Genomic DNA, 275,987 nt, shown 5'->3' with positions numbered 1-275,987 from the left:
AGTCCATACTCATTTCATATTTAAGAAAATTGAGGGGGAATAAAAAAAAAAGATCAGTATTAACTGAGGAAATTATTTCTCTGTCATATACACACACACACACACACACACACACACTCCCTACTGGGGCCTCTCATGGGGCTAATTATGCTTTTTCTCACACATCATCTCCGTGAAATGTTAGTATTTTACCCATTTTACAGATGAGGAAATATTTGAATCATATGATGAAATATTGGACTGAGCGCTATTTTCTAATGAGCTCAGCTAATTGACCTCCAAGTCATCCTGAGGGGTGGGTGTAGTCTTTACTACAGCCCTATAGGCTACCAAAGAGGGGATTGTTTCACTCAGGGAATGTTTTCTCTAACTCAATCCCCGCTTCTGCAGCTTTGTTCTATTTCCTTATGGTTTTTATTTCCTCATAAAGAATGAAGAATAGCTGCCGGTGGTCTTCGAGTAATAATTCTTCGGAGCTCTGAAGCCCATCATGCTGTTGAAGACAGTCATCTCCCAGTCCCCATCATTGCACATTAGAGTGGACTTCCCTCCAAGCGTTACCCAGTAGAGGCTAAGAGCCATAATGTGAGTCCACTCTTTCTCATTCTCTGAATCCAGAAGACATATTGAGCTTGCAAAAAGCTCCTGGCCTGCCCGCCAGTGGTGAGTGTGGACTTGAATAGACAGGGAGGACAAAAGGCTGTGGCCTGGTTTTCCCCATCCTTTATAACTTGCCCTCCTGTCTCTCACCTCCTAGCCTGCTTCCTTGGACTTATGACCCTTTCCTTGCTTCTATCCACAGATGTACATTCACTCCTGTTTCATTGCCTTTTCCTTTGACTCCTTGTAAAACACACATAGAGACACCACATGGGATCTTGTGGATAACCCTTCATTTTAATCCTTCACTCCCTGACTTGGCTTCTCTCAATTTAGTTTCTCCATAGCTTTCCAGCACTTACTTCTGGAGCTGTGCAAAATGTCTCCTGATCTGGCCCTGTCTCCCTTTATTGTGATCCCTGTGTCTTGCATGTCATCTCATCTCCACTATGGGACTGAACTCTACCTGTGGGAAAGGACTATATCTTCTGCTGCTGGATTTCTCTCTACTTCCTGAACACAAGATGGTCATCTCGGAAGTGACTAGCTTACACATCATCTGATGATTCTCCAAGTCAGCAAATTATTTCTTAAATTCCTATTTGATTTCTTGCTCTAATTTTGGATATAAATCCAGCATTTCTGGATTTATAGAACAATTTTTTTTTTTTTTGCTTATGACATTAGCTCAGGTTGATGAGGAAGTGTGAGAGAAGAAAAAAATATGATTCTAGGGATGAACACAATTTCTTGGGCCAATTAACTGAGGCAGTTCCCATGTTTATTATGTTTAACTATTGGGTGATTAATTTAGGGAGTTTTATAGACAGTTTAATACACTACTGGCATAAGGAATAAGCCAGTTTATATAAAAGAAGAGAGAAAGAACACTGAGATATATCTGCATCTGATGATGAATATGACAAATGAAAGATGGGGACATTAGAAAAATTTCCATAAATTATATAGCTCAGAATGTGGGTACAAATAGTTAACTCATAAATATTGGCATGTAAATTATCTTCAGAAAATTTAAAATTCTAACCCGACCGCTCCCTGCCTGTCAGCATGCATCTCAGCTACCCTACCCCAGTCATTCCCAAATTGGCATTGCAAACTCCTTCCAATGATGCTTATATAAATCACAATTGCCCAGGTAAACTCCTTGGCAAAGTCAAATTTAAAAATTAGTCTGATAATTTCTTTTTTTTTTTTTTTTTTTTTTTTAGTCTGATAATTTCTTTTTTTTTTTTTTCCTGCGGACGGACAGCACAGGGGAGTCTGATAATTTCTAATATTTCATTGTACACTTCATTTTATTAGCACAGGTGATCACAAGTTGCCTGAGATTAAACCAAGACTATTTATTGAGTGCCTGGGATAAGCATGGCAGGAGTAGCAGGGTAAGGTCAGTTCAAGGCCATAAGAGAACTAACATCTATCACTTGAAGTAGATGTAGCTCTATGGACCAGCCCCACACCTTCTCTGTCTACTGCCTCAAGTGCCCGTTCTGTCCCACACCTATTTCCCTGACATGTAGCTAGTTCAGTCTTTTTGACCTTGCCTTGCCTAGTCTCTGCTTTTCTCACCTCTGCCTTTCTGGAACTACCACACATACATACTCACACAGAAAAACTCCGTTCTTTGTTCCTCTCTTTTGGTCACTAGATACGTATTTATAATGTTAAAAGTGCCTTCTGCTGTCCACTCTGTCATGGAACTGATGATTTTAGTGGGCGGGGGGTGGAGGGCAATGCTTTCCCTAAGGGGGCCACTTGGTTCAAGCAGCCCAACATAGATCTACCATCAATTTGCTCTCTGTATGCCTTTGCCCCTATTATTTTGTCTCTCTGTAATCTTTCATTTATTCAACAAATATCTATTAGGTGCTTACTATGTACCAAGAATTATACTGTACTTGTGGTTTAATGGTGACACAATATTGCTGTTTCTCCTAATTACCAGATATTTTAAAAGCCTGATAAAGAAAGCTATATCAGGAAAACAGGTCTAAGAAGAAGTTGATTTATTTTTCTTATCCCTGGAGATATTACTATTTGGGGGAAGGTGGTGGTGAAGGGGCCAATATCGCTGGTCAAAGACTTCTTCCTCACTTTAGCTCCTGCGCTGGATAATGGGGTAGGGGGGCATGCCTGTCTCATAGCTCCCTCCCCCCATACCTTCTCAGCCCTATTGTCTTGCCCCAGCCCCCTGCAACCATGAGGGAGGCTGTCACTGTAATTAAGCAGTCTGTAATCAACGAAGTCCCATTAAGAAATAATGAGGCCAGTAATGCAGTGGGTACTATTGATGGGGGATTAGTGAAACTCATGTGGTTTCCTCTAACTCCTCCACTTTCTGAGGAAGTGGGGGTGGAGAAACTGTTGACTCAGCACTCTTAGCATTAATGTCTGTGTTCCCCCTACACTCTCAAATTACCTTCCTTGCTGAAGGTGGAGGTGTTGGATGGGACACAGCTCCCCACTATGTATGGGAGTGTCTTGCGGGTAGGGCTACAGCACAGTCATATCTGTATTCCCCATGCTTGCACATCATAAGTGCCTAATAAATGTACCATGAATGCTGGGAGAAGGTGGGCTAAAAGCACAGGACCCATGTGTCCTGCCATCTTGCTTAAACTTTCTCAAATAGTTTGTGGCTCCATTAGCATCTGGGTAAATATCATTGACTGAAGGAGTTCTTGGTACCAAAAAATCATAGGCTCTTTTCATACTCTTCATATATTAAATCCTGCCTTTATTGCAATTACCTATATATGAGAGCACACGTTCTTAGAGGACAGTGGCTAATTTACAGAGTTTTATATTCCACAGAGCGTATATTGAGTGCTTCCTAGCCCCAGTAAAGCCCTCAAGCTTATCTTGCCCCTCAAGCTTATCTTGCAGCAGCAAGGATTGGGGCTAGACTATAAGAAAAAACTGCCGTGCCAGAAAGTCAAAGGACAGATCCCCAGAATATCCCTTTCTTTTAATTTTCCTGAGTCTGGTGGAACAATGAAAGCTACATTGAAGAATAATCACTCTAGAAGTTCATGAACTGCTTTATGTGATCTTCTCTGTCAAGGGACCTTGCTTTGTATTAAGATGTTGTTCATTCCCCTTTCCTTTTTTTTTTTTAAAGATTTTTTTTAAATTTATTTATGATAGTCACAGAGAGAGAGAGGCAGAGACACAGGCAGAGGGAGAAGCAGGCTCCATGCACTGGGAGCCCGATGTGGGATTCGATCCCGGGTCTCCAGGATCGCGCCCTGGGCCAAAGGCAAGCGCCAAACCGCTGCGCCACCCAGGGATCCCTCATTCCCCTTTCCTAAAGTGAATGCCGTGGAGTCTAAAGAGGCTTCTTTGTGAGAGCAGGAGAAGAACTTCTCAAGTGCCTTTCAGCCCAAAGCTCCTGAAAGCTCATGCAACCTTAGAATCTCTTGAGCTTGCAGTTTTTTGCGTTTGTTTTTGTTTTCCCCTAAGCCCGGGGACTAGCGCTAGATGGGCCAAACAGGCAACTAGAAGATAGAAGTTCATGCAAGTAATTTCTCTACTTTTACAATACTGCCTCTAAGTTGTACAACCTGATCTCAAGCAAAGAAGAAATTTATAATTTCTTTTAAGGTAGAAAGCTCTTCTGAAGAATGAAGAAATGTGGTGTGGTGGGTAAGGGCACAACTTTCAAGTCATATAGGTCTGGATTTCAATTTAGCAGAGTTCCAACTCATTCTCCTGTGTACTAGGGCAAGTCTTACCTCTGAAATGGTGGTAAGAATATCTGCCACAAACGTTTGTAAGTGTTTAGTAGAAAAGAAGATGTAGGGATGCCTGGGTGGCTCAGCGGTTGAGCGTCTGCCTCAGCTCAGGGCGTGATCAGGCTCCCTGTGTGGAGCCTGCTTCTCCCTCTGCCTGTGTCTCTGCCTCTCTCTGTATGTCTCTCATGAATGAATAAATAAAATCTTTAAAAAAAGAAAAGAGAATGTAAAGTACTTCCTAGCACTGTGCCTGGCTTATGCTGAATACTCAAAAATGGTACTTAGGAAGAAAAGCACTAAACTCACTTCAGTCTCTACTTTTTTCTATATGCTGTGTAATTTTGCCTAGATTTATACGAACTTTGTGATTGTTCTCATGTGTCTTTGTGTTTTGTTTCCCCACTTAGACAATAAGCTCCTCTGGGAGCTGGTATGCTTTGATATTACTCTTTGATATTATTGAATTCCACAGAAGATTTTTGGGCAGGGCCTCTGCCCAGGTACTAAATAATTATTGTTGGCCCACCTGCTGATTTAAGTTCATGAAATCTATTATTTGATCTAATTTGACTATTTGGGGCACCTGGGTGGCTCAGCAGTTGAGCTCCTGCCTTTGGCCCAGGGTGTGATCCTGGAGTCCTGGGATCAAGTCCCACCCACATCAGGCTCCCAGGAGCCTGCTTCTTTCTCTGCCTGTATCTCTGCTTCTCTCTCTGTGTCTCTCATGAATGAATAAATAAAATCTTTTAAAAAATAATAATTTGATTATTTGATTTAATACAGAGGAGCTTGCTCTGTATTAAGATATAGTTCTTCCACTTTCCTTAAGTGATTTGAAGAAAACAGAAGAAAGGAACATAGATGTACACTGCAGGTGGTAGGGAAGAGAAGAAAGCCTGTGCAGTAAATAGGGTGGATGAGAAAATCGGGCCTCTTAGACTTGGCTGAGCCCACATACTGAATAGAACCTTGTCTTATAGGGCTGTAGTCATGGGCTTTGCTCATCTGGAAGCATGAACTCCTGGCCTGAAACCACAGTTGCAGGGTAATCCTGGTGCTGGAGGTCATCTCTGTAATCCCCTTCCCTTCCCCAAACTAGACTTCCATTTTACCTTGTTTCTTTTCCTGATGAGTTCTCTCTTCTCCTTGTCTGTTCATTTTTGCCATATCTATGTATGCTCTCCATTTCTTTAATGATTTTGCAGCAAATGTTTGTCTTGGTCCAGCTTGTTCCTGTTACCCTGCATCATTGAGCTTAGCCATCTCCTTACTCTATGATATTGTGCGGCTAAAATGAAACAAACACCTCCAGATATCTATTCCTCCTACAGAAACCCTTCTTGCTAGATCAGACCCCTTCCTGCACCACATTGGAAATCTCCTGTCTTGGCTATCAGTGTCATAACTTGCTACTGGAAGTGTGGACAATTGAGACAACAGAGAGCCCTTACTAAAACAGTGAAAGGCCTTGGAGGCCTTTGGCTTAAAGGATATGGAACTTAATCCCTGAGAATTCAGGAGATATAGCACCTCTGCCAGCCTTCATCCTCCCTACCCCATGATGTCAGCATTTGTACATTTGAGACATGTAATGAAGAATTTTTAGTGACACTACTTACTGTCATCTGGCAGCATACTGACTGGTTCCATGACATGTCCTACAAGGGGTAGGTTGACTTGGACAGTAGAAGGCCTTTGCTATTTGAGATATGGAAATGGGAGCCAGAAAATATTTCACAGGACAGTGAGAAGAAATGGCAGAAACACCCAAGTCTCCTGGCCATAACAACATTTTTCTAGATGTGTCTCCTAAGGCAAGGGAAACAAAAGCAAAAATAAACTATTGAGGGGCACTTGGCTGGTTCAGTTGGTAAAGCATGCATCTCCTTATCTCAGGGTTGTGAGTTTGAGCCCCACATTGGGCATTACTTAAAAATAAAAAAATCTTTAAAGATAAACTATTGGGACTACATCAAGATAAAAAGCCTCTGCACAGCAAAGGAAACAATCAACAAAACTAAAAGACAACCTACTGAATGGGAAAAGATATCTGCAAATGATATATCCAATAAAAGGTTAGTATCCAAGATATATAAAGAACTCCCATAACTCAACACCAAAAAACAAATAATCTATAAAAAAATGGGCAGAAGACACAAATAGACGTTTCTCCAAAGAAGACATAATGATGGCCAACATATATGTGAAAAGATGCTCAACATCGCTCATCATGAGGGAAACGCAAATCAAAACCGCAATGAGCTATCGCCTCACACCTGTCAGAATGGTTAAAATAAAAAAACTCAAAAAACAACAAGTGTTGGCAAGGTTGTGGAGAAAAAGGAACTTTCATGCACTTTTGGTGGGAATGCCAACTGGTGCAGCCATTGTGGAAAAAAGTATGGAGGTTCCTCAAAAAGTTAAAAATAGAACTATTCTATGATCCAGTTTTCACACTATTTACCCAAAGAATACAAAAACAGTAATTCAAAAAGATGTATACACCCCTGTGTTTATTGCAGCATTATTTACGATAGCCAAATTTTGGAAGCAGCCCAAATGTTCATCAATAGATGAATGGATAGGGGATCCCTGGGTGGCACAGCGGTTTGGTGCCTGCCTTTGGCCCAGGCACGATCCTGGAGACCCAGGATCAAATCCCACGTCGGGCTCCCGGTGCATGGAGCCTGCTTCTCCCTCTGCCTGTGTCTCTGCCTCTCTCTCTCTCTCTGTGTGTGTGTGACTATCATAAATAAATAAAAATTTTTAAAAATAGATGAATGGATAAAGAAGGTGTAGTATATTTTCAGTGGAGTATTATGCAGCCATGAAAAATAATGAAATCTTGCCATTTGCAATCACACGGATGGAGCTAGAAAGTATGATGCTAAGTGAAATAAGTTAGTTACAGGAAGGCAAATACCATGTGATTTCACTCATATGTGGAATTTAAGAAACAAAACAAATGAACAAAGGGGGAAAAAAGAGACTAGCCAAGAAACAGACTCTTAACTATAGAGAACAAACAGATGGTCACCACAGGGGAGATGAGTGGGGAGATGGGTGAAATAGGTAGTGGAGATTAAGAGTACACTTATCTTGATGAGCTCTGAGTAATATATAGAATTGTTGAATCACTATATTGTATCCTTGAAAACAATACAACCCCATATGTTAACTATACTGGTATTAAAATAAAATTTAAGTTTAAAAAAAGCCAAAAGGCTCCTGCTTTCAAATAAGGGTTTTCCTAAACCTACCAAAGAATCCACGACACCTGCTGTGCTAGTAAATTCTTCTGAAGTCGAACCTTAATCTTCTCGGTACTTTTTCATTCGCCTATAGTAATGTGTTGCTTTGTTATTGTTTTTAGGTTGCTTTTATTGTGCATATTTTGCCTTCCCAGGTAAATTCCTGGGCAGGGCCTGACTCTTCAGAGGAATTTTTAAATCTCCCCCCAGAGGTGCCCATGTCAAGGCCATGCTAGAGCAGAAGCTCAAGAGCAGTGATTAATCAACCATAGTTGAAAGCCCAGAAAATAAAACAATCAACATCCTGCATCTGAGGACTTTGCTCCAGACTAAGACATAATCCAACCATTTCCTTTTCATAAGACAAGTGTTGACTGAAGGGGTGTGTGATTTTTTTGGCGAAAGGATAGATGGAATTACAGAACTCAGGTACCCTGCTTTGCCTTGTTTTGTGAAAGGGGAAAGGAAGTGAACTCTTCTTTGAGATGGCTGACAAGCTGGAGAGAAAGAGCTTTAAGATTTAGTGGAGAGAGGCTTATTGGAGCCTTCTGCAGAGCAAGTCAACTACCCTAGTTTTATTCTGTTCCCATTCCTTGCCATTCCCACCTGTAATTCTGTCTTGGCAAAAACCCCACACTGCATGTTCTCAAAGTACTTTGTAGACCTTAATTAGTTCCGTGGGAAGTAAGGCAAAACTCAACCTTCATTCTACCCACAGAGGTGATGGCGGTGGGGGTGGAGGAAAGTAAGAAGAGGGACAAGCAGAGCACCCAGGCAATTACTGAAGGCCACGTGGTACAGGAGAAGCTGGGGCTAAAACCCTTGGGTCCTGAGTCCCGGGAAATATTCCTTAGCCTTCCAGATTCCTAAACAGGTAGTGGGTTCATCCTACTAACCTACTTTGTTAGGGTGTTGTTGATGAATCTATCCTAGATGATAGGTTTGGAAGATTGTTAAGGAAAGCATGTCATTAAGTCCCTACTCACCCCCTCCTTGACAAATAGCCCTGGAGGGAAGTGGGTGTTAGCCAGAACTGGAGGGCCTCCACTTCAATGGGATGGACTGAGATTCAGCAACAGGAGGAATTTTCCAAGAGTGAGCGAAATCAGGGCATATGTTGAGGGTGATGGGTGCAGGTGGGGAAGGCCTAGAATGGGTGACACATGGTCAGGTAGTCTGGAAAAGATCATCAAGAAGCAACTGGATTCCACTAAAGCCATTATGGATGGTTGCTTTCCTAAAATCCAGGACAGTTTTGGTAGTGGTTTCCTTTCCTCCCTTTCTAAAAGCAGAGAACCTCTCTGAGACTGTCACAAGAGAACTGAGTGTTTTGCAAATTATGGACTAAGTTTGGGCCTGGGATTGCTCTGTCTTTCTCCAGAAGTCATTAAGTGTTTGAGCTCTGAAGTCAGAGACCTAGGTTTGTCACTTCCATCTATTTGAACCTGAGTAAGTTACTTCTTTAAACCTTGATTTCCTCATCCATAAGATGGGCCCAGTAATAGTAATTAACTCAAAGGTTTGTTGTGAGGGTTAAATGCTGCAGTTCAGGTGCAGCCTCAACACAGAGCTGGCATGTACCACACACTTGACTCATTTTAGCTCCACCATCACCTCACTCTTTTCTGTGTGGATTATCCACTTTGGATTGTAGCCATGCTCATTTCTTTGGTCAAGTCCCAATCTTCTCTCTGGTCTCTTGGCCATCTTCTCCCACCCTTAATCAGTGAGAAGTCAGGCAACACTAATACCAAATTCTTTTTCATGTTGTTAGGACAGAGCAGAATTAGGAAGGTCAAACTGCCACTGTAAAAAATATTATGTAGATTAATACAGCTTCGCACCCTCGATATGTTCTCATAAAGGCTGTTAAGTGGCTATTTTTATGTTGGGTAATTTTTAGGTGACTTTCTTTACAATTCTGAAGTAATATTCTCATAGAAACAAGAATCACAGTTAAGGAAAGAGTATTTGAATGCGAGACACTTTCTCTGGACAGGGCTGAGGGCTAGAAGGGAAGATGGCCAAAGGGCAAGAAGAAGAAACTTCTGGGGGTGATGGATATGTTTTGGTTTCAGGTCAATGTGAGATCCAGCCCCTCGTTGGGCTCTGTGCTCACTGCAGAGTCTGCTTGAGATTCTCTCCCTCCCCCTCTGCCCCTCCTGCTCATGCTCTCTCTCTCAAATAAGTAAATAAATCTTAAAAAAAAGAAACCAGGATGTTTTATGTACAATAAGATCTAGTGAAATTTATATCGTTTTTACTTTTAATGAAGCATTATTTCTATGTGTAGATTATTAATATAAGCTTTTTAAAAATTTATAAATTTTGGCATAAATTTACATTTGCAAAATCGGCATCACAGCCACAAGGCTTTGAGCTGCCCAAGGGCAAAGGCTGCACCATACCAGTCCTTAGTCTCTAGTGTCTAATGTCTATCTAATGCCTGGGATAGACCTTCTCAACAAATGGTGAATGGGAGTAGGTGTTTCTTTGAAATTACCACTAATTCCATAGAATTCAAATGTTTAAGCAGCTTGCTAAATACTCATCTGATTACCTAAATTGAAAGAGCCACGTCAAGATGCTTTTGCAAATGTCTCAGTTCTTGTTGGTTCCAATTTTGCGCTTAACCATAAACCCTGGGAAGAAATGACACTGATCTACTAACTGCTAACACACTGAAGTTGTGTCAACCAGCTTTATTATTATCTGTATCTACTTTGAAGAATGAGGTTCTAATAGAACTGAGGACTGATAAGCAGAACATCTTAGAGAACAGTAGGTATTTAGGCTGCAGGTTGTAGGGGCAGGCTTCCAATCACAGTCTCATTAATATATATAGACGGGGAAGGACATATGATAGTGTTTTCTCACACCCCGGACCTCCTATGCCCTCTCAACACTTGAGCTCCCATCTTCCTCCCCCTCTATCATTAAAGCCCTCTAATGCTAACTCCTACAACTTCCCTCCCCTTGACCTCTAGACTTTATTATAACTACATTGCCTTGCCTCCAAGTCTCATATCAATTAGAGGAGTACTTGGCCTTTCTACTTTTAGAACAACCTCTCCACTTCTGTTTCCACTCCATCTTCTTCCTTCTTACCCATTCTTGACCCATGTTCTCATTTTTCTCACTCAAAATAAACTTTCTTTGAATCTCTTTCTCCTGAAACTTTTTCCGTTCCCTCTCACCTTTCACTCCATCATCTTTCCAAAGTCTCCATCGGCATTCCCCATCTTGGTTTATGGAGTCACCATCCAGTCTCTCAAGCTAAAACCTTTGCAGTCATCCTCATTTATGTCAAGTTACTCATCCAGACTTGTGACCAACTGAACTGCATTACAGAACCCTCTCTTAAAAAAAAAAAAAAAAAAAAAAAAAAAAAAAGATTTTACGTATTTATTTGAGAGAGAGAGAACATGAGTGGAAGGTAGCCGGGGATGGGGCAGAGGGAGAGAGAGAAGGAGGCTTCTTGCTCAGTCAGGACCCCGAGATCATGACCCAAGCTGACAGCAGACACCCAACTGACTGAGCCACCCAGGTGCCCCTCAGAACCATCTCTTGAAGACATTTCTCCTCTCTGCTCTGTTTTGGTGCAAACTCTAATTACCAATATTCTGAACTATTGCAATAGCCACCATTCACTTCTTTCTACCAGGTGTCTTCTATCAGCCCAACTTCCATACCACTACCACCACCAAAATTGTCTTCCTAGAATATGAATCTGATTGGGTCACTCCTCTGCTCAAACTTGGGCTCTGTATCTCTGTGTTATGGAGGTAAGCACTCAGATGTGGCTCTAATAGCCTATCAATCCAGCTCCCTAAGGGCTTGCCTGAGGCCACTGCCACATTGCGCTTAGGGTTTCAGGCTCTGTGAGGCCACATGCTTATTTCATATGGAAAATTCTTACCTGTCTTTCAATACTGCCTAACTAACACCACTTCCAAGAACACTATACTGATACATTCCCCTCCAAAGAGTTAGATGTCTCTACCCTGTGTACCCATAGCAATCTGTTTATATTTCCATTTGACATTTATTGTGTTGTTTTAAAGTTTTTGAAAAATCTCTCTTTCTCTACTAACCCTCTATGAACTAAGCTCATTTAGGACAAGACTCAAATTTTCTTCGTCTTTGTATCTGCCCAGAGCAATAATTAACATATTACCAGAGACCAATATGCATTTTGTTGAGTGACAGTAGCAGTTTTCTACTGGGCAGTTCCAGGCAGTCAATGTGAAGTTAACGGCACTATTTTCTCCAATGTGCAAGAGAAAATTCATTAAGAGAATAGGTGACAGTTGCAGGGCAATATACCCCAAACACAAATACAAATGACATTTGCTCTTTTCCTGTTATTTGGATTTACTGATGTTTTAGATTAACTACTGTTTTGGATGAACTCTGCCTCCACCTCCTTTTTGTAATATTGATCTAGTTGAATATATAAATCCTTCTCTTAGCTTATCCACACAATTGTACTTCTTGTGCGAGATAAATAGTTAGAAGTTAGTTATAAATACTGCCTCATTCTGGGATAGCAGATTTGTGCTCTCTCCTCGCCTATTATCAGTCATACTTAACTGATTTTGCTATGGATTTACTAAAGTTTTTCCTGGCTGAGACATTTATTTTAAATAGGTGCTGTTTTCACCCTCTAACTCCAAAATATTTTTCTTTCTGTTTTGTTTACTCTTGTATCTCAAACACTTGGAACAGTGATGGCACATAATAGGTATTTGATAAATATGTTCTGAATGAGTGAATACATTTTTATTATTCTCAGATATTTCATATAGTTTAATATGTGAATAGATATTTCATATATAAAATACTATATATGACAAATATAAATATGAAATAAGTAAAACAGAGAACTATATGCCTCCCATCTAGCTAAGAAATAAACTATTATTAATATTAGTGAAGCCTCTTTTGTGTATCTGATTGTATCCCTTTTCTCTCCTTCAGGAAAAAAAACCTCTATTCCAAATTTTGTGTTTATCATTCCTTGAATTCCATTATGTTTCACTACATATAGATCATTTGACAACAAATTATTTAAATTTTAATGTGCTTAAACTTTTGTAAAAATTTTGTCATGATACGTGAATTCTTTGGTGATTTGCTTTTTCTTCTTCTTTTTGTTAAAAGATTTATTTATTTATTTATTTATTTATTTATTTATTTATTTATTTATTTATTTATGAGAGATACAGAGAGAGAGAGGAAGAGGCAGACACATAGGCAGAGGGAGAAGCAGGTTCCATGCAGGGAGCCCGATGTGGGATTCGATCCCGGGACTCCAGGATCACGCCCTGAGCCAAAGGCAGAGGTTCAACCACTGAGCCACCCAGGTGTCCCAAGGGTTACTATCTAGAATATACAAAGAAATTGCAACTACATTTAAAAAAATCCAATTAGAGGGGCACCTGGGTGGCTCAGTCAGTTTAGTGCCTGCCTCTGGGGGCACCTGGGTAGCTCAGTAGATTGAGCATCTGCCTTCGGCTCAGGTCGTGATCCCCCGGGCCTGGGATTGAGCCCCACATTGGGCTCCCTGCTCAGCAGAGTCTGTTTCTCCCTTTCTGTCTCTCTCTGCTGGTCACTCTGCTCATGCTTATGTGTGTGCTTTCTCTCTCTCTCAAATAAATAAATAAAATCTTTGGAAAAAAAAAAAAAGGCGTCTGACTCTGGATTTCTGTTCAGGTCATGATCCCAGGGTTGTGAGATGGAGCCCCAAGTCAGGCTCTGCGCTGGGTGCGGAACCTACTTAGATTCTCTCTCTCTCTCTCTGCCCCTCCTCTTCCTCTTAATAAATAAAGAGATTCAATTAGAAAATGGGCAAAAGACTTTAATAGACATTTACTCAAAGAAGATATACATATGGCCAACAAGCATATGGAAAGATGCTAAATATTATAATCATTGGGAAAATGTGATTCAAAACCACAATAAGCTATCACCTTACATCTGTTAGGATGGCCAATTAAAAAAAAAAAAAAAAAAAAAACAGAAAATAACAGATGCTAAAAAAAGAAAGAAAGAGAAAGATAGAAAGAAAATGACAAAAAAAAAAGAAAAGAAAATGACAAATGTTGGTGAAGATATAAATAAGTTGGCATCTTTGTGGTACTTACTGGAGGAATGTAAAATGGGACAGCCACTATGGAAAACAGTACAGAGGTTCCTCAAAAAAGTGAAAAATAGAACTACCATATGAATAAGCAATCTCATTCTGGGGATTTATCCCAAAGAGTTGAAAAAAAGATCTCAGAAAGGTATTTACGCAATCTCAAAAGACACCCATGTTCGCTGCAGCATTATTCATAATTACCAAGAATTAGAAGCAATCTATCCATCAACAAATGAATGGATAAATAAAATGTACATACAATATACATACAATGGAATAATACTGCAAATCTTGTCATATGCTATAAAGTGGGTAAATCTTGGAAGACATCACATTAAATGAAATAAGTCAGTCACAAAAAGATAAATACTGCTTGGTTTCACTTCCAGGAGATGTCTAAAATAGTCAAACTCTTACAAACAGAAAATAGAATGATGGTTGCCACGGGCTTGGAGAAGGGGAAGGGGGGAGTTATTCAATAGGTATAGAGTTTTCAGTTTTGCAAGATGAGAAAGTTCTAGAAATCTATTGCACAACAGAGTTTTGCAACTGTATTGCATGTACAGCTAAGGTTAAAGTGCTCTTTAACTGCTCTACTGTACACTTAAGGTTAAAGTGATACATTTTGTTATATTTTTATTATTTTATTTTATTTTTTTAAAGATTTTATTTATTTATTTATTTATTTATTTATTTATTTATTTATTCATGAAAGACACGGAGAGAGAGGCAGAGACACAGGCAGAGGAAGAAGCAGGCTCCACGCAAGGAGCCGGATGCGGAACTCGATCCCGGGACCCTGGGGTCACGCCCTGGGCCGAAGGCAGACACTCAACTGCTGAGCCACTCAGGTGTGCCTATGTTATATTTTTAAAACCCCTCCCCCCCATACAAAGAATAAACAGAATTGCTGGGTAATAGAGTATGTGTATCTTCAACTTTAGAATATAAAATTAAATTGTTTTCAAATTGGTTGTGCCATTTACTTATCACTAGCAGCGTATAAGAATTTTGCTCCACATCCTCACCAGCATTTGGTATTGTCATGCTTTTAAAATTTCACCTCTGATGGATTGTTTTAATTCGCATTTTATTGATTGCTGGAGACTTTGGGCATCTTTTCAGATGTTTATTGCTTATTTGGATTTCCACTTAAGTGAATGACCTATATATGTCTTTTGCTCATTTTTCTATTATTCTGTTTGTCTTTTCAATTGATTTTTATCAATTCTTTATATATTCCATGTGCAAATCTTTTATAAGTCAATCAAATAGCAAATATCCCCCAGTGTGTGGCTTGTCTTGTCACTTTTTAAATGAAGACCTTTAAAGAAAATAATCTTTTTGTGTAGTCAAATTTATCCATCTCTTCCATTGTGATTTACTCTATTTATATCTTGGTTTAAGATTTTTTTTTTACCCTGAGGTCAGAAAGATATTCTGTTTTCTCCTAAAAAATTAAAGTTGTTGTGGAATTGAATTTTGAAGAGGTGTGAGAACATGGAATGGTAAATCAAGAGAGACTTTCCTTCTTTCATAGGAGGCGGATGCCCAATGTTGTCTATCTATGTGGAGTTAGAGCCAAAGTGGCTGCAGAGAGAGTTGGTCTAACCTCAAGAAGGGTTTCCTGTCGATGAGGGTTTGCAGAGTTTCATTGTCTTATTGAAGCAATGGAGTCTTTCACATTTTGTTTGGTAGTAGGAGATGGTTGCTTGAACACTAGAGAGATTATAATTCAACTGGAAGGGAAGAGGTGAAGAAGCAAGGGACAAATAAAATGATTATCAGTTGTCTCTGAACCTAAATATATCACTAACAGGCTGCAAGGCACAAACTGAATGTAAGTGCGTACAGCTCCATCTCTGCTTCCATACTTCTTCCTTATATTTCACTTAGAACTTTCTATCTGGCAGAAATAAAACAATCTCAAGAGAATATGGCCAAAGCCACAGTGGAAAAGATTAAAAAGTACAGCATTGAGTTAGAAATACTCTACTTGAGGACCAATGGAAGTGTGGACCTTCTCTGGAGCCTTTGAAAGTCAGACTGAAATGGCTTTAAGTGGAGGGAGGAGACCTCTGGAGCCATTTGGATCTCTGCAGAGGGTTTTTTTCAGTCTCCTGATTGGGTCGTCTGAAAAGTCCTTCTTGTTCTACTTAACCCAGGTCAGGCACCCCAACAAGGATGTTTCAGAAGGAGCCAGTAGAGAAGGTTTGGGAAAGACAAGGAGACAAAAAGCCTGGCCCCTATAGGAAAGCATAAGGAGTGGAGTGAGAAGAAAAGCTCTAGAGGAATAGACTGACAGAGTGGGGATGAATGACACTCCTGGCTCCTCCAAAGGGACATCACCATCAATCTTTAGTTTTTCATCCTAAGCTAGTGAAGGGGAGCAAGAGAGGAAGGACAATGCAGTGTAAATTATTACACAGCCCTTGGCTTTCAGAGTACCGCCAGTAAAAGAGATTTATGGAGTGAAAACTTCAAGCATAAGGTTCTAGAAAATGCTCACACCACCTTCAGGCACACTTATCAACTACATCTGTGCATTCATGCATGCGCCCCTCCCCGTGTGCATACACATACATTCGCCCCCACAGAAACAGCCTGTATGCAATAGTGTGCAACGTAATTTCACTACACTTCAGAGGCAACTCTGTCCGTTCTTCTGTTTCCACCAGGCTTCAGGGTAGATCCAACCACTGGTGTGAGTTTTGTTCAGGTTGACAAGGTATGAAAGGGGCACCTATAAAAGAGATGAGGAGTTGCAGAAGTTGCATTAAAGATATTGAATTCAGTATAGGGAATGATTTTTTTTTTTTTTTTTTTTTTTTGAGGAAGGACACGAGGAAAGCAGTGTTTCATGCAAGTTATTCTGTTAACTATACATAAGAGGGAGTTAAGTTTTCACCACTAGAGACAGGAAGACTGAGAAGGAGACTATGCCATTGAACAGGTACAGAAAGCAACTTCTGGAAATGTCAGATAAAAACAAGACTGTAACTGCCAGGGCCAGACATATTGATCCCAGGGTAACGTGTATCTGTCTCCTGTCTTCTTCTTTCTATTTCCACTTTCCTGGGAGTTGGTACAGCCAGCAGCTGGAGGAGAGGGATCTTTGCTCTCATGCCCTTGGGTGTTCCAATGAGGAAGCCTACAGCCCTGTCTGGGTATCTCAGGAGTTCACTCAAAGGCTAGCAGACAAGGACTTCTGAGCCAAATCCATGACAAAGGCCTAGCTGATGTGAAGCAGCCTCTTGGATGCAGAGGCAAAGGGAGGGGAGGGAGGGGAGGCTGTTGAGAGGGCAACTCAGCTTTCCTCCCACCCATGGTGGCTCTTACACACCCTACACTGATGGTGACCACTCTTCCTTTCTTCCCTTGATTCAGTGTTAATGGTTGGGAATGACTTTGGCTATTTAACTTTACTCCCTCATGCTTTAGTGGTAACAACATCTAGGACATGCATACCTAAGACTTTACTATATTTAAAAGCAATTGCAGAACCATCATAGAGCCTTGTGATATTGTAATTTCATCTGTATGTGTTTTTATTTGCCATTTATTAGGTTGAACCATATGTGACTGATGGCATATTTGAGCATTTTGACATACAAAAATAAAAAATAAAACCTTGTAAATTTCACCCAAATATTAAAAACCCACTGTATGTTTAATAAGAGTAGAGGGCAACGTGATAGACTAGTTAAAAACCAGAGCCAAGCTGCCTTTTTTTTCTCCCCCCAGATGGCTTCACCATCTAGTCTTACGTAACTTTTCTGTGTCTTCCTTCCCTCATCCTTAAATGGAGATAGACTGCTTACCTCCTAGGCTCATTGTGAGAATTTAAATGAGCTGTCATATATAAAGCACTTAGAATAGTGCCCAACCTGAAGCAAGTTCTATATAAATATTGACTATTATTACAAGTTAGTCACTGTTATCTCGTTTAATTTTATTATTAAGTATTTCAGGCACACAAATAGGTATAGATAATAGGTAAATTACCATTTATCTGCCCACCTAAAGCATCACTGTTATAATGGAAACCCCATAGAATCCCTTCCCCTATCACATTACCGTCCCTTTGTTCTCTGATGTAACTTCTGTCTTGAATCTGGTGCTTATCATTACCATCAAAGTTTTTATAGTTTTCCTGTATATGTGTATAACGTAAGCTATATACAGTGCCGTTTTACATGTGTCTTAATTTTTATAAGTGGTGTCATGCCATACTTATCCTTCAACTTGCATTTGTTGTTCAGTATTATATTTTTGATATTTATCTATGTGGATTCATGAAGCTCTAATTTATTCATTTTAACTACTGTAAAGTATTCTAATGAAAAGAAGGCGGCACAGTTTATTTAAGCCATTTTCCTTTGGGGTAACATTGAAGTTTCTTCCAAACCTCTGCTATTACAAACTCATTATTTAATTTTGTCAGCCACTTTATATCGGCTGCCATTTCCTGGAGGAAATGGCAAATGTGTTTACATGGCATGATCGAGGGGAAGAGTGATACGCAGTTACTTCAGGTAAGTAGCTAAGGATTTTCTTCAGTGATGGGAAGCCACTGGAGGGTGTTGAGCAGGGCAGTGATTTATTTTTTAATAGATTATTATGGCTACTACCATAATATCCAGGAAGCAAAAATGGATAGCAGGAGGACTGGCTGGGAGTTTATTCCTATAGTTTAAACTAGAGGTGATGGTGACTGAGATCAGGGTAGTGGCAGAGGAAATCCTGGAAGTGAACAGATTCAGCATATATTTAGAAGTTAGACCTACTAAGACTTTCCAACGGATTTGGTAGAGATTACATAAAAGAGAAATCAAGGTTAACTCTCAAATTTTTTTGCCTGAGCAAATGGATGAATGATGATGCTATTTTCTTAAATGGGGAACTTCTCAAGAAGAGATTTGGGGGAAAAACAAATACTGTCCTTCGTTTTGAACATGTTAATTTTGAGATGTCTATTACTTTTTTTTAAAGGATTTTATTTATTTATTCATGAGAGACACACAGAGAGAGGTGGAGACACAGGCAGAGGGAGAAGCCGGCTCCCCGTGGGGAGCCCTATGCGGGACTCAATCCCTGGCTCCCTGGGTCATGACCTGAGCCAAAGGCAACCGCTCAACCTCAACTGCTGAGCCACCCAGGCCTCCCTGAGATCCCTATTAGACCTCCAAGTGGAAACTTTGAATTGGAATTTGGGTATAGGAGTGTGTTTAGGGGGTAAGGATAAACTAAATATGTTAATTTAAAAGTCATTAGCATAATAATGTTTCTTGCCTTGAAATCTCCTGTGTTTTCCTCGAAAGGTGTTGCACTTTTGCATTCTATGTTTAGACCTTCAATCCTGCTGGAATTAATTTTTTTTTTGTATAGTGAAAAAAGAAAAGGATTTCATTTCCCCTCCTGAGGGTGGTCCATTTTGCCCAGCAGCATTTAGTAGACAGTCCTGCCTTTTTTTCCCACTGATCTGAAATGTCAGATACCAAATTTAAATAGCACAGGTCTGTTTCTGGATTCTCTATTCTTTTAAATCTTTTAAATAAAGTTTATTTTGACTCTCCCTATGCAAACACCACGCCGTCTTAATCACCATGTGATGTAGTCAGGGCTTAGTGCAAGAACAGAAACAACTCTAGATATTCCAAGCAGAAAGGAATTTACTACATCAAATTAAAGGAATTTGATGCTTACAAAATTGTTGGAAGGGCTGAAAGAAGTCAAAAGGTGCCACTAAACTCATTAGTGGGAGAACATACCGCCGCGGTTGACCTGGATCAACAGGCCGGGAAGCGGTGCCCCCACCTCGGAGCTGCCAACACGGCTTCTGTATGCCCCAGAGCTTCTGTGGAAAGGCTGTAGTTGCTGTTTGTAACTTCTTTAGTCAACTATCCATTTCTTTAATTTGCTTTGTCCTCAGTCAGCATCTGGCTGGTTCTGGTTCCTGGTGGAGAGACCCCATCTTTATTCCTGAAGGAGCTAGCCTGTAATGGTCCTGCCTGCCTTGAGGTGCTCTAATCTTCCATTAGCCTCACCTCAGTCCTGGAGGTGTGAGGCACCCCAGAGACTCTCCTGGGTTTTAAGCACACTCCTCCTTGCCCTTCTTGTAAGGCCACAACTCTCTTTCACCCCAGCTGGTACAGGAAACTCCTTTGCTTCAGTTCGGTGGCATGAAGAATACAAAATGGTCTGGAAGCTGTGAACCTCTCGTGGGAATGTATTTATACCTCTAAACCAGCAGAACCCAAAGTTAAAGGAATGGGGGGTAAGAAAAATGCTCAAGGAGGTCATCATGTCTTAACAGAGGAGTCAGCGTCGTATACACTTCTTGGTGCCCAGATCCATATATGTTGGCTACGGGGAAAATATCTCCACATATGGCTCACCCAATCGCTCTGGTAAGATAGCACTCTAACCCCGGAAAGTATTGTCTCCCAGTGGCTCTGCAGTCGAGTCTTCATCAGGCCATCCTATGAGTCCCTAAAGTCAGCCGCCCCTGGATGATGGAGCATCCGGGAAGACTACTGACTCCCCTGAGCATAAACCCACTGCCTCACTTCTTCAGCTGCGAACTTTGGATGGGAAAAATATAATGTGGGCCAGCATCCTAGTGAATAAGGCGTTCGGTAAGTTCGTGGATAATGGTGCTGACAGAAGCACTGTGGGCAGAGAGGGCAGACCTATATCCGGAAAAAGTATCCATCCCAGTGAGGACAAAACACCGCGTCTTCCACGATGGGACAGATCCACTCTTACCACGGTGCCTTCTCTGGCTCCCTCGGTGCAGCCCCATAGGGCTCGCTATCGTCTGGTCTGGGCTGTTGGCAGGTATCTTTAGGTGTAATGTAGCCAGATCTGCCTTGGCGAGGGAAAAGTCTGTTTTGTTGAGTAATATCCAACCTTGCTCTCAGTATTAATGAGCCCTTTTAGCAAGCCCTGGGTGGCGTGATAAAGAAGCTGACTGACATTTACCGGGTCATCTTGTCCACCTGGTTATTGAGCCCTGTCAGTGCCCTTTAGTGAGTGAGCATTTACCAGCTTGTACTTTTGTTGATAATCCCTATTCTATCTTTGTTTCTAATTTTTACTTTTACAATTATTATTTCTTTCCATCTTCTTTGGTGGGGGGACTTGGCTGTGACATTCTTTTCGTAACTCAGCTCTTTGTTTTTCTTTTTTCTTTTATAATGTATTAAGGCGATAAGCCCCTCTCTGATGCTGTTTTAGCTGTATCCCACATATTTTGTGTATTTTCTTTATTGTTCACTCTAAATATTATCTAATTTCCATTATTAGTTATGCTTTGAAATTTGTTCTTAAATTACTAACTATATGGGACTTTATCTTCTAGTTATTGCTATCTAATTTAATTGCTTATGTTTAGAGAAATGTTGGTCTGTTTATTTGTTGAGATTTGTGGCCCAGTGTATGATCAAATTTGAAATGTTCTGTACACTTTTTTTTTTAAGAGAGGGAAGTGGGGGGCGGGGAGAGAGGATACTAAGTAGGCTGTAAGCCCAGTGTGGAGCCTAACACGAGGCTCAGTCTCACAACCCTGAGATCATGACCTGACCCAAAATCAAGAGTCAGACGCTTAACTGACTGAGTTACCCAAGTGCCCAAAATATTTTGTGCCTTCTTAAGGCAAATGAGTATTCCCTAATTACTGCATATGTATATCCATAGCTCATGCCTGTTAATTGTGCTATTAAAATCTCCTGTCTTTACTAATTTTTGTTTGCCAACTTATCACTTATTTGAGGGTTATGACTTTTTAATCTCCAACTTATAATAATTCATAATTTCTTTTTATAGCTTTGTGTTATGTATGTGAAGTGATTACATAAAAATAAGGAGTTGCCGTGTCTTCCTGGTGAACTCTTACTTTTATGATTATGTAGTGACTACTTTTTTATCTAAAGTTTATTTTTAAAAAATAAATGAACTTTTTTTTTAAAGATTTTATTTATTTATTCATGAGAGACATCGAGGGAGAGGCAGAGACACAGGCAGAGGGAGAAGCAGGCTCCATGCAGGGAGCCCGATGTGGGACTCGATCCCGGGACCCCAAGGTCACAACTTGAGCCGAAGGCAGATGCTCAACCACTGAGCCACCCAGGTGCCCTAAAGTTTATTTTTTATTGTGGTACAATATATATAAGCATAAAATTTACCATAACAATTCAGTGTCATTAAACATGTTCACACAGTTGTGCAACCATTACCTCTATCCATCTCTAAAACTTTCGATCACCCCAATTAAAACCGTACCGATTAACCAATAACTCCATTATCCTCTCTCACCAACCCATGGTAACCACTATTCTGTATGTATGTACGTAGGGTCACACCCAGTATGGAACCCAATGTAGGGCTTGAACTCACTACCCTGAGATCAAGGATCAAGTGCTTACCTGACCCAGGCAATCAGGCACCCCTATGTACCTTAAAGTCTGTTTTGTCTCGTAGTAACAGAGCAATGCCAGCTTATTTGGTATCTTTTTCTATTCTTTTACTTTCAAGCATTCTATGTCATTATGACATAATAGCACATAACTAAATTTTTATTTTTTAACTTTTTAAAGATTTTTTATTTACCGTATTCATGAGACAGAGAGAGAGAGAGAGAAGCAGGCTCCATGCAGGAAGCCCGATGTGGGGCTCGATCCCAAGACCCCAGGATCTCAGCCTGGGCCGAAGGCAGGCACTCAACCGCTGAGCCACCCAGGTGTCCCTAAATTTTTAAATCCAGTCTGACAATACAGTCTTGTAACTGGTGACTTTAGAATTTTTAGAATTTTATAATTTTACAATTACTCAGTTTGCTGATAATTTTTCTTTCTTATGTACTATCTTATTTTGTACTTCTATTTCTTCCATGTATCTGTCTTCCTACCTTCTATTTCCCTGATTCTTTCTTGTTTAAAATCCCTAGAGAGATATCTTTTGAATCCTGAACACTGACCAATACAATGACTAATGCACATCATGTAATCTAAGATGATATCACAGGTAAGAAACACCATTATTTTATTGACACTAAGAAAGCCACTGCTGCAATTAAACTAAGACAAATGCTTTCCTGACACCTAGCAATTTTCCCTACCCATTTAAAGAAATTTATAAGAAAAAAAAAAGCATAAGGGAAATAAATGAGTTAGGGTACTTCTAATACTTCTGCACTTCAGAATCCATCTCTTTTAAATTCCCTGCTTTTCCACACAATGGCATCTTCTATGACACCAAGAGCATTAGTAATGTAGCATTTCACAACAACAGTGCTCCCTATTGTCTCCAGGATTTGTTCAAAGTCACTGTCATCCATTCTGCAAATTTTGATGCATACAAACAGGCAATGACAACTACATCAAGAAGGTTGCCTACCCAGCAGTTATTGCAGGGAATATCCTGATTTCAGAGATGCTAAAATGTGAACAAAGTACGTCTTAGAATTGATGAAATGTGGTGTGTTTTTCATATCTAAAAATTCTCCTATGCTCTTTTTCAAATTTGTTTGTTCTTTTTTTTGTTGTTGTTCTTTTTTAAACTAGTATTTTTTCCCTTATTTAAAAAAAAATCTTCCTTTGTATCTTTGATCACATAAGTGTACTTTATTATCTGGATCTGATCACATATTATCTTAAGTTCTGAATAGTCCAATTCTACTATTTGGTGTGTCTGCTGACATTTGTTCTCTTGGATAGTTTCTTTACACCTCTGTAATTTTTTTTTTCACCTCTGTAATTTTGATTTATGAGCTTATCTTGAGCAAGACATTATCTGTGGGAATTCTGTGTTGCCTAGTTGAGGTTGTTTCCTTTCAGAGAGGTTTTATATGTTTGCTTCTGCCAGGCAATAAACTCTGGCATCATTTTTATTTTTTATTTTTATTTATTTTTTTATTTTTTTATTTTTATTTTTTTTTCTGGCATCATTTTTAATATTAATTTCTCAGCTAAAGAATCCCCACACTAAAAAAAAAAAAAAAAAAAAAAAAAAGAATCCCTACACTATGCATATCATATAAATTTGAACCCCAAACTGGCATAAAGGGAGGCAAAAAAATCTTATAGGAGAATGTGTTTTGATATGTTTGAATTATTTTCCAGAACCCTGACCAAGACAGACTTCTTTGTCCTCTCCCTTTACCAATGGACAGATTTTTCCCCCCTTATTCTTCCTTTTTATTTGGGCCCAATTTTGATTCCTATTTCTATATGACCATTAAAACCCAACCCTTTGGGACACCTGGGTGCCTCAGCAGTTGAACATCTACCTTCGGAGATCCCAGAGTCCTGGGATCGAGTCCCACATTGGGCTCCCTGTGAGGAACCTGCTTCTCCCTCTGCCTGTGTCTCTGCCTCTCTCTGTGTCTCTCATGAATAAATTTTTTTTTTAAGTGAGGAGATGTATTGACTGAAGAAACAGAATGGAATACAAATTACCTACTCCAGTTAAAAATATCACATTGGAAGGAATAAAGAAACCAATCTAAAGTTTGTAATCATGTACCTGGGTGGCTCAGATCATGATCTCAGGGTCCTAGAATCAAGCCCCATGTCAGGAAACCTACTTCTCCTTCTGCCTCTGCCTGTCACTCCCCCCATACTTGTGTGCTCTCTCTCTCTCTCTCTCTCTGTCAAATAAATGAATAAAATCTTTTAAAAAATAAAATAAGGGGGGGTGCCTGGGTGGCTCAGTCCATTGAGCAACTGCCTTCCACTCGGATCATGATCCCAGGGTCCTGGGATCCAGCCCAGTATCAGGTTCCCTGCTTGGTGGGGAGCCTGCTTCTTCCTCTGCCTGCCACTCCCCCTGCTTGTGCTCTCTCTCTGTCAAATAAATAAATCTTAAAAAAAAAATAAAATAAAGATAAAATAAAGTTTGTATTAATGGGGTGCCTGGCTGCCTCAGTCCATGGAGCATGCGGCTTTTGTTCTTGAGGTTGTGGGTTAGAGCCCCACATTGGGTGTAGTGGTTATTTAAAAATAAAATATTGAAAAAAATAAAATAAAAATTGTATTCATGTAGTTATAACATTTAAAAATTATTCTGATTAATGTTGAGTCTTCAAACAAAACAAAACAAAACCTTTGGTTAACAAAATCAATAACCACTCTCAAAAACACTGTAAGGCATATCCAGGATCAGCTCTCACATTTACTATTCAGGTTTTTCAGCTCTTATTTTTGTCCCCTTAAGAGATTGTTCTCTTTCTATCAAACTTAGTTATATATGTAAAAGAATATTTTAGGGGCACCTGAGTGGCTCAGCGTTTGAGCGTCTGCCTTTGGATCAGGTCATGATCCCAGGATCCTGGGATCAAGTTCCACATCAGGCTCTCCAGAGAGGGCCCGCTTCTCCCTCTGCCTATGTCTCTGCCTCTCTCTGTGTGTCTCTCATGAATAAACAAATAAAATCTTAAAAAAAAAAAAAACGAAAGAAAGAAAAGAAAAGAATATTTTAGGGGTGACTGACTGGCTCAGTCTATAGAGCATGGGACTCTTGATCTCCCCCATGTTGGGAGAGAGCCTGGGCTCCATGTTGGATATGGAGATTACTTAAAAATAAAAATATTAAAAATAAATAAATAAAAGAATATTTTATATTTTATCCAATATTTTTAGGTGGGTTTGAAAAAATCATTTCTCTTTTTTTCTAAAAAAAAAGATTTTATTTATTTAGTTGAGAGAAAGAGTGCACATGAGTGGGGCAGGGGTGTGGTGCAGAGGGCAAGGGAGATGCAGATTCCCTGCTAAATGCAGAGCTGGGGATCCCTGGGTGGCGCAGTGGTTTAGCGCCTGCCTTTGGCCTGGGGCGCGATCCTGGAGACCCAGGATCGAATCCCACGTCAGGCTCCCGGTGCATGGAGCCTGCTTCTCCCTCTGCCTGTGTCTCTGCCTCTCTCTCTCTCTCTCTCTCTCTCTCTCTCTGTGACTAAATAATAAATAAATAAAAATTAAAAAATAAATAAATAAATAAATAAATAAATAAAATAAATGCAGAGCTGACCTGGGGCTCCACGTGGGGCTCCACACCAGCCTCTATCCCAGGGCCCTGAGATCATGACCTGAGCAGAAGTCAAACACAAACTGAGCCATCCAAGTGCTCCTCTAGGTGCTTTATAATAAATCATTCTTAATGCTAAAATCAAAAGTCCATCTCATCAATATGTACTAAAAAATTTCCATTTAACAAGAGAGAAAATTAAGGCTCAAAGAGGTTAATCATTTTCCTAAGTTCACAGAGATAACAAGTGGTAGAACCAAATTTCAGTCAAGTTTTTTTGTTTCCAAACCCATGCCGTTCCCACTGAACCACAGTTAGGCAGCCTTGTTTTCAATCTCCTGATACTACAGTGACATTCTCATATTTACAGCTAATTGAATCATTACATTCTTATCTATTATAGCTGAAGATTTGAGTTATTTGTACTTTATAAAAATGCCACAATGGAACTTTGATGAATTTCTGAATATTCTATTTTTTTTTAAAAAGATTTTATTTATTTACTCATGAGAGACACAGAGAGAGAGAGGCAGAGACACAGGCAGAGGGAGAAGCAGGCTCCATGCAGGAGCCCAATGCAGAACTCGATCCCGGGACTCCAGGATCACGCCCTGGGCCGAAGGCAGGCGCTCAACCGCTGAGCCATCCAGGCATCCCTGAATATTCTATTAAAAAAAAAAAATAGACTTCTGGGCTTGGAATATACTTAAAAAGAGCGTCTTGTCCATCCTTTGCTTCCAGACAGAAACACCCTCCAACCATTACTCACAATATTTGCTAGATGATAATTTCCCGGGATTCAAGGTGCTATAGAAGACAAACTATAAATTCTTTTAGTAAAACTCGGGCTTAGCAAGTCTCCTGGCAGGGTTTTTCTTCCTTAAGTCTTCCTTAAGTCTTCTCTCTTGTATCTTCGTCATTCCTGTTCACTAGGGAGAAACTAAAGAGCTTTCCTTGTCCTCTATAAATAGCATCATTGCCCCTCCCCACTTCTGAGTAATCACAAGCCCCTCTGGAACCACTGCTACTTTAAGCTTTCCCTTCTTTCTTCCTTTTTGGTCATGAATTTTTTTTCTTGGCTGTAACTCCTGGTGAGTTATCTACCCTTAATGATGCTGACATGCAGGGTCCAGATAAAGTGCTATATAAATGCTAAGTAATCACAGCCAGGCTTGGCTTTGTGATACAGGTTATCTCAGGCTGTTGTGTTATGGGATCAGCTCCTTGTTGACATTCAGGATGAAGTTTACCAGCTGTAGATTTTTTTTTCCCCAATGAAACAGTTTTGTAAGTACTGGTGCTCTACTAGGAGCCTTCAAAACAGAGCCTGCTATTATTTGCCTGTCTGTCTGTTCTTCAACATGTACACATACGTGGCACATTAAGGTATACTGGTATACTAATAAACTTTCAGAACATGGCTGCTCCAGGACATGGGAGCAAATCCTATATGCTGGGTATTGAGGGTGAAGGCAGAGAGAGATCGGAGAGAAGAAGGATTATAGTGGAGATGGGCACTCATCCATAACACAAAGACTGGATCTGCTTAAAATGTTAAAAAGAATTCTTTTGACTACCCAATGCCAAATGACCAGGGTGACTGATTTTTTTTTTTCATTGACTTGGCTAAATCATCTCATTTTTTTGACATTGTGTAACTCTGTAATCAAATCAAAGAACCCATTTCCAACATTTGTGTAGAACAAGTGACTATAGACCTGTTCATGCTCAGGTTTATTGTCTGTATGACACCAACCAGCTTTGGAAAGTTGAAAATTTAAGTCAAAGTCAATTTCAGTCTTTACAATGTCAGAAAAAAAGAAAATATATTTGGAATTTTGTCATTAGAGAACAGAACTGAAAAGTTGTTTGGGCATTTTGTAGTCAACTGTGGTTATCTTCTAATTCATTCTCCACCCAACATTCTAGGCACTTAAAAAAGATTGTGTGTGTGTGTGTGTGTGTGTGTGTGTGAATATAATATGCAATATTCTAAGACTACAGTAGAAGGAATCTTAGATTTTTTAAAAGATTTTATTTATTCGTTCATTCGAGACACAGAAAGAGAGAGAGAGGCAGAGACACAGGCAGAGGGAGAAGCAGGCTCCATGCAGGGAGCCCGACGTGGGACTTGATCCTGAGACTCCAGGATCAGGCCCTGGGCTGAAGGTGGTGCTAAACCGCTGGGCCACCTGGGCTGCCCGGAATCTTAGATTTTGTAAACATTTTTCACATTTAATAGGTGAAAAAACAGAGTCAGAGAGAAAATGACTTACCAAAGGTTATTCTGCTATTAAGAGACAGATGTGGACTAATAGTCATATCCTTTGACTCCTGCAGGATTTAGTGCAGTTGTCTCTCCAGTACCATGCTAGTGCGGGGTAGATATTGGACTAATTTCCTGTAATTCTTTCAGAAAAAGGTTATTATATGGCTTGAAGTCATTGGTTAGCTGTTCCTGTTTCTTATAGACAAAAATAGGATGATTTAAACACTATCTTAGGGATCCCTGTGTGGCGCAGCGGTTTAGCGCCTGCCTTTGGCCCAGGGCGCAACCCTGGAGACCCGGGATCGAATCCTACGTTGGGCTCCCAGTGCATGGAGCCTACTTCTCCCTATGCCTATGTCTCTGCCTCTCTCTCTCTGTGTGACTATCATAAATAAATAAAAATTAAAAATTAAAAATAAATAAAAAATAAACACTATCTTAGGTCTACTGTTCTCTTAGTCTTTTTTATAGTATGCCTGCGAAATGAATAGCAGTCACTCAACAGCACTTGTGTCTTTATCCATATCTGAAATGGCATATCTTTTTGTATATGTGCATTTCTAATATGTAAATCAATGTCATTCAACATTTCTCTGTGTGTATGCGTAGGTGTGTATGGGGCAGAGGGGCTAGTGCTACACTTTCCTCCATGGGATGTGTACTGCTCAGAGCTTATCCATCTGTCCACCTACTAATCTGATGTCTAATGTCTATTGTTGGTGGCTGTCCTGCATACTATTCTAAAATGTTCAATGGGATCCCGGGGGGGCTCAGCGGTTGAGCATCTGCCTTCAGCCCAGGGCGTGATCCTGGAGTCCCGGGACCGAGTCCCACATCGGGCTCCCTGCATGGAGCCTGCTTCTCCCTCTGCCTGTGTCTCTGCCTCTCTCTCTCTATGTGTGTTTCTCTCAAGAATAAATAAATAAAATCTTTCAAAAAATAAAGAGTTCAAGAAGAAACACAATCAGAACACATAAAGACATGTCTATGCAGCCTTAAACACACACACATAGGCACACGCCACGGACACATGGAGAGGCACGTGCCACAACACCATCCCTGGCTCTTTCCTGGATTCTCTTGTGATAGCTGGCAGATATTATTGCCACTTCAGACTGGTACCAATGAGGCAACCTGCTTTTTCTGTGTTTGCGTCATACAACTGACCAGAGATGACTGCATCACCCTCATTTGCTTAGATTTTGCCTCTTTTCTAAAAGATAGGTAGAGAAAAAGCCTCCTCCCTTGTCAAGAATTTTGTCACAGACACCTTTCCCCAGAAATTCATGTTTGCTTCATCTTCTCCTGCTAGCTTTGTAATTCATCTGCTTCCCAGCCTTTTCTCCCATGACTCCCTGATGCACAATTTCTCCACCAACACATGCCTTATCTTCTCCAGGCTCTAAACTGCACAAGCCATTGCTCAACATGGGACATAAGTTTCTTCCTACTTCTGCCCTCAACTGCACTTCATTCTCCTTCCCAACTCTGAGCCATCTCCTCTCCTTGGGGATCACTCTCTTTTCTGATTCCTCCTGCACCCACCCCCCCACCCCCAGCAGCCCCTACTCCTCCTCCCCTGAAGGGATGTCCCTCTCCTCTCTTGTCTCTCAGTCTTCTCACCTTTCTTTCTGGGTCTGGAGTCTCTGTCCCATCTCCCTCCACAGATGGGACAGACTCCCCACAGGCAGGGATTGGCCTGATGTCTTGTTCTGTGGTGGCCCCCTCCCCCCTGCAGGAAGTACCTTCTTCCTGAGAAGGTGTTTATTGACAGACGGGCTGGAGTAAAAGCTCAGCCTTGATACTGCTCCTATCTCTTTTCTTAATTAATTTGATGTGTTTGGCATCAGCTCTGCTGCTAGAGGGGTATTTTCTAGAAGGCAGAGGAGTGTCGGAGGCCTTGCTCCTGTTCTTTCCCTTCCCAAATAGACTAGTATTTCAACCTGACAGCTCCCAGCCGGTCCTCTGGCTATGGAGCATTGAGTGTTTATTTTCCTGATGTTTTTATTCCAAAGTCTTTGCCAGGGTCATGTTGTTGAAGTCTGCCAAATGACAGCAGTCCCTGACCCTGCTACTGAATTTGACACATTTTACAGGTACAGCTGTTGTCAGAAAATTATAGAAGCCAAAGGCAAAAAAAAAAAAAAAAGAAAAGAAAAGAAAAGAAAAGAAAAAAAAAGAAAAAAAAGAAAAAGAAAAAAGAAAAAAGAGAGGAAGGTAGCTTTGAGAGGTCATCTTGGACATGCCCCTGTCTCTGGCCTAGCTCCATACATTTTTGCTCAGATCTGGTATTCAGAGGGCAATAGATGTCAGACCCTTCAATTCTCATTCCATTATATAACAGGCCTCACTGTCACCTTCATTATATGGAACCACAAGCTCTCCTTTCTAATGTCAGACCTTTCCTACTTCAACTGCTCCTAGAAAGTGGATGATGGTGAGCATAACCTGCTGTACACTTGAAAAACTGAGGTAGAAGATGGGACATAATCCAAAGAAAGTGGGCCAAGCAATCACTCATGATGAATAATTCAATATTTAACACAATCTATGTTATCTGCAAAGACCAGGGTAATTTCCAGACTGATTTAGCTGTTAACTAAATGTAGACATCCCCAACCCTTCCTAGATCACAATGGTAAGCAGATTTCCGAGTTTAGATTAGTCTCACCCACAGACTTCAATGCTTTTTGTCTACCCACATCCCAATCTACAGCCCTTCTCCCAACTCAGGCTTACATAGTGCTGGTGCCAGCCAATAGCACACACACTTACCACAGGCCTATGTAATGCCAGGCGACTGGTTGTAAGCAGGAGGAAATTGTCATCCAGTTAATCCAACCACTTGCCTCCATATATCTAGATGTTTGGAACTGACCAAATGAAGGAATAACCCCTTGAGGTTATCTATCAGCTGGTAGATAGCCCTAAAATTTTGTAGTCTAGCAGTGTCCATGGACAAAGTTAGCTGCATCATTAATACTTCTTTTCTCCATTTGGCATGCTGTGGCTGGATGGGTTTTCTCCTCACCTGGTGACCCCAAAGCTGGCCTGTGTGGCTTGGCAGTGGTAATAAAGAGAGATGCCAGTATCTCAAAAGTGCCAAAGAGTCTGGCAGGCATCCTAGTATCAGACAGCTGCTGTCCTTTCCATAAAAGAAGAAGCAGAAGGCAAAACAGAACTGCAGGAAGGAGATTGCCCAGTTCCTAGTGTTGAAAGGGGCCAAAAAATGCAAATATATTTCTTGAGGGTGAGTCTAGTTACATGTATCATGGGAAGATGATGGAAGCTGGGGGGAGGGGGATTTTGAGCCAATTCAAAGCGATATATCCTCATTACCTTTGGAGAAAATGCTTCATACCTTTGCAAGGGACCAAATGGAGCCATTTCTACAGTCTAGTGAAGCAAACAGTGATTCTGTATTTAGATATGGAAATGTATGAAACCAAATAATTCTGAAAATCCACTTAAAATCCTAGATCATCTAGATCTACACTCTCTTGTTTATATGTCAGATTAAGTAATTGCTGAAGTTCTTCTTCATTTGGTGATATAGTTTCCACTACAGTTGCCCTGTTATAATTGGTTTATCTCCACAATTCCAACTCACAAAAACATTGCTTGAGCCCATCCCCTACTCCCTCCATCTCTCCAACTGCTATTAGGTCTGAAACAGCAGCTGAGGATAAAGGAAGAGAAACAGGTTAAGAAATAGAGAAGTTTGGGCAGCCCCGGTGGCCCAGCGGTTTAGCATCGCCTTCAGCCCAGGGTGTGATCCTGGAGACCCAGGATCGAGTCCCATGTCGGCCTCCCTGCATGGAGCCTGCTTCTCTCTCTGCCTCTTTGTCTCTCTGTCTCTCTGTCTCTGTCTCTGTCTTTCTCTCTGTGTGTGTGTGTGTCTGTCGTGAATAAATAAAATCTTAAAAAAAAATAGAGAAGGTTGGGGCGCCTGGGTGGCTCAGTTAGTTGAGAGTGTAACTTCAGTTCAGCTCTTGATCTCGGGTCCTGGAATCCAGATCCATCTGGGCTCCATGCTCAGTAAATAATACTTTTTTTAAATGAAAGAAATAGGAAAGCAAGAGGCACCTGGTTGGCTCAGTCGGTACACCATGTGACTCTTGGCCTCTGGGCTATGAGTTTGAGCCCTGAGCTAGGTGTAGAGATTATTTAAAAATAAAAATTTTTGGAAAAAAAAAAAGAGAAACAGAGGAGCCCAAATCACCCCTTTCCCCCCACTCTACAGGCATCTGGGCTGAAGCAAACTGGAGTTAGGGAGGGGAGATTTCACATTAAATCAAACTCAGAATCTTGAAGACACATTGGACTGGACATTCTAACTACGGATTTGAAATTGTGTATGTGACTTGAAGTGGTTACAGGACTATCTGTTACCTAAGAGCGAGCAGAAAAGTCTTGGGGCCGCCTAGGGTTTTAATCCAAGGGTCAAAAAGATTACCTAGCATCCACTGACATATATAAAGGGTGATGGAAGATAAAAATCAAGTTGCATTTTGTCTGTTAAAGGGTCTGTTATTTAAGAATGGGCTGGGTGGCAATAATACACTCCAAAATGCACAGTGGCTCAGACACAATAGAACGTTATTTATCCCTTAGGTACAGTCCTAGGCAAATGCTTCTTGTCAGTGGAAAGCTCTTCTCTACATCTGATTCAGGGGTCCAGGCTCTTCCTCTGTGAGTGTCCACTATTCCCTAGAGCCTAGAGGCTGGCATTCAAACTAAAGAAGGAGACAGAGAGCTGGGAGAGGGGGATGGGGACACATCCACTTGTTAAAAGCTTTGGCCAGGAAATGGCATATACATTCCATTGACTAGAACTCAGTCACATGACCACATCAAACTGCAAAGAAAGCTGGGGAATGTAGTCCAGCGGTGAACCTAGGCGAAGAACTCAGATTTGGAGCAGTTGCTAGAGAGACCCACTTAGAAAAGCCTCATGGAGAACCAATGGTTCAACCGCAACTGTGAGAATACTTTTTTCTTCAAAAGGAAGATAGATCATAAAAAAAAAAAAAAGGAAGATCATCACTCCCCAAAGAGGCTTTTCTTAGTGTGTCTTGATGAATGGGGGAGAGTAAAGAAGGAATGGGGGGGGAATTGAGAGGACTCTCTTGAAAGAACAGAAGTAACCACAAGCAGGGTCATGAAGATGGACGAGGCTGGTGTACCTTGCCTACTGAGACCTTCCACTTGCAACAGACTAGTTCCATCCCCCGCCCACTCGGGGAACTTCCGGCCTCTTGAGTAATGAAAAGATGCCCCTGAAACCCCTAGATCTCGAGGAGCCTGGAAATAGTCTTTTTAAAAGAAAAAAAAAAAAAAAAAAACAATACCACCCTTTTCGCTACCGAAAAGAATCTCCAGTAAAAATCGCCACTGGACAGAGAAGCCAGTAAAATCCAGTGAATGCAGAGGAATCGCGTGGCCCTTCAACTCTAAACAAAATCATATTTTACGTTAATTACAAAACTGAATTTAATTTTTCTAAGTGCCCCATTTTGGTAGGGTCAGAAGACACATCTGGCAGGGATGAGGTCATCGCAAGAGGAGTTTGAAGATTTGCAAAAAAAAAAAAAAAAAAAAAAAAAACAACAATCTCCTCCCTCGGAGTCTCAGTCGAGGTGGGAGCAAGTAGCTTGCAGGCCCCATCACTGAAGGCAAGGTCCCCCCAGCTCAGTGTGCTCGGGCACCTCTGCCCCGGGCCTGCAGCTCGCTGTTCCAGCGCGGGCGCCCGGCTCTGCGGCGGGTGCACCTTCTCGGGTACGTGTCGGGTCTCCCGGGACTTTGACCCTGCGCCCCTCCCCGCCGGGTTGGGAGAGGAGCTGGGCCCCACGCTGGAAAACCTCCCCGGGGGAGGGGAGGGGCCCGGCTCACCCCAGGGCCCGGGCGCTCAAGGCCTCCCGGGTGAAGGAGCGGGGCTTGGGGAGGGATCGCTGCGTTCGCGCGGGCGCCGCGGGGCGGGACGGCTCCCCCCCCGCCCCCGCCAGCCCTCCGTGCCCTCGGCGGGAGCGGCTCTGGGGTGCGCGGCGGCCTTCGGGGGTCCCGGGCGTCAGCGGTCGCTCACTTCGCCGCCACCCTCCGCGCCCCGGGCCCTCGCGGCCCGGCTCCGACTCCGCCTGCAGACTGGGCCGCCCCTCCCCAAAGGCGGCTTCGGGGAGCGATGTGGGGTCCCCCCACGCGGAGACGTGGCCGCGGGCCCAGCTCCGGGGAAGGGCGGGAGGCGGTGCGCGGAGGCGGCCCCAGTGCGGCGCCAGCACCAACCAAGTGCCGCTGGGGATGTTCGAGAAATCCAGTTTCTCCCCACCCCGGGATGCGCCCCCCGCCTTAAGTCCATCCCCTCCCAAGCCCCCAAGAGGTGGACGGGCGGGCGCCCCGCGGTCTGGGCGCTGGGGCTCTGGCTGGGGCAGATTTCGTTTGGCGCAGGTTGAGCAAACTCGGTGGCCGCGCCCCAGCTGGGAGCCCCGCGCTGCTCTGCGAGCCCTGCACGCGCCCGCGGCCTCGCCCGGTGCCCAGAGCCGCGCGCGCCCCCAGACCCCGCGGCGCCCCGCTCGCCCTTAGCTCCCCGCGCCTGCTCCCCGCCGGAGGAGGCCGTCGGCTGCCGGGAGCTCGACGGGAAGGCAACGCTCCGAGCTCCCCGAGCGGCCCTGGGAGGAAGGAAAGGAAATTAGCAACTGACACCCCAACTACAGACCTGGAGCCAGATTATGAGCCCACTGGCGGTTTCGCTGAGCCTCCCCCACCCCACCCCACCCCACCCCACCCCATGCACACATTATGCACCTCCGAGCTGGCTCCGTCCCCGAGAGCACGAGCCCCCAAAGAAGCCCTTCTGGCCTTGAGAAGGGGGACTCTCCTCCCCTCCCCCAGCTTTGATGCTTAAAACTGAAGCTGCTGAATCCTGGTTGGTGACCAGGGAGGAGGTGAGGGGGCTGCTTCTCTGAACTAGGGGTTTGTAACAAAGCAGATTTTGAACTTCTGACAAATACGTTCCTTGCTCCTACAGCGCGGATCTCCTTCTGGAGGGCCACGGGGCGGGGCGGGCCGCAAGGTTCTCCGTGGAAGTGGGCGGCCGGTATCCCAGCACTCCAAAACACCATCGCGGCGAAATCCTGGGAAAACGCAGGCACCTCTTCCTCTCCCCTACCTTTTGATTAGTTGAGTAATTCAGGAAAAGGAGAATTTTGGTTGCTTCTGGAGACTCATTCTTGCTGGAGAGGAAAAAAAGGGGGGGGGGAACCTAATAGAACAACGGTGGAGTGTGAGCTGTGAGCGAGAGGGTGAAATAGGTCCTCTGTGCACTTTTTTTTTTTTTTTTTTTCTGGCGTAAAAGGACAGAGTCTGCCTTTCTGGGGCATCGGTTCCTGGAAGGATGTTGGTAAAACAGTGCTAGATGGTTACCAAAATGTGTGTGTGTGTGTGTTTGTGTGTGTGTGTGTGTGTGTGTGTTGGAGGACAAGGGGTTTCTACTTATATGGATGGAAAACATATTTCTTTATGTGGGAATAATACGTGGGCTCTAGCTTTTTTCCAGGGTGATTGAAGCTGGCAGGACCAGCCCCCTCCACCTAATCCTTAGGTGAATATGCACTTGCAGAGCAAATCAGGGGCATTACTCCAACTGGCAAGTTCCGAGTCATCTTCCAGGCTGGGGAGAGCATCTGAGGAACCCCTGCTGAGTAGGAGCCTGAGGAGTGAGCGCTGACCCGCTAGCACCCAGACCAAGGGGGTATCTCTGGACCTAGCCAGAAACTGGGCTCCAGTGGCTGCACCCAGAGAGACGGTACCCTGAGAGCAAGGGAGCAGTTACTTTGGAGGCAGGGGCTGGGGTGGGACTGGGCTTTCTTCCTCCCTGGAATAAACTACATTTGATAAACTTTTTTTCAAGGGTGATGCTGAGTTTTGATGCCACTTTCTTACTGGCAATGTCCGAAGAGAGAAATTCGCCGCTGTGTATGATCCTGTGCCTACTCTTTAAAGCACCAAGTATTCTAAACAAAAAGATTTAATATAGGAAATTTGTAGACTCACCGTGCACCAGAATTAGACGTACATTTGAAATATGCCCAACTGGGTTGTCATCCTGAGTTTCTACACAAAACATGACCATGCCACATGCAGCAAATGACAACAGATACGTAGCCACACCGAAATTCATACTGAGATTTCTATCATGTGAATAATTTGCTTTTTCTCCTTTATCTTTACGCCAGTGAGGATCTACCCAGCTTTGCAGAAGTCTTTTCCCATAGGGTTCGCTGCCTCTGTCCTTCGGCCCTTCCTACCTACTTCCCCCCATTTAAAAAATTTTGAGCCAAGAATTCTCTCACACATTTTCTTAGTGGGTGCATGAATTTTTTAAAACCACCTCCCTATCCCAAGACTGGAGAGAGGGAACAGAAAATAATTTTTTTCCCCCTTTCTCATTTGGGAGGTGCCCTTTTCTACAGGAAGAAGGGACCGGCAGTGAGAAGGGAGGGAAAGGGGCTGACCTGCGGTCTCGGCAGGGGTGGTTGTCAGAGGAAATCTGCAATCGGGAGGTGACCCCGCAGAGATGCACCGGCGCCCCCCCCCCCCCACCAAGCACGGGGACCTGGTTCCCAGACCCCCTTCTGGGGCGCCCTCGGGCACACCCTAGTCGGGGACCGCGCCTCCCCCGCGCCCAGAGCCCTGGGCCCTCCGGTCTGCTCTCCCCCACACGTGAGTGTGCCCACCTGTGCGCCCAGCCTCGGGGCCCCGAGCGCACGCGCGCCTCCGCGGGGCTGCGGGACCCGGCGGGGCCGCGGGGCGTGGAGCGGGTGCGGGTGCGGGTGCGGCTCGTCCCGCGGTCCTCCCCTGTCGGCCAGTCGCTGTCCCGTGTGCAGGCGGCCTTCGCCCAGCTGCGGCGGCGTCGGAGCTAGGGAGGCCGGATGCGCCATCGCCGCTGCACGTAGCACCGCAGCATCCCCGGAGCCTGCGGGCGGACACCGAGGCCCCGTCCCAGGGCTGGGAGCCTCCCCGAGAGCACGGAGGGGGCAGAGGCTGGCGCCCGGCTCCCGGCCCGGGCCGGCGGGGGCTGCCCAGGCTGCGGGGCCTCGCCACCCAGGCTCCGGGAGTGACCCGAAGCTCCTAAAAATCCGTGCAGGGAAACAAAACTGCGCTGAAGAACCGGCGTCAAAGCCGAGATGCCCGCGAGCTTGGCGAGAGGACAACCTGGTTTCCCGAAGGCGCCTAATTCCGCTAAGCGACCGCTTGGGGAGGGGGGGAGGTGGATCGGAGATGCTCCTGGATATCCTCAGACCTGGTGTCTTTATTCTCTCGAAAAAATAAACTTGTAACAAGCATCTCTGCCTTACGTATGCCTGAACACCTTTTCTACTCAATAGCTAACTGCATCGGAGAAAACCACCGGTGGAGGTGAATGAATAAACACGTCTGTGCTAATGTGTATCTTCATCCCCAGAACTGTAGGTGCACCCATCCCCACTGTAGGTGCACCCATCCCCACCGTAGGTGCACCCATCCCCACACACGCCTATCGGCATGGGCGTAAAGACGATGCAAGGCTTGGCAATTTAAAAGTGAAACATGACAGTGTTTCGTATTCAAGGGAAATATTTTTTTAAATGTTTGCAAAGATTACTTAATTATCTGGATATGGGTATCTGAGGGCACATATCCTGTGTAAATATTTATCTAAAGTTCCCTTAACAACCAGCAAAGCATAGATTATATACTTATTTGTCTAGAGATGATAGGTCTATAATAGATGAGAGAGAAATAAATCTATATTACTTCTTTGGAGGGAAATTCTTGAATAAGCCAAGCACTGAAAAGAGAGTTACCAGTATTTTAACATTTTTTTTTTTTTTATTTTTTTAATTTATTTATGATAGGCACACAGTGAGAGAGAGAGAGGCAGAGACACAGGCAGAGGGAGAAGCAGGCTCCATGCACCGGGAGCCCGATGTGGGATTCGATCCCAGGTCTCCAGGATCGCGCCCTGGGTCAAAGGCAGGCGCCAAACCGCTGCGCCACCCAGGGATCCCAATGCGGATCCTAGCAGAATAGGATTTTCCTGAGGCTGCGGAGTAGGCGAGGAATTGCATAAGTTCCCCCCTCCCCATGCCTTAGGAATAGAACATCTGCAAAACTTGAGGACGGTCTCTCACATCCATTGACTTATAGTGCTTAGTAGAAGGAGAGAAGGCCACCTCTGGAGACAGCTGGAGTTGGTGGGTTCACAGAGTCTCCCTAAGCTCAGATCCTAAAAATATTTCCTTTCCTTTCACCCCTACCCACTCTACCAGTCTGCTCCAACCAGCACCCCTGTCATGACCAACCGTAAATGTCTCCAGGCTAGACAAGCACAATACACACCCCTCGCAACACATGTTCCTCAGCATGGGCACTGACTCCAGTGGTGTCCGAAAGCTGGGACTCAACAATTGTGCTCCCTAGAAATGCGGAAGCCCATCAAGTGTGAGGAGCCTGCGGTGGTCTTTGTGCCTCAAAAGATATTTCTTCTTATCTAAGTTAAATTCTTTTCTGACTATGCAAGTGAGTGTGGTAATCTTTAGGAAGAGAAAAAATAGATGTCCCCCCTCCTCCTTTCTGGTTCTTCATCTTTCATCCACTTTGCTGCATGCACAAGGCAACACCACAGCTGAGGGAAAATAGTGTTCCTAAGTACTCCCTGGGGAAGGGAAATTTGGGTGAGAGGGAGGAGGCAGGGAGGGAGGGAAAGTCCCTCCCCAAGGATATCAGAGGGATAGTTTCCCACCAGTCACTAAAACTGCACCAAATCGTATCTTTTAAGGAAGATTGAATCAATTACCACCAGTTGGAATCCTGTTCCAAGTATCAAGACAAACAAACCCCCTCCTGCCTTTCTGCCCCACAGCTCCCAAGCCAGGTTGGCTATTTTAACAAAGAGAGGTTTATTCCCCCTCCAACTTTAGTTGAATCTTGGGTCTTCACTTCCCTCCTTTTTTTTTTTTTTTTTTGAGATGGGGAAACTAAATTTTCTTTCTTTCGATAAAGCATCTTCTGAAGATCCCTTAGTTGCTTGTGCCTGATTATTCTCAAATTAGAATGATTAGACTGTGTCTTCTTCTGTGACTTCTGAGGGTGTCTGGTCATGTGGAGAACTAGGCTGTGTCATTTCCCTCCTTCTTCATGATGAAACGTACATATATCCTTCACCATCTGCCCCTTAGGGCTCCACCAAATTCCAGTTCCCCGCATCATGGTGGCATTAAGGGGGGGGGTGTCTCTCATCTAGTTAGAAGTGAAATGTCTAGCACTTCAGCTCTTTCACATTTAGTCATTCTTTGGGACAGGTTAAACAGTCCTCTTTGATACAGAAGAGTGATGGCTTGGGGTCCTGAGAACGTTATTTTCCGTATCTTCCTTTAAAGTAACTAACTAGAAGTCTGAAAGGGAGGGAGAGAAAGATCAGCCTCCTTTCTAGGAGCCCCAAATCTAAACTTTAAAAGATGGAGGAAATGATCGAAAGTGATAAATGCCTTTTCCAAGCATTCAGTTTGTTGGCTTTCTGACCAAAAGGGGCCTTTGTTAGATCTCTGCTACAAGAAAGCCAAACCCAGCTCCCAGCATACACTCCTCCACCTCTTCCCCACCCCCCTCACTGCCTTGTCTAACTTGAAAATGAACTTGGACTTCCCTCTCAGACAGGCCCTAAACCCAGGAGAGATTTTATTTGTCTGTTTTTGAAGGGCTTCCTAAAAGGGGGAGGTGTTTTGAGGGGAGGGGAGGGGAACAGAGGGCTCTCACCCACAGCAGAAGAGAGGGTAGGGGTAGGGGCTCCAGGGAGGCAAAAAGGGGCAGAAGGTACTTGGTAATTTCTGAGCTCCATGTTAATTCTCTGAATTTCTTTTGTCAGTGGAGGGTGAGGAGAGGGCAAGCGACCGGCTGAGATGTTGCCAAGAGAGACAAGGGGGCAGGAGGGATGAGATTAGAAAGGGATGTTGCTGGGGGAGAAGGAGAAGATGAGGAGGCTGGGAAGGGGCCTCGGTTAGGAGCTTGGCCAGGCTGGGAGGGCGAGGCGGGGAAGCAGTAGAAGAAAGAGGGCTGGGGTAGGGACCCTGGAATCCACTGGAGGAGGCTTCCTGAGAGTTCTCTATGGCAGGGGCTGATCTCCCCGCCGCCCAACGCAGTGCACCACCAGGCAGGGGAGGAGAATACCCAGGAAAAGATTGGTGATGACAGCCCGAACCTGAACCCCTGTGTGGATCCCTGCAGAACCAGAGAGGAAAGTGTGATGTAGCTCCCCAGACCCTCAGCCTGCACTGCAAGTCCTAAGTGACAGCAGAAGGGAGTGGATTTCCCTGATGTCTTAAAAGAGGGAAGTGAATGGGGTCTGGAGGAAGGCAAGTTTGGGTTTGAGAGTGAAAACTCTGACACTAGGAGCAAAGTGATGCCTCAGCCATCCTGGTCCCATCTTCCCTCAAGCTGGGGCCCCAGGGAGGGAGAACAATAAAGGTGGAAGACGCCGGGATGGCAGCCACTGTCCAGGAGGTGAGTTCCCAGGCTGGGAGGAGACGTCTGGGTGGCCCTTTTCTGAGGCCAGGCAGTGGGGGAGGACAAAATAAAGTAGAGCTGGTTCCCGAAAGATCCAGGTGGCTGGGAGGTGGCATCTGAGTCTCCACACTCCTTGGGTCATCCCCAACCTTCCAGAGCTGGGTGGGGGGTGGAGGAGAGGAGGAGACCGGGCTAGGCCAGGGAGCCCCAGGATCAGCCACTTTTCTTTCCTTTTCACCTATATCACTTTCACAACCTACCAAGAATTTGCATTGAGTGTGTGGGAGGCTCTTTCACTCAGACACACTCTCAGGGCTGTCCTCTCCTAGGCCTTCCCTGAACCCCCAAACCTTTCCTGTATATGGCCTCTCTAACCCAAACAGCCCTTTCTTTCCTGGATAGCTCAAGCCCTATGTCCTCTGTCATCCACAAATCTCCTTTTCCATTCTGCAGCCCGTGCCCTGGACAGGAAAGGGCCCCCCAAACTATGCCCGCCCACCAAGGCCCCAAGTCTGGGCCAGAATCCAGACCCCATGGTGGTGAGGCTCTTTGTTCTCCGGCCGCCTCAACCCACCTCCTCCCTTTTTTTAAACTGGAATTTCTCCCATAAAAAAGGGGGGGCAGGAGCTTAAGGGCTTCGAGCTCTTCCCCCCTCCCCAAATCCTGGAGAATCTGAAGGAAACAGAGGAAATTGTAGGGAAAACAGAGGAATTGATGCTTAATTTCCAGAGAGAGGAACCTGGGAGTGGCGAACACACCAACTTCATTCCTCTCATCCTTCTCCCTAGCCTTGGGTTTAAGGCACACCCAGCCCTCAAACACGTTCATCAGGCTTGCACCCCTCTGCGGCAGACGCTGCTAACCTATACCTCTGACTTTGTCTTTAACGCAGAGGGCCAGGAGTTCCACCCCTCACCCTCAGCAAGGCAGACACCCGCCTCTTCATTTCCCTAGTACTTTCCTGGGGGATGTGTAGGTAGATAAGATGAGCGTGCAAATTAAGTGTGTGTACAGAGGGATAAACAGACCAGCAGAGATCTTTATTTGCATATAAAGGACTTCGGCGCGGGGCTGCGTATCTTCAAGAACGCACTGGGTTGTGTTCACAAGGGCATGTGCCCGAACAGTGCTGCAGCCCGCACAGGGTCCCAAATCCACAGGCCAGGAGCGAACACACACACACACACACACACACACACACACACACACGCCAAGTGTGTGCATACACTTTCTGTGCAAAAGCACGCTGAACATCCCCTTTGTAGGTTGGACACAGAAAAGAAATATTTCGTAGCTGAACTTAGCCTGCAACTGGGTCCCGAGCAAAGCCAAGGACAGAGTGGCCCCGCCGGCAGGGCTGCCCGTGTCCCTTTTGAGCAGGGACCGGAGCTGAGCCCGGTTTTCCCCATGGGGCCCAGGAGCGATTTTCCATTTTCCTTTGATATAATGAAATGCTGCGTCTTTCCTCCCACACCAGCAGCTCAGCGAGAGCCGAGGAGCACCCTCCTCTTCGTTGCCCTGCTCTCCTCTGAACTTGCTCGGCGGTGGAGCTCCAGCGGCCGCACCGCAGCCCGGCGGGCTTGGGGCTTGGGGCTTGGGGCGGCAGGGCGCGGGGGGCGAGCGCCGGCCGGGTCTCAGCGCCCGGCTTTCCGGGGCAGGAGCGCCTCGGAGATGTAATTACTATGTTTGCAGTGGTGCATATTCTCCTGGAGTGTTTAATTTGGTTTTATTTGTGTCTCAGCGAGATCCACATTTTGGGGGGGGGGGGAGGAGAGAGAAGCGACCCCAGGCTTAAAGTTAATTAACCACCCAGGCTTTGCTGCCCACACCGCCGCGCCCCCGTCCAGGAGCCAGTTTCAGGCGCGGAATGTCCTGGGAAGCCCAGAGAAAGAGCCGGGAATCGTTCAGAGTATGCGGACAGTCTCCAGACGCTTTTAATGCCCTTGGCCCTGAACCTTCCCCTCCTCCAGGCTTCCCACACCCCCAAGTCTCTTGGTGGGTGCGTGGGGGGTGGGGGGCTACATCTTCGCTGGCTGGTCTTCTTGATGAAGGAGGCTTTGGTTCCCTCTCCTCTTGTAGCTAAATTTTGGCCGCATCGTGCCCCTAATAAATGGAATTGTAAAATTGCCGGGTTAATTAAATCTATATCTCATTGCAATAGGAATAGTTAATGTCCTTACATAAACCTGGAAAAGAACATACTATTAATTTTATTTATTGCTGGGCCGCCCTGCACCCAGATCCTTCCCACCGTTCTGACCCCTACTCCCAAAGGCTGGGTCCGGGGTCCACGGAAGACACGTCAGGCGTCAGGCAAGAGCATTCCTGGGCTGGGGAGGGAGCCCTAGGAATGGGGTGGGCCGTTCAGGCCCTTTGTTTCTCCCGGCGGCCCCACAGAGCCCGGTCCACGCATCTCCCGGGGTCTCCACGCAGACCCAGGACTTCGCCCGCCGTAGGAGAAGCCAGGGCCTCTGCACCACCTCTACACCTGCGGCTGGAAAACCTCAGACCTCCGCGCCACCCACCCCCACCAGCCAGGCCAAGGTCACAGGACCCAGCCTGGACTGGCCAGCCCCGTGTTTGCTCTCCTTGTCTTACCTTGACCTTGGACTCTGAGGCAGGGTAGCCAGTTTCCAAGCCAAAAGCCGTCTCCCAGCAAGACCCCACCTTCCCCTGGTTCATCTCTTCTCCCTCCACCATCATTGCCCCCAACACACTTTCAAGCTAAGAGGGCTTTATGTTTCAAACCTTCCTGTTGTATTTTCCTCCCACTTTCCACCCAGCCCAAAGCCTGCCTGCTTTTCAGACTCTGCGCTGAGGTCCATCCTTCCAGATGAACATCGCACTGATAAAAGATTACTCATTTCTTATCCTAACTCCCCGACGCTGGGCGCTCTCCATTGTCAGATACCACCTTCCCCATACGGGGAGAAGGGAGGCGGCCAGTGGGTCACGTCTCCGTACAGACCCGGGTTTGCTCCCAGGGTTGAGGGATCCAGTGGGTCCGGACTAGCCTGCGCGTGGTCTGGACAGGAGCACCCAGCATTTAAAATCTGTGGCGGTGGCAGGACAGAGGGAGACGCAGCAGCCCCTCTCCCCTCTTTTTTTCCTCTCTCTCTCTTTATTACCTCTTCTCCTCAGGGAGGCCCTGTGCTGAAAGGGAATTTGGCTCAATTCCATGGAGATGTGCTCTGGAAAGGGGTGACTCTATTAATGAGCTAAACTGGACATAGGAAACCCAAGTCTGGAGATTGGTAAGGAGAAGGGGGGGGCTTTTTCAAAAATCGGTAAGTTGGTGTTAATTTTTTTTTCTTTGAAATATGGGGCAATTTTAAAGCATGAAGACACTCCGCAGTAAAAGGGAGTGACCCCAAGAAAGCTGTGGGAGCTAAAGTTAGAGAACTGTGTTGATCCTGGTTCTGCCCCGGGGCCCTCTCAGGCCGGCTCTCGGGACTGCGGAGGGCGGAGGCGGGCCGCGAGGCTAGGTCGGTCCTTCTGGGGTCTTACAGAGTTGCGCCTGGAAAGGTCCCTCCAAAGGGGCAGCTCCGCCGACTCTCTCTCGTTCCACGTTTCCTTTTGTACACCGATGTGAGGGCGCTTGCTCTTGCTCGCATCAAGGGCTTGTGAGCTTGCCTAGACCGAATCCCACCCCCCCATCTCCCGCCCTTTCCTTTGAAAATCTCACTCCGAGGCGGTTGATTTCTATTGCATATTGAAACATCAGCCTATTCCCTTTGCCCTCTTTTTCCTCCTTTTATTCTTTCTCCACTTTTCACTGAAGAGCATCCCTCTACCCTCTCCGTGTAGTGGTGTGTGTGTGTGTGTGTGTGATTTGGGGCTATCACATCCTCTTAGCCCTGTCTGCCCTGCGGTGGAGGTGCAGGAGCCAGCCGAAAGGCTCCCTCTCGGACAACTGGGGCTTTGGGGAAAGTGGCTAAAAAGTCGGAAATGCAGATGCAATCCTGGGCATCCAGGTCTCTCGCTGCGCGGCGGGTTCCTTCCATCCGTGAGCTCCAGGGGATTTGCCAGGGCGAGAACCCCGCGCCTTGACCGCGCGCTTCCGCCTGCTTTATTAAGAGGGGAAAAATAAAAATCCAGTCTCCCCGCTACCCTTAGCCCCAACCCCAATCCAGCCACAGCGAGATCTTTTTTTTTTTTTTTTTTTGGGGGGGGGTGGGGGGAGAGATCAGTCTCTCCCATAGACAATCTAAACCTAAACCTAGAGGGAGGCGCCCAGGAACAGTCCTAGTCGCTCCAGACCCCTTTGCGTCGGCCAAATTCAGCCTCCCCCCTCCTCCCTCCTCCCTCCGCCTCCCTCCCGGGGCCTGCCAGGGGGGCGGCGCCCTGTCCCTTTAAATCTCCCAGCTCCCTCCTCTCGGCCCCTCCTGAGAGCCAATCAGCAGAGGCCTGATCCCTTCGGCCCCGCCCCGCCGCGAGGGGTGGGAACCCCAGGAGGCCCGGCCCCGGAGTCACGTGCGGGGGCCGCGTCACGTGGGCGCGGGAGGGGCGGGGCGGGGGGGCCGCGCGGGAGGCGGCGGATTTCTTAATGAGGAGTGTCCGCATGCGTACGGGGAGCGGCGGGAGGGAGGTGCAGGCCCCGGGCGGAGGGGGAGGGGGAGGGGAGGGGGAGGAGGAGGAGGAGGAGGGAGGGGAGAGGGAGCGAGGTGTCTCCCTAGCTCGCTGCCTCTGGCAAGTGGAGTTTTTAAAAAGCTCGCGCAGACCATGTCATGACGACTTCGCTGCTCCTGCATCCGCGCTGGCCGGAGAGCCTTATGTACGTCTATGAGGACAGCGCGGCGGAGGGCGGCGGCGGCGGCGGCGGCGGCGCGGGCGGCGCGGGGGGCGGCTGCAGCGGAGCGAGCCCCGGCAAGGCCCCCAGCATGGACGGGCTGGGCAGCGGCTGCCCGGCCAGCCACTGCCGCGACCTGCTCCCGCACCCCGTGCTGGGCCGCCCGCCCGCCCCCCTGGGCGCCCCGCAGGGCGCCGTCTACACGGACATCCCGGCCCCGGAGGCGGCGCGCCAGTGCGCCCCGCCGCCGGCGCCCCCCACCTCGTCCAGCGCCACCCTGGGCTACGGCTACCCGTTCGGGGGCAGCTACTACGGCTGCCGCCTGTCGCACAACGTGAACCTGCAGCAGAAGCCCTGCGCCTACCACCCGGGCGACAAGTACGCGGAGCCGTCGGGCGCCCTGCCCGGGGACGACCTGTCCTCCAGGGCCAAGGAGTTCGCCTTCTACCCCAGCTTCGCCAGCTCCTACCAGGCGGTGCCCGGCTACCTGGACGTGTCGGTGGTGCCCGGGATCAGCGGGCACCCGGAGCCGCGCCACGACGCGCTCATCCCCGTCGAAGGCTACCAGCACTGGGCGCTCTCCAACGGCTGGGACAGTCAGGTGTACTGCTCCAAGGAGCAGTCGCAGTCCGCGCACCTCTGGAAGTCCCCCTTCCCAGGTAAGCCGGGGGCCCGGGCGCCGCCGCGCGCCGCGCCTCCCCGCCCCGCCTGCCCCGGGGCTCCGCGCCGCAGCCACCCCCGCCGTCTGGGGCTCGGCTGGGCCGAGGGAGCCGGCCGGGCGAGCTGCGCCGAGGAATGCGCGGGGAAGAAATCTGCTCCGACACGTTCCCCGGAGCTGCCGGCCGAGGGTGAAGCAATCACAGGCGCCCGCGCGCCCGCCTCCGCCTCCCGCGCGGCCCTGGGCGCCCCGCGCCCGCCTGCAGCCAGGACGGGGGATGGGGCGGGCTGAAGGGCCGGGAGCAGACGCCCGCCGGGCCCACCGCGGGCGGACGCGCGGGTCTAGAGCAGTGGCCAGCGAGCGGACGCACAGTGTGGCCTGCAGAGATCAAGAGAGGGAGCTGCCCTGGCACCTCCTTTCTGGCCACCAGGACAAAACAACCCACCGAAGAATCGAAGAATGGGGGGGGGGGGGGGGGGATAAGAACTCTCCTGCCCGAATTTTCAAGATCGTGCATGCACCAGACAGGTTTTTTTGTTGTTGTTGTTTTTGTCTTGTTTTTGTGATTTGAATAGGGGGGGCTCTAAAGACATGTAGACTGTTTTTCTGTTCTTGGTTTATTTTTAAGGATTTGGCCCCCCTGAGTTTCCTGGTCCTTAAAGGAGCAGAACTAAAATCTCCGGAGAGGACGTGGAGAGAAGGGAGTTTGCATCCCTCTCCTGCCCTACAAAATTTTCTTTGCTTCGCTGGTATCCTGAGCTCAAATCCTGTGGGTGTTCCCACTGCCAGCTCCTCCACCCCCACCCCCAGATGTTGGGTGGGGGGAAAGAGAGTTTTCTATGCCTCGACCACAGAAAAGGGGGAATGAGGATGAGAAGTGGGGGACCGAAGACCTGTTCTGGATACAGCCGGGATCCAGGCCCAGGCTAGGGACGCCTAAGTCTCTGCCTGTGGAATAGGGGGTGGGAATTCACCCATGTCCTGTTCCTTTTCCAAATGAGGCTGATTCTAAACCAGAGGGGACCCTGTAATCCTCACCGCTCCCCAGGGGAGAAAGATCAGTCTCAGGTTTGTCAAAATCACATCAGGAGCTTTGGATACAGCACAGTGCTGAGTGGTTACAAAGCTAGAGCCTCCGTCTGCTCTGGCTTTAAGCAGAGCTCGGTGGGAGAGGGCTGACTAGCTCCATCCTAATGCCTACAGGCGTCCTGGTGGGGGGCATGGAAGCCACAGATGTCTCCTCAGACCGTCCACAGGGCCCCCCAGCTCTAAGTGTGAGCCCAGGGACATTTTCACTGGGGATTAGAGGTCTGAAGACCTGCTAAGGGTGGGCCTGAAATTCCTCTGCATCCGGGATTGGGGCAAGGGCAGATGGTGAGAAATCCCTGAATGATGTTAGAAAGTGTAGAAAATAGCATTCTTGCAAATATGAGATTACTTAGTATAACACAACCGAATATCAGGGTGGGACCCACACTAGGCACCCCATTTCTGGCCACCAGAGGATTCCAGGATGATACCATTTTAGTATAAGGTATCTGGTATTGGTTGCTCTGAATTGGCAATAATATTTTTATATAATTTCTGTTAATTAACTACCTAATAGGAAACACATGATAATACATTTCTAGAAGACAGACAATTCACATGGAAGTATACAGCAACGTATTAGAGACAGATGGCCCTTTCGTTCTCCATCTCACCCAGACCGAAAACTCCTTAGAAGACACAAGTCCAGCAGGAATTCCTGGAGGAGGGAGAGCTAGCTGGTAGGCAATGCTAAGGGACTGAAGGGCAGGGGAGCAGATGCCCACCGGGCCCACTGTGGGCAGAGACACAGGACTAGAGCAATGGGCAATGGGTTTAGTGTGGAGAGATAAAGAGAAGGAGCTGCCCTGGCATCTCTGTGTATGTATGTGGAGCGAGTTGGTGGGTGAAAGATTGGAAAGCAGCTCAGAAATATCTTTGAGCAAAATGAACATCTTAGAGATACCCAGGGGGGAAAAAAAGCCTGCTAAAAATAAACACTTTTTGATCATAATCTCCTAGAGAAAAGTAACTTTGAAATAAAAAAATATAGCCCAATTGAGATTTAATACACTTGCAAATTACGGCATGGAAGTGGATATATAAAACCCACTATGTTTCAGCAGCTATATGCTCACAGGCTCCCTGTGTGGAAACCGAATCAGGCTGGTATATCTCAGTGAGTACAGATGTCCAGGCAAAAAGCAGATGAAAAAGAAATTATCTTCAGACACCCTACATCTTTCTACCCACACAGGGATCTTTTAGAAGTAGTGAGATTTCCAGATAACTCTGTCTATGCAATTGTGGTTTGTTCGGCAGCATCTGGGCATAAACACTACTGTCTCTCTTTAGCGCCTCTGGCTCTGAGAAACCTCACTATGGCAGTCTGGGCTGGTGTGGGATATGGAGGCAATTGTTCAGAAAGATCCAGATAATTAGGGCCGAGATGTGTTGTGGCTTCTTCTTTCCCCCAATTATACAGACCCTTGTTTCATTGCTCTTTTTTTTTTCCTTTCTCTGGTGAGTGTAGGCACTTTTTTTTTTTCCACAGAGAGAGACAAAAATTCCAAGAGAGAATCAGAAATTCCAAGAGAGAATCAGAGCATGGGGTGGGGGTGGGGGGCACAGGGAGATCAATAGAATGAAATAGTGGGTTCTTTGGGCCATGTTGGAATCCCTACTGACTAGCCTTTGGATTTTGGTTGAGAAGAGCAGCTAGGATTTCTAGCTAGACCAAGTCCTCTTCAGCACGCAGAGCCCTGTTGTAGGAGTGAGTGGTAAAGAGCAAGTGGGCTGTGGGAACTTGTACCGAGGACCCCAAGAGAAGCCTACAGCTGAGCATTGATCTGATTTTTATTCAACTCTCAAAGATGTCTATTAGGTCCCCAGCTATGAAGTGGTTTGTGTGTGTGCTCTGGAGGGACATTAGGGAAGGCTTGATTGTAAAATTAATAACCAAATCCCCTATTTACTTTAGGCAGTAGAGACACAGCTCGAGGTCTGAGCTTCCAGATGTTCCTACATCTGTAGATCCCAATTCCTTTCCAGAAAAGACAGCAGACAATGAAAGGGGGCTTCTTTGAGAAGGCAAGACTAGAGGTGGATTCCCAGGAGGCCAAAACAACCAACATTTTGGTCAGATCCATTAAAAACTTGGGCAAGTCAATCCTTGGCATCCTATAGAGAAAAATAACTAGTTTAGACCACGTATCTGCTTTTTAAAGCACAATTTTAAGGATTATGTTGATTAAATCTCATTGGAAATTTAGAGTTGGAGTTTAGAGGATCCAAAATCGGGTAGGAAACTGTGACCATTTCCAGAAAGTGAGATAGAAAGTCAGGGACAATTAGTTCGTTAATCCAGGAACCAAAACCCACTTTAATTCATTTCGCTCTCCAGGGAAAAAGAGGTATTTCAGAGCTGGATTGTACCAGATAGCCTATTTCCATTTCAGAACTTACTGTGTCATTACATTGAGTCAGAAAATCTTGGTTTAAAATCTAGCCCTGTCACTCAAGTAATTTTACCCACTTTGAGCTTCAGATTCCTCATCTTGTAAATTGGGTTTAATAAAATAAGCCTGAAAAAATGTTCTGAGGATTTAAATAATAATAATAATAAAACACCCAAGTAGCTCATGGTATCACTACTTACCCTCTTTGTTTTACTCTTGTCCCAGAGTCACCAATCTCCTGAATCATAGCTACATCTGTAAGAGTAAAACAAATTTGAGAACTGAGAGTCATTAAAAAAATATCTTGTACAGAAAAATTCTTTTTAATGTAAAGGATCTTCTCTGTTAAAGTAAAGCTGTTTTGTTTTTCAGATTAAAAAAAACAAAACAACAAAAAAACCTTGGCCTATTCCTACACAGGCAGAGAAAAGTGACAAGTCCAACAATTTTCCTGAGAAACTGTCATCATGAAGACAGCCAGACCAGGCCATTGGAACCCCCTCTCTTACACATAATCTTCCTGAGCACTTTATTTCCTACTGCATTTGATTGTGACCTCTTCTCTTTCCAGCCTGTATAGACAAGTATTCCTGGGTGAGAGCAGATCCAATGGGAACGGGTGTAGGGAAGGTGTTTTATGAGGGTGGGGTGAGAACAAGCATTTCAGGAAGAGCCTTGTGTCTGCATTCCGGACTGCCTCTCTACTTCCAAAGGGCAGTAAGAATGAAGGGGGACCCCAAATATCTGGTCCTCAGCATTAGCTTCTGCCTGAAGAAGTCTAACAATCACATTTTTAAAAATTGAGGGGTGAATTATTCAGATAATCTCCCTAATTCCCCGCTTCCCTTTGGAAGTGTTGCTATGACCTCTTTATTAACAGAGGTGAGGGTGGAATGGAAGAGGGATATAAGGGACATATATTGGTTCTTAGTTCCTGTGAAAATCACAGAGTCTGAAGAGATTGACCGAGTAGTGGTTGGGATAGCAAGGTGTTTAGGGTGGCTAGGGTTCCTGTATGCCATAGAGAAAGTTTCTCGCAGCGTTGGAGGAATGGAGAGGAGAGGGGGTTGGAGCAGAATTTGCTCTGTTTTGGTGAGTGGACACTTGTGGGGGCAAGGAGAGGCACTTTATTCTTATTGTGGAAGACTTATGTAAATAGCCGGATTTAACCCAAGAAGAGCTCTCCTAGTACCTCCTTTGGTAGGCAGACCCGGGGTGTGGACTCGACTTCCAGGGACCTGAATCTCTACATCTTGCATCCAAGACTTCCCAACTTGGATGCCGTTAAGTGGCTCACGTTGCATGCGTAGAATGCTCAGCTCCCAAGCAGGCTGGCTTCACCTGGACACTTCTCTTCTCTGGCTGTTGGTACAGGTCTCAGCTTCCTAGGGCAGAGGCAGTGACCAAAGGCATCAGGCCTCACTCAGTGGTGTGCACCCCCTGGAGCTCTCTCCCTTCTTGCCATGCCCTCCCTTAAACATGAGGACAGGACACCTTCTCCTGATAATGGGGCACAGTTTATACTAATAAATGCCCAAGGGATCTAACTGCAGGAAGGAGGAATTTTCCTGAATACTTGCAATCCTCTAGGCCCTTAGACCAGGATGAAGTTTGTAGGACCCTTTTAAGGCTCCAGGATTCTAATAACAAATGCTGTGCAGAACTATCTTGGAGCCTGAGGCAAAAGGACAAATCAGTACTACGGAATTTTAAAATTTGTTATTTTGTTTATCATGGATTTTTTTGCATTCATTTTGATTTCTTTAACATTTCATTAAAATATCACTTATCTGGATTCCCAAATTCTTGGTGCCCCCATCTTTTAAATTTTGCACAAGAAAAATAAATAAATAAAATAAATTAAGTTTGCACAAGAGGCAACACTCTAGTGTGGCCTTGCTAATAACAGATGTGCAAAGTCCGTGCCAGAACCTTGACCCTACACAATGGTGCAGCCTGGGGCACACAGCCCGGCTGTCTAGGGTCCAGGCACGGGACTCACTTCCTGCCACCCACCTCCTTTCTCCCCCCAGATGTGGTTCCCCTACAGCCCGAGGTGAGCAGCTACCGGCGCGGGCGCAAGAAACGCGTGCCCTACACCAAGGTGCAGCTGAAGGAGCTAGAAAAGGAGTACGCTGCCAGCAAGTTCATCACCAAAGAGAAGCGCCGGCGCATCTCTGCCACCACGAACCTCTCCGAGCGCCAGGTCACCATCTGGTTCCAGAACCGACGGGTCAAAGAGAAGAAGGTGGTCAGCAAATCGAAAGCGCCTCATCTCCACTCCACCTGACCAACCGGCTGGCCACCTGCCCCGTCTATTTATGTCGCCGCTTTGTACCATAACCGAACCCAACGAAGGACACTTCGCCGGTGCAGACGAATATTTAATGTTAACAAGAAAGAGTAACTGCGCCATGGGAGGCAGAGAGGCTCGGAGGGCGAGCTCTGCAGCCCCCCACTCCCCACCCCATCCTCAGCCCCCCACCGCCATGCAGATGGGACCTATGAGGCCTAGAGAGCTTCTAGAGAGCTTCGGGGGTGGGGCTGGGTGGGCTGTGGGAGGAAGGCTGGGAGCCTGCACTCCCCTTTGCCCTCATCCCCCGCCTCGCCAGAAAGCTGAGAGGCAGGGAGCGAAACGCCCGATCATTCCAACCAAAGCAGGGCTGGGGGACCCCAAATGACCCCATTCTTGCCTCATCCTTTGCCAGGCAGTTGGTGACCCTCCTGAGGGTGGGGCCCAGCGCAGACCTGGCCGAGCTCAGTGGCTTCGGCCTTCCCCTTCCTCGTCCCGCTCCCTGTCCCGCCCGCACTCCTTAGTTAGGCAAGATTTCCCGGTTAAGATTCTCTGTGCATATTTTAAAAGTCACGTTAATATTAATGATAATTGTTAGGGATCCGGCATTGTGACTGGAGTACACACAGCGCATAGGTTTTCTTTCTTTCCTGTTTCAACAAAAGCTGGAATTGGTGGAGGAGCTGCCTATCCCCACCTCAACCAGGAAACTGAATTTCTCTGGAGGAGCTGACTCTGCCCCACGGTCTCCTCCTGGGCTCTGCTCTCTCAGTCCCCTGCAGAAATCCAAGGAGGATGGAAACTCCAACCACGCTGCTAAATATCTTCCCCCTTCTCCTTCCTTCCCTCCATCCCTCTCCCTCCCGGGGATCAGGCCAGGCACAGAAGCAGAACGTTTTTCTAAGGAAAGGACGAACTTCTCTTCCAAGGGGATGGAGAGTGGGTCCCCGGCAGAGCCCCTCCCCAGTTGCTCCTCCGCGGAGGCAATCGCTGAGAGAGCCTCACACTTTCACTTCTACCGATTGTCCAGAGGAAAGCAGTTTTCTTCCAGGAGGCCAAAATAACCAGCCCCCAATTAACCAGCTAATGTAGACGCTGCCTAACATTTCCCTCCTCGAAGGCCAACTTGCTGCCGAGGGGGGAGGTCCCTCTCCCTTCTCCCTTCCCACTGGTGCATTACAAAACAGTGTTCTTTTGAAATGTTCATCAGAAATAGGCTTTTTTAAAATGTTGTGTATCTGTATATAGTATTGTGATGTCTGAATGACAATGTACTGAATGCAAAAAGAAAAAAACAACCCCACAGACCTGTTTTTAAAATAAAATCTTTTTTTTTTTTGCCTTGATTTTATGACTCAGATTCCTTCTGCAGACCCTTCTGTTCACTGGCTCACCGGGGCCACCTTTGATGCCCCAACACAGCCAGAATGGGCAAGGGGAAGCGTGTAGACATCACCTCCAGCTGGGTAAATTCCAAACTCATATTTCGTTCCACTCAAGTTTTCAAAGTGAGTTATTTGGGTTGTGGATGTGATCTCGAAAGGAGAAAACTCCCTCGAAATAGACGAGTGTGTGTTGGGGATAGAAGGATGCAATCAGCGACTGGGAAGGCCTGGAACAGGTGAGTGAGAACAGTACACTGCCTGTTGACTTCACTTAACAGTTGGGGCTCAGATCTGGATTTAGGAGCTGAGAAGGCAGCACCAGCTAGAGCTGGAGGCTATGGTGATCGCAGCACCAGCGGCAGCGCCAGGGAGCTAATCTTAGGCTTCTGGGGCCCTGCTGCCCCCTGAGGGTCCGCAGTCTCTCCAGCCAGTGCAGGCCTGGAGCTAGGCAAGGGTCCGCACAGCCTGTTCTGCTGGCGGTGGTGGGGGGGGGATGGGGGGTGGGGAGGTGGGGGGGTAGCCGCAAGCTCAGCACTCCTAGGCTGCTCTCTTTTCTTTCTCACCAATTTATGCAGAGATGTCAGGCCGCTAGGACCCCTTGGCCCCCCAGTTCATAAGCCAATCCCACCTTTATTTTCCAGCATTCCTGGGGACCACAGTCTTCTAGGCCGTCAGGAGCCATGTAGACTCTGCCATTAATTTGTTTTCCCTGTCGCGTCCATCCGTGCCTATCTCCCTATCTGGCGGAGTTAATGAGATCGTTAAGTTGTCAGGTTAAGAGACTTTTAAAAAGCAATATAGCCTAAAACAATGTTATCTCAGATTAAATCTTTACTGCAGCAATTTTTATTTATATATAATATTTTTCCTCTCCTGAGACACAGAAAGACTGGAGGCATTGGGTTGGAAATCAGAGCTCTCCGACCTCCCTTTGCCCGATGGCTGAGGTTCTTACAATTTTACTTAAATAAACATTTCTGGGGGTGAAGCACACACACACACACACACACACACACACACACACACACACCATGTTGTCTGAAGAGACAAAGAGCCTGAAGAATTCACCCTCTGTAGAGGCTCTGCTACTGATGTGGCTGCCAGTCCTGTTCTACTCCATTTCAACTCTGGGTTAACTCTCAAAGAATCACATGCTGGGAAGTGGGAGTTTGGGGGGATGTAGGTGAGCCTCCCAAGAATAAGGTTCATTCTTAATTCCATGTTCTCTTCTCTCACCACCTGCCACCTTAACCTCTTCCCAAAACCAAAACCCTGAATCTCTTCTGAGATGGAAAGAATTGAAAATTATATGCGTGTGTCAGACAGAGGAATTGAGCAGACAAGAAGCCTGGGGCTCCCTGGATATGGGCCCCATCCCTGTTGACTTGAGGGTGCGCTGGCTTAGTCCCATGACAGCTGTCGATACAGTGGAAGTTGGAGACCGTAGGGAAAGAGAGTCTAGAGCTCTCCCAGGGCTCTCTCCACCTCTGCACACAAACTCACCAGGCTCTACTGAGTGAGCTTCCCCACACAGAGAGACCCTCCCTAAGGCCCCAGAAGGGGGCGATGGAAAAAAGGAGAAAGCTCAAGCAGGCTCATTGGGGTTGCATTGGGACACTGAAAACCCAAGCAAAGACGGCAATCCCTCGAGCGCGCCTGGGAGCCCCAGTGTGCCAGAGGTGTTCAGGACCGTCTCTCACGCTGGATTAAATATGCCTGGATGGGTTTGGAGGATTATCGTGTCTGGATCAATTTTGGAGCTGCCTCTCCCATAAGAGGAAGCAAGCGTGAGAAGGAAAACTCCTGTGTGAGCAGGTATTGTGCGAGCGTGTATTCCGCGGAGGCAAAGATGGGGAAATGGAGGATTCTTCCCCCGTGTGTTGACCTTTCCTTCCTCCAGGAGTCGGTGTTCTCTTTGGGGGACTCTGAAGACATTCCTGTGGAGGTGTACGTGGGCATGTGCACAATCGAATGCGTGCGCGCGAGTTTGTGTGTGTGTGCGTGCATGTGTGCAGAGCTTTCGACCAGTGGAGAATTTCCTCAGCCTTTCCTGCATGTGTGTGTGTGTGTGTGTGTGTGTGCAAGCAGGTAGCAATATTGTCATCTCGGGGTGTAGACTATGTTTTCTTTTCTTCATTCCAATCTGTAAGAAGCCTTTCCTTCCAAGGCCAGTCTAGCGTTGGTGTGAGAGTGAGGCTCCACTGTAGGTGAGGGTGCGAGGATATACAAGAGGTGCGGAGGGTTGAGGGCTCAGAGGCTTCCCCTGGAAACAGCCTCCCTCCTCCGGGTCCAGGGCTCCTGTGATCTTTCTCATAATCCAGTGTCACTCCCCGACTCCCTCTGCCTCCCCCCACCACTCCGCAGGCCAGGACTGAGCGACCTGGCTGGCTGGAGCCTCACAGGACTCTCCACCTGGAGGTCACTCTACCAAGCTGCCAGGGAAGGCTCAGTTTTCCTGGGCTTGGGGAGAAACCCCTCCCCACCCGCATATTAGTTCCCAGACCTGGGGCCAGCACCGTGGGCCTTTCAGCCTGTAGTCCCACAGCCGAGAACCCACCTGAGGGAGCAAGGCCCGCAGTTCTCGGGGAGATCCCTCCACGACCGTCTCCAGACCATCTGCTCCTGAGGCCGATCCACAGGCGGCTGGGGCAGCAGGCCGGTGCGGGTGGGAGGCAGGGGCAGTCCCTGGGACATTCTCCCTCTCTCCGAGGATTGGAGCTGGGACCCTGCGGCAGGTCCCCCCACCCCATTCGAAAGCGAGCTCCCCACCCTGGGATCCACCTGCGCCGACCTGGACGGTGTCGGGAGCCCACCCCTCAAAAAACTGCAAGGGCTGGTTCAGGCAGATGTGCATCCAGACCTGCGCTGGTGGAGGATTGAGGGGCCCTGGGGAGCCAGGGGCTTCTGGGAGGAGGAGGGGGCCAGAGCCTTCTGCAACCAACCAGGCTCTTCCTCTTTTAGCCTTGACCGTGACTAGGTCTTTCTGACCTTGACATCACAGGGCGCACAGGGAAGGGGGGCCGGTGGAAAAGGCCTTGATCTTCCGGTGGCCAGAGAAGGGGAGGGCCGCTCGCCCCTTGCCGCGCCGGCCCCCTTCCCGCCAGGGCCCGCCGCCTCTGTTTACACACAGAGGAGGTGTCGGCTCCAGTCTAGACAGGGGCGCTAATAACGCCCATAAAAGGCGGCCTCTCCAGAGATGTTCTGCAACTCGGCTCCCGCGCGCCTACCGCTGGCCGCTGCCTCTGCCTCCGCCGCCCCGCCCTCCTCGGAGCCAGCCGCCGGCCTCCGGCCGCCCTGGGGAGGGGGCACCCCGACGGTTTCCAGAGCTGAGAAACCCCGCCCCGCACCCTTCGGAACCTCTTCTGTCTCCAAAGGTAAGTGGAGCCCCGCTCTCCCAGCCCAGCCCGGCCCCAGGTTAGCAGCGCATCCTCCCATCCCCACGCGCCCCCCCAGGCACCCGTGTCCCCCGCCCCGGGACTGGGGCCTTGGATTCGGGAAGCGCTGGATGGATGGGCAGACCCATTTGGGTCTTTGGCCCAGACCCCAAATAGATCTCAGCCTCTCCCCAGTGCCAGGCCTGGCCGGAGGCCGTGGTCACCGTGAGCCCCGGCTGTGGGGCAGAGGGCACCGGGTAGTCCTCACCCCATCCCGCCTCGAGGTCGCCGAGACCAGGCCGCGGGCTCCCGGATACGGTGCAGGCGGCTGTGGGTGTGGCGTCTGATGAGAGTGGTTGCTGGCTTTTTTTTTTTTTTTTTTTTTTAACTGGGTCCCCACACCTTTCCTGACACTCAGTAATTCACTAGGCCGAGGAGATCCTCTGCTGGCGGAGGGGGGGAAATGTCAGGGCCGCGAAACTTTAACTATTAGTGCGCCGAAAGGACAGGGAAAATGGGGGAAGGGGGCCCATTAAGGTACATTAAGGCATGCTCAGGTGAGAGGTGGAGAGATGGACTCCCAGACGTGCCTGCCGGTGACCCCCCTCGCCCCCCCACACCCCTTCCCATTTCCCGAGTGGCGATCAGGCTGGGGTCTTTGGAGGGAGGGGCCCCGAGATGCTGCAGAGGGGTTGGAGGAGGTAAGGCTGCTGCTGACCCCAGGCCACTGGGGTGAGCCTGAGAGCCTGACTGGACCCCTCTCCCCCGGGAGCCTTTAATGCCCCCCGCCCCAGTCTGCAGATGCCTGAAAAGCAGCACCTGGAGAAGGGGTCTCCCAATCTTCCTCCCTAAGTCCTGCTCCTCCGGAGAGGTGGCTGGGAGCCAGGTGGGCTCCAACCCTGGAAGAGATAGTGAGGGGAAGAAAAAGGAGACGTGGCACCCCTACCTCCACCCCTCAGACTTGTCTGAACCCACCAAAGATGCTGTACCAAGTCTGAGCTCCCTCCAAAGAAGGGAATAGAGAGTTCGGGAGGGTCGGGAGGGGGCCAGACCTTCCTTGCCGAACGCGAGGTCATCCACCCTCCCCGCGCCCCTCAGTCCCTACTCCCGGCCCACCGGGGACCCGGGCCCTGTCACATTTGCATACGCGGCAGAACCACTTTCTGCAAACTAGGCAGTGACCTTGAACCGGGCCGCCGAGGCCTCTTGACTGAGTGTGGAGAAGGCGGCACCGCACCCAACAGTCCTGACCTGGGGGCGGCAGGGGCGCAGCTCCAGGCAGCTCGCAGCCGCGGTGGTGGCCTGAGCCTCCCGCAGCTGCCTGGCCCCGGCCACCCGGGCGGGCATGGGGTTCTAGTTAACTCCTGCGGCCCGGCGTGGCGCGGACTCGAGGCCCCCCGCAGAGGCTGCAGCGGGGATGCAGGCACGGACGGAGGTGCGGGCGAGCCGGCCGGTGGGTGCACGGGAGCACCAGGGCTGCCTGGGGTGCTCAAGGGAAGCCTCGGCCGCATCCCAGCCTTCGGTTTTAATTAACCCCTGAGTTAATGAGTGGGGCTCGGTGGGCCAGGCCAGCTGCAGCCGGCGGGGCCACGGGGCAGGCCGCCTCTTCTAACCCCGGGGCCTGATGAATGTGCGGGAGAGGGGCCGCCCGCAGCGCTCAGCTGGTCCGGAGCCTGGGCCTGGCCGAGCACCGGGTGCGCGCGGACTGCGAAGTGCGGGTGGATAAAAGTCGGCCAGGCGCGGCTGCCCAGAGCTCTGCGTGGCAGGTCCCCCGCGGTCCCCTCCCGAAGCCCCCGTTGGTTCGGGGCATGCAGCTCCCCCCGTGGCTGGGGGTAAATTTGAAGCATCGCACCCGAGCCTCCCGCCGGCCCCGGGGACCCAGGCCAGGCGCAGCGCTCTGGGGCCGGTTTGTGGGAGCCCGGGTTAAGGAAGGTGGGGTGCCCTAGAAGGGGATAGATCCGCGGTGGCGCACTCTGATTGCCTGGGTTCCTCACCAGGATCCTGAAAACCGCGAGGCTCACAATGGGCTTGGAGGAGCTGGACAACGGGATGCTGCTGGTTGCTGCTGGTTCTCGGCAGCTCTCCCAAGGGGCGTCAGGGTCAGCTGCGCAGCGCAGAGGGGTTTGTGCGTGTGCCCTTGCCCGCAGAGCGGAAACCGGGGGGAAATGGCCTTCAAGGCGGGCCAGGTGGGACGGGGAGAAACTGCGTGCCTGGACGAAGGAAGCCCTCCCTGTGTTTCTGTCCCCAGCGCCTCATCTGCCGCCGGTGGCTGCCGCTCCGTGTGCTCGGCGGCCTGGCCGAAGGGCAGCGTGCGACGCTGGGGCCTGAGGTCTTCTGGCCAAAGGGAGAAGGGGAGAGGCTAGGACCTTCCTCCCGGGGTCCCCTTTCCGGGAGCCTGGAGTCATCTGGGAGGGCGAAGAGGATGGGAAGAAGCCTCTACCCCGCAAGGACTGGTGGTGACTGCACAGCTCAGCTCGGCATCCCTCACACCAACAATAGCGGCCGAGCTCCGAGGCCTGGAGGCCTGAGACCTGGCTGCCCGCGCAGCGTTCTGTTTGAAAACAACAATATTCAAGTCACACCCTGTTTATCTTTATGACCCAAATAACCCCCAAATAAATTTTTTTAAAATTAAAATTTTAGTGGTGCTCATTAATGCATCTCGAAAAGGGCATAAATAGGATGTTGGAGATGCTGTGACGTGGAATTTGCAGCTCAGGGACGCTCCCTTCTGCAGCCGCGGAGCCCCATCATCAATTAGGCACAAAAAAGGACAATCCAGGCGGTCTCCCGCCCGGGGCTCGCGCCGTTCTGACTGCAGGTGACTGCGCGGTGCTGGCATCTCACCGCTCAGCCTCGGTTCGGCAAGTGGGCCGGGCTGGCGGGGCGGGCTCCGGGGGCGGGAGGGCCGTGGCCAGGCAGTCCGCGCAGGGCAGCCGCGTGGGGAAGGGGACGCGGGCAGGGCCGGGAGCCGCGCTGCGAGCCTGGGGCTCCGCGGGCAGGGCGACGCTCGCTGGCGCGGACTCCTCTCCGTCCGAGGGAGCGGTTCTGGGTGGGATATGAAATCGCCTGGCGAGCTGTGGAATTCGAAGAATCTGCGGTTCTCTCTGCCGAGTCCTGCAGAGGAGACAGAGAGAGAAAGGGAGATGAGAATCTCCGGCTTCGGTCTGCTTTTGTAGCTTCGGCTCATTCTCAGATACTTAACTTTCACCTACAAGGGTTTCTTTCTGCCATATTCTCACGGAGGCTCTCGGTTTCTCCAAATCTCTCTAGATCTTCCAGTGTTTCCCTGCATTTAGCTGTTTGCTAAATGTCTTAGCTGTTGCTAACTGTCTATTTTACCTTGTGTTACTCAAAGCCGTGAATTGTATAGGAGCCGGAAACAATCAAATAGAAATCCGAGTACTTTGTCTACCAGACATCATTAGAATACACACACTTTTGAAGGCGTTGTTGTGGTTTTCACTTTAATCCGATTATCTGTGTTCTGTGGACTTGGTTGAGATCCGATTGTGGTCTTCAGATGTCCAGTAACCTCATCAATGGCCAGCGCTGGGTTCTCAGCCTTCTCTGGAAGGAGTTGCTGAGGTTAGCACCATAAATATAATTTTAAACCCCAATAAGATAATTCTCCGGAGTCGTCCCCCTCATTCCCAGCACACCTACTGGCATTGGCATGGCTCTCTGGTGGTCCCAGCGGCAGGCTGGGCTGGTTCTGGGGCGTGGGGGGGGTCTCTTTTGCAGTGGGAGTCAGGAGTTGCTCGGGCCAGCCAAGCTCTGCTGGGGTCCCAGAGCCTCTTGCTGCAAAGACTCTGGAAGTCTCCCCGGAAGCCCATCCGACCCACGGAAGTCACGGGGAGGAGTAGCTCAGGCCCTCAGATTTTCAAGAGCAGGTAGTCAGGTCCACATAGAGCCGGGTGCCTCCTTTTCTAGGCTTCTTCTGCCTCCTTTCTGCAACCCTCCTCTAACCGTGAGTGGAAGCGTGAGGCTGGGATGGCTCCCAGATCCGGAGGTAGGGGGAGGAATAGCCAGCATTAGCAATTCTCCCGTGGTCCTCTCCTCCAGGAAGGACCCCCAGAGTGTCTACCAAAATTCCTGAGGAGGAATAGCTGAGGAAGAGGAGCACAGCAGTGGGCAGGGCTGGGAAAGACAGTGTCAGGGAAACCTGTCCTTACCCCTACTTCGCCTCTACTGTAAATAAACCCTGAGCCAAAGGGCTCATCCGTCTCCTTAAACAGCCAGTAAACTTTATATGACACAATATCTAATAGTAATTTATTGGGGAGATATTGTAAATTCCAACGGTTTTAGTTAATAAAGGAGCTAATTAAAGAGGGACTGGCTGTGCTTGGCCAGCTGTTGGCGAGAAGATAATACATCTGGGGAGGGGGGTGCATGGTGCAGGAGTGCCTATGTGCGGGTGTTTTTGGTGTGGCTTTTCTCCCTCTTGCCCGGGTCGGGCGTCGGGCGGTTGGCTTAGTCTCTGCATTCTGCATTGGGTTTTATATGATATTAAAAAAAAAAAAAAAAAAAAAAACAGAATCCAGGGTCTGTTTGGTGTTTGGTCCCCCCACCCCCACCCCAGTGGGGAAGGGGGGAGCTGGAGCCGGTGCGGGGTGGGGGGGCCTCGCTGTCCCCACCCATCCCCCCCGGCGGCGGCGCCCACGTGAGCTGGATGGCCAATGGGTGGCCGGTGCAGGTTTAACTATGTTTAATGTCAGATAGCAATAAAGTAGAAGCTGCCGGTCGGGCCCCGCGGAAATGGGCGAGCATAATCTCCTGAATCCCGGGTTTGTGGGGCCGCTGGTGAACATCCACACGGGGGACACGTTCTACTTCCCCAACTTCCGCGCGTCCGGGGCGCAGCTGCCGGGGCTGCCGTCGCTGTCCTACCCGCGCCGCGACAACGTGTGCTCGCTGCCCTGGCCGTCGGCGGAGCCCTGCAATGGCTACGCGCAGCCCTACCTCGGCAGCCCCGTGTCGCTCAACCCGCCCTTCGGCCGCACGTGCGAGCTGGCGCGAGTGGAGGACAGCAAGGGCTACTACCGCGAGCCGTGCGCCGAGGGCGGCGGGGGCCTGAAGCGCGAGGAGCGCGGCCGCGAGCCGGGCCCGGGGGTCGGCCCGGGGGCCGCGCTGCTGCCGCTGGAGCCGTCGGGGCCGCCCGCGCTCGGGTTCAAGTACGACTACGCGGCCGGCGGCGGCGACGCGGGAGCCGCGCACGACCCGCCCTCGTGCCAGTCCCTGGAATCCGACTCCAGCTCGTCCCTGCTCAACGAGGGCCCCAAGGGCGCCGGCGCGGGCGACCCGGGCGGCTTGGCGTCGCCCTTACACCCCGGCGGCGGGCTCTCGGCCAGCGGTAAGGACCCGGGCCCGCTCTCCAGGCGCCGCAGACCCGACGGCTCGCGGGGCGCGCAGTGCAGGACCGAGCTGGGTGACAGCGCGGCGAGGGGCGCGTCCTTTAGGAAGGCGCAGGGGGGGGGGCGCCTGTAAACGTGTAAATGCCCCCATAAAAGAGCTGCGGAGAGCTCCCTATCCAACCCCCCTCCCGCAGGAGCTGCTGCAGGCTGCAAGGGGCAGGGAGCTCCGGAGAAGGGGATTCTGACCCAGGCTTCTCCAGGCCTGGGGGTGTGTTGGGGGGAGGACCCTGCTCTCTCCGGCCTTTGCACAGGCTCCGTTGCCTACTTTTTTTTGTTTGTTTGTTTGTTTGCTTTTAAGAAATGCCAGCAAGGCGGGTTTACTCTGCCCGCCTCCCTCCTGTCTGTCCCAGCTCATCAGGGAGCCTATCCCGGAGGATGTGAAAGGAAGGGGCCAGGATATCCGGGAGGAGAGGTTTGGGGAGAAGGGAGGGGATCGGGACTCTGAAGGCTCAGGAATACAGGGTTGAGGAGGCAAGGAGGGAGGGGTGAAAGGGGAGGAATGGAGTGATGAAGGGGGGCAGGAGTGGACGGGGATGAGGGTGTGTAGGAGGAGGAGGATGAGCTAGGAGAGCGAGGGCCTGGGATTGGGCTGTAGGCCAAGAGAAGGGCCGGGGAAGGACCGAGGGCACTGGGCTTGTCACCTCTTGGTCCTCTGGCCAACCCTGCCGGTTCGTCTCCACCCAGGCGCGCCCTGGTACCCGATCCACAGCCGCTCCCGGAAGAAGCGCAAGCCCTATTCGAAGTTGCAGCTGGCGGAGCTGGAGGGGGAGTTTCTGGTGAACGAGTTCATCACACGGCAGCGCCGGAGGGAACTCTCAGACCGCTTGAATCTTAGTGACCAGCAGGTCAAGATCTGGTTTCAGAACCGGAGAATGAAAAAGAAAAGACTTCTGTTGAGGGAGCAAGCTCTCTCCTTCTTTTAGAGGGCAAGACACGGGCACCCGCCCCGGACTGAGCCTGTCTCTGGCAGAGAGCAAGGGGGGCGCTGCCTGGGACACAGTCCCCGCTTAGAACGCCAGGCATCTCTGGCAGGCGCTCCCTGGACATCCTCTTGTCTGTTTTGTTTGTGGTTCCCTCCCACACACCCCCCAGCAGGCCCTGCCAGGTCCCAGCCCAGCCAGGGAAAGAGGAAGCCCGCAGCTGCAGACAGGGGATAGGGTCAGCGAAGGCTGAGGTGCTGGGGAGAGGCTGCTCTGCAGTGGGACTGGGGCATCGGGCCTCTGGCTGAGGACCTGGAGGAAAGGCAATCCACGCACCCTCCTCCCTCCCACAACTCTCCTTCCAGGGTCTTGAGTCAGCCAGCAGTGGGCAGAGGTGGGGACAGTGGAACCAAGGCTCCCCAAACTCCCAACAGTTGGGGTTAGGAGAGGAGGGAGCGAGAGTGGAGGATCGGTGGGGAGACCGGAAGGGGTTAGGGCAGCTCCGGGAGGGCAGGAGGAAGTGTGGGAACCTAGAGGAAGTCCGGTTCGGGAGAACAGAGTGATCGGCGATGCTCGAGTCCACAGGGGTCTGGTCCCCTAGGCCTGGACACCCCACAGGCGCAGACAGGCGGCTGGTGACCTGGCTGCGGACGGGGCGAGCGTCAGCCTCCCGGCCCCTCTGGGGCAGGCTGCAGGAAGAGTCTGGGCCCCTCTCCCCTGGGCCCTGCGCCGCGCTCACAGGTGTGCCTCCCTCCACTCTTCCTGCCGCCCTGGCGGCTGCGGCCCGAAGCCGGGAGCGTGAGACTGGGAGCTGGGCCGATCCGGTGTCCGGTGTAGCGGCCCCCCAGGGACCCCCACCCGGCCCTCCAGGAGGCCCGGGAGGCCGGGAAAGGGGCTGCGAGGCGCACCGTTGATTGGCCGGGAGAGTTGTTGGCAGCCGCGCGGCTCGGCCGATCCCCCCTTCCCGCTGGCGTTCACGGTCACGGCCGAGGCTGGCCCGGCATAATTTACGAGGCAGGAGGAGAATCTGCCCCTAAAGGGGCTACCGGCTACGGAGGCCCCTGCTCAGCCCGGCTTTCCCAGGCTGGTGACAATGAAGGAGGGGGGCGCTGATGCCCCCCCCCCCCGCCCAACTCCTTTCTCTCTTTCACCCCCCCACTCTAGCCGCCCCCCAACGTCGCCCTTTGTCTCAGGATCCACTGCCTCCAGGCCGGCGAGCCACAGAGTACCAGGACCAGAGCCAAAGGAGGGGCACATCCCCAGAACCGGCTGGAAGCCAGAGTGGCTTCTTCAGCCCAGGGCCTTTACCCATAGCGCCCTTCAGACCCCAGCCCCAGCCCCAGCCCAGTAGATCTAGGCTGGCTTAGGAGAGAGGGCAGTGAAGACGTGCGGCGCCCTCCTGCACCCCCTGTTTATCCCTCTGGGTGAGAGTCCCTCTACCTCCCATCTGCTGACCCACCCTTGCCAGGAGGAAGAAGATGAGAAGCAGGAGACTGATTCGAGCTAAGCCCAGCATGGACGGTGTGAACTGGCCTGCTAGCTTGGAGTTCTCCCTGCCGGGGAAGAGTCTCCCTAACACACCCTGGAATGGCAGCCCCCAGAGCCTCCCACCCTCCCACCAGCACGCAGCTTCAGGTCCCTGTACAGGGTTGTGCAGAGGCATGGGCAGACACAGCACAGCTGAGCCCAGCTCCACTCCCCCGGGGCCTATGCCACTCCCCTGACTGTACTTGGAAGCAGGCACCCTCTTGTACAGCCCCAAATACAGCCCTGCAGAATGGCCGTACAATCACTTGCCCTCATCCCCCACTGGGCACCTGACACCTTCCCCACTGACATAAATGTTTCACCTGTGTACAAGTTCTCAGACATCAGCACCATTCCAGCTGTCTGCACAATCCCCTGTGGGCTGGCCCTGGGTATGAGGCATCTCCCCTTTGCCTGGTCGCCCATGTACCCCTTTATGCAGCCCCTCCTGTGACCTTGTGGGCTCTGGGGTGCTGGATTCGAGCTTCACCACTCCAGCCTGACTCCCACAGCTTAGTGGAGGAAGAGACCAGAACACTATAAAAAGGGGTGGGGGTACAAAGATATGCAATATTCTTCTTCCTGTCGCTTTAAACTGACTTCCGTGAGCTTCTCTGTCAATCCGTGTCCAGTTCTCTGTGTCCGTTGCTCGTACCTAGTGTAGACTCTGTGGGTAGATGCCCTTCCCAGCTCTCTGTAGTGTGCCCTCCTATTCAAATGTCTGTCTTTAGCACGTTTTCCCTTTATATAGTCCTTGTACAGAGTTGCTTCATCATATTAATATTAATAATAATAATTAAAACATGACTGGATGACGATGTGATTTTTTTTGAGAAAGAATTTTAAACTGGGTCCCCACGCGTGGTCTCCTCTGCTCAGAAAGAATGGGATCCCCATTCCTAGCTGTTCCCCCACTTTACTGTCTCCAGCTCAGGTGAATAATAAAAATAATAAATGTATAATGATAAAGGAAGAACGGTGCAGGGGCAACAAAAATATACGAGCAACCAAGATCTGTTGATGAGCTGCCATCTCTAGTCCCAAGCAATTACTAGCAGAGAGAAAATTGGGGGATAGTAGATTGGGGGGGAGGAGAGGGATTGCTGAGGAGTCATGGGGCCATAAAAATACTGTAGACAGCCCAGAGGGTGTCTACCTTCAGGGCCAGAAAGAGGAAGCCTGAGCTGCAGGATCTCTGAGAAGTGAAACCAGGGTAGAGGCTGCAGCAGGTTGGAGCAGCAATGGCAAGAGTGCCCTGGGACATGGGGCAGGGGCTCGTGGAAGCACACTTCAGCGCCATGGTCTAACCCCATGGCTTCACTCTGAGAGCACATTTTGTGCATGCAAAATAACCGGGTAGGGGACTGAAGACCCCTTGGAGCTGGTGAAATAGGCTTCACCTCTCAGCCAGCAGCTCCCTTTGGGCCTTGCCAGAGAGAGGCCTGGGTGGAAGCCAGAGTCTGGGTTCCAGCAGAGCCTATGAGACCTCTGCACCTTCCCTTCACCCCTTCCTTCTGGATGGGACATCCTCCCTCTGCCTCCACCCTTGTGCCTCTGGTCCCTGAGTTTTCCTTTCTCACAGCCTGGCTCCAATCAGGGAGTCTCCTCCAGATTCCCCCTCCACCCTCCTGGGCCTGCTTTGGAATAGCAGGGGCCCCCACTGAGCCCAGCGTCCAAGCCACACCTCCTGCCTTGAAATCCTTCTCCCTCTCCCTTCCTTTCCTTACTCCTGCAAGTAGAAAAACTAACAAATTTAGATTGAATCCCGTCCTCCATTTGCTTCTAACACACAGCTTGTCTTGTGTAGCTGAGGGGTTTGGGCAGGACAGAGATCCCAAGCTCTGGGGGTCACTCATACAAAGCCCCTCTCCCCCCCCCCCCAGAAAACAGGCAAAGTTGGGGACAGGATAGCTTCTGGCACTCAGGAGGACTGGGTGGCCATGCCCAGGTCTGAATTAAGGTGGGGGGGGGGGGGGAGGAGTTGAATCCCAGTGAATCCAGGCCAGAGACTACCCTCTTCTTAAGACAGATCTGTACAGGAAGAATTAACAGTGAAGGCATTTCTGGCTTAAAAAAAAAAAAAAAGGAGGAAATTTAAGGAGGTCAGGAGTAACTGGTCTTTAGTTTATTCCCTTGATTTATTCCCAGAGACACTGCAGAATCTGAGAGAGAGGCAGTACCTTGTTGGGTGGTGTCCACATAGGTCCCAAAACTCAATAACTGGGCAGACTGTCAGAGAAGGAAAGACACTATAACCTCCTGCTAATGGTTGAAAACATATCTTTGGGTCTCTGGGCCAAAGAGAATGTCGTGATTGGAGCCTCAACTCAAGTACTCAGGCCAAGGCTGAACTCTGCATCTGGGCAGGCATCCTATCTATTTTGCAACTATTTGGTTCAAGCCCTCAAACTGCAATTTACTCCACGGACTTTAAAACAAAGAATCCCGTGTCTCTAATGGAGTCTAGAGGAGCATGGAATGGAGAGGATTATCTGGATAATTCGGGCAGACAAGGATTCCGCTGTTTTGTATCTGCCAGCTTATACCCCCCAGATGAGCTGCGTATCCGGCCCGGTTCTCCACCCAGTGCCACTCCACTCCGGGCCGCACAGACACAGCAGGGTATTTAGGGCCGCTGTGGAGCGGGCGGGCGGCGGGGAGGGGTGCGGGCCGCTGGGTCCCGGGGATGCTAATGCAGCCGGAAGCCCGGCGCGCGATCGATGGCTCAGACCCGGGGCGGAGCAGGGACCGCGGCCCCGTCTCCGAACAAAGCAACCCCCCGGGATCCTGGTTCCCGACAGGCCGGAGCCCCTGCCCATCCTCCCCGCCATTACCAGGAAGGCAGCAGCGGCTTTCCGGCCCCGGGCCGGCTCGGGAACCGCACCCCGAGCCCCGAGCCCCGAGCCCCGAGCCCCGAGCCCCGAGCCCCCGAGCCGGTCCGCGCCGCGGGCGCATGGAGGCGCCGCAGGCTCCGGCTGGCTGAGCGCGCGGAGGGCCGCAGGCGCCGGGTCCCGCAGCCGCGCATCCGCCCTCCCGCGCCGGCCTCGGTGCAGACGGGGCTGCCCGCGGGGAAGCGTCGCCCCAGCCCCGCACCCGCAGCCGCACCCGCAGCCGCAGCCCGCGCCGCGCCCGCCGCTCCGGGAGGCCCCAGACAAAGGCGCGGCGGCCGCTGGCGGAGGCGGCGCCGGAGCACCTCCGCGGCCAGGCCCCGCGCACAGGGCGCCGCGAGGTCGGCCCACCTCGCCCGGCCCGGCCCGGCCCCCGCCCCGGCTCCGGCTCCCGTGCGCCGCTGGGCCCCGCGGAGGGGAGACCCCGCGCGCCTCGCAGCCTCTGCCCCTGCCGCCGGCAGCTCCGGCCCAGCCCAGGGCCGCGGGCCCCGCCGGGGACGGGATGACCCCTGCTGGCCACAGCCGCGGAGGCCGCCGAGCCCCGCCCCGCCGGCCCGGCCCGGCCCCGGGCGCCCCGCGAGGGTGCGGGAGGCCTGGGAGGACCGCGGGGCCCCTCCGCTGGGCGCGCGCGGAGCCTCGGGGCCTGTGCCGCGCGGGGAGCCCGGCACCGCCGCCGAGCAGCTGCGCTCTGAGCCCGAGCCACTCCCGGGGCCGCGGAGCCGAGCCCCGGCTTGGGCAGCTTCCACCGCCCGGAGTGGACCACGTCCGGGAGGAAAGCTCCCTGCGAACGATGAAAGACCCGTAGTCCGTGTGCGGGGCGCCGGGAAGATGCTTCGGGAAATGCACACTTGGTACTGCCGGCACAACCAGCCTCTTCTAGCAGTCTAAAGTGCACACAGATCTCTATAGCACATGTCCATACGGGCACCGAAAATCTCTTTCTCTACAAAACATACATACAGAAGCACTTTTATTTGTACGGGAAAAAGCAACCTTCTGGGAAAAGGTTACACACAGCATGGATAAACACCACATGGAAAGGTTCATTTGCATGAACAGCACACTTGCATATATATGTGCTGCGCGGCGACTATACAGTCCTGCATCTATTTAGCTGCGTGGATGTATGCACTCCATAGGGCGTATGAAATTGTGCATGGAAAATGCATCCAAATCGTGTCCACCGAACAAGGAAAATACATCATCTTATTACATATGATGCACAAAGTGAATAAATATCATATTATTACATAGATGCACAAAGTGAATATCTACCCAGTGTATGAAAAAATATGTTGTGTAAGTTAGTTTGTTTACGTAGTGTGCGTGTACCAAATACATTGAATACATTCTTTGAGCTCACGTGTTTTTGTATTTATAATACACATTTATTTGGCTATCTTACAAACAGTAGCAGGAGGAAGTTCAGGCATTGGCAATGACAATCTCCATCGGCTGAGCCTCTTTTCTTTCTGTTTTTCTATTATTTCCATCTTTTAAAAACCCCTTCTCCGTCCACACTGATTATTTATATAAGTGGTCTCCCATCTCCATGTCTCTGACACATCTCTTGTTGAAGTCAGGGTCTATATTTAGAATCCCAAGTCCTGTTTGCAGCAGGATAATCAGGGCCTGTATGGAAGGAGCATTATATAATTAGGTTACCCCTGTGTCTCAGGACTTGTTCTTCTAGACCTAAGGTAAATATATTAGAGAGTCACTCTAGGCTGCCAGTTAAGAAAGAGGGAGAGGGAAGAGGGAAGTGCCGGCCTGGGAAGTTGTGTAACAGGCAGGCTGGGGTAAAGGCAAACTCCAGGTGTATGCCCGGCACTCTGGGTTCCTGAAAGCTGAAGTTTGTTTAAATTTTTAAAAATTGATCGCCTCTCGGCCTTTTGGCTAAGATCAAGTGAATTTTTTAAAAAAATGATTCTTTAAAAAAATCTCCAGTGGAGAAAGATGGCATGAAATAAAGGCTGGACCTCGCCTTCTAGGACCCTCTCAAACCCCAGAGCAGCCCCACTCCCTTGGGCCAACCAGGGAGAGGATTCCGGCCCACCCAGCTCCTCAGCCCCACCTTAGCATCCTTAATGTTGGCCAGGTCTACACAGGCAGCAGGAGCGGGTTGGCCCATAACCCAAGTTCTTCTCAACAAGATCCACTCCTAGCACTTTCAGAGAAGCAATAATAGCTTAAAACATTTTCTGACACTGAGCTAACTCTGTTTCCGCCCCGGGAAATTAGTCCCACTTGGGTCTTTCCTTAGGAGCTAAAACTCCGAGAGTACCTGACACACGCCTATGGAAAAATTCTTTGAAAGACAATGCACTCACACCCCGCCGAGATATTGTTTATGGGTTCCGTGTAGACACTGCCATATTTTACTGTCCAAAGGAATCAATTAATTAGAGCCTGGCCAGTGCCCGCGCCGGCCGCTGCTTGGCTGAGCGCGAGGCTGAGATAGATGAGCGCGGCTGGCCCGGCCTTGTTAACAAGCGTCCTCATAAAGATGCAGCTGATAAGGCGGCGGGGCGCCGGCCCGGCCTTGGGGCGCCCGCCACGGGGGGCAGCGGAGTCCCCGCTCCGCTCGCCTTCACCCAGTCTTCTCCCCTCTGGCGCCTTGGTGCTGGCACCCAGCTCATTCCCTCTCCGCTCCACTCCTCAGAATTTTCCCTCTTCCTCGTGGAGCCCCAAATTTTAAAAGAGATGTTTTTTAATAAAAATATGTCCACCTCTTTCTGTGAGTGCCTGTCTGGCTGTTCCGGGACCTGCTGCCGCCTCCTTTCCTTGCATTACTGCGCCTGCTTCCTTTTCATGTCTGGCGCTCTCTTCCCTCTCTGGCTTCGTCGTTGCTTTTTCCACCAGGTTGGTGCTGGCTCAGGCCCCAATGAGCTTGTAAAAAAAATAATAATACAAATAACCCCTGGTTATCTTGTGGCAGAGTTAACACCCCCAGATAAGCCAGACCCCATGAAAAAAAAAAAAAGCCAACCCTGGATATAATTGCTGGTTTGGGTTGCAACACTTAATTCTGTTTATTCTCACCAATGTGCATACTTAACGAAGAGATATTGGTATTAAAGGGCAGGGGGGAATTAATTTTACTTTTATAGTCATCTATTAAGAGCACAAGATGATCTGGGTTTCCTTTAAAGGGACCAAAAAAGGGGGGGAGGGAGCGAGAAAGAAAGGGAGGGGGAAGGGAGAAATATGACTGAAGGCGAACAAAGATCTTTGCCTGAAGAAACAATGTAACACTAGACAGAACTATAAAGTCTGGGAATGTAGCAACGCTGGACCCTCTCAACTTCCCCCATTTGGAATCCTGTCCCCTGCACTTCCTGCTGAAATCCTAATCCTGACCACACAGCAGTATTCAAGGAAGAATTCATGCAATTATCCGGATAATTGTGGGGAAAAGAGAGAAAGCATTTCCCTTTTATTGTCTCATCCTCTCCGCTGTGCAGAGGAGGAGGAGGGAGCTACATGGGATATGGAGGAAAAGGGGGGTCTCCCAGGGTCACCCTATGACTTAGAAGATGGCTACTCCTGAGCCAAGAGGGTCCTAGGCAGGAGCTTATAGGTGCTTAGAGATTAATAAGGCCTCAGGGATCCAGTTTCATTTTTCAAAATATTTGTTTGATTTTACTTTGTCTGTATAGACCTGCCTCATCTAGTATTGTAATTATCACAAGTAAGTGAATAATAGATAATTATAGGGGTGTCGATAATATCATTTATTTTATAGCCACACAAGATATGATTAGAGTCAATGTCGGAGGCTCTGTTGGAGCCTGGAAGGCAACGAGAGGCAAAGTAGAGAGGCCTGGTAGTCTTTCCTTTCCTATGGTTATGAATCTCCAGAAATCCCCAATTGTCTAAATTCTCTCTCCAGATATCTTAAGGGAAAGCTCTACATTTTCAGGGGTTGGCAGCTCGGAGAAGGGCAAACAGCAATTTGGTACTTAAACCTCCCCCACAGTCTCAGGGGCAGTAGTCTCCGTTCCCCCATGATGAAGGGCTTCACCCTCAGTTCAAGACTGCCAGGGTCACAGAGACTCGGCAGTTTAGGCCGGTGAGAGGAAGACAGGGTCTTACCAAAACCAAGTTCATTGTCATCCCCAAGTGGGCATTGGGTCCAGAATGAAGCCCCCTTTGATCCCAATCCGGTTTTCTTTCCTGGACCTCTCCCCCAGGGACACCTGGATGGGGGCAGAAGCCAGGCTAGGACTTGTGGAGGCTGGTTGGGATGGGGATGGGGGGGGGGGAAACCCTGAAAATATGTTTCCTTGTTTCTGGGATTCAGAAGACCAGAAGCCAGAAGCCTAGGGGGTGGGGGAAGGGAGGGAGGGAGAGAGGGAGGGAGAGAGAGAGAGATTGTGATAGAGAGCCAGGCAAGAGAGGGTCAGGGGAAACCATGAAGCAGGAAGGCAAGAATAAAAGGAATCAGTGAAAGAAAAGGGGCAGGAGGAGAACCCACAGGGAATACAGGAAGGAAATATAATGGAAAAGGTAGAAAAGGAAGAAGAGGAAATAAAAAGAAGAAAAAAGGGGGGTCATTTTAAAAGGATGTTACAAAGAGCAGGAGAGGAAGGAGGGAGACCGAGGCCGCGGCTCGCTCGGCCAGGCCGCCTGCAGCAGTCTGGGTGGGCGGGGGGCGCCACGACAAAGTGAAGGTCAAGTTAGCATCGTACCTTATAAGGAAGGCGTCGGTCCTCCATTTCAGCCTTTCTTTCTGCCAGGACGTGGCCGTAGCATTTCTAGTCTCGTAAACACTGGACTCTTTGGGGCCTTTTAGAAAAAATAAAGACCCTCTTCCTTTATTGGAGGTGCGCTCGGCCGGCTGGGGGAAGCAGCGGACAGAGAAGTCAACTAATGAAGACTCCGGGAAACTTTTCTCTCCTTTTCTCTCTCTCTCTGGCTCCGCTCCCGCCAGCTGGGGCTCCCTCCCTCCCTCCTTCTCTCCCTCCCTCCCTCTCTCCCTCCTCTCCCAACCCGACACCTCTTCTGCTCTCCGTATCTCCCTCCCGGTCTTCCCTGTCTCTCGCCACCGTCTGTAACTCTGGGATCTGTCTCTCCACACCCCCCTCCCCTACTGCTGACTTCTAAATTTGTTCCATTCCACCACGAAAGGAGCAGGAACGTAAGAATTGGAAAGAAAATTAGCCATCTCAAAGAAAAGTTCATTTACAGCCTAAATGTCTATTAAGATTTCCTTCTGAAAACCAGGCGGTAAACTCGGTAAGGAGGAGAAGTGAGGCAGCGCCAGTGGGGAGGGCTGGCGAGGTGGGAGCCTTGGATTTATTTATTTCTCAGGTCCAGAGGCGGAGAGAAGGGGGAGAAGCAGGCAAGTGAGAGAGAAGCGCTGGAAGCCGGCAGCCAGCAAAGGAGGCAGCGCGGGCGGTTCGGGAGAAGGGAGGCCCAAGGACGGGCGGCGGCCGCGACCTGGAGCCCGGGCCTGGGGTGCCCAGACACAAGCGAATCTCAAATCCGTGGGCCTGAGAAGTGGGGGGAGAGGCGAGGACCGCAGGAGGCAGGGAGGCCCCGAGGACGGCAGTGCCGCAGCCGGCCAGCCGCAGGGAGAGGGAGTTCCGGACCCGCAGGGCAGCGGCGACCCGGGGACAGCGGCGACCTGGGGGCGGCGGGGCGGGCGCCAGAGGAAGGATCCCGGAGCGCCATCCTGGATCCTGTCCCTGCAGGGTGGCACTGGGGGCGAGGGGGACAGCGGGGGACGGAGGGAGACAATCCAGCCAAGGGGGTCTGTGACGGACTCACCTCTTTTTCCTGGACCTGACAGCTTGTTTTCTCCTGCTCTGTGCCCACGGAGCCCTTCTTAGGCCTAATCGTGGTTTTTTAAGTGGGAACTCTAATGGCAGGGTCAGGGTGGGATGCTCAGAAAGCCATTCTGGGGACTTCTGGTTCAATCTGAAACTCCGCAAAACCCGAATTTTGTCACCTCCTCCCTTCTCAAGTGGAAACCGGCCTCGAGGACCAGTCCTCTCCCACTTTACCTACCTGGCTAAGGTGCCTAAGGGCTATAGGGACCTGCAGTAGGACCTGACACCCAGGTAGGAGCAGCGAGGAGCCCTGGGGCTGTCAGTGCCGCTCCCAGACCTCAGTGCCCAGAGCCTCCCGCCCTGCATTCTGATAATGAAAAACAAAGGGGGAGGACTTGATTATTTCTGATGGCATTAAAGGACCCAGGCTTAGAAAAACAGCATCTGACCCTGAGATCTAAGGTGATGGGTGTCTCCCCCACAGACATTTAATCTGGGCAGATGTCCTACTGCCTGAGCTCAAGGGGCCTTAAGGGGGTGGCCAGGGTGAGGACATTTGCTGCCAGAAAGCCCCAGGGAGGGAGCGGGAGGCCCGCTTTGGTATTATCTAGAGTTGTGTGGAGAATATTTTAAAAGGTCAGAATGAACTGGGGAGGCGCTTTCTGATGTCCCCCTCAGCTCTGGGAAGGGGAGCCCCGGAAAGGAAGGAGTTTCTGAGCTGGGGCATTTCCCCCTACTGTGGGAAAGACAGAGATACCCAGACCTCATCCTGCAAAAATGTGTTCTGTGCCTGTGACAGAGAATTGGTAGCTGCTTGGGAGATTTCTGGACTTTCAGGGAGTAGGGCAGGGTCAGACACTCTGGGGAAGGCAGAGGCTGAGGTGTGAGGTGGGGTAAGTGGAGGAATCTGGGGAGCAAGACTAGAAGGTATCACCCAAATCCAGTTCCTTAGAGAAGCCACACACACACACACACACACACACACACACAATGGGCTCCAATATTGAAAAACACCAGATGATCTGCTTGGAAGGGACATAAACAGGCCAAGCGGATGCAGGTTCATAAAACCTGCAAAATCCCAGACAGGAACACTTAAAATGCCCCAGAAACAAAGCACACCGTGACAAATTCTCACCCAACACACAAGTACATGCAGCAGAAGGTTCCCAGGCACGCAGAGAGCCTCCCCACCCGGGGCCTCCCCACTTGGCCACTCAGGTGTACCTGCCCAGCTCCAGGAGCACACACACACTTGTGCACTTCCCCAAACCTACCCGCAGCGACCCTTGGGGGCAAGGGACAAACACTCGGCTGCACGAACACCCCACAGAGCCAGACCCGGGTCCCCTGAGCCTCCATAATGCACGATCCATACCCGGAGATAAAAGTCTAGACAATAGACGGCTGTTTATGACAACGGGGCTCTCCAAGTTTGGAGCCAGGCGATAAATCTCTGGTGAATCTTCCTGTAACTCAACTTCTGGCTGTAGTGACGAGAGAGCCGCGGAGACCGCAGAGAGAAAAGCAGCAAAATACTCTTTTAAATCATGAGCAGAAGGCGACTTCCCCGCTGGGGCAAGAGAGTGGAGGCGGCCACACTCGCCCCACATGGCGCGTCCACACTGTGGAAGCTTTCGGATCGGGCTTCAGCACGCAGGCGAGTCAGGTTTCCCGGCCCCCCGGAAACTGGGGCGAAGTGTACAGGCAGATGGCGGGGCCTGGAGGCTGGGACAGACCCACAGACCGCTCTTGCTGCAGGCACAGGGTCTCTTTTTTGGTGGTGGTGACCAGAATCTTCCTGCTATGTGTCACCTGAATTTGTTCACCCCAGTCCCCCTGTCCCCCTCTTCTCCCTAGTGCTCTGTGTGTGTGTGTGTCTCTCTCTCTCTCTCTCTCCTCTCTCTCCCCCTCCTTTTCCTTTTTGGATTGATGGGCTGTTCCCTTTTGCATTTTCGACCCAGGCGTCTGATTACAAGTAAAGAGCCACTGAAGTTCATCTCATAAAAATGCCGCGAGCTCACTTTGATCTGCGCGGACTGGGTCCGAGCCTGAGCAGGCGCTAAAGCCGGGGAATGGCGGCTCGGGCAGGCGGCCTGGGCCTGGGGCGGCGGGGACGCCGGCTCGGGTGGCCCAGGGCCATCCCGCCCAGAGAGGCAGCTCCGCGCCGCCGCAACTGGGTTTGGGCACCAAGGTCCAATGGGAGCGGCTCCAATTCAGACTGCTTTTAAGACATTTCCTTCGTTTTAGAGCATTTGGTGAGGGGCCCAGTGAAACTGGCTCGTAAAATGGGACTTTTATGGGGAGAAACGGGGTCGCGTTGCTAGCCTCCTGGGACAATCCCTCGGGGGAGGAAGGTGGGTGGGGCTGCGGGGGGGGCGGAGAAGCTGCCCTTCTCCCTCCCCTTTCAGCTGGGGGGGGCTCGGGTGACCTCACTTGGGCCCTTGGGCTTGGGGTGACGGCGGCCGGCCGAGGAGAGGTGGGGGCCGAGCCCCGGCAGTGCAATCCCCCAGCTCTTCGGCTGGGGTGGGATGCGTCCCGGGTGCGCGGGAACTGCTGGCCTGAAAATCCCCGAGCGCCAGAGGGGTTGGTAAAGCTGGGGTGTTGCTCTGGGGGAGAGACCGGCAGGAGAAGGTGCGAGCCGATTTCTGGAGTGCTCGTCTGGCGGCCAAGGCTCCAGCGCCGGCTGCTTACCTTGCATTGACCCCACAGCGGACTGAACTTAGAGTCCGAGCCCATCGGAGCTCTCAAGGGCCCTCTTTCTCCTCCCTCGCTTCCCCTCCCGGTGATGGTCTCTGGGGTGGGCCCCGTGCCCCACGCCCTAATCTGCTCTCTAGATCGGAGTGGACAAGCTGCAGGGCCAGCCAGTGCAGCGTGTGGGGTCTCCCGTGCGGGGATTCAGAACTCAGCAGATACTGCCCCCTTCTGAAGCCGCCTCTGGTGTGGGCGTGTGGAAGGGAGCCCCCGAGTCTGTAGAGGTCCTGGCCAGAGTGGCACAGCAGCTGCTGGCGGGCGGGCGGGCGGGCTGGAGGTGCTGACCGAGGCACCAAGGGCTAGGAAGGACAGGCCGGGAGGATTTCAGGTGAAAATCGGGGCGCCAGGATTGTGGAAGGGCCACAGGCACCCGAGAGATGGGGGAGGGGAAGCCACCTCCGGCCAGGGACAAGGACTTGCCAGGGTTCTTGGGAGCTGACTTGGGACCATAGTTGAGCCTCAGTTGTGGGTGGGATGCACTGATGCCCTGGGGTGCGGCCTGGGACTAGCCACTCAGCCTATGCTTTGGAGTGGTCCCGGACCTAGGGCTGCGCGGGGAAGTGGCCAGCCCGCAGCGTGGGCATTTCTGCCCATCACTGCCTTGCTGACCTCAGTGGCCAGAGCCTTCTTTCCTTGACCCCAGCAGCAATCTCCAAGTGCTGGGATTTTAAAAAGTTGTTGAAAAATTAAAAGTCAGACCAAAACTAGAAAAAAAAAAAAAACAACAACAACAAACAAACCCTGAACTTCATGCCTTGTTTTTTTGGGGAAGAATATTAATTCTCAGAAGCCTCTGTTGAGAGACCCTAGAGTCTCCTGGACATCAACTTCTCTGACATTCTTTCTTGCCTTCTTTTTTGTTTCAAGGAAATAAAGCCGCCAGTGGCTCCTTGCAGCCGCCTGGCTCACTTTTATGGTGGCCCTGGAATAAACTTTGGTGGTCAAATTCAAGTGCTCAGGCCCACAGCTGGCTCCTCACAGGAAGCGTACCCCCTCCCCACTGTCGGCCCGGGCAGCAGAGAATTTGCCTGGGGGCTTAGGCCCCACAACGCCCTGGAGGCCAGGATGGAAAAAGAAGCAGGGCCCTGGGGGGAACTGGGGAAAGCCGAAGCCCGAGACTCTGTGCCCTCATCCCCACCTCTGCAAGGGATAGGGGTACCTCTCACTTCCCTCTTGCTGGTTCCTATCACTGTTTGGGGAACATTCTGCCTCCAATAAACTTGCGTTTAATGAGGTCAGGACGAACCCTATAAAAGCCATAGTCCATAGTTCCCCATCATTATAATTAAAAACGCTAGCCCCAGGTCACCCTATAAAAGGAGGTAGAGGAAGGAGGAAAAGCAACAGATTTTTCTTCCTGCAGCTTCTCACTGACAGAGAAGCCCCACACTTGAGCAAAGTCCCAATCTAGTTCTTCTTTGCCCCCATTTAAGATCAGGCCGGGACTAAAGGGCTCAGGAAGCTGATGGGGCTGAGGATGCTGGAGGCCTATCCCTGGGTATTTCAGAGCTACCCCAAGAAGGGGACCCATGACCAGCGTGACTCCACTCCAGGCGATGCTCTAAAGGCTGCGCACCTTTGGGGAGGCAGGAGGGTTGAGAAGGAATGGATTTGGGGAGTCTTATTTGGGGACACGATCTGATTTTTTGTGTCTTCTCCATCTGGTTTGGGGGCCTCTGTATCTCGGCAAGCTCGGCAAGGAAAATCAAATCCAAATAATATTTTTAAAGTAGAAATCAATTTTAACCAAGAGTTAGGGGGTCAAAGAGGGTCTGGGCCATTTCTGGCTTTCCCTGAGTCCTTGTGGGTTTCAGTCCTCCCCTCCTACCTGAACAAATCACGCCCTGGCAGCTCCTCCTTGGATCCAAGGTTGCTTTCTGCTTGTGGGGAGTGCTTCGGCCCCTTGGATCCAGTCCAGAACCTTTCAATAAAGTGATTCTCAGCTGCCTAGATGTGTCCCACAGTGCCCAGAGGGATGGGAGGCGAAGGAGGGCAGCTCCTCTGAGTCCACCTCTTGGGCCACAGCTATGTAGGAGGCTGGTGGACCGGGAGGAGGGCAGGCCAGGGCTAAGAAACGGGAAAGAGGCACCAAGGCCTTGCCTCCAGCCACCTGGGAACAGGGCTGAGGGCCTCCATGAGGGAGTGGTCCCTGGCCCTGCCCTGCCCAGCCCACCCAGGTTCCTCAGCTCCCTTCCCCTGCCCTGCTAGTCTGTCCAGCAGACCCACACCTGGCCCCACTGCCCACCTCCCAGCCCCCAAATCATTCAGGGATAGGAGCCCCAAACCCAGCACCCACCCACCTACCCCCTCCCTTCATATACTTCCTGAACCCTGACTCTGGGCATCTTTTCAGCCCCCAAGCTGAGGCTTGAGCCCCCAACCCAAAGGACCCCCCGGACAGAGAGAATACATGGCTCTCATTCTGATCTTTATCTGTGGGGTTTGAGATTTAAAAATCCACAGTGGATGTAGCTTTCTGCACATTGATTGACAATAAAGGCAGGCATGAAATATTCACCCAGGGCCACTCTCTCATACTAAATATTTAACACAACATTAAAGAAGGTTTTTCCCAGACTTCGCCAGGCACCGGCTGGGCGGCTGGCGCACTGCTTACCACTCGTTTATGACTAATCTGAGTCCCTAGCCGCAGGCAGCACAGCAAGCCAGACAAAGTTGGGACACTTGGCTTGCTGCTGGGCTGCCTCACCTTTGGAAAACTTCACACACTCTTCTGAGGAGTCTCTCCAAAAGAGAAAAAGGAGTCTTGACATACAGCCCTGGCCAAGAAAAGGATGGACTTCTTCAAACTCTTGTAAACAGGCACTGGCCCTCTGCGGGTTGGCGGGGTAAGAGTCCCTGAGAGTTGAGGGGGAAGGATTCACATCTCCGGCTGAACCAGGCGGTGGGGAAGGAGGACTTCATCCCCACCTCGGTCTTGGGTTCATCTCCCGGAGGAGGCAAGACCCCCCCACCTGCAGACGTGGGCAAGACCCACCTCCTACTCCTAATCCTGGGGTGAGGGTGGGGGGAGAAGAGGAAGAGCAGCAGCTAGGGGAAAAAAAAATACAATTACCCCCTCCCAGCCACCGCCCCCGCCCATCCCACCGCCCACCCCACCCCAACCCTCTCTCTCTCTCTCCTCCTTTGCTCGCTCTGTGGAATGGAGAGGAGGGGAGTGACGAGAGAAAAACGAATACAAATCTGCAATTGATTTTCATAATGTTTCTGCGGTGTTTGCAAACCAATCGCCTGAACGTCCCCATCTTACCTAAGAGAGAACCCCTCCTACGTCTGCGAAGTGCTCCGAACTGATATATGACAATATCTACTTTGGATCACGTGCTCGGGGAGAGAGACTAAGACGGATAACGCGTCATCTCGCCTTCCCAAATTTTTCCCCCCTCGCCAGATCGGGTCCAAAACCTCCATCTGGAGCCGGCAGGAGAGGAGAACGATGTTTAACTCGGTCAACCTGGGCAACTTCTGCTCGCCGTCGCGCAAGGAGAGGGGCGCTGATTTCGGCGAGCGAGGGAGCTGCGCCTCCAACCTCTATCTGCCCAGTTGCACTTACTACGTGCCCGAGTTCTCCACGGTCTCCTCCTTCCTGCCCCAGGCCCCCTCTCGCCAGCTCTCCTACCCCTACTCCGCCCAGGTGCCCCCGGTCCGCGAGGTCTCCTACGGCCTGGAGCCCTCCGGCAAGTGGCACCCCCGGAACAGCTACTCCTCCTGCTATGCGGCGGCCGACGAGCTCATGCACCGCGAGTGCCTGCCTCCTTCCACGGTCACCGAGATCCTCATGAAAAACGAAGGCTCCTACGGCGGCCACCACCACCCCAGCGCCCCGCACGCGGCCCCCGCCGGCTTCTACTCCTCGGTCAGCAAGAACAGCGTCCTGCCCCAAGCCTTCGACCGCTTCTTCGACAACGCCTACTGCGGCGGCGGCGACGCGCCCGCCGAGCCCCCCTGCCCCGGCAAGGGCGAGGCCAAGGGGGAGCCCGAGGCGACCCCGGCCTCGGGACTGGCGCCCCGGGCGGACGCGGGGGCCGAGGCCGAGGCCGAGGAGGAGAGCACGAACCCCAGCTCGTCCGGTTCAGCCCACTCGGCGGCGGCCAAGGAGCCGGCCAAGGGAGCCGCCCCCAGTAGGTAGCGGCGGCCGGGCGGGCGCGGGGAGGGGGGAGGCGCGGGGAGCGGGGAGCGCGGAGCGCGGAGCGGGGCGGCCTCGTGTTTTGGGTCAGTCCGGTTTTATGTGGAGTTTTATAAGCATTCAAAGGATTTTATTATAACCTACAAAGCCCTCTCTCCCAACGACTCGACTTTTTACGATGGAGAAGGGGTGGGGAGGGAGGGAAAAGGGCGCTTTGGAAAAGCCGGGTGAATGAGCCCCCCCCCTTCCCCGCTATCTCTCCCTCGGTCTGTGAAATTTTTTAAAAGCGCCACCATCGCGAGCGATATTAACTTTGATCGTGAACTTAGAGGAGCGTTGAAGGAAGGATGGGGAGCCGGGCTGCCGGGGGTGGGGTGGGACGGAGGGGAGGGGTGGAGGGGGAGGAAGGGGAGGGCGAGGGAGAGACGGGGAGAAACTCGGAGAGGGGGAGTGGTGGTGGGGGGAGAAGCAATGGAGCAGAACCTGAGACCGGGGCGGCTGGGCTGCTCTGAAAAGCTGCTTTTTTTTGCAACGGGCCGAGGGTGCGTTCCGGGGCCCGCGCGGAGCCCCCCGGGGCGACGGGGAGGGGGGCGCTGGGGAGAGGCGGCTGCGGCCCGGCCCGGGGCTCAGCCTCCCCGCGCCCCGCGGCCTCGCGGCGCCGGCCCAGCCCGGGAGCGTGGAAGGCGCGGCCCGCCGGGCTCCGGGGCCCCGCGCGCGGCTCTCGGGAGGCCTCGGTGCCTGCGCGCTCGGCCCGCGCGCCCTTCTCCACGGCGCCCCGCAAAGCCGGGGCGGGGGCTCCCAGCGCCCCCGGGAGGCCGCGCAGCGCCGGGCCGAGCCCCAAGGCGCACCTGGCCGGCGCCCCCCCCGCGCCCCGGGGCCCGGGGAGGGGCGGCGACCCCGCGGGCCCGGCCGGCGGGGGGTCCGGGGCCTGCGCCAGCCCCGGGCCCGGGCGCCGTCTGCAGGCAGGCCCGGCGGGAGGGCGGCCGCGGCGGGCTGGGAGCGGGGCGGCCCGGGTCTCACGTGTCTCTCTCCCCTCTCCTCGCATCGCCCCCTCCCCTCCCTCCCCTCCAGACGCCCCCCGCACCCGCAAGAAGCGCTGCCCCTATTCGAAATTCCAGATCCGGGAACTGGAGCGAGAGTTTTTCTTCAACGTGTATATCAACAAAGAGAAGCGGCTGCAGCTGTCCCGGATGCTGAACCTGACGGACCGACAAGTGAAAATTTGGTTTCAGAACAGAAGGATGAAAGAAAAAAAACTGAGCAGAGACCGGCTGCAGTATTTCTCGGGAAATCCTCTGCTGTAACCGCAGACCGGGCCCTTCTGGGGGCGGGGGCCGGGTGGGGTGGGGGGGAAGAAAGGGGAGAAATTATTTTATTTTATTTTTATTTTTTATTTTCTAACTCGCCTTCTTTCCGCGGGTGGAAAACTGGACTGTGGCCAGGGCTGGCCCCCACTGCCGGCGCCCGCGCTTCTCTCTGGAACCTCCTTCACCTTCCATCCGACTCGCTGTGGGACAGGGACGGGCCTGGAAAGAGGGTGAAGGGAAGTGTCTAACCCACGGCGAGTGGACGTGGTTGGCGCCGAGGCCAAGACTCTTTATTTAAAAAGAAAACACACCTCGCGACACTGTCTTGCTGCTCGGGTTGGGCGGGGGCGAGGGTAGTGGGCGCCTGAGCGAGCAATCCTGGGACCGAAAGCCTTCCCTTGCCCAGTGAGAAGATCTCTGCTAAGACACGGTGTCTGCCAGGGGGGACTTCCTGGGCTCCCCACCCCTGCCCCACCTACCCCCCGCTGCTGGGGGGCAGCTAAATGTGATCCTGCCTTGCTGTGAAATTTCTGTACCTTCGACCTGGTGTTAGGTGTGCAAAGTCCGTGTCCTACCTCCGTCTGCGCCCAGGCCCCGCCTGAGCCTAGTTGTTCTCCTTGTGAACGTGTAGAGCCCTCCTTTGAAATTTCTTAACTGGTGCATTAAGGTTTCCTAACCTATTTCCAAGCCGTGCCCCACTCCATGGATTTATAGCTATAGTCTATGCAGTTGTTACCTCCCTTCTTCTTTTTTTTTTTTTTAAAAAAAAAAAAAACGATTAGGGTGGAGGAGGCAGGAGGGAGGTGGGATTGGACGCCTCCCCCATGCTGGGGCCTGAATTTTTGTAAATAAATTTCACAAGCATTTCTTTCTACCCAGAGGGGATGGGTTGGGGGTTGGGGGGGGGAGACTCGCCTGGAATGAGAGTCAAATCACCCATCTCTCTCCATGAGCGTGAGTGCGCGTGTACGTGTGCAATCCCCACCTTGCTCCCGTCCCAGAGGGATTGCTGTGAATTTTTTTTTTTTGGTGGCAAATAAAGATATTTCATTCTGTTCAATATTATGATTTTATTTGACCCTTTTATTAGCCCTTCTCCTCTTAAAATCCTCAGTGCTCCCAAGGCGGAGGAGAAGGATGGTGGGTAGGGCCCAGCTGGTGAGGGCAGGCTGTGAAGGTGAGGTAGGCCCAAGCTGGTGGGCCTGTACCCTCTCTGCTGGCAGGGGCAGGAGCCGTAGCTTCCTGCTGCTCTCCGGCCCAGGACATTCCACGGCTACTCTTAAAGCTCCCCTTTCTCACGTGCAGCTTGCGCAGCGTCCAAACGCCCAGCAACGCTTTCCGTTTAAGTACACGTTTGTTGTGGAGTTAATTGTAACCATCATCGAATTTAAATTTATAGGAAGTTTCTTGGCTCCACCGCCCTCTCGCCAGATGTCTCCGTCTGTTGCAGTAAATGTGCAGGGTTGAGGGTAGGGCTTTCAGTTTTTTTTTCTCTCTATGAGAAGACTGTATTGGAATTTTTATATACACTTTTGAAGGAGGGAGGGGAGAGGAGAGGAGACCAGCCCCTTGCCTTTCCTCACCAAGGCTGGCCCCTGAGGGTGGGAAGGTGGGGCTGGGCCCCTTCCCCTCAAGCACAAATGGCCAGGCTCCTCCAGACACAACAAGATGCTAGATTGGGGCCACCCTGATGTTTATACGCTGGGTCTCCCAGAGTAGAACCCCCCAGAGATTTGTTTTGTGAGGGGTTGGCATGAGGTGGGGCACCGGATAAGGGGGTGACCCATGGGGACATTCACCGTACCTACCTATATTTGCAGCATGGTGCTTTTTGCTTTTGTTTTTTGTTTTTGTTTTTGTTTTCTGTATAAAGATAACCATAGTCCTTTCAAGCGATTTCAGCGAGGGCACTCTGGCAGTCTCTGTTCCAAATTCATTCGTTATTTAGGGGCAAAGATTTGGAACCAATTCTCTCATCCTTTCCCTCTCTTTGGAACTGTTCTTATGCAATTCAAAGAAAATGTTTTTGTCAATATGGTTCTGGGGACGGATGGACAAACACCCCATCATGGACAATCGCATCCGGGCTCCGTCGTTGTTTTTGATGACAGGGATCCGGGCAGCTTAGGCATCTGGAGCTGTAATTTATTTGTAGGTGGGAGTCTTGAGGCAATATCTGAAAGCTAGGGTGTATATGCAGCCCCACGGCTCCCTGAGGGGCCCCCCACAGGTATGGAGGCTGCTGTACCTACGTGCCGTGCCCGGGAGGTGGATCTTCCATGCATGCTCTCCGTAGAGCAAACCTGACCACATGCACATTGAGGGCTCACGTCCTCTGTGGTGTGTAGCCGCTGGCAGTGTTGCTGAGTGTCAGCAATGATGAGGCTGAGGGTGCTCTGCGTGTGCGTGTGCGTGTGCCTGTGCACGCGCAAGACCTGTCCCGGTCCGAGGCTATTTATCCCCGAGTCCTAGCAGGGAATGTTGGCACGCTGGCCGTGTTTCCTAGAAGACGGAGATAACTCTATAGAGCAAACCTGTCTATAGAGCAAAATATTAATGTCCAAATGGATTCTGATTTAGGAGAAAAATATTTAAAACCTACAGCTACCACTCGCCCTGCCATACGCGGCTCAGAAAAGATCCGGGGCCCAGAAGGAATTTCGGGAGGGAGGCCAGGGCGTAGGGAGAGAACAACAAAGGCTTCTGTGACCCGGCCCGGGAACCTGCCAGGCCTTGGCGACCCTCTAAAAAGAGAAAAAGGGGTGTCTGTCCCCCAAACAAACCCGTCTTCTGGCCCCTGGGATGTCCAGCCCCCCTCGGGCTCGGGGCTCTGGGGCTCAGCCTCCCGGGTAATCCCCTCCAGCCGAGGCGCTGCCCGGGAACAAAAGATCTCCGTCTAGACGCCGCCATAAAGCACCCCCCGCGCCTCTAAACCCAGTTTCATTTCGCCCTTAACGACCCAGTCTGGCCTGTGTTAGAAAATGCTTCCGCTCTAAATAGTAAACAAACCCACCGTGGATGGTCTTGGCTCCCCCAGCACACCCCAGACCCCCACGCCATTACCCTCTTGCCCCGCATTTTCCCCTCTTCTCTTCCAGCTTTTCTCAGCTCCCGGCTCCCCAGCCCCCTCCCCCCCCCCCCAGTAAATAAACCCGAGGCCGAGTTCAAAGTTTCTCGGAGCTAAGGAGGAATGTTGGTTGTAAAAATCCAAGTTTATAGCGCACGTGGGAGTTTACAAGGGTATTAAGTGGTGTGGGCTGAGAGAGAGCACTCCGGGCCCTCCCCCTCTCACCATGGGCTTTAGGGGTACAGGGAACCTTGGGGACTTGAAAGGAGAAATGGGTTGGGGCCAGCCTTGTGTCTGGGGTTTCTTTGTCCCTCCGACCCCGGCCGCCGAGGAATGGGGCTGCAGGGGCCCCTCGGAAGCCGGCTAGGCCGGCGCCGAGAGCAGGCCGGGGCCCGCGGTCCCAGAGGGAGGACGGGCGCTGAGCGGCGGCGAGCTGCAAAGTTACAGACCAGGTGTCTGACCGGGGAGCAGACCTGGGGAAGCCTAGAGCCCGGTCAGTCGGAGGGAGAAGGGCTCCGGGGGCGATTTCTCGAGTGGGCTGAAGGCAGAGGGGCATTTTCTCACCAGAGCCAAGAAGAACTTTGAACTTCAAGGAAGTCAAGGGCGCCACCCCTTCCCTCTCCCCGCCCCTCTCGGGAATCTGTTGGGCCATTCGTTTCTGGGCCACTATTCCCTCAAGGGGGCAGTCCCTGGGGTTTCCTGGTGCCCCGGGGCTGGATGACACTGTTTGCTGAACCCTCCCTGCTCAGAGCCCGCCAGAGCCCCGTGCACGCGACTACACTCTTTATTATTCATATAAACCTTTGGAAAAGGCAACGCCCGGGAAGTTTTTATAACTTTGTTTGGCATAAAACTTTTACAAGATTCCTCCTCCCTTTTCAAAAAACCTCAAGTTTTGGTCTTGCCGTGGAATGAAGTCTCGGGATCTTTAGGAGGTTGCGAGGAGAGAGGTTCTGGGGCCCCAGTGGGGGGAGGAGGAGGTGTGTGAAGCTGCCTCTCTCCGCCCAAGGCGAAACCAGGCTGGAGGCTGGAGTCAGTCTTTTCCTGAGGCCCACCTTGGACCGAGCTTTGGGGGGTTACCAGCTCACGGGGGCTACAGGCCTGCCAGACAGTCCCGACTTCTCTGCTCTTGAGGCACACCCTTACAGACCCCCCAAAGTTGGGCAATGTCAGCAGGACCAGACCTTCCCCATCACTCCCTCTTGTTCTCCTGCAGGCATCTGTCTCTCCCTCTCTCTCTCCCTCTCTCTCTCTCTCTCTCTCTGTCCACACACTGCCCCAAACACTCCCTTAACCCACTACACAAAGTAGAGACCCATACCCTTGACTCAGACCGCCAGTTTGGGAGAGTCCACATACACAGCCTTGCGTCCCTATTTCTGGCCAAGTCCACAATGGGGTTGAAGAAAGACAGAATTCAAAACGCCAAGAAATTCCTGCCCAGAGGTTCCAGAGGTTGCAAGACCGAAGGAGGAGGGCCGGCGGGCTGCAGTCCGGGGGCTCAGAGAACAAAGGTGCCAGTGTGGGGCCGTGGCTTTGGGTTGCTTAGCCCACGGGTGACCCCTCGGATCCCGACGCCCACCTGGGCCTGACAGCCCGCTCCTTCATCCCGCCTGACTCCAGCCTTGGGGATGCCAGCTGGGCTCAGACTGAGGCCATTTCAACGTGCAGCTCTGGAGGTCAGGACAACCGTAGAGCGACTTCTCCAAAGCCAGGCCTGGTGGACGCGGCTCCTCGGAGGCAATGGAACCGAAGGTACCTGAGCCCTGGGGCCGGCGCTCCAGGGAGCCGTCAGAAGAAACGGGAAGGTCCCGGCCCGCTCCTCCTTCCCTCTAATGGCGACTGCTGAGGCCTGGCCGCCGCCGCCGCCCGCGGCCCTACACTTCGCCTTGTGGGGAGCCTAGTTGTTAAGGCTGAAGGCAGGGGAAGGTCAACTCCAAGCCCGAGCAGTGAGGCTGGGGAGAGATGCCCCCCAGCCTGGTGCTTTCCCCTCCCCGAACCCTGCAAGACAGGGAGGAACAAGAAAGCCTGGGGCTGGGGGAGACTGAAAGTCAAGGCGGATGGAAAGCTTTGAGGAGGAGAGAAAAGAGCAAAGAATAACTTGTGTAATAAGGAAAAAGAGAAGAAGGAAACGAAGGAAACCAATGAATGAAGAAAAAGATCAGGGGATAGAAAATGAAGGAAAAAACGAATTGCAGGAGAAAAGAAGAGAAGAAAAAAGAGAAAGAGAAACAAAGCGAAAGAAGGATGAAGAAAAAGAAAGGAAGGAAGGAAGAGAGAGAGAGAGAGAAAGAAGGAGAGAAAAAAGGGGGAAAAGATGCAAAACGGATCTTCGAGAAGGAATTTAGCCGGTAAGGAAGGAGCGGGTTTCTCGGAGCAAGCCGGCCCAGCCACAGCCCTGACTCCCCACTGGAAACCCAATCCACTGGGGCCACTTGGGAGCAAATCCCTAAAGTGAGGGGCAAGGCTACCCACCCCCCCAAGACATCTTCCCATCTGTCTCCTTGTCTCAAAGCTTCTTTCCGAAGAAGTGTTTGCTGCTGTCTGGTTTCGATTCAGGAGGCAAAGTTAAATAACTGGCCGGTCTCCGGCAGGCAGGGCAAGAATGCAGTTGTGCTGGCTCAGGTTCTCAGGCTTCAGGATGCGGGGATTGCGGGGGAACGCTGTTTTGTTAGGTAAAGGTGAATATTTGTGGCGGGGTGCACGCAATTAAGCACAAGTTAGACAAGTGTACATAAACGGTAAATTCCACAGCATCCGTGTGCAAAAGTGTGCAGCGTCCAGATGCGAGAGGGACTCTGACGGCCCGGCTGCCAGGGTGGCTGCGCGACCCGGAGTAGACCAGAGGGCCCTCCCAGCGTCCTGGGTCTCCCAGGTCTCCCTGGTACCTGTTTGAAAATCTCTCTCTGGGGCTTCTGGGCATTAGCAGTTTGCCTGGTGCTGCCCTGCTCCCAACTCAGCCCTGGCGGAGCCCGCTGTTAGCAAAGGAGAAAAGCGAATTTCTCCCCCAAGTTTTGGGATGAGAATGATTTCCCTGGGCCCCCAAAACAAGAGGAAAAAAGCCTGCAATTTTCCCCACTGGTGTGATTTTGGTTTCCATTTCACTTGAAGAGATTTGAGTACACCAACTTGATTATTATTTTATTTTATTGTTTTACCCCAAGGAGAGAGTCGCTCTTCCTTTGCTCACTTCACCCTTGGAAGGTCCCGGATGATGTCCTTCACCTTTTGGGGGAAAAGCTCCTAATTTTCCTTGGAAAAATCGGGGTGTTTCCGCAGGCACTTTGAGGGCCAGAGCCAGGAAGACAGGCGGCGGTTCCTTTCTGTGCGACGAGCACTACATGTTTTCTTCTTCTGTTTTCACATGGGGACCCCTAGTGCCCCAGCCCTCGGCCTGCCCTCTGGAACCACGGATCTTCCTGGAACATGCAAGGAGCCAGCGAGGAGCATCCTCCTCCGCTCCCTGGCTCACGGAGCCACTGGCAGCAGGAGGCCCAGGCCCGGTCCCTGCTGCCCTTCCAGGTTCTGGATACTGAGAAAAAGTGCAGAGTGCCAGGGCTCTCGGGAGGGTGGGTGCGATTGGTCGAGGTGTAGGCACAGCCTGAGCTCCGCCGCTCTGGTCTGCCGCCCCTGGATTCTCACAGCCCCAAGTTGAGGCAAGAAGGGGGAGCCCCGGGGTCAGGCATGGGCACAGGTCTCTCGGCGCTCCAAGAAAGTTGGGGAAACGGGTTAGCTGGGTGAGCAGAGCCACACAGACCTCTCTTGACCCCATCCAGCGCCCCCAGGGGACAGGCCTGAGGGTCTGGGCTCTGTGGGGCAGGACCGGTGGGTGCCTGGCCGTGGCAGCCCGAGTGCCTTTGAACGCCAGGCCCGGACAATAGGACGGAAGCGGCCTTTGCTCGTGGCCTCGGGAAAGACCGAGCCCAAGGGGGCAGGGCTGGGACCCACGTCCGACTGTACCTTCCTGGACCCGCTCTAACGCTTCCCTCGCCCCGTCCTCATCCTCTCGTCTTCCTTTCCCTCCCACCCTCTGGCCCAGAATCCCAAAGTCTGCAAAACCCCAACAAGTGAGGCAAGTCTGCGTCGGCCCGCCCCGCTCGGGGTCTCGTTTAACAGCTCGGGGGTTGCGTTTATCCTGCGTAATTAGAGGCAAACATTTGTCCCACCGGGGGTCCCACTTAGGCTGATGAATTTGATTCCTTTTTTCATTAATGGGCCGTGTTTATCATACTTCTAATTATTTCAACTTTAAACACTATTCGTTCTTGTGAGGAGGTGAGAGCCAAGGCGGGAGGCTCCCTCTCCCCGGGGGGGATGATTCCCGTGGAGAATGGCAGGAATTCTGAAGCGGCCCCAACCCCTCCCAGGGCTGAGGCGAGGGGTGAGTTTGGGATGGGGGTCGGGCTGGTAGGGAGAGGCAGGTCCCGAGGCGAGCGACTCTGCTCCTCTCCAGTTGGCTCCCCAGGTCCGGTCTTGGGGCTTGCTGGTTTGAGAGGTAATCTGGAGTTTGTCTTCTTCGCCCTCCGCCACCTCCCTCGCCCCCTCCCGGGCTGGGCTCGGATCCTTCCCCTGCGAGGCTCCTGGCAGCCTTCCACCACCCCAACCAGACCCCATCCTGGCCCGGCAGGGGCTCCGGGAGCTCTGTCCCAGCCCCCAGCTCTTGACACGGAGAGAAAAGCCAGGAGAAGCTAGGGTTGGCCAAGCGGTACCTGGGTGTGGAGGAGAGGGCCCAGCAGACCCCCAAACAGGGGGCAAGGGCAGGGGACTGTGACGCCAAACTCCACGGACAGGCACGCCAGGCGGCAAAATAAAGGAGATGTGAAAGAGGGGGGGAGGGAACCCCCCAAAGCCATATAATTCTCAATTGCTTTGGTCTTTAATTTCATCGCCCCATAAATGAGGAAATATCAGTTCCCATACTAAATTTTTATCCCCGGCTGATAAATATGATGGGGAATTTTCGTTGGGTCCTCGTAAAAGCGAACAGTTTCGATCAAACTGGTGGGGAAAGACTTATGCAGATAATACAAACAGAGTGGCCATAAAGTCTCCGCCGTTTCCCGCGGGGTGGGACAAATGGCTCCCTGGATTGACTGCCGCCCGGGCTGTCCCAGGGCTTGTCTGGGGCCTAAACAGCCTAACCTTGCCCCGGCCCACCCCTGTGCCGAGCCCGCGGCAACCCCTGCAAATGAAAACACAAAACCATTTCTGAGCTCCCCTGGCCGGCCCTGCAAGCGAGTCCCACGGTACTCGTCTTCTTCCAGGATTCCCGGGTCCGGGGACCCCCGGTGCCTCCTCTCCTGCCCCCGGGATGAGCGAGGCCGGCGGGTTTCCTGCCGAGGTCCTTTTCTAGCCGCCGCGGGCTTGGGCCTCCTCTAGGAGCGATCGGGCCTCCGCACTCCTCCACCCGCGCCAGGGCGCCCTGAGCCCAGGGCCTCTCCCCGCCAGGCTCCGGCCCTTTGGAAAATGGAAACCCCAGGCTTCGTCCCGGGGAAAATGCGGGGCGACCGGAAAGGCAAGTTATTTTCCAGATTCCGTTTCCTGAGGAAGGGGTGGAGAGCTTTAGTTCGCTTTGGGAGAAAGGCGATGGAGAAGCGGAAAGAACTGTCTAAAACATACCTGCCCCCTTATTTCTCGTTTTCCTTTATTTAAAAAGAAGAAGAAGAAGAAGAAGAAGAAGAAGAAGAAGAAGAAGAAGAAGAAGAAGAAGAAGAAGAAGAAGAAGAAGAAATGAAACCCACAAAAACAGGCTGGTTCCTCTTCTCCGCTCAAAAATGCAAACGCAACCAGCAGCAGCCGCAGCTCACTCGCCCTGGAAGGGACACTTCTCTGGGTCGGATGTTGTTGCCTGTGCTGTCCTGGTTTCCCCGTGTGATACGGGACTCCCACAAAACCAGCGCAGGGCCTGCAGGTTCCCTCTTCCTCTCTGGGAATATTCCCTGTGTTAGTGGGGGCAAGGTCAACTGGAAAGCGGGAGCCGCCAAGGCCTGGAGCGAAACGGCCCGGCCCCGGCCCGGCCTGGAACCGACTCCAAGGCCAAAGGCTCTGCAGCCCCAGAGGCGGTGACCCAGGAGCCGCCCAGCCCGCCGGCCCGGGCCGCACTCCCGGACGGTCCTGGAGCCCGTGGCTCCCTCCACCCTGCGGACCCCTAGATGCCCCCGGGAACCCCCTTTACCCTCCTCCAGCAGCCTTGAAGTGATGGTGACCCCCTCCCAGGCCCACCCAGGCCCTGGAGATGCCCACAGGCAGCCTGCAGCTCGCGCAGCTCCCACCAAGGGAGGTTCCCCCAAACTGAGCTCCCGGGCCCAGCCCGGCGAACCGGGGCGCGCCAGAGCAGAAAGTTTAGTTCTGTTGGGGGAATTCCTGAACTTTTCCTGCCTTCCTCTGCCCACTGGAGCCCTCCCCGCCGCACCCCAGGCCTCGCCGCACACCCATCCCCAGGGAAGGAGCGGGGAGGCTCGGGCCGAGGAGAGGGAAAGAAGAGGCAGGGAGAAGGGGAAGAAGTACCTGAATCGTGTCTTGACCTTTTAATTTGAATTTGACTGTTTTGAGCACCGACTGGCCTTGCCCGCTCCCTCTGTCCTGCCTCTCCCCCCTCTCCGCCCCACCGTCCCCAGGCGGTGCAGGCTGGTTCCCGGGTAAACAAACCCGGTTCTCCCCAGCGCCCCCCCGCGCCCCGGCCCCCGCCGCCCCCGCCGCCCCGGGGGCGCTTCCTTTGTTCGCGGGAAGGGCTCGGGCGCCCCTACCCCGCGGCGGCTGCTAGGTGGCGCTGTTGCTCCACGCTGCGCGCTCCGCCCGCCGACAACTTGACCCCGCTGACGTCACGGCCGTCTGAATCATCAAGGCCATTTTCAAATCCCATTGGTCTAGCCGTCACATGGCGAGGCCCGAATGCGCGGATAATTATGGGGCTGGTGCCCCCCCGCTCCCCTCCCGCCCCTCCAGCCGCCCCTCCAGCCGCCCCCCCCCGGATGGGGGAAAAAAAAAGATGTCAGCTCCTCCGCCGTAGTATTGCTCCTTAAAAACCCCTCTCTCTGAAAATGACATGCCCTCGCAATGTGACTCCCAACTCGTTCGCGGAGCCCGGGGCCGCGCCGGGCGGAGCAGAGCGCTACGGCCGGGGCGCAGGCATGTACATGCAGCCTGGGAGTGACTTCAACTGCGGGGTGATGCGGGGCTGCGGGCTCGCGCCCTCGCTCTCCAAGAGGGACGAGGGCGGCAGCCCCAACCTCGCCCTCAACACCTACCCGTCCTACCTCTCGCAGCTGGACTCCTGGGGCGACCCCAAGGCCGCCTACCGCCTGGAGCAACCTGTTGGCAGGCCGCTGTCCTCCTGCTCCTACCCACCTAGTGTCAAGGAGGAGAATGTCTGCTGCATGTACAGCGCGGAGAAGCGGGCGAAAAGTGGCCCCGAGGCAGCCCTCTACGCCCACCCCCTGCAGGAGTCCTGCCTCGGGGAGCACGAGGTGCCCGTGCCCAGCTACTACCGCGCCAGCCCCAGCTACTCCGCGCTGGACAAGCCGCCCCACTGCGCCGGGGCCAACGACTTCGAGGCCCCCTTCGAGCCGCGGGCCAGCCTGCACCCGCGCGCCGAGCACCTGGAGTCGCCCCAGCTCGGGGGCAAAGTGAGTTTCCCCGAGACCCCCAAGTCCGACAGCCAGACCCCTAGCCCCGGGGAGATCAAGACGGAGCAGAGCCTGGCGGGCCCCAAGGGCAGCCCCCTGGAGGGCGACAAGGAGCGCGCCCGGGCGGCGGACTCCAGCCCGGACACCTCGGACAACGAGGCGAAAGGTAAGGCTGCGCGGCCCGCGGCCCCGGCCGGCTCTCCCGGGCCCGGGCGGGGCGGGGCGGGGCGGGCCGGGGGCGCGCGGAGGCCGGACGGGCCCGGGATGGATGCGCCCCAGCGCCGGGCCCCGCGCCCGGGAAGGGGAGCGGCGGCCTGGCGGGGCCGGGGCCGGGGGCCGGGGGCCGGGGGCCGGGGGCGCCGAGCCCGGGACGCTGCGCCCGCTGCGGCCGCCCGGGCTGCGCTCGCTGGGCGCGGGGCCGCGGGGGCTGCCGAGCCCGGGCGGGTCGGAGGCTTTTGCAAAAAGCTTAAAATGGCGATGCCGGGCCGGGGACGGGGGAGGCGAGGCGGGGCAGAGCGAGGATGCCGCGGGGCTGCCGGCTGCGCTCTCCCAGGTGAACGTCGCTCCCCTCGCAGCGCGGCTCGCTGCCCGGGGCTCTGGTGCGTGCGCCGCGGGCTCGGCCCGGGGCAGGGCCCGAGGAGTGGAGGTGAAGGGCTGCGGCCCGTCCTCCCTCCCCGGGCGCGGCTTGGGGCTGCCCCTGGCACAGGGCGTCTGGCGTGGTGCAAGTTTCTGGTCTCCCCCTGCTAAAGGTTGTCTTTTTTCCTTTTTCCTTTTCTGTTCCTAGTTCAATCAACAAAATGTATTTTTCCCCCATTGTTTCTCCAAAGGCAGCCCACAAATGAGTGGTTGGGCGATTTCTGTGTGCGTGGCAAGCGGTTTTCTCCCGAAAGGGAGTGTTGCGTTAGTCGGATTTATCTCACGGTGATTTTGGTTGGAGGGGGAAAGCCTGGCCAAGAGTTCAAGCTCAGGGTTCGAGATGCATCTCTGCTGCAGGAACCGGGGGCCTCCAGGACGGGTCTCTGACACCTGGAGAAAGAATGTGCCAGACACGGGAGCAGTGGAAGGGGCCTGAGGGGACCGGCTTTCCTCCGAAAAGTTGGAGCGGAAAGCATCAGCAAAAGGCCCAACTGGGAGGAGAGGAGTAAACGTGTGTCCCCACGCCCCCACCCCCGTGGCTCTGGCTGCGGGAGGCTGCTTGGAAGTGGGGCTCACTGGTTGTAGAGGCAGATGAGATCCTGAGAGCTGAGCAGACTGGGGGCGGCCTGGATCCTCAGAGTCTTGTGGCGCTTTGTATATGGATGCGGCGCACACGCATGCCTGGCGGCGACCTGTGTCACACTCACACACACGCCTCTCGCATGCTTCGCGCACACTCACGCATGCCCGCTCACACACACGCGCGCGCACTGTTTTGGCGGGCAAGGGGCAAGGACAGCGCCTTGCCCTCTTGGGTCTCCTCTGCAAAGGTGGCCTTGGCAAACCAGCCCACAGAGACCCCAGCCAGAGGAGCCCGGGGGTGTGTTCATGAGGCTCAAGGAGAGAGTGAGGTACTCACACCCACCAAGGCTTCCCTCTGGCACATGTGCGGCAGGCAGGAGGGCTTAATTTTGTGCCCTCTCCCCAGACCCTGAGCTCTGTTGGGATACAATCTTAGGGTAGGAAAAGCTGGATCCCCGCCCCACCAAAAGCAAAGTCAAGGTTAACAAGCCCACCTCCTAGCTCCAACTGCCCCCATTCCTGTAGGCTCCCCTTTCTCCCCTCCCTCCCCACTACCACCTAAGCCCTTCCACCCCAACTAATCCCTCTCAGTCAGCCTGTGCCCTTCAAGCCTCCACATCCCCCCTTACCGCCCCCCCCATACAGTGTCTCAACCAGGCCAGAGGCAAGAGGGCTTTTGGCCAGACTTCCCCATTTGTAATTTCTTCCTTCCCCCCAAACCCAATAACCCCAATAAGAAAATAAATAAGACAGGGTTAGATGTGGAGAGCCCTGAAACAATCTGGCAAGAGGCTGCAGGTGCAGAGGCAGGAGCAGAAGTAAGGACCTTCAGATCCCTTGAACTACAGCCCCAAGTTTGCATTTTTTTTCTGGTGCCTCTCGGTTCCCCAAGGGCCCCTGCCTCATTCCCCATCAAGATAAGATCCAGGAATTGGGCAGTTCCATTTGGCAAAGGGGGGAAGATAGAGCACAGAGCTATCAGCAGCCCCCTTCGCTGGGTGCCCTTCTTGGGTCTCTGGACTCTGGGGGGTTTTTTGCTAGAAAAGATGGCCAAGGTCTCTTCTGCTGCTTGAGGAGCAAAGCTGGTCCATTGCACCAAGACTGTGCACCAGGGAGAGAAGCTGTCACTAAGATAATGGGGGATACACACTGTATCTGTGGCATCTCCTTGTATGAATAGACACATGTGCACATCTGTGTGTGTGTGTGTGTACATTTGTGTAGGAGTGCGTACCTCTACAGGAATGGACGTGTACATACAGGCACACATAGCTATCTAGGCTAGATGGAGATTTCCAGGAGGCTGCATTTCCTCAGGGTATCTCTCTCCCTTGACCTTAGGTCCTATGGCTAGGGCAGTTGTCTGAGGACCCTTCAGCATGCCCCAGAGCTGTTGCCCCTGACCTCTGCTGCCTGCACGAGCAACCCTGCTTCAGCTACTCACACCTGGGGGAAATGGCCAGGAGAGGAAGAGCTGGCAACGGGAGATTGAAAGGGGCAGAGTTGCTCTGTGGCACTTCAGGTGGGAACAAGGGCTGGGGGTCTGGAACAGGGACAGCTGCAATGGCCTCTGGCCACGGGGACTAAGGCGAAGTCCCTCTGTCCCTCCGCTGCTGAGTTGAGAGGGGTCAAAGCTCTCTGGGAATTGCTCTAGGCAGCGGGGTGGACTCCGCAACCCCCTGTCTGGGGCCTGGGAAGTGCTCTTCCTTCTAGTTGGATTTTTCCAGAACTGGATTGGAACAGAGAGGAGGGAGGGCCTGGTGAGGTGGAGAGCGCCCGCCAGGGTCAGTAAGCTGAGGGAGAGTGGGAGTACTCAGAATCTGCTAGGTCAAGGTGGATTTGGGTCATTTAATTCATAAATGCTTCGGAGGCAGGAACTTTCTGTCTTCCCCCGTGGAAGCCTAGGCCATCCAAAGAAATCCTAAGAGCCCTGAGCCCCAGAGGACCCAGCAGCCAGGCCTGTGGGGCGAGAGCAGCTCCCCGTGCTCCCCCAGCCGCCCCCCCAGCAGGCTGCCAGAGGCTGCAGCGGCTGCGAGGCTTTGCCTCTTCCAGGGATACTTATGTAAATAATGTTATTTTTAACAGAGGAGATAAAGGCAGAAAACACCACAGGAAATTGGCTGACAGCAAAGAGCGGAAGGAAGAAGAGGTGCCCCTATACTAAACACCAGACGCTGGAATTGGAGAAAGAATTTCTGTTCAATATGTATTTGACGCGAGAGCGCCGCCTGGAGATTAGCAAGACCATTAACCTTACAGACAGACAAGTCAAAATCTGGTTTCAAAATCGCAGAATGAAACTCAAGAAAATGAACCGAGAGAATCGGATCCGGGAACTGACCTCCAATTTTAATTTCACCTGAGCGCGCGGCCTCCCCTCCCCCGCCCCCGCCCCCCGCTCCTTCCTTTCCCCGCCCCTCCTCCCTTTGTGCCTGGTGGTATATTTTTTTTTTTCCTCCCCGAGTATAAATGCAACGCGCCTGCAAAAAAAGGCAAAGACCTCAGACTCTCCTTCCAAGGGACCTATGGTTCGTGCCGCGAAGATGCATCCACCTAAAGCATGAGAAATGGGGTGCCGGGGCGTGGGGTGTGGTGTGCCCGCATAGATGAGGGTGGGAGTGTGGCTGGTGTGTGTGTCAACCCCTCACTCACCCACGCACTCACGCACACCATCCTGTCCTCCATGCAAAGTTAAGGTCGAATCCACCCGGTCAAGGGGGAAAAAGAGGGAAAAAAAAAAAAAGAAATCAACCAGAGAAGGTCTGTAATCTCGCAGAGCACAGTCAGGATCGCTCCTTCCTTGCTGCATTTCCTCCTTAGCATAATAGACGTTTTGGAAAGTTCGGCTAGTGTTTATGTGTTTGTCGTAGCGCCCAGCGCCTCCACCAAACCCTCTCCGTGTCTTTACCTCCCAGTCGCTCTGAGAATCTGCTTGAAGTCTCGTATTTGTACTGCTTTCTGCTTTTCTCCCATCCTCCCAGCAGCCCCCACATCCCCCCCGCCACTGACACCTCAGAAATTCCATCCAGAGGAATACAAAAAAAAATTTAAAAATTAAAGCTAGAACATAGTGAAGCAAAGACAGACTGCCCCCCCCCCCCGCCAAATATCACCCTGTCCCTGTCTGGGAGTTGTGTTATTTAAAGATATTCTGTATGTTGTATCTTTTGCATGTAGCTTCCTTAATGGAGAAGAAAATCCTAATAAATTTCCAGAATCGTAATCCTCAAATGGGTGGTTTTTTGTTTTCAAGTGTTTTTTAGCAACACCCCCACCCCAAAAGAGGCTGAGTGTGTGGATGTGTGTGTTTTGTGTTTGACTCATCTCCTAGAGCCTTTCTAGAATGTCTCTTGGCGGGTTTAATGTAAGTGAGAGACCATAACGTTGATTTAAATATTATCCAGGTGACCACAATAAGTCAAGGTCATAAAACAGTAATGTCAGGACGGTCTTGGTGCGCGCGAGAGGTGGATTTTATGATCTGCAAATATAATGTGGTGCTGCAGTAAAAGATGCATTTAAAGGTGACTGGAGGAGGGAAGAGGCAGAGAGCAAACTGCAATCTTGAGGAGCAGACGGATCTGATTGCCTGGGGTGCTGGGCCAGGCGCACCCCACCGCTGCCGGGGGAACCCCAAGAGCCCCCCACCTATCCAAAGAGAGGAATAAACTTAACCGCCGGAGGGGGACGAGGAGCCCAGCCACCCCCCCTCGACAGCAGCAGCAGAAGCACAGGCAGAGGCAGGAGGAGGAGGCGGCGACAAGGTAAGAGAAGCGGTTTCTTGTTCTTCTCTTGGCGCTGGAGTGGGGACTGGCGGCGTCCCCAGGTGCCCGGCGTGCAGCGGGCACGACGGGGACGAAGGTGTTGCGGGCATCCGGGCTTGCCGAGAGCCCAGGCTCGCCTCGTGGCCGCTCGAAGCGGAGGGCAGTGGCCGGGAGCTCCCGCTCCTCCCCTCCCCGACCCGCGGCCGTGGGCTTCGGCGGTTAAAGGGGTAAATTGGTGGTTTTTGGCTTCTTTCTCTCCGCGGGCACTTAGGGTCGCCTCGAGGTCGACACATGGATGTAGATGTGGCTCAGTCTGGTCGTCTGCTGGGGGAAGCAGAGGGAGGGTAGGCTCGGGGAGGGCTGGAGCTGGGGGCTTAGGTTTCCTGCTCTGTGCTGGTTTGGATGCGAGCCTTGTTCAGGCTCTCGGTCCCCACGCTCCCTGGCCGTGGGGCTTTGCCAGGCAAGTGGCCTGATTGGAAGAGGCTCTGGAGCTCGGGCGCCGTGGGTCGGCCACCCATAGAGGCAGGGAAGCCGAGCAGAGCTGCGAGAGGGAGAGGCTCAGAGGGGACCCAGGAGGAGGGCACGGGAGAGCCAGCTGGGCGAGCCGGGGGACCCAGCTCAAGAGTGGAAGGGCGCTCCGGCTTCCCCCAGGGCCAGGGCCGGAGGCAGGGGAATAGCTCCGCTGCGGGGCGGGGGGCGGGGCGGGGGTTTGGCGGCTGGAGGTCCCATTTCACCAGAGTTTCCCTGAGCAATGTGCTCAGACCAGAGGCTGAGGAGGCAGTCAGAGCCCCCTACCCACCCAGCCACCCAAAGTCTACTCTGGTCCTTAGGGAGGTTGTGGGGGCGGAAAGGGGGACGGGGCTGAATTTCTTCCTTCCGCAACCCCCTTCCCTTCTCCTCCCGATAGATGCAAAGCCGAATCTCCCGCCCTGCTCGCTCAGCTGATCTGTGGCTTAGGTAGTTTCATGTTGTTGGGATTGAGTTTTGAACTCGGCAACAAGAAACTGCCTGAGTTACATCAGTCGGTTTTCGTCGAGGGCCCCAACCCACCTACCCCGCTCCTTCCCTCCCCAGGGGCACTGCCCCTTGGCCGGCCTCCTCCCAGATAGGGCAAAATGGGTACAGACTGAGGAGGGCAAGCTGTGCGTGGGGCCGCAGGACAAGTCTGGGGAGCCCCGCTTTATACTGTCCACTCCTCAGCCTGTCCCAGTCCCCGTGACTGAGGGAGAGGAGTTGTTCCCGCAGCTATTGTTTCCTGGACCCAGCTGATGGAGACAGACAAAGAAAGTCTAGCCAATTCCAAGGAAATTGAGGAATTGGAGTAAGAGGTGGCCTGGTGGGCCCGCTCAGTTGGGCAGCAGGGTGGGGCAGGATCAGTAAGAGAGAGAAGAGCTCGGGGCGAGAAGCGAGTCTCTGAAGGGGCCAGCTTTTCTCACCTGCCACCTCCAGAGACAAAAATCTGCCCCCAGTCGGCTGGGGCTGGAGTGGTCCCTTAGAAAAGTGGGGTGCCTGGGGGGCTCCCGAGAGTCAGGGAACTCTGAGTGCCAGCTCAGCCACCTCCCCTTCCCTTTCTACAGCTCCATCCCCGCAAGAAGGGCAGATTTAGCGTGTTAGTAGGTTAGAGGAGAGCCATCAAGTCCAAGTAGACCCCCCCCCCACCCTACTGGGAAGCGTCAGGGCAGGAACCTGGCTCCAGCCTCTGTCTAGCTGTCTGTGGCCCGTAGGCCTGGGTCTGTGGTGTCTGTGGCTGTCAGGCAGCTGCTGGTGCTCGCGCTGTGTGGAAGTGTCTGGGTGAACGGAGGCTGCCAGCGCCCACCATTACCATATTGTTGGGAAGGCTGGTGGCTGTGCCAGGGGGAGGAGGGGAGCGTAATGGAGTAAAGGAGGATCTGAGCAATGTGAAACTTTGCAAAGCGTCTTCGCCTCCTTTCCCCACCTGGTTCCTCAGTTCTGGCCCTGGTTGCTCGAGAGAAGGCTCTCAAAAGAGGCTTCTCTCCCTGCGGAGAAAAATGGGAGGGGGGCCGGGGAGAATGGGGAGATACACCCCTGTTCTCGGGGAGACTGGGAAAGAGAAAGCCAAAAGGAGAAGGACTGGCTCTTGGTTCTCTTACTTTGGAATTATTATGAATATTAAAGCGTTATAAACTTTGAGAGGGGAACAAAATTATGTCCCTGTACCAAAATAGATACACGGAGTTCTATGACTGGGGGGGTGGGAGATATAGCTAACCTTGGAGACGAGTGGGGGTCTCTGTTTCTATATCTCTGTCTCCTCCAGACTCTCTCAAATCCCCAGTATATTTTTACGTGCGTTCTTCGTGTATTTCTCTCTCTCTCTCTCTCTCTCTCTCACAAAGAGATTTCTTTTGACCCCAAGGAGGCTAGCAGAGAAAATGGGAATAGAGACTTTGTTCTCCCTAGCTGAATTTGTTAGTCTGTCTTTCTGTCTAACCGCCCCCTCCCCAGCCTTTCGTGGGGGAAAATAATCCCTTCCCTTGAAGGGAAGTGCTCCAACCTCTCCATGGCTCCCGGGGAAATAGGGAGGTTTTCAGAGAGGGAGGCCAGCTGGTGCGAAGCAGGCAGGGGCTCCCCTGGTTTGGGAGCCCCTCGCCGCCGTCTCTGAGTTCTCAAGCTGTCAGAAGCACAGGGCCAGTTGAAGTGAAGGGAGTCCCAGGCAGGGGCGGGGTGCTCAGGAGTGCCTGGCTGGAGAGAGTGTCCCTGATGGGCCGAAATTCACCAATGAACGACTTTTGCGCTCTGGGTCTCTCTCTGCCCCCATTTCCGTTTTAAAGTCGGTGGGCTTAGGGGAGGGTGGCCACAGAGCCACGAGTCTGGGGTGTCCCCCTCCCCAGATCCCGGGGAATGGGGTGAGTTCTCATCGGGCCAAGGTGAGGGCCAGTCTGGTGGCCAGAGTCCACCCTGGGGCCCTGGGACCGTAGATGATGGCTAAGGCGACGGTGATTATTTATTCGCTTCGCTGGAAGGGAGTCTTCAGAAGAAACAGCGTGAAGAGGAGGGAAAAAATTATCTCTCTCGTCTGCGGATATTAAGATGGATTTTTATTTCTTAAAGGACCCTCCCCGCCGAGAGCGCATAAGCGTAAACTTAATATATGCTCCGCAGCCCAACTCCAGAAATCGCAATAAAAGTTAAAACCTCCCCTACTGGTTTTTTTTAATTATGATATGGGAAAGAGGAGCAGGATTTATAGAGCTGAACTCCCGGCGTGTGAGTGTTTAAGACTTGCGGGAGCCGGAGGACGAGGCAGGCGAGAGCTCGCCAAGGAGAGCCTCGGGCTCCGAGACGGCTCGCGGGCGGCGGGGGCTCCGGCCGGCCCGGCGAGCCTCCGCGGCCTCCCCGGCGGGACCCCGGCTCCCTCCTGCCCGGCCCACGGCCTTGCCTCGGCTCGGAGACGCAGCCTTTCCCGGGAACAGGTGAAGGGCAGCGGCGGCTGGGGCCTGGGGGCTGCGGGGGGGCCCCGGCTTTGTGTGTGCGGGGCCCGGGCAGGGGCGCGCGGGGCGCGCGGGGGTGTCGGCCGGCGGGAGCGCGGACCGGGAGGATCGCGTGTGGACTTGGGCCGCGGCGGAGCAGGGCGCGCTCCGGGGCCAGGCGGGCGGCGAGGCGGGCAACCGGATGTGCAGCCGCGAGCGAGGGCCTCGGGGTCCGCTTGGCGTGTGCGCGGCCGGGCGCGGCGGCCCCAGCGTGGAGCGCGCGGGGCGCGGGGAGGCAGCAGGCCCCGCACCCCTCGCCCCTGCGGCGTCCGCGCGGAGCCGGCCCGCGGTCGGAGCCCGCAAAGTGGGCGCGGGTGGGGGTCTTCCTTCCTTGCTTTTCCGCCCCGGAGCTCCTCGTCTCTGTGTGTCTCTCTCTTTCGGAGATACCTGGATTTGGTCCAGAACAGGTTGCCCGCGGGAGGGCCCCGCGAGCGGCAGCGCGAGGGAGGGAGAGAGGGAGGGAGGGCGAGAAGGAGGGAGGGAGGGAGGGAAGGAGGGCGGGCAGCGGCGGCTGCGGTGGCCGCGGCTTCCCTCCCCCGGCGGCCGCCCTGCATCTGTGGCCGTGGGGAGCCGAGGAGCAGGTAACGGCGGCGCTTCCGAGGCGGGACTGGACCGCGCCGGAGGCACCGAGGCTGCCGGGCTGCGCCCAGCCCCGGGGGCGCGAAGGTAGGGAGGCCGGCGCCGGCCGCGGGGAGGCCCGGGGTGTTGAACCTGTATTTGATTTTCCGCTCGCACTCGCGCTGCCAGCCTGTCTGCGTCCGGGCTGCGACGCCCCACACCCTTGGCTCTGGGCGGGGGCCCTGGCGCTCGGGGCTCTCGGCGGCCTGTGCGCTCCGGGCCGCGGGGTCCCGGCCGCGCGCCCCCGGGGCGCTCCCGGGGCCGCTGGAGGCCGGCGCCCCGCTCGCCTCCGCCCGCGCGGGGTCCCGGGGCGCCCCGGGGCCGCGGCCAGACAGCCCCGGGCCGGCGGGGAGGGCGGGGAGGACGGGGGGGCGGCCCGCCGCCCGCGCCCCGGGCTGCACTTCGGGCGCGCATTGTGTCTCGGTTCGCCACCTCGGCTCCGTCGGCCCGGCCGCCAAAGTCACCGCAGATTTCCCGGCGACGCGCTCGGCACACAAAGGCCAGGTGGCCGGGCGCGCGGCGCGGGGCGGCCCGGGGCCCGCGAGCACCCCGCGCGGGGCCGCCGCCTCCCGGCCACTCCCCGGGCTGGGCCAGCGGGGCGGGCCGGGGCGCCGGAAGTAGCCCCGCTGGCGGCGGGCGAGCAGGCCGTGGCGTTGGGAGGGCCACGTTCACAGGCCGCGGGGCCCGCCGCCGCCCGGGGCCCGGTACCCACCTGGGGGGCGTCCGCGGTCCCCTCGCGGCGGCCCGGGCGGCGCAGCCTCTGCGCGCAGCGCAGGCCCAGGCCGGGACGAGTCGCGGGTGGGTGCGTTTCCCCAACAAAGAGGCATCGGGAGCGAGAAGGGGGGAAAGTAGCGGGGACCCGGGGAGGGGGCGGGACGGGGAGAGGGCAGCGGAGGGGTGAAGCGAGCCCGTTGCAGGGGAGAAGGAAAATGAAAGCAAACGGAGCGCGGCCTGCTCGGCCGGCGCGGGCGGTGCTGGTGCAGCCGAGCCGGAGCGGGCTCCCCTCCCGCCTGCGCCGCGGGGGCGCCGGGAAAGCCTGTTTTAAATTTAATCCGAACTTGACGGTGTGGATTGAACCGGAGGGAATTTAAATCACTGAGAGGGAGGCCGCAGGGCGAGGGGAGGGGACGCCTCTAACCTGTCTGTCTGTCTGTCTGTCCTTCCCGGGGTGCTGCTAGCTGGGTTGTGGTGGTAGCTGGGCGGGTCTGAGGTGCTGCAGTGAGGGTGCCCCTCCCCCGTGGGGGGCTCTCCTGTGCCCAGTGAATTCTTTTGGGGGGTCGGAGGCAGGCTCTGAGAACCGGAGCGAAGGCAGGGCTGCTGGCTGAAGCTGGGGTTTCCCCCCCTCGCCAACAGGGACTCCCAGTGTCCTCCAGGGCCTGGGGTTGGCCCCACCGGTGCCGAGGAAGATGGAAGGGAGTGCTGGGGTGGGGTGGGGGGGGCGGGGAGGGAGTCTGGGAATCCGGCAGGAGGATCAGCAGGAGTGGATGAACCTGGAAAGACCAGCCCCTGCATCCTTTATGCTCCTAGGTCTGGAGGCCTGGATTTGGGGTGGGGGGGGAGCCTGAAGTTCAGCTTCAGAGCCCTGACCTGCCACCCCTCCTCCCCCACATGCAGAGCCAAGGGGTACAGCCCACATGCAGCTGTGAGGCCCCGGGGACCTGGGCCTGGTGAACTCAGGGACTCCCAGCCTCTTCCAGCCCCCCTCCTCGCGGCTGCTGCTCTGTGCAGGGCCTAGGCAAACCCGGGCCCTGGTGGGGAGGGGGCTGTGGGCGAGGCCTGCTTCCTGATCCACAGCTGTGTCTGTGCCTGAGTGGGGAGGGTCTGAGTTCGCGCTCTGGAACCAAGGCGACAATCTCCCCTCAGTTTCACGGGGACTTTGACGGCAGCAGGGAGCCGGGGCCGGATCGGCCGCCCGCTGCCGCCGCCTGTGCTGCGTGGGCAGGGAGGGTGGGCAGGCAGCTGGGGAGTCCCAGAGGAGGAAGTGGCCACCGGGGCCAGGAGAGGAAGGGGCTTCTGCTTGCGGCCCGGTGTCAGAGGGGCTCTCCCGGAATGCAGAGGCCCACGGGGAAGGGTCCTCAGGGGCGCCTTTCTTCTAGGAAAACTGAGGTCGGGGCAGATGGGCCCTGTGCACTGGCGAAGACGCCAGAGGAGGAGCGGGCGTGAGACCTCCTGCTTCCTCCTCGGGTCTCCCTGGCTCCCTGACTAGAGCGTGGCTCAGCCCCCGGACGCAGCCGGGGTGGCTGCCTGGGCCGAGACGGGGCTCTGCATCCTCCGGAGGCCCAGTGTGCCCACCCCGGCGGGTCGCCCGGGAGGGGCCGGAGAGGAGGCCTCTTCCTCCTTTGTGTCCGGACAGAAGTGGCCGCCGCGCCCGAGCCGGTCCCGCGGCAAAGGCCGGCAGCCAGCGGGCTGCACAATGCCACGGCTGCTCCCGGCGCGCCCCTGCCCCGTCCGCGTCCCCGGCCTGTCGGCCTGTCGCCGCCCTTCCTCCCTCTCCTCCCCGCACGCCTTCCTCTCCCTGCTCGCCCATCTCTTTTCCTCTTGCCCCCTCTTTCCTTTAATTCTCCCCTCTCCTTTTCTTTTTATCTCGATCCTCCGTTTTCTTCTCTCTTTCCCTCCTTCCTTCCTCTCCATGGGCCTGGCGCCGTGTCTCAGTTGTTGTGTCTCAGGCTCAGTCTCTCTCAGGCTCTGTCCCCTGGTGTCCTCTAGGTCTCTGTCTGGCCCCGGGCCCGCTGAAGGCTACACGTCTCTGCTCACTGCTGCCAGCAGCCGCCCAGGAGCCAGGCGGGGTCCCCCAGCCGCCAGGGCTGGGGGAGGTGCTGGTGGTGCTGGGGGTGCTGGAGAAAGCCTCGGCAGGGGGACGGGAGGGAAGCTCCTGCCTTTTCCTTGAACTAGTGAGGGCGAATATCTGATTGACAGCTAACCCGACTCCATCAAGGCCAAAGAGATATTCTGTTTCTTGCTGTAATTTGGATTTTCCACACCAGTCCTGTCCGGGGGAGGGGAAGACAATCAGAGCTGAGGGCGAGGAGGCTGAGGCCCCGGGTCGTCTCTCCCCAGCCGGGCACTTCTCACACACCCCCGTGCGCGTCGAAATCCCAGCCCCGCTAGACCGAAAGGGAAAGAACCGGAGAGGGGGAGGAGCAGGGACTGGGGAGGGGACCTGGAAAGATGGGGCCAGTGCTGCGGACTGCACATCTACCCTCCCCCGCCCTGCCAACTTTCCTCCCCCCCTGCACCACAACACACATGATGCACTCTCTGGGACACCTCTCTCTAGCCCTTCTGCACACCTCGGAGGAGGCAGGTCGACAGAGGTGCGGGGGAGCACCATCCTCCACCCCCACCCCCAGCGTTTGGTCCCCTCCTGGGGACAGGAGTGGGAAAGCAGGGCAGGCGGCTCCTGTCTGGGAACCCTTGTCCTTCCCTGCTGCCTCAGAACCTGTGTCTCAGCCTCAGCTCCAGCCTATTTCCCAGAGCACAAGCTGGGACTCTTCTGTCCTGACCCTGAAATTGCATCCCCTGCTTCAGACTCACTCTGCCGTGCCTGGGGTGCATCGTGTCTCTGGGGGACACCACCTGCCCTTCTCTCTACCCCCCAGCCATCCTCCCTGCCCCCTCTCCTGCACCCACACTGGCAATTTCCTGCTTGCCCAAAGCCCACCTTTCCTAACCCTCCATGGGGCAGTCTGACCGGAAGCAGGGGGCCGGGGGACAGACCCCCAAATTCAAGGAGGAGGGTAGCAACCAACTTATTGGGGGGGGGAGGAATCCAAGTTGTCTGATCTTCCCTACAATCACACTGCCCCCTCCGGAATTCCTGCGTCCGACCCCAAAGAAATGGCTTTCTCCCATCCCTCGGTTGCTCTTTTCCCGTTCCAAAAACAGCCTACAATTTTATTTAATGAAAGACACATTTATGAACAATCAAATGATCCTCATAAAAATTTTATTGAAGGACGTAAAAACAAGCTACTTGCCCACGACCGAGGTCGCTCTCTCTGTCTCTCTCTCTTGCCTTGCCCGCGCTCACCCTGGCTCTCTGCAGACAGAGCCCTGGAGTGACTTCTTTTTTTTGGGGGGGGGGCGCGGGGTGTCGCAGAGATGGAGTTGGGGGGCAAAGGAGGGCGAGCAGGAAGACGGGATGGGGACGCCCCAGTGAACTTGTGCTGGTCTCTCCTCCACTGCTCCAAGCTGGCAAAGAAAGATAAATAGATACAGACAATAAATTTAAAATAAAGGAGCGTGCGTATCTGTGCCAAAGCAAAGAGAGGGCTTCTGATGATGAAGGTGTGTGAGGTCCCGGGGTCCCACCCCTCCCACGCGCAGACCCCCTTCCCCAGGCTGCCCTGCCCCGGATTCGGGGGGCCGAGTTGGCCAGTGGCAGGAGGACGCTCCCCTTTCCCTCCTTCCCTCCCTCCACCCCAGCTTCCCCAGTCCCCTCCCACCCTCCCTCCCTCGCTGCTGCTGCTCCTGGAAGAAATACATACATACACAGTATTTAAAAACGCATTTTTAAAAGCCACGTTCCGAACTGACAATCGCTGATCTCGGCTCGCGCGGAGACTGCGGGCGCGTCGGGCCGACAGAGACGGATTACGTCAAGAAATAGTTCCTCCACCTACCTCGGCCTCTCCGCCCCTGCGGGCTGCGGCGCGCGGCTCGGCCCCGGGGGTCCGGGCGCCCTGGCCTCGGGGGCCCGCAGCGCCGCCCCGCCCCGCCGGCGAGCGCTCGGGGGCGCGGGGCGCAGGGGTGCGGGAGGCCCTGCGCGTGCGGGCGGGCAGGGGCAGGGGCAGGGGCAGGGGTGCGGGCGGGGAGGGCCGGGCTGTCCTGAGCTGGGGGGGGGGGGGTGCCCGGCGCGCTGGGTCCGCGGCTCCGGACCCCCAGGAAAACGCAGGGGTCGCGGGGATCAGCAGAGAGAAGGGGGTGGGAGAAGGCAGGAGAAGGGAAGAGGGGAAAAAAAAAAAAAAAAAGGCAAGAAAAAAAAAAAAAAAAAAAAGCCCCTGCGCATTGATCCGCGCCGTATTTTTGGGTAAATACGATCACGTGGGGGCCGGGGAGCCAATGAGCTGCGGGGAAAAGGCTGGAAAAATAATTACCTGCCTTGATTGTTCTGTGAGCAGATAAAAAGTACATATACAGTTCATACAATAATCTTATGTATGTAAAACCCCGTTACGATGTCGGCGACGGGGCCCATCAGTAACTATTACGTGGACTCGCTCATCTCCCACGACAATGAGGAGCTGCTAGCGTCCAGGTTCCCGGCCACCGGGGCTCACCCCGCCGCCGCCAGACCCAGCGGCTTGGTGCCCGACTGTAGCGACTTTCCGTCCTGTAGCTTCGCGCCCAAGCCCGCGGTGTTCAGCACGTCGTGGGCGCCCGTGCCCTCGCAGTCGTCCGTGGTGTACCACCCGTACGGCCCCCAGCCCCACCTCGGCGCCGACGCGCGCTACATGCGGACTTGGCTCGAGCCGCTGTCGGGCGCCGTCTCCTTCCCCAGCTTCCCGGCCGGCGGCCGCCCCTACGCGCTCAAGCCGGACGCCTACCCCGGGCGCCGCGCCGACTGCGGCCCGGGCGACGGCCGCAGCTACCCGGACTACATGTACGGCTCGCCCGGGGAGCTGCGCGACCGCGCCCCGCAGGCGCTGCCCTCGCCCGAGGCGGACGCCCTCGCCGGCAGCAAGCACAAAGAGGAGAAGGCCGACCTGGACCCCAGTAAGTTGGGAGCAATCGCCCTTTACAACCGGCGCGGGCGGGCGGGGCTGGGGGCGGGGGGGAGCCGGATTACAGCCCCTCGCGGCCGCGGCGGCGCAGGGAGCGCGGGAGAGCGGGGGCGAGCGCTCCATAAAAGCGAATTACCTCGGGGGAGCCCGGGGAGCCAGGCTGGGAGAGGGCCGAGGGGGGCCCGTCCCCGGAGCTGCTTTGATGAGGCCCCCCCTGCGCGCGCACACTCCACCCCCAGCCCAGGCTGCCCCCTTTTCTTTTTTTTTCTTTTTCTTTTCTTTTTTTTTTTTTTCCTTTATCATTATTATTATTTATTTATTTATCTTGGCTCAGTCCCTACTTTCCTAGAAATGCAGACAAGGAGATGAGGAAGGGGATGGAGCGGATGGGGATGGGGATGGAGATGGAGATGGCATGGAGATGGGGAAGGGGCAGGGGTGAGGGTCATTTCACGCTTTGAGATGGGATTAGGGGAGAAACGAGGAGGAGGACACTGGGGACACAGAGGAAATACCCCAGGGAGAGAGATCACCCCTGCCTCCCCGCCTGCCAGCGTGGGAGGGGGGTGGTAGGTTCTGGCCCCACTAGGGATCCATGACACAGAAGGTGCCTTGCCTGGACTTCTTCTCCTCCCCACCCCTCAGGAGCACTAGGTGAGGGGGTCTGCGGGGATTTCACAGCCTGGGAACTTGGGAGAGATCAGGACTTGCAGAGTTGGGGAAGAGAAGTGGGGTCCCAGTCTCCTTAAACTTGAGAGCCCTCTTCTGAGGGTCTGCAGGAAAGAGGGTTGAGAACCGGGCTCAGGGATGAGGACTGGAGGAGGAGAGTCACATCCTCAGATTAGGGAATTATATATATGTATGTATATACACACACACAGACACACACACACACACACACTCCCATCAAGGAGACTGGAGCCTTCTGAGTATTGCAAAGAAGGGCAGGGGTAGGTTGGGGGGGGGCAGGTGGGAGCTGCTGGGCCAGAGAAAGGGGAGAGAAGGGGAACCAGCAGGGGAGGGGGTGCAGCCCCTGAGTGTGAGGAAGTGTCTGGGGGAGTCCCAGGAGGGGGCTGCAGGAAATCCTTTCCTGCAGCCCCATAAGGGGCCAGGGCCTAATTATACCCCTCTGAAGGCTTCCCTCCTTGCCCTCAGCTACTCCCATAAACCTGAAATTGGAGGCTTGGCTCCTGCAAAGCCTGTCCTGGGGCTGGCAGGAGGGGGGCACTGGGAGCCAAACAGGGAGGCTCAGATATGGGGGAGCCTGTCCCAAGGCCAGCAGCTCTCTAGGGAGAGGAGAAAGGCTTTCCCCATCCTAGCATCACTCTGAGAATTCGCCTCAGCAGGGTTGAACTCCGAGAGGGAGCGGAGACGGGCGCTGCAGAGGGTAGTGAGGGGCTCAGGGACTCTCAGGGTCAGGAAACAGATCTGCTGAAATTTCAGGACTTGGTCGTGGGCAGGGAGGATGGGAGGGGGCAGAGGAGGAGGGAAGTGGGGAGGAGAGAGACCTCGCTATAAAAATAAAAAACAAGAGAGAGAAGCGTTTATGGGCCTATGAAACGGTTGGGAATTTGGACTTTTTATGAGCATATTCTCGAATTACTACTCTTGAAGCTGACGACCAGACTGTAGGGGCTTTGATAGCTTTGATTTCCTAGAGTTTGAGGTGCTAGGAATGGAAGAGGGGGAAGATGGGGAGGGGGCAGCAGGCAAGAGGAGTCAGGGAGAAAATTGCAAAAGCAAAACGTGTCCAAATTCAGGTTCACTCATTGCATCTGGGGCGCCTGGCTCAGCCTGGGGGTAGGGGTGGCGGTGGGGGGGGTCCTGGGCTGGAAAGGGGGCTCCACTGACCCCTGCCTGTGTTTGGCCCTCCAGGCAACCCCGTGGCCAACTGGATCCACGCCCGATCCACGAGGAAGAAGCGCTGCCCTTACACCAAGTACCAGACGCTGGAACTGGAGAAGGAGTTTCTCTTCAATATGTATTTAACCAGGGACCGTCGGTACGAGGTGGCCCGGGTTCTCAACCTCACCGAGCGGCAGGTCAAAATCTGGTTTCAGAACCGGAGGATGAAGATGAAAAAGATGAATAAAGAGAAGACCGACAAGGAGCAATCCTAAACCCTGCCCCAGCCTGCTGCCTCGGCACAGCCAAGGGAAAAACAAAAAACCCCACAAAAATACCCCAACCCAGGCGGGAGAGAGCACGAAAAGGAAAGGAAAAGAGCAAGAGAGAGAAAAGCCAATCAGCTTAAAAAGAAAAAAAAAAAAAAGGAAGGGGAAAAGGAAAACTCTTGCAATTGGGGAGGGTTCAGTGTTGAGAAATTGGTGTTTTAGAGTTAGTTCTACCCAGCAAGGAGGAGGAGGAGGAGGAGGAGGAAGAAGAGGAGGAGGAGGAGGAGAGAGAAACCGCGTTCTCTTCTCCCAGCGCGACTGAAATAAATAACACACACAAATGTGATTTTTCCCCTCCTTTCTTCAGAGAAGCCAGTACTTGAATCGCTATATTTCTATTTTTTTTTTCTGTATCGTATTTGATCCGGGCCGTCCCTCCCCGGGCCTGGGGTGCTCCGCGTGCAGATTTTGTACACACACACACAAAAGCAAAGACACCCACACATACACAATAACAATTGCCAGCCCAGGAGCTGAGGGCCGAGGGCCCGGACGGTGCCGAGGCCGGGTCGGCGCAGGCCGGCGCCTCGGGCGGGCGTGTACATAGCAGTGTCTCTCCTCATCCCCAGCCGCCGTCCTGTAACGTGCTTCTGTTTGTTATGGTAGAGCAGCTCTGTGTTAATATATCGAAGTCACTTAAAAAACCAGAAACCCAACCGCATCCAGTTCTCGTTATTTCTCCTCCCTGTGGCTCCCAGGCTGCTGTCGTGGAGGAGGCAAGTGCTCAGATCCTTTGGGGAAAGCCGGGGCCAGGGAAGGGGCTCCCTCGGCCTCCTCGGAAGGGCAAGTGCCTGCCGCCGCTCTCCAGGCAGCGTGGGGTGGGCGTGAGGGCTCCAGGGGTGGGGTGGAGGCTGCTGAGGCCCGGTCGCAGCCTGTGTCTGCCGGGGCGGCTGCCTGAGAGCTTCCTGGTAGCTCGTTGGAGTCCAGGGGGGTGGGGGCATGGCATGAATGGTTTTCCCTGGCTGTAATTAATTGTAATAATTTATGAGTACACGAGATCGGAGGGAAGAGATAGGTGAAGATGAAAGTTGGGTGCTGGGTGAGGGCCCGGGCTGGATTCTTGCCTGCCTGCATTGGTGCTTCGAGGGATGGCTGGGAGGGAGGGAGGGAGTGCGGTGAGCGGTGAGTGGTGAGGAAGAAGGCTGAGCAGGCCTCAGGGAGCAGAAGAGTCTCTGGGGACTGTGTTCCGAGTAAAGGAAGGGGGAGAGGGACAGAGAGAGGAAGGTAGAGGGAAGGGGAGAAGGAAGCAGGGAGAGGAGGAAGAAGAAGGAAGGAAGGGAGAGGGAGGAAGGAGAAAGATGGCAAAAGCAGTACAATCCTCATTAGGTTTAGTTTCAACTTCTCTGTGCATTCTCAGCTTTTCTCTTCGCTCTCCTCCTAGTTCTCTTTTCTCCTCCGCCCCCCTCTCTCTCTGTCTCTCTCTGTCTCTCTCTCTGTCTCTCTCCCTGTCTGGTATTTAGTTTGCATGTTGGTTTGGGGGTAACAGGGTGATGCTTGCTGAGTGGCTGCAGCCTTTCTGGGGGATGACATGGCCAAGGCCTAAGGCAGCTGGTCAGGGATTAGCCCAGAGTGGGGTGTTCCCTGGCGGTGGTGGGACCCCAGGCTCAAGGGTAGGGGCCGCGTGTGTGCCACAGCCCGTTGGTCAGTTGCACTGCACCCCGAGCGCCTGCCCCAGCCCCGGCAGTTTTCATCCGCTAATCAGAAGCAGACACAAGCTGCTGGGTATGCCTCGGCCCGGCGCCCCCTTTCTCGGAAATCCCCCAATCTGGAAACTATTAAACTCAGACGGCTTGAAATATAGCGCTTTAATATCTCAGGCTGCCCATTCTGGCGAGGGATGCAGGGTGTTGTTCTGAGTACTTGGGGAATACCACCGTAAAAGAAAATAACTGGGGATCCCAGTCTTTCTGGAGCTTCCTCCATCGCATGGCCTTCCAGGATTGGTGAGGCACTTGGAGGGACCAGCCCCTTCCCCATCATTTGAATCTCCTACCCCCTCCTTCCATTCAGCAGGCCAATTTCGGGGGCTAGAGGAAGGCTGGAAGGCAGGGACGTTTTGCTGGGATGATCTTTGAGGGGGACGGTCAAAAGTCGCAAACACTGGTTTTCCCAGTGGCTGAAGCACCTTCTCCTCTTGCCCACTGCAGAGACCTCCTCCCTGATTCCAGAAGCAGTTGTTTTCTTGGCCCTTTCGCAAGGTGCTTTGCCAGTACTTTATTCTCTTTTCTCGGTCCTCACACACCCCACCCCCTTGGCCATTTTGCTCTCCTGGGGCCCTGGCCTCAGTTCCGCTCCAGGACCCATTCCCCCCCGGGTCCTGACTGCCTCCTGACTGCGGGGACTCAGGCTTTTCTCCCAGCCCAGGCTCCGAGGCGGCGTTTCCGGGCTTCTACCCCGCCCCTGCTCCAAGGCCCTGTCGCCTCCCCTTGTCCATCAGCGCGGCCTGCTTCCTGCAGCCGCCCGCCCGCCCGCCCAAGCCGGCCCTGCTTGGGGCAGGAAGGAGGGCCGCAGAGCTCGGGGCTCCAAGGGCCCTGGCGAGAGCGTGGGATCCAGAACAGGCCCACCCGGCCCCAGCCCACTGTTCGGTTCCAGCTCAGCCTCCGGCCTGCAGGTCAGGATTGGATTCCATTTTTTATTTATTACAATTTGTGAACTAAAACCACAACACAGCACACATCCCGAGAAAGAAACGAAAGCTGGGGTGGGGTGGGGAGAGGGGCTAGCAAACGCCCTCCTGCCCTAATCTTCCCTCCCACCTCTCCTCTGCTCCTTTGTCAGAATCACAAAACCCTAAAGGTTGTTCCACTTGGGAAGGCAGCGGATAGGTACATTTCCGCAGCCCCGAAATGCCACTTTTATGGCGCTGTTTGTCTCCCTACGCTGGATTCTGAATGGGGCTGAACAAAACAGCAGCGCGGAGCTGGCTAGACGTCTGGGCTTAATTGTTTTATGGTTTAAATAAGGTGGACACTCTTTCCTTTGAAATCGGATTATAGGAATGTTTTGTCTATGGCCCACGGAGAACAGGACCTCACTGGCTGGGAGAGAGAGGTGGAGAGAGAGAGAGAGAGTGCGTGAGTGAGAGAGAGAGAGGGAGAGAGAGAGGGATGGGCTACAAACCAGGGGGCCAACAGTCGGGAGAAGTCAGAGTCCCACCCCAAAGTCCTGCAGACGGCGGAATAGGCGGTGCGGAGCCAGCGGCAGGGTAAGAGGAGCGAGGAGTTTAGGGTGCGCGCCGCGGGTGGAGGCCTCGGGAGCCTCGGGGCGTGCATCTGCTTGAGCTGAGGTGTTCCGAGCCCAGAAATGCGCCTGAGTAGGGGGCAGATCGCGGCAGCTCCTTGGCACAGCGTCTCTCGATGCGGGAAGGGAGGGTGACAAAAAGAGAAAAGAGCGTGAAACCGTTGACAAGGCTTATCTGGAGACCTTGGGAAGCTAAAAGGACGGCGGTCCCCGGGGGAGCTCCCTACTGGGGACCCCCCCCCCGTGGCGCGCCCGCTTGGAGACTCCTGCCTCTGACCTCCCACCTTGGGGGCCAAGGCGGGGACCTGCTCGCCCCGGCCGCGGGCCCTGGCGGGGCCGCGCTGCGTGGGGGCGAGCGGACGCGAGGTGGCGCTGTTGCTCAATGTTAGAGGCGGCGGCGGGGCCCGGGCGGCCCGGCCGCGCTGACATCGGAGGCCGGCGCCCGCGAGCCGCCGAGGAGGCCCCGCGCCCGGCCCGGCCCGGCCCGGCCCGCCGCTGCGAGCAAAGCCATCCTCTCACCTGCGAGGTGCAAACAAATCGCGCGTGGCGGCGGGACACGGGCCCCGGCTCGGGCCGCAGGCTCCAGGGGCTCGGGAGCGCGGGCGTCGAAACCCGCCGCTGGCGAAGGCGATAAGGAAGGCGATAAGCGCCGAGCAGGCCGCGCGTGATTGACACAAGAAGGCAGGATGACCCGGACAGACGAACCGAAATCCGTGGTACCGAGGAGGGCGGAGCAGGCCCGGGGAGGCCGGGGACGCCCCGGCGAGGGTGGCTGCTCGGGGTTCCTCCATCTCCAAGCTCCCGGAGCCGCATCAACCAGACACGTGGAAAAGAAAAAAAAATAATCATAATCATAATCATGAAAAGGAGAATCAAATGAAAAAAAAAAAAAAAAACAAGAAAAGGCAAGGGACACCCTTCCCAAAACAAAACAAACAAAAAAAGGAGGGGGGGGAAATCGAGTCCAGCCGGGGGATTCAGGACTGGTGGGCTCTCAGAGCAGACGGTGGTGGCGGCACACTCGGGACAGTCGCATTCCAAGACACAAAGGCCTGTAAGAATAGCTCTGTGGCAGGGTTTTCGCTGGACCATAAAATGTCGAGATATCCCCCCCACACACACCCTCTAAAAGATAAGGCGCAGGCCCCACAGCGGGTCTGGCCTGCCGAGCCTCCTCTTTCCAGGCAGGGAAGGGAAAATATTTATGACAGTCCCCAGTGACCCAGATGCTGGGAGCCCAGAGCCTATCGGGTTCAGCTTGGTACTCTGAGCAGAGGAGGATCAGAGAAGGCAGGGGCTGGAAGCAAGGCTGGAGCCTGCTGTGCTGGTGGAGGAGGCCCCCTCCCCCCCCCACATGCCCCCCCCAGCTGTCCTGGACCCCAGGGAGGCCTGCAGCCCTGGCTCAGCCCTCCTCTGGCCCTCCCCTCCTGCTGCTCCAGGGCCAGAGTTCTGGACGTTGCAGAGTTTGGGCAGACCCTAAGTCAGGTGGAGGTGGCTTCCTCCAAATTCAAGGGATCCTGGAAGTGTCTTTTGCTGAGGCACCCTTGAATCTCCTTTGTGAATTTGACTGACAGGGGCCATTTTCCCAGAGATTATTTAGATGATATAGGGACTGGGCATGGGCGGGGGCAGGGGGGTGGTGTTGTTCTACACCATACTTTCCTGCCCTGCCATTCCTTCATCCATCCCCAGGGCTGGGCTCCTGATGGGGAAGGAAAGATCTGGTTTTCTAACAGCCTCCTTCCTCATCCAAACCTGAAAGCCCAGGATGTGGAAAGAAAATAGGCAGCAAAATTTTTCGTGATGCAAAAAGCTAAAGACGCAGGCGTGTCCGTCAGGTATTATTTCCCTGCGTGCCTGGGTGCACGGTGCCCGTGAGGGGAGAGGGGTGCTTCCAGGCGTGCATGACAGTTGGGGGAGTCTGCATGCGACGCCATCTCAGGGTGGAAGGTAGCCCATCCAGGACGTGTGTATCCTGAATGTGCCCCACTACTGCCCTGTGTGTAACGGCCTCAGCCACCGTGGAAGGGGAGGACCGGAAAAAATCATTCTCTAATTCCTCTTTCTCATTCGTATGCACACAGCACACGTAGTATTCACAGCTCCCTCACTTTCTCCTTTTTCCCTCTGTCTGTGTTAAGCCCCACATAACCGTGCACACTTATGGCCAGAGAAGGGTGTTGATGGACTGAGGTTCTTTTATCCGTTAGAATTACCTTGAATTCACCTAGTCTCTCGGGGATGGGCGAGGAACCCCCTAGAGAAACTGTGGGTAAATATTTAAAGAGTGTCTGTTGACAGTTCCCATCCACATCCCGGCCTGGGCAGCCTGCCTGGGGAAGCAGGGGGTGCGGCGGAGCCAAGGGGCCCCTCCAGGCCCAGCTGGCATTTCCTATGGGGTTAGAGTACGCGGGGACGAGTAAGAGGCCTGCTGCAGATAGGAATAGTCTCCGAGAGGGAGCAGCCCGGATCAGCCCAGCCAAAGGCCGGGGACCCGCCGGCTGCCCTGTCCTCTGTCCCCATCCACTGCTTTGCTGTCAGCACCCCTGGCCAAGCTTGGAGGCAGGAGCCGGTGTGTGAAGGGGCGTGTGAGCGCCCCCACCTCCGCCCGCCTCCTCTGCCCATAGCAGGCAGGCACCGAGTCTTAGGGGTGGGGGCAGGAGGGGCAGGAGACCCCCGGAGGGCTGCAGGGAGGGGGGCTGCTGTGCTGCTGCGCTCGCCCCTTGGGAGTCCCAGACCTGAGGACCCCCTGGGGAGCCCATCTCTGGGGATAGGGGCCCTGCTCCGGCACGCCCGGCGGCGGGGGAGGGGGAGGGGGAGGGGGAGGGTCTCGTACCTGTTGAGGTAACCTGAGTTGACCCGCGGGCTCAGGTGTCTGGGTCCGAGGGCAGGCGAGGCGGGAGGGGGCTGGGGAGAGGCACCTTGGGCTGTGAGCGCGCACCTTGGAGAGGCCGCCCCCGCCCGAGCCGGGGCTGGCTCCCCCCACACCACACCCCCGCCCTCGCGCCCTCCCCTCCCCTCCCCTTCCTCGCGGTCCCCCAGCCCTGAACCCCTCAAGCCCCGCCGGCTCTGCCTCTCCCTCTCCCTCTCCCTCTCCCTCTCGCTCTCGCTCTCGCTCTCGCTCGCTCTCCCTCCTCTCCCTCTCCCTCTCTCTCTCCCTCTCGCCTGTCTTCATGTCGTGGATTGATGAACGCGAATCGCGTGTAAGCGCCGCCGCCGCCGGAGCCGGAGGAATTCGCCCGGGCTGTTAGAGCGAGGCGCCAAGTGCGGGAGCGCGAGCTGCACGCCGAGCCCGGAGCGCAGCGCGGCCCGCGGAGCCCAGCCCGGTGCGGGGCGCGGAGGGCGCGGAGGGCGCGGGGGGCGCGGGGGCGCGGGCGCGGGCCGGGCGGGAGCGGCGGCCGCAGGGGAGGGGCGGCGGGTTCATGTGCCCAGCATGAGCTCCTACTTCGTCAACCCCCTGTTCTCCAAGTACAAAGGCGGCGAGTCCCTGGAGCCGGCCTACTACGACTGCCGCTTCCCGCAGGGCGTGGGCCGCAGCCCCGCGCTCGTGTACGGGCCCGGCGGCTCGGCGCCCGGCTTCCAGCACGCCTCGCACCACGTCCAGGACTTCTTCCACCACGGCGCCTCGGGCATCTCCAGCCCGGGCTACCAGCAGAACCCGTGCTCGCTGAGCTGCCACGGAGACGCCTCCAAATTCTATGGCTACGAGGCGCTCCCCAGACAGTCCCTTTATGGGGCCCAGCAAGAGGCGAGCGTGGTGCAATATCCCGACTGTAAATCCTCCGCCAACACTAACAGTAGCGAAGGACAAGGCCACTTAAATCAAAACTCGTCTCCCAGCCTCATGTTTCCATGGATGAGACCCCACGGTGAGAAGCCTTTTCTCTTTCCCCCTCGGTCGCCCGCGCTCCGGGGTCTTCCCCCCCTCCCTCGCCTCCTTTCTTGTCTGCCCTCGTCCTCTCCCCTCCTGGCTTTGGGGTCTCTCCGGCCCCACCCCCGGCCCGAGTGGGTTTCTGGAGGTGGGGAGGGTCAGCTGGGGGTGGGGCTCGGGGCTCGCCTGGGGTCCGCGGGCGCCGGGGGTGAAGGTGGTGGCTGGGCGCAGAGGCTTTCCGATCCTGCCCTCCACCTCCCACCTCCCACCTCCCACCTCCGGGCCGGCTGTCTGTCTGCCTGTCTCCCTCTCCGTCCCCGCCTCTGGCCACCTCTGAGGTCGGAGTTGGGGAGGCGGCTGGCCAGGGGCCCGAGCACCCTGAGGCTATCAGCCTCTGGAGCAAAGCAGCCTCTCCACAAGGCAGAAAGCCTCAGTCCCCACAACAGTGGCCAGGCTGTCTTGGGGACAAGGGGGACCTCTGTTTCCCTCCCCTACCTGGACCTCAGGGTGACAGGACCCCCAAGGACAGGTGCCCCGGCTCTCTGGGGGTACCCACCGCCCCCTCGCAGACAACTAGCCTCAAGGCCACCACCCCAACTTTGCTTTACTTCCCGCAGTTGGAGAGAAGAGAGGGAGCCAGGGAGGAGAGAAGAGAGGGCAGGGGAGGAGAGGGGCCATGCAGATTAGAGGGCTCAGGGGTCCAGAGGACCCAAGCCGAGCTGTCCCCAGTCAAAGGTTTGTGGGCTTTGCCTGACACCTTCAGAGTGGCTCAGGCCATGAGCCCCTCCAGGGGTGGCCCCTCCTGGCCCAATTTCGAAGTAAAAGGGGAAGCGAGAAAGCGACAAGTTCCAGCGGGGATGGCCCGTGATTTATTTGCTGGTCTCCAGTTAGCAATCAGGCCAAGCAGTGATACATTCCAGGAGATCAATTATTTTTCTTCCTGGCAAGGCACTAGGCAGGCAGATCGAGGAGGGGGCAGTGAGCAGAGCCCCTCTTCTTCACCCCCAGACCTTTTTCCTTTCTTTTGGAAACAGACTCTGTCCCCAGCCCTGCTCACCAAATGCCACTCTGCACTTGTAAACAAAGCTGCAAGGGCCAGTTTCCTGAGACTGCAGGCCTGGGGTGGGTGGGGGACTCTGCAGTGCTCCTCCGGGCCCCTGCCATCCCCGGGTTTCCTGATAGACCCCAGTCCCTGCCCCCACCCCCACCCCACCTCCCAAGGTGAAGCTAAACCAAAACAAGCCCCCAAACTTTCCTGCCCTTGCCTGCTTCCCTGCTCCTGCCTTGTCTTCAGGAGGGAGGGAGGGGAACTGGGGAGACCATGGAAGGGGGGGGAAACTTTAGGGGAGAAAGAGTGTCAGGGGAAAGCCAAGCCCCCTCCCAGACATAACCAGATTGGGGTTCTATTCTGTCCAGCTCCGGGGCGGCGCAGCGGAAGGCAAACTTACAGCCGGTATCAGACCTTGGAACTAGAAAAGGAGTTTCTCTTTAATCCTTATTTGACACGAAAGCGCCGGATTGAAGTCTCTCATGCCCTGGGACTGACTGAGAGACAAGTGAAGATCTGGTTCCAGAACCGAAGGATGAAGTGGAAAAAGGAGAACAACAAGGATAAACTGCCCGGAGCCCGAGATGAAGAGAAGGTGGAGGAAGAAGGAAACGAGGAAGAGGAGAAAGAAGAGGAGGAAAAGGAAGAAAACAAGGACTAAGCAAAAAAGAGAGAGATCCCCCCCCCCCTCCCTTAGCAACTCCCTTGAAGTTTCGTTTTATGGTAGCGGATAAATTGAGAAGTTTACGACTGTCATTTGCTTTTATAGAGAATAGAATGACACTCACAACTCTAACTACCTGTCAGATACTTGCAGCTCTGGTTTTATTACCTTTGGACTTCCCTCGATCTTTATTTGTTTGGGGGCTTGAGGGGGGGGGGAGACCGAGACACAGCGAAAAGTTCGGACTCTGTCTCAGTCCTTGCCCCAACACACACACTTGTCCCTACCCCCACCCTTCGGAGTCCTGCCTGGATTTTAAGGTCTGAGACCTGGCCTCTTTGCCCCTCTCTCACCCCTTTCTTGCCACACTCCCACCTCCCTGCTTCTCTGGTATTTATTTTAGAGGGGAGCCCTCTCAAAATGCAGAAGAAGACTTGTGGCTTTGTTTTTATGCTAGGATTAGTGTATTAGATTTCCTTCTTTGCAAAAGAAAGAAAAGTGAGGGAAGGCAGGCAAGGAAAGGGAGATGTTTAAAGAAATTTTTTCAAAATGATAGCAAGGAATATCCCTTCTCCCTCTCTGGGGCTCCCCCACTTAGAAAGACTCCCCCCCCTTGACTTTCTCTAGAAACCTGATGGAAACCTGAAGGAGATGCAGGTCTCTCCCCTCCCCCTCTCCCCACAGGGTAGATAGGAGCCTGCAGTCGCCGCTAAAATCCTACCTAGCCATCCCATGGTCACTCGGGCCCATGCCTTCCTCCCTTTCGCTGTCTGATTTCTGTTGTTGGGCCCAGCTTCCTCTGAGCTGTACTAGTATTAGTGCTCAGAAATCACCATAATCATGAATACGAATGATAATAATAATAATACTGATAATAAATCTTTAACATACTACCTAAAGGGAACCTGCAATAATCTTGAAAAAAATAAAAAAGAAATTTTAAAAAATCCTAATATGCAAGAAAAAAAAGAGAAAAAATTAAAATTCAAAAAAAAAAAGAGAGAAACCTCCAACGTATTTTATCACTACCTATAGAAAGAAATCCTGCTTTGAGAGTATTCGTAATGCGGTTTTGTTGTTGTTTGTTGCTGCTTATTTCACTAAGAAAAACCCAACAACTGAGACTGCCTAGCCCGCCGGTCCTGTGCGCTTTTATTGTGCTTCTAACCCCAGTAGAGTAGAACTAAATTGCACTGAATGTATAGTTAACTCTGTCTTGAATTCTCTGTTTATGCAATGTGCTCGAAAGAAAAAAAAACGTTAAAATATATCTATAATAATAATTTTTGGTCATTCGTCTTTATGTCCAGCTATGAATGTAGATTTTGTGTCCCGGCAGCCCTGTTCCTGGTCCAAGTACTTTGTATTGTATACGTGAGTCATAATAAAAAAAAAAAAGGAGAAAAAAATATTTGAGGCTGGAATGACTTGCTTTTTCTCCAAAGCCCCCCTCCCACCCCCAATCCTCTACTCCTCCTTCCCTCCTTATCCCCTTTCCCCAGCACTGTGGAGAAGGGCTCCGCCACTGATCTGACTTTGAGGTGGGGAACTCACGTGGAGGCGCCTAGGAGTTGAGAGGGCAGGCCTGGGGAGGGAGGGAGGGAAGAAGGGCAGGTGAAAGGTGGGGGAGGTGCAGAGGGGGAGGAGGAAGGGCAGCAGGCTCCCGGGTGCTCTTGGGAGAACCTTGGCTCCAAACAAAATGGGCAAAACATCTAGATGCCAGGATCCCAGTGGGAAGAAAGCGTCTCCCCACTTGCTCACCTTCCTCTTCCTTGGCCTTGGGCTGGGCCCAGACAAAGAATCTGCCCCCACGTCCCTCCCACAGTCAGGCCTCTTTCTTCCAGGGGCTGAGGATGAGGCAGTGGGGTTCTTTCTGAGCTCCACAGTCCCTCACGGTCAACCCTGGGCACCCAGCACCCAGCACGCAGCACCCAGCACTAGAACAGTGACCAGGGTGGGAGGAAGGTGAGGCTCAAGGCAGCCTGGAGGACTTGGCTGGGGAAGATGGCCAAGGGTGGGGGGCGAGGGAGCTTGAGCCTGGGGGAAAGGAAAGGGGAAGGTGAGTGAGTTGGTACACCTAGCAGCCTGGGTCCATGTTCTGAAATTCAGATTCCGTCAGCACAGAGCCATCACTGTCACCCAGGCCGCCAGCATCTACTCCAGCCTCTGTCCTGGCTGTTTCAAGCCGGCTCCCGGCTTCACCTTGGCAATTGGGCAGCCTGCCCTGCCCTGGTAGTGTGGGCCATTGGCCTGGGGGCGAGGAGGATGGGCCTGCTCAGTGGCGGGCCCTCCGTCCCAGCCACAGCAGGGTGAAGGGAGTCTTCATTGGACTCCTCAAATAAGGGGTTGAAGCCTCAGGGACTCAGGGGGCAAAGGGGTCTCTCACTCCTCCCTGGAGGGTCCTAGCCAGGGAAATCTGTTTATGCCAGTGAGATTCTGGTCAAATAATCCCAAATTCCAGAGATACAAGTCATCTGACTCAGTCAGGAGAAGGGGGAAAGGGAAGGAGATGGGATCTTCTGGTCCATAAAACCAGATTCCCCAAAGACTGAAATATTTTTGAGGCCAGATCTCTTTTTCTCTCTCTCTATCTCTCCCTCTCCCTCTGATCAGTGATTTTCCCAGACTTAGACCCAGGCTGACTCTTATTTTGTGTAATTTCACCTGCATCTGGGTCCCTGACTCCCTCAAAAAGTGGTCATGAATACAGGATTGGGTCAGGCATCCTTGATGGGGGCCGAGAGAGGCTGCGGATTTCCGAGCTTAGGCTGCAGGCAGCCGGGAACAGCTTTGAACGGCTCTGGGGGTAGGGGTGGGGGGTCTTTGGAAACCTGGGGTCCCTGCTGCGAGCCTCTGTGCCAGCCAGGTAACCCCGTTTGCTGCAGGAGGCACGGGCTACCCGCCGGGGAGGCCAGAAGAGAGCATTTGGCTCCGACCTCAGGCCTTCCCACGGGCATCCCTGCCAGACTCCGAGGGTCGGCCGCGGGCCGTTTCATTTTTTATTGTGGAATTATGATTGCTATTAATAAACATCGCTGGCCCCGCCGTAGCCAAGTTGCTTGAACCCTACGCTAAGTGGCTCCGAAGGATCTCGCCGAATTTCCCCCACACCCAGCGCCCCATTCATCCCTGGCCCTGCTCAGCAATGCCCGTGGCCCCGAGCCCGGCGTCGGAGGGCGGGGTGCGTCTGGCGCCCGGCATCGCTAGAGATGCGAAGCCTCGGGTGGGCCAGACCGAGAGAGCTCCCGCCGCCCCTTCCAGCAGCACCCGCTCCCCCACCCCTTCTGCCCACCGCCTCTTTTTTCTCGTTTGGAGAGAAAAGGAGGTAAAACCCGTTTTATGGGGGAACTTAATTGCGAGCGGGATGCGCTCTCTTTAGAAACGCGTCCTCCCAAATGCTCCCGCCGTCCCATTACCGGAATGGGGACCATTCGGCTGCAGCAGATAGGACTTTCTCCCATTCTTTACTTTTTTATTAGCCAATCAAAGTGGCTTCCGAAAGCTATTTGTGATTTGTGAAAAATAGTATCTTTCAAAATGCTGAGTTGAAGCATCTCGCTCATTTCGCCTTGAATTTATTATTCTAATCTCAACCGTAGAGACGGGATAATGCAGCTATTAAGTTGGGGGGCAAATTCGTTTCTCTGGATTTTTTTTTTTTTTTTTTTTAGTTCTCGGCATTTTATCTCCCTCCCCACTTCATTGCAGAGGCCAAGGGAGGTGCGGGCCTGCAGGGGACCTGGGGATGAGGGAGGTAGTGAGTGCTCTGAAGGGCTTTGTGGGGGACCCTAGGATGGGAGAGCGGACTGGCCTCCCCCAGCCTCATCTTCCTCAGATGGGATGCCCCACAGGCTGCCTGCCGCCCGCAGAAAGTTACCTCGCCCCAATTAGACCGAACTCGGGACAGGTTGTGCCACAGACGATCAGTAAAATTTCCGGTGAGCAGCCCGCAGCGCTGTCCCATTCTCCCAGCGGCCCATTGTGAGAAGCTGGGCCAGAGCTCCCTTGTCGTAATTTTTAACTACCTGTTATAAAATTTATGGGTGGGTTTGTAAAAGAAACTAGGTCTCTGCATCCGGCGGAGGGAACTGCTTCCCTTACTGAGGGAGGAAGTTTGGGGAGGGGATGAGGGACCCCCCATTGGTTGGGGTGGGGCACCCAGCCATGGAAGTCCCCTTGCCAGCTCCGTGCGGGATTCAGGGGAGAGCTTTGGGCCTTCAGATCTCGGGCTGGTGGGGAGTGTTGGGCTGCGACTCGGCTGGGCTGCGACTCGTTGTTGGCAAATAGTCTCTATGGGGGGGGGGGATTTATTCTGGGTTTCCCTACATTGAACTCATCGCCAAAATCAGGGGTCTGGAGAAAGGTGGGGGACATCTCTGGTGCTGGGAATTTAGCACAGAAGGCGGAATTAGGGGAAGGATAAGTTTCTTTGTGAGGGGGGGCTCCCCAAGGTGCGTCCCGGTGAGCCAGGCAGCAGAATTTTTCTGAAAACGGCAGGCGGGTGTGGGTCACCTGCCAAGACAGAAAAGGCTTCAAACCACCTTGCACCCGAAAGGGGGAAAGAAGTAGGAACCAAGATCCTGGGCCTTGGTTTTATTTGTAATTCTAGACAGATTGGGAGTAACTGCCATCTGAACCTAGGAGCCGAGGAGACCTGACGCTGGGGATGGTCCTGGAGAGGGGGCAATGGTCCTTTTCTCGGAGAAGGGAGCGTGGGGGTGATGGGCACTTTGGGGGGGTGGAGGCTGCCCGCAGCCCTCACCCCTGCCGGCCTGCGCAGCGGCCCAGGGCGCGTCCCAGCCCCGCAGCTGCAGACCTCGGCCCGCGGCCGGCTACGGGGCCTCCAGCGGCGCGGCCCTCCGGTTCCCGCGGGGCAGAGCGGGGGGCAGAGTGGGGGGCCGCCGGGGCTCCCCGCGGGGACGGACTAGCTCCCCTGCAAGGAAAAAGGCGGGAGGAGGGAGCGCACCCCGCCTGCGCCCCTGCGCCCGGTGCAGAGCTCGGGTTCCCCCGCATCCCACCCTGATACCCCACTTATTAGGGGAAATATTTAGGATTCGGCGCGGCGGAGGGAGGCGGGCGGCCCGCGCGGGAGAGCCAGAGCCGGCCCGCGTCCCCGGCGCCCCCGCGCCCTTCCCGCGCGAGCGGCGGCCGGGCCGTGGCAGTGGGCGCGGGGCGCGCGGGGCGCGCGGGGGGCGCGGGGGGCGCGGGCGGGGCGGGGGGCTCCCTCTCCCGGAGAATTGGGTAAACATGGCGACCGCGGCGCCCATTTGCACACGCTACACAAATGCATCGCATTCCCGGTTGTTTGCAGAAAATTTACAGCTGAGTAATAAAAGTTTACGATCGACTCACAAGTTGGATTGGCCACAAGAAGTCATGTGGATTCCATCCATGAACGTGAACTTTTTATTGTGGTTTGTCCGTTCGGAGCGCTCCGCAGAACAGTCCTCCCCGTAAGAGCCTAACCATTGCCAGGGAAACCTGCGCGGCCGCTCCCTTCATTACCAGTATTATTTTATTTTTTTATTAATCTGATTAATAATTATTTTCTCCCCGCATTTAATTTTTTTTCCCTCCCAGGTGGAGTTGCCGGAAGCTGGGGGCACCTGGGGAGGGGGATGGGGGAAGGGGCAGGAGTTGGGGGCGCCTCTCTCTCCCTCCCGACGCCCGGGCCCCCCAAGGGGCAGGAGGCTGCGGGAGCAGGAGTGGAGCCGCGAGCTGCAGAGCCTCCGCCCCTCCCCTCTCCCAGCCTCTCCCTCCTGCCCCCTTCTTGCAACTCCCCTTAATTTTATTTGGCTTTTCGATCATTGGGACTATTCTCTCCTTTTTTTTTTTTAATTTTTAAATTTATATAAAGTGCCTATGTATGTGTGGAGCTGAGACAGGCTCGGCAGCGGCACAGAATGAGGGAAGACGAGACAGAGAGAGTGGGAGAGAGAGAGAGAGGCAGAGAGAGAGAGGGAGAGGGAGAGTGACAGCAGCGCCCGGTAAGTGTTTCCTTATTGGTTCAAATATGTAACTAATGGTCCGTAGCTGGGTGGCGGTTTCGAGATAAGGACAGCAGCGGCTCGTCTCGGTTAGAGAGGAGAGGGGGGCTGGCGAGAGGGGGGCGTGCGGGCCAGCAAGGGGAGGAAAAGTGGGGGTGGGGTGGGGTGGGGTGGGGGGTGGGGGCCGGGCTGCCAGCCGGTGTCCTGATGTCACCGTGCGCCCCAGCTGGGGTCGGGGGGCTCAAGGCCCGCGCCCGAGGGGCTCAAGGCCGGGGTCTAGGGCGCCGACCCGCTGCGTGGTGCCCACCCCGTCCTTACCTAGGAGGGACCCGCGGCCTCCCGGCTAATGGGACCGGGACGGAGGGGTCCGGAAGCTCAGGCTGCAGGGCCCGAGCGAGCACTGTAGGCCCTAACCATGGCCCCCCGAGCAAAGCCGGCCCCCCCAGCCCCAAACAAACTTCGCACGGCCCCCGCCGGGCCCGCGGCCCCCTCCCTCCCGGAGAGCGCGGCGGCCGAGCTCACACATGCGCAGTGCGGGCCCGGAGCGGGCGGCGGAGCAGGAAGAGCGCGCAGCGAGGCGGGCGGCGGGGCCTGTTAATTGGCAATTAGGGGGGAGGCCGTTGGCTGGTGCGCGTCAGCGGAGGAGGGTGCGCCTGCCCGCCCCGGCTCCCGCCCCCCGCCCCCCCGGAGCGGGCGGAAGGCAGGGAGGTGGCCTGCACTGCGGCGGGGGCGGGGGCCGCGGGGCTCCAAAGCCATCTTGTGCTGGGAGAGCGGGGCCGACGCGCCTTCTCCGCCCGGCGCAGCGCCCCCCACCCCAGCCGCCGCCGCCCTGCCCGCGGTGCCCACCGGGGCACGGGACGGGGACGGGGACGGGGACGGGGACCGGCCTGGGCAGGCCCCGCTGGCTGCGGGCAGGCCCGGGCCTCGCTGGCGAGCCGAGGCAGGGAGCACCCCAGGCGCGCCTGGCCCGAGGGGCGGGGACGTCAGAACGGGGCGGCCCGGAGGGTCCCGGGCGCTCGGGATCTTCCTAATAATTGGTGCTAATGGCGTGTTGTATGGTCTTAACCCGACACATATGGTTTCATAACACAGTGGCTTAATTTCTTCCAAATGTACGTGGCCCTGACTGTGTAGCCGCGTGATAGATGACCCCGCCCTGCTCCCTGGCCTGGGTCCGAGGCCGCCCCCCGTGCGGGTGAGCTTCCGTTCGCAAAGGGCGCCGCACGCGCAACCGCTTCCACGCCCGGGCGGACACGCCCCGAGCCGGGGGCGGGGGGGCGCGCGTGCCCCGGGCGCCCAGGGTCGCGGGCCGGGCGCTGCCCCCGCCGCGGTCCTCCGGGGCGGCCGCGCTCCTCCGCCGAGCCGCGTGGGGGAGGGGAGCGCTCCTCGATTTCCTGTTTCAACCCTGACCCGTCGCCCCGGGGGTCGGCGCTGGGAGAGGGAACCTGTTTTTATCAAATTCTTAAAAACACGATCCGACTGCATTCAAATCAAAGCCCTCGGGGTCCGAGGGGACGGGGACTCTCCCCTCCCCTCCCCTCCCCCGCAGCCCCTTCCCTCCTCCCCTGCCCCCCCAAAAGTCCCGTCTCGCATCCGACATAAAGGCCTCCGAGGTATTCTCTCGGGGGAAGAAATGGCATTTTCTCTCCCCCTTCCACTCCCCCCCCACGAGGACTTGTGTGTCGGCAGAGGCGTCTGCCGAGGGGCTAATTTCGTTCCTTGTTTACGATCGAGAAAAGCGCTTGGCTTTCCCCAAATGGGCCCAGCCGCCTGCCTGCTCGGCTGCCGCGCGCTCCGCCGCTCCGCGCCCAGGCCGGCCGCCCGGCAGCCACGCGGCCCCGGGGCCCCGCGCAGGGCAGGGGGCGGGCGGGGGCCCGAGGAGGCCCCCACCCCACGCGGAGGCCTGGACGTGGGAGCCTCTCTCCTGGCGTAGTGTGGGAACCGCCGACCGGTGAGGCCTCTATTTCTCTCTTTCGCCTGTATTTTGTCTGCCCCCCACCCCCCACCCCTGCAGATGGCCGGCCCGACTGGGTGGGGGGGCCACGAGCCTCCTTTGTTCACACCCCCCCCTCTCGGGAAAACAGTTCGGAAGGCCACTCAGGACAGTGGGGATTCACCTGGGATAGTAGAGGGGCCCCCTCCCTTTGGAGGGGTGGGCCTGGCTAAGGCTGGGGTATTGATCTGGGCCCACAGGCAGCTAAAGAGACGGCTGCCGGCCAGATTTCAGGGTGCTAGGGTTCATGGGTGACGGGTTAACGGCATCATCCTGAGGTGTCCTTGCATAATATTTTTCTCGATTGATCTTCTGTCCCTTCCTGGCTAGGGTCCTGCGGTCCCCCATGTCCTTCACCCCCCAAGATCCTCCTCACGAGGCAGAGGGACGCAGAGAAAGCCTGGCAGCAGTTTTCTAGTCCGGCCAGGGGATAAATCCAGCCCTGAACGCCAGCCCCTTCCTTCCCTCCTTACTTTCGATTTTCTTTTCCTTCCTTCTCCCCCACTCTGGTGCTCACACAGGAGCACAAGAGAGGCCATCAGTGGCACCCGCCAGCCTCCTCGTAGGCCAGATTCCCTGTAAACGTGGTCGTTAGTGCAGGAAAGCCCTGGTGTGAGTATCTAATAATAGCCAGGGCCGCTGAGAATAGAATCTGGCCGGAGGACTCTGCACGCCCAGGACTAAAGCTGGCCAGAAGCACTGAATCTGTGGGTCACGTTCTGGCGACGCTCCCTGGAGCCCAGGGCCCCCGGCGTTCCCCCTCGGAGTCCACTCTTTGGGCACCTCAGGCCTGCCCCTTGAAGGCTTTGTCAGCCCTGCCACGGGCTGCAGTCCACGCGCCAGTTCCTAAGCGAAGGGCAAACGGGCAGAGCAGACCCTTTCTCTCCCTGGTCTGACAGTTGTGATCCCTACAAAGAATGCACCCTTGTTTGGAGAAGGCGGCCTGGTTGGGGTGGCTGTTGTGTTCCAAAACCAGGCTTCGTAGCTTTATACACTTATTATGTCCGGGCTCAAATGTACAGACTCCGACTTATGCGTGAATATATACAGACTCATATTTCCTCGGTGGTTAATTGTATAGCACCATGCTTGTCCTCGCTCAAACACCGTTTTATGTGCATGCAAAATTTTGTTAGTTGGGATTGGGCTCAGGGAGGCAGTGGGTGCACCCAGCAGACCCTCTCTGGGCACGCTCTCCTGGAAACGTGTGTGTGCGCGCGCGTGTGTGCTGGAATCGGAGTATGCGGGTTGCAGGAACCAACGGATGCCACGAAGGCTTTCTCGGACCTTCTTGCCTTCACTGTCCAAGCAGCTGGGCTGGGGCAATAGTGAATCCCTTCTGCTTTCTCTCCACCCACCCCCCAACCCAAACCCCAAACTTCCCCAGCTCAGAGGCCGTTTACCAGGGGAGCCCTGTCGTGTTGCCAGTGAGTTTTGTGGGGAACTCTGTGGGTGAGGTGGGTCTCTGCGCAGTTCTGCGCGGCTGGCTAGGCCCTGGCGCTCCAACGTGGCTGGGACAGTGAAGGGGATCTGAGTGGTCAGGAAGGTGGCCTCTGGGCCGAGGCCGAGGCAGCCGCTTGGAGAGGCTGGTGCAGAAGGCGAGACAGAAGGGGCAGGGGTGCGGAGAAGGTCTGGCTCCCACTCCGCACCCCAGGTTCGCCTGCGTGACTGTGGGGGCCGCTGAGGGGCCCTCTAGGCGTCCCCAGAGCCCCGGATCTGGGGACTGGTGGCGCCTGTTTCAGTTGTCCCGCGTCGCAAGCGGCCGGGGAGGAGGCTGCGGCCGGGGTGGCTGGCGGGGCGGCCGGGCTCCAGCCTCCCCCGGGCCTCTCCCGCCGCCGGTGGGGCGCAGGGCCCGGTACCGTCGGAGCAGAGCGGTGAGGGGACGCGGGCCGGGCCGGCCGGTGCGGCTGCAGCACTGCCTGGGCCGCCAGGTCGCTCCAGGCCCCTTCGACCTCGGCCCGCCGGGCCTGGGGGCGGCCTCCGGGGTGCTGGGGTGAGCTGGCCCCGGGCGGTGCCCCTCGGCGGCCCGCGGCCTCCGGCTCGGTGGCGGCCGCCCCCTGTTTATTGTGTCTGTGGGTTGTTTACTTGTTTTGTCTGCTGCCACCCTGCGTCGGAAACCCGCCAAACCAGCAAACTCACCCAGGAGAACAAAGTGCGGCGCTGCCCGAGCTCCCTCCCCTTCCCGGCACCCTGCTCCGCCGCCTCCGCCCTCGCTCTCCCTTCCCCGGGGGAGGAAGCGCCAGCGTCCTGGAACAGGGCAGCTGTTTATAGGGGTGGGGAATTATGGGGACACCATAAACCTCCGGGTGTCCTGGTGCTGGAGAGACTCCGAGCCGCCTTCCCCTCGCCCCGGGCTTTTCTTCCTTCCCCCTGGCAACTGCCTGGCCGAGGGGGCCACAGTCGAAGCCGAGGCCCCCTCGCCCCAACTCCTCCACGCCTTTCTGCAGGAGTTTTCTGAGACACAGGTTGTTGGGTTTTAAATCAGGGTAATGGTGGCGGATTCATAAAACTAGATAAAGCATGTCGTTCCCCCCCCGCACCCTCCCTTCTCCTCGGCCCCCCAAAATAGCAGTGAATTTAAGCAAATCCTACAAAATTAAATTGCCCCTTCGCTAAAGATCCTATAAATCTCCAGGCCCGCCAGGTGTAGAGTCGGAGAGGCCGCTGTTCGCCTCTAATTTTGCTCCCGGCTATCAAATCTAAAAGAGTATCATCGAAGTAAGTAATATTCTCGTTTCTGAAATTAATTCCCCCCTCCCCATCTCTCTCTCTCTCTTTTCGCCAGCGCAGATTAAATGGTTCTCTCAGATCCCCAAACAATAAAGGATAAAATTATTTATAGGGAAATGAGGACGATGTTTCACTGTTGGCTTATTGTTCCAGAGCATAATAACATTTTATTTGCAAGTGGGAGAACTTAGGCCAGGGGGGATAATGGGGGAAAGGAAAAGAAGTGCGGAGTGGCAGGGCACCCTCCCCCCCACAGAACTCCTCCTGTATATAACTTCTATGACATTTACAATTTCCTCATGACAACTCACTGTGACGTCATAAATGCTGTGCTCCTGAATTTTACAATTCTCATAAACCTCCAAAGTGGGTCCACAGTGCTTATGTGGAGGGCTGTAAGAAAAGCCAGGAAGTTGGGGGTCCTTTGGCCCCATTCTGGGGGCCAGAAATATTCTAAATATTATTCTCCTCGTTCTTCATTTTTCCTCCTTGGCCAACCAGGGCCACTTGCTTCTCCTCCCTGAAATGTCACTCAGCATCTGAGTTCCCTCCCCATTCCCAGTGGGGATAAGGTACCGCGTGTCCGAAGGCTCTCTGGCGTGCCCTCTCTTCCTTGGGACAGAGATGGGGTGCGTGGGGACCAGGCCCCCCAAAGCCAGAAAAGACTTCTTCCAAAGGGAGCCCAGAGGCGCTCAGGGCTGAGTGGGATGGTACAGAGACGCTTGGGGTCTGCTTTACTTTTCAAGCTCCGGTTAGTGAAGTGAATTGAGAAGCTAAACAACTGCCATGGTGGGAGTCTGTGTCTGCTGAGGGTAGCAGCCCCAAGTGGAGTGGTGGTAAAGAAAGGTCAGGCGGAAGTCTGGAAAGAGAGAAGGAGGAGAGAAAATATGACGTGAGTTAGCAGAGCCTCTCCACGTACCTTCCTTCTCTGTTTAATTGCACATAAAGCAGAAGCAGCTTGGGCAGCCTCGCAACCTCTTGGCTCAAAAGAGAATTTGCCAGCCCAGGCCTGAAAGGTGTTTGGGGCAGTTAGTTCTCAGGCGCCTGATGTGCCCCATCTGGCCTCATCCCCCTTCGCCCCTCCCTGCTGACCCCCAACTCCATTCAGCTGGCCAGCCTGGGCCTTGTCCCCGGAATATCAGCACCCCCAAATGGGATGCATTTCCGGGTTGGATGTGTCAGATTTCACCTTTCTGCAAGCGCCTCCAAGCCTGAACTTTGAGACTTAGGAGAAACATTCTGTTTTGGAATGCAGTGTGTGTGTGTGGGGAGGCGTCCCCCACCCTTCCTGTGAGAAGCTGGAGGTGAGCTATGCTTTGGTGTCCCCAAGCAGACCCAGTTCCCCGCATTCAGGTTCTCTGGCGGACTTGGAGACTCTCCTTGCACTCCTTTAACTCCGGGTTCTATGGAGATCAAAGGAACTCCTACACAAATCACTGGGCATTTGGAGTAGGATTTAGTTTTTTAATTTTTTAAGTTAAAAAGGTGTCTACTCATAAGCCAGTCGGGCCACCCGAGCAATAGCTCTAGAACAGCAAAGCCTTAACCAAACAGTGCGACTGTAAGGTGAGCTGAACAATTATTGAAACTGGGCTTTCTCCGCAAGAGGGATTTCAGCCCCTGCCCAGTGGCGCAAAGGGTGCTGGTTGGGCAACCGCCCTTCCCCTGCTCTCAAAATCAAGAATTGGCAGGGGTGAGTCAGGCGGCTGCTGTGGCTTCCAGGCAGCCAAGCGCCCAGGCCGAGAGCGCCGAGTCCTGCGGCTCCGGTGTCCAGGTCCTTGAGCAGCCTCCGGAGGCGCCGAGCTGTGGTTGGTGGCGCCGGCAGGCAGGAGTGGAGTGTGTGTATCTGTGTGCAAGGCTGGGTGAGTCACAGACATCTGCGCAGAGTTGGGGGATCTAGGGAAAGAGAGAAGACTAGCAAAACACCCACTAGCCAGGACCTCTGGAAAAGACTGTCCCCCAGCAAAAATTCCAGATCTCCTCCTCCTCGCTGCAGATCCCCTTCCTCAAGAAAGTACTATGTTTCCCAGGGCAGGGTGGAGAGGAAAGGCAGGCAAGGTGAGGCCTGCCCACGAACCCCTTCCCAGCCAGAGTCCAGGCACACCCACCCGCTCCCCCGTTCAGAGCTACACAGGCCCCCAGCCCCTGCCCTGGAGCAGGTTAAGGCTGGGGTAGGAGCGCTTGACTCATTCTGCGAGACCTTCGAGTGCGCAGCCTCCAAAGCACCCCTTAGCCTTGGGGACTCCAGGCCAGTGACTGCCCCCCAAGCAGGCCCGTGGCGCCTGCAGCAAGTTCCACTCCTGTAATTAGCGCTCATGAGAAGCATGTGTTTGGGGCTGAGGAGATGGGGGGACTGGAGCAGCGAGCGGCAACTTTCCCCCTTTATTCCTCTTCTGTGTTTTTTGAATTCTGTTTTCGAATCCACTAATTACAGCTCCGAAAGCGAAAATCTGCTCTGCCGCCAAACCCCCTCGGAATGCCTGATTCCGGAGGCCCAAGGGGCAGAGCAACTCGGAGACCTGCGGGCCTGATGGGGGTGTTCTCTGATTGCTCTAGGCTTGTTTTATAGAAACAAAGAACAAGTCCCCCCCTTCCCAGAACTTGTGCATATTTACAGAGCTCAACTGCAGTTTTAATAAAACATCTGTTCTTGCTTCTGCTGATGAGTTTCCATAATTGTTTTCAGACAAATTTAACAGGAAAATATAAATATATTTAGAAAAACCCAAGTCCCAGCTATCCCCCCATAGACAGCCGTTCTTTCGCCAAAAAGATAAAATTAACATAAAATGAGAAAAGGAAAATATAATCCAATGGAGGGAAGATCGGGTTCATCTGACCTGCTCTCCCCCCTTGGAGCGAATCCTTCCAGCAAATTTCAGCTGCATAATTAAAGACCAGACTGAAAGAAGGAGGCTCCTTTTCTCAGGATGGAAGGTGATGGGGGAAGAGTATGTTGGGAATTAATTTTGCCGAAAATCTTTAAGTAGTGGGGGAATTTATTTGTATTTCTGCTTCCTCTTCTCTCCCCCTTCCAGCATTTCTGCCTCTTTCCCCCAGCAGCTGGTTTCTGTTCATTATAAATCGGCGAGACCTTTCAGTCTCTGCCCTCTGTTTAGGGACGTAATAAAACACTTAACTTTCCGGGGCTGAGACTTACATTCTGCTCCTCAGGTCGCCCACCCCCGCGCCCACTACTTTTAGGCCCCAAAGGAGACTATCCCCAACTTTGGGGGCCCCTTGCCCCTCCAGACTTTGTTTAGGAGGGGCTCAAGGAAACCCAGGCATCCTTGCTGGGGAGCTGCAGCACATGCTTCCCCAGAAGCCCCTTCTTTCTCCCAGGGTCCTTCCTTCCCCCACCCCCCACGAAAGAGATTTTAAAAATACATAGAAAATCAACACTCACTGAAAGTGAAACCTCATTAAGACATCCTATCTTCCATCATTCAATTTGTTGTACATTGCAACAATTTAATATCTTGAAGGAAATATCACTGACATGATTTATCCCTGTAGCAATCTCTCTGAAATGGGGGGGGGGATGGAGGGAATTTACTCTCTCTTCCGGCCTGCTCTACGTGTTACTCTGCTACCCTTAGGGCAGAGAAGAGGCTGGGGACTCAGAGCGGCTACTTGTGTCCAGGGTCCAGGGGTGCGCCGACCTGTTTCTTAGCTCAGCCCCCTGGGTCTCGCCCCCCCTCCCCCCCAGTTATTTCTCGCTCTACCTCTTGCCCTCCAGGGGGCCTGGAGCCCCAGCCAGCTGTTGAAAGCCTCTGTCCAGGCATGCCATGAATTCGAAGACAGCTGGATTCTAGAGCAAAAAGCAAGTCACGCTGGTGTCTGTGTTTATGTACCTGCCATGTCACCCCCAAACGAGACAACTCATCTCAAAATTTCTTTCTTAACTTGGAACCCTCCTCTACCCTTTCACTTTTATCTCCTTGAGCAGAAGAAAGTATGGTCCAAAGAGGGGGAACCTTGATAATTACAGGGGTCTTTCCCCCCACCCTCTTAAATACCAACAATTTCCCCTCCTTTCTGAAGGATTGGGGCTGCACTTTTAAAAGCCAACACAAATTGTCCGGCAGGAAGACTCTTCAATCCCCTAACGAGGTTCATGTATTAGCTAACATGTTGTCTCCACCAGCTCCTACACACTGTCTGCTTTTGGGTTCGAAACTTTATTTTTCCCCCCTAGCGACACTCCAGGGAAACCTTAACGTTACAGAAGATGAATAAACGAGTTTTTTCCCAGCGTAGTCCCGTTTATGGCTTTATTGCTACCCATTGATTACTCCGCTTTGTTACACAGAAGGAAAAGATCATAAAATCCGGCGACATCCGGGTTCTTGTTATAGCCAGCCCCCCCCCCCAAAATGGTGAAGAGAAAATATGAGCTTGCCCTGCTCCCGTCGCTAGCCCCACCGCCCCCTCTTTGTCAACTCAGAGCATTCTCAGCCTATGTCACGATATCAAATCAAGTTTGGGTTAATCAGGAGAAAAACCCCATCTGCACACCTTCCGCAGCTTCAGTCCGCCCACTGCCTCAGAGCCTCGAACTCAGCTGCCTTTTCCTACCCTTCTCTTCCCTTTTCTCGGCCCCAAGGTGGAGAGAAAATGGGGGGTAGGGGCTGCTGGGAGGCCCGGCTGCACCAGGTGAGGCTGGCCCTGGAACGAGAGCTCCCCAGGAGCCCCTTGCTGGACTCTCCCCAGCCCCAGGGCTCAGGTCCAGGGGTGCCTCCCTTGGCTGGGGGCTCCTGCCTTGTGCAGGGGCTTGAGCCTGCAGGACGCTAACTGCCCTTCAGAGCCCCACCAGCCTTCCCTCTCTGCCTGGATCCTATGTGAATCACCCCACCAGCCCTCGCTGGCTCCAAATCATAAATTCTCACCAACATAAACAGGAGTTGATGTGTCTAGAAAGACTCTCAGAGTTCTTTCTTCTTCCTTCCTTTCTTCCTTTCTCTCTCTCTCTCCCACCTTTTACTTCTTTCTCTCTCTTTCCTATTGTATTTTTATACATGTTCCCTTTTTGGCAGAAATGCTGCAAGGGTTTCCCCCAAAAAGGGTGTTCTGAGGGGCAGAAGGGGGCTAAGAGGAAGAGGGAGCAAATACATGGCCCCTCTGCCCCCTTCAGTTCTGCCACTGTACCCTGAGGTCTCATCCTTCCCCCTCAGACCTGCTTGCTCCCCATATCCCCCCTGACACCTCAGACTGTCAGCCACGCTCTCCTTCCTCTGAGCACCACGTTTTGTGCAGTTTCTGTGTACTTTTGATTTTTTTTTTTAATTATTGGGGGGGAAAATACTGATCTAGTGATGAGAACTCACTCCATGGAGGGTCAAGCTAGGATTTCCTGTAGGATTTCTGGGGATTTCCCCTGAGCTGGGAAGGGGCTCTTCCCATGGAGAAATCAGGACATAATTTTAGAAGGGGTGGGGGAGATAGAAAAGATGAAATCAGATTGGAAATAGAGGGATTTCTCCAGACCTGGCTCTGGCCACAGCACAGCAAAGTTAGCTGGGACTGAGAGATCTCCCAGCAGTGCAGCTCTTCTTCCTCGGCCCCAAGGCCCTGCTGATGCCTGCTTACCGTCCTTCACCTCCAGATCAGTTCCCTAACATATATGTTTTTTAAAAAGAAATCCAAGTCTTACTTTCAAAGCACACACTTAGTCTCAACTAGGGAATCAACAGAAGCAGAAGCGATTTTTTTCCCCCTTCTTGACATCTGGCTTGCGATTGGCTGGAAGGGGGTCAGCTGACTTTGTCATTTTGTCTGTCCTGGATTGGAGCCGTCCCTATAACCATCTAGTTCCGAGTACAAACTGGAGACAGAAATAAATATTAAAGAAATCATAGCCCGACCAGGTAAAGGCAAAGGGATGAATTCCTACTTCACTAACCCTTCCTTATCCTGCCACCTCGCCGGGGGCCAGGACGTCCTCCCCAACGTCGCCCTCAATTCCACCGCCTATGATCCAGTGAGGCATTTCTCGACCTATGGAGCAGCCGTTGCCCAGAACCGGATCTACTCGACTCCCTTTTATTCGCCACAGGAGAATGTCGTGTTCAGTTCCAGCCGGGGGCCGTATGACTATGGATCTAATTCCTTTTACCAGGAGAAAGACATGCTCTCAAACTGCAGACAAAACACCTTAGGACATAACACACAGACCTCAATCGCTCAGGATTTTAGTTCTGAGCAGGGCAGGACTGCGCCCCAGGACCAGAAAGCCAGTATCCAGATTTACCCCTGGATGCAGCGAATGAATTCGCACAGTGGTGAGTTTTACAGCTCCGAGATATAAATTAAATAAACTGAACTGGCTTTATGACCGGCTTCCCTAGAAGAACGGGCGGAGAGAGTTTTTTATGGCCCCATAAAAACAATCACGCTCGTCTCCTCGCCGACGCCGAGACAGGGCCCCCTCTTCTGCCCCTCTGCTCGCCTCCCGCTCGCTGAGGCTCGCTCGCTCGCAGGGGCCTGGCCCCCTCGGGCCCTGGCGGATTGGAGGGCTCCCAGGCAGGCCGAGGGGGCAGGGACGGGGCAGGGGGCCAGGGGCGGGGGCGGGGTGGGGGAGCCCCCCCAAGTCAGGCTGAGGAGCAGGGAGGGGGCAGAGAAGTGGGGAGAAGTTTGCAGGGAGCTGGGGCGCTGGGGGAGGTGGGGGCGCCCAGTTGTTGAGCAATGGGGCCCTCACTCCCCACTGTTGGGGGTTTTTCCAAACCCAGTTTTTAGACTTCCAGCTTTCTGCCTGGTTCTTGCCCCCCCTCCCTCCCCGCCTCCCCCCCTCCCTGCCTCCCCTTTCTTTGGGACACTCACCCACCAGCGTAGGGGGGACTGGATGGAGTTGGGACCCTGGCTGTGCCCCCAGTGGGGGTGGGGCAGGGCAAGAGGGAGAAGGCTGGAGCCCGGGGCCCGGGAGCCGCTGGCCACGCTGGGCGGGTCAGGACCTTGCCAGGCGCGGCCGCCCACGGAGGACGCCTTGCTGACGGTTCTCAGTGTGTTCTGTGCCCGGATCTCTAGGGGTCGGCTACGGAGCGGACCGGAGGCGCGGCCGCCAGATCTACTCGCGGTACCAGACCCTGGAACTGGAGAAGGAGTTCCACTTCAACCGCTACCTAACGCGGCGCCGGCGCATCGAGATCGCCAACGCGCTCTGCCTCACCGAGCGCCAGATCAAAATCTGGTTCCAGAACCGGCGGATGAAGTGGAAAAAGGAGTCCAACCTCACGTCCACGCTCTCGGGGGGCGGCGGAGGGGCCGCGGCCGACAGCCTGGGCGGAAAAGAGGAAAAGCGGGAAGAGACAGAAGAGGAGAAGCAGAAAGAGTGACCAGGACTGTCCCCGCCGCCCCCTCTCCCTCCTTCTCCCCTGCAACCCCCCCCTCCAATTCCCTGCTAATCACACACTCTGTATTTATCACTGGCACAATTGATGTGTTTGGGGTCCCTAAAACAAAATTAGGGACTCAGATATGGACCTGAAAGTCAACTCTGGACCCCCTCCCTCGCCGCACAAACTCTTTGACCACGCGCCTCCTCCTCCTCCTTCTCCTCCTCCTCCTCCTCCTTGCTCCCTCGCTAGCTCGTTCTCGGCTCGTCTGCAGGCCCCTTCCCCCCGCCCAGGCCTTGGGGGCTCGTCCCTGAACCTCGCTTCACACTCCACAGATGGCCCTCCAAACGAGGACTCGGCCCCCCACCCCCTCGGCGCCCCCACCCCCGCCCCTGCGCGGAGAGCAGCTCCCGGGCCAAGGCCTCCGCTCCCGGGCCTCAGGGCCCGGCCTGGCAGCCGCGAAGGCCGGGAGGCCCAAGGAGGGCGCGTCGTGGCCCCGCAGCAACCCCCAGGGCCTCCCCGCAGCCCCTGCCCGGCCCCTCTGCCCCAGCAAGTGCCCGGCCCAGGCAAATTGTATTTAAAGAATCCTGGGGGGGTCATTATGGCATATTACAAACTGTGACCGTTTCTGTGTGAATATTTTTAGCTGTATTTGTGGTCTCTGTATTTATATTTATGTTTAGCACCGTTCCGTGTTCCAAGCCCATCCTAAAAGGGGGAAAACAAAACAAAAAAAAAAACAAAACAAAACAAAAAAAAAAGAGGGAAAATCACAAAAAGGGAGGAAAAAAAAGTGAATGACGTTTGTTTAGCCGGTAGGAGAAAAAAGAAATAAATTAAAAAAAAAATCCCCTCGTGTTACCCTCCTGTATAAATCCGACCTCTGGATCCGTTCTCGAATATTTAATAAAACTGATATTATTTTTAAAAGTGGATATCGGGGATTTCTGTTAATTCGCTCGTGCGCCGGCCCGGGGCGAAAGTTGGAGCAGGCTCCGCGTCCGCCGCCGCCTGCAAGCCCCCAGCCCCCTGCGCTCGCCTCTCCCGGGAGGCGGCGGGGGCGCAGGCCTGCAGGGGCGCAGGGGCGCAGGGGCGCAGGCCGGGCCTCCCCGGGCTCGGGGACGCGCTGGGGGGCTTCCCCGCGGAGCAGCGCACTCACCCCGCAAAAAAGGCCGCAAAGGATCTCGCTGGGGGTGGGGGAGGCCTGGGCTGCTCGCCTGGGTCTGCAGCCCGGCACAGGCCTTCCTTCCTGCCCGGGGAGGCCTGGGGTCCTGGGCGGGTGAGCCCCGCGCCCCCAGGGCCAGGAGGGAACCCGCTCGGGCCCGCGCCCCGCGGCGAGCAGCCCCCGGCCCGCGCCAGGCCGACTGTTGCGAGCCGTGGCGGAGGCGGCGGGAGCCGAGGGCCGGGAAGAGCGCGGCTCCGAGCCCTTCGGCGCAGCCCGAGCGACGCGGGGACATGTCGGGAGAGAAAGCCTGGAAACTGAGCCTGCGCTGGGGCGCCTGGCAGGCCTGGGACAAAATCCCTCCTTCCCAGGGCCCGGCCCGGGTCGGGCCCCTCGCTCCTCCGCCTCCCCAGCCTCCCCGGCCCGGCGGCGGGGGCGCAGCCGGACCCCGACCTCGCCAGCTCGGGCCTGGTCTCCTTCGGCCCAGCCGGAGAAACCCGAGTGGGCCGGGGGGAGCGAGGAGGGGCTCTCCCGCAGGGAAACAATCCGCCAGAGTTTTCCAGACCTTCCAGATCCCCGCCAGCGCCCCCTCCAGCGCCTCCGCCGGCGGGGGGGCAGGAGGGGGCTTCTCCGGGCAGGGGCGGGGATTTCCTGGGGAGAGGCAGGCAGGAAAGACTGAGACGTGGGGCTAGGGGAGGGGGTCGGGACGGGGGCGGGAGGCTGCGGAGCCCCTGGCCTCGGGCTGCCAAGGTGGCCCAGGCTGCGGCCCTGCCCACCTCCTGCACCCCCCCCCCCCCAAGCCAGGTCCTTCCCACGCCTTCAGACAGCTCGGAAATTGCTCTCCTGTGGACCTTCTGTATCTGGGTCCCTGAAAACCTGTTCCAGAGGCCTTTTCCAAAAAGGGCACAAAACAGGCCTCTGCCTCTGCCCTGCTCATATGATACCCGTGGAGGCTTCAGGCTTGCTTCTGCATGCCCTCAACGAACATCTATTTTCTATCCCAAATATGTGGCAGAGGTACCACGTGAGGGTCACACACAGGCATGCAGAGCAGTCCTCCAAGCCCATTGTGTCTGATGCTACACACACACACACACACACTCTCTCACTAGGTGCCACTCTGGGGTCCCAGGATGCTGAGGTCTACTCAGCTCCCCCTACACATCCTCACCTCCAGGCTCATCCCAGACTTCCCAGCACTCTCAGCTTCCTGACCCTCCTCCCCGCCCATCCAGTTCTGCTCACTCAGGACCCCCCTCCCCTGGCAGGCATCTTGTCATCTTGTCCACCTCCCCAGGGACTGGGTTCCCTTCCCCACGCTGACAGTCACCTCCTCAGCAGTAGCAGGGCCTTGGGGCCTCCAAGGAGAGGGGCCCTCCACCCTTGGTTGGGAGAACCTGGGATAAATCCCGTGGGATCTCCAACCTGGGCACACTCCCCCCCAACACACACACACACACACACACACACACACACACAGACACACACCCCTAAAATCTCCTTTTCCTCAGCCATTCTTGAAGATCGAAAGACTCTGGGTGTGGGGAGGACGGGGCTATCCGCTAGTGCTTGCACCCTAAGCAAGACCTCATCTTTCCTTAAAATTAAAGACAATTTAAAAGGCCATTTCAAGGGTTTGTTGCAGCAGCAGCAGCAGCAGCAGCAGCAGCAACCAGCCTTCTCTACAGGGTAGAAAATCCAGCGGTCTGAAGGCGGGCACACAAGCCAGGCTGCAATCCCCCCAAGTAGGCACCGGGTGTCGCTGTGGGCTCGTTGTCCCGGCTACCCCCCAATTCCAAGAACCATTTTTTTCTCCCCCTTCTCTCTCTCTCTCTCTCTCCCTCTCTCTCTCTTTCTCTCTCACTCCCTCTCCCCCCTTGGTTGGGCTTTGCCAACATATCAAGATGCGTTTCGCCGGCTTCCATCACTAACCTCCCGGAGGTCATCAAGCCAAATTTATGAGTGGCCGCTCGAGTCACGTGACTCTATTTAAGGCTCCCTTATTTGGGAAGAGCGCATAGGATAAAGAAAGAGATATCTCCACCTATAAATTGTGCACTTTGGAGAACAAAAAACCCCTCAACTTCAAAGAGTCACAAATCACCCTTAATCAAAAAGGGTGCAGAAAATTTTTTTTTTGGGCCCTCCCCGCCATGAGCTCCTACGTAGCCAATTCATTCTATAAGCAGAGCCCCAATATCCCTGCCTATAACATGCAAACTTGTGGGAACTATGGATCGGCCGCAGAGGTGCAGGCATCCAGGTACTGCTACGGTGGATTGGACTTAAGCATCACTTTCCCACCGCCTGCGCCTTCCAACTCTCTCCACGGGGTAGACATGGCAGCCAGCCCCCGGGCTCACCCCGACCGCCCCGCCTGCAGCGCCGCGGCCGCTCCGGGACACGCTCTGGGCAGAGACGAAGCGGCTCCTCTGAACCCCGGGATGTACAGTCAGAAGGCGGCTCGCCCAGCGCCGGAGGAGCGAGCTAGGAGCACTGGGGAGATCAAAGAGGAGCAGGCGCAGACAGGGCAGCCCGCCGCCCGGAGCCAGCCACCGGCCCCGCCACAGATTTACCCGTGGATGACCAAACTGCACATGAGCCACGGTAAACTTTAGGACTTCATTTTGCGCGCTCGGGTCCGCCTGGGTTTTATAGGCCATGCGGGGCAAATAAAGAAAAAAAAACCTGCGGCCATAAATTTTACGATCCAGGCATCAATGGCTCGTAAAACTGTCCACTAAAAGGCTTAGAGGCTGTGTGCGCCCAAATTTACGACGACATAATTGGATCATAGGAACAAAACGTGTATAAAAGGCAATATTCAATTTTTGGGGGAGAGGGAGGGAGTTAAAAAAATAGAGGGATCTGAAGGGTGAGGAGCGCGGGGCTGCAGAGCGGGGATCCCCCCCGAGGCTCCCTCCCTCCCTCCCCCGTGCAGCCGGCGCCCGGCCTGGGCCGCTCCGGAGGCTTCCAGCGACTCGGGAGGGGCGGGAGGGGGGTCCCCGGAGCTCGGTCTCGAGGGTGCTTATTGTTCGGTCCGAGCCCGGGTCTCCCTCTCCCCCCAGCCCTCAGCCCCTACGGCTGCAGAGTGAAGGCTGCGGTGCAAAGTTCCTGCCGGGCCGAGGCGCCTCTCCCGGGCGGGCCGGGCCGGGCTGCACCGGGCTGCGCCGGGCTGCGATGGGCCGGGCCCGCCTGCGGCCCGCGGGGCCTGTGCCGGCCGCTCCGGGCTCCCTGCGGCCGGGGTGGGGGCCTGGGCCGGGGCGGGCCGCTGGGGCGCTGCTCCCTATTCACCCCTCCCTGGCTTGGGGGGGCTTCTATTCCAGAGACGGACGGCAAGCGGTCCCGAACCAGTTACACGCGCTACCAGACTCTGGAACTGGAAAAAGAATTCCACTTTAACCGCTACCTCACTCGCCGCAGGCGCATCGAGATCGCCAACAACTTGTGTCTCAACGAGAGACAGATCAAGATCTGGTTCCAGAACCGCAGGATGAAGTGGAAGAAAGATTCCAAAATGAAAAGCAAAGAGGCTCTCTAGAGGCGGGGGGGCCCCGCACACAGCGCCCCGAGCCCGCTTTCCTCCCCGCGCCTTTCCTCCTCGGGTTTCCTCTGTCTGTGTCTGGGGCACGGCCGGGCGGCCGGGCACCGGCTCGGCCCCGCAGACAAAAGCGCTTCCCCCGGCTTCCCGCACCCTCGCCCCTCGCCCAGCCCAGGGCCCGGCGGGGCGGCCCGGGCTCCCTGCGTCCTGGCGGCCCGGCCCGGGCTCAGGGCGAGCTCCGCAGGCCTGCGGTGCCGGGGCTGCCGCGAAGGCCCAGGGCCGGGCGGCCTCTCCGGCTTCCCCCCGGCGCCGCCCGGCCGCGTGAAGGGGGGCCCCGGGCGCCCCAGGCCCCGCGGCCCGACCCCTCGGCCTCCCCTGCCCTTTGTTCCCGGCTTAGGCCGGCGAGAGTGGTTGTGCTTGGCCGGGTCGGCGCCGGACTCGGGGTGCTTCCGTGTAGCGACTAAACTCCACGTTCGGTCTTTAAATGATTTGCATATGAAAGGGGGGAGATGACTGAAGGCCCGCCTAGGGCCCCCCGGTTGCCCTAGGCTCTCCAAACCTTCTCAGCCACCCCTCAGCCCCGTAACGTCTCCAGCCTGCGCCCTCTGCATGCCCTCTCAGGCCCCCCGCCTCAGCTCACCAGCTAGCTCAGCTCTGGGGGTTCCCTGCCACTGGACCCCAGCAAGCAGTCCCAGAGGCTCCTGGCTGCCCACTAGTCCCTGCCACGACTCTGTGCCCTCCTGCCCCATCGCTGTTGTCCAACTATTTATTGACTCCAGGTCTTTCCTGAAACTATATTTTGTCATATCAAATAAAGACAAAGAGAGAACAGGACCAAAGACGCAGCGGTCCTCTCTGTTGGGGGCATGTATTGGGTAAAAGCGTCTAAATGGGCTATGGGACATAGGAGAGGCCCACAGCCTCTCGGCCTCTTTGTAAAAAAAAGAATTTTTAGGGACTTCTAGAGGGATTGAGGGCAGGGAGGTGAATTTGACCTCCTTTCCAGATCCCTGGTTCCCAGAATGGCCTTTGCGGGAAAAGGGGTGGGGGTGGGGGCATCTAGCTTGTGTGGACTGGCTCTTCCCGTGCTGTGGCTCTCCGGGGCTTTCAGGCCTCTGCGCCCCATTCCCACCTTGGCTGGGTAGATCTGAGGCCTCTAGACTGGCACCAGCCCCATTGCATGCCAGGGCTAATCTGCAGGGACGGGGGGCTCCTTGGTTCTCAGACTCGGGCCCTTCTGGGCCTCTGAAGATCTCTCCCAGGGCTAGGTGGTCTTTGAGGGACCTTGCTGGACATAGAGGGAAGGCTGCCATTTGGTCCCAGAAAGAGTTGGTGCTGCTTGGTGAAGGGGTCTGGGGAGCTGGAGAAGGTGTGTCTCTGCCTTTTATGATACTGGGGGAGATGGGAGGAAGGAGGGCAACCCACAGTGTACCTGCCTGGCAAGAAACGTTCAGACTGTTCCCCTCACTTCTAGGGCCTAAGGCTATGCAGGACAATTAGCTGGGCAAGGAGCTGCATAGACTGGTGCCTGAGTCCTGTCTGTTTGCCATCATTTGTCTCACTCTCTGGGATTTTGTGTGGAGGGGGAGGGTGGGCTAAAGGGAAGGGGGGGGAGGCAGATAATTCAGGTGGTGCCGAGGCTGGCTGAGGCCCACGCTCTGCTCTGCTCCAGGCTCCTGGGATGGGATGGGGGAGGAAGTACTTTATAGGAGAAACAAATGTGGGAAGGGTCCATAAAACTTTACTGCATTTCCTCTCCCGCCTCCCACAACGGGGTGATTTCCTGGAGCCAAGCCTAGGCCCCCCACACTGGGGGAGGGTGCGGTTCAGGAGCTGGGCTAGGAGGCTGCTCTTGAAGCCAAGAGGGAGAGGGAGCAGAGAGACTCTGGGGAGGGGCAAGGGGAATATTTATGATTATTAATGCTGATGCTCCTAGGATTTATTATAAGGACTGACTTCTCTGCATCCCACTGCCTAAGCTATCCATCTGTCATTTTTTTTAAACCCGAGAGTCTGTCCTCACCCCGTGCCTCGCATGTAGGAGGTCTCAACACATGTTTATTGATCTGTGCCCATCGCGACACCCTTCCCTCGCACGGCACTCAGGCCAGGTTGGGGCGCCTGTGGGGTCTGTGCCTGACTGGCACCCGGCAGTCCGCCGGCCTAGCACCGACCCGGCTCCCCTCTCAATCCCTCGCTCTCGCTCTCCTGCAAATAAAATGTGTAATTTTCTTCAGGGAGTTATTTTAATTTTTTCTCCATGCTGAGCAAAACTATTGGGCGAGCGGTGAAGCGTGGAGAAGCACTGGCGTCTCCAGTGGGTAACAGTTAACTAAGAAAGAGGCCGTGGCGCCCGCATCCCGCGCTCCAGCATCCCTGGCTGCCGAGGCCCCAGCTTCCTCCCCAGGGGACGCACCGGGGCTTTGCCAGGGCCGGGGCAGGGTTGCTCGGAGCCGTCGCGGGCCCAGCAGCCCGCCGTGCACTAAAGGCCTCCTTGCTGCAGCGCTAAGGCCTCTGTCCCTGCAGGAGCTGGACGGTTGACTCAACTTGGCCAGACTTGGGCGGACGCCGCCACGCCAGCCTGCCCCCGCCCCTCCTGTCAGCCTGCAGGCCTGCCCCAGGCCCCAGGCTCTGCTGCAGCGTCAGCTGCCACCGCCCAGCCAGAGGCCTCGGACACCCTCCCCTACGTGGGGACTAGGTGCGGCCCAGACCCTGGCTTGCTCCCTGCGCGGAGGCTTCTGCTTCGAAGCCTGGGGTGGATCTCCCACCAGCCAGCCTCCTGGAACAATCCCCAAGCGCCAGGATTTGGCATTGCTCTGGGAAAGTTAGTGGAGGGGCTTCTGGGTCCCCAGCAGAGACCAGGGAGCCTGCCTCCCCACTTTGCCCTGAAGCCCACCCCCTCTGGCAGCCAGAAAAAAAAAGGGGAAGAAGCGTGACTTACCTTCCCGGGGGAGTGGGAAGAGGGGGACACGACCCACTCTGAGCAATTAGAGGAGAGAGGAGGAAAAAAAAATAGGAGGAAAAAATATCAACACGACCTCGAAGGCGACAGGTCCTTATGGAAATAAGTAAGTAAATAAATAAATAAGGATCCACCCTCTCCCCCCTCCCCACCCTGCAAGGGGGGTCTGGGGGTGGGGCAAGGAGCAGCACAAGGGCTTTTTAGTGTAACTGAGCATTAGAGAAATACGCACGGCTTCTATGTGAATTTAGGAGTTTGAAACTTTTGGAGGTTATTTATGTGAATGGCCCGAAGGCAAGCCCGTGAGTGGCTCTTGGGGGACCACGTGATGTCATTAAACCAAGTTTTATGGTGTAGGGAGAGCTGACAAACCCACAATATATTTACATCATATATAATCTTAACTGTCCAGCCACGCAGCTGCTGGTGAGGTTTAATGCTAGGACAGAGGGCCCGGCAGTTAGAGGGGATTACGGCGCTGGGGATGATGGTGAGAGGTTACATCTTCGCAAATGAATCCCAGGCGAACGCTGTAAGTTAATTTTCTCTCTCTCTGACCCTTTCTCCCGTTTACCTAATCCCCCCTCCCCGTGATAGAAGGCAGTTCCCACTCATTAAGGGGAGGGGAAGGAGGCCGCCCCGGCATTCCCAGGCTACGGTGGGAGAGGAGTAGGAGCCGCTGGGAGGTCGGCCGGGAGCTGTCTCCTGTGGCCGGCCCTCCCCTCCCTGCCCTTTATTCCCTCCAGCTGCAAGGCAACTGCGGTGGAGAGAGGCCTGGGTCCTTTAGAGCTTGGCCAGGTCTCCCTGGCCCCCTCTCCCTCCTCAGTTGGGAAGAAAGACTGCGGCAGACACCTGGCTGTGCGGAGTCTGTAGGAGTGTGTAAACTCTGGGCGCAAGCGCAAAGTGCGCCTGGGGCCCTCCCTGGGCTGGAGGGCCCGGGTCAGCCCTTGGGCCAGCGGCTCCGCGTCCAGGCAGGTGAGGCAGCTGGAGAGGGAGGCCAGGAAGGCAGGCTTTGGGACTTCTGAGCCCACAGGCTGCGACCTGCGACGGCAGAAGCGTCTTAGAGGTGGCTGGCGGAGCCCAGAGAGTCTCCAAGCCTTTCCCTTTCCTCCCCAGCAGGCCTGGGGGGACAGGACATCTGTCCCAGCGTCTGTAGTCTGGGGTCGGAGTGGGCCAGTGCGCTTTCAAGCCACCTCCCCCTAGTTGTTGGGTCTTTGCTAGGGTCTTTCCCTAGCCCTTGCCTGAGATAAAAGTAGGCCCCGGAGGCCTGGCCATCCCCGAGGTGAGTAGAGTGTAACGGTGGGAGAGTGGAGGCAGGCCAGGCTAGCCCCAGCCCTGGGGGGAGAGGGGCTGTGGGGCCCGTCTGGGCGCCGAGTTCTGCGGCCACCCCAGCTGGGCTTCCCTAAAGGTTTCTGGGAAGAAGCGGTGGAGGCGTCGGGAGCCGGAGGCACGTGTCCTCCACACCTGCCAGTGCCTACCCCTCCCCACGGTCACCCGGAGCTGCGCCGGGACAGCGCCACAGTAGAAACCCGGCTCCCTGAAGGGCTGACCCGGGGGACCTCGGGGACCCCGTGGGAGGGATGCCGGTGGGGACCGCTCCAGGCCCGGGGAAGGGGGCGGACAGCGGGGGCAGGGCAGGGAGCTGGCCTGCACCTCCCAGAGGGAGTCTGGGGGACGACGGGGACCGGACGGGGAGGGAGAGGACGCAGTGCCGCGCCCCAGGCACCGAGGAAGGGGCGGGGAGCCCAGGCCGACTGGGGAGGGGAAGGGGAGCCGCGACCCAGGACTGGCAGAGCGGCGGCCTTCCCCAGCTCTGCACCCCTGCGTGAGGACTCCCGAGGCAGGCGCTCTGGGCCTCCGGGGTCCCCTCCACACCTTTATGTCCCTGGGAAGCGGGAGGATCCCAGACGATCTCCCCAGTAGCCCAGTCAAAAAGTGACCTCGCAGGTTCTGCTCTCTCACCCTCACTCCGAGCTCCCCACCCGTCTGTGCGGAGGGGCTTGCATTCAAGCCTGGGGAGGGGGGTTAGAGGGGTTTTCCTTGCCCCCCCCCCCAGCCTCCCCAGGGCTTCAGGGAGCGAGTGTACTGGTCTTCAAGGACTTCCGGCCGGCGCCCCACACCCAGGCAAAGGCGGCCTTCCTGGCCTCTTGGCCAAATCGCAGCCCCAGCCCCTTCCTCTGGGGGAGCCGGGTGAGTGTCTCTTAGGGGTTCTAGGACTTCCTCATCTCCTATTCTATTTCTTAGGCTCAAAAGTTCCCTTTAAATATCACCCCTTCTTCCTACCCCAGTGATAATAGATCATCCTTCCTCACAAATAATTTGTGTGGGCCAGTTTTTCTTCTTGTTCCTTTTTTTTTTTAACGTTTTGTAGGACAAATCTACAAATGGAAGAGAGACAAATATAAATTGGATCTGAGACTCTTGGTTCTCCACCCCACTCCCTGCACTCGATTTTGGGGTCTTCCTGGAGCGGGAGATGGGCGATCAATCAAGTGCCAAGGTGCCCCAGTCAACCCGGGAAGCTTTTAATTTTGTTCCTAGGTCTTTAACCCTAGAAGAGGTCAAATAACCAATCAGAAATGCTCTAAGCAGGGTCACATGGCCCACACCATCCAATCAGCCAAAAAGTACTCGGGTCTCTGTGTCGCCCTTCCCCTCAACTGCTCTTCCTCCTTCCCTCCCTCACCACCCCCTTGAGCTCCTGGGTCCGCCCTATCTCAGATACCTAGGGGAAGAGCGATGCTGAGAATATCCTGGCCCCTCCCTTTGTCCCTGAACTGCTTCTGGGGCGTCTTTGGCTTGCATCCACCAGTTCTAACAACGTGCTTCGAGGTCGGTCTCATTTGCACAGGGACTTGACGTTGTGGGGGTGTCCTCTGGATCATTCCCATATTCGCGGGTCAGATCCTACCCAATTCACCGGGCTTTATAGGTGTGGACTCTAGATTAGGGTGTACAGTAGGAGTGGATATGAACTCCAGCCCTGAATTCAAATTCTGACCGTGATTATTGCCTAAACACTTACCTTGTACCAGTTTGCATTCTTTTCTGAGCCTCCTGGGGGTCAGCTGGGAGCGATTAAAAAAGACCTCTTTTTGATTTATCCTTCTGGAAGTGCCCAGGAGCCGTTTATCAAAGGACCTCTGATGTGGTTGGAGAAGGGAGCAGAAGCGGAGACTTTTTTAAAGTTGTGTTTGGTACCTTTAGTTCGTTGAATAACTTTGAGCCAGTTGAAAAAGGGATTTGGAAAAAAGAAGTGAGCACAGAAAATCAGGATCCTCCCTAGATATGTTATAAGCAGTTGATGAATTTAAATCTTTTTCCTTTGCATTCTTTTTAATAATAATAATAATAATAATAATAATAATAAACAACTACGTGATGATCCTGTGTTCTGGCCAATAGCTAGCTATCCAAGGGCACAGCCACCAAAGGTATGGATTTCTGGGTTTGTGTTTACGTGGGTCAAGTCAGAATAAGCAGTGTGTGAGAAACTATTTCTGAACCAGGGCCTCTGATGACACAGAAACTGTGCATGTAGGACAGAGTGCTTGTGTTTCCTGAACACTTGGGCTGGTCCCTGAGCCAATCCACTCGTGGGTCCAGACCCAAACATTTCTCCTTCTGGTATCCTCCAGTCTCCAGGACTTTGTTCCATGGTTAATTTTATGGTTAAGTTCCCCTTCCCTCCCCTTCTCTTGATCTGCCCTCTTTGAGCTGATTTGAGGGTTAGGAGCTCTGATGGCCTGTGCCACCCAGACCTCCAAACTCTCTTTGGGGGCATCAAGGTTACAGGGGTGGAAGGAATAACCCAGTTGAAGCTGGGCTTTGTCAGCACTCCTCTGCTTGTTGGTCTTCCGGGTGGGCCTGATTTGGGGACAATGCCATAGAACAGATGGGAAGACGGAGGATGAGAAGTCAGAGGAAGGGCAGCTCTCCTCAGAGACATGGAGTCCCCCACTTCCCAAGTCAACTTCCACCACACCGCATCACTGACCTCTTTCATGAGTTAGAATTAAAGCACGCAGCTTATTATTATCAAAGGACCTGGTAGGTGGTGTGCTGGTCTTTGAGACCAACTTTCTCCTCCAGCGTGGGTCTCTCACACTGGAGCTTCCAGGTCTCATGAAAGGTGGAAAAAGAAAATGGGAGCTTGCTCCTATCCAAACAGGCACTGGGAAGAGATTGTATTGCCTCACTTCCTCCTAATACCCCTGTGAACTTTATCTGTCTCTTTGACTCTCCCTTTCTGTGTACAATTGCTTTGGGCTCAGTTTTTGAGCTGAAACGTCCTTGTCCTAGGTTTCAATTCTGTTTTCTTTGGCTGGGGGTTTATGAATTACTCTGAGCCTCCTGTTGGTGGGACTGGAGACCCTGGAGCTCTTTGAGGTGGAGAAGAGAGACAATCTGGATTTAAGACCCCCAAGCTAAGGCTTTCTGGGTTAGAGATTCAATTTAAGGAAGGAACTAGACTGCTGGAGGGCCAAGAAAATCACATTCCCTTTTATTGGGTCCTTGGTAACCCAGAATAGTGTATCTGTATATATCCCCTAGTTGCTTTGATAGGGCCCCAGAAGCTCAAGGTGTCTGAACTGAGGAACTGGAGTGATAGAGATCTCTTTGCCCTTGAGCCCTACAGAACTCTGGGATTCCTCTTCCTCTGCCATTCCTAAGGGGCAAAAGGAAAATAGAAATACCTAGGAGGATTCACTCTGTGTGTGTATGTGTGTGTGTATGTGTGTGTGTGAGAGAGAGAGAGAGAGAGAGAGAGATGGGAGTGGGATGGGATGCAGTTTGGGACTTGGGAAAGTTGGGCAAGGTAATCCAGGACCTTGTTCAGCCCCTGAGGACCTTAAGATCTACAGTGATCTCCAGGCCTTAAGATCTACAATGAAAAGTTGAATAGAAGACGTATGCAGGAAGGCAGCTTCTTCTCTACACTTGGCACCTATACAGAGAAAGTTCTACCATGACCTGCAGCTGCACACGGGCTGGGTGGAATGTGTGGGCGCCGTTACCTGGTGTTCCTTCCGTACTGCGGGTGTCCCAGCCCTCAGAGGGGTAGGGCAGGCTGGGTTCTGTCCTTGAAAGATCCTTACATCTCCCAGTCCCTGGCCCTGAGCACCCCACTGGAACGCAGGGAAGTACATACACGTGCCCCGGTACAGTAGGGTGCCTCTACCCCAGGCAGAGTACAGTAAACCAGCTGACTTCAACCAACTTCCCATTGGTTGTCCTGCCTCATTCTTCTCATGGTTCAGCCTGGAGACCATTTGTCCTCCCAGCCCACCCTGCCCCCTGAAGCCCTGGATAACTGTTAAGTTTCCCCTCTTCTGCCTCCCTGGAAAACCTAGACCCTGGAGTAGCCCCCACAGATGGTGGCAGCCGGGCTCCTGATGACCTTTAGTGTCCTGTTGGCCTGTTGGGTTGTGTGTAGAGGGGAAGCAATGTGGGACCGTGAGACCAGACCCTTGTCTGATCAAATCCTTTTTTTACTTGCTATTCTAGGCTCAAACTCAAACTCAGGGCTGGTTCTTTGCTCAGTGCTGGGAAATTTTCATCTAGTAAATACTTTTTTAAAAAGTCAACTTTCTGGAAAATCCAGTGTGTGTGTGTGTGTGTGTGTGTGTGTGTGTGTGTGGTGTGAATGAAGGGAATAAGGGTCAGGTCCCTCATTTTAGATTGTGTCTCTCCCCTCCTCTGGGTGGAGGATAGGGGCGTGGGCTGAGGTTTTATTGAGGGTGCTTTTCCTGTTGGGAGTAGAGACAGGGTCATAAAAGCCTAGAGGAGGCTGTTTTGATCTGGTGACTTCTCAGGAAGTAGCATCTGAGGTTTTGCTTTGTAAATCACTCTCCCCCAAGCTGGCCAGCTAGATTGGATTGCACTTCCCCAAGCCCACCTGGGGGCCCTCCTTACCTCCCTTTCCCCAGTAAACCAAAGGAGAAATATAAAAGGAAGTCCAAGGCTTTCTAAATCCTATGCCTCCAATAAGAAAAAGGCTCATTGGTGATTTTTTTTTTCCCTCTCAAAGTTCCAGATTTAAAAACCATGCAACCTTTCATTTTTCTTTTTGCCTACAGAGAGCTTGGTCCCTACCCCATCCCCCCACCCCTCAATTAAAAAGGAACTAACATAGAAGGCAATCAGCTTCTGAGCCTGGTGGTTAATACTATGATTCCTGGACACCCCACCATGACTTCTGGGTCTGCTATTCCCCTGTGACCCCTTTCCTGAGCCCCAAGCCCTGTCTTGGAAAGATGGGACTTCAGGTGTATAGAGAGCTCTTGAGAAGAGGCATTGGGAGTGAGGCATATAGAAGAACCCATCTAGCACCGAATGAATGGAAGAAACTTTCCATAGTCTGTGACTGGGTTTTGTGTAGTTAAGTTCCAGGTGTGTGTGTGTGTGTGTGTGTGTGTGTGTGTGTGTGAAAGCCCACAGCCTTCTCACAGCTCCCAGTAATGCAGTAACTGAGCTGTCTCCAAACAAAATCGCATTTTACCTGAATGGCTCCATTTTGTAATGTTAATGAGCCTTCCCTAAAAACACCTCAACCTCCGACGGGTCCCTCCACCCCCAGCCTTGGGCCAGGGAGCCAAAGGGAACAGGAAGTAAAGAGCTCTCTACCTCCGAGTCAGGGATGCTTTCAGGCCCAGGGATCAGGGCTCCTGTCCATCGCAGGAGAAATGCCCCCATATGCTGGAAATGAGGCCATAGATTACATGAGTTCTTGGGCCTCTTAGCACTTGCGCAGGCTCTAGTCTACCCTCATTTGTTTCTCAGAGAAGTCTGGGCTGGGACATCCCAAACGGCACTAGAGAATCTCCCTCGTTCCTAGGTCTCAATGCAAATACACATATCGTTATAGAGAGCTGAGCAGCCCAATAGCTACACATGTGAAAATGTATTTATGGACCCATCTATGTCTATATAACAGGATGCATGTTTTATATCACTCTCTACTCCACATTTAAATGCAGGTGTATAGATCTTTAGATTTATAGATCCACAGTGAACATACCAGTCCTCTGTCGAATTCCTGTGTGCGCATTACCTATCGTTCTGTAGTGGTTGGATGTATACGCTGGGAGGTATCGGTACAGCTCTCTCTAAACACCTAGATGAATATTTGGGGTTGTTTTCTCGAATGGAAAGAACTATGTGTGTGCTGCTCAATCTCTATTTTGAAAATTTTATCTAGATTTATGCAAGGACCTCAACCCATAAAATAACTACATATCGAAGCTACGTATTTGGAGATCTTTATGGTCTTTGCAGTTTTGCAGCGAACTTAAACTTTTCAGCATATGTTTGGGGATGGTTCCATAACACGTATATCTGTGTGTAGGGGCATAGATCTCCCTCTGGAAGGATTTAACCTTAATGCATCTCTGTCTATCTCTGTGATCAATAGAGACATCAGGCAAGTGGGGATGGAGAACAAGTATCTTTTGGATGTTTTGCTTATTGAAGGGAGCGATTCTGTCCAAATCTAGTCCAACTGAGTCATCTGCCCCATCCAGGAACCACAGCAGCTCTCTCCAGGCTGTCTCTGTGACCCGAAGTCCCAGCCAGGCTCCCCATCCTGCAGCACCCCTCAAGACAGCCACAAAGGGGAAGGGGAGAGAAGAAGGGGAGGAACCCTTCCGTTGGGCTCCTCTTGGCTCTCAGGTGGAGAGAGGCATGAGGAGTCCTTCCCAACCCCAACTGGGCCTTTGGATTTGGGGGGAAAGGGTGTTGAAGTCCCCGGCTATTTTTGTAGGGTGCCCAGGCGGTGCCAGGGTCACTGCCCGACCCGACGTGCCCCCTCCCCGATTGTTCCCGGGCTCGGGGCCCAATTAAGCGGCCGCCGCGCTCCCTGCAGCCGCGCTCTTATCGGCCTGGATTGATGCCTCCGCGGCTCCTGTATATCATTTCCAAGATTTTTTCTGTCCAACTCCTCGGCTCCTTTGGCTTCCGCGGCTTTGACTAATGATTGCTACAGATGCCAACGTCTCCAGAATCCTAATAGCCGGGCGGGCGGACTCTTATTTACCCGGCAACATTGCTGCGTGGGGGGGGGGGCGGGGTGCCGGGGGTCGGAGGGCGTAGGGGGGACAGGTGGCGACCAACTCAAGTTTCAGGGAACTTCTTCCCCAGGGAGAAAGCCGGTCCCAAGTCCCTCCTCTCCCCAGGGGGGAGAAATATCTTAAAATACTAATAGTATTTTATCCTTGCTCGCCTCGTTGGAAGGGGGCAAAGGATGAGCAGGGCGTGGGGAGTAATCGGAGGAGTGTTTAGTGGTTGGGCACCGACGGGCGAGGCCGCGGGAAGGCCGGCGGCCTGGGGGAGGGAGCCGGGGCGCAGGGCGCGGGGCGCAGGGCGCAGGGCTCCGCGTCCTAGGCCGCGCGGTCCCCTCGCTCTCCCCACGCCGGCTCCTCCCTGGCCCAGGTCGCAGCCCCTTCCCCCTGCGCGGCCCTGGCCTCACCTCCGGGCCCTGGCCCAGGGGCCGCCCCGCGCATCCCGGGGGCGCAGGTGCCCAGCGCGCAGGCCTCCGGGCCGGGCGGGGAGGCAGGCGGCCCCCAAGGCTGCGGCCGGCCCCGCGGGGTCGCGGCCCGAGCGCCCCGCAGCCGCAGCCGGTCCCCGGCGTGACCTGGGGCGCGCCCCGGGCGGGCGGGAGAAGAGGAGGCCCAGGCCCGCGGCGGGAGCTCCCGGGCCGGGCGTGCAGCGGAGGAGCGCGGAGCGAGCGGGGAGCACCGCCCGGGGTGCAGACCCGGCCAGGGCCGCCGCGCAGGACGCCCGCGGGGGACCCGCCCGCACACACCGACGGAGCCGAAAGGTTGAGCAGGCGGAGGCAGAGGCGTCCCGACGCGGCCGAAGCGAAAATCAATCACGTAACTAAGCCGGGGAGAGGGCGAGGCCCGAGGCTGGGCCGGGTGCGCAGGCGGCGGCCAGACCCCGCGCGGCTGCGGGCAGGCTCAGGGCGGACCGCGGTGGGGTCGCCCCAAGCCCCCCTCGCGGCCCTCCAGCCTCACCGAGTCGGGGAGCGCGCAGTTCGGCTGCTTCCCTAACCCCGCGCTGCCCGGGATGCGTCCAGGGAAGTTTCTGCGACAGCCCAGGGGGCACCGAGAGGCTGCCTCTGGGCGTGGGGGGGGGGAGGGAGGGGGCACCCCGGGGTTCAGGCTCTTACCTGGTGGCCTGGGCCTCGATGCCCCTCGATGCCCCTCAATGCCCCAACCTGGGAGTCAGGCAAGCCTTTAGAATGACTCCCATCTGCGGGCCAAGGCTGGGAAGGGGCTCAGGAGGCAGGTGGGTTTTATTAAAGGAGAAACTTGGGGCTGAGCAAACCGGGCCCCTTTGGGTGGGGAAGTGGGGAAGGAGAAGGAACTGTTCCTGGAAGAAGGAAAGGAGGCTCGCTGGGAGCTGTTTGGGGGTGGGGGGGGGATGATGCCCCGGTTGTTACAGAGGTTGATAATGGTGATGATGTCCTACGGCTGGGTCAGCCCGGGGAGACCGAGCTCTCCGCAGTCCTTTCTCCAAAAACGGTTTTCTGGAGAAGTCAAGCGGGCCCCAACTTGGTCGTTGTTGGGAAGAATAAAATAAAGACCTTCCCTCCCTTCCCCTGCCCACTCCTCTCTTACTACTTGAGGGCTCTGGAAAATCAGGGAATCTTATAAAATCTCCATCACCCACCCCCCCACCCCCCGCCGCCCCCATTATTTCCCTCTGTTCTCTGCAGTTCACTGAAATGCACCGTCTTGGGGGGCGGTGGGCTTTCCTGGTGCGCCCTTCTCATGAAGCAAGCAGCTACCGATCCAAGGCTCCAGGAATGATGTCTCTGACCCTCGATGAGACACCCAGGATTCTCTTGCCTGCTCGGTGGAATTATCCCTCCATCCTTAGCCTTTCCCAGTCTCTGCTTTCCTTGGTCCTGGGTGCCTGGTCCCACGGGTCTCTGGTAGCTCAGAGGCCAAGAACAGACTGGACCATTTTGAGGTGCCCTCATCAAGCCCCCAAAGGGTTCCCTGCCTCCTATCATTTCCTTAATCCTGGGAGCACCAGGCCAGGGAGCCTTCCGTAGCTACCCTAAAGCCAGCCTAATTCCTAGAACTTTCAAAACTGCATTTCACCTCCTTTAAAAAAGTAAAAATCCTTCCCCCACCCCAAACAGGAAAGTTTAGGTTACAAATCTCCAGCAGGGCAAGCTTCCTACAGCTTCAAGTCAGAATTTTCAGCAGCAGCAACAACAATATTAATAATCAGAAGAATTAAAGCTTGCATCAAAGGCAGAAAGGGACACCCCAGCTCAAGTTTTAAAGGGGACATAATCCAGCAGCCTTGAATGAGAGTGGGGGTCAGTGAGGCCAGGATGAACCAGGAAGGGGGTGGGGAACCCAACCTCTAACTAACAATTTCTCCAGCATAAAAATGAAACATCAAATTCGTTAGCCCAGGGCCTTCATTTTTCCCCTTCCACATTATAACTAGTTATTGAACTCGCTGGAAGATCTAAAGGCCATTTGCGAAGAGACAAATTTCAATGGAGTTTCCCCATCAATAACCCCATGGCAGTGACCTATTGGAACAAGTCAAACACCCGAGGTGAAATGCAGGTCACTCTGTCTAACCAATATTAAAATGCGGCCACTTTTTAAAAAGCCACTTTAAACGAGATTTGAGGAAAATTGAATTCCAAGGAAGGCGAGGCAAGGAGGGGGAAATCCAGGAGAGGACCTTGCCTATGGTCTCCGAACAAACAAGAGAAATTCATCTTTAATATTTTAAAGGGGGGCAAATTAACATTCCATGATTGCTTTTTTTTTTTTTTGAGACTATAAGCGATTCCAGGAGAAAAAAAAAAGGTTTAGTATTTTCTGGTGACACGTCCGGGTTATTAAAATCATTTTAGACCAATTCATTACTTTTACTGACAAGAGATTTAAGAAAAAATCAATTAAGCATTTGCATATTCTTTTGCATACATTACTTCTGCCTGCTGGCGTTAGAAAGGGACAAAAAAACACATATATACATACACACACGGCAAAAAATGGGATGAGAGTCTTGCTTTAGTTTGGGATTTTCAAGTTGCTCAGAGAAAAAAATAAAAATGAAATGAATTACTTGGCGGCATACCATCTAAAAGTCAATTTATTTGAGGAAGAGGAAAGAGATGTGTTGCGATTTTTAATCTCTAAGACAACAATAACAAAAACCACATACACACACACACACACACAAAATCCTGCACTTCTGAGAGTGGGAAAAAGGAGTGACCCTCATTTTCCTTCTCTTTGCCCTCCAAATCCTGAGTTGGTTCTCCCATTTATTTTTCTCCCTAGGAAAATCCAGGGAGTCTAAGAGGTGAGGTTTTAATGCAGCACAGAATGTGTGGAGCCGCCGAGGTCCCTCAGCCGGCAGCTTGTTACTGGGGAGGGGAGGAATATGGGTTATCCAACGGTCAGTATGGTAATCCGGGCACAATAAGGCCTCGCACACAATGGACACATATTTTTCTTCAGCGGTGTCAGAAGGGAAGCGCTTTGTACTGAAACATGTTTCCGAAAGAGAAACCAGATCGAGATTTAGAAAGGAGGTGGGGAGGGTGGCATTCAGAGAGCGTTTGGAGGCTGGCAAAGGGTGGTCAGAAAAAATAAAAAATAAAATTGGGGCAGAGAGAGGTGGAGGGCAGAGCGGGGCTGGAGATCCTTGGGCTGGCAAGGCAGGAGCAGGAGGGCAAAGCACAAAAGGAGACAGGACCAGATACAGGGACTCCTCACGGAAGAGCTGCTTTAGTGCCCCCCCCCCCCAACATTAAGCCAATGCTAAGTGCAGGAGCTCTCCAGAGGGATTTTATTTCTGTGCTTGTAATAATATCCAGGTGAAATGTTTGCATGTGTGTGTGTGGTAGAGACTGGCTGGCTTGCTATTTGCCCCTTGTGATAGGCGACTTCCTTGCTATGAAGGTATAGGCACCCAAAGAGAGTTTTTTTTCTTTTTTTGCAAATGATGTAGATGAATGTGGGTACATGGGGGGAATCTCCCAGATTTCACTTTCTGGAGGCGCACGTTGAATGAGCTGTGCAAACCTGGAATGAGAACCCCACCTATTTATGGCCTCATAAGGAGGCATTTAATGTGTTAATAAGTATGAATAGCATGTATGCGTGCATGTTTGTTAGCTGTGATAACCAAAGGCAGGCTTGACATTCAGCTGGAGGCAGCTGAACTCTGTAGCTACTTACACATACTGGCCCAAAGTGGGTTTCCTTCTCCCGCTCCTTGACCCACCTGCAGGAGCTCAGAATCCCGGGGAGCAGGGGCGTGGGATGGGCGACGCCTTGGGAAAAACTCCTTGACAAGCCCAAGAAGGCGAGGAGATGGAAGAAAAGAGGGTTGTGGCAGGGGGCAGGGCAGGTACAAGGTGAGAGTGAGGGCTGGGAGCGGAGGAGCCAGGCCAAGACCTCACCTTGCCAGGGCGGGGAAGAGAATATTCTGGGCCCGGAATGGGTGGGGCAGCCCGATCCAGGTGTTGGCCTGAAAGGGAGGCTGGGGGTGGGGCTGGAAGGCTCCTCCTGCCTCAGCCACCCTGCCCCCACTCTACCTGAGCTCCCCGGAGCCTTGGCTCTCCCTGGGGGACGGCCTGGGGCTGCGCTCCTGACTCTTTAGGTAGGCGGCGTTCAGCTTAGGTTTCCCCTTGCCCTCTTCCAGCAACTTGTAATTAACCCACCCCTGCCCCCAATAATCACAACAGATAAAACCCTCCCAGGCTCCAAACCACTAGCAATGGAGCAGCAGCCTTCTCCTCCTCCCAGTTTCACGGTCCTCTTGCAACCAAACTGGCCAGTGCTCACAGGCAGGCGGTCCCAGGCAGGAATGGGCTGGGGCTCTCCTCTGGGAGATGGTGGTCCTCCAGGGAGTTCCAGTTCCCTCACCCGCCCGGTGGTAGGGGGCAGGGCACCGTCCTCCTGGGGCTCGGGTCTGGGGGGCGGTGCCCCACGCCGGGAGCCTGGGGTGAGGAGGGACCCCGCACTGGAGACTAGCGAGCGGCCCGCGGGCCCAGGCGGCTCTCCTCCCTGCCCTCGGGGTGAGCCCCAATTTGGACGTGGGGACCCCCTCTCCTGCATCCCTAAGGTGGTGAAAGACAGGTGGGGAATCTCCCGCCTTCAGTCTCCCTCTCAAGAGGGCTTTATTATTTTTTTCCCTTTCCCCTCCTCATTCCCTTAATTGCAGATGTTCTAATTAAACCCTCAAATAGTTGTTATGCCGTTTTAAAAGGTACTTATTCAAGTGTCAACCAGGCTGGGCTGGGAGGAGGCAGCGTAGGGCGGCGAATTAAAGGTAGATTGACTAATCACGGCGGCGATCATAATAATAAAATCAGAGGGAAAAAAATCACATTACGACTTTTCGTGGAAAGGAGGGTGCAGGCAGCCAGCGGCCGCCAGCCCTGCGCCGCCGCGACACAAAGAGTGCGGGCGATTCCGCGAGACTGATTTATGACGTTTTACAGCCCTATAAAAGCTGGAGCGACGAGGCAAGCGCTCCTACCACCGCTGGCAGATTTAGTCTAATAAATAAAACATAAACAGTTAACTTTATGTGTCACTTTTATTGTTATCAAGTAAAATATAGCCAAGCCCCGGCAAGCTATGATTTTAAACTATAATTGTTATCAAGTACAACAAGGGGACCCAGCTTCCTCCCTGGGCTCTCCCCTCCGCCGCCCCCCAACTCTGAGTTATGGGATCAGCTAATTGGGATCCGTGGCACGGCGTGGCCACCCCCGGCCGCCGTGGGGCGGGGGGGGGGTGCTCAGAAAAAGCAGCCCTTTTTGGCCTCCTCCCTGGCCCCGCCACCCCACCATCAGGGTATTGGTGTGGGTGGGCGGCCGAGGGAGGGGAGCGGGGAGGGATGGCCTGGAGACCCCCGGGCCTGCCCAGCCTCCCCAGCTTGGTGAGCTCACCCCTCAGCTTTTGGAAAGCAGCCTGGAGCTGGCCCTCGGGAATGTGTGTTTACATGTAAACACATGTGTTACGTGGCTACGGTCCCTGGCCGGAAGCAGGCTCTGCCCACACAGGCCTCCCTCCGAGTAGGTCGGGCCCTCCGTGGGGATGAAGGAAGAAGAGCTCCCAGGGCCTTGGCCGGGCACGGTCACCGGGCACCGACTCCTGGCACGGGCCGCCTTGCCCCGGGGCCTCGGGAGCCAGGCCCGGAGGTAGTTGTCAGGAGGCAGCAGGCCAGACGGGCCGCCGCGGACGAGCAGCGAGCCTGGGAGAGTGTCCTCGGGGCTGGCGCAGGGGGTCCGCGGGTACCAGGGGGGAGGGCCCGCTGCCGAACTCCGCTCTTGCCAACCACTTCCTGTCTCTCTTCAGCGGGGGCTCAAGCCCCAGACCTCCAGAAATGACGTCAGAATCATTTGCATCCCGCTGCCTCTACCTGCCCGGTCCAGCTGGGACCCTGCCTCGCCGGCCCCAAGGCCAGAGGGTTGGGTGAGTGTGTTTGGGGAAGGGGGCTGGACTCTGGTATCCTTGGATGGGGGGCACCCCAGGCTCTCCAGCCTCCTGGGCTCAGCCTGGGCCCCTCCCCATCCAACCTCCACTCCAGTCCTCCTCATTCAACTTCCTCTTCCTGCAAAAGAGGGGCGCTGCCCGGTGACCTACACAGACTGAGACGGGATCGCCATGAATGGAGACCTCTGGAAAAGCTCAGGAGCCAGGCCCAGGGGGCCCGCCGGAGGCCCACGGGGAGCCCCAGCGAGGGCGCTGAGCCGCAGCCTCCCGACAGCCTCCCGGTGCCCAGGCTTTGCAAGGGCGCCGGGCGCTTCCCATCTCCTTTTGCAGGGGAGGGTTGTCAGTTGGTGGGGTGCGCGCTGGGGGCACCGCCGCCCCCGCCGGCTCACCCCACACCACCACCCCCACCACCCCCAGCACCACCACCACCACCACCACACACAAAAAAAATTGGATACATTTTGAATAAAGCGATTCGGTTCCTTATCCGGGGACTGGGTTGCTCCGTGTGATTGGCCGGCGGAGTCACATGGTGAAAGTAACTTTACAGGGTCGCTAGCTAGTAGGAGGGCTTTATGGAGCAGAAAAACGACAAAGCGAGAAAAATTATTTTCCACTCCAGAAATTAATGATCATGAGCTCGTATTTGATGGACTCTAACTACATCGATCCGAAATTTCCTCCATGCGAAGAATATTCGCAAAATAGCTACATCCCTGAACACAGTCCGGAATATTACGGCCGGACCAGGGAATCGGGATTCCAGCATCACCACCAGGAGCTGTACCCACCACCGCCTCCGCGCCCTAGCTACCCCGAGCGCCAGTATAGCTGCACCAGTCTCCAGGGGCCGGGCAGTTCGCGAGGCCACGGGCCGGCCCAGGCGGGCCACCACCACCCCGAGAAATCCCAGCCGCTCTGCGAGCCGGCGCCTCTCTCGGGCGCCTCCGCCTCCCCGTCCCCAGCCCCACCAGCCTGCAGCCAGCCAGCCCCTGACCATCCCTCCAGCGCCGCCAGCAAGCAACCCATAGTCTACCCATGGATGAAAAAAATCCACGTTAGCACGGGTAGGCAACTTTGCTTTTTGCTCTCCCCCTCCCTCCCCTCTTCCCCAGCGCTCCCCACCCTCCCCGGCCCCCTCCGGCCCCGTCCTCCTTTCTCTCCTTCCCCCTCTCTCTCCAGGAGCGACTCTGGGTTAGCACAATTGAACTGGATTTACGAGCGAGAATGGGTAATTACATCCCCCATAAATTTTATGGCTTAGCTACTCTGGGCAGTCCGAGCCATGTGCTACGATCTGTTATGTATGTGTGAAAACTATGCTCGCTTTCTAAGGGCGCATAAATAATTCAGTGTCGTTACAATGAGGATTCCCCTCTTATTACACTACAAAGTCTCCAGCTCCCTTCAACTTCTTTATAACCCATTTAGCTTGATGACTTTATTTCCACCACCCCCTCCTCCCGTTCCACAGAGCTGAGGATGGGGTGAGGGTGGGGGGGCGGGAGCCTGCTGCCTCTGAACCCCACTATTTGCTTTTCCCCTCCTCCTCCTCCTCCCCCCCGCCAGTGAACCCCAATTATAACGGAGGGGAACCCAAGCGCTCGAGGACAGCCTACACCCGGCAGCAAGTCCTGGAATTAGAGAAAGAGTTTCATTACAATCGCTACCTGACCCGAAGGAGAAGGATCGAGATCGCCCACTCGCTGTGCCTCTCTGAGAGGCAGATCAAAATCTGGTTTCAAAACCGGCGCATGAAATGGAAGAAGGACCACCGACTCCCCAACACCAAAGTCAGGTCAGCGCCCCCGGCCGGCGCTGCGCCCAGCACCCTCTCGGCAGCCACCCCGGGCACTTCTGAAGACCACTCCCAGAGCGCCACGCCGCCGGAGCAGCAGCGGGCAGAGGACATTACCAGGTTATAAAACATAACTCACACCCTGCCCCCTCCCCGCGCCCCCGTCCTCCCCTCACACACAAATTGACTCTTATTTATAGAATTTAATATATATATATTTTTTGGTTCTTTTCCTCTCTTCCTCCCACCTCATCCCTTGTCAATTCCAAACTGACGAAACAGATAAACAAGCCCTCTGCCCTTCTCTCCCTTTCCACTGTTAAGGACCCTTTTAAGCATGTGATGTTGTCTTAGCATGGTACCTGCTGGGGTTTGGTTTTTCTGTTTTTCTGTTTTGTTTTGTTTTTTTAAGGCCGTTTTGGGGGGTTATTTATTTTTTAAGGAAAAAGCTGCAAAAATTATATATTGCAAGGTGCGATGGTCTGGTTTGGGTGAATTTCAGGGGAAATGAGGAAAAGAAAAAAGGAAAGAGCGATTTTTAAGCCAATTCTCATCCTTCTCCTCCTCCTCCTCCCCCCCCCCCCTTTCCTTAGGCCTTTTGCATTGAAAATGCACCAGGGGAGGTTAGTGAGGGGGAAGTCATTTTAAGGAGAACAAAGCTATGAAGTTCTTTTGTATTATTGTTGGGGGGGGCTGGGAGGAGAGGGGGGACGACAGCAGACAAAGCTAAATGCATCTGAAGAGCCTCTCAGAGCTGTTCAGTTTAAGGAGCCAAAAGAAAATAAAAATGAACTTTCAGTTCAGAGAGGCGGTCTATAGGTAGAACCCCCACCCCACCATCGTGGTTATTGTGTTTTTGGACTGAATTTACTTGATTATTGTAAAACTTGCAATAAAGAATTTTAGTGTCGATGTGAAATGCCCCGTGATCAATAATAAACCAGTGGATGTGAATTAGTTTTACGTCAATGTCTGATGGTTTCTTTTTATCCCCCTCCTCCTTCTGGCCTGCTAACATCCCACCTTCTCCATAGTTGCCTAAGTTTACTCTAAGCAAACACACAAATCTTGACTCTCAGCTCCTTTTCCAGTGTCCTTAGGCGAACCAGCAAGGGATTTGGGGCAGGGGATCCTCAAAAGAGGGGTTGTGGAAGATTAGTGCTGGTTTCTCGGGTCCCTTCCCAGAGTCTGCAGAGAGGCCAGACTCCCGTGGGGGGACTTACGGTGGGGCTGGGAGGGTCCCACTCTTCTGTACTTAGGCACAGTGTCTTCTTTTTGTTGATTTCTCTCTCCCCTCTTCTCTTTTCTCTCAGCTGAGTAGGCCTGCCTGATTTGCAGACAAGAAGGCAAGTTTAGGGAGTGGGAGAGAGGAGTTTTCACCTTTTAGGACTCTTTTGGGAGGAGGGATTAAGGAAGATGCCCCTTCCACATGCATGTGCTTCTTAAAAGGAGGAAGATTTTGAGCTGGTGATTCTGGAGCAGCAAAGTGACCTGTCAGGGTGGCTTCTCTGTTTGTTTAGACTTGGAAAGAAGGGTGAAGTGGAGGCCAGAGGCCTGGGAGGCCCCCTTGCATGGGTAGGCCTCAAAGCCTGCTGCCTGGAGATAATGAACAACTTTGATTTTTTTTTTTCCCCTAACTTTTATCGGGGACCTGCCAGGTGTTGAGAAAAGACACAGGGAGAGGCAGGGACCACCCCTCTTCCTATAACCTCCCAGGTTCTGACAAGGCTTGGGTAAAGCTGGAACAAGGCTCTCCGGCTGTTAAAAAAAAACAAACAGAAAGCCCCCAAAACACCAAAAAAAATTTTTCCAATCCTTTCCTTGGGGATTAAAAACAAGGGGAGAGAAACAAACAAACAAATAAACAACAGCAACTGGCATGGATTACCTGAATCATTAATTTAAGCCAAAGGCTCCCAGATAATCCTGATCCTGAAGACCAGGCCCTAAGCCAGGCCTGCTCAAATTTTTGCTTGTTTGTTGGGAGGAGGTCAGGGTGGGAACTTGGTTGAGCTTCTTGGACAATTCATTCAAATTGCAGAATAGAGGGCAACCAGAAGTAGAAGAGGGAGGGAGAAGAGATGTGCGAGTTGTGGAGGAGCTGGGGATACTCCTCGCCTCTCTCCCCAAATTCTGGGGTGGAAGGTAACAATGGGACCAGTCGTGAAAATCTGTTGTTCGGTGTGTTTGGATTTATTTCCTCTCGAACCACTTGCTGGCTGGTCCTTGGAGTGGAGTGCGTGTGGGTGCGCGTGTGTGTGCATATGTGTGTGTGTGTGTTTTGGGGGGAATCACTTGGCCCTGGAGGTCTACTTTCTCCTCCCTCAATGGTGCCCTGGAGACAGCAAAACACGCTGCCTACAGAGTGAGGAAGTGGGATCCACAATTATCTGGAGTTATTTTATGTAATCAAGTGAATTAGAGGCCAAATCTGACTGTAGCTCCTATCATCTTGAGGCAATTGACTTTGGGGCAGGACAAGGGGGTCTAATTGTGCTTGGGAAAAGGGAAGGGAAGCCTGAGGGGTGGACTTGGGGGGTCTTTTCAACCCTGTAAGGAAGTTTAAATGGGAAAAGAGGGGAAGAGAAAGAAAAGGAACTTGAGATCCATAGTCTTTTCTAACTTCGCTCCTTTGGTTTCAGAGGAATTTATCTCCATCTCTTCCCAAGGGCGGAAGAGACGAAAGCAAGCGAGGAGGAGAAAAATTCTCTTTTCTTTCCTAAGCTTCTCCCTGAACTTGCCGAAGGGACGCTCTAGCTCAGGGAAGCAGCAGGATCATCGGGACAGTTCTTTCCTCTGCCTTCTTCGGGGCTTCAGTTTCTCCCTCCTCCTCTCACACCTACGCACAGAGTTGCTCTCTGTCCCTCCTGGTCTGACAAGGGGAAACATCAGAAATCCACAATTCTTGACAAATGAAACAAAACTAAACCCCCTTACATTGAAGATTCTGGCCTCTGGCCTTCCCTCCAGTGGGTTCCAATCTCTCTTTGGCCTGAGCTCTCCTTTCCTTGGGCCTGACCACCCAGGATGGGATCAGGGTGCCTGAGAGGGCGGGGTGGTGAGTGGGGGGCCCCAGCTCCAGCAGCCTGGGTCCCTGCCGCTCCCGCTCCACGCCATGCTGCCACAGCCTCCCTGGGAAGCCGAGGGCCGAGCTTTTATGGAAGTTGGGTTGAGCAGAGGGGAAAGGCTGGTGGGGGGGCGGGGAGGACGCAGCCAGGTTCACGGGGAGGACACAGCATTTTCTCTCCCATCGCCTTTATATTCGGCAGCGCCTCTGACCTCTCCCCCACCCCCACCTCCGACCCTCCCAAGCCAGCCCTTGCTCAGCCCCTGGCCTCCACAGAGGATGCCACTGCTTTTGCAGGGCTGGGGATTTCTTGCCCAGAGTCATGGGAGAGGCCGGGCGCTGAGTGCCTGCTGGCGGTTGGACCTCTCTGCAATGGCTAAGTTAAAAGAAGACGGGGTGCACGCGGCAACGCCAGCCGCCAGCCGTCCAAGGTCCTCCTCTCCCAGCACCAGGAGATGCCCACAGGTCACAAGTCCCCCTGCCATGTAAGTAGTTAGCACTGGATCTGCCCAGGGCGAGGAGCACAGCAGTTTCAACTCCTGCCTCTGCTTGCCATTCAATGCGTAGCTGAACTCCGGGCTTGGGGACGGATTGGGGACGGAAGGCGGGAAGTCCACTCAGGAGCAGAGGGCTTCTGCTGGGGGGGATGGAGTTTCAGTGCCGAGTCCTGCACCTGGGGAGTGAAGGTGCTGGGCTCAGGAAGGAGAAGGTGTGGAGGGAAAGGGAGCCTCGGTGGGGGAAGGACTGGGGAACTCGAGTTCTCTGAGGCGCCTTTCTGCTGCTTGTGTGAAGTTTCCTACAAAGTTTTCTCTGTAATCTGTGCATCAGCTTTTTTGTTTTTTTGTTTTTTTTTTTTGTCTTCGTGCATGGACTTAGGGGATTGCAGCTCAAAGCTGCCTTGCTGCTGTGAGATGTATGTGTATGTGTGTGTTTGGGGGAGTGGAAGATAAAGCAAGGGGTTCTCCAGAGCTTGGGACCAGGGTACCGTCTCCTAGGCACCATTTGCTTGTCCAAGGTTAGGGAAGCGGACTCTGGAGGGGGCCCTTCAGACTGACGCTGTGACGGGAGGAGCAGGGTACTGGCCAGCCCACCTCTGCCTTCTGCCTGGTCCTGGGGGAGCATGGGATTGCCCTCACAAAGCTGCTTCTCCTAGTTATCCACAGCTGTTATCTGGTGCCCCACCTTCAGAGAGCTAATGCTAAGAGGCCCTTCCCAGGCTTGGGAAAAGAGACGGAGGATCCCCCAAGTCCAGCGGCCACCAGAGCAGAGGGAGTATTTATTACCTCTCTGGATATCATTATCTAAGAATACAATTTTATGAACTTCCTAATCTGTTAGCTTGATTTATCTAGATGGGCAGGAGCCCAAAATAAATATTTGGGGGATTTGGTAGGAAAAAAGTCTCTGCCTGTGACCAATCTTTCCGATAGAACTGATCACCCCTCTCCCCCTAACTTGGCCCGCTTTCCCTGCGCCCCACATGCGCAGCCCCATTTGCGTGTTTCTCTGCAGCGCGGGGCTGTTCTGGGCTATGGGAGTTTTCGTTGCCTCTTGAGAATCAGGAATGGCCTTGTCCACTGTCTGAACCAGAGGCCTGAGGAGGTCCCTCAGCCACCTTAAAATCTGTGTAGCTCCAGAAGCTGGGATGCCTTTTGCATTTGGTAGCAGAGGGAAACCAAGGTTTGCTCCTCTGCCCCCCAGGCCCAGGAGCCCCTTCTCAGGCCTGGCTCTGCCTCTACTCCCCGGAATTTGTCTTCTCTCCTCTCTGGGGTCAGCTCCGTAGCTTCTTTACACCGAGGGCGCATCGGGAAGCAGAGCCCACATCCGCGCAAACAGGGCAAGGGCCTGGGCCGCCCCATCTCCCTGCTTCCCAGCCCTGCAGATGCGCTGGCTGATAAATTAGGAGGCAGGGAAGAGGAGGCTGGGCAGGGAGGATCTCCCACGGCTGAGGGCGAATAGGTTACAGAGGCCAACAAACCGACAGGGCTGTTTGGAATGTCCAGGCCCCATCAGCCATCGCCGCTTTCCCAAGATGTAGGGTCCCCTAGGGTCTCCTCTTCCAGCCTCGATGGGGTACGGGTCCAGCCTGAAGAAGTGCCACCTCGGCTCTCTCCTCCTTTCTGACCCAGTCCTCCCAGGTGGGAGAGGGCGTCAGCGTGAACTTCCGGGGAGAAGCCTGGGAGCGGCGCGGGAGGCCGGGGTCTTCGGGACGGGCACAGGGCGGCGGCTCGGCCCGGCTCCCTCCCGGCTCCCTCCGGGCTCCCTCCCGGCTCCCTTCTGGAGCGATCGGGCCCTGAGGCTGGCGACGGCGGGCCCAGCCCGGGCAAAGGTGAGGGGCGCCCGGGCTCCGGGGCTCCGGGGTGCTCCAGCCGGGCCGACCGGGCGCCGCATCGCCTGTAGCTGGGTCACGACCCCGGCCCGGCCGCGGACAATAGGGCCCTGGGGGGGGCGCAGGCTGCTGACCGGCCGGGCGGGTTCACAGCGCGGTGAACTCCGCTCCACCCTGGGCTCCCTCGCTCCTGGGAGCCCGGCTCCCTTTTCTCTGCCCTAGTCCACTTTTTTTTTTTTTTTTTGCATGGAAAACCAAGCACAGCCTCAGCTCCTCCTCGGCCCCCCAACATCCCACCGTTACCGCCACCAAATCAGACTTCATTTTCTTTAGGAATGAAAACCCCGTTCTCTGCCCAGTCACCGAGCCGGGGAGTGGGACCCTCCCAGGATTTTTGTGGGGCGCAGAGAGGAGAAGCACCCCAGGCGGCCCACCCACCAGCAAGTGGTCTCCTCCATCACGAGAATTCCGAGAATTCCGGGCCAGGACGGTCCTCCCCGCACCTCCACCCCAAATCTTAGGAAGAATTGCTTCCCTCTTGCCCGGGCCTTTGTCTCTGGGCACCAGATTAGGATCAGGGCTGTTGTAAAAGGGGGAATGTGCTCTCTAACCTGCGGGGCAGGGACGGGACTGGGCTGTCCGGGGGGGTGGGGGGGGTGGGGGGGGGTGGGCGGGGGCGTGAGTGGGGGGTGCGGAACCTGGGAGTTGTCCCCCAAGCAGTGTGTTCGGGCTCCTTGCTCTCTCCCCATCCCAGGGAGTGCCTGGCTCTTATTTGTGACTGTCCCTTTGGGCAGTAGCACAGTGTTCGCAACTTTGTACACGTGGAGTCTCTGCACTTGCCAGAACAGACCTTGGAAAATAAGGTTGCAGAAGAGCGGTTGGTTCTAGCTGGAGGCAATTAAAAAAAAAAAAAAGGCAGGCAGTTTGGTAAGAGGAGAAAATGGGGGAGGTATGGAGTGTTCCCCACGTCCGTTTGCTCCTGCCTTTCCCCAGCTCCCCACCTCAGCCCTCTCTTGCCTGGCCAAGCGCAGAGGTGAGGTGGAGGGATGACCCCCACCCCCTACAACCCGGAAACCTTTCTTCCATTTCGACCCATTTTGCAATGCGACTGCCTGTAGCCCTGTCTTCGCTTGGGCTTGGCCGTTTTGGGGTCTCCGACTGGCACTTCTACTGCTTTCTGTGCTCCATTTCCTCACATCCTTGCTCCTCTGCCCTTCTCCTCCGCAGCAATCCTCTGGGACCAGCCCCAGCCCCAGCGCTCCTCCCAGAACCTCCCTCCAACCGAGAAAGCAGAGAAGGGGAACCAAAATGGGGGGGTCAGCAATCTGGGCGGCACAGCTGAGGTTCAAAGGTTCCTGGCTGAGCCTCCAGTCCAGGCCACCTCAGGAGGATGGGACCGGCCACTCCAGAGCCAGCAGCAAATAGAACAAGGTTTTACAGCCGGGCAGATGTCAGTTTAGCCAACTCACTCGGATTCCCCTTTATCTCCTCCACCAAAGAGGCTCCAATCCCCACTATACCTTTGTTCTCTTTCCTTTCCCCCCATCTCCCCCTCCTCTTCCTCCGTTTGATCCTGCCTTTCCCCCTCAAATTATTTCTTTAGATCTGAAAGCATCTGTTCCTGCCCGCCCCTCCCCCCACACCCTCCTTTCCTCCTTTGCCTCCTCCCTCCACTTCTGGGAGTCAAAGAAGCCCCCAAATGGAGGGCCTCTGGCTTCTAGCCTGCTCTGCTGCCCCAGGGCCCAGAGACCTGTGAGGCCAACCCTTGAGAACCCCCACCCCCGCCCCCATCACTTACATTTCATTCTCCCAGCTGGAGAGGGCCCCCGGAATTGCAGAGTTTGAGTCTTGGCCCCCAGGGACCAGTCTCTTCTCCCACTGGGACAGTTACCCATTAGATTCAGGTGAAGGCGAGGAACCTGAGGTCGAAGGGTTTGGTGAAGTACTTAGGTAATTGCCTCAGTTCTCTGGGGGCTCTATTGGGCTCCAGAGTTTGAACATATCTTCATATCCTGACTATAGAGGGGAGATGGCCTTGGCAGGAGAGCCTGCCCCTTCCCTTGATGGCAAAGTCATTTTCTGAGCAATTAGAATGCCCCTCGACCCCTCGGAGAATTCCATCACCCAAACAGGGGAGACCCAGACAGTGTCCACACTGTGCACATTAGAGGGCCTCCTTTCTCTCTCTTCTCCAAAATAAAGAAGAAACATATCCAGAAATACGTGGTCTCCAAAGCTTCAGGAGAGGGTGGTAAAGCCAGTCAGGGTAAACAATAGACTGTCTTTTCCTCGCTTATTCCAGTTCGGTCTGAGTCCAGATAATTCAGGCCAAGACTCTTGAACTCTGGCTGGTAGGCCTGTCTTTAGCAAGAACCCACTTTCCATCCCAGAGCACCAGGACCATCCTAAGGTCTTTGCCCTAGTTAGTGCCCCCCCCTGCCCCGCCCCCCGGGCCCCGTTGAAAATTGGTAGAAGAGTAAGTCCTCTGCTCCCTCCCTTTCCTCCAGCTCCATCCTGAGAGTTAGCCCTGCCTGGCATCCTGCTCCCTCTCCTGTCCTTGAAGACCAGTGGTTGGCCAAGAGCCCCAGATTCATGCTCCCCGTGGCTCGCCACTCAGTTTCCATGGCAATGAGAGGCAGCCCAACTAGTCCCTGCCCTTCCACTGCCTGGCTAGACCTATCCCAGCCAGGATGTTCTCTGGGGGAACCTGACCTAAGAGAGATACAGGAGACAGGAGTCTGTGTTTTGTTAGGGCATCTTTGCTAATTAGTCAGGATGGAAGAGGGCAGGCGGGGAGAATCCCTCCCTCAGGCCTGTGACTTCACGCGGCCCTTTCTCTCCGCATTCTGTTCACATCTGCGTGGGTCGGTGACTTTGCTGAGGGCGTGTGCGCGTGTGTGTGCACGTGTGTGCACTCGTGCACGCGTGTGCGTGTGAGTAGAGGTAACGCATGACAGCAAATACCGTCCCGGCTAGGGCGCCTGTGAAATAGGCTCTTCGACTTATCACTCATGTCCCTGATAACAGGCTCCCGCTGTTCCCTCTCCACACGCTGCTCTCCAAGGCTTGCCGCTTTCCTGAAGACCGTGTGGCCTGAGGACTCACCCTCCATCCTGCGACTTGGCTCCTTGGGCCCCTTGGGCCCAGGGTGACTGCAGAAGGAGGCGGAGCCAGAGGCCTCTGGAAGATTAGATTCCTCATTTAATACTTTCACTTTTTCCAAGTTAAACCCAAACCACAAACATTTATCTAACCCTCCAGCCCGCAGTGCTCTGCCCATAGGCAGGACCTGGGAAACCACGGGCACCATCACACCAGCAGCAGCGATAGCAGAGGACTCTCCGAGGGCCGGCAGCTGCCTTACGTGGCTGTGGCGGTGGCGGTGGCGGTGGCCGTGGCCGTGGCGGTGGCCGTGGCCGTGGCGGTGGAGGAGGACGTGGATTGATGTATGAAAAGCACTTAGAGTAGTGCCCGGCATACAGTAGGCTTTCAATAGGCTGTTTTGCCGTTGCTGTTGTTGTTGTTCTCCTTCTTCTTCTTCCTCCCCCCCCCTCCTCCTTTTTCTTTCCAGTAACAATAACAGGCATTTTCTTAAGCGCTTACTATAGACCAGGCACTGTGCTAAATTTCTACTTCATGGAGCCTTACAATAACACTGTGAGGACGTCGTTGTGTATCTGCGTTTTACACTAGAGGAAGCTGAGAGAGGCCCAGGAGGCTAGTGACAGGCCCCCCCCTCCCCAGGCAGAGCCAGAATTCCAGTCAGGCTTGCCTGACTCCAGAGTGGGTGCCCTGAACCCCTGTAGTTCTTTGCTCACGGAGGCACCGGCCATCAGGATGGGCTGAGGTTAGCAGGGAGCACGCCAAGGCCACGGGGCCGTGCCAGCCTGAGCGCAAGCAGGACCTCCAGTAACCTGGGCTTTGCTCCTCACTTGGCCTTGGCAGGTTCTTGTCCTCCTCAGCAGGCTGCGACCCAGTGGTTCTCAAATCTTTTGGTCTCAGGGTCCCCTTACACTCTTAACAGTTATTAAAATCTCAAAGAACTTTGCAAATATGGGTTATACCTATCAATATTTACCTTATTACAAATTAAAACTGAAACCTTCTAAAAAAATCTTTGAAAACAATAATTACGAATCCATTACATTTTAACATAACCAACTTTTCAGGAAAAATAACTCTATTTTCCAAAACAGTTTAGTGAGAAAAATGTCACTGTTTCACATTTAATGTCTAGCTTAATAGAAGACGAATGGATTCTGCATTCAATTTGTGGCAATACGCTGTTTTGGTTGAACTACGTGAAGTACATAGCCTCCTGCAGATAAGTAGTTGGGAGAGGAAGGACCTCTCGTGGAGCCCCTTAAAGGGTCTTCAAGAACCCCCAGGGAATCCTTGGACTATATCTTAAGAACCAATTGAACTAACCAGCAGAAGCCACTCCATACATTGGATCATTGGCGGTGCCTCTAACTCCAGAACCTACCATCATTTCACTATTCCGTGTTGTACCCGGAATGTGTTATCTTAGGCAATTTATCCAATTTTTCTGTTCCATAGATAGATTAACAGATAGAAAGATAGATACATAGACATACATATATGTTATGTATGTCGTAGATACGTACTCATCATTTTTTAGTATGAAAACGTAGAATAAAATACAAATTTATAGATGAAATGACCTTGCTAAGTTTAGCCCTGTTTGAGATGGGCAGTTTAGCTATTAATATCAGTCTTGTTTTTTTTTTTAATTTTATTTATTTATGATAGTCACAGAGAGAGAGAGAGAGAGAGACAGAGACACAGGCAGAGGGAGAAGCAGGCTCCATGCACCGGGAGCCTGATGTGGGATTCGATCCCAGGTCCCCAGGATCGCGCCCTGGGCCAAAGGCAGGCGCCAAACCGCTGCGCCACCCAGGAATCCTATCAGTCTTGTTTTTGAGGAGGGGAAACAGAGCCAAAGTGGGTGATGTGACATGCTGAAGACGACATGCTTAGCAAATGGTGGACAGTAGACTAGAACCCCTGTCCTCTGACTCCTAGACCTGTATTTACCCACTCAGAATCCCTCTCAAAAAAAAAAAAAAAAGAATTCCTCTCTAGAGACATGGCTGTATCATGCGTATGGGAGGTGGGTGTGTGCCATGCATAAATTCTTTATGGAAGAATGTATGATGGTTGTATTTATCTGAACATAACTATGTGTGGAGGAGAAAACTACCTTGCACCTGCGTCTAAAGTTATAGTTTTGTCAAGAGGCACAAGGCACCAGCCTGACAGTGTTTTTTCCCTCCTCACCAAGCTCTCCATGTGTCTGTAGTCCTGGGCTTGATCTGTCCATTGTCAGGAACAAGCCTTCCCTCCAGATCTCCTGTTGGTACCTTCTCACCGAGGGTGTGTATATTGCCCAGATCTTCACATGCGCACACGCAACAGGAGTAACAATCTGACATCCCCTTCTTTTCTTCACCCGAGCATCATGTCTAACATGTTTTCAGAATAAGTGATCTACAAGTGTACAACCAAGGAAAGCATAGCTGTGTGAACCAAGGTGTGTATCTGTCTCCATAGATGCAAATGTAGAGCTCTTGGGTGTCCATATACTTGTCTGGGCAAGCCCCATGCAAATGTATGAGCAACTGGAGTCTCAGTTATTTCATTAATCTGATAGGTATTTATTCACAAATTCTATATTTTATGGCTGTGTGAGACTCATGTTTATGCAGGATCCACTGAGAAGAACCTTCGGTCGGAAGTCAGGCTGCCTGAATTCCACTCCGAGCTTTCTGCTCCCAGTTGCTGTAAGCAAGTCCCTTACCCAGTGAGAGCCTCCACTTCCTCATCCTTATAATGGGGGAAACAGTCTCAGCTTCATCTCTGGGGACATAGTGCCTGAGTGAACATGATTCTTTTTTTTCACTATCGAAAAGTCCAAACACAATAGTAGAGAAAACAATATAATCAAACATTCATATATCCGTCACCTCACTTTAACAATGATCTTACCCATGGCCAATAGAATTTGATCTACAAGGAACCCAACACTACCTCATATATTTTGAAACAAAATCTCAGGCGTCCTATCATTTCTCCTATGAACATTTCAACGAACACCTCTAAAAGATACTCTTTTTTATGACATAACCACAATATTATTATCATACCCACCTAAAAATTTTTTAGTAAAACTTGTTAGATTTTAAAGAGTGGAGAAAGGTCTTTGCCAATGCAGAGAGGCTGACTCCCTTGTGCCTCATGCTGAGTTGATGAATATCAATAAGGGAAAATGAGTAGAATGGGGAGGAAAGGATGAACTTTTCTTTTTTATTTCCATCTTAAAATCCTAGTTCAACTCCAGACACTCCCCTCAACTCAGTAGGTCCATTAAAAATGGGCTGACAGGGGACCCTGGAGGTCTAGAGCTGGTGGAGGCGGTCAGAAGGGGCCCTTGGAAGACTGTGCAGATCTCATTTTGGAAGAAAATAGTTGTTGAGCCAGAAGGAAGCTGAGCAGAGGGCCTGCCCAACCATTCTCCAGCATCAGATTTCATCCTTGGGTTGCCAGGCACAGACTTCACAGCATCTGAAGTCTCACTAGAGTTACTGATCTCCAAAGGCCTGCAGACACGTAATAGCATCCTCCTACAGAAACCCGAGAGCAGATGCCCGCAGAGGCTCAGGCAAATCCACCTGCCCATACTCAGGCCGTGTACAAACACATGCAAACCCTCAGAGACAGATGCAAACGTACAAGTACATATCAGCAAACTTAGCCATGTGGGAAAACACAGAGACGCAGATCCAAACACACTCAGACCGATGTGGACATGCAGGGATCCAAACAAAGTTCTAGAACAAAACCACAAAGAGCCAAATACAAAAGCCTGGACACGTGCAAACACACATTATGCCACTTTCACTCACGACCAGTTAACACGGCCAAGGTCCATTGTAGCTGGCTCCTTCCCTCTCGTCCCATCCAATGCGTCACACATCAGCCAAAGCTACAATCTGTGTCACATTCTTGCAGATATGCACCAGAGAAAGTCATCCCAAGGTCGTCCCACTGCCCCTGACAGCATAAGTTCTCTGTCCCCCAGTTCTCTCTCAAAAGACAAGGCTAGGAGTACTGTGGTGTTGTATGTATGACGTGAGGGTCCATATGGACACACGTTCCTCTGCCCTAAGAAGTCTGCTCAGCGAGAAGGGGGAGGACACTGGCCGTGTCCAGACTGTAAGTCAGCCGAGACCGACAGGAGAACATTGCTTTGCCGACACTGTCCTACAGGTATGAGTGGGCTGATTTCTCGCCGAATTGGTTAACCCACGTGTGTGTCTTGGCATCTTATAGACGTGGCCCGAGAGTGCTTTCTCTGGGCCTGAGTGAGGCTGCGTCAATTGTCGGGTATGGGTTTGACTCTTTTTAATGAACTTCCCAATCCATTCAAAGAATAAGGTGATGCTGCTGAGCGGATCAGATGGTGCTTGGCTAGGCCCTGCGTGGCCACAGGGTGGTGGCTGAATCAAAAACGGTGGCCAGAATCCGACAGTTTAAAAATAAAATCCATCGATTAAGCAGAGATAAACCAGTGGGGCTCTTTGGCACTATGTTCACCCAAACCAGTCAACTGACTCAAATGTCCTCGTTTCAACCAATTTTGGTGAGATGCAGCAGCAGCCACAGCATCGGACCCGGGGGACCCAAATACGCTTGCACTGAAAGCTGAATCTGCACTGGCATTTAGGGTAGGGGACGGGCTGGGTAAGCGGCTGTACGTCTTTCGGAAGGCTAGAGCCATGGTGCAGGGCTGTGTGTGTGACTGGATGAGGACGTGTGTCTGGCCCTGTGCCCGTTTACAGCCGACATCACTGGCGAGGAGGTACAACCTGTGGAGTATAACCGGGGTTTCCCTCTGCACCGAGTCACAGGCTCATGTGGAAGGGACCTTCGAGCTCATGTGGAAACCGAGGCTTGGACAGTTTTAAATGCCCAAGATCACGCAGAGGAAAAAGGGCCGCGGCACACTCAGACACCATGGGATCCGCTAGGGTCGCCGTAATCACGCACCACAGACCAGGCGGCTTAAACAATAGAAATTTATTTTTTCGCGGTTTTGGAGGTTTAGGAGTCCAAGATCAAGGTGTGGGCAGGGTTGGTTTCTTTGGGGGTCCCTCTGTCCTCGGCTCGTAGATGGTCTGCCCACGAGGTCCTGGCTTCGGGTGGCCTCTCCTCGGTGTCCGTGTCCTCGTGTCCTCCTCCTACCAGCAGACCCGTCCGGCTGGACTAGGGCCCAGCCGTGTGACCGCGCCTTACCTCCGCTGCTCATCAAAGGGCCCATCTCCACATGCCGGCGCGCCGAGGTCCTGGGGACTAGGCCGTCAACACACGAATTTGGGGAGGAGGGTGATCCAGCCTGTAGCCGACCCCAGGACTCCCAGTCCGGCGCTGTTGTGCACACAGCAGTGGACAGTTCAGTTCTGTCCCTGAACTGGTTCAATTTCGTTTTGTTTCTTAGGGATGTGGACGTTGTTTAGGGCCAACATGAGACTTAAAGATGTTTCCGGGCCAAGGCCCGGGGGCCCTGAGTGAGCACTGCCCGAGGAATCTAGGATTAGACGGACCAGCAAATGCTGGGACAAGTAACCAGAATCTTCGGCCTGGAAGGAACCTGTGAGGTTGACTTGCCTGGACCAGGGGATGAGAATTCACGTGGTGCATTCAGAGTTGACAGTCGTCTGAAGACTGGGGACAGGGCGGGGCGGGGGGGTATACTGGCAAGTTCCTTCTTATGTATGATCAGCATTCCTTGTGCTAATTAAGCTCACCCCCCCATCCCTGACCTTCAGTCCTCAGAATTGGACAAGAAGACAGGGTTCTTGTTTTTTCCTTTGAAGCTTGGAGAAGGCTTTACAGCATATTAAGGATACTTCTCTCTCAGGGACAGCCTCTTTCCTCATGTGAGGCTGGAGGGTGGGGAAATCAGAGGCAACAAAGTTGTGCTTACCCCTTTGCTTCCTGCCTGAGATCTTCAGCCCCTCTCCAGGCCCTGGCCAGCTCTAGGGGCTGGTGTAGAAAAGGGGGAGCACAGAGTCCCCCAACTTCACAGAAAGCACAGGTGGGCTCTGGTGGGATTATGGAGCATAGTGTGGACACGATGGAGCCTGTGCCCAGAAGTGGCCTCCACCAAGCAGGAGGGCCTACATCACTCTGGTGGTCGCTGCTGCCTGTGCTCTCTGCGTGAAAAGCCAGCTTGGATCCTGGCATCCAGAGGGGGCAATTTAAAAAGTATCCAGCTGAAGTGCAAAGAGAGCCAGATGCAGCACAGCTTAGGGATCAAAATCCCTGGGTTCTGGTCTCTGTCTGAGCCTCAGTTTCCCTTCCTTCACAGTGAAGTGGTTCGATTAGGTCATCACTAAGATCCTTCCAGCTCTGAGCAAAAACTAGAGGATGCTGGGGGGCAGGGAAGGAATACTCTTTGTAGAAAATCAAATGATGGACTATGTGTCTCCGTGAACCAAACCAGGCACAGAAAACTCTCCATCTTCATTCCAGAGTTGGTGGGGGGTGGGGAAGAGGGGGTGTTAGCTGTGGTGTCTCCTCATTTGACAACTCAACCTTTTCCGCAGAGCCCCTGCCGGCACACCACGGGGAGCTGTTTCCCTTAGGGACCCTGGCCCAGAGAGGAGGCAGGCAGAGACAAGATGGGGCAAGACAATGGGAGGGTATTTGCCTGATGCCAGCGGTCAGGTAAAAGCGGAGAAATTAGCCCCCTATCTGCTTAGTTTCAAATATCAGAATAAAGGGATCCCATTTTATAGCTTTCGTCTGAAGTTAATGGATAATGAGATGCAGGATCAGCCTTATGCAGTGATGCAGTTTAAAGCCCCTGGGAAGACTCTGTTTCCCCCTCCCCAATTACCTCGCCAGGGAAATGCCGTGAGTCCCACCATTAGAGCACATGGTGTTAAGTGCAGTCCTCTGCAGATCACATCCTTTCAAATACAAAAGCACCGCTGGGATACTTCATCAAACACGGATAGAACCAGAAAGGCAGCGCTTGGTGGGGGAAGCTCAGGGAGTGAGGGGTTCTGAAGATTAATCTCTAGATACTTCTCAGAGTCACGTTGGCTGACCCTTGCGAGAAAGGTAGACTGTGCTTGGGGAAGTGGGAACTCAAGGACTCCTCTAGAACCCCGAGGCCCAAACTATGGGAATATTTCTAGTTTCAGGAAAGGGGTGGACTCCAGGTGGTGAGGGTAGTCATTATGTGAGAGATCACAGGGGCTGCCAGGAAAACTGAATTCAGAGAGATGAAGATGCCAAGTGTACGTGCCCTTGGATTGGCCACTGTAGAAGCCACTGAAGAAGTAGGCCCCCGTCTGTATGTCCACAGGATGTAAAACTATTTCAGGGAAAAAAAAAAAAAGTCAGTTTCATTTCCATGATTATCTGCTGTTTATCTAACCCAGGAGGCATGACTTGGAAGTGTTAGAACGTAGCAGATGGGGAAACCTGGTTCAAACCTGGCTTTGTGACCTTGGGCAGGTGACTTAACCTTTCTGAAATTACATTTCCTCATCAAATTTTGTGTAAAGCACCTGGCATATAGTCATCGTCTATAAACGGAAGCGATTATATTTATGAGTATTGAGGGGGCTTTGAGGCACTATCCATAAATCAGAACCAAGTCGTGGAATGAACGGCCACCGTGTTCAGAACAAACCAGAAGCCCACATCCTGACAGTTCGTGCATAATGTTCTTTTTACCCGGATGAATCCAGTTTATTTCCTAAACTTAATTTTATCTCCCAAGATCTGGTCATAAAAGGTGCAGAAAGTGTTCTGGATTCCTCTAAGCAGCCTGGAAGCCTTAGGTTTGGGGCCCGGATAGCTTTATCCACAGACACGATGGATGGCTGCCTCCGTGATAGGGATTAAGAAAAATCATAAACTTCGCTCACACAGATCTATATCATGCCGCCTGCCATGGGTCGGAAATTCCATCATTATGGCTATTTCCTTCCATTTGGGCAATGGCTCCTGAAGGCCTACACCAAGAAGTCCGGTGTCCCTGGAGAATGTGCATGCCAACACATTGGTGTCTTCCTAATCTGGCAATCTGGTTGTTACCCAGTAGACAGATTAGAGTGGGGCTCAAGACAAGTACGTTTCGATAGGACTGGGGACATGAAAGGGCCAGAGGCAGACAGCGACAGAAAAGCTTGAGGACTAGGGAAAGAGGAAAAGACACCAAATAGGTTATGGGATCCACCAAAAATGTCGACTATGCACCTATGGTTTAGAGAGCTAAGAAGCAGATTCAATTCTAACTCTTTATATTGACTCTTAGAATAAAAGATTTTATTTATTTATTCATGAGAGACACACAGACACAGGCAGAGGGAGAAGCAGGCTCCATGAGGGGAGCCCAATGTGGGACTCGATCCCCGGACCCCAGGATCACGCCCTGAGCTGAGGGCAGATGCTTAACCTCTGAGCCCCCACAAGCGTCCCCCTATATTGACTCTTTATATTCAGTTCATCTTTATAGTGACTCTACCTGGCTCTTGTGTTCTCCAGCCTGGACTGGCTTCTTCCCAGGAGCGACTGTGTGTGCTTGGACAGGGAGGTGGAGAGCTCGGAGTCTGCGTAGTCTGAGCTGCAACGTCCAGGATCTCCACGACCGGCCAAGTGGCCCTGTCTGTGGTCAGGACTGTCGTGATGCCGGCTGTAGTTCTCTGTCCTGGGTTGGGGCTGAGGAGGTGAGCAACTGGGACTCCAGGGGGCTCCTCGGGTGGTCCGAGAGACCACTCAGAATCTGTCACCCGAAAACACGTGTCTGGTTTGTGTTTTCATTATGATCTCTGAGAAGGTATGAATTTTTCTTTAAAAGCGAAAAGAAATGAATGTTCTAAGAAGGATAACCATCGTCATGATGATCCTCTCTGGAAAAAATACACGCGTGAATATATAGGCATGTGTACATTTATAGACATACACGCGTGCACATGCCTTCCTTCCTTCCTTCCTTCCTTCCTTCCTTCCTTCTTTCCTTCTTTTCCTTTCTTTTCTTCAGTGCCAAAAGAGGCTACGGCCTCTAAGGCCTGGCCTGAACCACCTGGAAGCCCCTGGTGTGCATGTTACATCTGCAGGACGGGCCATACCCCTACACCTGCCTCGGATGTCCTGGCATCGCGGCATACCCGTCCCCTCCCTGACCCGTGTGCCTCTAAACCCTGTGCAGGCGATTTCTGCCCCCGGAGGAGCGATCAGAGAAGTAAGGGCTGGGTTCCGTCCACACCACCCTCAACATCGCTGTAATGTCAGGGAAACGGTATGAATCCTTAGAACTTGCTGGGGCTCAGCTACTCTCCTCCCCAACCGTTTCCCCCCCAGATGAGGGGGAAGGTTCCTGAACAGGGCGGGAGAAGGCTGAGAGTGGGCGAGGAGAATTGGGAAAGGGGAGGCTGAGCCGAACAGGTGTCAGCACAGGGAGGGGCTGCGCACATGCTCCTCTCTGAGAGGGGGACTCGGTGGATGGGGGGAGGAGGGGAAGCTGAAGGGTGGTAATTAGCCGATTATTGTTTCCCCCGGGTGTTGTGAGAATTCCTTAGGAGACACTTGTAAAAAAGCAGAGGGAAGACAGTAAATACACATCTAATGATATGCTAAATAAATTATTATTGTTATTATTATGACTATTATTATAGCAATTGCAACTTGCTCCTTGCGTCTGAGTTTCCACCAGAGATGGGAATTGGTCCCCCCACAGCCGGGCCTGCAGGCTGCCAACACCCCCGGGCTCCCCCCAGCCCCCGAGAGTGGTGGGAAGCAGGGCCGGGAGAGCAGGCCTCGGGAGCAACCACTGTCCTGGTCTCTGCGGGGAGCAGGTCAGCTCGGCCCACGGCCTGCGGCCCACGGCCCACGCGAGGCCTCTGCCTGCTGCCTACTGTAGTGAAGGGCAGAGGAGGACAAGGGCAGGGGAACCGCCTGACTCCCAGGCAAAGGCACCCAGGGAGGGCGCAGAAGGGGAGGCAGCTGGAGACGGGGCGCAGGGAGAAGGGGTGCCTAAATCGGGGATACTGGGCCCCGAGGTATCGGTATCGGAAGTCTGGTGGGGAGGGGGCGGACCGCCTCCATCTGCTTCTCAAAGGGGCTCTGGGCCTGGAAGCGGCTAGGAGCCCTGACACCCCAGAGGAAGGCACCCAGGACTCCCCAGGATCACCGGCAGTCCGGCCAGCATGTCTCCTTCCCGGCTTCTGGCCCAGGACAGCCAGGAGCTGACCTGCGGGCTCCGGGGTGTACTGGGGCGACCCCGCCCCGCCTGCCCGGGCTCCTGCTCAGGCAAACGTATGAATGTGGGCCCCGTTCTCCCTCTGGGTGTTCCTTTCGGCAAGGCACCGCCATCCCCATGGGATTAGACACCCTGGGGAGGAAGGGGCTGGGGTCCCGGTGTGACTGAGCCCCCTCTCTGGACCTTGGACCCTCACCCAGACGCACGGCAGACTGCCCCCCAAAGGCTCACCCCTAAAGGCTCTCATGTTAAAAGGGAGTCAAATCTGGGAGAATCTTCCCTGCCCCAAGCCCACCCTTCCTACAAAACCAGACCCTCGCAGGGCAACTGCCTATCTTCGCCCATCTGCTGACGGTGACCCACCTGTCCCCAAACTCCGGGACCCGTTCTACAGGCACCAAATCCACAGGGAATGATGACAGTTTATAAAAGAACTATGCAAAATGACCTGATTAGGAGATATTACTGAATCAGAAAATTTGTGAGCTTTTTAACGTTTAAGAAAAATTTTTTTAAAATATTCAGTCATTCTGATGCATTTGGTAGTAACCCTGGAGCCCGGCTGAGGCATAACAAGGCCTTTCCCTCCGCCAGGGTGGCTGTCTCAGGCTGATTTATTTTTGTTTTATTTTTTTATTTTTTTTTTTTTTTTAAACATATTTTTTTAATTTTTATTTATTTTTGATAGAGAGAGAGAGAGAGAGAGAGAGAGAGGCAGAGACACAGGCAGAGGGAGAAGCAGGCTCCACGCACCGGGAGCCTGATGTGGGATTCGATCCCGGGTCTCCAGGATCGCGCCCTGGGCCAAAGGCAGGCGCTAAACCGCTGCGCCACCCAGGGATCCCTATTTTTGTTTTATTTATGTATTTCTTAATGGACCAAGTGGTGGTTCCTCTTGGGCCCCTCAGGCTGACAGGCAGCTCCTTCCTCGCCAGGTCCCGCTCTGGGTTGGTTTTCATGTACTCAGGGGTCTGGGGAGCCAGGAGGCTGGTGAGGGGGTGCCGAGGTACTCCGGGGAGGCAGGGCCTGGCTCTGGAGCCTCATGCCACCCCCCACTCCCCCGTCTCAGCTCGGGTGCTCTCTGCTGGGCACTAACCACTGGCCCCACCAGAGCCCACTGCCTCCAGCAGACACGGGCTCTGGGCCTGGCTCCAGTCACGGTGCCCAGGTGCCTGCTGGCCCGCAGGGTGGCCGCAGAAGGGGAGACTGCCTCTGTCCAAAGCTGTTGCACTGGTTGCCATTCTGTACTTCAACGCCTATCAGGCCACCCCTCTGTAGCCGGCGGCAGAGTCCCTGTCTTGGAGAAGCTCCGATCCCATGTGCAGGGGTGTGCGGGGGGTGGTGGCAGTTGGCATTTAAGCCCAGGGGTCTTCACTCCCGTCCCAGCATCCTAGAGAACTTGGAAGCCCGGCCGGCCACTGACACTGAGTGCAGGGAAACTCCCACAAACAAACCATTGAGCAAAGGGGTCTGTGACTCCCTGGTTTAAAAGAAGGAAAGAAAGAATGAATGAACTGGGGCCAGGAGAAAAATGTCTTTTCTTCCGGGATGGTTGGTGGCCAAGGAAGGCTTGTGGATCCTGGGCCCAGTGATGCCTGGAAGGAGGCCGGTGGGAGAGCCAGGTAGATGTATGTAAACCGGGGCGTGGGGCGGGGGTGGGGGGGATGAGATCCAGAGGTGCCAATCCATGTTCCCCACTTATTAAAGTCAGGTCCTCCATAAAGGCCCATGGCTGTGCTGTTAGGGAGCTGGAAGGTCGAGCCTTCTGTACCCAGAAGGAAGGGAACCCCAAGCCGGGAGCCACAGAGCAGGAGTGGCACAGTGGTGCAGATATAGGTCCCTGAGGCCCAGGGCGTCAAAGAATGGGGCTGAGGAAGGCCTCCGGAAACTCCCACCAGAACAAGCCCAACACTTGAAAATTCACCTCTGGATCCACCAGGCTCCCACCACACAGCCCTCCAGAGGCTCAGGAGGCCCAGGTGAAAGCAAGCTTTGTTTGGCCACAGCACCTGGCTTTGCTGGTCCTCTAACCAGAGAGCAGCAGCAGTGAAAGCCGCCCTGTCCCTGCCCGGTCCCTAAGCCTCTTCACCTCTGAGGCCTACCTACCCAAAACCAGGGTTCAAGAGAAGTGCCGAGAACGCAGTAGGGCCGAGGTGGCGGCTGACCTCCAGCGGCCTGCTCCCTCGTGGAGAGCTGGAGCGGATCTCCGGGTTGTGGTACTTACTGTTCACTGCCTCCCCTTCCTTGAGCCCCTCGCCCGCCCGTGGCCACCTGCCCTCCCCAAACCCGCACCCCATCTCCGGATGGGTGCCCCAGCTATGCCCCGGGCACCTTCCATTTGTCTCCTCTCCTTGAGGCTTCCTATGTTGTGTTTACCCTTTGGTAACTCCCTCCCCCCGTAAGTGGAGATCTCTGCTAGCTGATTTCCTAGATGGCCAGATCCTGCTTTCCAGTTGGTTCCCTGGAAACATTTCCGTGAACAAATGTCTCTCAGCCCCTACATATAAATATGTCTGCACGGAGATAGACTGGCCTAAGCCCCCATACACACACATCACGAGGTAATTACACCCTTATATACATACAGATATCTCTACAGAGTTATATTCACAAGTGTCTATAACTCCGCGGAGAGATAGCAGCGTGTACGTATAGGACTATAATTACTTATGTCTATTTTTATAACTATGTAGTTATAAATAGATATGCCTATATATAGTGATAATAATATAGAAATATCTCCATGGCCATATATGGCTCCAAGTGAATGCTCTAACTACCCTATATCACAATCAATAAGTATATATCTCCTGATACATAATTCCAGCGATATACATTTATCTATATAGCTGCTCAGAGATATAAATCTGTCAGGATATCAAATGTCCATAAAACTGGATGGCTATAAGAGAGTCGTATTTTTTCTCGTATATAAATCTGCTTCTGTAACTGTTGTATATGCACAAATACAATGGAAATAATTATATTTTCCTCAAGCATAAATCTGTAAATACAAGCACAGCACATTTAGGTATGGTTAGAGATAGAGCGATATTTCCCAGACATCAGTCTGTCAATAGAGCCACCGGTGCCTCCAAACAGAGAGAGTTATGTGGGGGTTATAAATAAAGTCTCCAGATGTGAAGGCATCAGGAGAACTAGGTGGAAACACGGCTCTAAGCCGGCCTTCCTCCTCCTCCTCCTCCTCCTCCTCCTCCTCCTCCTAGATGTCCCCGAAGTGAGCAGGCTCACCTAGGCCAGGGTGCAGAGGTGTCCGGGCCCTGACATTCCCCCAAGGAGGGCTGGAGGCCGCCGGGCTCGGGGAGAGGGCCCAGGAGCCCCAGCAGCCCTCTCCGGGGGCTGGGAGCTCGCTCGGGCAGGCGCACGGGCCTGGGGGACAGAAAGGGGGAGCGTGGCTTGAGTCCCTCGGCCCGTCCCAGGCCCGGCAGCGGGGAGCCCGGCAGCGGGGAGCCGGCGGCAGGGCGGGAGGCCCAGCGCCCGGGGCGGCCTGTCCCCTCGCGCCGCTCTGCTCGCCTCCGGCCGAGGAATTTTACTTTATTCGCGCTCCCCCGCCCGCCCCAGCCCGCGGGTCCTCAAGGCCAGGCCGCCGGGTCCCCTTTGAATCTGTGCCCGGCTCCGGCTCGGGCTCCGAGGTGACCCGGGGAAGTGTACTCCTCCGGCCCTTGCAGCCCAGACGGGCACCGGCTGTTGAAAAAGAACCAAAACCTCTGAAAAGGTTTGTGACTTAAATCTTTTAAAAGTTCTCACGCCTGTTTGTTATGGTCATTTCGCCCCCTTTCCTTTCTCTTCTAAAAAAGTTGGCTAATTTGTGTTGTTACATTTACGCTTTGATTTCTTTTTTCTTTTCTTTCTTCTTCTTTTATTTCTTTTCCTTCCTTTCTCTTTCTTTCTTTCTTTCTTTCTTTCTTTCTTTCTTTCCTTTCTTTCTTTCTTTCTTTCTTTCTTTCTTTCTTTCTTTCTTTCTTTCTTTCTTCTTTCTTTCCTTCTTTTTTCTTTTTTTGGATACAATTGTTTTTAAAGAGGGGGATTTCGTTGGACCCGAAACTTCGGCGGGCGGCGTAGTGTGCGGCCAGCGCCCTCTCCCTGCACACCTGCCTCCCCGCCCCACCCCCGCCACAAGAAGTGCATTAGTGGGATTATCAGAAAATTGTACCTGGAGAGAATGAGGCGAACGTGGAGGGATCCGGGATCGCGGTCTCCTCTTCCTTTCTGGAAATCCGCTGGCTCCAAGCGCACCAAGGACAATTCAGCGCCTCAACCCCTCCTTCCTTCTTCTCCTTCTTTTGCTCTTTGGGTTTTTTTGTTGTCTTGTTGTTGTTGCTGTCGTTGTCGTTTTTCTTTGCTTGTGTGTTTGAAAAGCCCCTAGAAAGGGAACCTGCCCGGGCCTACCGGAAACCCGGCCCTGCTCTCCGGCTCCCGGGGCCGTATGTGCTTTCCTGCTTCCGTCCGACCCGCGCGGCCGCCCGGCACCTGTGTCCCCAGAGGGGCCGACCCGCTCGGCCACCGCCTCACCCCCCTCTGCCCCCTCGCCTCACCCTGTTCGCTCGCCCTCCTCTTCAAAACGGGGGCTCCAGAGACTCCCCAAAGCCACTAATCACCCCCACATGTGGGAGCCCTGCCCTGATCGCACAAAGCCAAAGCCGGCGAAAAAGCAGCAGGCGGAGCGGCCTCCTGGCTCTCCCTCTCCTCCTCTGGCCGGAGGACCCGGGCGGACAGGGGTTCCCAAACCCGGCGCCCCCAGGGCATATAGGAAGAAGCTAACTTGCCTCCTCCCTCCCTTGTCTTCCCCTCAGATGCTGTGATGGTGACTCGGTCCCCTGGCCCCTCCTCAAAATCTCTCCTCTTGCATTTTATTGTTATCCTGCTAGGGAGGGACTGTTAACTACTGTTTTATTGTTATTTATTATTTATTGTTATTATGATTGTTGGTAGAGATTTGTTCACGGGGTTCAGGGGACAGCAGCCAGGCCCGGAGGGAGGCCTGCTTGTCTCTCTCTTTCTCTTTCTCTCTCTCTCTCTCTCCCACACACACACACACACACACACACACCCCTAGCACAGTGCACACACTCCAGGTAAATGCCCACAGATGCCTGCTGGATGCAGGCCCTGCACAGCCATTCACAGGATGCAGGCGGCCTTCCACCCCGGCTGGCAAACAACACGCTGCCCACGCACACCAGCGTTCAGGCAACCACCGCCCCAGCCCCAGCCCCAGCCCAATGCCCAGACCCACGCACAACCAGCTTGTAAGGAAAGCAAAATACATAAGAACCCACTTGCAAAGCTCCCTTCTCTCCCACAACCTGGAGGGGTGAGTCAGGCCTCTGTCTCTTTCCCCCAGTCTCTCTCTCTCTTTCTCTTTTTTTTCTCCTTGTTTACAGCTTCAGAGAGCTCAAGGCCCATAAATCTTGAGGGGCCTACAGAGCGCAGAGCACATTTGTATGCATCGTTAGGACTCGCTAATACCTAAGCCCATTAACGAGCGTGTATGCGCGTGGTTTCCGGTGTGTATTAACTTATAGTTAAATTCTGGAGGAAAGGGCATTGTGAATTAACATATACCAAATCCATCATCGGCTTTTGTCATATCATATTAGTCAGCCATGAGTTTTGGGGAGCAGGTTGCTAGATTTGGGGTGTACCCACCCTCCAAACTTTCTGGAGCGAGTCTGGGGGGTGGGTTTAGGGGAAGACAGACACCCCTATTCCAGCCCCGGTCATTCAGGGACTCCTGGCCCGTGGCCGCGGACCTGCAGGATGGTGGAGGGGCTGGGGACCGCCCGGAGGCTTTGGGCGGTGGAGGGAGGCCGCGGGCCAGGGGGAGGCCCTGAGGGCTGCAGGGCTGCAGGCCAGGACCGTGCTGGGGCCGCTTGGGCCACGGGGACGCTTGGGCCGTCTGGTTTCCGCTTTGGAAGAGAGAAGAGAAAAGGCAAGTGGAGTCGCTAAACTTTAATTAAACCGAAGAGGAGGCGGTGGGGGGAGGGAAAAGAAAACAAAACCGATGGGAGGAGGAGGAGGAGGCCGAAGGCCAAGGAAAGGAAGCGGCCGGCGGGAGCGGGAGGCCCGGAGGTTTCTGCAGGGCCGCAGCTGGGCCGTCCCCCACCCGGCTGCTGCCCGTCCGGGACGTTAGCTCCAGCCCTCTGCTAAACAGACGCATAGAATTTAAAACAAAAGATTTTATTAGGAGAAAGGGGGAGAAAAGGAAAAGGATAAAAGGGAACCAAAAAAAAAAATGAAGAAAGAAAGAAAATCCTTTCTAATTATACAGCACGTTTCAGCCAGGTCTTCCTGGTCCCAGCGACTCCGAGCCTCTTGGAACCCCAAAGATCTGTGTAATCGGGCCGTGTAGACAGAGATGAAAGACGCCAGTCCTGGAGAGAAAGGGGGGAGTGGACGGTCCCTCTCTTGGGGTCCCGGAGCAAATGCCAAAGACAAGCTAAATTATTGTGTCCGTGTGGATGCCGCCGCCTATTTAAACAGGGCGAGCGGGCTGGGGGTGCAGGGGGCAGGGGAGGGGGCGGCCCTCCCCGCGCTGTGAACTTTAGCGGGGCCGCCGCCTGTCAGCCCCAGAAAGCGTTAAAGGTGCAGAGCCCGCGCCAGCCTCGCAGCCGCCTTTGTACGCGTGATTTATGGCTTCAATCTTGGTTCACCGAGAGTTCACACGGCTTTCGCTGCTGTTGAAGGTTAAAAGATGGTCTTCGCTTGACAAGTGGGACTATTGAAAATTCCTTCTTCTTCGGTTTTTTTTTTTTTTTTTTTTTTTTTTTTTTTTTTTTAAGAAGCGAAGAGCGGAGACTCAGAAGAGAGCACATTTGGGGGGAGGGGACGGAGTTGCAGGTGGGGGAAGTGGTGGGTCAGGAAAGTTGGTCCCCCTGCGGTTGGGATTTTTGGGGTGAGGACGTTGGGAAGGCCGTGGAGAATAGGAGGAGCTAGGGAAGGGATCAATGATCTCCGGAGGCCGAGGGGCGGCATTCTAAAAAACACAAGTGCTGCTGCCACAATTACTTATCTGGACAATTTGGATCCCACCTCAGTGGTCCTCCTCTTGAGACTGAAGCGGGGCCCAGGAAGGAGCTGGAGTGAAGGGCGAATATGGGGTCCCCATGGCACCAGGTGCCCACCAGGTGTGCTGCACTGACCGCCCACCTAGCCCGGGAGCAGGCTCTCAAGTGCACCCGCGTGCCCACAGGTGTGGAAGAGAGGGCCTTAGATCCCAGTTGTTCCAACTCCCTCCATCCTGAGGTGTCACCTGACACGCAGATTTGATGCAACTGCTGAGGCTGATGGGAAAACCATAGCATTGGGACTGAAAATTCTTTCTAAAGCCAGATCCCCTTGGCCACTGGCCACTTGCTCCTTCTTCCTTCTGGCATTTTGAAAGCAGAGGTGGTGGTCAAAGATCTCCTCGTGGCCAGGAGATAAGGCCCCTGTGGTCCACAGCATTGAGTATCTGGAAGCACAAGAATCTCCCTTCCCTTTCAGATGCCCGAGAGAGAGATCTCCTGAGCTGTGAGGGTCTGAGTGGCTCTTTGAGTTTCCTTTAGAATATTTTAAAATGCATTGAAGTGGGAACTTAGGATTATGGGTGCTGAGGAGGAGAGCAGCAGAGAGCTGGATCTGGTGCTGGGCGTGCCTGCGTAGGCCTGTCTAGGTCCCACTGCCAGGACTGATGCCATTTGGAGGTCTGCTCCCGAGATCAGAGTCGGCCCCTCAAATCCAGATCCTGGAACTAACGCATCCACGCTAGAAGGGGCGCTCCCTGTTGCTCTTCCCGCCTGGAGCTGGAAGGCCTCCTCCCACCATAAGATGAGGGCTCCTAGGCAATCCCAAGACAATGGGGGAGGTGGAGGGAGAAGAACCAGAAAGACAGGCCACCCATCTCTCCAGGACACCCAGTGCCAGCTCCTAACGCAGGGCGCCCCACAGAACAGGCAGCAGGGAACAGAGAGGCCCCAGAAATCCAGAGTCCAGGTTCTGGCCTCAGGAAGAACAGAGGAGAGTGGCCCTGTGTTTAGAAGCTTGGGGGTGGCTGTTAGGAGGAATTAGCCAAGGAAGCTAATGAACCCCATCCACGGTCTGGTTGGGAAGCAAAAGAATGAACTTAAAAGGGCCTTTAGAAGTAATGGCTGCAATGAAGTCCCCTTCGCACCCCCTCCAACTGAATTCCTCCCTGGGAAATAATTTCAGCAGGCTTGTGCTTATCTGCAAGTCTGGAATAATTATGAATTATTAATTCATAATTAAGACTTGATTGTGACCATTGCTCTCCAGTGGGCTCATTTATTTCCTTCTCCTCTGTGAAGCGCAGGGCAGCCTCTGTTAGCCTCTGCCCTCAGAATAAGCAAACTGAGGCCTGGTCCCCTGGAAGGCAGCCCTTGAATTCAGGTCCTCTGTGGACCGGTTGGATGCCTCACTACCAGTCGGGTATGTGCGTCCCCACAGGGTATTTGCATTCAATAAACCAGCTTCTGCCAACTGCAGGTTTCAAAGTGCTTTGCAGGCTTGGCCCCTAGAAGGGGGGGCGCAAGGAGTGCTAGTGAGACTCCCGTGAGGGAAGCAGCTTGGCCAAGCCCTGGGGGGAGACAGGACTTCAGGCCTCGTGGCAGGACTCCCAGGCCCAAGAACCCAAGTGATCTGGGATCCGGAGTGGGCCCCCCACCCTGCCCTCGGAGATGCCGGTCTCCCTCAGCCCTCTGGAGACCCCAGTGCATACCTGGTGCCTTTCCTGACCCCCTCTCCCCAAGCCCCACTCCCTTGGGGAGGCAAAGGCTTCAAGACACACCGCACTCTGGGATGCTGGGGGGTGGGGACGTGGGATCTGCCGGTCTTTTCACATCTGTAAGGGCCTAGAGAGGGAGAAAACTGTATCCTGTGAGATCATTTCCATCTGAATCCCTGCCTGCAGCTCCCGTCCCCCTGCGTCCCCCTGTGTCCCCCTGCGCTGAGACACTCTCTTCATCCTCATCCCCTCTTCCCTCCTTCCCTGCCCTCTGAAAATGCCCACCGGATGGGGAGGCAGCGGCAGCTCCCACAGCTGTGTCTAGAGAGGCAGCCAGAAGTAGAAAATGAGGGGGGCCTCAAAACCCCTGCTTCCCGAGAGTTTTCCCTCTGTTCCTCAAAGCCAGATCAACACCCCAATCCAGGGCCCTCCCTCCTCCTTCCCTCAACTCTGCCTCCTGGAGATGGAGCCCTTCCCCCTCCGGGTGGAGGCTGGGACTGCTCTCAGAACTTGGCTCTGAGGACACCAGCCACCTCTCCTAGGACATTTGGGGACCCACCCCCTTGCCTCTCCGCGCCTGTCTGGTCCGAGGGAGCCAGGGCCCGCGCACGGGGAGCGGTGCGCTCACCTCCACCGCCTTCCCCACCGCACTCGCTCCCCCTGCCCCAGTGGCTCCAGCACCCCAGTTCTCCCCCAGGCCGGAAGGCAGGTAGGAAGCCCATCCAGAGAGCCCCCTGGAGTTGGCAAGCATATTTTAATTTACTGTTTGATGGCAAATAAAGAGACCTTGGGAAAAAGGGAAGGAGCAACTGTGCCTGGCGACCTCCCCACCCGCCCCTCCTCTGGACATTGGCTTTCTCCATGAAACAGTGCGCTGTTGTTCTTGGACAACCGTTCCCCACCATCTCCGTTCGAAGGGTTTGAGTTTCACCCTCCGTTCACCCCCATTAATCACCCCAGCAGCTAAACATCACCCAGCCCCCTCTGGCCCTTTCTCTTCTTCTTGCCCTTAGTATTCATGGCGGGCATTCCTCCCGGCTGCGGCCTCACAAAGACCCCTCCCCCGACACGGCCCTCCCCCAGCTCCCCAGCCCTCCCTCCGTGGGCACCACTCACCTTGCCCTGCGTCCTGAATGCCAGCTCCCACTCCTGAACCCGTCCCCCAGCTTTCGCCCGGCCTCCGCCCGGTTCCCTCCCCACACCCTCCTCCTGGTGCCTCTTCCCATCCCCTCACCCCCTCACCCGTCCCCCTGCTCCATCCCACACGCTCCGTTCCCCTGCCCTGCCCTCCCCAAGGACGTTCCCCAGGCCCTACCCTCACTAGCTTTGAAGCTCTTCCCTTCCAGCCTTGGGAAGCGGAGAGGCAGAGAGGCCGTGCAGCCCAGTGGGGAAAGCACGGGCTTTGAATTCGGATCCCAGACCTGTCCCTTGCTAGTCTGTGCAGCCGTGGGCAGACTGCTTAACCTCTCCGAGCCACCCGTGGAGTGGACCTACCCACTGACCTTATGAGTTGTTGTGTGGATCGGATTAAATTTTATTTGCATAGATCCGAGCATTCAGCAGGGCCTTGATAAATGGTGGTTATTAATATGAGAAGCTTCCTGTAAGGGGAATAAAGGATGCTCTTCAGATTCCAATAAAAGCGCAGGGATTGCCCCTCCACCACCTGGAAGGGAGGGGCAAAGCTTACACAGCCTTGCAGGTAAGCGGCCCCTTTACCGGGCAGCCTGGCCGGTCTCCTCTTTGGCTGCACGTGGGAACCCCATGGAGAGCTTTAAAAAATACCGATGCCTGGCTCCCGGCTCCGGAGGCTCTAATTTGGTTGGTCTGGAGCAGCGCCCAGGCATCTGGAGTTGGAAAGACTCCTCAGGTGATGCTAACATGCGGCCTGGGGTTGAAGTGTGGGCCCCAGGAGGTGACACCGCCACCCTGCCCTCCCGTAGTGTGCCAGCAAAGAGCAGGGGGGGAAGGATGCTCAGCCCAGAGCTGCCTTGCAGTGCAGTGGGGGTCCCTCCTCGGCCCCGCGGGGGGCGGGGGGCCCATTGGCTTCTCTGGACACCTCGGAATTTTAGAGACTCGTCCTTTCCATTCCTCAGCACTGCTAGGATTTTGAGAGGGGCCGCCCCCAGAGGAGACAGGGGAGTGCACAAACTGACCTCTCTGGGGCCCCCTCTCCCCTCAGAACAGCGGAGGGCCCCGGACCACCAGTGGCAGCGGCAGAGGCAGCCAGGAGGAAAATTTGTAGTTACATAGTAAATGGAATTTCTACCTGGTTGCTACAATAATAGGCCAAGCAATTAGGATACAAGTTTCCAGGATCTTTTCCTATATTTCCAAAAAGATAAATCACCCCCAGGAACAGAATCTGCATATTGTAATTAACTGATAAATATTTCATGCCTGGTTCAAACTTTCTCCTCTTCTATTTAATGGCCGCAAACTTGAGCGTCAGGAACCAGGGGAGGGAGGGGAGGGAAGGGAGGGAGGGGAGGGAGGCCCCACCTTGGCTTTGGGGGAGGGAGACCCTGTCTCTACTGCTCCTCTATTTACTTGCCTCCTGTTCCTTTAAGGAAACATTGCTCACCTGCAGAAATTGGGTCCCAGGTGGTAGGGATGGATGCGGGCTGGGGCTCAGCCCCGACCTTCCCCAGGGGAGGCGGTCTCTGGTGACCCCGGCCCGCATCCATCCCTACCACCTGGGAGCCCAAGGGCCCGCTGTTTGGCGGAAGCCCGCTCTGCCATTTATGAACCGGTTGGCCTAGGCAGTGTACTTAACGCACCTGAAACTCAGTGTCTCCGTCCGGGAAACAGGCACGGCAGTCTTTTCCTTGTAGGAGTCCTTGTCGGGGCACATTCTCGGGCTTATGAGCGGGAACATCTATAATAAACAGTCACCCCATTGCAGGGCAGCCCTTCCCCTGCCCCCCAGGGTTTAGGGCACTTAAGCAACTGAATGCTACCTGGAATATGATGCGTGCATATCTCATCTAATCACTGCCAGAGCCCTGAAGGGAGAGTATTAGTGTCCCTATTTATTGTTTGTTTATGCAAATGAGGGGGCTGGGGCCTGTAGCGCTTCAGGGGTTCCCCAGCGAAGTGGGGGGGGGGCGCACAGGCTGTGTGGTGTTACAGTTGGGCTCCTGGCTTCCCATCTCGCCGCAGCTGCGCGTAAGCTACCCACATCGACGGTCTCAGTTTCTCCAGCTGTAAATTGGAACTCTTCAGGGTACCCAGCCAGGAGGTCACTGCGAGGGATGCACGCGCAGGGCCCAGCCCAGGCCTGGCACACGGTGGGCGCCCAGCAAGCATCAGCAGGCGCCCCGGCCCCCTCCTCCTCATCACCATCACCGTCACCACGGAGCCACCGGTGGCTCTGGGCCGCGGTGGCTCCTGCCCTGTGGGGGTGTTGGAGGCCAAGTGCGGGCGAGGGTTCTCCGCAGGCCACAGAGCAACTCTCTCATTAACTGTCCCTCCCCCCCCCACACTTCAGTCCCCAGGACTTGGGAAAAAGGACACTAAACAGATTATGACTCCATTTCGGGAATTAAATCAAAACTCAAGACTAACTCAATTTGGCTTCTGATGAGAGAGAAAGGTTAAAAGGGAGTGAGGAGGCGTCTGGGTGTGCTCTCAGAATTGTAATCGGCTCTGGATCCTTGCCCCGGCCCCTCTTCGGGGCCAGCACCCATGGGGGACCCCTTGGGGTGGAGGAGCCTCAGAACTCCGTAGCCTGGAAGCGGGCGAGGGGGTTGGCCAATTGTCCCAGAACGTGTCCTCAGGAGGGATCCTCTCCTCCAGCCCTAAGTCAGCCTAGCCCCGGAGGGAGGGGTGGAGGGGACCCGAAGGCGGTGGGGTGAGGTTTCGGCAGTGGGCAGGCCTCACCGGAGCCAGCAGGAGTCGGGCTGGGGCAGTCACCTCCCTGGAGAAATACCTGGCTGCAAGGGCCTCTCTTTAAAGACCCCGAGTCAACACTGACCCTGCCATGTCCCCCGTCACCCCCCAAAACATTACAACACACGTGGGTGCGTCAACATGTACTGGGTGTGGGTTTCCGCCCAGTCGCTCAGCAGGGCCCGGCCAGCCCTGGGCCTGGGAGCTGAAAGTGGGAATCGATTTCGGCTTCGGGGAGGGGGTAATTTTCCTCAGTATTTTTTTTGTTTTGTTTTGTTTTTTAAATTTTTATTTATTTATGATAGTCACACAGAGAGAGAGACAGAGACAGAGACATAGGCAGAAGGAGAAGCAGGCTCCATGCACCGGGAGCCCGACGTGGGATTCGATCCCGGGTCTCCAGGATCGCGCCCTGGGCCAAAGGCAGGCGCCAAACCGCTGCGCCACCCAGGGATCCCTTCCTCAGTATTTTTTTAACTAAAAAGACTTTTTAAAAAGATTTTATTTAGTTAGTTATTTTTAAAAGGTTTTATTTATTTGTTCATGAAACACACACACACACACACAGAGGCAGAGACACAGGCAGAGGGAGAAGCAGGCTCCACGCAGGGAGCCCGACGCGGGACTCGATCCCACGACCCCGGGGTCACGCCCTGGGCCGAAGGCAGGCAGGTGCTCAACCGCTGAGCCCCCCGGGCGTCCCTCATTTTCCTCAGTATTTTGCCTCGGCTGCTAACAGTCTCCATCCGGGCTTAGAGCCTGATTTCCCATGATACAGAAGGGGAAACTGAGGCTGCGGGCGCCGCGCCAGTAGCTGGCTCGGCATCAGAGGCGGCGCAGGACCTGCGGACGATTCCCCAACACAAACCGGGGTGCAGAGGGACAGAGGGCAGGGAAGGCCCCGCCTCGGAGCCCAGCCGGCCGGCGGCGCGGTGCAGGGGGGCCGGGAGCTCCGGCGCGTCCTCAGTCGGCGATTACTGTCAGGGACCATCCATCAGCGCCGCCGGCCCAGACTGCCCGCCGCCCGCCCGCCCCGCCCCGCCCCGCCCCGCCAGATCGCATTAGCCGGGCGGGCGGCCGGCTCCCCTTCTCCCCTCCCCCCTGCACCCCTCTCCCCTCCCCCGCCCCGCCCCTCCCCTCGCCCCCGCACCCCCCCCCCGCACCCCATCTCCTCTCCCCTCGCCCCTCCCATCACCTCGCCCCCGCCCCGCCCCTCCCCTCCCCTCCCCTCCCCTCGACCCCGCACCCCCCACCCCATCTCCTCTCCCCCCGCCCCTCCCATCCCCTCGCCCCTGCCCCCCACCCCTTGCCTCAGCTCCCCTCCCCTCTTTTTCTCCCCTCCCCCTCCCCTCTTCTCTCCCCTCCCCTCCTCCCTGCTCCGCCCCCCTCCCCTTCTCCCTGCCCCGCCCTCTCCCCTCCCTCACCCCCGCTTCCCGTATCCGCCTCCCCTCCTCCCCACCCAGCTCCCCCCATCCCTCCATCCCCTGCTCCCTCCCTGCATCCCTCCCCCCATCCCCCTGCTTCCCGCTCCCCTCTTCCCTGCAAACCCCCTTGCTCCCCTCTTCCCCCCCTCCCCCAACCCAGCATCGGTGGGGGGGGCGCTGCTCCCGGGAGGGGGCCATGCAGGGAGTGACAGAGGGATAAATACGTATAAGGGGGGGCAGGAGTGAGCTGGCTGGCGCTGAACAGGGGGTGCAGAGAATGGGGTGCTTGGAGAGAAGGGTTTCCAGGGGGAGAAAAGAGGATGCAGGAAGAGAGAATTTGGGAAAGCAACCAAAGGGGTTGGAGGGAATCTTGGAGATAAGCTACGCTGCGCCGTCACTTTAGTCACTTTACGGAGGGAGAAACTGAGGCGCAGGCTGAGACGGCCTTCTCAGCCCCCCACTGCAGCTGCGGGGTGGCTTAGTGTGGCCCCCAGGCTCACTCAGCGCAGGGGCTCCAAGGGTCTGCTCTGTGCTGGCCTCAAGGATGCCAACCTGCCTGCCCTCTGGAAGCTGCGGTCTTTCCTGGGCGCAGGGGGGTCTGGGAGCCCCACTTCTTCTGGGTACTCAACTCCCCTTGCCCTCTGCCCTTCCACTTGGACCCTGGAGGCCATGGCAGCTCCATAGAAGAGTCCCCTCCTTCTTGCAGGACTCCCCAGGGGCTGAGACAGGTGCTGAGACAGGTGCTTGAAGGTTTGGCCACCTTGTCTTGCCTCCCGTGGCCTAGGAGCTGGACTGAAAGCTGGGCCCAGTTAGTCTTCTGGGGTGGACGGGGGTGAGGTGGGGGTGGGTGGGGGGGGTGGAGGGGGGTTAACCCCGCACATCACAGGGGTGAGAGCAAGCCAGCGTGGAGGTCTGTGCAGGATGTGCTTCGGGCCACTCCTGCTGGTGCTCTGAAGCAGCTGCACTTCCCTGAGGCTGCGTCATCCTCCAGGGAGGCACCTGTGCTCCTCACCCAGATTTTCCAGAGCCTTGTGTGGGGCTTTGTGCTGGCATGTTAGCAGCTCCGGAGAACCTGGTCCCTGTCCAGGGGGTGCTCTAGACACAGATGGCCTGGCACCTCCCTGGCTTCCCCCAGGTCCTGCCAGCTTTGCAACATCCTGGAATCCCCAAAACCTTTGCAGCCCTGGATCATCTCCTTCCTCCTGCCTCTGGGGGAACTGAGTGGTTCCCTCTAATCCCCCACAACCTCTCCCCTTAAGCCTGTTCCCTGCAAACAGGAAGCGCCTCCTTATGTCTAAACTTGGTCCCTCCTTCCCCATCATCCATCATCATCACTTTGACTTGACTTGGGATTTTGTCAGGACCAAGGTCAAAGCCGTGCATCTTTTTCTACAAACACCTTTCCCTCCCGGTCACACTCACCCAGTCCTCAATGGCCAGGCAGGGAGTGGGGACGAGCTCCCTCCAGGAGCTCTGGAAACGTCTCTTTCCTCTATCTGAAACAAGCTCCTGTATGCTCAGGGTTGTGGTAGTTGTTTTAAAGAAGGGACTGGGGGCGCCTGGGTGGCAGTTGGTTAAGCATCCAACTCTCGGATTTGGCTCAGGTCCTGATATCAGGGTCGTGAGGTGGAGCCCACCTCGGGCACAGAGTCTGCTTGAGATTCTCTCTCCCTCTTCTTCTGCCCCTCCTGCTCGTTCTCTCTCTCTCTAGTAAATAAATCTTAAAAAAAAAAAAAGGCAACAACGAAGGAACTAGCTTTCATACCCAGCCCAGGTTATATTTAGAGGCAGGAAATTGTGAGTTTCCAATCCCAGGACCTCAGCTCCTGTACCGGTCCGCAGGTGGTGTGGGGCTCAGGGAAGGGCGAGACCTGAATAGGGCAGGACAGGAGCAGATTCTTGGGGAGGGGGCCCCCAGAGGGCAAGATGCTCCTCAAGGTCCAGACGAATTTCAGCATTATTCCTTCTTGCGAGCAGCAAAGTGATGCCCTCAGGATCTAGTCAAGTGGAAAAGCCTGGCTGTTTCCACAGCTCCTGACGCTTTATCCGGAGGAGGGTATCAGGAGTGGTGCTGGAAGCTGAGAGGTTGGGAGGCGACCAGAAATTCTTCCAAGGGCATGGGGGGGGGGGGGGATGGAGCGCCCAGCACAGCACAGCATCCAAGGAGGGAGGCCTTGGCGTCAGTCCCTGGGTCTCTGCGCTGATTCCACACGCAGTGTCTCGTGTGATCCTGTGCGCTGGGGGCGGCGCCTGGCGCAGAGCACATGCTTGCTGTACAAATGGATGAATGAAGAGCCGTGGGAGGAAGGTCACGATCCTCGATTATAGATGAAGAAACAGAGGCACGGAAAGGTTAAATGACTTGCTCAAGGTCACTTGTCTTGTCAGAGGCAGGGCCAGATTGCAGTGGAGAGCCGCTTTGGTGGTCGAGGGAGGTGGAGAGGAGGGAGGCAGGAAGGGAAGGCAGACAGGCGCTGTGGGGGGGGCGGGGGGGGGAGAGGAGAGCTCCGTAAAGACTCCCGGAAAAGGATGGCATTTAAGACCATGCACCTTTTATTTCATTTTTGAAGGTTTTATTTATTTTTTCATGAGACACAGAGAGAGGCAGAGACACAGGCAGAGGGAGAAGCAGGCTCCACGTGGGGAGCCCGATGCGGGACACGATCCCAGGACCCCAGGGTCACGCCCTGGGCTGAAGGCGGCGCTCAACCACCGAGCCCCCCAGGTGCCCGGCCGTGCACCTTTAAGATGCCTTTGAAGGGTGACCTGTAGCAGGGGCACAGCCCTGCCAGTAACACAGACAGACCAAGGGGCGAACAGAGCGCGGAGGACCAGGACAGAAAGCCGACCCTGAGAGTCTGGACACCTGGCCGCAGACCTCCACTAGCCCCTAGTGCTGTGTGACGTCAGACCAGCCACAGCCCTCTCTGAGCTCTAGGGCATGAAGATACCAGGTGAGGAGGAGGGTGCACATGGGCCCGAAGGGCCAGGTCGTTGTCCTCAGGCCAGCGATGGTGGGCATCGGGGTCCCTTTCCCTAGATCTATCCTGTGAGGTTATCGTTGTTACTGGTTTTGCCTGATTTTAATCATCTTATGTTTTTTAAATAGAAAATACATGTAACATGGTTGAAAACTCAAAAGGCACCAAAAGTTGTGCAGTGACAAGTAAGTCTCCCTCCCATCCTCGGGGCTCCCGGGCCACCTGGGTCCTGTCTCCGTTACTGCATTAACCTCTATCTTGCATCCGCCTCCAAAGATAGCTTCTGCTTCCCCCGACTTGCCCCCTGCCGTCCCCTGATGTCCCCACGGAGCTGAGCTGCGCGCCGAGATTTTGAGGGGAAGTGGTGAAGGTACTGGTGGCGCCTGTGGTACGGTACAGTGTGGCCTGCCACCCCGGGGAGCTGGCCAGGGGCACCCCATAAGGTCCTTCTGCCTTATGTATTAGGACAGGCCGGAGGCTGGAGGCTGCTCGGGGCTCGGGTCTTGGGTGCTACCCACGTGCGGGGTCCCACAGCCCCGCGGGCACTCCGCCGTGGCCTGGCTGCCAGCCTGCTCCGGCTCCCACTCTCCGCCCCTTCCCTCTACTACCTGCGGCGCCCTTGGGAAGTCTTCCTGGAGGCCTGGCTGCCACTTCGGGTGCAGCCGGGACATTATTCTGCCCTCGGTGGACTGGGCTCCCTCCCGTGCCCTACAGACACCGCCAGCCGCCCCCCCAACCTGAAGGCGCTGGATTCCCAGTCCAGCCCGCATTTCCAACTGCTTCACGCTTGCCTGGCACATCCCCTTCATATTATTGGCCCCAAGTATACTTCGGCCGTGGAGATGATGAAATCCCGACCTAGAGCCGGGTCTTCTCCCAGAGTCGGAGTAAGTCCAGGCCAGCCCCTTTGGCAATACATCTCCCCACTTGGGGTGATGCCTTGGGCCCAGGCTGTGACCCTGGGTCCCGGGATGAGTTCTGCATTGGGCTCCCTGCATGGAGCCTGCTCCTCCCTCTCCCCATGTCTTTGCCTCTCTCTGTGTCTCTCATAAATAAATAGATAAAAATCTTTAAAAAAATAAAAATAAAGATTCATTGATTTATTTCAGAGAGAGAGTGTGTGTGCAAGCTAGGGGAGAGGCAGAGGGAGAGGGAAAGCAGACTGCTGTCTGAGCACGGAGCCTGACCCAGGGGTCAGTCTCCAGACCTGGAGATCATGACCTGAGCTGAAACCAAACCAAACGTTGTCTGTCACTTAACTGACAGACACCCAGGTGCCCTGAGAAGTCTGCAACTCTAAGTATGGTGGACAGCGAGGTCTCACTGAGAATGTACATCTGAACAAAGACTTAGAGGTGAAGGGGTAAAGAAGCCCCGTGGATATTTTGGGGAAGAGTTTTCCAAGTGCAGGGAACAGGTGGTGCAAAGGTCCTGGGGCAGCCACGGGCCAGCGAGTTTGTGGTGTCTGGAGGCCAACGTGGCCGGAGTGGAATGGGCGAGGAGAGTGGGAGAGGATGACAGGGGCCACGTGGTGCAGGGACGTCTATGCTGTCTTAAGGACTTTGATCTTCACTCACTCTGAGTAAAGCAGGGAGGAACGACATGCCGGGACTCAAGTTTTAAATGGTCCTTCTGCCTTATGTATTGGGAATCATTTGCGTGGGGCAAGGGAAGCTGCGGGGAGACTCGCGGAGGGGTTATGCGCAGGTGCACGTGAGAGGCGAGGGGCCTGGGCCCGGTGGCAGCGGTGGCCCTGGGGACAAGGACTTGGATTCTGGATTTGGTGACGGTTTCTCTTCCTCGGCTTCAGTCCCTTGGCTCCCTTCACTTTCTCTCTTTTTTTCTAGGTTCTGTGTTTTCTCTGTTCCCGCTGCAGGACGTGGCCCAGCACCCGGGGCAGAGGCTGAGGGCAGGGCAGGCTGGCGGCAGGCCGGGCCCAGGCTCCAGAGGGCGCGACGGACAGTCAGTCGTTGAGGGCGCTCAGCTGGGCCGCTCCAGTCCTCTCCGAGCCGCCCTCGAGGAAATCCTAACCAGCTCTCACAAACATGTCAAGCCCAAAGCTGCTGTGTGTGTTTGAGCGGAGCTTCAGACAGCTACTTAACACCGGGGCCTCCGGGCCTTTGATTCCTGCGCCCCTCGCCTTGCCCTCTCCCCCCGTCTGGCTGGTGTTTATCGGCCAAGACGATGTTTAAATCACACTCGTTTCCTATAAACATTTCACTTGAAATGCCATCCGCTGCCCCAGAAATTCATCTATCACCAGCTCGGGGTGTACTTGAGGAGCCTCCGGGCGATGCTCCCCGTCTCTGTCCCCTGCCCCCCACCCCGCCTCCCCGACCCATATTCTCAGGTTTCACGCTGTAAGAACAACTTCCCCTCGGTGTAACAGGGCACTTAGTGCCAGGATTATTTATAAGGCCGAGATGGCAACGGGCGGTGGGGAGCAGCCCGGCCCGTGGACACTTCCTCTTGCAAAGCTCAATAAACGGCCTGGAACGCTGTGTGCCACCTGATGTCTCGGCCTTTTGTGCGGGTCCTTTCGGCTGCAGGGGGACGTGGAGTTTGGAGGACGGGGGTCTGGACCGGGTCACGGCTGTCGGCGGGGTTTACGGGGTTTATGAGCCGGGTACCTCGACTCCCTGCCTCTCGTTTCTGGCCAGGCACTTCCTTCCTCTTGGAAACGAGCTGCTCCTGGGCTTGTCCCCCGGCAGGGAGCCCGCGGCCTCCCAGGGAGAGCCACGGCACCCTCCCCGCGGGGTGGTGCTGGGGGTCGAGCCGGGGAAGGCATCTGGATGGAATGCAGGTACAGGCGGCTCCAGGGCTTCTGCTCGCTAGAGGTTTGAAGGGGCTGCACTCAGGCCCCACGGAGGGGAGGCCGGGGGCTGGGCGGATGCACTTGCTGAGGGCTGACAGCTCTCCGACCATGCTCCCCCCAGCCTCAGCAATTCGCCAGTTGTCCTCATTAGAAGGCTCTGCTGGTCTGGGGCTGGAGGATGTGACCCATCTCACTTACTGGCCAGCGTCACACCAGCGTAAAGCACCATCCAGCCTTCCAGGTCCTTCCCAAAGGCCTGCTCCAACCCTCCCTGGACACTGGGGCACCTGCACCCCCATCCTGTGCCCACCCACTGCGTGCCAGGCACCTCTGAGGTGAGTTCAGGGAAAGCCCTGGGCGAGAGACTTCTAGAAGGTAGAGAGGGATGAGGGTGAGGCCTAAGGTGGGACAGGCGGGGGAGCAGCCCTCATCTTTGGGGGCCAAGTAATGCTCCCTTTACAAGCCAAATGAAGAAAAAAAGTTCTAAGGGGAACATATGACTCCATAAAATAAAGGGACATAATTGGGAGCGATATCTAATTTATCTATTGAATGCCTCCTACGTACTCTTTTATCACTTAGATGGACAGAGTATAATTGGTGTGCTGAACGCCATCAATCTCAGGGCCTGGGCTTCCTGTGCTGGCTACACCTATTACTGTCAGATTATGACACTGTAATACCAAGATCAATGACATTTTAAATGTGCTCCAGTTATGGGCAATTGCTGACAATAAAAACAGTGACAAATTGATGAAACTTGGGCAGCGATGATCTGGTGTCAAAAATAAACCATAAATAATCTGCTTTCCAAACTGGGAGAGGTGCCTGGGACGCCGGCTTCGGGGGAAACGGCCCAGGGGAAGACAGCCGATCCCACCCCCCACAGCATCTTGGCCACTCAGGAAGCCCCACTCGCTCTGGGAAGCTCCCTCCAGGCTGGGCTGCGAGGGCCCAACAAGGAAACGGAGGGGTGGCCTTTGGTCAGGGCCCGGCAGCCCCTCAGAGAAAGTCCCTTTCACTGAGACCTGGGGAAGCACCTGCGGGGCCACACAAGCTCACCGAGATGCGGGAGGGGGGTCTTGCTGGACGCTGGCCTAAAGGAGGAAGCTGGGCTCACCGGCCCTCTCAGAGTTGGACCTAGCCAGCGTGCAAGCCGGGACCACGAGCGTCTCTCTCCACGCAGGGACTGGCTCCGTCCACCAAACTGGCTGCTCCCATCTGCACCCGCCCCGCCCCATCCCCTTCCAGGAGATGCTCGGTGTCTCTCCTCCGGGAAGGACTTCCCACAGCGGCAGTGTCCTGGGCGCCGGGCGTCAGTGCAGGCGGGGACGTGTTGGAGGAATGCTCATTTGGGGATCATGGAAAAGAGGAAAAAGAACGTGAAAAATAAGATCTTGGGCGCCTGGGGGTGCTCCGTGGTTGAACATCCGCCTTTAGCCCAGGGCGTGACCCCGGGGTCCCAGGATCGAGTCCCACATCAGGCCCCCTGCATGGAGCCTGCTTCTCCCTCTGCCTGAGTCTCTGCCTCTCTCTCTCTCTGTGTCTCATAAATAAATAAAATCATAAATAAATAAAATAATAAATAAACAAACAAGAACTATGGCTCATTCTCTGGTTTTGCCTCCTGTTGGAGTTTTCTCAATGAAAGGGAGCTCCAGGCCTCCAACCAGCTCAACTATTTCGGGACGGATTAAGGTAACCCCTTCTCCAGTTTCGTCTTTTTAAGCTCTGGCCATCCTTCATGGTTTTGCTCTCACACGTTTCCCTCATTTTACTAATGATGATTTCTGAATATGGGCACCACTGCTGATGCTGCCATTACAAGGATCGCTACCAACGGGAAGCAGTTCTTGAGCGACTGCTACCTGCCAAACTCTGTTCCGGATGCTTTGCACATGTTATTTTTAATCCCCATAGTGGCCCTGTAGGTGACTATGATTTTATATATTCTAGAAAGGAGGAAACAGGGGCGCCTGGGTGGCTCAGTCGATCAAGCATCCAACTCTTGATCTCAACTCAGGTCTTGATCTCAGGGTTGTGAGTTCAAGCCCCACATTGGGCTCCATGCTAGACATGGAGCCTAAAAAAAAAAGAAAGAAAGAAAGAAAGAAAGAAAGAAAGAAAGAAAGAAAGAAAGAAAGAAAGAAAGAAAGAAAGAAAGAAAGAAAGAAAGAAAGAGAAAAATGGAAGGGAGGAAAGAAAGGCTTTGAGGTCTAGGAAACCACCTAAGTGGTACAGCGGGCGAGCGGGAGAGCAGGAGAGGGGTTTAAGGTGCTGGCTCTAAGGTTCATCTTCATTCCAGTCCCTCTTACAGACCTTCTCAACCTTTTTTACAGCTGAGAACCCAGAGGCCAAAGAGTTCCCTCGAGAACCTACAGCCAGACCCAACCCGAGCTTTTCCCACACTTCCTAGTACACCCATGCTCTCTCTCGGTGTACCACTACAATCTCCTTCCCGGGGAGGCTTCTACTCAGCCAGGGGCGCCAGCCTTGACCCCAGAGGCAGCGGGGGGTCGGCCTGGAGTCAAACAGCTGCTGTTGGAATAGTCAGTCCCTTTGCCCCTTGACAGCTGTGTGACCTGAGACAAGCCACTTCGCGTCTCTGAGTTTCCGGGGGCTGTGACAGCTTAAACGACAAGGCACAGAGAGCATTTGGCAGGGAGCCTGGCACATAGTAAGTGCTCACTAAATGGTAGTTATTAGAGATAAAACCGGGGACAGTGGCAGAGAAGTTTAAAGAACTAAAAAAAATCCAACCAGGGAACCATACACTGACAATGCTCACCTGCAGTGCAGGGGTCCCGGGGCCACACGACGGGGGCTGCATAGTGTAGGTGTCACAGGATCCGTAACAAGCCCCTCTGAGTACCACAGAGGTTTTGATGGCAAATACCTTAAAACATCATTTTTTAAAATATTTTATTTATTTATTCATGAGACACAGAGAGAGAGGCAGAGACACAGGCAGAGGGAGAAGCAGGCTCCATGCAGGGAGCCCGAGGTGGGACTCGATCCTGGGACTCCAAGATCATGACCGAGCTGAAGGCAGATGCTCAACCACTGAGCCACCCAGGCATCCCTAAGACATCATTTTTATATTAACACACACTAGATACACTATTAATAAAATGCCAAGTCTGCATAATTTTAGAGCTAAACCCCCCAAAAAATGGAGCTAACCTTTAGGCCTCAAAAGAATTGGGTCCTTGGCCAGGGCCCTTTAAGATAAGTCCCCAGATCACTGGGTCCCATTCCTTCTCCTCTCTCTGACATCAAAGGGACTTTGGCAGAAAAGTTCGAGAATCTTTGTGTGAGGGACGGAGCCTGGGCCAGGGCCAGATTTCTGACCCCGACACTCTTTAAAAGCAAAACGTACAAACCACACTGCCGCCCCCACCTCCCCGTGTTTAACCCTCAAGTTTAGCATTCACGACATGAAGCACTCGGCGTGACTTTACACCCACTTGTTCCTGATTCCGTCCTGTTTAATAACCACCAGCGGACCACTAATCATCAAGCGCGGGAAGGGTGCACGTTCCAGCCGGCTACAGAGCGTGGCACAATTGCTCGGACTCTCAGGGAAAGACCCCAAGGCTTCCTGTCACTTAGCTCCTTTAGGTTTTAGGGCCGCGGAAGGAGCCCGACCATTCAGGCCTTGACCCTGCGTCTCCTCACCTGCATCCTCCTCTGTAGGTGCCGCCGTGGGCGCAGCGTGGGGCTGCCCAGGGCTCGGGCTGCCACGCTCCGAGGGCATCCAGGGGCCACCCGTAGGCCTAGGCCATGGGGCCACCACGGCCCTCCGGAGCTCACCTTCCTTCCCTAGCTCCGGTCTCTCTAAAGTTTCACTTTCTTCTTTAAAATATTTTTTATTTTTTAGATTTATTTGAGGGGGGTGCAGAGGGAGGGAAAGTCTTAAGCAGACCCCACCCTGACCCCGGAGCGGCCGCGGGGCTCCATCTCGACGCTGAGATCACAGCCTGAGCTGAAACCCGGAGTCAGACGCTGATCCGAGCGCGCCACCCCGGCGCCCCCGGAGCCTTGCTGTCCTCCTAGTGGCACAGCTAACGTGTGATGATTGCGGAGAAACCAGCCCAGTCAGTGAAAGGAGGGAAAACGGCTGAGGAGTGTCCCCACCAGGGAAGAAACCTGGTTCGCTGGGCACGTCCGGTGACGGGGCGGCCGTGTTCTCTCCACCTGCTGCAGCCACCCGGGGGACCCCGTGGGGGCCGGGGAGGCGCCGTTGCGCAGGCCACGCGGCCTTGATAAAAGTCAGAAGCCTTCCCAAGGCCCCGGTGCGAGGGGACCGGTCACAGCCTGGTCTGAGGATCAATAGGTTGGTCCTTGGATGACTCTAGGGTTTGGATCCGGAGGGCAAAGGGCCTCCCTCCCCGGTGGGTCCCAGCACCCCTTCAAGCAGCAGGCTCGTGGGGAAGTGGGGTGCCCGGATCCTGGCCGGCTCTTCCAAGAGTTTTCCCCACTACCTACTCCGTTTCTCCGTGATACTTAAAATTCCTTGAATAAAGAACAAATCCAAATTGCAAGTAATCCCAGGAAAGGGAGTCGGGCGACTTAGGCCCGTAACAGCTCCTTTTCTGAGGGAAGGAAGTGCCTTGCTCTGCCAGACAAAACGACAGCGACACTCTGGTCCCCCCCCAAAGAGTGGCACTGGGTAAGGCCCTCCTGCCCCAGAACTCCTGGGTGACGTAGGGACATGTCATCAGTCATACCCAGGACCCCAAGAACCCTGAGGCCCAGCTATGGCAGGCTCAGGGAGGGCTGCACAGAGAGACAAGGAGGGGTGAGAAGGAAGCTGCGAGGAGCGCCCAGGGCCTCGGCGGTTGAGCGTCTGCCTTCGGACCAGGGCGGGACCCCGGGGTCCGGGGATCGAGTCCCGCATCCGGCTCCTCGCATGGAGCCTGCTTCTCCCTCTGTGTCTCATGAATAAATAAAATCTTTAAAAAAAAAAATGAAACTGTAAGCTGCCTGCTGAGCTGAGTTCAGGAAGTCGAGGTTGGGGTATGGGGAGGAGGGGGCAGGGGAGGGGAAGGGAGGGAAGAGGAGGGGACGGGAGGGGAGGGGACGGGAGGGGAGGGGCCAGCTTGCAGGGGAGGGCAGAGTGTCAGAGGGACAGGAGGACAGCACAGACAGCAGGTGGGGAGCTGTTTACAGGTGAGTTGGCAGCAGGGGGTGGGGGGAGGCTGGGCCCGGGTAGGGGCGGCGGGGCGAGGGTGAAGGTGTGGCAGTGGCTTGGCAGAGGGCAGCCTTTTGAGGTGATGACCGGAGCTCTGGGTTTTAGAGCAGGAAGGCAGGTTGTATTTCACATCCTTCCCTGAACAGAGAGATTGGCTTCGGCCAAGAGTAAGTCCCTAGGAAGCGGCGGTGGGTACCCTGCCGTCCATCCGTTGATGGATACGGAGTGGGAGCAAAGTTGGGAGTGTGGGCATCTGACAAAGTCTGTATGATTCTAGAATCGCTTCTTACACCTCCTTCCTCCTCCGCCTCGGCTAATGGGCTGCGGGAACCCACCACACCCAGGCGGCCAGGCGGTCGTGGGTAACGCAGAAGCTGGGCCCTGCCCCCGGCCTTCCCCCTTGGCTTGGTCTTCAACTGCCCCCTTGCCCCCAGCATGGCTGGACCTTCCCGCCTCCAGTCTCTGTCCCTCCAAACCCTTCGTAGCCCCCAGCCTGACAGTGTGGTCTGCTCCCTGGCCTCGACCCCTTCCGTGCAATGCAGCCCCCGTGTCCTCTGGCCCAGGAGCTTCTGGATTCACCCTTCCCTGCAATCCAGCTTCTCCTATCTTGGATACCAGCACCTTCAGCCCACGAGTCACACCGGACGGCGAGTCTGGGATGCCTGGATTCCTCCCCTGCCATCACCCTCTCTGAGCCAACAAGTACTGGCTCATCTTCAATAAGCCAAGGCCCGTTCGTGGTGCCGAAGAGCAGCGCGGACAAAACGAACTCCTGCCCCCACCCCCCAGGCTTGCCATCTGTGACCTCGGTGCAGACTCTACACCTGTGACCTCGCTGTCCACTCTCCCCATCCTCAGTCCCCGCTGTCACCTGGAATCTCCACTTGGTAGGCAGAGCGATCTTACGAACCCAGATCTACCCTTACCGGTGCTTTGCCAGAAACCTCAAATGAAGATTTTTTAAAAATGTGGAGTGAGGGGCGCCTGGGTGGCTCAGTCGGTAACGTGTCTGTCTCCAGCTCAGGTCATGATCCCAAGGTCCTGGGATGGAGCCCGCATGGGGCTCCCTGCTCAGCGAGGAGCCTGCTCCTCCCTCTGCCCTTCCCCCTCCTCATGCTCTCTTCTCTGTCTCTCAAATAAATACATAAAATCTTTAAGAACTGTGAGGTGCAAAAAATCAAGATGTGAATTATAATAGTTGAACAGCTTTAAAAAAAAACACTGAAGAGATATAATATGATATATTCATGGGCATATGTATGTGGCCAAAGCTCGAAAACAGAGACTGGCCAAACGACCCCAAATCCGCATGGTGGTACGTCTGGGAAGGAGGAGAATGGTACTGGGGAGGAGAGAACGGAGCTCCTGTTTTATCTGTAATGATCTGTTTATTCTATTTTTAAAACTTTATTTCTGGGCAGCCTGGGTGGCTCAGTGGTTTAGCACTGCCTTTGGCCCAGGGTGCGACCCTGGAGACCCGGGATCGAGTTCCACGTCGGGCTTCCTGCGTGGAGCCTGCTTCTCCCTCTGCCTGTGTCTCTGCCTCTCTCTCTCTGTCTCTCATTTATTCATGAGACACACAGAGAGAGAGAGAGAGGCGGAGACACAGGCAGAGGGAGCAGCAGGCTCCATGCAGGGAGCCCGACGTGGGACTCGATCCCGGGTCTCCAGGATCGCGCCCTGGGCCGAAGGCAGGTGCTAAATCGCTGAGCCACCCAGGGGTCCCTATTTTTAAAACTTTAGAGCAAAGTTGACAAAAGGTCAATAATAGGTTAATAAAACTTTAAGTCTGGACAGCGGGGACAAGAGCGTGACACTATTCTATTTTCTGTATTACAGAAAAAACGATCGAAATTTAAACCGTAAATATGTCAGGGGTCCCGCACCGTCCCCACCCCCTGAGCCTGACAAACTGGCCCTTCACCAGCTTGTCCCAACCCCTTCTGTCCACACCGAGGACCCCTGGCTCCCCAAGGAGACCACAGGCCCTCTTGCCTGCAGCCCTTTGCCCCGGCTCTTCCCCCGAATGCCCCTGCTGCTGTGCTGCTTCGCCCCTGCCCTTCCAGACTCGGCTCCAGTGGGGAGGAGGGGACGGCCAGTATAGGGAGCTGGGAGGACCGGGGAGGTGGACACAGTCCGGCAGGGACAATTCTTTCTCGTCTTGCTTCGGATTCAGCTTCAGCCAGAACAGATCACTGGTTTCTTCTTATTTGTTTTTCTTTTCCTTTTTCTTACCATTTCAGCTTTTATTAATAAAACAGAAAACTAAATTCAAGGCGACGGCTTTGTTCTTGAGTCTGATCTGACCATATTCCTGGAGACATGATTCTTTATTATTTTTTTTTTTGACATGATTCTTTAAGAGGACTTAAGTTACTTTTTTTTTAAAGGTTATTATTATTTTTTTAATTTTATTTATTTATTCATGAGAAACATAGAGAGAGAGACAGACAGACAGAGACACAGGCAGAGGGAGAAGCAGGCTCCTCGCAGGGAGCCTGACGCGGGACTAGGATCCAGGATCATGCCCTGGGCTGAAGGCGGCGACCAAACCACTGAGCACCCCGGGGCTGCCCAGGACTTAAGTTTCAATATACAGACAGGTTTCATCAAAAGTGGGACACTGCAATATCTTGCAAGGTTAGGTAAATGAAATAAAAAAGAGAACAAGTCAAATATTAAAAATCACAGAAATCTCCCTCAAATATCAGGGGTTTGGGATCCCTGGGTGGCGCAGCGGTTTGGCGCCTGCCTTTGGCCCAGGGCGCGATCCTGGAGACCCGGGATCGAATCCCACGTCGGCTCCCGGTGCATGGAGCCTGCTTCTCCCTCTGCCTGTGTCTCTGACTCTCTCTCTCTCTCTCTCTGTGACTATCATAAATTTAAAAAAAATATCAGGGGTCTCCTATGACAGTCCTCAATGTGCTGCTCATCAAGATCAATCCTATTGCACAACCCCCAAAGGACAAAACTGAGGAAACTTACGGGTAATTTTCACAGCTTCGTTGTAAAGGCCCAGGTGGGAAGGACGGTCACCTTCCTTAAACCGGACATAAGGGCTGCCGTGGCCGTTACTCTTCCAGCTACTCCACGATTCCAGAGATTTCTTCTACAAGGGGCTCCATCAACTCAATAGTTCCATTTTTTTCCTTCTCCATCTGAAAGAATAAACATTTTTCCAGTGGGATGAGTCTTCTCCAGCCTCCCCACGAAGCCGACCGGCCTGTCGATGAACTGAGCTAGCATCTGGCCTTGACGCGCGACGTGGGCAGCTCCATGATATCCACCATGGTTGCGGCCTTTTCTTTTTATTGGAACTCGAGTTTAATCTATCTTTCTTTCTTTTCTTTTTTCTTTCTTTCTTTCTTTCTTTCTTTCTTTCTTTCTTTCTTTCTTTCTTTCTTTCTTTCTTTCTTTCTTTCTTTCTTTCTTTCTTTTGATTTTATTTATTTATTCATGAGAGGCAGAGACACAGGCAGAAGGAGAAGCAGGCTCCATGCAGGGAGCCTGACGTGGGACTCGATCCCAGGACCCCGGGGGCACACCTTGGGCCAAAGGCAGGTGCTAAACCTCTGAGGCACCCAGGGGTCCCTCGTGTTTAGTTTCAAAACCGTTATCAGTAAGGTGGGTGCAGAAGGAGTAAGACCCTGCACAAAGCCCTCCGGCCTCCAGCCTTCCAGAACAGCCCCCGCCCCCGTGCCCCCGGCCACGGCAGCTGTCCCGTCCCCTGCGCAGCGCTCAGCACCCTGAATCCCACTGCCCGCTGCGGCCCTATCCTCTGCAGCAGAGGGGGGTCCCAGGGGGGGAGCGGACACCGCCTGGTCGGCATCCCTAGTGCCTGCGGCCCGCCGCCCCGCGAGTGCTCGGCACCCTTCCTGAATGAGCGGGTGGTCTCCCCCAGGGACTGCGAGCATCGTGTTGCCAGGGGCTGGGCCGCGATCACTCCTGGGCCCTCAGTGCCCATACGGTGCTTGGCACATATCTGGTGCAGTTTGCAGGCTGGGACCTCTGTGTGTCCCCTTCCGTCGCCTCTCTCCCTTCTCCCCCGACTGTGTCAGGGCTGGTGGCCGAAGCTGGGGAGACCTGTCTCCCTCCGGTGACCAGACGCCTGAACCTTCTCATGGTGCAGCAGAAGGTGGTGGCTGGGCCCCTGGGTCCAGGCCCCTCTCCCGTAGCCCATCCCAAGCACGGGAGGACCCCTTGGAGGAGGGGGTGCCTCCGGGCCCCCTCCCGCCCACTTTAGGCGCCAGCATTATCGAAGATCCCCTTGTTGACCCTGAAGTCTTCCCTCTCCCGCCCGGGTCTCGTTTCTTCTTAACCTATTTTCAGAGAAAGTGTGTTTTAACTGGATGCACCTGTTCCTCGACCCAAAATAAAACACAGGATCTGCCTTACTTCAGGACCAGTGTTTCCCCCTTCTGGAACTTTCTTCCCAAGTTCATATCGCCATTCTACTTCCAAATCAGGTCTCCTCCAGGAAGCCTTCCTTGATTAAGCTAAGTATGTTTTAATTTTCAGCCCCGTCTCCCATTATGCTATTTCCCAGTAGCTCTTGTAGTTCATACTTATTCCCTCTGCTGTTCAGTGTCAGCTCTGTCCTCCTCACCATACTGTATAAACACGCACTGTTTTATTTAAGTGAACTCTACCTCCAGTGTGGGGCTCAAACTTGCCACCCTGAGATCAGGAGTCACCTGCTCTACCCACGGAGCCAGCCAGGTGTCCACACATGTACTATTTTAAAAATTTTATTTGTTTATTCATGAGAGGCAGAGACACAGGCAGAGGGGGGAAGCAGGCTCCAGCAGGGAGCCTGATGAGGGACTCGATCCCAGGACCCTGGGGTCACACTATGGGCCAAAGGCAGACGCTCAACCGCTGAGCCACCCAGGGATCCCAAGCATGTGCTATTTTAAAAGCAGGATTCACAGGCTCCTGGGAGGCTCAGTCGGTTAAGCAACTGACTCCTGATTTCTGTTCAGGTCATGATGTCACTGTCATAAGATCGGCTCCCATTGGGCGCGGAGCCGCTTAAGATTCTCTGTCTCCCTCTCCCTCTGCCCACTTCCCCTCTCTCCCTCTCAAAAAAAAAAAAAAAAGAAAAGAAAAGAAAAGAAAAAAAGAAAAAAAAAGAAAAGAAAAAAGAAAAGAAAAGAAAAGAAAAGAAAAGAAAAGAAGAAAAGAAAAGAAAAGAAAAGAAAAAAGAAAAAAAGTGGGACGCCTGGGGGACTCAGCGGTTGAGTGTCTGCCTTCAGCCCAGGGCCTGATCCTGGAGTCCAGAGATCGAGTCCCGTGTGGGGCTCCCTGCATGGAGCCTGCTTCTCCCTCCGCCTGTGTCTCTGCCTCTCTCTCTCTCTCTTTGTGTCTTATGAATAAATAAAATCTTTTTTAAAAGCAAATAAAAAAATAAAAGCAGGATTGATAGATGATGATCACAAATTGACAGGAAGAAAAAGTACGTAGCAAAAGGAGAGCAGAGGAGGATTTTTCTTTTGTTGCCCTAACACACAGTGGGTCATCTTGGTTCCGTAAGCTCTTTAGCACGATGAGAGGGAATGTGACTTCTGCCAAACACTTCGGGACCCAGCGGGCACCTGTGGGTATACAGCAACGGGGACTATGCCTTTTACCTGCCTTGTTTTTCTATTCCTCCACTTTCTGGGGTTTGGCCCAAAGTCCTTGGCTTAAACCCTGAGCGGTAACTGGTTGACTTAGCTCTGGATTGTGGTCCACTGAGATCCCCAGATCCTTGGCGGCCGAGGAGGTTATGCCCTGCCGCGTGGGTGCGGGGAGAAGGGCCCGCGAGCCTGACCCGGGAGAGCAGCGGGTGCCGTGGGGGCGGGCGGGGGCGCGGGGCGGCAGGGCTGGGGGTGGACAGGGGCCTGCGCCCAGGGTACAGGTGGCCCCGGGGCGTCCAGGAGCGGGCAGCCGCCCGTCCTTCCTGCTGCCCGAGGGGCCTGCGGCTCCGGCACAAGCTGTCGGCGGGCGCTGCCAGGGCACAGGGGCGGCGCCTGAGCGCCTGGAGCCTGGAGAGCCGGTGCTTGACTGGGGCGGGGGGCGGAGGGGGGCGGGGCCTTGGGGGGGCGCAGGACGGGGCACACGGGGGCGCGGGGCACAGCGGCCTTGGGCGCAGGGGGGCTCGGGGGGGGGGCGCACGGGGGGGCCTTGGGCACAGGGGGGGCGCACGGGGGGGCAGGCGGGCGCGGGGGGCCTTAGGCGCAGGGGGGCGCAGGGCAGGGCGCAGGGGGCCGCACGGGGGGGTGTGGGGGTCTTGGGCGCAGGGCGGCGCAGGGCGGGGCGCAGGGGGACGCACGGGGGGGTTGTGGGGGCCTTGGGCGCAGGGGGGGGCGCAGGGCGAGGCGCAGGGGGGCGAACGGGGGGGCGTGGGGGCCTTGGGCGCAGGGGGGTACAGGGGGGGCGCAGGGGCCTTGGGCGCAGGGGGGCGCAGGGCGGGGCGCAGGGGGGCGCACGGGGGGGGGCGTGGGGGCCTTGGGCACAGGGGGCGTAGGGGGGGCGCACGGGGGTCGCGGGGCGCGGGGGGCCTTGGGCGCAGGGGGGCGAACGGGGGGGCGCGGGGGCCTTGGGTGCAGGGGGGCGCAGGGTGGGGCGCAGGGGGCGCACGGGGGGCGCACGGGGGGGGCACGGGGGCCTTGGGCGCAGGGGGGCGCAGGGCGGGGCGCACGGGGGGGCGTGGGGGCCTTGGGCGCAGGGGGCGTGGGGGGGGCGCACGGGGGTCAGCGGGGCGCGGGGGGCCTTGGGCGCAGGGGGGCGCACGGGGGGGGCGCAGGGGGGTGTACGGGGGGCATGGGGGCCTTGGGCGCAGGGGGGCACACGGGGGCGCGGGGGGGGGACGGGGGGGCGGGGGGCGCCCTCCGCGCTGGGCAGCCGCGCCCAGACGCCCCTGCCCTGCGCTCCCGCTCCCGGAGCCGCCGCCCTGCAGGCACACGGGGGGCCCTCGCAGCTCCCCCTCCCGTCCCGCCCACGCCCCGGCCCCGCCGCCCCTGGCCCGGCTCCGACCCGCCCGCCGCCTCCCCCTCAGCGTTAATTAAAACTCGCGAGATGGAGAGGCTGGCGCGGGCCGCTCCGTTTTATTTGCAGCATCTTTCATGCTGCTGACGATCGTAAAGGGCTTTAATATTGAAATATGGGCCATTTTCCCAGTTCCAGCCCGCGCGCGCGCTCCCCGCACCCCCACACCCAGCCACCCCGCGCTTGATGAAAGAGTCCCTGCAAATCCATTAAGAAGAGATAATTGAAAACTCCGGGGTAATATTTAAGGCCGCGCCGCCGCGGGGCGAGGGCCCGGCTGCTCCGGGCGGCGGGGCTGTGCGCCTGGCCCGCGCCCCCCCAGCCCCCCAGGCCCCCGCGCCCCCGCCCCGCGCCCCCGCGCCCCCCGCGGCCCCGGGCTGCCCCGCCTCGCCCCCTCTCCTGGGCCTGCTCTCGCTGGCTCGGGCGGGGAAGGCTGGCCTCCAGACACTTCCAGTTCCATAAACAGTGACAAGTCACCTGGGGAAAGGTGGCTCAGGAGCCAAGGTGCGCGCCAAGGACACGCCATCCGCCCCGCCCCGCCAGGCTCCTCGGCCGCCTCTGGGCCTTGCCCTCCCCTCCGCCACCACGACCGCCCAGCGCTTGTCCACAAGGGCCACCGCTGTCCCTCCAGCCACACCATCCAAAGTAATGGGGTCCTGCGCGTGGCGGGAGCATCGTCACACCAAGTCCGATGGCCGGGTGATCATCCGTGCGCCTGGTGATGAGGACACAAGGGTTTACTGTACCTGTACGGTCTCAGCTTTCCACAAAAAGCTTAGTCAGCAGCTCAAAAAATATCTTCATTGTATGCCTTTCTCTCCCAAAGAGATGAACTACCTGTTGTCCTTAGACGACTGTCCCTTAGCGCATTGTGCGGTCATTACTGTTTCAAGTCTGTCCACCTACTAGCCTATGACATCGTGGGAACAGGGATCAGGTTTAATGTCCCTTCGCAGCCCTTGCTCCTGGCTCAGGGCCAGGAACGTAACATGTGCTCAGTAAAAGTCATTGAATTGGGTGTTGTCCGGGTCCCTGGACGTCCCCAGGGTTTCCCTGCAAGCGCATGGGGGAGGGTGGGACAGAGCATGGAAGGGGGCAGATCCATGAGGCTGCACTGGGGGTCGTGTCTGTCTCCCTCGGTGCTCCAAGCTCGGCTCCAGGATGTTCCAGAATGGAGCGAGGGGGTGGGAGGTCTGCTGAGGCCCGGGCTCGCACTGTGCTGTAAGAATCCTTACGTTCTCGACGCCTGGGGGGCCCAGCGGTTGGGTGTCGGCCTTGAGCCCAGGGCGTGATCCTGGGGTCCCGGGATCGAGTCCGGCGTTGGGCTCCCTGCATGGAGCCTGCTTCTCCCTCTGCCTGGGTCTCTGCCTCTCTCTCCCTCTGTCTCTCATGAATAAGTAAATAAAATCTTAAAAAAAAAAAAAGAAAAAAAAAGAATCCTTAGATCCTTAGATTCCCCCTGGGGGCAGGGGCGGGGTTGGGGGTGTCCCCTACTCTGTTTGGCTCACTCCCCAATCAAGTCAGCCTCAAAGTTCCTGCTGTGAGCGTGAGCGTGCATGCGCATGCACATATGTGTGCACACCCCCACACGAGCCCGTAGTGTGCTCTGGGTGGGGGAAGGTTCTCCGAAGACCTACCTGTGCACAAAGCAGGAGCGGCTCAGGCATTTCCATCCGTAGCCACCCGGGCTGCCCCTCTCGCCCCGACTTCCCCAGCGCGGCGCCCAGCACCTGGCCGGGAGTGGGCCTCAGGAGAAGGCAGCCTTGGGGCAGCGGCTCCTCTGGCTCAGCTTCCAGCGCCCCGCCTGTCCATCTGTCCATCCCGGACCGGAGCTGCAGGGCCCCCCTCTGTAGGGCCGGCCTGAGGCCCTTCCTCTCCCAACTCTCCATTTTTCAACCCAAGGCCTCCTTGAATCACAAAACATGAGAGCTGGAAGGGGCCAACAGACATCAGATGTCGCCCCCTCTTAATGCCTACGGGGCAACTGAGGCCCAGGAAGGGCTCGTGGGGGAGGCCCTTGGTGACAGCCGATGCGGGAATCCCAGTTAGTGGCAGTGTCTGGCCCTCCTTAAATACACACGGTTAGTATTTGAAGTCCCTTTTGCAAACATTACCTATGGGGCCGGTCTACAGTTCCCAGCGACAGATGAGAAAAATGGGGCTCAGGAAGATTTAGTGATTTGTCCAAGGTCACACTGGTGACAGACCCAGGATTTGAACCCTGGCTTGGTGGGCTCCAATTCCACTCCCCCGCCCTCAACACACACACACACACACACACACACACACACACACACACACACAACCAGGCTGAACCAGCTTCCCAGACACTGACCCTTCATCCCTGGGATATCTGCAGTCGGAAGTCTTTTCTCTCTTCAACCCACGTCTTCCTACCCAGGGCAATGCGCTCTGCCCCAGGTGAAGGCACGGGGGTGTCCCCACCGGGGTCCTGGGCACAGGCTGTCATGGACTGAAGCCACGCAGAGCCTGTTCTGCACACAGCCCCGCTCCAGTCCATGCACTGAGGCCGCAGCCATAAATCCCCAGGTCTCAGCTCATAACCATTAGCAAGCGATTGGGCTCATCAGGACGCGTTTATGAGGCTCAGGTCAGATAAATGGATTGCCGGAGGTCAGGAGCGAGGGATCTCCTCGCCTTGCCTGCTTCAGAGGGGTCCTCACCACCCAGACGCCGGCAGGCTTCGCTTGACTTGCAGCTGCAGGGGGAAGGGGGTGTCGTCACAGTGGGGTCAAGGCATATTTTCCCAGGTGTGGGAAAGGGCCAGGAGGTGTCAAGCCTCAGATAGCTCACGGTCACCAGCGCTGGACACACACACACACACACACACACACGCCCCACGTAAACCCGCCCACACTCTCACACCCCATCTCGGGTTCAACTAACCGTGGGGCAACCACCACCACCTCCCGCCCCTCCCTCCTCGATGATGTCCCCACACTGCTCTGCCTCTGCGGTGTTACCTAGACCGGTGCTGCCCAGACGTCACGGTGCATACACACCCTGGGGAGTTTTTTTAAAACGCAGAGTCTGACTCAGTAGACCTGGAGTGGAACCTGGTTTGTGTAGTGAGCTCCCTGGGGAGCCCAGGCTGCAGCTCCAAGGATCTTAGACAGCGTTGCCACGGACTGAAGGCGTAGGAGTTTCAGAACTTGGAAGAGCCGGGGGCGTTTAGTCCGGAACTCCCTCTCCCTCCGGAGATGCCACTGTGCCCACCCAGGAGACTGAGCCACTTGTGGAGTGCTGCTCCCCCTTCCTTCTCGAGCTCCTTCTTGCCCTTCAAGTGTTACTTCCTCAGAGAAGCCTCCCACCACGCAACCTAACGGGTCCCCACCGGCCCCGGCCCTTGCTTACCTCAGCCCTCTTCGAGCGGGGACCACGATTTGCACTTCCACGTTTGCTTACTGCTTTTGGTCTGCCCCACCTCCTGAAGTGGGGGGTCCCTGGGTGCAGGGATCATGCCTGCCCTGATCATTCATGAATTCTCAGCCCCCCGTGGCTAGCACGTAGTATGTACTCAGGAAATATTGCTGAATGAATGAATGAACGAATGAATGAATGAATGAAGCACTTCCATGCTGAGAAGCGATGGGGGAAAGAACATCTGAGTGGGGAGCGGAGGCCAAAGGCAGCCAGGGAAAGCTTCTTGCGGGAGGATGATGGGAGGACGAGAACGTTGCATGAAGGACTTTGGAGACACGACCCAAGGAGAGGAGGGAGGCGAGAGCATCTGGGCGACAGATTGGCCCTGCTGGTCCCAGATGACAGGGCGGGGGTGGGCAGGGGCCTGGAGGGAGAGGCCGCGGGGTCTCGGAGCCCACGGAGCCCACGGCGGGCAGCAGGAAGGCACGTGGTCCTCCCCGCTCCTCATGGGCAAGGCCCTTTGCTGCTTTACTCTTCTAGGCCCGGCAGATCCTCGCGGGGCCCCTGCTGCGGGCCGGGCAGGTGCTGGGCGCTGCACTCCCGGGGTGCCCGCGGCGGCCCTGACCCCCGCCCTCGCGGAGCGTGCCCTCTCCCTGGAGGGACTGACATCAGACCCCTGGGACGCCCGGGCTAAGCCTGCAAGGGAAGGTGCCTGCTGCGGGGCCGAGGGGCCCTGACGTCAGCCGGCGCCTGGCGGGTAGGACACTCTTCCTCCAGGGCACCCCCGCCCGCCGCTGGCACCCCCGCCCGCCCGCGCTGCCGGGCACTGGCCCTTTAAGAGGCGCGCCTCGCTGCCAGGCGGAGGTCGAGGTTCGGCCCGCGGCCCAGGCTGCCGAGCTGGGCCATAAATCACGCGCTCGCCCCTGGCAGCGGGCTCTGCTCTGAGTGGCCCAGATGGCGGGCAGGCCTGTGCTCCAGGGGCAGCCGGGCTCGCGACAGGGGGCACGCAGGCGACGGGGGCACACAGCTGGGCCCGGGCCCCGGCGGCAGCTGCCCACCTCTGTCTGACGGCCTTGGGCCAGAAAAAATGCCACGGACCCTGTGTGCCAGCACAGGGACCTTCTGACTCCTGAGTGGCAGGCTGGCGGTGGCCCTCGGGGTCACAGCCCTCACCCGTCCAGGCGTCCCAGGCCCGCAGACGGCCTCCGACACCAGAGGCCATGGGGCTCCCCTTTGGGGCGACCTCTGGAGGCATCGTCCGCCCCAGCCCCGAGCCTGAAAGTTCTGCAGTGGTCGGCCCGGCCCGTCTTCCCCGTTGCCGTCGCCAAGGCGTGCCCTCTGGCCCTCGGCAGGACGGCGGCTTCCCGTCCCGTGGGGCTTTGGGGCAGAGACGCGGCCTGTCCCCTCTGCCCCCACGTTCAGCCCCAGGAAGACGGGCTGGAGTTCTCAAGGCCGCCCGATGGAGCCCCGCCGTCCTGGGGGCTGGCATCCCTCAGCCACGCTCCAGGTGCTGTGGCACAGGGCACGTATGACACCAGAGGACAGTGACAACAGCTCAGCAGCCGCAGTCCCACCGAGCAGGCTCCGCAGGCCTTGACAGCCTCTCGCGGCCTGGGCCGTGTGGCGGGGTGAACACCGAGCCGGAGACCCTTCCCCCCAGGGATAGCGGGGCTGCCCTACCCCCCGCCCCCGCCTCCCCGGGCACCTGGAGCAGCAGAGAACTCCTGGGTCACAGGACACTAGACCATTGCCTGGGGCCTTCGATCCTCAAACTCCCCCGGGGAAAGCCAGCGCTCACGCTCACGCTCACGCTCACGCTCACGCTCACTGGAGCTGAGAGAGCGTCTCTCACAAGCGCACCCAGGGAGGAAGCCCGGATCTCCGGCTCCACCGCCTTTGCTTCCGGAGCAGAAACTCCCCAACACCTCTCAGCGGGAGGGACTCTGCTCCGTCGCAGCAGAGCAGTGGGAGGTTAGACAACCAGCAGGACTTTCTCAGAAGAGTAGATTACGGAAGAGGCTAAGACAAGTGAAGGAACCGAGGTCTCCAGAACAGCGGGGAGGGGGCAGGGAGGGAGGGCTGGAGCTTTGCTCAGAGGACATCCAGAGAATGTCGGAGAAGGGGGCTGGCGTGGGGCTCGAGCAGGGCCGCCGGGGCGCGGGGCTCCGGGCCCTTCATTCAGGACGTCCAGCCTTCACCTGTTCGGGCTTCCGGGAACCTGCGGGACTGTAGGTTCGGGCCTTACCTCGGCTGACTCTCTTGGCTTACTCCTTGCTCTCCCGGGATGGCCTATGTGGCTGCCAGAGCCATTTGCCGTCTCTAATTTGTGTTTAAATTAAAGTTCCCACAAACAGGGGCTTAATGTGCTGTTACCAAGAGCTCCCGGGCCCCCTGCCGCTCCGGGGAGTTGAGGCGGCTGGGGGAAGAGGCCCTTCTGCACACGTCGAGGCTGAGCCCACCGGGCACGGGGACCTGGGGTGGGTGATCCAACCGGATGCCCCAGGCCTCGTCACCCTTCCTGAGATGGCGAGGCCTCGGCCAGGCCGCTCGTGCCCACGGAGGGCTCGAGGAGCAGCAGACCTGTCAAGGGGCTCCCTGGTGTCGCTCAGCCTTTTTCAGGACCTTGGAAGGAAGGCAGGGGAGGGGAGCAATAAGAAGGGGGCGGGGACGGGGAAGAGGCACAGGCCCCGTTTGCAGCCCCGACACAGGGTGCTCAGTGTGCACCAGGGCCGCTCCTGGGGCCCCACCGCCCACTCACCTCACTGCCCCCACGACCCTCCGAGGTGCGGGTTGCTGTTATCATCAGCCCCGTTTTTACAGGTAGGGAAACTGAGGCCCAGAGAGGCCAAGTCTCATGTCACAGCGCTAGTAACAGGCGGACCCAGGATTCCCATCTGTGGGCCGGCTCCAGATTCCGGGCGCTGTGCTGCCCCCAGGCCACGATCTGTCTGTCGCCCTCCAGCCTCTTGACCACATGACCGACCGCACGGTGGGGCTTCTCTTTGACTGCCAGGGTGATGGGGACGGGGTGAGCCCCCATCCGCTCCCTCTGCCCTCTCTGAGCCATAGACCCGTCCCCGGTGAGGTCCGTGCGGGGGTGACGGCCGGGCTCGGAAGCCTTCAGGAGACAGCAGGCGGAGCGGCCTGCACAGGCCCTCAGCGCCGGGCCCTTTCCTTCCCGAGGCCCGACCTCGGCCTTCCCGCCGTCCCGCCTGCGCGGCCTCTGGCTTCTGCTTTCCGGGGAAGTAGAGGCAGTGATTCCTCACCCCTCAGTCAATGACCTTAGCAGAGGCTTGTCCCTCATTCATTGCTCTTCCCCTGTGGAGGGCGACGTGCGTGGAGAAGACGGGTAATCTCCAGGCCGCACCGTCCTCCGCACGCAGGTGAGCCAGCAGAGCTCCAGCAGCAGACGAATGACACATTCAAAAGGGCTTCTCTCTCTCTCTCTCTCTCTCTTTTTTTTAAGATTTTATTTATTTATTCATGAGAGACACAGGGAGAGGCAGAGACCCAGGCAGAGGGAGAAGCAGGCTCCATGCGGGGAGCCTGACGTAGGACTCGATCCCAGGACCCTGGGGTTAAGCCCTGAGCTGAAGGCAGGCGGTCAACTGCTGAGCCCCCAGGGATCCCAAAACGCTTCAGAGAGCTTAATGACATGATAGTTCTCAAGACAGTCAGGATTGGGGGGACCAGCAAGGGCTGACGAGGCACCAGAGAGCCCCCAGGGGCAGGAAACAGAAGCAGCGCCACCAGAGCCTGATGCGTGTTGGGCTCACGAGAGAGGGGCTGCCCAGCAAAGTGGTGGCCGCAGAGGGACCCAAACCCCCGCCACGACTTCCAGGCGGGCAGGAAAGAGGGCAGACAGCAGGGGCTGGGAAAGAAGCTGGCTCCTCCGTCCCTCCCTGCCGGGACCCCGCGGGCCAATCCTAACCAACAGCGAGGGGCCAGGGGCCGGGGCCATGCAGCCTCGCGGGGCAGCCTTCGGGGTCACGCAGCTAAGACAGCACAGGGGCAGGCCAGATAACCCCCGTGTCACCCAGGACCCCCACATGACAGTGAAGCCCCGTCTCCCCACCTGCAGCCAAGCGGCAAGCGACAGGGAAGGAAAGTTAAGACTCCTTGTGTGACTTCACCTTCACAAGGAAGGTAGTGACCCGGGCGGAAAGGAGGCAAAGGACAGCGGGCTGCCCGGGCCACCGTCAAGAGCCCCCGAGGCAGGCACGGGTGACGGGGGCAACCTCCGGGCGGGGGTGCCAGTGATGTCAAGGGGCCGGAGACCGGCCCTGCAGCTCCAGCATTTAGGATCAGTCACTGTCACCCTGGTCCTGCCTCCGCTGTCCCCACCGCCAGCCCCCGGAGGGCGGGAATTCTGTCCCGCGGTCCTGGAGCCCGGCCGGCGCCTCTGGGCCCGGGATTAGATCCGCGGGTGCGACAGAGTGAACAAGCCGATTCTGGCCCGCGCCCCGGGCCGTCCGACAGCTCGGATCGCAAGCGTCCACGCCCGGCTCCGGCCGCACGGCCCATGCGTGTGTCCAAACCCCTGCTCCCATAGCACCTGCTCTCAGGCGGCGGCTCCCCGGCAGCTGTGGGTGAGGGAGCAGGGGGACAGCGCCTCCCCGCCTGCGCCCCCTCCCGAGAAATCTCCGGCGTGGCCAACGGGCTGCAGCTTCCCGGCTGGAGCCTTTGGCAGGAGGCGGAGGCGAGATGACAGTGCCAAGGAGGCGCTGAAGGATCGTCACCCTGGGAGCCACGGCTCTGGCTCGCTTTTTCCAATGGGCCATAAAGACTGAGGGGGGCGGGGGCGGGAGGGGGGCCACCAGAAAACAGGCCAGAGCTCCCGGCGTAGTGGCTGCGCCAGGGCCACCTGGGGCCGGGACCGTGCTCGGGCGCGCCGGCAGCTGGCCCCCGCCCCCCCGCTCCACGTGCCAGCTGCCCCACCTTGCGCAGGGGCTCCAGGACTGTGCCTCAGTTTCCCCACCTTCAAAAAGACGAGGATAATACCAATGCCTGCTTCATCCGGTGGAGAAGATAGCCGAGTCCCAGTCGGGAAGTGTTCCGCGGCGTACGGGGCCCACAGGGAGCCCACAGGGAGCCCCGCGAAAATTCCATTACCTAAAATGAGCGGGACCCTTGGGTTCAAGCCCCACGAACTTTCTTTCTCTGGAACAAGGCCAGCCGTGGATGCCTCTCAGGCTCGTTGTGAAAAGGGAACTAACGCAGGTGAAAATCATAAGGTGGGAAAGTCTGTTATTTGTCATCAAGGCCACGTAAGCGGCCTGATTGGCGGGAGGCCGGGAGGGAGGCTGTCGGTCGTCAACTGCTGATTATCTGCCGTGTTGAGGTCCCCTTCTTGTCAACGTCATCGGCCCTTTGGCCTGTCCACGTCCTTGGTTGACAACATCCAGGCCTCCCATGGGCCCCTCCCACGTAGCAAGGGCAGGGGGGAAAGGCGGGCCCCCCACTCCCGCTCCCAGCCAGCAGACACAGCCTCTGCCTGCTTTCTGTGGAGCAGGGCCCGGGCCGAGCAGGGGCAGGACAGCCGAGGGTGGCCAGTTCCTCTGTGCCAGGGCCTGCGAAGGAGATGTTTGTCTAGGTCGTGGAGACCTGGAATGAAAACAAAGCCCACCCCAGAGTCCAGCACAAACGTCCTGCCACTCACTGCTGCCTGTGGGATTTCGGATCGTTACTTAACCTCTTGGAGTCTCGGTTTCTCTCATCCTCAAAATGGGGATCATTCCACCCTAATTAAAAGGGTGAAAATCAGTGATATCCATAAATCCCTGCGCGCGTGGCTAGTCCCGTAACTGGTAGCTATCTTAGCTCTCCTTCTGCGTTATCCATGTGCCACCCGCTCCGAGCGATGGACACATGCGGCAACATCGCTCCAGGAAAGGTGGAGGCAGCACAAAGTGACTCACAACCCGGGTGTTTACAGTGTCTTTGCGGAGCGCATCCTAAGTGCAAACCGTGCATTGGCTCATTCAGTCCGCAAATGTTGCAGAATTGGCACAACTCGATTTCGCTCACTTGTAGCTCTCTGTCGCCACCAGCACCGCAAGGTCCACGAGGGCAGGGGCCGTGTCTGGGGAGTTCTCTGGGAGCTTAATGAAGACTTGCTAGACGCGTGAACGCGTGGGGCGCAAAGCGACACTGAAGAGGGTCAGGCAAGGAGGTAGGGGTGGGAGGCCTGTGTTCCAGCCGCAGTTGTGCCTCCAAAACCTCCCCTTGACCTGGAGCCTCCACCGACCTTCCTTCAGCTGAGAGACACCGGAGGGCCGTGGGGGACCAGACCCAAGGAACCCTTCCCCAGTGACGAGGCGTCCATTCACCCACTTCGGTGTCTCTGAAAGACCCAGAGACGGGCTGAGGCCCCAGCCTGACAGCAAGTGTCCAAAATAACAACGATAAAAAAGGAGTTGATAGGGGCGCCTGGGTGGCTCGGTCATTGAGGCTCAGCTCATGGTCTCGGGGTCCTGGGATTGAGCCCTCTGTTGGGCTCCGTGCTCAGGGCGGAATCTGCTTGAGATTCATTCCCGCTCCCTCTTCCTGCCCCTCTGCCCCCATTTTGCACTCCTCTCCCTCTCTGTCTCAAATAAAGAAAATATTTTTTTTTTAAAAAGAGAATTATGATCTCGGGATCCCACGTCAGGCTCCTTGCAGGGAGCCTGCTTCTCCCTCTGCCTGTGTCTCTGCCTCTCTCTCTCTCTGTGACTCATGAATAAATAAATAAATAAAATATTTTTAAAAATTTAAACATAGGGATCCCTGGGTGGCGCAGCGGTTTAGCGCCTGCCTTTGGCCCAGGGCGCGATCCTGGAGACCCGGGATCGAATCCCACGTCGGGCTCCCGGTGCATGGAGCCTGCTTCTCCCTCTGCCTGTGTCTCTGCCTCTCTCTCTCTCTCTCTCTGTGACTATCATAAATAAATAAAAATTAAAAAAAAATTTAAACATAAATAAAATTTTTTTTTATTTTTTTTCATAAATAAAAATTTTTAAAAATTAAAAATGGGGCAGCCCAGGTGGCTCAGCAGTTTAACTCCGCCTTCAGCCCAGGGCATGACCCTGGGGTCCTGGGATCGAGTCCCTGCACCGGCTCCCTGCAGGGAGCCTGCTTCTCCCTCTGCCTGTGTCTCTGCCTCTCTCTGTGTGTCTCTATGAATAAATAAATAAAATATTTAAAAAATAATAATAAAATTAAAAATTAAAAAAGAATTGCTAGAGAATGGAAAGAGTAGCCCCCTCTCGGTAACTAACAGAGGGAGGAAAAATCTAGCTTAGTCCTATGTAATTAGCACAAGCCATGACCTGAGCCCCTGCTTTCGTGGGTGTAGGGTGGTGCCACATGTAGGACACAGTCACTGGTGCCCACAGCCCTCTTCTGTGATCCAGGCTGTCAGAGACAGGAGAGAACCATAATATCCAGGAGGGGGAACAACCCAAGTATCCAACAGCTGATGCGTGATGAACAAAATGTCTCCCGTCCGCACAGTGGAGCCTCACGCAGCCGTAAAAAGGCACGAGACACGAAGTGTGCATGCACCCCGCAGCGTGGATGGCCCTTGCAAACACGATGCTGGGTGGAATCAGCCAGGCACAAAGGCCCCACATTAGGATCCCCTTCCTAGGAACATCCGGAGCAGGGAAAGCTACAGGTGCAGAAGGTAGATTAGTGGTTGCTCAGGGCTCGGGGGGGTTGGGGGGCAGCGATAACTGAAGGCCACGGGCCTCCTCTTGAGGTAAGGACAGTGTTCTCGGCTGTGCTGATAGTTGCACGTTTCGGTGAACATACTAAAACCAGTGGTTTAAATAAATAAATAAATAAATAAATAATAAAAACCAGCGGTTAAAAATAGCAATAATAATAATAAAATAAAACCAGTGGTTACACGCTGTGAATGCAAGTCACAGGGAATGTGAATTCTCTCTCAAGGAGCTTGTTGAGCGAGAGAGCATGAGAAGGGGAAGGGGCCTTGAGGTGGGGCAGGAGGGTCGAGGTCAGAAACACAGCCCAAGCCCTGTCAGGCTGCCCCCCCCCCCCCCCGCCGGCTCAGGCCAGAGCTATGTGGCCCCCAAACCACGACTCGGGAAGATGAATTGGCCCCCGAAGGAGTGGGGCTGGGTCTCTTCTCCCCTGACAGCTCCCTCTCTGTGTTTTTTCTGGCACAAGAAACATTCTGTCTTCTTGTATAAATAGGGGAAATTTATGATAGTTTTCCCCCTTCTCCTCCCTGGTGGGCTACTCCGAAGGGGCCCCGGAGGAGGAGGGAGATATAAATGTGGAACGACTCGAAGGAGTCAGAGATCTTGGCTCCGGCCCCTGCTGCCCTTTCCCTCTGCGTGTTTGACCATCTGGGTGAGGAGGCGGCGGGAGAAAAGGTGCAGGCCCGGGGGCGGGGGCGGGGGCGGTCCCCAGGCAGACATCCAACAGGAGGGGCCCCGGGGCAGTTAGGGAGACAGGGTCAGGTGAGACACAGGGCCCTGCCTGGCTTGGGTTACTTCATTCCCTGCGGCTTGTTGAGGCCGCTGATACGGAGGGAGGAGAATTCATCTTGGAATCTCAGGAAATTACAGAAAAACTTAAGTATGTGGCGAGTTTGGGAGAGGTGAGTCACTCCCTCTCCCCCTGAGCCTCATCCATAGTGGAAGGGGCGAGGATTAAGCTCATCAGGGGCGTTTTTTTTTTTTTTTAAAGATTTTATTTATTTATTCATGATAGAGAGAGAGGCAGAGACACAGGCAGAGGGAGAAGCAGGCTCCACGCGGGGAGCCCGACGGGGGACTCGATCCCGGGACTCCAGGATCACGCCCTGGGCCGAAGCAGGCGCTAAACGGCTGCGCCCCCCAGGGATCCCCTCTTCAGGGGGTTTGAACTGGTTTTAGCCACGGGCTCCTGCTCGCACACAGTCTGCAGCAGCACCCGCTCGGGCACGGCTGTGAGCCAAGCTTCCGGGGTTGAGGGCAAGGTCGGGGCGACAGACGCCCCGGGCTCCGCGCCACTGTGACGGGTTCGGGCCGCGTCAGAGCATCTCCAGGGTCCCCTTCTTTCTCGTCTGCAGGAGGGGACCTGCCCCACAGCGGAGAGCTCAGGCCGGGCGGGACCACAGCGCGAGGACTACTCAGGTTCCTCACGGTAAAGTAGAAAAGCAGGGATTCCGGCCGGGCCCTGCCCCGAGGACTGTATCAGCCAACAGGCGTGACCCCTGGCACCCGGCGAACGGCACCCTCCGGCCTAGTCCGTGACCCCATGTAACGGCGCGGGCGGTGGGCACCGCCGGGTGAGAGGTCACCGCAGGACGGAGGAAGGCGACGCTGCTGCCGTAACAAAAAGGCCCCGAAACATCGCGGAGAGAGAGAACCGCGTTTATTTCTCAGGTAACAGTTGGGCCGCGGCAGCTCGGTGGCTCGGCTGGGCCAGTCGCGGCCTCCTCCCCGGGATTCCTCCTGGGCCGCGAGGTCAGAGGTCGGTCTGGGCGAGCTGGTCCAGTCACGGAAAGGAGAACCCATCCAACGTCTCAAGGCTCTGGTGACATTATTGGCTCCCAATCCCCTGTGGCCACATCTGGCCGCGGGGGCGGCTGGGAAATGGGGTGTCCAGCTGGGAGCCCCTCTGCCCTCAAGCAGCAATGAGAGAAGGGGCTTTTATCGAACAACTAGCAGTCTTTCTTTATATTTTAAATATTTTTTTATTTGAGAGCATGAGAGAGGGAGCATGAACAGAGGGGGGGGCAGAGGGAGAGGGAGAAGCAGACTCCCCGCTGAGCGGGGAGCCTGACGTGGGGCTCGATCCCAGGACTCCGGGATCATGACCTGAGCCGAAGGCAGACACTTAGCCGACCGAGCCCCCGGGTGCCCCCAACTGGCAGTCTTAATCCACGGCTCAGACCCTCACCTGTGCCACCCTCTTCCTCTTCCCCTCCCAAAGGAGGGGAAACAGAGGCCACAGTCCAGGAAACAAGGTGATCTCTGCGAGGTCGCCGGGTTCCCACGGCCATCACAGCCGTCACAGGACAGTGACTTGGAGGCCTCGCTCCAGAGAGAACACCCTTGTACCCATCTTCTTCACAAAGATGTGAGACGGGCTTTAGCCCCCGCTGCCCACCTGCCACTTCCTTGTGGTCTTGTCCTGCTCTCTAGCCCTTGTCTCCAGCCACTAAGTGTGACTACAGGTGTCGGGGTGCAGTGGGAAGGGAAGGCGAGACCCAGGCAGGGAGGCCCTGCTTTGCAGCCAGCGCAGGCTAAGTTTTGGGGCCAGGCGAACCCAGCCACCAAATGTGTGACCTGAAAGGGGGAAGCTCTCTGAGCCGCAAAGGACTTTTCCAGAAGTAGGAATAAGAAGCTAATTTGTCAGGGTCGTTGTAAGGATCACATAGGACACACCCGTCTAGGACATCCGGGCCGGCACAGAGGAGGCCCTCAAGAAATGGGAACTGCTTTTACTTGGGTGTCGGCAAAGCCAGCCTGGTCCGTGTCCCCGGGGCCTCACCCAGCCTTTGCATGGTCCTTTCTCGCCCTCGGCGTCTCACCCTCTCGCCCCAGCGTACCACTCGCACCCTCTTCTCTACCTCCCACCCTCACGCCCTTCCCCCCCGAACCGTGATCTATGCTTCCCACCTCCAGCAAGGCCTCCCTAACTGAAACGTCCCCACTTGGCCACTCCCCACCCCCATCTTCTCACTGCCCCAAGGCCTCCGCCTTTCCACAACTTTCCAAGTGTCCTGTCTCTCCCTTCAGAGAGCCCGACCCCCCACCTCGGACAGTGTGCGGCAATGGAAGGGGGTTCAGATTAGTCATGAGGCAGATGAGAGTCCAGATTCCCGCTTTGCCACTTTCCAGTTTTATGACTCTGGCAAGTCACCTCTCTTTGGACCCCTCCGGAGGGGCTGGGTATGTGGGGGCTGGCTCATAGCTTGAGGGGACCTAGGGAACATCAGTTTCCTGTGCTCTCCTCCACACCCCCAGCCCACACTCCAGGGACTGACTCTCTACCAAAGGGAGGTACTGGACCAAGAAGGTAATTCCCCCACCAAGGCCCTCACGGGGCAGGGAGCGGGTCGGGGGTGGGAAGAAGTGACCCTTAAAGTCTGGGCACGGAGAGGGACCGCCAACCCAAGAGCCACAGCAGAGGCCAAGAAAGAACTCAGGCACCCCAGCCCGCTGGGTGTCAGGGGCTCACTCTTCTACTCTCACCACGTTTGCCCCAGTTGTTGGACCAAACCCAGGGATGGGGGGGAATTGATCTGACCCGGGTCTTAGAGAACTCATTGAGCTCTTAACCCCTACGAGGTTCCATGCCTCTGGCTCCAACCTTCTCGGATCAAAAAAGCGACATTAATAACTACTGTGTACATAATGCTGCCCACGCCGTTGCCATTGTTCTAGGCACTTAACACAGACTCACTAGGACCACTAACTCCATCTTGCAGATGAGGAAACTGTAGTCTGGAGAGGTTAAGTCACTTGCGCGAGATCATGCGGCCAGCCCGAGGCAGGGCTGAGATTCAGAACCAGGCCTTCCCGCTCCAGATTCCAGGCTCTCAGCCTCCGGGCTGGAATAAGAGCTAGCACCGCCCGTAGCTGCTGTTTGCCGAGCACTTGGAAAACATCACGTGTATTTCATTTAAGCCCAAATAACCCCCTGACGTGGCTACTGTTCAAATGATCCCAGGTTTACAGATCAAGAAAGTTAAGGCAGGGGAAGCCCTGGGTGGCTCAGTAGTTTGGCGCCTGCCTTTGGCCCAGGGTGTGATCCTGGGGTCCAGGGATCGGGTCCCACATGGGGCTCCCTGCATGGCGCCTGCTTCTCCCTCTGCCTGTATCTCTGCCTCTTTCTATGTCTCTCATGAATGAATAAATAAATCTTTAAAAAAAAAAAGAGAAAGTTAAGGCAGAGAAAAGTCAGGCAACTTGCCTGAAGTCACACAGCTAGACAGCTTCAGACTCCAGCTGCTTTGCCCCACGTCTCCCACCCGCACCCAGCTCCTCCTTCTCTGGATGGGGTTTAGCACCCTCTTCACAGCTCTGCTTTACCCCCCCACAGCCCCCACCATTCCATTCACTTCTGTCCCTTTCCTTCCCCCCCTGCCCCCAATCTCAACCCCCAACACTCCCCCCCTCCCCCACTACAACCTACAAACATTTTGATCCATCTCCTTCAGCTCCCACAGAATCAGATGAATTTCACAAAAAAAAAAAAAGACCATGGGACATCCCCCCAATCAGGCCCCCACTGCGCCTAGCTCTTGAGCCCCCACGGGAGGCCCCACAATGGCACGGTTGGAGAGTCAGAAATAAAATCCTCATTCAACTCCCCCGCCCCCACTTCCCATCACTCATCTGGGAATCCAGGGGGAAGAAGGGAGCTAAAGTGCAGAGCGTTCATTTAATATTAACAAATTGAAATGAATTCTTTTAATGCCAATTAACTTGGAGCGGCCCCTTATTAATAGTAATTTAGATTCATACTTGGGAGACGTGGGGACGGGGACTGGGCCAAATGTGCCCAGAATGTCAATGTGACAACAGAGCTGGGGAAGTCAGAGGGGAGGGGCGGTGGCAGTTTTACTTCTGCTGAGTTGGGTTCTGCTTCTCTCAGAGAAGAGGACAAAGTCACAGGAGGTGGATCTCTGGGGAACAGGTTACTCTTGTAATTTGATTTTTGTGCCTGCAATGAATCCAAAGAGGCTCAACCCTATCACACTATTTTGAGGGTTTACTTCACAGTAATGCAAAAAAAAAGGGGGGGTGGGATTTCCTCAGAGCCGAGATTTATCCCAGACTATGCTAAACCAGACTACAATGACCAGAAGTGATCAAGTCCCCAGGCCAGCTCACTCCTCCTTCTTTGTGTTCATTCAAGCCAAGGTTGAGATCAAAATGGGGTGCCCTAATCCCTGCCACCTCCACCTTAGTCCCAAGTAAAAGAGAGGACTAAACATTGTGTTTCTCCTGGGAATCTTCTTCCAGAAGGTAAGAAACCCAACAGGCGTACACTGAGCTAGCAGCTTACGTTTAGGGGAGAAAAAAAAAAATATCTGCTTGTACTTTCTTAGAATTTAGAGAAAAGATGAGAATGAAAAATTCAACTCTGTGTACTGAAGAGTTGCACAGAATAAAGCCAAGGAGAAAGAGCTCAGCCCCAGACTAAAAAAAGTCAAACAGAAATTCTGCTTTCTCTAATATTGCGGGCTCTGGGGTCCTACCAAAGGTACCCAGAACTAGAGCTCTGAATGTAGCTTTGACCCAGGCAGGACATTCTTCTTCCTAGGTGTCCCTCCTTGGCTGGGAGGGCGAGTCAAAATTGAAGCTGGGAATTGTGGACGTTGGAGGTGAGCATCCAGAGATGGAGGAGAAAGGAGTGCAAGGGGGGCTGGGGAAGGTCAAGAAAATGTATAAAATGGTGAAGTTTATAAAATAAAAACTTTAAAAATGGCTTAACATACAAAAGATCAAATTTAAAGAACAAGTCAGGTTTTAAAAGGAGGTAAAATAGAACAAAACTGAGAGATTAAAATAAACAAAAATGAGGGTAAGGCATAAAACACTAAAAGGAAATTATTCTTTACAAGAGGAATGATTGGAATTAATCCAAAGACATCTTGTTCACACAAACCCCCATAGAGTTTCCCAAACAATAAATTAATTTACCCAACAACAATAAAAGAGAGAGAGAGAGAGAGAGAAATCAACACAAAACTGTTTCACACAGAGAAAAAAAATCATGGAGATTCAATAGCATAAAAAATGAGTGAGAAAGGAAAAAAGAAAGAAAGAAACTTGCAATCTGTTAAGTGATTACTTAAAAATAGTGAAATTGAAAAAAATAAAAATAAAAAAAATAAAAAATAGTGAAATTGGAAGATGGGATGGGAAAAAAAAAGGAGGATGTGATGGAGAAAGGCGGGAAACTGGCACCTTCAGAGAAGTGAAACTTGCAAAAACAGAAGGTGTGACGTCCCCAAAGAAAAGTAAACTCCCCGTAAGTAGAATGCTCCTCCCCAAAAGAAGAAAATATAAAATTGATCTCAAAAGTACCACTCGCCGTCCCCCCCCCCCCCCAGAAAGGTATCTTAAAAACGGACCTAATCCTCCCCTAAATCGGAAAGAGATGATACCAAAAGTAAATGAGTACAAGGCCTGGACCCTTTCCGAGTAAGAGACAAGCAAAAGCGGCCTTGGCGTGGCCGCCGGGCAGCGAGGGGCTGGGCCTGCAGGTGCGGGAGGCTCAGCCGGAGGCCGCTTACCTGGCGCGGTCCGGACGGGCAGGCGGGCGGAGGAGCGGGCCGGGCGGGGAGGGCGGGGAGGAGCGGGATGGAGAGGGATGGAGAGGGATGGAGAGGGATGGAGAGGGATGGAGAGGGATGGAGAGGGATGGAGGGCTGGGGAGGAGCGGGATGGAGAGGGATGGAGGGTCGCGGAGGAGGGGGATGGAGAGGGATGGAGAGGGCTGGAGGGCTGGGGAGGAGCGGGATGGAGAGGGATGGAGGGCCGGGGAGGAGAGGGATGGAGAGGGATGGAGAGGGATGGAGGGCTGGGGAGGAGCGGGATGGAGAGGGATGGAGGGTCGCGGAGGAGAGGGATGGAGAGGGATGGAGCAGGATGGAGGGCCGGAGAGGAGCGGGATGGAGGGCCGGGGCGGGGGGACCGAGGAGGGCTGGGGAGGAGCGGGGCGCGGGCGGCGGGCGGGCTGGAGGCCGGGGAGGCCCGGGGAGGCCCGCGAGGACCGGGGACCGGCGCGTCTCCCTCCCGCCACCCGGCCCGGGCGCTACTGAAAGTTACAAATTGCTTCCATTATTAGCTCATCCCGGGCGTCCTGGTCATTGGCCCGCCCCGCACCACGTGGTCCCTCGTCCCAGTCGATGGGCTTTCTAGTTGCCGTCCTCGGTCTGTCCCCGGGCTCCGGGCAGGGAGGGGGCGCGGGGCTGGGGAGGGGCTGAGGACGGGGGTCTCGTCGCCCCCTCGGGAGGGCCTCCCCGTCTCCGCCTCGTCCGGGCCCGAGTGGCCGCCCCAGGAGGCCGAGAGGACGCAGGGGCCTGGGCACTCCCGGGAGGGCACGGACCGCAGGAGGCAGGAGGCAGGAGGCGTCGCCAGGGCGCGGGGTGGGGGGGGTGGGGGTCCTCGCAGCGCCCATCCTCGCAGCCCCCTCAGCCCCCCCACCCCGCAGCCTCTCCGCCCGCTCCGCCGGGCGCTGCTCCAGGGCCTCCCTCCGGATCCGGCCTCGGCCCACGCGCGGAAGGTGCTTCCCTGGGCATCCCCAGCATCAGCGCCCGCGCCCTGGGGGCACCTTGTCAGCCGCCCCCGACTTTGCAGCCCTCCTGGGACACTTGGAAGCAGGTGAACAAACTTGAGCAGATACCACCAAGAGGAGCCGCCGAGCAGGTGAGCCGGAGGGGCGCGCAGCCCGAGGCCCCTGTCCCTCCTCCCTCCTCCCTCCGTCAGTCTGTCCTACTGCATCCCTGTCCCCTGCGCAGACACAAGGCGCCCTCCCTCCCTCGGAGGCGTTGGGGCTGGGGCAGGCGTCTGTCGGGTAAGCGGGTCCAGAGCGGCTTTCCTCCCCGGGTCTGGGGACCACCGTGGCAGAGGGGTCGCTTCTGCACCTGGGGAGGACGGGAGGCAGTGGGGCCTGAGCCCCGAACAGGCTGGGGTGACTCCTTCCTTCTCCAAGTGCAACTTGCGGGAACTTCAGAAAAGTTTTTTGAGGGAAGCCAGCAGGGAGCAGGGTCGGGGTTTGAGGGTTAAGGGGGGGGAGCGCTGTGCTCCGGGTACTGAAGGAAGGATGCCCGAGTCTGTGACCCCCTCAGGGTGGATTATCGACATCCCGAACTGCCCACCCAGCAAACTCTTAGGGACGCTTGGAGATCCCCATAGGGGTCTGGGCAGACAGGCGAGAAGTAGCAGCCGAAAATAGCCATTTCCCACTCTCCCCGGCTGGGGGAGGAGGCCGGGGGCGGGGTTACGGTGGGGGCCTCAGCTCTGGATCACCTCAGCCCCTGCCCCCGGACCTCTCGCTGGTTTAGGTTAGGAGGACACAGAGAGGGAACAACTCCCAAATTTCTTCTTTCCTCCTAAACCCCTTAGGATCCAGAGATGCATCTCCCACCCACCCCCACCGCCCCCAACCCCACCTCCAGCGCCCCCTGCACAATCTTCTTTCTTTCTCCAGCACTGGAGGGAGGGCAAGGAAAGGAGGCCCTACCCGGGGCCGGGCTGAGATTGCCCCCCACCTACCCGCCCCCCAGGAAGAGATGGGTCTCGTAAAAGGAGTCAAGGGCAGAGGGTGGTTTCAGAGGGCGCAGCTGAACTTGGGCCTCCCCGGTAGAGAGTGGGGTCAGCAGGCAGGCGGGGCGGGGCTCCGGAGCCCTGGATGCAGGACCCGGAGGCCCGGCCTGGGTCTGACGATCTTGGTGGCACCTGAGGTTCGTGGGTCCTGCACAGAACAGCCGGGCAGGGGCAGCAGGCACAGTTGGGCCAGTTCTTGGAGAGGCCGGCAGGGGTTGTGTATCCCAGGAGGGACAACCCTCACCCCAGCTCTGGTGTCCCTGGCTGGCGCTCAGTCCCAACTCCAGAGGCCGCTTGGCCGGCCCAGGCCTTTGTTTGGCGGCGCCAGGGTTTTCTCTGCTGGCACCTGCTCCTCCTGGAGCCCGGAGCCCGGAGCCCGGAGCTGGGCCCGCCCCGCTGAGAGGCTTAAGAGGCCGCAGCCACGGCTGGCACTGCCTAGGGACACGGTCTCCGGACTGTGGGCCTTGAGAAGGACCTGTCCAGGGGCAGACATGAAGGTGATCAATACCCCAAAACTAAGCCCTTTTCTTTCCTCCCATTCTGTGGCCCTACACCTCTCCAGCCCGGAGCAGGGGCATGGAAGGAACATCTCATCCCACCCTAATCCCAGAATTGCCGGGGAAGCCAACTGGGGCTTCTATTTGCCACCCTCTTGATGAACCCAGCTCTTTTTGCCCCTGCCTCCCCAACACGCACACGATGCTCCTCCCAGGGTCTGCAGGGTTGTCTCTCGTTTACTCCGTCCTTCCTTCTCTTCCCCTCTCTTTTTTATTAGGATTGATGGAGAGACAACAGTTTGGTAAGGCTCCTCTGAGCCTATAGCGGGGAGCTGTGGACTCAGCCCTGACTTCTCAACTAGGGGGAACAGCCCCATTCCTGGACCCTTGAAATTGGCCCCCAAGTGGAGGGAAGTTGACAAAGAATGGCCTGAAGGATGGCTGGCCTGGCCCAGGAAGGAGCCCCTACCTGGGGAGGGGGCAGGATTTTGCTAGATGCCTGTTGCAGAGAGAGGATTTAGAAACAAAGGAAGAGAGAAAGAGGTCGAGGAAACAGCACAAAGGACTGGAAAATTTGAGAATGACAAAGATAAAAGACTGGCGAGGGAAGGAGAGATTTCCAAAACCCTCAGTGCTAGGAGGACGGAGGGCCTCCCGGAGAGTGGGGTGGGGGGAGAGGGGTGACCGTGAAGGCGGTTTGATAAAGGACAAGAGCAAGAAGCAGAGCTCATTTGTTTGGGGAGACGAGAAAGGACAGAAGGGAAGGAAAGAGAATACAAAGGGATGGAAGGGGAGCTAGGGAGTAAAGGAAGGGAGAGGCGAGAGGGAAGAAAGTAAAAGAGAAACAGAAGGGAGAGAGGGAAGGCGGAGAGGAGGGAGAGGAAGCGGGAAGGTGGGGCAGAAAGAAAGCAAAAGGGGAGAAAGGAGCAATAAAGGACAGAAAGAGGAAAGAAAGGAGAGCAGGAAACCGGGCTAACAGAACAGGGGTCCCGACTGGAGGAGGGAGGGAGGAGGGGAAGGAGGCCCGCTGTGGCCTCGCTGGGGTCCCCAGGCTCCTGGGCGCCCCACTGGCCCACCCCAGGCTACCTGGGCCGAAGCCTCCCCACCGGCTGCCCCCCACCCCGGGGACGGAGGTGGAGCTTCACCACTGAGGCTTCTCCGGGAAGCACCTGCCTGACCTGGGGAAGGACTTGTTCTGTGGCCACACCTGCCTCAGGCCTGGCCCCGCGCGCCTCGAGGCCCAGCAGGTCCAGATCCGGTTCCAAAACCAGGACAGGGAGCCGAGGCGGCGGCCTAGAGGCCTCAGCCTCCACGCCTGCCCCCCCAGGCGCCTCCAGCGACCTTGGGCCTCAGTGGATCGTAGGTCAGGGGAGTCCTGTGTGCTGGGGGGCCCTCCGTAATTTGGGTGGGCCTGCCCATATTTGTGCAGGTGAGAGAGGGGTGAGGAGAGGGCCTGGTTCCCCCACCCACAGGAAGGGCATCTTCATTTTCTTCGTTGGTGAGAAGAGAAGTCTCTGCGCCCCAGACAACTTGCTTCCAGGGCCGGGGGCTTCTCCACCCCACAGAGGGTTGGACTAATCTGTAAAAGGCTTGGTGTGAGGTTTTGGGGTGCCGGAGGAGCCAGGGAAGCCGCGCATTCTTGAAAGAGAACGAGGACATTTCCGACCCGGGCAGGTGGATCCTAGGGTATGGCCCTGACCTCCGGTAAACACGAAGAGGGCGTTTGGCGAGGGGCTCTAGAACGGCCGGGGCCTGCGGTGCGCCTGCGGCCTGTTGGGCCCTGCTCACGCTCCGGGGACACTGCCCGGCTTGATTCGGGGGGTGCTTTCTTTTTTTTCTTTTTTCCAGAGGGTTGCTTAAAGCCAGTTGGGTGACTCCTTTGTTTCCCGATAATGGAAAGGGGAAAGTCACTGAGGTCAGGCCGACCTTCCAGGGCAGCACGGCCTTGGGGATGGGCCGGAGGGCCCTCAGACAACCAGCTGGCTCCGGGGTCCCCGGGGAACCCTGCAGTTCCTCTCGGGGGGCCTTGGCTTCCAGCTTCTCCCCCCTCACCCCACCGCACCCCTCCCCTCCCGCCGCTGCTTCCCTCCCTTTATCTTTCTCCCTCTACTCCCCTTGTTCCCTTCCTTCCTTCTTCCGTGCCCTCTGAGCTCTGCTTCCCGTATCACGGAGCCCACGCCGGGCTCTCGCCCTGTCTTTGTACCCCAGGGGGCCCTGTCTTTGTACCCCAGGGCTTGGCTCCGAGACCTTCCAGCAGGCTAACACGAGGTGCCTCGGGTCTCGGGTGTGGGGATGGGAAGTCGGGGGTCAAGACAGGGAGGAAGCTTCGCTACTCGGGTGCAGGATGAGTCAGCTGGTTTCTCCATCAGCCGTCACATCCCCGGGGCGCACCCCGGAAAATCTTTACCACCTCATCCATGTGCCCGACTGCCCGGGGCGGAGCTGCTGGTGCCCCCAAGACCATTCTCTCCTGGGCTGAGTGAGGCCTACGGGGCTCCCCTTGCCTTGGCCGCTGGGGTGGGAGGTCAGGGATGCAGGCCAGAGCCTCGTGCTAGGGGAGAAACAAAGCCTGTCTCCCCACGCCTGACCGCGCAGGGGCCCCCCTTCCCACCGACAGACAGGCTGGCCTGCTCCGGGCCCTTGGCTGTCTCCCCGGGAGCACCCCATGAGCCAGGCCCACGGCCCTGTGCGTCCGCTCCGGTGAAGAAGGGAGACCTCGCGCTCCAGGCCCTGGTGAAAGGGATGCAGACTGTGCTCCAAGGAGCTTCCTTGCCCCAAATGGCCCCACAGGGAAGGGGGGAACCTGCTGCCCTCCGCGGACCCGAGCGTCACAGCCGCCTTCCGGTGCCGACGCCGCAAGTCGCTCATGCCACTGGGCTCTCCTTGCTGCCTCGGCCTCTGCTCACCTCCCTGTGCTGGGATTTTCTTACTTGATTTCAAAGTAAAATGTCCCTCCCCTTCCCGGATCCCGTCCCTGCGCGCCCAGCAGACCCTAAAGCCGCGGCTGGTAAGCGGCCGCAGCTTCCAGCCCTGCTCACAAGCGACTGTTGGTGAATTCAAATTCTCTCCTGGGCGGGTGGGCGGGAGGGCAGCTGCGCCTGCCTCGCCTCTCCCTTGCTCATTGATCCATTTTGCAGGGCACCGGTGGTCAGAGTTGAGACCAGATTGCTTCAATTGGTACGAAATTAGCATTTTGTTGTTTTTTTTTTTTTTAAATCATACCGAAGGCCCAGATTTCTTGCATCAAGGAATAGGAGGTCTTGGGGCGCCTGGCTGGCTCCGTTGGTAGAGCATGGGGCTCTTGATCTCAGGGTCACGAGTTCAAGGCCACACTAGGCATAGCACTTAATTTAAAAAAAAAAAAAAAGGAGTAAGAAGTCCACGCGGACCCCCACCTCGTCTCTGGCCAGGGGTGATACAAAGGCTCGTTGAGGTAGAGGAATGGATGGGAAATGAGCAATTTTCTCCGTCTCCAAGTCAGCAGTGCCAGCTGTTCATCCTCTAGTATCCATTTCGTACCTACTATGTGTAAAGCATCACCTCTACCTCAGTTTGTCCTGTCAACGGCAATTCCTGCCACCGTGAGGCCTCAGCGCGTGTGCACAGATACACAAATAAATCAATGGAAAAGAAAGTCTGGATTCAGCGGATTCTCACTGCAGCCCTCCCTGCGCCTGGCCTCAGGGCCCCTGTCCTCCCCGCCAGCTACCCAGACCCACTTGGCTGAAAAACAGGACGGCCCTGGGGTTCATTTGTTTTCCCCCCTGGGAAAATATCAGAATGGGAGCCAGAAACCTACAGTGGGATGGGCGGACCGGAAAGCCCTGAAACCAGCGGTTCGCTCGGGGTGGTCGGCAAAGGGGCCTGCAGAGGCGCCTCCTGTCCTCGAGGCGTGCGCTGTCGCCGCGCGGGGGGACACGCTTCTCTGGGGCGCTGAGCGGGCTTGGGGTTCGCCTTGGCGGAATCATGTGCCCGAAGGTGACAGCGTGTGCCCATCAGGTGAACTGCAGCTGCCGGGGGGTGTGGGGGGGGTCCGAGCGTTCCCGCACCGGGCTGGAGCGCCCTGGGCCCAGCCGCCTCACAGGAGCAGGTGCGTGTGCACGCCCGCGTGGGGGGCAGGCTGCACACAGATCCGAACATCCCTCTGCATACGTGACCCTCCGTGCATGCGAGAGCGTGCGTACCCGCTGAATTATTATAAAATTACCCTGACCCTTACAGAAAATCCATACCAGCCTCGGCCTTTCTCCCCCGACCTCCCGACCCCTGGGGTGCCTGAGGAAAGCGCTGACCCGGTCACTGCCTCCCCCAGTCAATGAGTCTCTCTCCATTAGCATAAAACATGAATCTGCTGGCAGCTTGACAAATTATAACTAGCAGCCAGAGTTTTGCCAACTGGCTGGCTTGGGCGCTGTCTATTTATCATTGAAAATGGTAAATCATAAGAATCCAGATGACTTAATTATTCAAATCCACCCAGGACCCGGAGAAGCCGCAGTCCCGTCAGTCTCCGCCCTGGGCTCAGGGAAAGGGCAAGAGGACGGTGCTGGAAGCTTGGGGGCTGGGAGGCGCGGGGTCCAGGGCCACCCCTGTCCTCCGCCTGGCAAGCCAAGCGCTGCTTCCCTGCAGCCGGTTGTTTCGGCTACTGACCCTCCCCAGGCTGTGCCCTGCCCCCGGCTGCCTGCGGGTCCCCTGGCTCCCACGGGGCCTTCTCTGCTCCCTTTGTGTGGCTCTGTTAGCCTGCTCTCCTCGCGGGGCCTTCATTTTCTCCGCTCCCACGTTCTCTCCTCGGCCCTCCCTTCCCCTCCCCGCTCCCCACGGGTGGATCCCGACCTCCCCCCACCACAGCACTTCCGGCTGGAGAAGCGCCTGGAAGCAGGAGTGCCTGGGGGACCTGGGACCTGCTGGGCCCCCCCACCCCGTACACATCGCCTCCGCTCCGTGGCTTCCGGGAGCATCATGCGTGGCTTGGGCGGCAGTAGGCTGTCAAGGGGCGCCCAGGTGTCCCCTCGCTGCTGACACGGGCCTCCTCAAACCCGAGCAGAGGGGGGATCGCTCCCTGTGAGTCGTCCTGGAAAAAGAGCATCTGTTTGCAGAGCAACTTCCCATCCAGAGGTCTTCACCTGGCTGCGGGCCCTCGGGTCTCCGGGCCCTCGCGACGCGGGGTGAATGTGCACCAACACGTCTCCTGGTGTGGACCCTGCGGGACGTGCGGCGGAGCTGGGTGGTCCACCCCGCACGGGGCCGCGTCCCTCCTCCCCAGGGCTCCTGGGGCGCCTCCAGGCCTGGTCTTCCGGGCCCTGTTCTCTCGGCGCGGCCGGGCCCTGTCCCCAGACCCTCCTCTGCGCCCACTTCGGGTCCACAGATGCCTGTCGGTTTGGTTCCAAGCGGCCACGTCAGCGTGTGTGTGTGCGCGCGTGTGTCTGCACACTTTCAGGAGTCCTTATGCTGGAACAACAAGTGACAATGTCCCCACCAACAGGACACCTGAGGAAACAGTCCTCTCACTCCCCACAATTCCATTTTAAGGCCTCTGAGCGACGCGGCTCTCAATAAAACGTTGGCCTTGCCAAGTCATGAAACTAAAGAGGGGGCTGCTCCTTTCTGCCACCGACGGTTGGTAAGTTCCTCCTTGAGTCTAGCCTTCTTTCCCGTCCAGGCGGGAGCGCGGGGATGGTCGGGAATGGCTAGGGGACACCCCTGCTCCCAGAGAACGTCTGTGGCACAGGGGGGCACCCCAGCCCGAAGCCCTAGAACCCGCGTCCCTTCCCTCTCTCCTTCTCCGCGCCTCTCTGAGCCAGGTTCCTATGTGACCACAGGGGCAGTGGCAGGGGAAAAGCGGGAGTGGAGAGGCTCAACATTCAAGAGCAGGCCGGCCGCCGGCCGCCAGGGAGATCAATACGGCAGATTGATTGGACACACGTTTCTCCCACTTGTTTTTCTCCTGCTGGCTCAGCGCCCCGCCCCAGGCTCCAAGCAGGTGGGGGGAGAGCCCCGGCCTCTCCCTGCCCTTCTAACTCAAACAGGCTCCTAATCCCCTGGTGGAGGGTAAACAGCCTCCAGGCACCACCCGACGGACCACAGAGATGCCGCCTGCCTGCGGGCTCTGCTCCCCGCGCCCCGCAGCCGCCCCCCCAGCCCGGTGACTAATTAGCCCGCCAGCGAGAGTGAGCCGAGCCGGGAGGAGCTGCGGAGGCCTTTGTGCCGCCCTGCAAGCCCAGCTCGGAGCTCTGGATAGTGTCTCAGGAGCCAGGCCCACGGCCCCCTCCCCACCCACTGGCTCCCACATCAGCTCAAAGGGAGAAGGAGGCTTTTTTCTCTGCACCCCTCCCTGACGCCCCCAGCCCGCCCCGGCTCCCCTTGGCCGTTCACAGCTGGCAGGCAGGTGGGGGATGAGAGGGAGAGTGGAATCGGCTCCGGAAATCAAACGACCCAATAAAAAATTAATTGTCTAATTAAAACCATGAGGAAGCCCCTTGCCAGAGTTTGGCTGTGAGTCGTCAGGGCCATAAAGGGTGGGAAAATGAGTCTCAGCTCCTAATAAATTCCTGATTTGCAGCTCGGTCTATCAGCGAAGGAGCGCTGAGCGTTCTGCTTGGCTAGACCTCCTGGAGGTCATTCCCTCCTCCTGCCGCCCCAGCCCAGGTGATTGCACCCACTGCCACCTCCACGCATCCAGCTCAAGCCAGGGAACGGGGTGTCTCCCAAGGGACAGAGAAGCCCCTCCCGGAGAGGGCCAGCGTTCCTGACCCCTGACCTGCTGCCCCCCTCTGCGTACCGGGGCTTTCTCCAGGAATGGACCCTTCTCCAGCTATGGAGGTCCTCGTTTGGGTTAACTCCTGACCGCTGGAAACAGGTTCGCTGTGTAGATTCATTATTTTTGTGAAAAAGGCATTTTTACCGAATTCACAAGCCAGCGGGTTCCCTCCCCTAGACTTCAGTGCTGATTTTTGCAGGTGAATGACAGGCAACCAGGCTAAGAAATGTAATCTTCCCCACGCTAAAGGGCTGAGCACGCTCTGCCCCGTTGGCCGAATCTTCTGGAAGGATGAACACAGAGCTAGTCCAGAGAGGGGTGCAGATGGGGACCCAAACCCTCTCCCTGAGCAACTGTACGGAGTCTCCCCTTGGGTCGGCCCCAGGCCTCTATGCCCGCCTTTTCTGGGCAAAAGCAAACGCGATGAACGTCGTCGGGGCAATCATCTGTAGCAGCAGGAGGAGCAAGTGGTGAGCATACAGCCTCCAACATCGTAATACATGATTCTATTTTTTTTTAAGATTTTATTTATTTATTCATGAAAGACACAGAGAGAGAGGCAGAGACACAGGCGGAGGGAGAAGCAGGCTCCATGCAGGGGATGTGGGACTCGATCCTGGGTCCCCAGGATCATGCCCTGGGCCGAAGGCGGCGCTAAACCACTGAGCCACCTGGGCTGCCCCACATTATTTTATTATATAGGATACAACACGGGACATGTACCTGTGATTCACTTTTTAGACAAACACAGGAGAACAAGCCAGGGTCGTGTCAGGACGTATTACTCCGTACGCGCCTCTACTCACTAAACGCTTCCGGCGTCCCCTTTTTATGATGGACCCTATCACTGGTCTACAGGATACTCAAGACAACCCTTATGAACTATGAATTACTTCTGGACGGATCCCCCAACAGCAAGGTTCGTCACCAATAAGGACCTCCAAGAAACGGAGTCGCACACCCTGAAGACACCTGCGGTGCCGCCGCCTCGTTGGACCGAGGGCCCCTCCCCGCAAGGTGACAGCTTGGAGCCGGGGCTACTCCGAGGCCGCTCCCTGGAGCCACATCTGGAGCGTGTTATTTATCTTTCCTGATGATCCTTCCCTCGTTCATCTGGTTGTTATTTTTCATCCCCAACAGTGAACTAAGCTTTCCCTAAGAAGGAGAAAAAGGAAAGGAAACAAATTCCTGAGCCCATCTGGGTCAGGATCCCATTTCAGATTCCAGCAAGTTCCCGCGCACAAGTGTCACGGTGGTGGCCGGGGCTCCCCGCCCCCAAGAGCCCCAGGCCCGGAGACTGGGGTATAGACACTGGTACGGACTCGCCTCACCCCCACCGGGAGCCCTGCCCCGCTGGGTGCTCACATGGGGTGTCCTTCTCCGTGTGGGGCTATCAGGCGACCTCACGGCTTCCCCCGCTCCCCAGTCTGAGGCTGCACGCCCCTGCGTGCTCCTACTGCTCCAGGAGAGGCTCGGGTCTCCCAGCGCCCACCGCTCGTGAGGACTTACCTCCCAAGGTCATTTTGTCCACATCCCGGGCTCCGGGCGAGGCCTCACTTGAATGCCCCGAGGCCTCAGGTTGGCCAGTCTGAGCTGGGAACGGGACCCCAACCCCAGAAGGCGGGACAGCGGCCACCATCACACAATTTGGGGCGGACGTGGGGGTGGCTGGGGGCACCACGCCTGCTGGCACTCCGCAGCCCGGGGCGCCTGGTGACTCGGCCAGGGGGAAGCACCTGCCTTCTGACAACTAATATGTCAGCACCTCAGCCCCCAAGGAAGGGCTCAAAGGGGAGACCCTCCCTGCCTCTCTGCGGGCCCAGAGCTGTAGGCTCAGCAGCAGCTCACCAATCTTCTCTCCCCGACTTCAAAGGCAGCTCCAGCCCCAGGGAACACCTCGGGGGGATGGAGCAAAGCTGATCTGGCCCAAACCTGGCATCGGGCCACGGTGCCTGAGCACAGGTGAGCTGGGCCTCGAAGTCCCAGGGAGACACAGATCCCATCTGGCCTAGAGTTTGGGGAGGGACGGGAGCAGGTAACGAGGGGTGGGTAGATCCTCAAGGGGCAGAGGAATGTGGACAGTCGTCCCAGCCCCTCCTGGGGGCTCACACATGGGCCCCCGAAGCAGGCAAAGTGGCTTTAGCGTCGTTAGCCTGTCCCCCTGGACACCCCTTCCCCCTGCGCCGAGCCCTCGCTCTGTCCCTTCCAGCCTCTTCCATCCTCTCCTCTCCCGCGGTCTTTCTGAATACACCCTCCTGACCTGTGTCCCCTCTGCAAAGCCCCCGTCACACCTTCTCCCAGGCTGCAGGCCCTCGGACCTGGGTCCGCCCCTCACTGGCACGGGGGCCCCTTCGTGTGTCCTGTTCCCCCCGTCGTGCCAGGACATCCCCAACTCCGCGGCTCACAGACACTCAGCCGTCAGAGCCCCGGATGGGACGCAGCCCTGGGGCGGGGTGGCCGATCCACAGCCAGCCTGCCTTGACACCGCGGTCGCGGGAGGGGAAGGGCCAGAGAACGCCCGGAGATGTGCGACTAAGACAATGAAGGAAAAAATGTGACACATCCATCCCAGATTTTTTTTTAAGATTTTATTTATTTTTTTCATGAGAGACACAGAGAGGCCGAGACACAGGCAGAGGGAGAAGCAGGGACCATGCGGGGAGCCCGATGTGGGACTCGATCCCAGGACCCCGTGGTCACACCCTGAGCCGAAGGCCCAACCGCTGAGCCCCCCAGGGATCCCTCCATCCCAGAGTTTAAAAGATTAAATACACCTGACAACGAAGGTAAACTTTATGGACGATAAATTTCAGAGGTGGGAGAAAAAGCTGCCACCTAGGATCCTCCCAGGAGTCTCCTGGAGGAGGGCAGCTGGGAGCAGGATGCCCCCGTGGGCTACCCTTCGTTTCCCCACGACACTGGCCACCGGGGAGGGGGCCCCCGCAGGGGAACCTCGCTGCGTGCCGTGCCAGGCGCTGTGCCAGGCCCGGGTGGGAGGTCCGCACCCGCAAGCCAGTTGGCGTAGATGCGGCCGGAAGCTGCAAGTGCATCTTTACACAGCAGCGTGAGAAGGATCCGGGGCGGGGTACCCAGGCCCCATGGGGCACCACCAACCCCTCTGGGGAAGGGCAGGAAGGCGGGCAGGAAGCCATCCTGAAATGGGGGCGAGTGCGAGCTGAGCCAGTGGTGCCGCGGCTCCCCCTGCCCCTCCCAATGGAAGGGAGGTCACCTTCATCCCCCTGGCTGCTTAAACCCAGGTCGCCGTGGGGTGTCCGCGTCCCAGCACACTGTCCCAGCCATCCCCTAGGCAGACCACTCTGACCCGATCCGGGATGCCCGCTCTGGGGGACTGGTAGGGGGGGCTCCCAAACCCATCTGCCCCGCAGTCCACCCGCCCGGGCCTGGAAGGACACCGGGCAATAGCAAGGGACGGCCCTGCTGGCTTGAATCGCACGGTCTGCGGCCTTAGGGGAGACGGCCCTGCGCCCCCTCACCCGCCACCTGTGACCCGTGCCCACGTGCCCACGGCTGCAGCCGCTCCGTCCTCCCCACCTTGGAAGAATGCAGCCCCCCCCCCCCGCCCCCACAGATCTGCCTCCACAGGGGCCCGTGGGAGGGAGGCAGCCTCTGGCCCCACCTTTCTGGGCCTGGGCAGGCTGTTTTGGAAACGAGAAGCCTCCTTTGCCCTTTCCTCCCCTCTGGGGAGCACCCTCCCTCCCCCTCCACATTCCCCACAAGTTCTCAGACTGAGATCCATCCTGCGTGGAGTTATGTGGTGAAGCCAGCACTTTCCTGCCCCGCAGGCGCCGGTGCCGGGAAGGGCGCCTACTGGGACCTTTGATGTAGGCGCGTCTTAACGGCCCACCTGTCCCCTGTCTCTCCCCGGCCTCCAGCCTGAAGGAGCCCCTCACCACCCTCACCGCGGCTTTCAATCCCAGGCAGCCCCCCGCCCGGCCTGCCCGGCCAGGAGCGGGTCACACACCCCCTCTCCCGCTGGGGGTAATCAAACCCAACCACGCTCACTCAGGGACATCTGTCTCCGGTGAATAAGGAGCGATCCCAAACTCGGGTTCTGTGACACTTAAAAGCTTCAAGCAGGAAGATCTGCAATTTCTCTTGGAGCAGGGCCTGTGGGGAGGGTCGCTGGGAAACCCTCGTTTGATGTTGCGCTTTCATGGCTGTGGTTTGATCCAGATGTTCCCCACTTGTGGGATTTTCTCCTTGGGAGGGAGGGGCCCTTGGCTGCGAAGACATTTCCATCATGTGCACGTCTGGATGCGGGCCGGCTGGGCGGGGGTGCTCCTCTGGCTGACATCACTCCCTGCTCCCACCAGCCCTGCCCTTTCCCCCAGGATCACATCCTTTCCCTTCACGGTCAAAGAAGAGAAGACGGGCATTCCCATAAGGGGCCTTCCCGGCTCCTTGTAGGTTTGCTGTGTCACCGGCTAGAAACGGCCCCGCCCCGCGGTTCTTCGGGCTGCGTAAGATGCAGGTGAATTTGGTTCCCCAAGATGGTTCATTCCCAGATCATGAAAAGAATGGGAGAGCGAGTTCAAAAACCAGATTTCTGGCTGAGGAACAATCATCTACGAAATTGTGAGCTGGGGGGGGGGGGGGGATGCGGGGGGGGGGGCGAGCGTGGATGAGTCAGGGCTCTGGAAAGAGGAAGTGGTCATCGCTCTTTGGGGTCAAGTCCTACGAGGGTCGAAGTAAACCCTTCCAGATGCACAGACCCCTCTGCTCCCTCAGGGCTCGACAAGGTCAAGACCATCCCTCCCCCCGAAGCTTCACTGAAACCTGGAAATCTTTCCTCGGACTGCGGAGTCTGGAGACGGTCGTCCCGCTGTCCGGCCGCAGCCACTGCTCGCTATCACAGGAGGTGGCCTCCCCCGGGGAACGTGCATCAGTCACACTCAGTGGCCCTCTGGGGCCCCTTGGCATCCTTCTAGATGCTTCTGTCTTCTGCCATCAGCAGAAGGGCGGCCACCTTCCTCAAAGAGCGGGATGCCCCTGGAGCGGCGCCTCCTTGGAGCCTCGCCTGCGTCATGGTGGAGGTCACGGCCTCCGCTGGCCGCGTGGGTGGTGAGGATGGACCCCCAAGCCCTGCGGGACGGAGGCACCAGCCTACAAGTGGCTCCGAAAGGACTCGCGTGGGCCACGAGTTTGGGTACATGGACTACTTTAGAGGGAGGGGAGTGTGCGGGAGAGACGAGGCGTGGGGCGTCCTTGCAGGAAGAGGAGATCGGGGCAGGCAAGAGAGGGTGGGAGCCCTGTGTCCCCCAGCGGCCCAGGAGGGCTGAACCACCCAGAGAGACAGAGCGCTCCTCCCAGCTCCCCTTGCTCTGGGTAATATCAGGGAAATGCACGTTTGGGGGATCAGCTTTGCCCCTGGAGGCCATGCGGCCGGTTCTCGGGCCCCCCTGCCTCAGACTTTGATGCAGCCAAGCACAGACAGGTCAGGTCATGACCGTGATGGGGGTGGGTGGCACTGGGTCCCCCTGGCTTGAATTTTCCCTTATTTCCCTACATCCTCTCTGTCTTAGGCAATAATTTCTCATTTCACTTGGTCTTATATGCCCCATATGTCTCCAGCTCAGAGAACTAAGAAACACTCCATCATTCTCAGGCTGGGCCTTGCCACCTGCAAGCCCCTCCCCTCCCGCACATATGTTCGCACAACTGGGGCAAGCGGTAAGCTTCCCCACGGCCCCCTCCAGGCCCTCTCCCCCACTACCCTTCTCAGCTTTCGGACTAGAGTCAGAGCCTCTGTCCTGCTGGGGGGTGGCAGGGGCACGGTCAGGCATCCTCACAGCTGCACGGCAGCTGGAACAGCCCCACCTGTTCCGTGCACTCACAGTGGTCCCCGGAGGGGACGTGACAAGGGGAAGGGGTGCTGGGAAACCATGGGCCACGGGAGCTCCCGCGGGGTGGGGAGGGGCTCTGTACGTGGCCTGGCCTGGGGCACGGTGGGGAGGTCGGGCGCTCCACAGGCCCACCTGGGTCTCCCGGGCGGCTGACGGCGGGGGCTCTGGGGCACTCAGGGCAGTGGAGACTGTTTCCCCGCCTCTTCTCCTCCGCCCCTCCTGCTCCTCGTTACTGTGGAATCTACGCGGGGACACAGCTGTCGCACGCGCTGCCCTCATCCCTCCCTGTGACCTCTGCTTCCCTGAACCCCTCCAGTCATCCCCCTGCGGGCATACGAGAGCCTGGCCCGAACCGTCTGCTCCAGAGACAGACCCGGCCCAACTCCCACTGGGGCTGTGGACGGAGAAGGAGAGATAGGACAGGGAAACTATCCCCCATCTTTTATCCCGAGGGGCTCGGACCGCCAGGCCCCTTCTTCCAGGATGACAGGAGAGGGGCCGTCGGGGGTGGGGGGGGCGCTTAGGGTGGCGTCCGTCTTCACGGACACAGAGGGGAGCTGGCCCCACACCTAGAGACCCTTCCCAGGACGAAGCAGAGACGCGGAGCTGCCAGTGAGGGAAGAGGGGACACACAGAGGGACAGACGGACGGTGGAGGGCCGGGGGAGCTGGAGGGGCGCGGCGCAGAGACGGTGGTGCCCCGACGGACGGGTGGCGGGGAGCCCTGCGGGCCGGCGGGGGAGCGGCTGGCCCACGGGAGGCTCTCAGGAAGCTAAAGGACGTGATTTACACGGGAATGAACCAGCCCGTATGGATTACGTGTCCCTGCGGGTCCCAGGGTCTCACCCACATGGGGGCGGGCAGGGGCGCGGGGGCAAGGCCGGCGGGGCCCGCGTGGTGCTGGCACAGAGAAGGTGGGCCCGGGGCCAGCTGGGGGCCCTCGGGGGACACCTGTGGCCCACGCTGTGGCTCGGGCTTGGTGCCAGCCTCAGGAGAAGACCCGGTCGTGGAGCGTCCTCTCAGGGTAGTGGCTGCCCACCTCCCCTGCCTGTCTCGGGCGCTCCTGTGCCTTTCCATCTTCGCTCTGTGCCCCGTCCCTCCCTGCCCCGTCCCTCCCTGCCCCTCTGTTCCAGTCTCCCTGCAGCCCCGCCCCTTTCCCTACACGTGTGAAGGACGGAGCTGCCTGCAGGTCCGGGGCGCTCCAGCCCTCCGTTCCCTCAGAGCCCTCAGGCTCGGCGTTGCCGGGAACCAGGAAGGCGGCCTGCAAGTGACAGTTGTTCCTGCCCCTCTCTGCCCTCCAGCCGTCCCCGTGCCAGAGGAGGCGTGGATCGACCACGGGCAGGCTGCGCAGAGCGTGGCTCCCGGGCCGCTGGCTGGGGGGCACCTGCAGGCACCGGCTCCCCCCGCTCCTCCCGCGCCCCACGCGGAGGCCCTGGAGCCGACTGTGGTTAGAAGCCGGCTGCCACGCGGACGACCCGGATCCGAGCTCGGGGTAGCCACATATGACAATCGTTTGAAATATCACGGCCGCTCTCCCCCCACCCCCACTGGTGATCTATGGGCTGCGTGCCCTGTAAAAATTATTTATCGGGGCCTCAGAGTGTCCTGATTTAGTGCCGCTGCCTCTGGGGCCGAGGGGCCTGCCTGTCCGCCGGAGCCTAAGCGTTAAACGACGCTAAAAAGTTAAACGGCCAACGTTGGGGGCTCACTCGAGGAGGCGCCATAAAGCTGTCGGAGCCGCTTAAATCAGGAGCGAGGATTCCCCGGGACATCTTCCCACCATATGCCGCACGCCAAGCAGGTCCCCTGGCCCCGAGCTCACCCGGACCGCAGCCCGCAGGGGCAGGGGCAGGGCCAGGGCCAGGCGGGCGGGGGTCAAGGCCGCCTCACCCAGGGGCTCCCCTCCGCCCCCCTGGGCTCCCCTCCTTCACCCCAGTGCTCCAGGGCTTCAACCCAGACGCGGCGCGGCCCGGGCCCTGGCACCCACTTCCGTTTCTGTGCGGGGAACCCATCGCAGCCCGGGCCCTCCGCAGGGGTTCGCGGCCGGTGCTCTCCAAGCCAGGCCGCTGGGACCCTTAGGCCCCTTCGCACACGGCCCCCCACGACCACGGCGGGGCTCCCTGAGGATCGGGCGGCCCGGGTCGCCGCCTCCTGCCGCCCCGGTGCCCGGACGCTCACATCCCGCGGCCGCCCTCCAGGCCGAAGCCCAGTCCCTGCTGCCACCGCCCGGCCGCCCGGCAGGAGGGACGCGGGTCTCCGCAGGCTGTCCATCACGCCTTCTTTCAGCAGCAGTAAAACTTGCCTCTTAAAACCTCCGCTTGGGTCCCTAATATTTGCCTGGCTATATATCTCCGGTGATATATGGACAGAAATTGCTCGTAAACGGCTGTAAAACCTCTTAGTTGAGCTGAGGAGGAGGTGCAGGAGTGTGGGCACGGCCCGGGCTGCAGGAGGATCAGAAGCCGAGCCACTCCGCCCGCACCTGGGCTCGGCCCCAGGCCCCCGGGTGCGGGACCCTCCGGGGGGTGCAGGGAGGAAGGAGGCCCAGGGCAAGGTCTTCCAGCTCCTGGGGCAGTGCGATGGGGCCCCCTCACCTGGCTGCCCCGGACGTACCCGGGGCTTGAGGCAAGTCACCCAGGGCCTGGGCGCGGCTCCCACCGCAGTGAGGACGGTGACGCCCCCTCCTCCGTGTCACCAAGAGCAAGCGGGGAACCGCCCATTCGTCAGGGCTTCGTAAGCAGGAGGGGCTGCCTCGGTGGGACGCTACCCCAGCTGGGCCTGGTGTGCTCTGCAGGCCTACGCTGCGTGCTGGGCTCCTTACCCCGACGGCACCCTGCCACGTACGTCCTGCTGTCACCACGTCACGGCGCAAAAGCTGAGGTTCACAGGGGTGCGCACAGGTCGCCGGGGCCAGGACTGGCTCCACACCTGAACGTGAACTCCTGGCCACGGGGGGCTGGGGTGATGGGTAAGACGCCGGGGGGGCGGGGGGCTTCCATCCAAGAGCTGGGGGACACCAGGACGGGGCTTGTGTCCGTCCTTCCCGGAGTGCGGGCCCCTCCTGCAGACATTCCTGTTGCAGTCCCAGCCGGGCCCAAGAGCCAGGGGGGTCCCTCAGCATATCCCCAGTCACCACACCCCATCGTCCCAAGAAGCAGCTCCCAGAGTAGAAGGGGAGGCCTGCGGCTTTGTGGGAGGCCAGGGCCCTCCACCCAGGAGACCAGGAGATGCCGGTCCCGGTGGCCCAGGGGCCTGATGGCCTTCGTGGGGCAGGTCAGCAGGTGTAGCCCTGACAGCCAGAGCCCTGAGCCTGGGCTAAGCCTCTGGCCGCCCCCTCAGCCGCCCTCTCGCCCGACCCTGTGACCTCTGCGGGGACTCCACGCTCTCTCCCTCCCACAGCACCTCCCCGAGAGGCCCTGGCTGTCCCCTCCCGGGCAGCGTCCCCCCACCACCTGGCCACCTCTTTCGTCCACCCGCAGCCCTGCTTTCCTCCTCTCCCAGTCCCTTCCACCCAGCTGGCCCCTTGTGGTTGCCCACCTTGTCCCGCCCTCGGGGTGTCCCCCCAGCTCCGGGGGCCCCCTCCTCCCACCTTTCCCCTAGTGTCCTTCTCTGGTCTTTCCCCACCTGCCCTCCGGGCCCTTCAGCCCCTGCCCTGCCCTGTGTCCCCCTCCAGTGACAAGCCAGGACAGCAGTAGGAAGTGCACCCATCTGCCCCACGACTCCCCTTCCCTGGTGGCTCCCACCCCCAACCCCACTTTTCTTTAAGTTTCCAAATCAACCTTCCTCCAATAATAATGATAAAGCAGGAAGCCGGGCCGGAGGACAGTGCAAATTTTTCTTCTTGACACGGAGTTTCCGATTAAAGGCAAAAGGACATAAATCCTCCTGCGTAATTGCTGTGCCGCAGCTCAGAGCCACTTGGAAGGGAGGCTCCCACCCCCTGTGCCCCTGCCCCCCGGGAGCCCCACCCCGTCCCCAGCAGGGCCGGGTCCCCAGAGCCTGGGGCGGGGTTCGGAAGGGGGCAGGGGCGGCGTGGTGGAGCCTGAGCCTGCTCCCCTCATCCCCCTTGCAGGGGCCCCAGCGTGCAGCTGGGCGGCGGCCCACGGCCACCCTGGCGGCCTCTCGGCCCCTCACCTTGAGAGGATGCTTCAGATTTTGGCAAAGCTTCTCCGTATCCACGGTCTCAGCCGATTCTTATAAGGACTTTGGAAAGGATGAAGCAAGTAGCAGATGGAGGGAAGGGGCCGGAGCGGCCGGCCAGGGCAACGGCCTCAGCTCGCAGGTGCAGGCGGGGAAACAGGCCGCGGGGGCCGGGCTGGGGCAGAGCTGGGTCCCAGGCCTCTTGGCCCCGCAGAGCCGCCCGTCGCACCCGGGGGGGCTGCGGCCCCAAGCCACCACATCGGGTGCCCTCCCCAGCGGTGCTCTCACCCAGCGGACACGCTCCTGCAAAACTCAAGAACGCTCCACGTTCTTACCCCCCAAGATCAGACAAAGAAGACAGCAGAAGCGCGTGCGCCCTGCCCCAGGCCCGGCTCCTGGAGTCGCACACCTGCCAGCTGCACACAGAGGCTCCCGCATCCCCGCCCTCACCTGGCCCGCACCCCTGCCCGCACCCCTGCCGCTCGGCCACTCCTGTGAGGGCCCCACTCCGCCGTCCCCCCTTTGCCAACCCTGCTGCCCGCTCTCCGAGGCCCCCCGACGGAAGCCCTAGGCCCTGCTTTCCTCTGTTTCCCCGGCTCTGACCGGCCCCTCCAGCTACGGCAGCTCCCGGTGTGGCCCTGCTGTCTCACGCACCAGGGGAACGGACCTGCGAGCCCCCCGCCTCCCCGAGCTGCCACGGCCGCACCCCACAGCCCTCGCCCCTCGGGCCCAACCGCAGCTGCCCGGCGGGTGTGCGACCACAGGCGGTACCCGGCTCCCACGGCCCTGGAGCCCAGCATTCCCGTCCCCTACAAGCCCTAGGATTCCCTCACCAGCCATAAACGACCATGGCTTCTGGGCTTCCCTGGCGCCCAGGCCCCTCCCCAGCATCTCAGGCGACGGAGGCCCTCGGCTCCAACCGAGTGGAGGTCACATCCTCATCGCGGAGTAAAGCTGGACCCCAGTGGTTCAGGCCGGGCTTCCCACCGTCTAACCTCCAGGTCTCCTGCTCCAGCTCCTCAGACGTGGTGACGAGGTGGCACACAGCTGGGTCCCTCTAGCAGACCCTGGCTGATACTCCCGAGCTCCCCCAACCCGCATCCAGTGCTGTGCACCCGCCTCGCCCTCAGCCGCAGCAGAACTGAGGGTGCAGCAAGGTCCAGGGAGGTCCTTGGAACCTTCCAGAAGCATGTCCCGTCTGTGTCAGGGAAGAAACAGGGAAGGGAAGGGGGGGGGGGGTAGTGAGGCCGGCCTGGAAGGCTCAGATGCTCCTGCAGGGAGCCCCGTTGAGGGCGATGATCTGACCTTCACTGCAAGGCAGCAAGGCCTGCTCCACCCCATTTTGGTGTTCCTGAACCCACTCCCTAAACCCCGTTTGTGGACAGCAAGGGGCTGGGAGTGGGAAGGGTCCTCGCTCCTCGGGAGTGACTGCAGGCCAGAGACTACGCACACCCGTGGCTTTCTGCAGGAGGAAGGGCCAGAGAGAGGGGCCCATGCAGCTCGGTGGTCCCTGGGCGTGTGCCCTCAAGAACAAGGGGCTCAGGGCCCAACGCCAACCCGAGAGCCCTGCCCGGGGGTCGCTTAGGCAGGGGAGAGTCTGGAGGGAAAAGACCCTTCTCTCTGGGGACCTGTGTTCTCCAGGATGACAGACCCTCATCCCAGACCCAGACAAATAAATGGAGATTTATTCTAGCAGTTTAGTCATGGAAAACTTCCCCAAAGAGAGCAGTCTGGGGCGAGCACTGGACAGACAGGTGGGAAGGGAAGAGCCCCAAGCGGCAGGGCTGTTTCAGGGGAGCGAGAACGCAGGTGAGCTCTGGCCCCAGAGACCGAGGCTCGCTCACTCTTGTGTCCGTTATTCACTCGGCAAACATTTTAAATCTTTTTTTTTTTTTAATTTTTATTTATTTATGATAGTCACAGAGAGAGAGAGAGGCAGAGACATAGGCAGAGGGAGAAGCAGGCTCCATGCACCGGGAGCCCGACGTGGGATTCGATCCCGGGTCTCCAGGATCGCGCCCTGGGCCAAAGGCAGGCGCCAAACCGCTGCGCCACCCAGGGATCCCTCACTCGGCAAACATTTGCGAGGGGAGCCCCGTATCAGGCCCGGCCCAGGGAGACCAGGGATGACCTAGAGAGGCGGGAATAGCAACAGGAGAGGCTCTCGGGAGCTCGGTTCCTCCCCCAAAATATCAGCGTCAGCGTGCACAGTTCTCCAGTCCACGGAGCTAAGCTCCTACCTCCAGGCCTCTCTGACCCGAAGGAAACCCGTTAGCCGAGCTAATTCTTGCTTCCTTCTTCCCCAGAGTCCCACAGCCGGCCCGGCCCTCGCCCTGCGGCTCCTGCCTCTCAGCTGTGGGCAGGCTTCGGAGCATCTCCAGGCCACGGCTGCAGCAGGAGGGCTCGGGGCTGGCCGTGCGGGGCACGATGCCGGCTGCGGGGAGGAGCGTGCTGCGGCTCCAGCGGGGGCCACGGAAGGGATGTGTGAGCACAGGAGTCAGGGCCTGAGATCCTCAGCCCGACTCTGCATCGTGCGGGGAGAGGCATCATTCATCTGCCCAGGGGTGGAGACGGGGCAGGGGGGAGGGAATGAAAAACACCCACAGCCCATTAACCTACTTTTGCAACTTCATTAAAACAGAGTCTCCGACATGTCGCCATAAATTGTCTTCTGAGGAGGAAGCCAGATCCAACATCCAGTTCGAGCAGCGAAGCCTCTGGAAGAGGCTGGAACAACCAGGGTAGAAGGGACGTGGTGTACCGGGGAGGGGACGTCACGCCCGGCTTTGCAAGCTGAGCCAGGATGGCTGCCCACCCCACCATCTCCCGAGGGGCAGGGGCACGGACGGCCTTTCCCGAGACGCTGCGCGGCTGCTGCCCCGAGCAAGGCCCCTCCGACTTCCCGGAGTCCCTCACAATGAACCTGAAACTCCTCTCGGTCTTCCAAAGCCTCTTTCAAGAAGCCCCATGGTGGCCCAAAGGCCCCTTATCCAGGGTGTGGGCTGCGCATGGAGCTCCCAGCCCCGAGGACAGGGGACCCCAGCGGCCTCCGGACAGCCCGAGGCCTCACCACCCCAGCTGAGCAGGAGCCCGGGGCAGCGGAGCGGCGGCCCAGGGGTCACGGGCTGGGCTCCACTCCCCAGCTGACTGCTCCGCATCCAGTCCTCACGCGAGTACTGACCGGGTGCCGGGGCCTGGAGGGGGCCTGCCAGGCTTCCGAGTCTGCCGTTGCCCCCAAAGGACCTCAGCCAACTCGTTTAACCTCCCTTACCTGAGTGTTCTCATGGGAATACATATTTTTGAAGATTTTATTTATTCATGAGAGACACAGAGAGAGAGAGAGAAGCAGGCTCCAGCAGGGAGCCCGATGCGGGACTCGATCCCAGGACCCGGGACCAGCCCTGAGCCGAAGGCAGCCGCTCAACCGCTGAGCCCCCCAGGCGCCCCGAGAGATTGAATCTTTAATGGGATGACGCGTGGGAATGCGTAGCACTGACAACCTGCACATCCAGGGGTCAAGAACCACCGGCTACTGTCATCATTACGCACTTCCTTGTCCAGGTGAGGAAACCAAAGCCCAGGCCAGATTTCCTTTGACCTAATTCAAGGATCTTCTCCAACACATCCCTTCGGGGCCTCAGTTTCTTTGTTTGTACAATGAAGGGATTAGAGAAGACCAGGACGGTTTCCTGCAGCAGCAGCAGCAGCAGCAGCAGCGCCTTAGAACTTCTCTTCAAAGCACCTTCACTCAACCCCGACACAGGAAGGGGGACGAGGTCTGGAGAGAGCGCGAGGCCAGGGGCGATCTGGAGCCTGCCAGTGACCCCGAGGCCCACCAGGGGCCCCGGGGACGTCCAGACCCCAGGCCCAGCCCCGGGCCGGGATGATCTCAGGCCTTCCTCCACCGGCCCTCTAGGCGGCTGGTGCCCCAGAAAGAGCAAGAGCTCTCCCAACCACCCCGGAGCGGGGGGCCGAGGGGGCCCCGGAGAAGGACTCTCTGAGGACAGGAGGGGTGGAGGGGGAGGGCTGCAGGCGGCCAAGCAGAGGGCTCCGCGGAGGACGGCTGGTCCCCAGCCCGGGCACAAACCACCCCGAGAGCCTCCACCCTCCGCAGGCTTCCCCACTCCGGCGGCCCGCACGCCCACCAGAGCTGCAGCCCAAGAAAACACGGCCATAAAACAGACATTTGCTTTAATTTTGACTTGAAGGGGCAATTTAGCGCAGGCTGTTTGCAAGCTGTCAGAGTTCTTTACGAGGCTCTATCATGTTTTCCCAAAATGCTCCCCCCAAGCGGATTCCCAGGGTCAGAGTTCACATATGACTATTTAGAAGGAAGAGAGGTTGGAGAGAGCATGGGAGCTTGTGGAGAGCGGAGAGTGAATCTGTGTATACATATGTGCGTGTGCGTGTGCGTGTATGTGTGTGTATGTATATATTTTTTAATCAGATCAAGAGTGGCTGGGAAACTAACAGCAGAGAGCGCCAGCCCGGGAGAGCCCCAGGTCGGGGCAAGTGCTGCGTGGCTCTGCCCAGGCACCCCCTGCCCCGGGGCCTCCCACCGCAGACGCCTGCCCAGGCAGAAAAACGGACATAGGGACTCAGCCGCAGCCTCAAGGGCTTCACACACTTATTCGCAGTGACCCAGATACTAGGACACTGGCATTCACGACCAAGCCAATCTCTGTGTCCTGGCTGGCACTGTTTTTTTCTTTCTTTCTTTTTTTTTTTTTTTTAAGTTTTTTAGTAATCTCTGCAGCCAGCATAGGGCTGCATAACCCCCAAATCAAGAGTCAGCCGGGCTCCCCTGATTGGCATGTTGTTATTGGCTCTCTACCCCGCCTTCTAGCAGCTCCAGCCCCCACCCCCGCCCCCAAACTGCTGACGCCTCTTCTCTCCTCAGTTTCCCCTCTGATGTCCCCTTTGGTTTTCTAAGGCCCTCCTTTCCTAGGAGAAAGTGCTAGATCTTATTAGATCCTCCCAGCTGTCCAAGGGCGGGGAGGGAAGGCACCGACCCACGTCCTCCCAAAGCGACGCTTGGTTCCTCTCCATCAGTTTTCCCACAGTCCATCCCCCGCTTCCCTCAGGAGCCCGGGGCTGAGAGGCAGGGGTAGGAATAAACCCCACACACCATAAACAGCAGTTGCTCCCAAGTCTGGAGGCCCCCAAGGTCCTTGGAGATCTCGGAGCGCAGAGGGCCTGGGAAGCCAGACCCGGGGTCCCCTGAACATGCCCGGGTACCCTCCAGCTCCCTACAAAAGAGGCCTCTCTTGCCTTCTCTTGCCTTTAAGGTCCTTGGCAGGCTGGGGCATAGGGGCTCGGGGGTGCACACTGGGGCCTTCCTCCAACCCTCCCCTAGGGTGCCATGGGAAGCAAAGAGGAGACAGAGACTGAAATATAGGACAGGGGGTCTCCCTTCACTGAAGACCCCTCCCCCTTCCTCATACTTCTGAGGAACTTTTCTGGCCTCTGCGGACAACTCCAGCCTCAGTATTCCCAGGGAAGGGCAATGAGGCAAGGGGGACATGGCCTAGGCTGGGAGAGATCCCAGAGGTCAGATGGGGGCCGGATGTCCCGGAGGCAGGGGAATTGGGACTATGGGAATCTGGGGCGGTGGGAAATCTCGTGATTCCTGCAGAGCAGCATGTGTGCAGGAGACTCGGCCAGAGGAGCTCCCTAGAAGCTCACGGAGGTGTTTCGCAGCCCAGACCTTGCCAGTGGCCGCGGGTCAGGGACACCACCAAGGCCTGATGCCAAGCCACTCAGGCCGACTGGAGGAGAGGTGGGTGCAGGTTCTCCCGGGCAATAATCAAGGAGAAAAGAAACAGGGCAGAGCCCAGACTAGGAGGAAGGAGAAGGGAAGGGGACGCAGACACAGGTCCCCAGATAACTGCACCCCTACCCATACCGGGCATGGATTAAGCTCCCACCGGCTGAAGGTTCTCCAATGGCCCAAAGCAGCCTGTGACATTAACTCTGCTCTCCGTATAGATAAACCAAGGATGCAGGAGGTAAAGGAAGTGGCCTAAATCCACGCTGTCTGTCTGGACCTGACGCCAAGCTGCTTTCTCCCAGGGAGCAAGGACCCTCCAAACACCCGAGTGTAACTGCTGCCACCATTGAGCTCGTTACCCACCCACCCCCGCCCCTCTGTGCTGAAAGGGGCCTCCCGTGCCCCTATCTAGGGGGGTTAGAGCCCCATACTCTAAGATTCGGTGTGTTTGTGGTGGTGAGGATGAGGACAGGCGTCCCAGCGTTAATTCTATTTTCCATGTAGATAAACTAAGGCTGCAGGAGGTAAAGGAATCGTGAGCGGCGCAGCTATGCTGCTTGCTTGAGGTTGAACAGCCAAGAAGAGCAAGAGCAGGGACGTGATCCAATTCCGATGGATGCTGTTCCCCAGAGCCAGGTCCGCAGCCACTTATGTGCCCGGATGCCAAGCACCATGTTGGCAGAGGGGAACTAAGGATGAATAAATACAGGCTCTGCTCCGAGAGGCTCACACGTGGGGACAGAGCAGCCTCTCATGCCAACCTAGAGGCAGATTTCTTCAGATGTCGAAAACCGAGCTAAGGAAGAAGTCGGTAAAAGCTGAGGCAGTGAAAAAGGCCTCCTGGAGGAGGTGAGCCTCACCCAGTAGAGCCGTGGATGGAAGACGGCACGGCCCCTGATCCACACGGGAAGAGAAATGTAAGTGTATATGATTTTTTTTAGGAAAACACTCCTGGTGGAGGATTATGGGAGACCAGGCTGGGAGGTCAGGTTAGCACCAGATCAGAGAGGGCCTCGGATGCTAGGCTAGGGATCGGAGCCTCACCCCGAGGGCACCAAGGAGTCATGAAAAGTTTTCATCTGGGGTCAGAGGGGAACCCACGCAAAGAGGTTTATTTGAAGATTTACCCTAGAAACAGTTTCTGGGGAAGACCACCTGAAAGAAAGCCTGAGACGGGGGCGCCTGGGGGGCTCAGGTGGTTGGGCGTCTGCCTTCAGCTCAGGTCATGATCTGGGTCGAGCCCCATGTCGGGCTCCTGCTCAGCATGGGGTCTGTTTCTCCCTCTGCCCCAATCATGCTATGTGTGTGTGTGTCTCTCTCAATCTTAAGTAGACAAGTGAATCTGAAAGAAAGAAAGAAAGAAAGAAAGAAAGAAAGAAAGAAAGAAAGAAAGAAAGAAAGAAAGAAAGAAAGAAAGAAAGAAAGCTCCACCAAGAGCCTCACTGTGAGTGTCGGGGTGTGGTCTGCAGGGGCGTGCCCATGTTGCACGGTGTGAGTGTGCACACGTGCACAGACATGCCCCCCACATACACCTAAGTGCGATGCTAAGATCAGGAAAGTCTGGTTCCACAAAACCACCCTGGTCTGCTTGAGGGGGGAGATGATGGATCACCAGCTCCCCGCCCCTCTGTCTCCCTGAATGGGCAGGAGCGTTGCACCCCAGCGTGCACATGAAGAAAGCTCTCCTTGAAGCAGAGAGCACAGCCCGGAGCAGAGTGAGCCTCTCCTCACCTGGCATGTCCCCCCAGATCTCGTGCCAGTGGTGAAGGGCACCCACGGCTGACCATCCAGCAGCCCATGGGCCCAGAAGGGCAGTGAGAGTCAGGTGGGGGACAGGTGTGAGGGCACCGCTGATGAGGACAGGCCAACCACCTGAGGCCCACGGAAACTCAGAGAAGGCAGAGGGACAGTAGAGATGGGGGACCATTGGGAAGAGGGGTCCCCGGGGGGCATTGGGAGCCCACATGCCCCTTGCCTTCCTGCTCACTAGGCCCTGACTGACGTAAGGGAGACAGACACCTGCCTTACAGGGAAAATGTTAATTTTGTCCTCCTTTGGCACCTGGGAGCCAAGGAGCTCAGGCCACCTCCCTTCCCTCAACCAAGAGGACCTCAAAGATGGGGGGACTGTGATTAATGAATCCCGCTGGGGCTGTCATTTCTGTGACCCACAGAAGAGTGACTGGCAATCATCACCGCCACGCCGTCATGTCCGCTGGCCCCGGAGGAGGGGCCCGGCAGCCACCAGCAATCAGCCCACCTTCCCTGGCTTCCCTTCTCTTACTCATTTTTAAAATTTTATTCTTTTTTCTTTTTTTTTTTTAAGGCATTGCTTTCTCGTTTTTAAAGGTTTATTTACTTACTGATTTGAGAGGGAAGGAGAGAGACAGTGAGCGAGGGGAGGGCTGAGGGAGACGGAGACCCAGAGTCTCGAGCAGACTGCACGGAGCGTGGAGCCCCGCGCGGGGCCATCTCACCACCCGGAGATCATGATCCGAGCTGAAACCAAGAGTCAGATGCCTAACTGGCCGAGCCCCCCAGGTGCCCCTGTTTATTTATTTGTAAGTAATCTCTATACCCGACGTGGGGCTCAAACTCGTGACTCCACCATCAGAGGTCGCATGCTCTACTGACTGAGCCAGCCAGGTGCCCCATTGGCTTCCCTTCTCAAAACCTACGGAGAGGGATCCCTGGGTGGCGCAGCGGTTTGGCGCCTGCCTTTGGCCTAGGGCACGATCCTGGAGACCTGGGATCGAGTCCCACATCGGGCTCCTGGTGCATGGAGCCTGCTTCTCCCTCTGCCTGTGTCTCTGCCTCTCTCTCTTTCTCTCTGTGTGACTATCATAAATTAAAAAAAAAAAAAAACCTACGGAGAATCCTAATTTGGGGACTCCTGGGGTCTCAGAGTCAGAACAAATCTTGTAGAGGCCCCACCCATTTGTGACCGTCTGTTGGCCCATCTCCAGGCACCCACCGCCCTGGCGAATTGCTGAAGACACACAGCTGCCCCTTACGTCCTGGTGCCCACCGGAGAAGGCTGGTCTTCCCCATCTGTCCCCAAGCAAGCCCAGACATCTCGCCCCCCCACCCCCCGTGCTGGTTGATTTGAGCCCACCTCTTTGAGCTTCCACTTCAGGGTCACCCACCCCCACCCCTGCTGCAAGAACCTCTCCACGTTCTCCTCAAGCCGCACCACTGTCACGCGGCCTACTTCTGCAGTGACCCCCCGAGAGCCTCCCGCAGGCCGGAAAAGGCTGGTCTCAGTTGCCTGCCTTCTGAGAAGGCTTCCAAACCTCTACTTCTGCCTTCCGGTCTCTTGCTCGACTGCATCTTATCCCAGACAGTCGGGAAGTTCTCCTCCACATTTAACCCGAATCTCGCCCTCGGTGTGAAGGGCTTGGAGAAGGGTCATTTATTCAAAGTCCCATCGCAGCCTCCCAGGTCACCGAGAGTGTGCTTTCCTTCCCCTCATCAGCCTTCCGGAAGCAGCACCCCCCGCTCCAGCCCAAACCCCAGGCTAGGGCCCAGCACCCCATCACCCCAGAGCCGTTCAGGCCAGGCTCTAGCTCGGGATGCCAGCCTTGGCCCCGGTGGATTGAGAGGGGAGCCGTGGAGGCGCCCAGCCCCCAACCCCGGCTGGAGAAGGAGGTAATTAGGAGCTGTGCGGTCCCTGTCCCCCAACAGGTACGGCCTGGCAGCGCATCCATCATCCGGGCAGCTGCCAGGGAGGGGAGGGTCACGTGGCTGGGCAGGACCAACGGCGGGGGGCGCGGGCGCTTCGGCTGCTGGGCCAGCGGAGGGCTGGAGGGGATAGCCCGAGAGTGACCTTGTGGGGACTTGGGCCCCCAGGAGACACCCCTGCTTGCTAACGCAGTCTGTGTACGGGAGGATGGCCTCGTGTGGGCTTCATAGGTCTGGGGGAGGCAGTGGCGTGGCCTGGATAAGCGCGGGCGGCCCCTGAGAATCACCCTGGAAGGTTAGGGTTGGAAGGGGGGAGGGAGGGAGGAGGGACGGGGGAGGGGGCCGCGTTTGGGCGGAACAAGTGTTGGTGCAGGTGCATCTTCCCTAATTGCCTGCCTCGGTGCCAGGCTGTGGATGTGAAGGAGCGCGTGCTGGCAGCCCGGCGCAGGGCGCGTGGGGGACAGCCCGGGACGTGCTCTGCATGCTTGCGCCCTCCTGGGCCGTCCCCACAGGCTGCAGCACATTTGGCGGAGCCGGCACGGGGACCTCGACCTTCCTGCAGTGCGGGAGGCTCACGCGTGCGCCCACGCAGCTGGTACGGAGCGCACCCACAGTGGGCGCTCGCCTTGGCAGCTTCTGCTGGGGGGAACCCCACGACTGGCCTGTGCCTGGGACCCCGCCGCTCCTCTCCCAGCTGAGTGGCAGGAGCCCCCCCCCCCGCCGCACCCCTAGAACCCCAGGTCAGGGTGGCAGCTGGCAGGAGAGAAGAAAGGGAAAAGAGAGGAGGGGCAGCTTCTCCAACACCTGTGAAGGGCCTTCGTTATATATGCAAATGTCCTCATTAGAGATGCGGAGCGCCTCCCGGAGCTAACGGCTGCGAGCAGAAGGAGCGCGGGCGGCGGGGCAGGAGCAGGAGCAGGAGCAGGAGCAGGAGCGGTGCCAGCGCCCTCGTCCCCAGAGCCGCTCCTTGTCCTGGAGGTGCCGCGGTGAGCCGCAGGCACCCGGCTTCGCCCCCCAGCCTCACCGCGCCCCCCACCTCTGCAGCCACCAGGCCCCAAAGCCCCGGACCTCTGGGTCTCGGAGCAGGTGGCCCTGGTGCCCCACAGGACGCCGCCGGCGCAGCCTGCCACGGACACGTGCACACAGCCTGCTCCCGAGGCCTCCGTGGGAAACGCGGCCTCAGCCACAGAGCAAGGGGCCTGAGCCCGGCCCGGCCCCCGCAGCCCCCCGACGCCCGGCCATACAGCAGCCGCTGCTCGGGCCTCGCAGCCTCACTGCTGCCAACATGTACCAGGCGCCCCCCCCCCCCGGAAATCACCCTCCTCACCCCCGGGGCGCCCCTGGCCTGTGCCTGGCGACCTGCCCTCAGACACACACCCGCACCCGGACCGTCCTGCCGGCCGCTGCTGTCCTTGAGCACGCACGTCATCCCATTTTGGGGACACGCTCCGCAGAGACCTCGCCTGCCCTACCCCCCACCTCTCCTTTCTTCACTTCTCCCTCCCCTTCCCGCCCTCCTCCCTGGGCACCCGTTTGCCAGGGTTATTTATAGAAGCAAGCGATAAATTCAGTGTGTTTCTCGGCGCGCAAAGCTATAAATAATGGCACAGATCATTAAACCCCGAGAGCAGGCCCAGCCGCCCCACAAACAAGATGAAGTACAAACCACCACGTGAGAGGGAGAGAGGGAGGCGCCAGGCGGAGCCCCGGACCCGGGCCGGTGGGCTCCCGCCTGCACCCTGCAGCCCCGTCCCAGGGGTCCTGGCCGGGCGGGCGCTCCGGGAGTGGGGACAGCCAGCCGGGCCTGCTCTGCGGGCTGGTGGGCAGGGCTCACCCCGCCACCTGCCCCCTTCGCCCTCTCTCCCCGATCCGCTTCCCTCCCACCCCCTCGCTGGGTTTTCATCCTTCCTCTGTCTTCTGCACACAGGCTGTGCCCCTTTCCCCCGTCCCCCCATCTCCCCTACCTTCTGCCCACACCCCTCCCTCTCCACCCAGCGTCCTGCGCAGCCTTCCTCCCCTCACCCCAAGTCCCCGGGCTCCAGGAGGGGCCCTGATCCCACCAAGGAGCCCTCAGAGGCAGAAAGTCCCCCGTCAGCAGAACGCTGGAGCTGGCTGCTGATTCAGTGTCTGTAATCTCCCAGGCGGAGGCAGCGGGGCGGGGGGCGGGCGGGGGGACAGCGAAGATGGATGAGCAGTAGGAGAACAAAATGGCACGGACACCGGGGCAGGCTCCAGGCTCAGGGAGGTCCGGGGAGTGGGACCAGAGCCCGAGCCGCTGGCCGGTCAGCCAAGTGGGAGAAGTGCTTTCTGGGTACAGAGAGGGCACCCCGGGAAAGACAGGGCGAGTGGGAAGGAGCAGGGGCACCGGGCAGGGGCCGCAGGGAGAAGACGTTGGGGGACCCGGAGAAAGAGGGGTCACAAGGAAGCCAGGGGAGAAAGGGGCTCCGATAGAGGGACGGCCCCCCAGCCCCACCCGAGCCGCCTGCAGCGAGGACGCCGAGCTGCCACAGGGTGCTCCCCAGTCCGCCCCAGGGAGCGACGGCTGGGGGGCCCGCCCACGGCTACCAACCCGCCCTCCTTCACTTGTGGGAAGCACCTCTACCCTTCGGGGTTCACGCAGCCCAACTCAAGCCCGTCTGGCGGAGGCCTCGGTAGCGGCCACTCAGGTCACCTACAGCCTGGGGTCGTCCCGCTTCCCACTGGGGAGGTCTTGCCACCGCCTGTTTCTTGGAGCCACGCTCCCACTGGGGCAGAGCCTCCGTCCGTCCATCCGTATGCACCAAACAGGGTCCCAGGGCGCCGAGCAGCGCCCAACCCTTTGCGGCCTACTCGGCCCGCGACGGCAGCCAGTTCTCTCCTGCTCCCGCGGTGCCAGACCAACAGGCGTCAGGTGGGGCAGCGGCGATCGGACTCGCGGGCCGAGGGCGGGGGACGCCAGCACCGCAGTCCGGTCCTCGACAGGTGGGGGAGCCCCAGGGGCCTTGTGGCCGCCCGCCGTGCCTGCCCCCTGCACCGCCCCCTGCACCGCGGCCGAGGCCATCTGCTCCCACCCGCTCCCTGTCGGCCGCGGTGATGCAGAGCTCAGTTACTTGCCGGGGGATTTATAGTAGGAGCCAGGACAGCAGCTAAATCCCGGCCACCGAGGTAAATCAGCTGCCGTGATGGGCCGGAACGAGGGAGCTGTCAGGCCCGGAGGCGGCCCAGCAGGGCTGGAGAGGAAAACACTTGTCCCTGCTCCCTGGGGGCAGCAGCCAATAAATCCCCTCCGGCACCCATTAGGGCCGCGGCGCTGCTGGCAGGGGGCAGTGCCCACGGAGACAGGCTGCGGCCCGGGCACGGGGATCCTCGCAGAGCGGCTGGGCCAGCAACACTGGGGGGACCAACGGCTGCCTCCCCAGGGCCGGGTGGGGCAGGGTCCCGGCTTAGGGGGCGGGGTCTCGAGAGCCAAAGGCCTGGGCTCAAGTCCGGCCTCGCCACTCATGACTGTGTGACTGTGGGCACGTTACTCACTTCCCCGTGCCTCAGTTTCCTCCAGTGCAAAATGCGGATGAGAAGAGAGGCTGCCTTGCGGTTATTATGGTGATGACCTGAGGTGACATGGGCTGTCCCCAGCACTGCCACCTGGAATAAGCACCTGAGGTTACATTAGATCTGGCCTCATGCACAGAAAGGAGAAGGGGCCGAGCCGAGGAAGCCCGAGCTTCCAAGATGCTGCTCAAAGAAAGTCCCTGCTCAGCGGGAACTGGCTTCTCCCTGCGAGGCCTGCTGCTCCCCCTGCCTGTGCTCTCTCCCTCCCTCTTTCCCCTTCTCTGTGTCAAATAAATAAATAAAATCTTTTTAAAAAAAGAAAAAAGGAAAAAAAGAAAAGAAAAGAAAAGAAAGAAAAGAAAAGAAAAAAGAAAAGAAAAGAAAAGAAAAGAAAAGAAAAGAAAAGAAAAGAAAAGAAAAGAAAAGAAAAGTTCTCGTGGGCGCCTGGTGGCTCAGTCGGTTAGGCGTCTAGATGTCGGCTCAGGTCGCGACCTCAGGATCCCAGGATCGAGGCCCACGCTGGGCTCCACGCTCAGCAGGGAGTCTGCTTGAGAGTCTCTTCATCCCCCTCGGCCCCTCCCCCTCTCTTTTTTCTCAGAAATACATAAATAGACTTTTTTTTAAGATTTTATTTATTTATTCATGAAAGACACAGAGAGAGGCAGAGACACGGGCAGAGGGAGAAGCAGGCTCCCTGTGGGGGGCCTGATGTGGGACTCGATCCCGGGACCCCAGGATCACATCCTGGGCCGAAGGCGGTGCTAAACCGCTGAGCCACCCGGGCTGCCCTAAAATACATAAATAAGCTTTAAAGAACGAGGGGGTCTCTTAAGCTCAAGAGGAGAGAGAGTGAGAACAGTCTCCCAGGGCCTGCGTTGACTCCCGTGGTCAAGACACAGGCTCCCCGGTCAGGTTTGCATCCAAGTCCTGGCGCGTATCACCGGTGAGCCCCTCAGCACGTTCTTTAACTTGTCTACGCCCGACTGACCTCATCTGTAAAATGGGGACCGTAAGAGCACGTCACAGGGCTACTGAGAGGATGACCCAGTACGGGAATTGCCTTGTCCATAGTAAGTGCCCCTGACAGTTTAGTCCTGTGATCACTATCATGTCAGCAAGTGATTGAGGACCATGCAGTGAGCCCTAAATCCAAGCAGTGAAGCTGACATGGAGAGAACGGGTGGGGGGGGCAGAGGGGTGAAGGCTGGGGGCAGAGGGGTCAATAAGGAGAAAGGGAGCCCCAGTATGGAAGAGGAAGATAGGAGCAGGCGGGCGAGCCGGGAGACTTGGAGGCAGAGGGAGAGGAAGGGGACGGCAGGGGGATGAGGTTATGGGAGGGGAGGAGAGGGGAAGGGAGGGGTGGGGTGGGGTGGGGTGGGGTGGGGTGCATCCAGGAGAGGAACGGATGGCTGCCAGGGGGCTGCAGGGCCTGCAGGGCCGCATCCGGAGGGACAATGGATGGAACCTCAGAGCAGGTGTCCAGAGGGGGCGGCAGGGACCGTGGGGCAAACTGGGGGTCCGGGGAATGAGGAGAAGGGGCCAGGGCAGGAGGGAGGAGACAGGAGGCCAGGACACAGGCGGGGAGACAAAGGAGGAAGAGCCCTCGTGGAAACGCAGCGAGCCAGAGCTGGGGCGGCTCCTCACAGAAACGTGGCTCCAGGCGGCTCCGCTGCCCCCCATTTTCCCGCCCTCACTTTCAGCTTGGCTTCCCCCTGGCCCCCCTCTCCCGTGCACCCCTCCTGCCGGCCGCAGGGCACATGAGGCAGCAGGGCGGGTGGGGGCTTGGGCTCCGCTCACCAGGGGATGCGGAGGGGAGGGAGGAAAGGGAACCCGGGGGCCCAGGCCTCCTTCTGGGGCTCCCCCTTGTCAGCGGTGGAAGGAACCGCACGAGTGGAATCGTACTGAGAGCAGCGAAGCCTTAGTGTCCACAAGGCCGGGGGCTCGCAACAAGCCTTGGGATGCAGGCGGCACCACCCCACTTACCATCACCACCCGCACCAAGCGGAACACGCACTTCCCCTGTTGACCCTCTGGCCGCAGCCCCGTGAGCCCCACTTTACAGACCACGAGCTGAACCCCACGTCCCTCCGCCTTGGCCCCGCCTCCGATCTCTCCTGCCCCTGCTGGACCCTCCGAATCCTGCCTCTCCTCCGTTCCCCCTGCGGTCCCCTCTTCCCATCGTCCCTGCTCACCAAACCTCAAACTGGGTTTCTGCGCACCCTCTACCACCCCCCACCGCCCAGGGACCAGCAGGACCCAGCGCGACTGCATCTGATGGGCAGCCCTTCATCTGGGGACCCACCAAAGCCCCGGAAAAGGGAATCACAGGGCGGCTGACGTCAACTGTGACAGTGTCTTCCGAGATGCTGTTTCCCCCCACTTTTCTCCCCAGCGGGGGGATGACTACCGTCTCAGACCCGGAGTGACGGGACAGCAACACACCAGGAGAGCGTGAGGGAGGAGAAACCGGGAGGTGAGAGGGCGGCCCTGGAAAGGACCCCTAGGGGCGAAGCTTCGCAGGGGAACCTAAGTCAGCCCGCAGAGGATGCACAAAGCCAGGTCGAGGCCTACAACCTCCTCACCCGCCCCGGAAGTCCCCTCCCACGTCCATCGGCCACGCACTGGGTGTCCGTGATGACACCCAGGACGCAGACCTTGCTCTTCACCCTACAAGGCCCCAGGAGAGCTGCGGGACTGAGCCGAGGGCTCCAGGCGGGACACCCGCCCAGGGAGAGGCAGGGCCCACATGAGCTTGGCCCAGAGCCCAGAGAAGGCTGCGGGGTGTCCGAGCCGTCCCCGCCCCGCTCCCACTCCCGCGTGGCCTCCTTGGCACGCAGGCCCCGCCCGCCCATCGACCCGCTCCTGGCTGCCCCTGCTCCTAGGCACAGCAGGGTGGCGGGTCCAGAATAAATCAGATGCAAGTAATACCGCATGCTCCCCCTCGGAAACCAAGCCTGCCCTCCCTGCTGGCATAGTTTCCAGCCTGAGGGAGGAACGAGCCCGAGGAAGCGAGCGACGGAGGGCAGGGACACCCAGGGAGGAAAGACACGGTCCCCCGGTCCCCGTTAGGGAGGCCTCCAGATTTGCAGGGGTGCGGCCCCCGCCCACAGTCACAGAAATGCTGCCCCTTCCCCGGCAGCCAGCAGGGGGGCCCACGCCATCTAGGCCTGTGCGTGAAACACAGGCACGCGAGGCCGGGAAGTCGGTTCTCAGAAGGCGGACGCGTGGACAGTGCTGGGGGTTGCTGAGCAGGAAAGCTGCCAAGCACACGGCACTGGCGACATGGGCCCACCCAGGGGCAGCCCCTCCAGGCCCTGAGACACTCCGGGGGCGGCGGAGGGGCTGACAGGCCACGGAGCACCCGCAGTCCTGGGCCCGTGGGTGGGCCCCGGCGTTCACCAGCGTGCACCCGCCTGGCTGCCACCTGCTCAGCTCCCAGAGGAAACAGACCTTATCGGCGCCGGAGGGACTCAGTGGGTGAGCACCTGCCCTCGGCCCAGGGCGTGACCCCGGGGTCCCGGGATCGAGTCCCGCGTCCGGCTCCCCGCATGGAGCCTGCTTCTCCCTCTGCTTGGGTCTCTGCCTCTCTCTGTGTGTCTCTCATGAATAAGTAAATAAAATCTTTAAAAAAAAAAGAAGCAGCTGACCTTATCTCCCTCCTTCTCCCTTTCCTGAAGCACAGTCTGTCCTCATCAGGGCCTCCTGCTTAAGAGAACCCGGAGGTAAGGCAGGAGTTCAGGAACCTCCCACATAACAAAACGAGCTTGTCCCCACACTGGAGGAGGGGAGGCGACCCCCAGCTCCTCCCACACCCAGGTGCCAGCCCCCCGCCTTCCAAGCCTGCCTGAGCCTCCAGCGGGTGCAGACAGCCGGCCAGGAGGACACGCAGAGGTGGGTCCCTGCCCGTGGGCCTTTCCTGGAAGCACGTCTTGCCATGCACACATCTCACGAACTCCCTCCCCTGCTCCCTAATGTGTGCAGAACAAACCTGCGTTCACATCAAAGCCCTGATTCCTCAAATTAGGGGTGCCCGGGGCGGGGCGGGGCTCAGTCCATTAAGCATCTGCCTTCAGCTCAGGTCAGGAGCCCAGGGTCCGGCCCTGCGGGGAGCCTGCTTCTCCCTCTGCCTCTGCCCGCCGCTCCCCCTGCTTAGGCTCTCTCTCTCTGACAAATAAATAAAAATCTTTAAAATAATAATAATAAAGCCCCACTCAGTGCAGACCCAAAGAGCCCCTGCAACTTCTCCTCCCTCCCTCCCCCTCTTCCTGCTGCTGGTCGCCCCCTGGTTCAAGGAACACGCCCTGAACCATCCTGCTTCCAGCCCATTTTGCCCGAGTGCCCTCCCGGCCAGCTCCTGGGGCTCCGAGATGCTCCTCAGAGCCTTCCCCATCTCCCTCCGAGGCCACGCTCAGATCAGCTCCTCTCACCCCCCTCTAGCTGGGCCTCCGTTCACCGTGTGCCTGGCGCTCACAGGTCGTCTGGGTGATGTTTGTGGGTTCAGACAAACACTCCAAACCGTTCTCTCCCAGCCTTCTTTCCTGTGACTCATGGGGTACTTGCAAGTGAGGAGACAGGGACAGGAGGTGGCAGCCGTCCCCAGAGCCTGATACCCCCAAGTCGGGGCCGGGGCCCCCGGGAGACAGGCTGCAGCGGGAGATGCCAGCTGCGCTCCTGGAGGCTGTCGGGATGCCGGCTTCCGAGAGGCTTCGGGGGCCATTGAACTGGGGGGCGGGGCTCCTTTCTCCCTTTAGCTCCTCTTTCACTATCTCTCCGTCTTTCTCAATCTTCATCATTCTCTTTTCCAATTGCAGGTGGGGTGTTCCTTCTGTCTGAGAGACACCTCCTCTAAGAGCCTCGTTACTCAAAATGTGATCTGAGAACCAGCAGCATCAGCATCCCTGGAAACGTGCTGGAAATGCCAACTTTCAGGCCCCAGCCCAGATGTGGTCAATCCAATTCTCCAGCCTACCAGGATCTCCAGATGGTTCTCGCACACATTAGAGTCTGAAAGCACTAGTTTAAGACACCAGGAAGGCCAGGCCAGGGGCCCAACAGGGAAGCTGAACACTTAAGACACGGATTCAGTCATTCCTTTATCCTTTTTTATTTTATTTATTTATTCGTGAGAGACACACAGAGAGAGAGAGACAGAGACAGATACAGAGACAGAGACAGAGAGGGGCAGAGACACAGGCAGAGGGAGAAGCAGGCTCCATGCTGGGAGCCCGATGTGGGACTCAATCCCAGGACTCCAGGACCATACCCTGGGCCAAAGGCAGGCACTAAACCGCTGAGCCACCCAGGGATCCCCATCCCTTTATCCTTTTAATCAGTATTTAACCAGCACCCACTGGGTGCAAAGCGCTGCACTAGGCACTGGGGATAAAGTGGGGCGTGAGCAGACCTGGGTGTTCAGGCTGGAGAGGACGGCAGCAGCCGTGTTTCCCCCACCCGGGGGGTTCCTGGCCAGGGCCTTGGAGGGGAGGGAGGCCCGGGCCAGGAATAGGGGTGCATTCAGCAGGCAAATCTCTCAAGAGCCTGAGGTCGGCGAGAGAGTCTTCTCAACCTCAATCCGAGGAAAGAGTCAGTTGGTGAGACAGACAGGAAGAAGCTCTGAGAAGGAGGGAGAAGGCCGCATATGGAAGAGAAGATGGAAATGAGGCGAAGCAGGTCTACGGCGAAAGCCCTGAGTGCCCCGGCCACCGCAGAGACACTTGCGACCTTACCCGTTGACCTCTCGGTGCGTGCCCCTCCACAGCAGCACAACAGGTAGATGGGCTCCCACGACAGCGGTCCTCGGGGCTCTGTGCACGACAGCCCCAGCCCCTCCTGCACCCTCCAGCCCAGGAGCCGGGGTGGGGGTGGTCACACCGGGCAGCGGGACCCGTTGGAAGGACATGAGACTAGGAAGCAGCCCAAGGACTTGGGAGATGGGGTGAGGACTTCAGGCGAGAGACGGCTGCGTGGAGGATGTGCAGGGTCAAGGAGGCGGCTGTGCAGGAGCCCTGGCGGTCAAGGAGCATCTGGGGACAAGGAGCATCCGGCTAGGACCGCTCAGGGGAGACCGGGAGATGCGGTCGGATGTGGGGTACACATGGCGATGAGGCTGCTGGAACTGGCTCACAGACTGAGTGTGACAGGTGACGGCCCCTTAGGGGTGGGGCCCGAGCTACCACGGTGATCTGGTGATGGGGACACTTCTGGAAGGTGTAGGAGCAGCGGGGAAGGGAAAGGAAGGGGGGGGAGGGGGAGGGGAAGGGGAGGGGAGGGGAAGGGAAGGGGAGGGGAGGGGGAGGGGAAGGGGAGGGGAGGGGAGGGGAGGGGAGGGGAGGGGAGGGGAGGGAAGGGAAGGGAAGGGAAGGGGAGGGAAGACAAGACCCAGGCACCAAGTGGGGAAGAAGAGAGTCCATGCCGGGGAGCCTAAGGAATCGAAGTGAAGAGACAGGAGAAGAACGGGAAAGTTATGCCGGGTCCTCATTCAAGCCTCTTGGGGTTGCCTCCTGTTTCTCCTGAGGCCCTCGGGGTCCTCTGCGGCTGTTCTGCACGGAGCGGGGGCAATCAGCCCCGGTAGGCGGTTGGTGCTCCTTGGGAAGTGATCCAAAAGAGGGGGCGCCTGGGGGGCTCAGCGGGTGAGCATCTGCCTTGGGCCCAGGGCATGACCCCGGGGTCCCGGGATCGAGTCCGCCTCGGGCTCCTGCATGGAGCCTGCTTCTCCCTCTGCCTGGGTCTCTGCCTCTCTCTGTGTCTCTCATGAATAAATAGATAAAATCCTTTAAAAAAAAAAAAAAAAAGAGAGACAGAGAGAGAGAGAGAAGTGGTCCAAAAGGCAGCACGGGGGCGGGGGCTAGAGAGAGCACTCAGCTACGTCTCGGGGGCCCCAGCCACCTTCTGACACCGGGACCTTTGACGAGACACTGTCTCTCAGGGCCTCAGTTTCCCTACTGGCAAAGCAGTAAGGGCGAACTCACCCCAACTCTCCTTCCCTGGCTCTGAGACCAGAATGCCGAGCTGCGGGGGCTCTGGCCAGCCCTGAGCAGGGTGGGGGGGGGGGTGTTCAGGCAGGTTGGTGTTGCAGTTTGGAGGGGAATGAAGTGGAGACCCAGGGAGTGAGCTGGGAATAGCTAGATACAGGCCAGCAAGGCGTTGCCCACCCCACCCCATCCCCAAATCTTTCTTGCTGCAATGTCTCTGCATTTGGGGGCTATTTTCTTTTCTTTCTTTCTTTTTTTTTTTTTTTTTCCCAAATCCACAACTCTTAAATACTGAAATGCCTGGACTTGATCATTGGATGTCCTCTATCTCCGATCTGTGCTCACCCCTCGGGGCATCTCATCCAGTGTCCCAGATGACTCCCAAATTTGTATCTGCAGCCTAACCTTACTGTGGAACTGCAGCCCTGTGCACCCATCTGCCTACCAGACACCTCCACCCGGGCTGCCTACGGGCATCTCTGACCTCACATGCCCACCCTGGCCCCTCCCGAAACCGTTCCCCCTGACCTTGTCTGCACGTCAGTTCGTGGTGGGGACTCCACGCTTTGGGCCATGCAGGCCAAATCCCTGGGGCTCACCCTGACCCTGTTCTCTCTCTCACACACCCCATCTGGCCCATCAGCAAATTGTCGGGCTCTCTCTGCCAAGTGTAACCAGAATGTGAGTAGTTGTCACCTCCACTGCCACGTCGGTGGCTCCCACCACCCTCATCTCTGACCTGGTGCAGCAGTAGGTTCCTTTTTTTTTCTTTTTTAAAGATTTTATTTATTCATAGACACAGAGAGAGAGAGAGAGGCAGAGACACAGGAAGAGGGAGAAGCAGGCCCCATGCAGGGAACCTGATGTGGGACTCAACCCCGGGTCTCCAGGATCACACCTCGGGCTGCAGGCGGTGCTAAACCACTGTGCCACTGGGGCTGCCCTAGCAGTAGATTCCTAACAGGCCTCCCTACTCCTGCTCTTGGTTGTTCAACCCAGTCTCAGAGCAGTAAGAATTTTCTGTAGAGGAGCACCTGGGGGGCTCAGTGGGTGCGCGTCTGCCTTCGGCCCAGGGCATGACCCCGGGGTCCCGTGATCGAGTCCCATGTTGGGCTCCCTGCATGGAGCCTGCTTCTCCCTCTGCCTGTGTCTCTGCCTCTGTGTGTCTCTCATGAATAAGTAAATTATTTTTAAAAAAAAAGAATTTTCTGTAGAAATACACGGTAGATCACATCACCCCCCTGCTCAAAACCCTGCAGCGACTCCCATCTTCCTCAGTGTGAAAGCTAAGTCCCAGGCCTTGCTGTGACTCACTAGTCCCCGCAGTCTGGCCCCCTTACCATCACCTAGTCTCCCTCTGCTCCCTGCTCCCGTGCACCAGCCCCATCACTGTTCCTCGACAGGCCAGACGCGCTCTCCTCAGGGCCTTCGCCCTTGCAGCTCCTCCTGTCAGGAACCCTCTTCTCCCAGAAATCCGCAGGGGCACGTAGCATCTGGTAAATGGCAGGCTCCATATGCTGAGGCCCAAGCGGGATGAGAGGGAGTGGAGAGGAAGAGGAGACAAGACAAGACGGCTCTTGTGGCCGCTCTGTGTGCCTCCCTAGAGGGGACCTGCGGCTCGGGTCCTCAGGAGGACCCTACCGCCCAAGGGACCCTCGGAGGAGCCGCAAGCCGTGATGACCTCCTCTCCCTCCAGGACTCTGGGGCCTCCTGAGGCCACATGTGGCAGTCCTGGTGGCCTCTCCCAGGGTGGGACGGTCACTCCTGCTCCGTACTCACCACTACCTCTTTCCACCATCCTGCAGTCAGCCGGCCCCACAAGGCCCCTGCAGCTCCCCTTCCATCCTCTGCTCCTCCTGGCGCTACCTGTCCTCTACCCCATTAGGAGGCTGGAAGCTGAGGCCATAGTGGGGGTAGGGGTGGGGGCCAGGGTGGGGGGCCAGCCGCAGGCCTGAGTCCTGGGATCTTCGGGCTGTGGAGGCCGGAGGTGAGAGAATGGAGCCCAGGGGCTGGTGACCCCCACACAGGCCAACAGGAGTCAGGGTCAGAGGCAGAACTGGGGAAGCAAAAGGAGACTCGAGGTGCAACAGAGCCTCGGCCTGGAGAGCCCAGCCAGCCTGCCGGAGGCCGAGTGTGGGTGGGAGTCAGAGGTGCCCCAGGAGGGCGACCCACAGCTGCCATAGAAAGGGAGTCACACAGCGCCAGGGGAGTGGCTGGAGCAGGAGGCAGTGGGGACAGGAGCGGGGGAATGGAGCAGGGATGGAGTGGGGACGGTGTGGGGACCAAGCGAGGATGGAGCGGGGCTGGATAGAGCCGGATGGCATGGGGACCAAGTGGAGATGGAGCGGGAGGGCGTGGGGGACTGAGCGGGGGACTGAGTGGGGACCGAGTGGGGATGGAGAGGGGGACGGCAGAGGGACCGACCAGGGATGGAGAGGGGGACACTGCGGGGGACCGAGGGGGGAGGAGCGAGGGATGGAGCATGGAGAGGGGGATGGTGCAGGGACTGAGCAGGGGACAGGGCGGGGGACCAGCAGGGATGGAGAGGGGGACAGCGCGGGGACCAAGTGGGTACTCAGCGAGGATGGAGCGGGGCTGGATAGAGCCGGATGACATGGGGACCAAGTGGAGATGGAGCGGGGAGGGCGTGGGGGACTGAGCGGGGACTGAGTGGGGACCGAGCGGGGATGGAGAGGGGGACGTTGCAGGACCGAGCAGGGAAGGAGCAAGGGATGGGGTGGTGACAGAGTGGGGATGGAGAGGGGGAAGGTGCAGGGACCGAGCAGGGGATGGCGCTGGGATGGAGCGGGGATGGAGCGGGGATGGAGAGGGGGACGGAGAGGGGGACGGAGAGGGGGACGGAGAGGGGGCCGGCGCGGGGATGGGGCCGGATGGAGCGGGGCGGGCGGGGGAGGGCGGGGACGCGGGGCGGGCGGAGGCGGCGCAGCGGGGCGGGCGGCTCGTAAACGGCGCGCGCCGAGCGGGGAAATTGCGGCGGAATCGCTGAGCTCCACAAAACGCCGCCCGCCCGCCGCCGCGCGCCCGCTCCAATCTCCAGCCTCACCGCCGCGCGGGCTGGTTATGCATTTAAATGTTATTTAATTGGATTGCGGAGGAGCTGGGGGCCAGAGCGGCCCGCGCCCCCGCCCCGCACGCTCCGCGCGCCCGGGCTGCTCGCCTCCTCCGCAAATCTGTTTTCCGAGCCACAGATTGCGGCGCCCCCCGCGCCCCCCCCCGCCCCGGCGGCTCCCCGGCGGCTCCGCGGCGCCCGGGCTCCTCCCCCCGCCAAACCGAGCCAGAGGACACTCAGAAAGACACGAGTCCCCTGAAGACGCACGGAAGCGCCCACACAAAGAGGCGACAGCGGCGGAAAGGGGTCACACCGGGTACACAAGTGCACCCCCCAGGTTAAAAAATGCGGAGACGAAAAAGATCCCGTGGGTCGCAAAAGTCCCCGCGTGTGCGGGGCACGCCCGAGACCCACACTCCAGCGGGAGCCCATCCCCCTACCCCCCGGAGCGGCTGTCACCGAGGGACACTACCGCACAGGGAACAAGATGGTGCTAACCGGGGGACCCCCCAGGGCGACCCACAGACCTTCCTCAAAGCTAGGGAGGGCGCCAAGCACGCTCACTCTCACACCCGCAGCCTCTTCACTGTCTCCAGGGCTGGAAGGCAAACCCTTCCCCTGCCGCCGCCTCCTTCTCTCAGGCCACAGCGGAAAGCATCACCCGACGGGGGCCTGAGAGGCAACTGCATCAGCCTCCAAATTTCTTAAAACTGAACCAAGAAACAAACGGGAGCCACAGTTACAACAGGTAGCCTTGAAGGTAGACACCAGGAAGGCCTTCCCAAAAACACAGAACGGTTGAGATCGCAGGTGGGGAGGCTGGGCACGAGTGTGTGGCTGGGCTTCTCTCCTGTCAAACACGGGGGACCCATTTTTGCAGCCTGGACTGGGAGTTAGCACCATCCAGGTAGATGGAAGGACAGAGTGACCTGCCGAGCGTGTCCTCCACACACTCCCAACCAGCAGACAGGAAATTGCTGGCCTCAAATGATCAGGGTCAAGCTGCTTCAATTAATGAAAATGGAAATGGCAACCGGGCTTGGCACAGGCCACTGTGAAGGACTGTTCTGGGCTCTCAGCCACCCCCTCTGCAAGCCAGGCCCAGAGACCGACATCGGGCGGAGATCCTTGAATGGGATCTAGGGGGAGAAGAATGGGAGAGAAGAAATGCAGGAACAGTCTATTGCAGGTATTTTGTTACGTTTTGTTTTAGACAGAATAAGGGTCAAAACAGGGAGGGAGAAAAAAGGGAGCAAAAGCGTCCCCCAAATACATTACAGCTCAGCCTTGACTGGTAAGCTTGGGCTGCGGCCAGGCTGGCACTGAGGCCTCTGAAGGAGAAAGCAGTTCAGCCTCCCCTAAAGCTGTGGATCTCTGCATCACCCGGTGGCCATAGCTGGGAAGTCCACACACGTCTAACCTCAGTGTCTCACACTCCAGTTGAAACTATTTCCTTCTTTGGGACATTACGAAATATTAGAAAACAAAACAGCTGGCCTACACCCTCCTCAACAAGAACATGTGAAGGGCTGAGACTCAGTCTGGGCTGGGGCCACACTCACTATTCCCTTCGTTCCACTCGTGTTCTCGGCCAGCTATGCCCAGGCTGGGGTTCCCGTCTTTTTCGCTCTAGCCGCTGGACACCCCCTGACACAACCTCCTGCATTTTTCCATCCCAGAGGTTCACGGAACAAGAGATGGAATCAGAGTCTCCCAGAGGGCCACGCCCGGCCCTCAGCGAGCCAGTTCCATGCCCCCCATCCTGTTTCCCAGCCCCTTGCAGTTGGGGCTGAGAAATGCTAGAGATCTGCCACGGGGGTCCCTTTTTACAAACAGCCACTCAGTGGAGGTGGCAGGCCAGCAAGTGATGCGGGAACCCTGCGGCCAGCACCTTCCCTTACGGGCACACATGCCTCCCGCCCGCTCCGAGGGCTAGTGGCTTCCTCGGTCAGTGTGCCCAGGGCACTGGGCTTAGACGTGGTTCACAACCCGCGTTCCTTTTGATTATAGTATCATGGGATGCGTGTATCGCCCAGCACTGGACAGTGTACAGTGAGGACAAAGCATCATCTGCTTCACCTCTGTCACCCCCTGCAGTGCCTGGCTTGGGGACTGGCACACGATGGACACTAATAAATGTTGAACTGAGAGAGGAATGTGAAAGGCCACACAATGGTCAAACTCAAGACTCAATCTTGTTTTACACCATCTTCTTTTTTTAAAGATTTTATTTATTTATTCATGAGAGACACAGAGAGAGAGAGAGAGAGAGAGAGAGAGAGGCAGAGACACAGGCAGAGGGAGAAGCAGCCTCCCTGCAGGGAGCCCAATGTGGGACTCGATCCCGGGTCTCCAGGATCACACCCTGGGCTGAAGGCGGCGCTCAACCACTGAGCCACCCGGGCATCCCTTCTTTTGCAACATTCTATTCCAGTAAGGAAAAACAAAACAGTAGGAAGAGTCTTTTTCTTCTCAGCACACTCCATCCTTCAGTCTCAGAATCACCCCGACCCCACGCACAGCTTAGCCTCTATCACTGTGTATACGTGTGTGTACGTTTGTGCGTGTGCAGCTGGTGGACTTCTAAGCCTCCTTTGCTCCTCTGAACCAGAATTCCCACCATCACTGGACTAAAGCAACAAACTCTGTGGACACTTGTGTTACTTGGATGGGCACTTGGGGTAGATCTCGCAAGCCAGACTCATGCACTCCTTGACACCTGCAGGCGTTGGGTGACATACTGGGGAATGGAATCTAAGGGACCCCCTCCTTGCCTTCAAGGCACCCAGTGCAATCCTGCCTTATAACCTTGGCTGCACATCTGTAGCACAGAGAGAAAAATAGGTACCAGGCTGCCCTGCAGACCTGCCAAATCAAAGGCTCTTCAAGTGGAGCTCAGACACGTGCCTTTTTTAAAACCTCCACAAGTGAATCCTGATTCACAGGCAGGGTCGTCAGCCACTGATCTGCTGATCAGCGCTACCCAATAGGACTTTCTGCGATGATGCGATGTTCCCTATCTGTGGTGTATGTGTGGCTATCGAGCACTTGATGGCTAGAGGCTGAGGAATTGAATTTCTAATTTTACTTCAAAATTAACTTAAATTTTTTTAAAGATTTTATTTATTTACTCATGACAGAGAGAGAGAGAGAGAGAGAAGCAGAGACTCAGGCAGAGGGAGAAGCAGGATCCACGCAGGGAGCCCGACGTGGGACTCGATCCCGGGGCTCCAGGATCACGCCCTGGGCTGAAGGTGGCGCTAAACCGCTGGACTACCGGGGCTGCCCAAAAATTAACTTAAATTTTTAAAAGATTTTATTTGAGAGAGCGCGCGCGTGCACACACACGTGGGGGGTGAGGGGCAGAGGAAGAAGAAGACTCTCCGCCCCAGGTGGGGAGCCCAGACAGATGCGGGGCTCCATCCCAGGACCCCGGGATCACGACCAGAGCAGAAGTCAGAAGCTTAACCGAATGAGCCACCCAGGCGCCCCATTAACTTAAGCAGCCCCCCGTGGCTCGTGGCTCCTATTTCAGACCACAAAATTCTAGGTGATCCCAAGTGACTTCACTGTGGCTTTAAAATACTTCTCACAGTATTGTTTTGTAGCAGTTCAAGTCTCCATTCCCCTCAGCCCAGTAGAAAACTGTGAGCTTCCCCTCCCTGAAGACTCTCATTTGCCCTGAAAACCTGCTCTAGAATGGATGGGGGCAGAGCGGCGGCCCACAGGTGGCCAGCACTCGGCCCCCAGACTGGAGGAAGGGCCCTGCTGAGGACCCTGTTTTGTTAGAGGCCCACATTGGTGGGGACAGGAAAACAGTGGCATGAGATGCCCGTTATGAGCCAAATTGTGTCTCCCAATCCCCCAAATTCGTATGTCAAAACCCTACCCCCCAACGTGGCCTTTAAAGAGGTAACTGAGGTTAAATGAGGTCATAGGGGTGGAACCCTAATCCAAAATGACTGGTGTCCTTGTAAGAGGAGCGACGGAGAAAGGCCATGGGAGGACACGGTGGGAGGGCAGCTGTCCCCAAGCCAAGGAGAGAGGCCTCAGGAGAAACTGCACCTACTGACATCTGCATCGGGGACTCCCAACCTCAAGAACCCGAGATGATAAATGTGTTGCTTGGGGCAGCCCAGGTGGCCCAGCGGTTTGGCGCCGCCTTCTGCCCAGGACGTGATCCCGGAGTCCTTGGATCGAGTCCACGTCGTCGGGCTCCCTTCGTGGAGCCTGCCTCTCCCTCTGCCTGTGTCTCTGCCTGTCTCTCTCTCTCTCTCTGTGTCTCTCATGAATAAATAAATAAAATCTATAAATAAATAAATAAAAATAAATGTGTTGGTTAAGCTCCCCAGTCTGTGGTATTTTGCTACGCAGACTAACATGGTGCCCTTAGGAAAAGGCAGGCGCAGCACCCTCAGCGGCCTCTTGCTGGCAAGACGTGCCCCAAGAATTCAGAACAACAGCTCTACTAGAAGCAGTGGCTCTGCTGGCATCTAAGTCTCAAACCACCGTCCGGGTCACTACCGTTCCAGCGCCCCTAGGCCCGGCCCTACCCCATCTCGCCACTCTCAACCCCCAGTCCTAGGGTTTCACCTAGACCATACTGTCCCACCAGGTCACCTGCCCTGTAATCGCCTCCCGTTCCCTCCTTGACCCCATTGCACCCACTCTGCCTTCTACAGAGCCTGACCCTTCATGCCCATCTGTTGATCTGTGTTTTATTTATAAGATCAATTAATTTTTTTAAGTCAACTAGTTTACATAAAAACAAAGTTCTCAAAAAAAAAAAAAAAAAAGGGACGCCCGGGTGACTTGGCAGTTGAGCTTCTGCCTTGAGACTGGGGTGTGATCCTCAGGTCCCGGGATCGAGTCCCACGTCGGGCCCCCTACATGGAGCCTGCTTCTCCCTCTGCCTGTGTCTCTGACTCTGTGTCTCTCATGAATAAATAAATAAATCTTAAAAAAAAGGTCTCTGCCCTACCCCTCCACTATTTATTTTTATTTAAATTCACTAATATCTAATGTAATGTTGGTTTCAGAAGTAGAGGTCAGTGACTCATCAGGCTCATATAACACCCAGTGCTCATTCCATCAGGTGCCCTCCTTAGTGCCCCCCTCACCTCCCCCACAGCGACCCTGTTGGTCTCCTGTGAGTTCTTCATAGTTTATCTCTCTGATTTCATCTTGTTTTACTTTTTCCTGTCTTCCCTTATGATCCTGTTTTGTTTCTTAAATTCCACGAGTGAGATCGTAAGATAATTGTCTTTGATTTATTTCACTTAACACGACACTTTAGTTCCATCCATGTCATTGCAAATGGCAAGATTCCATTTTTTTATGGCTGAGTACTGCTCCATTGTATATTTATATAGACCACATCTCTATCCACTCACGTGTTGATGGACATGTGGGCTCTTTCCATAGTTTGGCTACTGGGGACATTGCTGCTACACACAGGGGTGCAGGTGCCCCTTCGGATCACATCTGT

The 275,987-nt window shown here is 55.9% G+C and overlaps 10 protein-coding genes, 5 long non-coding RNA genes and 1 pseudogene across 28 annotated transcripts; 10 read left to right on the top strand and 6 right to left on the bottom strand.

Annotated features, from left to right (window-relative positions):
- Positions 1-42,304: 42,304 nt before the first annotated feature.
- LOC140616993 (uncharacterized) lies at positions 42,305-46,067 on the bottom strand. The gene is made up of 3 exons (XR_012017286.1): positions 45,852-46,067; positions 44,083-44,642; positions 42,305-42,678 (listed from the first exon to the last, which is right to left on the bottom strand). It is a non-coding gene; the product is annotated as an uncharacterized lncRNA (long non-coding RNA).
- On the top strand, positions 45,227-53,107 carry HOXC13 (homeobox C13). 2 transcript variants are annotated; one of them, XR_012017285.1, is made up of 3 exons: positions 48,706-48,822; positions 49,880-50,101; positions 51,541-51,678. XR_012017285.1 is itself a non-coding variant. In XM_072797674.1 (2 exons), exons 1-2 carry the CDS (start codon positions 45,303-45,305, stop codon positions 51,795-51,797), a joined length of 978 nt encoding a protein of 325 aa, XP_072653775.1. In that variant the 5' UTR covers positions 45,227-45,302; the 3' UTR covers positions 51,798-53,107. The 2 variants fall into 2 exon arrangements, 1 of the variants encoding a protein (XP_072653775.1); XM_072797674.1 differs by lacking the exons at positions 48,706-48,822; positions 49,880-50,101 and adding an exon at positions 45,227-46,023 and having other exon boundaries at positions 51,541-53,107.
- An 8,213-nt stretch (positions 53,108-61,320) lies between these two features.
- HOXC12 (homeobox C12) lies at positions 61,321-63,966 on the top strand. The gene is made up of 2 exons (XM_072797527.1): positions 61,321-61,915; positions 62,661-63,966. The coding sequence occupies exons 1-2, from the start codon at positions 61,321-61,323 to the stop codon at positions 62,897-62,899; spliced, it is 834 nt and encodes a 277-aa protein (XP_072653628.1). The 3' UTR covers positions 62,900-63,966.
- Positions 63,967-68,417: 4,451 nt separating this feature from the next.
- On the bottom strand, positions 68,418-72,251 carry LOC140616771 (uncharacterized). The gene is made up of 3 exons (XR_012017135.1): positions 72,003-72,251; positions 70,041-70,200; positions 68,418-68,943 (listed from the first exon to the last, which is right to left on the bottom strand). It is a non-coding gene; the product is annotated as an uncharacterized lncRNA (long non-coding RNA).
- Positions 72,252-79,289: 7,038 nt separating this feature from the next.
- Positions 79,290-81,298, top strand: HOXC11 (homeobox C11). Its single transcript, XM_072797526.1, has 2 exons — positions 79,290-79,981; positions 81,058-81,298. Exons 1-2 carry the CDS (start codon positions 79,297-79,299, stop codon positions 81,288-81,290), a joined length of 918 nt encoding a protein of 305 aa, XP_072653627.1. The 5' UTR covers positions 79,290-79,296; the 3' UTR covers positions 81,291-81,298.
- A 5,559-nt stretch (positions 81,299-86,857) lies between these two features.
- LOC140616991 (uncharacterized) lies at positions 86,858-91,004 on the bottom strand. The gene is made up of 3 exons (XR_012017283.1): positions 90,868-91,004; positions 90,102-90,299; positions 86,858-89,901 (listed from the first exon to the last, which is right to left on the bottom strand). It is a non-coding gene; the product is annotated as an uncharacterized lncRNA (long non-coding RNA).
- Positions 91,005-91,304: 300 nt separating this feature from the next.
- On the top strand, positions 91,305-198,032 carry HOXC10 (homeobox C10). 2 transcript variants are annotated; one of them, XM_072797666.1, is made up of 3 exons: positions 91,305-92,151; positions 95,289-96,967; positions 197,372-198,032. In XM_072797666.1, the coding sequence occupies exons 1-2, from the start codon at positions 91,401-91,403 to the stop codon at positions 95,564-95,566; spliced, it is 1,029 nt and encodes a 342-aa protein (XP_072653767.1). In that variant the 5' UTR covers positions 91,305-91,400; the 3' UTR covers positions 95,567-96,967; positions 197,372-198,032. The 2 variants fall into 2 exon arrangements, 1 of the variants encoding a protein (XP_072653767.1); XR_012017279.1 differs by lacking the exons at positions 91,305-92,151; positions 95,289-96,967 and adding an exon at positions 181,655-182,221.
- Positions 100,971-160,755, top strand: HOXC4 (homeobox C4). Of its 7 annotated transcripts, none has more exons than XM_072797665.1 (4): positions 100,971-101,124; positions 157,857-157,973; positions 158,617-159,061; positions 159,564-160,755. In XM_072797665.1, exons 3-4 carry the CDS (start codon positions 158,623-158,625, stop codon positions 159,917-159,919), a joined length of 795 nt encoding a protein of 264 aa, XP_072653766.1. In that variant the 5' UTR covers positions 100,971-101,124; positions 157,857-157,973; positions 158,617-158,622; the 3' UTR covers positions 159,920-160,755. The 7 variants fall into 7 exon arrangements, with proteins under 7 accessions (XP_072653766.1, XP_072653762.1, XP_072653765.1 ...); XM_072797661.1 differs by having other exon boundaries at positions 100,974-101,124; positions 158,122-159,061; XM_072797664.1 differs by lacking the exon at positions 100,971-101,124 and adding an exon at positions 123,654-123,783.
- Positions 105,942-109,634, top strand: HOXC9 (homeobox C9). Its single transcript, XM_072797667.1, has 2 exons — positions 105,942-106,791; positions 108,675-109,634. Exons 1-2 carry the CDS (start codon positions 106,254-106,256, stop codon positions 108,917-108,919), a joined length of 783 nt encoding a protein of 260 aa, XP_072653768.1. The 5' UTR covers positions 105,942-106,253; the 3' UTR covers positions 108,920-109,634.
- On the bottom strand, positions 111,586-115,540 carry LOC140616983 (uncharacterized). Of its 2 annotated transcripts, none has more exons than XR_012017275.1 (3): positions 115,050-115,540; positions 112,733-113,265; positions 111,586-112,323 (listed from the first exon to the last, which is right to left on the bottom strand). XR_012017275.1 is itself a non-coding variant. In XM_072797658.1 (3 exons), the coding sequence occupies exons 1-3, from the start codon at positions 115,386-115,388 to the stop codon at positions 111,964-111,966; spliced, it is 978 nt and encodes a 325-aa protein (XP_072653759.1). In that variant the 5' UTR covers positions 115,389-115,540; the 3' UTR covers positions 111,586-111,963. The 2 variants fall into 2 exon arrangements, 1 of the variants encoding a protein (XP_072653759.1); XM_072797658.1 differs by having other exon boundaries at positions 112,733-113,011.
- Positions 115,593-117,938, top strand: HOXC8 (homeobox C8). Its single transcript, XM_072797657.1, has 2 exons — positions 115,593-116,082; positions 117,501-117,938. The coding sequence occupies exons 1-2, from the start codon at positions 115,647-115,649 to the stop codon at positions 117,791-117,793; spliced, it is 729 nt and encodes a 242-aa protein (XP_072653758.1). The 5' UTR covers positions 115,593-115,646; the 3' UTR covers positions 117,794-117,938.
- HOXC6 (homeobox C6) lies at positions 123,654-136,767 on the top strand. 5 transcript variants are annotated; one of them, XM_072797670.1, is made up of 3 exons: positions 123,654-123,783; positions 134,442-134,787; positions 135,530-136,767. In XM_072797670.1, the coding sequence occupies exons 2-3, from the start codon at positions 134,634-134,636 to the stop codon at positions 135,835-135,837; spliced, it is 462 nt and encodes a 153-aa protein (XP_072653771.1). In that variant the 5' UTR covers positions 123,654-123,783; positions 134,442-134,633; the 3' UTR covers positions 135,838-136,767. The 5 variants fall into 5 exon arrangements, with proteins under 5 accessions (XP_072653771.1, XP_072653772.1, XP_072653770.1 ...); XM_072797671.1 differs by lacking the exon at positions 123,654-123,783 and adding an exon at positions 125,606-125,734; XM_072797669.1 differs by lacking the exon at positions 123,654-123,783 and adding an exon at positions 127,793-130,368 and having other exon boundaries at positions 130,941-134,787.
- HOXC5 (homeobox C5) lies at positions 137,791-142,103 on the top strand. Its single transcript, XM_072797673.1, has 2 exons — positions 137,791-139,606; positions 140,326-142,103. The coding sequence occupies exons 1-2, from the start codon at positions 139,153-139,155 to the stop codon at positions 140,538-140,540; spliced, it is 669 nt and encodes a 222-aa protein (XP_072653774.1). The 5' UTR covers positions 137,791-139,152; the 3' UTR covers positions 140,541-142,103.
- LOC140616990 (uncharacterized) lies at positions 173,274-183,546 on the bottom strand. Its single transcript, XR_012017282.1, has 3 exons — positions 182,660-183,546; positions 176,752-177,009; positions 173,274-175,593 (listed from the first exon to the last, which is right to left on the bottom strand). It is a non-coding gene; the product is annotated as an uncharacterized lncRNA (long non-coding RNA).
- An 8,445-nt stretch (positions 198,033-206,477) lies between the features above and the next one.
- LOC140616989 (replication protein A 14 kDa subunit pseudogene) lies at positions 206,478-206,823 on the bottom strand (annotated as a pseudogene).
- Positions 206,824-228,703: 21,880 nt separating this feature from the next.
- Positions 228,704-231,332, top strand: LOC140616980 (uncharacterized). The gene is made up of 2 exons (XR_012017273.1): positions 228,704-229,323; positions 230,999-231,332. It is a non-coding gene; the product is annotated as an uncharacterized lncRNA (long non-coding RNA).
- Positions 231,333-275,987: the final 44,655 nt, after the last annotated feature.

This window comes from Canis lupus, chromosome 25 (genome assembly GCF_048164855.1).
Source record: "Canis lupus baileyi chromosome 25, mCanLup2.hap1, whole genome shotgun sequence".
Classification (NCBI taxonomy): Eukaryota; Metazoa; Chordata; class Mammalia; order Carnivora; family Canidae; genus Canis; species Canis lupus.
This window is presented reverse-complemented; position numbering and strand designations above follow the sequence as displayed.

What these genes read in the sequence shown, in the direction of transcription:
- HOXC13 (XM_072797674.1), top strand. Translation starts at nt 45,303, where the DNA reads ATGACGACTTCGCTGCTCCTGCATCCGCGCTGGCCGGAGAGCCTTATG. An exon ending in CTGGAAGTCCCCCTTCCCAG is followed by an intron (nt 46,024 to 51,540) that starts GTAAGCCGGGGG and finishes TTCTCCCCCCAG; the next exon opens with ATGTGGTTCCCCTACAGCCC.
- HOXC12 (XM_072797527.1), top strand. Translation starts at nt 61,321, where the DNA reads ATGGGCGAGCATAATCTCCTGAATCCCGGGTTTGTGGGGCCGCTGGTG. An exon ending in CGGCGGGCTCTCGGCCAGCG is followed by an intron (nt 61,916 to 62,660) that starts GTAAGGACCCGG and finishes GTCTCCACCCAG; the next exon opens with GCGCGCCCTGGTACCCGATC.
- HOXC11 (XM_072797526.1), top strand. Translation starts at nt 79,297, where the DNA reads ATGTTTAACTCGGTCAACCTGGGCAACTTCTGCTCGCCGTCGCGCAAG. An exon ending in GGCCAAGGGAGCCGCCCCCA is followed by an intron (nt 79,982 to 81,057) that starts GTAGGTAGCGGC and finishes CCTCCCCTCCAG; the next exon opens with ACGCCCCCCGCACCCGCAAG.
- HOXC10 (XM_072797666.1), top strand. Translation starts at nt 91,401, where the DNA reads ATGACATGCCCTCGCAATGTGACTCCCAACTCGTTCGCGGAGCCCGGG. An exon ending in CTCGGACAACGAGGCGAAAG is followed by an intron (nt 92,152 to 95,288) that starts GTAAGGCTGCGC and finishes TATTTTTAACAG; the next exon opens with AGGAGATAAAGGCAGAAAAC.
- HOXC9 (XM_072797667.1), top strand. Translation starts at nt 106,254, where the DNA reads ATGTCGGCGACGGGGCCCATCAGTAACTATTACGTGGACTCGCTCATC. An exon ending in GAAGGCCGACCTGGACCCCA is followed by an intron (nt 106,792 to 108,674) that starts GTAAGTTGGGAG and finishes TTGGCCCTCCAG; the next exon opens with GCAACCCCGTGGCCAACTGG.
- LOC140616983 (XM_072797658.1), bottom strand. Translation starts at nt 115,388, where the DNA reads ATGAAGACAGGCGAGAGGGAGAGAGAGAGGGAGAGGGAGAGGAGGGAG. An exon ending in AACTCAGGTTACCTCAACAG is followed by an intron (nt 113,012 to 115,049) that starts GTACGAGACCCT and finishes CGGCTCCGGGAG; the next exon opens with CTTGGAGATGGAGGAACCCC. An exon ending in GATTTGTTTGCACCTCGCAG is followed by an intron (nt 112,324 to 112,732) that starts GTGAGAGGATGG and finishes CCGCATCGAGAG; the next exon opens with ACGCTGTGCCAAGGAGCTGC.
- HOXC8 (XM_072797657.1), top strand. Translation starts at nt 115,647, where the DNA reads ATGAGCTCCTACTTCGTCAACCCCCTGTTCTCCAAGTACAAAGGCGGC. An exon ending in TCCATGGATGAGACCCCACG is followed by an intron (nt 116,083 to 117,500) that starts GTGAGAAGCCTT and finishes TATTCTGTCCAG; the next exon opens with CTCCGGGGCGGCGCAGCGGA.
- HOXC6 (XM_072797669.1), top strand. Translation starts at nt 134,388, where the DNA reads ATGAATTCCTACTTCACTAACCCTTCCTTATCCTGCCACCTCGCCGGG. An exon ending in GCGAATGAATTCGCACAGTG is followed by an intron (nt 134,788 to 135,529) that starts GTGAGTTTTACA and finishes CCGGATCTCTAG; the next exon opens with GGGTCGGCTACGGAGCGGAC.
- HOXC5 (XM_072797673.1), top strand. Translation starts at nt 139,153, where the DNA reads ATGAGCTCCTACGTAGCCAATTCATTCTATAAGCAGAGCCCCAATATC. An exon ending in CAAACTGCACATGAGCCACG is followed by an intron (nt 139,607 to 140,325) that starts GTAAACTTTAGG and finishes CTTCTATTCCAG; the next exon opens with AGACGGACGGCAAGCGGTCC.
- HOXC4 (XM_072797659.1), top strand. Translation starts at nt 157,511, where the DNA reads ATGTGTTACGTGGCTACGGTCCCTGGCCGGAAGCAGGCTCTGCCCACA. An exon ending in CTCGGGAGCCAGGCCCGGAG is followed by an intron (nt 157,700 to 157,856) that starts GTAGTTGTCAGG and finishes GTCTCTCTTCAG; the next exon opens with CGGGGGCTCAAGCCCCAGAC. An exon ending in CCCCAAGGCCAGAGGGTTGG is followed by an intron (nt 157,974 to 158,616) that starts GTGAGTGTGTTT and finishes TTTCCACTCCAG; the next exon opens with AAATTAATGATCATGAGCTC.